At 44.8% G+C, this 262,275-nt stretch overlaps 3 protein-coding genes, 1 long non-coding RNA gene, 1 other non-coding gene and 2 pseudogenes across 11 annotated transcripts; 4 read left to right on the top strand and 3 right to left on the bottom strand.

The window, feature by feature from the left end:
- Window positions 1-6,808: 6,808 nt before the first annotated feature.
- On the bottom strand, window positions 6,809-6,999 carry LOC129149219 (U2 spliceosomal RNA). The gene has a single exon (XR_008556210.1). It is a non-coding gene; the product is annotated as a U2 spliceosomal RNA (small nuclear RNA).
- A 2,591-nt stretch (window positions 7,000-9,590) lies between these two features.
- LOC103287514 (60S ribosomal protein L15-like) lies at window positions 9,591-10,171 on the bottom strand (annotated as a pseudogene).
- A 53,698-nt stretch (window positions 10,172-63,869) lies between these two features.
- On the top strand, window positions 63,870-163,537 carry MGA (MAX dimerization protein MGA). The gene is made up of 24 exons (XM_054716334.1): window positions 63,870-64,181; window positions 72,342-73,470; window positions 92,258-93,203; window positions 95,396-95,474; window positions 95,617-95,712; window positions 110,442-110,573; window positions 110,788-110,892; window positions 117,626-118,284; window positions 119,693-120,038; window positions 123,108-123,331; window positions 124,980-125,156; window positions 125,778-125,850; window positions 129,564-130,081; window positions 132,290-132,587; window positions 134,112-134,738; window positions 139,465-139,755; window positions 139,936-141,455; window positions 144,601-144,731; window positions 147,389-147,440; window positions 154,751-154,957; window positions 155,768-155,879; window positions 156,162-156,395; window positions 158,505-158,681; window positions 159,666-163,537. Exons 2-24 carry the CDS (start codon window positions 72,407-72,409, stop codon window positions 160,940-160,942), a joined length of 9,345 nt encoding a protein of 3,114 aa, XP_054572309.1. The 5' UTR covers window positions 63,870-64,181; window positions 72,342-72,406; the 3' UTR covers window positions 160,943-163,537.
- On the top strand, window positions 117,327-117,425 carry LOC114232050 (U6 spliceosomal RNA; annotated as a pseudogene).
- Window positions 145,168-168,315, bottom strand: LOC129149159 (uncharacterized). The gene is made up of 3 exons (XR_008556137.1): window positions 168,204-168,315; window positions 167,719-167,796; window positions 145,168-145,227 (listed from the first exon to the last, which is right to left on the bottom strand). It is a non-coding gene; the product is annotated as an uncharacterized LOC129149159 (long non-coding RNA).
- Window positions 168,316-168,709: 394 nt separating this feature from the next.
- MAPKBP1 (mitogen-activated protein kinase binding protein 1) lies at window positions 168,710-235,948 on the top strand. 6 transcript variants are annotated; one of them, XM_028147523.2, is made up of 31 exons: window positions 168,710-168,836; window positions 169,325-169,545; window positions 211,426-211,517; window positions 221,599-221,661; window positions 221,896-221,953; window positions 222,687-222,857; window positions 223,208-223,345; window positions 223,573-223,755; window positions 224,297-224,457; window positions 225,219-225,408; window positions 226,002-226,148; window positions 226,371-226,546; window positions 227,288-227,379; window positions 227,631-227,756; window positions 228,145-228,215; window positions 228,375-228,496; window positions 228,775-228,850; window positions 228,959-229,070; window positions 229,244-229,307; window positions 229,535-229,669; window positions 229,856-229,992; window positions 230,196-230,251; window positions 231,311-231,538; window positions 231,950-232,116; window positions 232,323-232,468; window positions 232,589-232,786; window positions 232,951-233,035; window positions 233,283-233,566; window positions 233,844-234,446; window positions 234,865-234,950; window positions 235,548-235,948. In XM_028147523.2, the coding sequence occupies exons 2-31, from the start codon at window positions 169,429-169,431 to the stop codon at window positions 235,773-235,775; spliced, it is 4,512 nt and encodes a 1,503-aa protein (XP_028003324.2). In that variant the 5' UTR covers window positions 168,710-168,836; window positions 169,325-169,428; the 3' UTR covers window positions 235,776-235,948. The 6 variants fall into 6 exon arrangements, with proteins under 6 accessions (XP_028003324.2, XP_054572305.1, XP_054572304.1 ...); XM_054716330.1 differs by having other exon boundaries at window positions 168,710-169,137; XM_054716329.1 differs by having other exon boundaries at window positions 168,710-169,212.
- A 2,336-nt stretch (window positions 235,949-238,284) lies between these two features.
- LOC103287342 (bifunctional peptidase and (3S)-lysyl hydroxylase JMJD7) lies at window positions 238,285-257,516 on the top strand. Of its 2 annotated transcripts, XM_054716328.1 has the most exons (25): window positions 238,285-238,362; window positions 243,283-243,436; window positions 243,511-243,764; window positions 244,080-244,136; window positions 244,619-244,714; window positions 244,935-245,011; window positions 248,161-248,233; window positions 248,532-248,668; window positions 248,800-248,931; window positions 249,261-249,301; window positions 249,490-249,532; window positions 249,792-249,846; window positions 250,135-250,262; window positions 250,497-250,580; window positions 250,858-250,895; window positions 251,637-251,772; window positions 253,172-253,308; window positions 253,551-253,773; window positions 253,928-254,045; window positions 254,322-254,459; window positions 255,087-255,191; window positions 255,356-255,535; window positions 255,856-256,022; window positions 256,520-256,706; window positions 256,827-257,516. In XM_054716328.1, the coding sequence occupies exons 1-25, from the start codon at window positions 238,299-238,301 to the stop codon at window positions 257,078-257,080; spliced, it is 3,078 nt and encodes a 1,025-aa protein (XP_054572303.1). In that variant the 5' UTR covers window positions 238,285-238,298; the 3' UTR covers window positions 257,081-257,516. The 2 variants fall into 2 exon arrangements, with proteins under 2 accessions (XP_054572303.1, XP_008141254.2); XM_008143032.3 differs by lacking the exons at window positions 248,161-248,233; window positions 248,532-248,668; window positions 248,800-248,931; ... (14 more) ...; window positions 256,520-256,706; window positions 256,827-257,516 and adding exons at window positions 245,203-245,362; window positions 245,469-245,641.
- The last annotated feature ends 4,759 nt before the right edge of the window (window positions 257,517-262,275 follow it).

Below are 262,275 nucleotides of genomic sequence, written 5' to 3'. Positions count from 1 at the left end.
TTCGGTCGATTTATATATTAGCTTTTTATTATATAGGATGGTGAAGTTTTGAAGGGATATTTTACCCATATACTTATTTTTCTTTTATAAAAATTATTGTAGCCCAGCCAGTGTGGCTCAGTGGTTGAGCATTGACCTATGAACCAGGAGGTCAGGGTTCGATTCCCAGTCGGGGCACATACCCAGATTGTGGGTTCCATCCCCAGTAGGGGGTGTGCAGGAGGCAGCTGATCCATGATTCTCTCTCATCGTTGATGTTTCTCTCTCCCTTCCTCTCTCTGAAATCAATAAAAATATATTTAAGAAAAATATTGTACATGCTCTTTTGCCCCTTGTTCTTTGTATTAACAATACATATAAGTAAATGGCTAATGGTCTATATTCTGGATATTGTTCTAAGTACTTTCACTCATTTAATCTTCACAACAACCCTGTGCATTAGGTACCATTACTGTTTTCATTTTATGTATGCAATTCAAGTCTAGTATACCCTACAGAGCCTCTACAATATGAAGATTTCCCCCCCAGCTGTACATATGCATCTCCACTCCTTTGTATAATATCAGTTTATTTAACAAGTTCCCTATTAATAGACATTAAATGAATGCTGTGAGCAAAGGGAAAGGAAGAGTCTAGTCAAGTTTGTAACTGGAGGAACTGGTGAACAAAGAAGTTATTAACCAGAGCCTAGGGCACAGAGGGGGGAAATTCTAACCTCAGTTTTCTAAGAATGGAAAGACAGAATGGGAAAATAATATTTATTTCACAGTCCTGGCGTGTAGGCAAGTTATGTAAATGTTAGGCCCGCCTCTTCTTCCCCAAAGAGAAGATGACAGGATTATGTACACTCTTGAGGGTGGTTTGCTGATAAAGAGGCATTTCAAAAGCGTGTTAACCTAAACCTAAACAAAAACAAAAACATGGGGGAAGCGAAGGGAGAAGCTTGAGGGCCCTCCCTACAACGCGGAGAGGTGGAGGAAGCCCCTGGATCACGAACAGGGTGGAAGGAATGTTACCTTCCCACCCAGATGGCTGGGCCTGAACTTTGCTCAAATCCGCTAAAAAATTCTGGGCGGGACACGCGGTTGCCGCTGGGGACGTTCTACCCGCAGGATCGCCCCGGGGAGACTCCCACAGGGGTCAGGGCCGGGGTCGCGGGAGGCTGGAGCCTGGGGAGACTGCAGCCCACTGGCGAACCGGCCACAGGCGGAGGCCGCACGCAGGGTCCCCTGTGGGTGCGCTCCGCCCCAGCCTCGGTAGAGGCCTCTGGGCGGCCGGCAGGACACAAGCCCCTTTGTCCCCGCGGGGTGGAGGGCCCCGCCGCCAGGGCCGGGAGCGGAGCGCTGGCCGCTGGCCGAGGGCACCCGCGGCGGCGGCGGCGGGGGGAGGGAACGCTTCCCCGCCTGGGTGGGGTGAGCGACCTCCGGAGGTCTGCGGGCTCCCAGGGGGCCCTCCCGTTGCCCAGAAAACATTCCACGGTCACCGAACACGGGCGCTGCTTTTGTGGAAGCTACGTCTGTGTCTTTGGAAGCAAAATTTAATTCACCAAGGAAGGACTGACTTGGCCAAAAGGAAGATTAAAAGAACGTGAGCGCCAGTTTTTACGCCCGGGGAGCTCACGCTTAGGGAAACAAAGCACCCAGTTTGTCCAAAAGAGCGAAGGAGCGGTGTAGACAGCAGTTGCCAGGAGGACAGGGAGGGAGAGAGCTCGGTGGGCGGCAGCCATCTATGCAGATTGGAGGCCGCAAGATGTCCCACCCAGATGGCTGGAGCTGTGGGAAAGCCACGTGGAAAAGAAGCCTGCAGATGCTTGCTGGGCAAAACGTGAATGAAGAGTAGGAGGAAATTGCTCAAGTCAAAGACCACATCCAGTTCAACAAACAATTTTTCAATGTATTCTTACAGGCTGTGTTAGCAGTAGTCTTCATTAAAATGAAATATTATATTATGTATAATGTCAATATGCAAAATGGGTGGACCTAATAAATGAGGCCCTCAAAACATTTAAATCATCGTTGTTAGGATATAATTCTGTCTACGCAAGAAAGGTCCAAACTTACCGAGAATTTTTATGAGTTTGAGCCAAACTGATGACAGTGCCAGGAAGCAAGATCTCAAATGCTCGTTTCTTTTACACATTTTTATTGTTTTTAATCTTTACCCAAGGATATTTTTTCCATTAGTTTTTAGAGAGAATGGAAGGGAGGGAGGGGGAAGGAGAGAGAGAGAGAAACCATCAATGTGAGAGACACATCGAGTGGTTGCCTCCTGCACTTACCCCAACATGATGGGAGATCAACCTGCAACCCAGGTATATGCCCTTCACCAGGAATTGAACCTGAGATGCTTCCATCTGAGGGCTGGTGCTCCAAGCACTGAACATTTTAATTTTAATTTTTAAATTTATTTATTGAAAAATATATTTATTGATTTCAGAGAGGAGGGGAGAGGGAGAGAGAGGTAGAAACATCAATGATGAGAGAGAATCATTGATCGGCTGCCTCCTGCACGCCCCCTACTAGGGATCGAGCCTGTAACCTGGGCATGTGCCCTTGACTGGAATTGAACCCTGGGACCCTTCAGTCCACAGCCCGACACTCTATCTAGTGAGCCACACCGGCAAGGAGCCCATACAAGTTTTGTAGCTGCTGGGCTTATTATCTCCTGCTGGAATTGGGGGGTTCAGAGGAACGCCTTGCCACCCAGGTACGTGGAGATGTCGTCCGTGGGTCTTTGGTTTGCTATCCCAGTTGCGCTTTGTTGCCACTGTAGTCTTTACCCTCTCCACTAATTTTGCCCTATATTACTTTCATTGTCATCCAACCCTATACCTTTTATTATTTATACAAAACTTTTCTTTTTTAAAATATGTTTTTATTGATTTTAGAAAGAGAGGAAGGGAGAGAGAAACATGGATTGGTTGCCTACTATAGGCCCCCTACTGGGGATCAAGCCTGCAACCTGGGCATGTGTCCTGACCAAAAATCGAACTGGTGACCTCTTGGTGCCTGGGACAATGGATGTTCAACCAACTGAGCCACACCGGCCAGAGCTACAAAGCTTTTCTTTATAATCCAAGTAAGCTACATCTCCGGCGGCTGGCAGCAGCTACGTTTGTTGGCCTCTTTTCCTGGAGGAACTGCCCCACGCTTTTGTCCCCTAAGTGCTTGGCTGCCTCCCCTGCATCTCTACTAGGATCCTTGAAGCCTTGAGACTTCAGTCCTGCTCATGACTTTGTGTTTCTAATTAGTTCAGGGTCACAGAGATGATAATATTGTTTTTCTGAGCTCAATACTATCATTTTGGTGTTTTCTTTTTATGTTTTATCTACTCCTGCTATGTATTTAGGGCAGAGGGAGTGCCTAAAGAGTAAACTCACAGAGCCATCTTGCCTCAAAGATCTCAAAAACCAGTTTTGAATGCATAATGCACAATGAACTCACAAGGTACCATGAGAATAAAAAAAGGAATAAGGAAGGCCTCCCACTCCCAGAGAGATTAGAATCTAACGAAAGCAGATAACCTTTAACACACCACCATAAGACAGATTGAAAACTACTCTATTGGAAGTGATTAGTAGAGTTCTGTGAGCCCACAAGAAGAAGCAAGGATTTCTGAGTGAGGGGACCAGGGAGGCTTCTCAGCAGAAGTGGCTTTGAAATGGATCCTTTGGAGATGTTACGGTGGGAGCGTGCATGGTGGTTTGGGAACACGGTCTTTGGAACTGGTGCACAGGCTGCTGTGGTGGAGGGTGAAGGATGTACAGTCCTGAGGGAAGAGGCTGGAGGTTAGTGCATAGGCTGTGGAGTTCACAGCGATTTAGTTCCACCCGCTTCTGCTGCTGACTAGAGGTGTGAGCCTGGACAATTCACTTCATCTCTCTGAGACTTAGTTTCATCTAAGCATCCCATGCCTGCCCTTCCCTCTCAGGCATGCATCTTAACTTTACTCTCCTAAACTCTAAGGGTCTCCATGAAACTTGCACCTAGGGGGGCAATGGGCTTACCCCTTGAACCTGTCTCTAAGGCTTCCTTTTCTCTGACTTTTCAGTAAGCTAAGGACAGTGCTGTGGTGGCTCACTTGTGTCATTGTGACTTAAAATTTTATATATATATATATATATATATATATATATATATATATGAATAAGGAATATGAATAGGCCTGGTGCATGAAATCATGCATGGGGCATGGGGGGGGGGGGGCTCCCCTCAGCCCAGCCTGCACCCTCTCACAATCCTGGACCACTGTCTCCTAATCGCTCACCTGCCTGCCTGCCTGATCGCCCCTAACTGCCCCCCCTGCCGGCCTGGTCACCCCTTACTGCTCCCCCTGCTGGCCTGGTCACCCCTAACTGTCCCCCCTGCCGGCCTGGTCACCTCCAAATGCACCCCTCCCCTGCCAGCCTGGTTATCCCTAGCTGCCCCCCCCCCCCGACTGGCCTGGTCGCCTCTTACTGTCCCCCCTGCCAGCCTGGTTGCCCCCAACTGCCCCCTTTGCTGGCCTGGTTGCCCCTCATGACCCCCCCTGCTGGCCTGGTTGCCTCATGCAGCCTGCTTGTTCAGTTGTTTGGTTGTCCCTCACTAATCCCCCTGCCGGCCTGGTCATAGGCAGCCATCTTGTGAGGGCATGAGGGTTAATTTGCATATTACCTCTTTATTATATAGGATCTATCTATCTATCTATCTATCTATCTATCTATCTATCTTTATTGATTTCAGAGAGGAAGGGGGAGGGAGAGAGAGATAGAAATATCAAAGATGAATTGATTGGCTGCCTCCTGCACACCCTCTACTTGGGATCGAGCTCACAACCCAGGCATGTGTCCTGGCCAGGAATGGAACTGTGACCTCCTGGTTCATAGGTCAATGCTCAACCACTGACCTACACTGGTTGGGCAAAGATGTCCACTTTTTTTGTTGTTAATCCTCACCCAAGGATATTTTTCCATTGATTTTTACAGAGAGTGAAAGAGAGAGGGGAAGACAGAGAGAAATATTGATGTAAGAGAGACACATCGATTAGTTGCCTCCCATACATGCCCGGACTGGGGATGGGGATTTAGCCTGCAACTGAGGAACGTGCCCTTGACCGGAATCGAACCCGGGACACTTCAGTCCGCAGGCTGATGCTATCCACTGAGCCAAACCAGCTAGGGCAGATGTCCACTTTTTAATCCCAGGAACCTGTAGGTATGTTAGGTTGCATGGCAAAGGGGAATTAAAGTTGCAGATGGAATTAAGATTGCTAATCAATTAAACTGGATGTGGGAACATATCCTAGGTTGCCTGGTAGACCCAGTATAATCAAGAGTCCTTCTGAGTGAACAGGAAGTCAGAAGAGGACAAATCAGAGATAATGTGAGAAGGACTCCTTGGCATTGCTGGACATGGCTTTGAAGATGGAGGGGCCATGAGTCAAGAAAGGTGAGCAGCTTCTAGAAACTGGAAAATGATGGGAATTGGATTCTCCGGGGAGCAAGGAAAACAACCTTGCCAACCCCTTTAGTTTAGCCCACTGAGACCCACTTTGGACTTCCTTTCTCTAGTACTGTATAATAATAAAACTGTGTTGTTTTAAACTACCGTATTTTCCGGCGTATAAGATGACTTTTTAACCCAGGAAAATCTTATATTCGCCCAGTCGTCTTATACGCCGGAAAATACCATACTAAATTTATGGTAATTTGTTATAGCAGAGATAGAGAACTACAGTCTTGAATAAATGCTTGTTGACTAATTGAATTAATGAATCAAGGACACCTTTTTCATACAATAATCTTTTTAATTTCAGAGAGACAAGATTTAGTTTGGATTATGCTATCTCCCTGTAAGATACTCACTTAGCATGGAGTTCCTGGGTGTGATGCTAAGGTCATTTTGAGATTGATTGAAGAATGCTACAGACAATGCTTGTGTCCCTCCAAATTCATATGTTGAAACCTTATCCCAAGTGTGATAGTATTTGGAGGTGAGGCCTTTGGGGAGTGATTTGGTCATGAGGGTTAGACCCTTATGAATGAGATTAGTTCCCTTCTACAAGACTCCACAACCATGCCGAAACCGGTTTGGCTCAGTGGATAGAGCATCGGCCTGCGGACTGAAAGGTCCCAGGTTTGATTCCGGTCAAGGGCATGTACCTTGGTTGCGGGCACATCCCCAGTAGGGGGTGTGCAAGAGGTAGCTGATCGATGTTTCTCTCTCATCGATGTTTCCAACTCTCTATCCCTCTCTCCTCCTCTCTGTGAAAAATCAATAAAATATATTTAAAAAAAAGAGAGAGAAAAGAACTATAATGATAACTAGAGTATTAAAAAAAAAAAAAAAGACTCCACAACCTGTTTCCAAGGGTTGTCTCTGAATCAGAAAGTGAGCCCTCACCAGACACCAAATCTGTTGGCACATTGATCTTGGATCTCAGCCTCCAAAACTATGATAAACAAGTTTTTGTTGTTTATAAGACACCCAGTCTAAAATATTCTCTTATAATAGCCTGAGTGAATGAAGACAAAGAGTTTGGGATAATTCCAGATTGGACCTGACTGGGGATCAATCCCACAACCTTGGAGTATCAGGACAAGGTTGTATCAGTGCTCTAACCAACTGAGCTACCCAGCTAGGGCCCAGGTAGCTTCTTGAGTAGTGGTTCTCAAAGAGGCAGCGGGGGGACACATCAGAGTCAGCTGGGCAATCTTACAAACTATAAAGGCTCACTACCCCCTTCTTTCTTGACTACCCAGGGAATCTGTTATGCCTTTTCCCCACCTTCCACACCTTTGAGAATCACTGTGGGGTTTTTTTTTTTTTTTTTTTGGTGCACCGTTCCTGGAGGTACTGCAATACCAGGTCGATGCGTGGAGTGGACGGAGCAAGCTCCTATTCCATCTCCCAGTCTCAAAAATCCACTCAATAGATTGTCCTCGGACAGAGGACGTATCCGATATCAAACTGACAAGAACAGATACTACACTTGATCTTAGCCAAACGGCCGAGAAGCGATGAGAATCAGTTTTAATACACATGCTGTATGAGCAGAAGGGAGGAGTACACACGTAGAGATACACAGAGGAAATTCTGAATTAAAATAGATATTCTTATTTAGAGCTTGTTCTAACTCTTTTTAAAAATATATATTTTATTGATTTTCCACAGAGAGGAAGGGAGAGGGATAGAGAGCTAGAAACATCGATGAGAGAGAAACATCGATCAGCTGCCTCCTGCACACTCCCCACAGGGTATGTGCCCGCAACCACAGTACATGCCCTTGACCGGAATCGAACCTGGGACTCTTGAGTCTGCAGGCCGACGCTCTATCCACTGAACCAAACCGGTTAGGGCTGTTCTAACTCTTATCCCATGACTATGTCCATGCTGTTGACCTTTTTTCTGTGGACAGAGCTTTCCCAGAGCATGCAAATCTCCCAGGAAGACTGAGCCCAGCTGTGTGTTTATTCTCTTCTGTTCTTTTTTATGTCACCTCTAGTCCTGGGAAGAACAGGTTCTGTTAGCTAGTTTTCCCTCATGGATGTTAACGAATTCTCCTGTCCTGCTTGGGATCCAGCCGTTCTTATTTTGCTTTGGGCAGGGTTCTGCGTCCCAGAGTTAGGGACTATGCTTGCTCTGTCTTATCTTGGACTTCAGTAAGTGAATTCCTTTGGCTTCAGGATTCTGGTCTTGCAGAAGTCAGAAGCCTCCTTTGTCCTTTGCTAGGGTTGTCAGGATCAGAACTTCCTTTACTGGACCCTATCTGTTACCGCTCTGGCTTGAAACACCCTGTTTGCAGCCCCCCTACGCCAGTAGATCCCAGTCAGGAAAAAAAAATACTCTAGATGATCTCTAGGTTCCTTCTTAGCTCTGTGAATCTGGGCTGGTTCTGCCTTCTTTATGATCTCCAGGCAAATTCTTGGAGTAATTTGGATGAAGAAGTCATATTTCTCTACTGGCTTGTTCTAACCCTATCAGTGTTTATTTTCTCTAGAAGTTCCTGCTATCAAGATGGTTGCCATTTTGCCCATGCCCTTACCATGTTTGCCTTTAGGGATCCCAGATACTTATAATCTCACTAATGACCCGGTGCATGAAATTCGTGCACATTAAAAGGGGGTTAATTAGAGAAAATAATTTAGTATTGTTATTTGCCCTTTCTCTATAATAGAAGTGTCAGAGATGAAAGAAAATTAGTAAAATGTATATGAAAACCTTCCTCCTGTCAGAGTCTGGGGCTCACCACAGGACCCAGAGTCAAGTCCCCACCCACCCACATGAATCTCAAAATCACGTGAGACCCAGACCCGGCCGCCCCCTCCCATTGGGCTAGATCCAGACCCAGCCAGTTCCACCCTTGTCAAGCACTGTCGGGCAGGGACGTAGTCTCAGGTCCCCTGGCCGGGGGCCAGGATGGGGGGCGTGCCTTGAGGTCCTCCGTCAAGCCCTGCCAGGTGGGGGACATAGCCTGAGATCCCCTGTCAAGCCCTGCCAGGTGGGGGGCATGGCCTGAGGTCCCCCATCAAGCCCCGCCAGGCGGGGGGGGGGGGCGCAGCCTCACGTCCCTCATCAAGCCCTGCTGGGCAGGGGCATGGCCTGAGTTCCCCCGACCCAGCACTGGGGGTGCACCTTGAGGTCCCCTGTCAAGCCCCACCTGGTGGAGGGTGCGGCCTGAGGTCCCCCGGCCTGGCGCTGGGGTGCGGGGAGCAGCCTGAGGTCCCCAAGCCCAGCACCAGGATGGGAAGCGCACCTTGAGGTCTCCTGTCAAGCCCTGCTGCGGGGGGGGGGGGGGGGGGGGCATGGCCTCAGGTCCCCTGGCCTGGCACTGGGGTGGGGGTGTGGCCTGAGGTCCCCTGTCAAGCCCCACGGGGGCGGGGGAGGGCGTAGCCTCAGGTCCCTGCTGATTGCTCATTAAGGCTCCTTAAGGGAACTTGGCCTCAGCTGTGGATGCAGCCATCTTTGTGACAGAGTGATGGTCAATTAGCATATTCACTCTTTATTAGATAGGATTATCAGTTGAGTGAAAAAGCTGTTCTTACTGTTTGTCTTTTTTTTTTTAAATAGATTTTGTTATTTTTATTTTAATATTTTAAAAATCCTCACCCAAGGATATGTATATTGGTATATTGATATTAGGTAGAGGAAGAGGAGAGAGAGCGAGAGAGAGAGAGAGAGAACATCAACAAATATCAATGAGGGTGGGTAGGAGATCAACCAAAGGACTTGTATCCATGCATATGGGCATGACCAATGGACACAGACAATAGGGGGGTGGGGGCATGTGCTGGGGGCCAGAAGTGGGTGGGGAGAGGTCAATGGGGGGAAAAAAGAGACATATGTAAAACTTTAAACAATAAAGAATTAAAAAAAACATATGTCAATGTGAGAAACATTGATTGGCTGCCTCCTGTGTACTCCCCAACTGGTGATCAAACCCACAACCTGGGTATGTGCCCTGACTGGGAATCGACCCTATGACCTTTCAGTTTATGGGATGATGCTCCAACCAACTGAGCCACACCAACTAGGGCACTGTTTGTCTTTTTTTTTTTTTTTTGACTGTCCTAAATTGTTTGTTAGGTAAGAATTTTACAAACTTTACTTATATTAACAGTAACGGTGGAGCTGAAAAGTATTGCACCTTCTCCAAGCTGCACAGCGAGAACCACCAATAGTGTGGTGGAACTTGTGGCCCTTCCCAAGGCCATGGCTCTAGCGCCCACAGATGTCAGCCCTCGCATCTCCCTGTGCTTGTACTGATAGCCTTATGGAATGGATCAATGAGGATAACCTCAAAGAATTTGCACGTGGAATCTTTACCAACCCAGTAAGAATTCAGGACTCTCAGAGCCTCAGTGGTGTCCAGCTCGCTCCTCAGCAGCAGACTGAAGACTTTGGGCAAACTTAGCTGGTTACCACCGTGACGGACAGGCTTGCCATAGGTCGCACCCTGAGGAACAGGGCGTTTGCGGCCACCACGGCGCACACGAATCCGATATATGACATAACCTTGCTTGGCCTTGTAGCCCAGCCTGCGTTTTGTAGGGCTGAGAGGTGGGAGGGGGAGGGGAGGGGCCCGTGGAGCGCAGAGAGCTGGCGGTACTGCCAGCAGCGCACCCTGAGAAGGAAGCGCCCTACACGGACTGCTTCTTCCTCCGTAGCTCCTGGAGGTACTTGTAAGTGCCCATCTTGGTTTAACTGATGCCTGCGGCCAGACGGAAAGGAAAGCACTGTTTGTCTTTTAAATTCTCTTCGTCTTAGCTGCTCAGGCAGTTCCTCTGCTCCAACCCAAGTCTGGCTCAACAACTCAGGTCTGACTCATGGCCCCGATCCTGCCCGTTCACTGCTACAACCCCCTTTCTTAGCCGCAAATGTCCACTCAGATCGGGATGAGGAAGGGGAACGTGGACTCCACAGGGCCACACTGTCACCTTTTATCATATTTAAAACATTTCCCTAGCCAGTTTGGCTCAGTGGATAGAGCATTGGCCTGGGTACTGAAAGGTCCCGGGTTCTATTCCAGTCAAGGGCACATACCTTGGTTGCAGGTTCCCTGGCCCAGGTTGGGGTGCGGCATGCAGGAGGCAACCAATCGATGTGTCTCTCTCACATCGGTGTTTGTCTTTTTCTCCCCCGTCCACTCTCTCTAAAAATCAATGGAAAAATAAAATATCCTTGGGTGAGGATTAACAACAACAAACATATAATACACACACACACACACACACACACACACACACACACACACACACTAGTGGCCCAGTGCATGAAATTCGTGCACGGAGGGGGGCGTCCCTCAGCCCAACCTGCAACCTCTCCAATCGGGGAACCCTTGGGGGATGTCTGACTGCCAGTTTAGGCCCGATCCCCCAGTGATCGGGCCTAAACCAGCAGTTGGAGATCCCTCTCGCAATCTGGGACCACTGGCTCCTAACCGCTCACCTGCCTGCTGACCTGATCTCCCTAACTGCTCTCCCCTGCTGTCCTGATCCCCCTAACTGCTTTCCCCTGCCGGCCTGATCGCCCATAACTGCCTCTGCCTCAGCCCCGCCACCATGGCTTTGTCCAGAAAGTCTTTCGGAAGTTGTTTGGTCTAATTAACATATTACCCTTTTATTGTGTGTGTGTGTATAAACAAATGTGAAACCAGAATATAATCAGCTCCCAACACCAGAAGGGGCATCTTTCTTCACAAGGAGGAGATGTGTGCATGTGCTCACCTCTGTGATGCTGAATTCGGGACCATGCAGAAGTAGAAATGTGTGGAGGATGTGCTCAACCCAGCACTGTTCCCTCCTCAAGTCCTGGGGAGTGGAAGAGCTCCCCCTGAACCATATTCCTTTGGGGTGCAAGTTTCTAAGCTGTCCTCTTCCCAGCTCCAAGGAGCGGCCTATGTCGTTCCCAGTCTTCAGTCTCAGCACTGATGTTCCTCCCACCGGCACTGTCCCAGGGAGTACCTGACTATGTTCAGGGCTTAATGACCCTTGGATGAGGCCACATTGTACTCCCTCTAGGTTTAGGTCACATTCCAGCTATCAGGGTTCCTAGATTCAACCCGATTCCAAAGTGCATAAACAGTAATTTAATATTTCTAGGGTCTTAAAAATCAACTCTGCCTTTATATCCTTGGGCCAGGGATTTTTTTTTCAAGGACCATCTGGACTCCCTAGAGTTGCTGCCAATAGAACAGAAGGGAAACTCCAGCCCGGCCCAGGTTGACCGGCCCTAGGATATCAGTGTGGTTTCCTGCGCTGTCTTCCACACGCCAGGTCAGTCAACAACAGCCTGTTCCTGTGTTTCACAGACTCCTTACAGGGGAGCTGTTCCGTTCCTCCAGGAGCTTGGAGGAAAACAGTGAGGAGGAGGACTGGGGAGAGAAAGACTCATGCAAAAAATGGAGAGGAAGTGAGTGATGCTGAGGCAGGAGAAATTGGTGAACAGCAGGAGGAGCAGAAAAAATTAGGACTGTGCCCCTGGCCGGTTTTTTTTTTTTTTTTTCAGTGGTTGGAGCATTGGCCTGTACACTGAAGGGTCTTGAGTTCAATTCTCAGTCAAGGGCACATATCTGGGTTGCAGGTTTGATCCCCGGCCCCAGTTCAGGGTGTGTGGGAGGCAAACAATCAATGTGTCCCTCTCACATTGATGTTTCTTTCTCTCTCTCCCCCTCCTGCCTCCCTTCCATTCTCTCTAAAAAATTAATGGAAAAAATATCCTAGAGTGAGGGTTAAAAAACAAAATCAGGAGAAGTGTGAGGATGTGAGGGAAAGGCAGAAAGGCAGGGTTCTCCTTATGCAGTATTAACTCCAGTTCCGTTTTTTATAGTCACTGGCAAATATGCATAAGGAAGGAAGGAAGCTGGAAGTTCGAACTGAGGATAAAGCCCAGTGTTCGCACAGTCCCCTTTGGGTAGAGCTGTGGGCCAACGCCCCAGGTTTCCTCTGCACCTGGGTCTCAGCGTTCAGAGTTGGGGAGACTAGTAGAGCTGAGTGTCTTTGTTGCACTCCCCTGTCCCTGAATTGACAGAGGGCCCCCTACATCGTAGTATTAAGATGCCAACAGTTCTCTGAAGATAATTCACTTATCTCTTTCTTTCTTGGATTTTCCCTTTTTTTCACTCAGCTTTGTGTCCACTTTCGGCCTGCTTGATTCTGGATACGTCACTAAACCTTTCTGAATGTTCTGCATCTATAAAATGGAAATAAGGACACTTTTGGGGGACTTTTTTACTAGAATGCTGAAGAGATCAAATCAGCTTACATTTATAAAAGTGATGTGCATATTGCAAATTACAACACAAGTATTAATTGTGATGGCTATAGCTTACAATGAAATAAGTTGCTTTCCCCAACACACAAGCTTCCTGTTTCTCAGTGTGATGGTCAGAGAGGGTGCCATTAGTATGTTTTCAGAACTTCCCTATCTCCTAGGCAGCAGGAAATGTTTATGAGAACTTAGAAAACAAGTGTTGGGTCACTGGGATTAACACGGAGTCTGTATTCTCCGTGTTTTCTGTTCTATGGTGAGTGATCCACCTTGCACATTCACCACTCACAGCTTTGCTCTCCCTTCATTCAGTTTAGCAGGTACTTTAGGGTCAAACTACCCAAGAGCTATGGATTCAGGCTCTGCATGTCTATTTAGAAGGAGTCTACTTGGGCCCAGGGCATCTGGACCCCATGTAAATACTGAGTGTGTATGTGTGTGTGCAGGGGGATGACCTTGAAAACACTATAGAAGTAAATAAGGGAGTAGCAAGGACAGCCTTCTGTATCATTGTGGTGAGATAACTCTAAACCAATAGGAGAGAAGAACAGGAGAAGTAACAGGAGAAAAGAAGAGCTGATCTCTGGTAGAAATACAAGGACCAAAATCTACATAGCTAAGCAGTGACAAAAAGGGAATGAAATATGATGTAAAGACTCAAGAAGAGGGTTGGAGCCTGTTCAAGAAGCAAAAGTAATGGGGAAAACAGATTTTGAGAACCTGTAGGTATCTTTTTGTTCTGTTCGGAGAGACAGAGGCTTGGTGGGACTTTGGGACTATATAGAACTTTCTTGAAAAGACATGCAGGTATCATAAGGTCAAATGGCATGAGATGACCCTCAGTATATTATTTACTTACACACGTAGATGCATAACATTTAGCTCTGATTAGAAAAGGTAATTAGAGCGTTGGCCGGTGGCTCAGTTGGATGGATTGTCCTCCCGTACACCAAAAGGCTGAGGATTCGATTCCTGGTCATGGCACATGTCTAGGTTGCAGGGGCGCATACGGGAAGCAGTGATCGATGTTTCTCTGTCACGCCAATGTTTCTCTCTCCCTCTCTGAAATATAAAAATAAAAAAGAAATAAAAAGAAATAGTTATTAGAAGATGACCTGTCTCTGTTATAAGAGACTACTTGCTCACATGTGGAGCCCCCAGGACTGTGGCTGGATATCCTATATAATAAAAGGCTAATATGCAAATTGTCCCCTCCACCTGGAGTTCAACCAGGGGGCGGGGCCGGCCCGCCAACCACCCATGGCCCCTCCCCCAGGCCAGCCCCGTGTCCGATTGGCCCCCCCACCCCAATCGGGGCAGGCTGGCGGACCCCACCCGTGCACGAATTCGTGTACCGGGCCTCTAGTCAATGATAAGCTGTTAATGCAATGGCTTTGACAGTTTAAACTCAGACTGCTTTCGTGTCAGCCACAGCTGCTCTTTCCCTGAGCCTTCACACAGAGCAGTTAGAAAAACTGTAGACTTCTCTTCCCAGTAAAAGACTAGATGTTTGCCATTTATCACTCCTCCTAAGTCTGTCCACAAAGAGTGAAGAAATAGGTCAAAGCTTATCCATCACTACCGTGCTTCTGCACTGACCTTCATTGGAGGTCTTTCTATATTGCCCACAATTTAGCTTTCCACCTCACTGTAAGGAATTAGTCTTCCCTCCACAACCACTAGGAGGAGTCAGAGAGCAGGCCAGCCTGAGTGATGCCAAGGGCAGCTTAGCTCCACAGGGGTTTTATAAAACTCCCCCCATCTCCCCACCGCACTTCCTCCCCTGACCGCAAATGCAGCGGTTACTGCGGTGAACAGTCAAGTTTGTTTCTCAGAGTGGGAGAGAAGGATATGAGGGAAGGGAGACAGCATATCAAAATGCACTTCCAACACGAAAATGATTTCTGTGGCACATGGTGCTACCGAGGGAGAGGTGAGGACAGCCTCCTCCCATTTCAGGAACAGTTCCCAGAGCTGTCTGTAGGCGGATTCACTGACACATTCTTAAACCCAGTTCCATTCTGTGCTGTGTTTGCTCCTTGTTCACATTTCAGTAACAACGGATCTCTACATCTTTGTATCTGAGTTTGACTCCCAATTGGTTGTCTAGCTGCCCTGCATCTAAATACATTTGTGGAGGTATTTATCCTTTGAGTCATAAAATTGAATCAACCCAGTTCTACATGCACATGTGAACTGTAATATTGAATTGTATGAATGTTCATACCTTCAGAAAATAGCATAAGGGCATTAAAATGTTGGGTGTTCTTTACAATATATTTTTAAAATATATATATTTTTATTGATTTCAGAGAGGAAGGGAGATGGAGAGAGAGATAGAAACATCAATGATGAGGGAGAATCATTGATCCCCTGCCTCCTGCACGCCCCCTACTGGGGATCAAGCCCGCAACCCGGGCATGTGCCCTTGACCGGAATCGAACCCGAGACCCTTCAGCCCGCAGGCCGATGCTCTATCCACTGAGCCAAACCAGCTAGGGCCTTCACAATGTTTTGATGTGAAAATAATACTAATACATATTGCTGGCGGAAGTGATATCAATGATGCAAATTTGCCTGAAATTTATCCTAAATCCAGTTTGCCTTTCTGTGAAATAAAATTTGGGTTGTGACATTTTTTGATTGATGTTTCTATATAAGGAGGTTTTTGCCTTTTTAGTGTTGTTACTTTTCTGTTCTTACTCCTCTAAGAATCTTTGCCAACATACTGCTGACATTTGAAGAGGAGAATAGAGACAATTTGGCTTCTTGTAAAATGTTCTGTTTCCTTGGTGATGTAAATAATTATGAAACATATAAAAAGTTTTTAGCAAATTCAAATTTGGTTTTGAAAAAGCAGGTGTGTTACCTGTGTTAAGGGCTACAGGAATAATCTCAGCAAGAAATTGTCTGTTCCTCTTTAAGTCACTTTAAATTAGAGAATCTCCCCTGAAACACAAGGCCTACTGAGACCCCAATTCTAATGCCAATATCAACGAAAGATAGATAGGTAGAGAGAGAGAGAGAGAAACATCGATATGAGAGAGACACATGGACTGGTTGCCTCCTGAACTTGCCTGGACCAGGGGCAGGGAGCCAACTGAAACCCAGGTATATATATATGCCCTTGACTGGGAATAGAACCCTTGACCTGGAATCGAACTCTCCACCCTTGGTGCAGGGGCCAATTATCTAACCACTAGCAACACCAGCCAGGGCTCAAACACTCACTTTATAAGGTTTAGTAAAGCTGCCCAGGTGTGTGGATGACTTCAGGCCTCATTTCTGGGAGCAAAAATAATTCTCTGTCATCTTTAACTTTACTAGGAGAATCCTGTCCGATGGGGAGCCCTGGAGCCCAGGAACTCAAAAGGAAGAGTTAACTGAGTGAGGGCCTGGCTAGCAAGGCCCAGTGGTTGAGCATCAACCTATGAACCAGGAGGTCACAGTTCGATTCCTGGTCTGGCCATATGCCCAGGTTGTGGGTTTAATCCCAGGTGTGGGGCGTGCAGGAGGCAGCCAGTCAAAGATTCTCTCCCATCATTGATGTTTCTATCTCTCTCTCTCCCTCTCCCTTCCTCTCTGAAATAGATAAAAATATATTTAAAAAAAATAAAGAAAAATAAATAAAAGCACCTTCTCGGGTGAGGATTAAAACAAACAGTTAATATAAAAAAAAGTGTTTAGGCCAATGCCATGGTGGATGCTTAGTAAATTTATTATCTCTTAATTTTATTGAGAAGACAGAGGCCGATGACATTATCCAAACTCCTTTCCACCCAAAAATAATCTATATCACTATCCATTTCTGTCTCTCTCTACCTTAGAGTAAAAGGCTGTCTCATTTCTAAGTCTGTGCTTTCCACCTGTGTCTTGATCCCATCCTCTCCTGTCTCCTCAAGGGAATTTATTTCATGAATTGTTTTCTCCACATTTTAAAACAATTCATTTTTCCTGGCTTCCTTTTTTCATTCTCAGACACTCATGTCTCACTTATTTTGAGAAAGGCCTCTATATGACCCCACCTTCTTTAAGCTACTGTCCCATTTTTCCTCCTCCTTTCACTGCCAAATACTGTGTGCCTCCATGTCTTCATGACTCATTCTCTCATTATTCCTCTGCCATCTGGCTTTCTCCCCCAGGGCCCACTCTCACATGGCTGTGTCTATAGTCATCTATGTCCCAATTCAAAGACTTTTAAAAAAATGTGTTTTTATTGATTTCAGAGAGAGGAAGGGAGAGGGAGCAATAGAAATATCAATGATGATAGTGAATCATCAATCAGCTGCCTCCTGCATGTCCCCTATTGGGGATTGAGCCCAAAATTTAGGCACGTGCCCTGACCAGGAATCGAACCCATGGCCTTTCACAGGTCAACGCTCAAACACTGGCCGGGCTCAAAGACTTCTCTTGATTTCTGTCCTCTTAAGCCTCTTCGCAATGTCAGTGATGCTGACCATCATCTGCTCTGAGGAACCCTCTCCTCTCCTGGCCTGCGTGCAAGTCTGTTGTGCTGCGTTTTCTCCTGCCCTGTGGCCTTTTTGTCTAATGTCCTTGCAGGTTCCATTTCTTTCTTTCTACTCCTCAGCTGTGGCTTGGGGAGAGGTTCACTGTGTAACCCCTTGATCTGTCTTTGCGTTCTGACCCTTTGATCTCCTTTTTAAAAAAAGTCCTCACCTGAGGATATGTTTTTGATATTTTAGAGAGAGAGAGAAAGGGAAAGAGAGCAACATCAAGTGAGAGAGAAACATCAATTGTTTGCCTCCTGTACACACCCCGACTAGAACCCGAAGCCCTTTGGTGTATTGGCCGATGACACTCCAACCAACTGTATCATCCAGCCAGCGCCCTTTGATCTCCTGGTTGTCTCATGCCTTACCTTTATTTCCCTACGTACGGCCCCTTCGTCATTTTGTGTACTTACCTCTTTAAAAAGTTTATTTATTTAAAATATATTTTATTGTATTTTTTTGTTAATCCTCACCCGAGGATATTTTTCCATTGATTTTTAGAGAGAGTGGAAGAGAGGAGGAGAGATAGAGAGAGAAACATTGATGTGAGAGAGACACATCGACTGGTTGCCTCCTACACACGCTCCCGGGGCTGGGAATTGAGCCTGCAACCCTTGACTGGAATCAAACCCAGGACCCTTCAGTCCGAGGGCCGAGGCTCTATCCACTGAGCCAAACTGGCTAGGGTTTAAATATATATTATTGATTTCAGAGAGGAAGGGAGAGGGAGAGAGAGCTAGAAATATCAGTGATGAGAGAGAAATCATTGATTGGCTGCCTCCTGTACGCCCCCTACTGTGGACCAAGCCCGAAACCCCAGCATGTGGCCTGACCAGGAATCAAACTGTGGCCTCCTGGTTCATAGGTCGATGCTCAACCTCTGAGCCACACCTGCTGGCCCGTGTACAACCTCTTCAGCCTCGTCATGCATCATGCTCGCTGTCACTCTGGTTTTGTCCATGCTGTCTTCTAGTTTCTTGAAGGTGCTATGACCTGTATAACATTTCTTGTTATTGGTGGTGTTGAACTGGCATTCATCTTTATCTTTATTTTATTTATTTTTTATTTAAAAAGTTGAGATATATTGTCTGGCTGGCGTGGCTCAGTGGTTGAGTGTCGACCTATGAATGAACCAGGAGGTCATGGTTCAATTCTCAGTCAGGTAACATGCCCGGGGTTGCCGGCTAACCCAGTGTGGGGTGTGCAGGAGGTAGCTGATCAATTATTTTTTCTCATCATTGATTTTTCTTTTTCTTTTTTTAAATTTATTTTATTAATTTTTTTTACAGAGAGGAAGGGAGAAGCATAGCGAGTTAGAAACATCGATGAGAGAGAAACATTGATTCAGCTGCCTCCTGCACGCCCCCCACTGGGGATGCGCCCGCAACCAAGGTACATGCCCTTGACCGGAATCGAACCTGGGACCCTCCAGTCCGCAGGCCGACGCTCTATCCATTGAGCCACACCGGCCAGGGCTCATCATTGATTTTTCTATCTCCCTCTCCCCTCTTCTCTGAAATCAATAAAAATATATTTTCAAAAATTGAGATATAATGCATATACCACAAAATTTACCTCTTTAAAGTACACAATTCAGAGGATTTCAGTATATTCATAAAGTTGTGCAGCCATTACCACTATCTCATTCCAGAATATTTTCATCACTTCAGAAAGAAACTCTATACCCACTAGCAGGCCCTTCCTTCCTCCCTCGCCCTCCTTTAGCCCCTGGCAATGACTAATCTACTTTCTTTCTCTTTGCTGTAGGCTTTTGCTCGAGCTGTTCTTTTTGCCTAGGACCTTTTCCCTCCCATCCCCTGGTCAACTGCTACTCTTCCTTCAATAATTAGAGCCAACCTACCTGAGCAGGTCAGTTTCTCCTATTATATGCTTTCACAGGAATATGTACATCTTTGAGGCATTTATTATAAACTTTATGGGATTCTTTGATTTGTCAAATATATATACACATATTTTTTTGGGCGGGGGAGGCACTCACAAATGAGCAAAATTCTGCATTTCTATTTATAACACATTTTCACTTGTATGACACCCAACATGGCTAAGACAAAATTCCATTTTTCTTTTTTTATTTGAGAGAGATAAACATGGATTTGTTGTTCCACTTATTTATGAATTCATTGGTTGATTCTTTTTCTTTTTCCATTGGTTGATTCTTTTTAATATATTTTATTGATTTTTTACACAGAGGAAGGGAGAGGGATAGAGAGTTAGAAACATCGATGAGCGAGAAACATCGATCAGCTGCCTCCTGCACACCTCCTACCGGGGATGTGCCTGCAACCAATGTACATGCCCTTGACTGGAATCAAACCTGGGACCCTTCAGTCCGCAGACCGACGCTCTATCCACTGAGCCAAACCGGTTTCGGCGATTCTTTTTTTTTTGTTAATCCTCACCCAAGGATATTTTCCCATTGGTTTTTAGAGAGAGTGGGAGGGGGAGAGACACACAGAGAGAAACATTGATGTGAGAGAGACACATCGATTGGTTGCCACTGCAACCAAGGTATGTGCCTTGACCAGAATGGAATCCAGGACCCTTCAGTTCTCGGGCTGAAGTTCTATCCACTGAGCCAAATTGGCTAGGGCTCACTGGTTGAGTCTTATATATGTCCTGACTGGGGATCGAACTCACAACCTTAGCGTAACAGGATGATGCTCTAATCAACTAAGCTACCAGTCCAGGGCCTCATTATTTTTCTACAAAACTAATTCCTCCTTCATACTTCCCCATTTGATGATGCTTCCTTATTCTCTCTCTCTCTCCCTCTTTTTTTTTTTCTTTTACAATTTTTATGAAAGTTTATTTGAGCCAAACTGATGATATATGTCAGGGAGCAAAATCTCAAATGCTCTCTAGGGCACACAGACTCAGAATTAAATCAGATATATGATTCCTTTCTTTCTCTTGTCTTCAATATTCAGTTCTCTTCAAATTTTCAAGTCCTGTGGATTCTTTTATAAGTTCTTATATTCAAGTTATCAGTATAATGTCCTTAATGCTCAGTAAACATTTGCTGATAATGAACAACTTTTGAAGAAGTAGTTGTAGCCATGATGTTGGGTGAGATTTTAGAGACTGCCACAAGGAAGAGAGAGAGAGAGAGAGAGAGAGAGAGAGAGAGAGATGGCAGTGGATGGAGACTCAAGAGACACCTTTACTATAGAGTACTGGAGAAGAACCGTAAAGTAATGAGCAAAGCAAAAGGAGACTCTGGCTAATATACTACAATTCATTCACCACTTACTGAGTACTATCTATTAGCTGCCAGGTACTTAGATTATGGTGATACAAAGATGATTCAGAAGTTGTATCTTCCCTGAAGGAAGTCAGGGTGTAGTGAAGGAGAGAAACATGTAAACAAAATGTGACAAATATTATAATAAAAGTATTCACAAAGTGTTCTGCAAGCAAGAGGAGGGGGCGACTAAGACCATCTCAGCACAGGGATGAGAAGAGGTGGGTGTCACAGGATGACTGGGACTTCAGCAGCCTGAGATCAGAAGGAGTGATATGCCAGGAAGACAGAACAACAAGAAGCCTGGGCAAATGTGAAGCTGCAAATAATTTTATTTAGATTTAATATAAAGAGTGGGAATGGAATATCTTGGAAATTCAGACTGGGGCTACATTGTGAAGAGTCTACCAGCAAGCCAAGGAATTTAATCTTTATTTTCTAGTTAATAGAGAGTCAACAATAAAAAAGCTGTGGTACATTCATACCATGGAATACTATGCAGCAGTAAAAAAGAAGAATCTCTTACCCTTTGAGACAGCATGGGAGGGCCTGGAAAGTATCATGCTAAGTGAAATAAGTCAGTTAGAGAAAGACAAGTCCCACATGATCTCACTCAGATGTGGAACCTAATTAACAAAATAAACTGATGAATGGAGTGGATCCAGAGATATGGAAGCATGGAACAGAGTGAGGAATCTTAGAGGGAAGTCGAGGGAGGGTGGATGGGAGGTAATCAACCAAAGACCTTGTATGTATAACCCATGGGCACAGATAATAGGGTGGTGAAGGCCTAGGGTGGGAGAGTGGGAGCAGGCTGGAGGGGATCAATGCAGGGAAAAGGGGACATATGTAATACTTTCAACAATAAAGATTAAAAAAAAGAGTCAGCAAAGTTATTATTTTTAAATCAACTTCATTACGTAAATGTATATACATTATAATATTTAGATTTTAAGTCTATGGTTCAAAAAGTTTTGATAAATTCTTATAACTACTACTCCAATCAAGATATAGAACATTTCCATCACTCCTGAAATCACCTTGTGCCCTTTGCAAATGATCTCCCCCTTCCCCAAGGCAACTACTGATATGATTTTTATTGCCATATGTTTTGGTTATCTATTGACATGTAAAACCGTCCCAAAACTAGTAGCTTAAAACAACAAAAATTACTTATTTATTCATGATATAGCCACTTATTCAGGTTTAGTGAAATAAATTTGTTTTTGCTCTCTGTGGCATTGATTGGGATAGCTTGACTGAGGCTGGAGAATTCACTTCTGAGATGACTCATTCACATGGCGGGAAAGTTGGAATTGGCTCTTGGATGGGAGCTCAGCTAGTACTGCTAGCTCGGGACCTAATTTTTCCTCTATACAGCTATTTGGGCTTCCTCCCAACATGGGTTCCCAGAAGGATAAAGTGGAAGATTTTATCTATCCATCTATTTAGGTTGCTCCCATATAAGCTACTATTGAGCAGTCTGTATTTGCTGTGATTACTTTTTAAAAAAATATACATATATATTTTAATTGATATCAGAGAGGAAGGGAGAGGGGAGAAAGAGATAGAAAGATCAATGGTGAGAGAGAATCATTGATTGGCTGCCTCCTGCACACCCCCTACTGGGGATCGAGCCTGCAGCCCAGGCATGTGCCCTGACTACCTGACCAGGAATCTAACGGTGACCTACCTGTTGGTTCATAGATGGACACTCAACCACTGAACCACACCAGCTTGGCATTCTTTCTGAATTTTATCTGCCTCCTCTCCCATCTCTTTTCTCCCTTGTCCAGTAGTGTGCCATGGTATAGAGCAAGGATAAATAAAACTAGTCAAGTAGGAAAGCCAGGCAGAAAGTGGAATCTTTTAGTCCCTTAAAAACTAGACCAGCCGAAGCCGGTTTGGCTCTGTGGATAGAGCGTCAGCCTGCGGACTGAAAGGTCCCAGGTTCGATTCCGGTCAAGGGCACGTACATTGGTTGTGGGCACATCCCCAGTAGGGGGCGTGCAGGAGGCAGCTGATCGATGATTCTCTCTCATAAATGTTTCTAACTCTCTATCCCTCTCCCTTCCTCTCTTTAAAAAATCAATAAAATATATTAAAAAAAAAAAGAAAAAACTAGACCAGCCTGGAGTCGACATATGAATCTGGAGGTCACGGTTCCATTCCTGGTCAGGGCATGTTGCCCAGGTTTCAGGCTCAGTCCCCAGTAGGGGGCATGCAGGAGGCAGCTGATTAATGATTTTCTCTCATCATTGATGTTTCTATCTCTCTCTCCCTCTCCCATACTCTCTAAAATCAAGAAAAATATATTTTTTGGGAAAAAAAAAAGAGCAGTCACAACTCCAGCCTAGATTAAAAGGGGTGGTGAAATAAACCCCACCTTTAGTGAGGATAGTGACAAAAATTTGGGCCATCTTTATTCCACCACATGATAGATCAATTTTGTTGGTTCTAGAATGTCATATAAATGGAATCATATAGGGTATATTATTATATATCTGGCTCCTTTTGCTCATCATGTGTTTAGAGATTTATCCATGTTGCTATATCCATTAGTGGCTCACTCCTTTTTATTGTTAAGTAATAGTCCATTAATAATCAATATGTTTATCTGTTTCTCTGTTGATGGACATTTGGGTTGTTTCTAGTTATTGTGAATAAAGCTGTTTTAAAAATTCTTATGTGACACTTTTTTGCAGGTGTATGTTTTCATTTTTTTTTGAGTAAATACCTAGAAATTGTATTTCTGGGTCATAGGATAGGGATATGTTAAAATTTGTGAAAATTGTCAAACTGCTATCCATTTTACACTGCCAGCAGCAATCAATATATGAGAGTTATAGTTGCTTCAAATCTAGCCAACACTTGCTATTGTCAGTTAAAAAAAAATTTTTTTGTTGATTTTAGAGAGAGTGGGAGAGGGGAAAGAGAGAGAAACATCGATATGAGAGAAACATGGGTCCACCGCCTGCAACACGCACCCTACCAGGGATTGAGTCCGAAACCTGGGCCTGTGCCCTGACCAGGAATTGAACCAGCGGCCTCTCAGTGCATGGGACGCCGCTCAACCAACTGAGCCACAGTGCCCCGGGCATCAGTCTGTTTAATTTTAGACATTCTGGATGATATGAAGTGGTATCTCATTGTGGCTTTAATTTGCATTTTCCTAATAATTAATCTTTTCATATGCTTATTAGATATTTATAGATTTTTTTGTTGTGTCAGTTCAAGTCTTGCCTACTTAAAAAATATTGGGTTGCTTTTTTATTATTTTGTTATAGGGGTTCTTTTTTTTCCTTAAAATATATTTTATTGAATTTTTACAGAGAGGGATAGAGAGCTAGAAACATCGATGAGAGAGAAACATCGACCAGCTGCCTCCTGCACACCCCCCACCAGGGATGTGCCTGCAATCAATGTACATGCCCTTGACCAGAATCGAACCCTGGACCCCTCAGTCCGCAGACCGACGCTCTATCCACTGAGCCAAACCGGTTTCGGCTATTATATGGGTTCTTTATATATTTTGGGTATTTATCTTTTGTCAGATATATGTATTGTGACTACATGTTAACGGATTAGAAGACAATATTATTAAGATATTAGTTATTGAGAAATTGATTTGCAAATTCAATGCAATGCCAATTAAAATACCAGTGGGTTTTTCATACAAATTGACAAGCTGATTTTTAAAAAAATATATTTTTATTGATTTCAGAGAGGAAGGGGAAGGGAGAGAGAGATAGAAACATCAATGATGAGAGAGAATCATTGATTGCCTGCCACCTGCACTCCCCCTACTGGGGATTGAGCCCCCAACCCGGGCATGTGCCTTTGACCGGAATTGAACCGGGGACCCTTCAGTCCACAGGCCGACCCTCTATCCACTGAGCCAAACTGGCTTAGGGCGACAAGCTGATTCTAAAATGTATATGGAAATACAAAGAACTTATAATAGTCTAAATAATTTTGAAAAAACTAAAGTTGAAGGACTTATGCTACTTGACCATAAGACAACTTTATATAAAGCTACAGAAATCAAGGCAGCATGGCATTAATATATGGACAAATAAACAGGTCAGTGAAACAAACAGACCCTAGAAATATACAAAACATATATAGTCAATTGGTTTTTTTTTAAAAAATACATATTTTATTGATTTTTTACAGAGAGGAAGGGAGAGGGATAGAGAGTTAGAAACATCGATCAGCTGCCTCCTGCACTGGGGATGCGCCTGCAACCAAGGCACATGCCCCTGACTGGGGCCACTGTGGCTCGGTGGTTGTTGGATTCCTGGTCAGGCCACAGCCTGGTTGCGGGCTCAGTCCCCAGTGTGGGGCATGCAGGAGGCAGCCGATCAGGGATTCCTTCTCATGATTGGTGTTTATATCTCTCTCCCTCTCTGAAACCAATAAAAATATATTTTTAAAATAGTGATTTTCAGGGCCCACAGGGCGGATGAGGACCGGCAGAGGGAGGAAGAGGAAGATAAGATGTTGGAAGCCGTGATTAAGAAGAAAGAGTTCCAGAAGGGGCTGAATCCGAGGGCAGGGAGAAGGGGACGTTCAAGACCGTGAAGCTGCTGGGAAATAAGCGTGACACCAAGAGCAAGCCCTCCCCCCCCCCCCAAGAGCTAACAGCGAGGGGACTCCCCTCTCTTCCCCGCGCCGGCTCAGCCCCGTCCAGTCTGGTTCTGATGGCCCAGATGCTGTGACAGAACCAAGGAGCAGGCAGGGTCCAGGGGCCTGGGTCCGGGGAGCAGTAGCGGCTGCGCACACCTGCCCCGCGTCCCGCCCAGCCCTGCAGTGACGGGCAGCTCCTTGGTCCTTCCCTCCGGGTCACGTCCAGACGGGATTCTTAGCCGTTGAAGGTGGGACCGGAGGGTCCCTCCCGCACGAGGTGTGCAAGCTGTGCGCACGGCCTCCTGCCTCTGGGGTCCTGCTCCCCGGCAGGCAGAGGGCAGGGCTGGCTGCGCCCGCTGCTTCCTGCCCGGCCGCCCGGCTCAGTTCCTGTCTTCCTCGCCAGGGCAGGTGGCCCGAGCCTGCTTCTCCCCCCTCCGGAGCTCTCCATGCTGCTCAGTGACTGTGTCCGCAGCCGTGCGGGGGGCTGATGGACGAAAGCCTCCCTCTGTCTAAGTTCCAGCAGGTGCTTCCCTTGTTCCTTGCTCTGTAGGAAGCTCGCAGGACAGGGGCTGTGCTGGCCGCCCTGGGGAGCTGGGGGCCCCAAGCTGAGTCTCCCAACAAGGGCCTCTGGACGCAGGCTCGGTGGCAGTTCCCTGATCCACTTAGGGGTCTGCTTGGCGTAGGTGCTAATCCGGGTTCTCTAACACACTGTAGTCTGAGGCCCCATTGAGGCTCACCCTGCCCCCCCCCCCCCCCCCCCCGGGAGGGGGGGTAGGGGGGCCGATTCCTGCGTGTGGTCATCACCAGTCTGTCTCCTCACATTCCTGTTGCTTGTTCTTCCTTGACTTATTCCCACCAAAGGACTGATGGCCACTCTCCCCACTGGGAGGAGCGATGGGGACGGGCCTTTCCCCAGGGACTGTGCCAGCAGCTCTTGGTCCAAGCACTGTTGCTCTAAGCTAGTTCTGGGACCTCCAGGCCCCTTCCCTCAGCACACCTCTGGGGAAGGATGACACTGTATTACGCCAACAATAAACGGAGGCCACCTCATTGCAGTGCCCTGCAGCCTCGGGCGCTGTGCCCTTGGCCAGGTCTGCCTTCTTCCCCGCCTCCACGGTGCCTGGCCTCGCTGGTGGCCCAGGAGGCATGTAGGGGCTTTGGCCCTCCCTGCCTGCCCTGGGGCGGGACTCCTTGCTCTGGAGGGAGAGGTGGCTCCTGCCTGTGTAGCCCCTGGCAGTCCCCTTCCTCACGTGCCTGTTGCCCTGGGGCTGGGTCACCAACTCCAGGGCCTGTCAGGGGCCAGGATGCACCAGCGGGGCTGGGGTACCTGAGGGTGGCTCCTTTGGGCTGCCTGGTGTCAGGAGACTCTGGTGGTGGGGACCACCCTGGGACTGTGCCCAGTGTCGCGGGATCTTCCCAGTTTTCAAAAGAAGCTAGAAATCCAAATATAATTAACTAATTAATTAATTAAAAAATAGTGATTTTCAGCGTAACATTTCATTAATCCTGAAATCCATCATATTTTTTCCTTTTCTCTCTCCCTCTCTCTCTCTCTCTCTCTCTCTCTCTCTCTCACACTCACACACACACACACACACAGAAACACACATACAATACTAGTAATCATTGGAGGTAGCCAAGTCCAGTTTCTCCACATTCTTGCCAACACTTATTATTTTCTGTGTTTTTTTTAAAATTAGTAACCAAGGTCCTGGCCTGGTATCTCATTTGGTTAGAGAATTTTCCAGGTACGCCAAGATTGTGGGTTTGATTCTGGTCAAGGCACATGTATGAATCAACCAATCAATGCATAAATAAGTGGAACAACAAATCAATGTTTCTCTTCTCTCTCTCCTTCCTGAAAGATCAGACAGAGGGCGAAAAAAACCAGGACTACAGGGTTTATTAGAGGAGAAGGACCCTGCCGGGCTGTCTCGCAGGGGAGAACAGCAACACGTGCAGGAACACGCCTTTGAGGGGAGGAATGGGAAGGAATGGGGGCTTAGTGTACTTGGCACGCGCTGATTGGCGGCTTAATGTATGGTCCATATAAGGTACATAGTTAGTCACTCAGGTCCTTAGGGACAAGGGCTTAGGGTATTTGGCAGGTGCTGTTTGGTGGTTCAATGTATAGTCCATATAAGGTGCCTGGTTAGGTACTCCGGTATGTCCAGGCTGCAGGTGCAGGTTACGTCATACTTCGCCCACCAGTTGGGGGAAGGGAGGATCTATCACCTCCCTCCCTTCCTCTCTCTTTCTTAAATCAATAAAAAAATTTTAAAAATTAGTAGCCATCCTAAAAGGTGTGAAGTGGTATCTCATTGCAATTTTGATTTGCATTTCCCTAGTGATTAGTGATGTTGAGCATCTTTTCATGTGCTTATTGGCCATTTGTATATCTGCTCTGTATAAATGTCTATTCAAATCCTCTGTTCATTTTTAAATTGAGTTTTGTTGTTGTTGAGTTGTAGGAGTTCCTTCTATATTCTGGATATTAAATCCTCATCAGACATACGGTTTGCAAATATTTTTTAAAATATATTTTTATTGATTTCAGAGAGGAAGGGAGAGGGAGAGATAGAAACATAAATGATGAGAGAGAATCATTCTTTAGCTGCCTCCTGCATGCCCTCCCCCTTCCCACTGCAGCCTCGGGTGCTGTGCCCACAACCTGGTCATGTGCCCTGACCTGGAATTGAACCATGACCTCCTGGTTTATAGGTCAACACTCAATCACTGAGCCATGCCAGTCAGGCTGCAAATATTTTTTTGCTGACTGTTTTTTATGTGCCAAATACTGTTCAAAATGTTGAGAATACATAGGAGGCCTCTACTTTTGTGGAATTTACATTCACTTGGGTAGAGGCAGAAGGGAAACAATAAAACAAACAAATAAGGTATTTTGAGATAGTGAGAAACGCTATAAAGAAAATAAAACAGCCGAAACCGGTTTGGCTCAGTGGATAGAGCGTCGGCCTGCGGACTCAAGGGTCCCAGGTTCAATTCCGGTCAAGGGCATGTGCCTTGGTTGCGGGCACATCCCCAGTAGGGGGTGTGCAGGAGGCAGCTGATCGATGTTTCTCTCTCATCGATGTTTCTAACTCTCTATCCCTCTCTCTTCCTCTCTGTAAAAAATCAATAAAATATATATTTAAAAGAAAAGAAAATAAAACAGCGTGGCCGGTGTGGCTCAACGGTTGAGCGTTGACCAGAAACCAAGAGGTTGCCAGTTCAATTCCCGGTCAGGGCACATGCCCAGGTTGGGGGCTTGATTCCCAACAGAGGCCATGCAGGAGGCATCTGACTGATGGTGTTCTTCCCTCATTAATGTTTTTATCTCTTTATTCCTCTCCCTTCCTCTCTCTCTAAAACCCAATAAGAACATTCAAAAAAATAAAACAGGGTGATGATAAAATATAGATGATTGGTAGATGGAGGGAATCTACTTATATAGGGTAGTCAGCTAAGATCTTTTTCTTAGAAACTGATTTTTGAGCTGATGAGAATCCCTGAGAAGGATCCATCCCAGGCTGAGGGCACAATCAGTGTGAAGTCTATAAAGTGGGGATGAAAGTTGTGATCAAGGATACATAAACCACAAAAGGGCCAGATGAGTAGGGCTCACAGGCCAAGGTAAAGAGTGTGGATTTTACCTTAAGTGTAGGAAACATTGGCCAGTTTCAAGCAGAGGAGTCGTAAGATCTCACTAATATTTTGAAAATATCACTTTGGCTGATCTGTGAAGAATGGATTACATAGTTGAGGGAGATGAAAAGAAGGTTCCATTGAATATTCTTTTTTCAGAATTCCAATGAGTGTTCTTTTAAGCCATCCTCAGGTAGTTGTCCCTTCATGCTGCTGGAGTCTCCTGTGTTTCTGCATCTGTATGACAGTAGCATTAAGGTCTTCCGTAATAGAATGGGTTTTGGTCACCTCTAGCAACTTCCTCCATTTCTGTATTATTCAGTGCGTGCTAGGTTATGTGTGATAACTAACCATAGCAATCTCAGTGTCTTTTTTTTCTTTAAATATATTTTATCGGTTTTTTACAGAGAGGAAGAGAGAGGGACAGAGAGTCAGAAACATCGATGAGAGAGAAACATCGATCAGCTGCCTCCCGCACACCCCCCACCAGGGATGTGCCCGCAACTAACGCACATGCCCTTGACTGGAATCGAACCTGGGACCCTTGAGTCCGCAGGCCGACGCTCTATCCACTGAGCCAAACCGGCTTTGGCGCAATCTCAGTGTCTTAAAACAACCTAAGTTGCCCTAGACGATTTGGCTCAGTGGATAGAGCATCGGCCTGCAGATTGAAGGGTTCCAGGTTCGATTCCGGCCAAGGGCACATGGCCGGGTTGCAGGCTCAATCCCCAGTAGGGGGCATGCAGGAGGCAGCCAATCAATGATTCTCTCTCATCATTGATGTTTCTATCTCTCTCTCCCTCTTCCTTCCTCTCTGAAATCAATAAAAAATATATTTAAAAAACAAAAAACCCTGTTATTTCTTTTTTTAAAAATATTTTTTATTGATTTCAGAGAGGAAGGAAGAGGGAGAGAGAGATAGAAACATCAATGATGAGAGAGAATCATTGATTGGCTGCCTCCTGCACACCCCCCACTGGGGATTGAGCCTGCAACCCGGGCATGTGCCCTTGACTGGAATTGAACCTGGGACCTTGAGTCCGCATGCTGACGCTCTATCCACGGAGCCAAACCAGCTAGGGCCCTAAGTTATTTCTTGCTTATGATATATATTCAGTGCTAGTTGGCTCAGGATTTAAGAATCTGAATCTGTCTGCTCCGTTTCATCTATATTATGGGACAAGGGCTGATGGAGTAACCACTGAGCCATTGCTTGTAGCTGTGGCAGAAGGAAAGAGAAAATGGTTGAATTGTGCACTGGCATTAAAATTTCTTCCCAGAAGTGATACATGTCACTTTCAGTCACATTTCATTGCCAAAGCAAGTCATATGGGTCACTCCTAATTTCAAGGGAGCAAGGAAGAACAATTATATCATGTTCCTGAAGATTAGGAGAACCAGCAATATTTGAGAATAGCATAAATGTCTATAACCACTTCCAAGATCATTACAAATACTCTTCAGTATTCAGTAAAACATGTCCAAAACTCCTAGCCTTTATAACTTCCTATAACATGTATTTAGATATATTTGCTTATGTTAACAAATTATTTCACTTATCCTTACCAAGAGCATTCACAGTGTAGGACATTACAAATCTTGTATAATATATTGTAAAAACAGTATAGATGGCAAATTTCATATTCTGAAATCAACTTTAACATGCTATGGTCATTATAATGAAAAACTTATATTTGTAGGGCCTCATAGAGATAAAGGTTGACTAATGCAATAGTAGAAGAAATGGAAAGTAGGGGTTGGATTGAAAAGATATTTAAGTATTAGAAGCAACAGAACTTTGTAACCAATTGAATGTGGAAAATAGATGAGAAGGAGCAATTAAAGATAGTAGAGGTTTCTTAGGCTGGAAAACTTATTGGAATGGTGGTGTCACTGTTTAAGGGAATACAGTAGTAGCTGGTGTGGGGGTGAAGGAAGAGATAATTAATTTGACTTTGGAAATACTGAATTTCAGATGTGTATGGGAAACTCATTTAGCTAAACCTTCCCTTTGTTAGGAGTTAATGATGAAGCTAGGAGGAAAAGGAACCACTGGAAGGAGACTGGAAAAGGAGCATGTAAAACACTATGTTATTTAAGTGAAAGGAAGAGTGAGTTTTGAGGGTATCTTTATTCTGAGGCATATAGATATATACCATTTTAACCTCCCTGAAGTGCCCCCTTCACCCTGCAAGCATCTCTGTATCATCGCTATTTTACTTCAATAATGTCTATAGTTCAGCATTTTAATGTTAACAGGAAAAAAAAAAAAACAACTTGAAATGAAGGCAGGATATAATGTAACAATTTGTACCAACAGATTGGCAACAGTCACCAAGGAGTCTAAAAGAGATCTGCAGGCTAAGAATCTGTTAGTGTATCTCTAGCACTGTCTAGGGGAGAAAGAGAATAGCGGAGAAAAAAGGATTCAAGAATCTGCTATATTGTATAGAGAACAGGATGCTGGTTAGAATAGAATCTTTGCCACTAAGTAGTATTCATATTTATAGAGTGCCTCCTATTTGCCAGGGACTGTTACAGGTATTCCAAATTTTTTATCTCAGAATCACCATGATAATCCAAAAACTAAGTATTATTGGCCCTAATTTATAGTTCAAGGAACTGAGCCTCAAAAAGTTCAAAACCTATTCAAAGTGAGAGAACTGCAAGTTCACCCAGGTGGGTCTGACTTCAAGGCCTGGGCTCTTTCCCCTGTAGTGAATAGACCCCCAAACCTAGTTGTGCATCAGTTGCCTGGAAAATATGTTAAAACACATTTTCCAGCTTTCCATTCAAGATTGTCTCACACGATGATAATACTAGTACAGTACTTTTCTCTCAGGGCTGTTGTTAGAATTAAAAAATTATATATATTTTTATTGAGAGGCAGTCAATCAGTGAGAGAATCATTGATCGGCTGCCTCCTACACGCCCCCTACTGGGGATGGAGCCCGTAACCCAGGCGTGCACCTTGAAGGAGAATTGATTTCTTGGTTCATAGGAGGATGCTCAACCACTGAGCCATGCCGGCCAGGCTGTTAGGATTTCAAACAATAAAGTATATTGAAGTGTTTTATAAATTTTAAGTGTAACATAGACATAGTTTTATTATGTGATCATCTAATTCCCTTTCTTTTATTTTTGTATAATTTTTATTTATTTAATTATTATATGTTAATTGAGGTAACATTGGTTAGTAACATTATAGAATTTTAAAGTGTACATTACAATTCAATATCTGTATAGCACGTATACATCTGAACTGGATTCCATTCGTTACCGTACATTTGACCCCCTTTTATACACTTTGCCCTTGCTATACTCCCCTTCCCCCTCCTGCTCTGGTAACTATCAATCTGTTGTCTGTATCTATGAGTTTTGTTTGTTCATTTGTTTCTTTTTTGTTTTATAGTCCACTTATAAGTGAAGTCATATGTTTTTTGGTTTTTTTTCATCTGACTTATTCACTTAGCATAATACCCTCAAGGTCCATCTATGTTGTGGTAAATGGCAATATTTCATCTTTTTCTTCTTAAATTTTTATTTGCTTATTGATTATTTATTTATTTATTTATTTTTAAATATATATATTTTATTGATTTCAGAGAGGAAAGGAGAGGGAGAGATAGATGAAAACATCAATGATGAGAGAGAATCATTGATCGGCTGCCTCCTGCATACTCCCTACTGGGGATTGAGCCTGCAACCTGGGCATGTGTCCTTGACCGGAATCGCACCCGGGACCCTTCAGCCCCTTCAGTCTCCTGGAGATGTTCTAACCACTGGCCAGGACTACATATACATCTTCTTTATCCAGTCATCCCTTGATGGACACTTGGGTTTCTTCCATACCTGGGCTATTGTAAATATTGTTGCAATGAACATAGGGGTGCATATGTCTTTTCAAATTAGTGTTTTCATATTCTTTGGATAAAACCCGGAAGCCTAATTCCCTTTGTTTTTATTTTCTAGTCAGTAAGTAATTTTCTGATAATTAGGCTTATTAAGTACCCAGAAACCAGAAAAGGGGGCCCAAAATTATGTTTCAGCTTGGTAACCATGTTATAAATTAATGTATTTAATTTTTTGTATATAAATCATTGCTCTTATGAATCCCCAAGCTTGATCATCCCTTTATGAACTGAAAAAACAAAGTTTTGAAATCAGCAAAACTGAGGAATGAAGTTCAAAGCAGAAGAGGTATACATTGTTTTAATTGGGGCCTTCATGGGAGTAGCATATTAAGTTTTGACGGGAAGGTCGGTTTGTGAATAGGTTATAAACTTAACTCATTTTGATGTAAGACCATCTTTTCTTTTTTTTTATATATATATTTTATTGATTTTTTACAGAGAGAAAGGAAAATGGATAGTCAGAAACATCGATGGGAGAGAAACATCAATCAGCTGCCTCTTGCACACCCCCTACTGGGGATGTGCCCGCAACCAAGGTACATGCCCTTGACCAGAATCGAACCTGGGACCCTTGAGTCCGCAGGCCGACGCTCTATCCACTGAGCCAAACCGGTTTCAGCAAGACCATCTTTTCTTAATGATAGTAGATGGTGTTTATCTCGGTTCCAATATACCATAGCTAGTATTAGCTTGAGTCAGAAAATGTAATAGGGCTACATTTGTAGCCCCTTTAAAATGTCTCCTGCACCTCCCCATTTCCCCCCTCATTTCCCTCAACAAGAATAGTAAGTTTTTTTGTTTGTTTTGATTTGTTTTGTTTTAGAGAATTAGGAAGAGTATTTAAGCCAAAATGATGACAACTAGGAGGAACAAGATCGCAAATGCTTTTTCCAATAAAGGTCTGGTCTGCCCCAAGAGAAATTCTAGGTGTTATTTCCTCTCCCAAGTGGGGTTTGAAGTTGTATGTAAATTAGCATTGTTTTCCACTGACCGTGAAAGGCTGGTAGTTTACTTGTAGGCAAATACCCTTGCAGTTTTTTTTTTTCTTTTTCTTTTTTTAATCCTCACCCCAGCCCTAGCCAGTTTGGCTCCCTGGACAGAGCGTCAGCCTGCGGACTGAGGGGTCCCAGGTTGGATTCTGGTTAAGGGCACATGCCCGGGTTGTGGGCTTGATACCCAGTGGGGGGCGTGCAGGAGGCAGCCGGTCAATGATTGTCTTTCATCACTGATGTTCCTCTCTCTCTCTCCCTCTCTGAAATCAATAAAAAAAAATTTTTTTAATCCTCACCCCAGGACACGTATTTATTGATTTGATAAAGAGAGAAAGGGAGAGGGGGAGAGAAACATCCGTAGCCTCCCCTACCGGGGTTCGAACCCGCAACCTTGGCATAGGTCCCGGCTGGGAATCCAATCCGCGACCCTTCCGCGTAAGGGACGACGCTCCAAGTGAGCCACACCTGGCAGGACCCCTAGCTGTTTTTTTGGCTTTTGTTTTTGCAATAGTCACAAAGGCACTCAGCAGGCACTAACTAAATGCATGCTCCTTGAAGGAAGCCGTTAAGCGTTTCCCAAGACCACACAGATCAAACAAGTGGGGGAAGGGGGATTGAAAGTGCCTATTACATCCAGTTACACTCCCACAACTGCTCACACCGCCTTATTCCGAGCCCGAAGACCGGCTTTCAAGGGTACTTGAAAGGAATGCCCGAGAGGTGAGAGCCAGGAAATCGGGAGAGGTGCCTTTCCCGGCATGCTCTGCAGCACACCGAGGGGCGCCAGACGTATCCCGGCGTGCATCGGGGAGCGCCCAAGGGCGATGGTTCTCGGCTCCTGGAGGGGCACGCGAAGTTAACCCGGTAGGTGTGAGCTTTCTTAGTTTTGAGACCCTGCTTTCTGGTTTCCACTTTATGAAGACAACCCCGTAACGGCAGAAATGGAGGTCCCCTGTCTGGTCTCCCTTTCCGCGTGCGAACGACTTTCGGCGCCTCTTCGAGCACCGTGCCAGGTGATTAGCGGTTAGGGGCTGGCCTGAGCCGAGCACGTGATCAGAGCCGGCAGCCAATGACTAGTCGGGGGGTCCAGCAGCGCGAGGATTCCCGGACCCGTGAGCGGAGCGGCGCGTGGGCCCGCTGCGGTCGGCCCCGGCAGGTACGCGCAGGCGCCCTGGTTGCCACGCGCTCCGTCTTTCCCCACGCGCCCAATGGCGTGGACTTGGCGCGAGGTGTTAAGAGTGTGTTGGGGTGTTTTTGTGGGTAAGGGCGAGGAGAGGGTTGGGGGGCAGTGGCGTCACGTGGACGCGACAGCCAATCTCAGGCCGAGGCGCACCCACGGCTTTCCCCGGCGCCCCGGGGTGCGACGTGTTCAGTGAGGTTCGGCGCAGCCCTGACGGCTAGGGCTCTCTTTCGAAGCGCGTGTGCGGTTTCTAAAGTCTGGCCGCTGGTTTTCGCGGCGGCCGACACCCCTGTGAGCACGGACGACAAGTTCTCGGCAAAATGGCTGCTGGAAAGGATCGCCGAGCAGGGGGAGCGCTGGGGCCGCGTGAAGGTCACATGACGAGGTTGGCAGCGCGTGCTGCTGGCGCGGGGAAGGGGGTGGTGGGGAGCGGGGAGAAGGGAGAGGGGAGAGGCGTAACCAGTCACGTGCCGTCGACTGCGGCGTCCTGTGGTTTTTCAGCGCCTTGGCTGCGGCGAGACTGTCCGCTTTCACTCCTCCCCCTCGAAGCGTGTCCAGCCTTGCGGAGAACCTGTGTGGTGTGGTGGAATAAGCCGAGGTCTGGGAATTAGAGACCTGGAGTCTAAACCTTGGCTGCTTTGGTAGTTAGCTAGTCATGTTGCCACTCCTGGTCTCCGTTTTCTCCTTTATATTTTAGCTCTGCATAGATTATTTTTTTAAGGTCCTTCGTTTGGTATATGACCTCCGCCTAATTCTAGTGTCATGCAGATGACGAAGGAATTAACAGCAGATTATTCATAATTATGAGACAATTCCATCTCCCCACAAGAAGAAACCCACAACAGCCCCCACCCCCACCCCCACCCCCAACATTACAGTGATGTAGGAAACTTGGTGGAGGTAATTTGTTAGTGTATTCTAGCATGTCTGTCCATATTATCACTAGCATTTATACTTTGTAACTGCCCACTTTCTTATTTGAAAACGGTTCTGTTACACATAGAGCTCCTGTGTGTTTCCTGGAAAGGAATCAAGATCAGTATTGTTAATAACTGTGGAGATGGGGAAACGCAAGTCCTTAGAAGGGACTTGCTAATGGCCTGTTCACTACTCCTAGCTCCAGCTTTTCATTTTACCCAAGATCAAGGCCTTTAGTGAAACCAAGCAGGCATACATTATGCATTTTTCATATCACTCCTTAGGTTTTATGCTACCCTTTGATGTATCTTAAAGAGGTTTTTAATTTTTTGGGAGCACAAATCTAGAAAACATTTATTGAGTAATCATAATAATAGTTTTCACTTTTTAATTTTTATTTTTTTAGTTTTCACTTAAAATATATTTTGATTGATTTCAGAGAGGAAGGGAGAAGGAGATGGAAACATCAATGATGAGAGAGAATCATTGATTGGCTGCCTCCTGTGCTCCCATGGGGAATTGAACTGTGACTTCCTGATTCATAGGTGGACACTCAACCACTGAGCCATGCTGGCCAGGCAATAGTTTTCTCTTTTGAGCAATTATAATAATAGTTAACATCTTTCTAGCATAGTACTTTATTTTGTTTTAAAAATATATTTTTATTTATTCCAGAGAGGAAGGGAGGAGAGAGAGAGAGAGAGAGAGAGAGAGAGAGAGAGAGAGAAACACCAGTGATGAGAGAGAATCATTGATCGGCTGCCTTTACTAGTACAGTCAAGATTGGAAAACAACCCATTTTTTAAAGTAGTAAATTTCTGACCACATTTTATATTTAAATATTTATTCACCTGAATTTTGTTTTATTTACATTTTAAGGTACAATCCCTGTATTTTTTCAAATGGTTAGCTGATTGTTCTATAAAAACTAAAAATGAGTAAATGAAAAAGAAAGTGTTATATAATTTTGAAATTCTTGCTCAACTATTATGAAACACCACTTTTCTAGTACTAATAGCCCTGTATAGCCCTGGCCCGTGTGGTTCAGTTGGTTGAGCTTCCTCTTGGATACTGGAGGGTCACTAGTTTGATTGGGTGCCTGAGGGAGGCAACCAATCAGCGATGTTTCTGCCCCCCCCCCACCTTTCCTACCTCTCTCTTTAAAATCAATACAAATATTTTTTAAATAAATAGCCTTATATATTTCTAAATTTATGATCTGTTCCACTGCTCTGTCTCCTCTAGAGTTATTACTTAATCACAGCTTTATTTGTATATTCAGTAGTGTAACTCCCTCCCTCACTTCTCTTCCAAAAATTTTCCTACTTCACAGTTTTGTTCCTCCAAATGAACTTTAGAATCATTTTGTCAAGTTTTCAAAAGGAATGCTGGTTGGAATTCTGTAAAATTATCAGCCATATGACCTTATGCAAATTACTTAATCTCTCTGTTGCTATTTCCCTCATTGGTAAATAGAGATAATAGTACTTACTTCATAAGTTTGGTATGAGAACTAAATGAATTAAGACATATTTAGGGGACTCTTTCCCCCTCCCCACCTGGGAATCTGTGCTGTGAGATTCTTTCCCTTTCCCCACGTGGGAATCTGTACTTGTTCTTCAATAAATTTCCACCTTTGCTTTAAAAATAAAAAAGATATATATGTAAAGTACTGTGCTAGAGTCCTAGCCGGTTTGGCTCAGTGGATAAGCGTTGGCCTGCGGACTGAAGGGTCCTGGGTTCGGTTCTGGTCAAGGGCACATGCTCAGGTTGTGGGTTCTATCACCAGTAGGGACAGGCTATTTCCCTAGTAGAGGTAGGCTTGATCCCCTATATAAATAAGATAGATTAGGGGTGTGCAGGAGGCAGCCGATTGATGGTATTTCTTTCTCATAAATGTTTCTATCTCTATCCCCCTCCCTTCCTCTCTCCCTAAAAATCAATACAAACATATTAAAAAAAAGTAAACTAATAGTGAAGTCTAGAATGGTATACATCAAATATGAACTACCAGTGATTTTTTTTGAGTGGTAGGATTTTTGGATGAATTAATTTTTAATTTTTTTGGATGAATTTAAATAAAGAAAATAAACTTTATATTTTAGAACAGTTCAGATTTATAGAAAAATTGCAAAAATGTTAGTTCCCATATACCCAACACCCAGTTTTCCCTATTAATAATGTTAGCATGTATATGTGTCAACTTTTAGTAATCCTGTCCCCTTGAGATCTCTTAGCTATGATAGTTTCTTAGATTTTCCTTGATTTTGATAGTTTTGAGGAATACTGGCCAGGTATTTTGTAGAGTGTCCCTTAGTTGGGATTTGATGTTGTTGTTTTTTTTTATGCTTAGACTGAGATTAGAGTACCTACTATCAGCATGTCTCTCTTGATTTTGACCTTGATCATTGCCTCTGAATTTGATTTTTAAATGTTTGCTCTATAGTTTCTAGTTTTTAATAATTGGTGTTAACTTATAATGTAAAAGTATTGTAATATTCTGGGTATGTCTGTCCATCCTTTATCAATAGCTTTTATAATAAGCAGTATATTGATAAGCCTGATAACACAGAGGATAATGGAAGTTATAGTCAAAGAAAAACAACTGACCAAATTGCTGGAAGGGCTAATTATAGAAAGAAATTAAAGGCATTAGTGCAGTATAGCTTGTTTTAATAGTCTTTTAAAAAAAGTATATTTTTGCCCTAACCGGTTTGGCTCAGTGAATAGAGCGTCGGCCTGCAGACTCAAGGGTCCCAGGTTCGATTCCAGTCAAGGGCATGTACCCTGGTTGCAGGCACATCCCCAGTAGGGGGTGTGCAGGAGGCAGCTGGTCAATGTTTCTCTCTCATCAATGTTTCTGGCTCTCTATCCCTCTCCCTTCCTCTCTGTAAAAAATCAATAATATATATATATTTTTAAAAAGTATATTTTTATTGATGTCAGAGAGGAAGTGGGGGGGGGGAGAGAGAGAGAGGGAGAGAGAGAAAAACATTGATCGGCTGCCTCCTGCATACCCCACACTGGGATCAAGCCAGCTACCCAGGCATGTGCCCTGACCGGGAATCGAACCGTGACTTCCTGGTTCCTAGGTCAGGTTCCTAGGTCAATGCTCAACCACTGAGCCACACCAGCTGGGCTGTTTTAATAGTCTTTGAAGTATTTTTGAACTCTGTTCTAGGAAGAACAGTCTGGTAATCATGAATTAGATCTAAATTCAAAGGTGGGAAAGGAATTATTCAATTATGCATAACAGGATGAGAATATAAATAAGATAGATTAGACTAATTAGGTTCATTTGTTCATTCAAAATTCAGCCCTACTGTATGCCAGGTATTATACCAGATCTAGGGATTGAGCAGTGAATAAGACAGTCTCTATTCTCTTGGAATTTATATTCTAATGGATAGACAGTAAGCTAATAAACAAATATGATTTCAGATATTGTCAAAATGCTGTGAAGAAAATAGCACAAGAGAATAGAATGTGGTGGTGGTGGGTTTGGTGGTTCTTTTAGATAGGTTGTTAGGTAAGGCTCCTCAAAGGTAACATTTGAGCATAAAGAGACCTGAGTGGTAAGGAGGGAGCCACACTAATATGTGGACCCCTTCAAGCAGTGGGAGTTCTAATGCAAAGACTCAGGTGAAAATTAGTTTGGGATTTTCAAGGAAGTGCAAGAAGGCTAGTGTGCTCGAGTGTGGAAATTGTTGGGGTATTAATTGGTGGTGGTGGTGGGGACATGATATTGGGAAGTTGCTGGGTCTCAGATGGTATAGAGCCTTGCAGACCAGAAAGGCACTTACTTTAAGTGTGATGGGATCCATTGGACAGTTTTATGAAGAAAAATGATAAAGCCCTAGCCAATGTTTCTCAGTGGTTAGTGTTGCCCTTGCACCAAAGGGTCGCAGGTTCAGTCCTGGCTCCTGTCTGGGTGAGTTCGGGAGGCAACCAATCAATGTGTTTCTCTCACATAGATGCTTCTCTCTCTTTCTCTCCTCCCTCCCCTCCCCTCCCCTCCCCCTCCTCCTTTCCCCCTCCTTCCTTCCCCTCCCTCTCCCTCCCCTTTCTCTCCCTCCCCCGCTTCTCCAGACTCCCTTCCTCCTCCCTTCCACTCTCTCTAACAATCAATGGGAAAAATATCCTCCTGTGAGGATTAACAAAAAACAAAAAAAGAAAAGAAAAAAATGATACAATCTGACTGATGTTTTAAAAGGTCATTGACTGCTTTATAGGCCAGAGGGCAGCAGGAGATCATTTAGGAAGTTGTTGGAATGATATGAAATATGGTGGATTACACAGGGGAGCAAAGATGGAGGGGGTCAGATTCAGAATATATTTTGAAGGTAGAATGTGCAGATAGATTAGTTATGGGAAGGTAAGAGGAAGAGGAATCAAAGATGATTTTAACGTTTTTAACTAGGGCAACTGGTGCCATGTAAACAGAGATGGAAAACTGGAAGGAGCTAGTCTGGAGTTTAAAATGAAGAGGTTAGTCTGATATGTTGAGTTTGAGATGCTCACTAGATATTCAGGAATAGCCATTGTGTAGGGCAGTGATGGGCAACCTTTTGAGCTTGGTGTGTCAAACTTCGCCAAAAAACTGAGCATAACTCGGGTAGTGTGTCACTTTGAGGAAAAAACATTATTTCGCGATATTTATAGTTTAAATAACATAAATTTATAATTGTTATATATAATTGTATTTAATAAACCAAAAACTAAATATTTAACTTACCTGCTTAGTGACTTATTTGTTCATCCGTCAGTCGGTTTCTTTTGTTGGTCTTGATATTATTTAGCTTGTGTGGGGTGCCGTGAACTAAGATAAGTGAGGGGGTGGGGGAATTCTTTAACTAACCTGCCTATTAGTGACTTTTTTTGTTGCTGAATTTCATTGGCTAAATCTTCAATTGAAGGTTGGTATTTTGTACACTTCAGGCCCAAGCAAGCGCTACTAACTTCATCTGTCAATCTGTTTCTTTTGTTGGTTTTGATATTATTTAACGTTGAGAATAAGGCCTCACAAAAGTATGTAGAGGGAAAAATTGTGAGTAAAGCCATTGCTATATTTTTCAGGGTGCTAAAAGTGTCTGGTAGTCGGTTCCAGGCACTCCAAATTTCCTGTTCGTAGTGGCACTCTTGATTCTCCAAGCAGCACCTTTCCAGATTCTCAAGCTTTGACCTCAAGTCGACAAACACCTGAGCCCAGATACTGTCTTGAAATTCTGCAAGTTGCATCTCCAAATCATCAATTTGCATCCATTGGAAACCATTTAATTCCAAACTACTGTAGACTACTACATCAGGATACTTAATTATTTTCATGGTCTGTTCTAAACTTCTAAATTGACTAAATCTATCACTAAACTGGTCAAGTAACGAGTCTAAAACATGCTGGTACTTCATTTTATTAAAAAATATATTTTATTGATTTTTTACAGAAAGGAAGAGAGAGGGATAGAGAGTTAGAAACATCGATCAGCTGCCTCTTGCACACCCCCTATTGGGGATTGCCCGCAACCAAGGTACATGCCCTTGACCGGAATCAAACCTGGGACCTTTCAGTCCACAGGCTGATGCTCTATCCACTGAGCCAAACCGGTTTCGGCCATGCTGGTACTTCATATGCAAGAGTTCCATTTCATTTTGTACAGCTGCACTGGCCTCAAAAATACTTTGTTACTCGAGGAAAATACTTATAAGTTTTAGTTTCTACATCTTGCTTGAAAATTTTAACTTTACTTTCAAAAGCTTTTATGTATCCAAACATAACGTCAATACTTTTGCCAAAACCTTGTAACTTTAAGTTCAGTTCATTAATATGAACAGAGAGATCTGTAAAAAACATCAGGGTGTTGACCCACTTATCATCATTAAGCTGAGGAAAGTTTCCTAGATCCTTATCGTCAAGAAATACCTTAATTTCTTCAAAGCATTCCACAAAGCGCTCAAGAACTTTGCCTCGGCTCAGCCATCTAACATTATTGTACATCAGCACTCCACTGTAGGTGGAATCAACCTCCAGTAAAAGTGCCGAAAATTCTCGCTTGTGAAGGGGGCGAGCAGGTATTAAATTAACTATTTTTGTAACAACTGACATTAAGTCATTTAAGTCGGTGAATCCTGCCTTGGCACATAAAGCCTCCTGATGGATAATACAATGAAAAGGCACAATCGGATGTCCAATAGCTTCTGTAAACAATTTGACAAATCCGACTTTTTCCCCCCACCATATTTGGTGCCCCATCTGTCGTCACTGACACAACTTTAGAGATATCAATGCTTAGGTCACAAAATGTTTGTATAACAACCTTACATATTTCACTTCCTGATTTACTTGTTGACACTGATACTAACTTTATCAACTCTTCTCTCATTGTGAGACCATCAGAATATCGACCAATAATGGCCAACTGAGCATGTGATGTGACATCAGTAGTTTCATCAAGAGAGATCGAAAAATATTTACACTTCCTTATGTCTCTCTTTAATTGATGTACGTTTGTGTTCAGTCTCATTATTCAGTCTTTTATGATATTTCTACTGAGTGGTAACTCAGATATTCTCTTATAATTGCATCTTTATTCTGCATATCGTGAAATAGGACTGGTGACATCTTAGGAGAGTTTCTTTAATAAATTCTCCCTCACTGAGCGCTTTTCCATGCTGAGCTATAGAGTGAGCAATGCGCAAACTTGCAGATGTTAAATTTGTAGAGCCTTTCATAAATATAAGGATAGAATTAGATTGGCTCTTATAAAGGTGTAGCTGCCTGGAAATGTATTCCTTCCTTTCATCCTCACTTTTTTCCAAGAGCTGGAAATGATTAGTTTCAAAATGTCTATTTATATTCCACGTTCTGCTTACTACCATTTCAGTACATAGAACGCAAAATGATCTGCCATTTTTTTCTATAAAGCCATACATCTTGGTCCATGTCTCTTGAAAGGGTCGGCCACTGCTACTACCACTTCCTTTATTTAACCTTAGTTTTTTATTTTTTGGGTTCTCCATCGGGGGCAGTGACAGAAGATAGAATTATAGATAGCTTGTTAGGCCTGCAGGCAATTAGGGGTTAACTAGCCTAACTAACCACAAAATAGTGCATATAACTGTCTTTTAGGAAAGGGCAGGGTTAATAAGCAGAAATAGGGGTTAATAAGGATGCACAACAGTAATAGTGGTGAAATGGAGTCTGCACTATGGAGCAAGACGGTGTTCCTTATGTGAATTAAAATGGCTATCGCTATTTCTAATGGCGGGAAACGGCACCCATAGCACGCCACAAACCCTCGCCTCTCCCAGCCTCCCTCTCACTTATCTCAGTAATGATGGATTAGAAATCCATGACACCCCAGAACAGTAGATAATGGTTGCTGTGGTTAACTGTTATTTGGTTACTGGTAATGGCAGGGCCCCCAGAGATGCGTCCCCCGCTGCATTCCACTGCTCCCTGCTCTGCCGGCGGAAGTGAGGGCAAAGATTCCGGCTTAATCGGAAGTCCCAGAACTAGACGCTCTGTGCCGGACTTCTGTTGTTTTGGCCTACAGACCTCTGGCACAGAGTGTCTAATGGAGGATGAAACATTTGTGACTAGAGTCTTGGAGTCTAACTCCAAGTCTAACTCTAAGTTAGACTCAAAGACTCTAGTCGCAAACGTTTCATCCTCAGGAACAGCAAATGTTTCATCCTCGGCATGCGGCCGCCTCAGCGGCCGCGTGTCATCAGAAATGGCTACGCGTGTCAGTGCTGACACGCGTGTCATAGGTTTGCCATCACTGGTGTAGGGAGTTGACTGTTCAAATCTGGAGCCCAGAGTCAAAGTCATGGCTGTGAATATACATTTGGGATGTCATCAGTACATAGATGGTGTTGAAATACATGAATCTGGTGAGATCAACCAGGGAATAGTGAAGAGGGCCAATGACTGAGCCTTGAGATGCAGTTGAAAGCAAGGACAGAGGAATAGGTTACACTTAGATTTCTTTTGTGTCTGCATCAGCACAGTCAATATGGTATAATATTAAATAATGCCTTTGAGATGATTGTAATGTAACCTAGGTTCTTCCTGTTATGTGAACTGATTCTTCAGGTTTTTGTCATGTATTGCTTGAAGATTTCCACTTTGTCTCCATTACCTAGGGCAGTGGTCGGCAAACTGTGGCTTGCGAGCCACATGCAGCTCTTTGGTCCCTTGAGTGTGGCTCTTCCACAAAATACCACGTACCCTAATTAAGTTAATAACAATGTACCTAACTATATAGTTTAAGTTTAAAAAGTTTGGCTCTCAAAAGAAATTTCAATAGTTGTACTGTTGATATTTGGCTCTGTTGACTAATGAGTTTGCCGACCACTGACCTAGGGGCATAAACTACAAATTTCATAGCTTAGCATACCAGACCCATCAGGGTCTGACTCTACCCTACCTTTTTCCTTTTTTCCTCTCTCCTCTTTAACACTCCTGCCATGCCCAATATGCTCTATCCTCTGTTTACCTATAATACTCTTTCCCCCCCTCTTTTAAAAAAAATCTATTTTTATTGATTTCAGAGAGTAAGGAAAGAGATAGAAACATCAGTGATGAGAGAGAATCATTGATTGGATGCTTCCTGCACACACCCCACTGAGGATCGAGCAGGCAACCTGGACATGTGCCCTGACTGGAATTGAACTGCGACCTCCTGGTTCACAGTTTGACGCTCAACCACTGAGCCATACCTGCTGGGTGTCTTTCTCCTCCTCTTTGCCTCAAACCCCTACTGAGTCTTCAATGTCCAGCTTAAATTTGCTATGTAATTTCCCTAGATTTCCACAGATAGAAGTTGGCTCCTCACTGCACGGTACTTTCTCAGCTCTATTGTTTTGTGCTTTATAGCAGTACAGAATCAGTTGATATTTTCACTGTTTTTTTTGTTTGTTTCCCCAGTATTTGGCATGTGGTAGATGCTCAATCATAAGGCTTTGAAAAAGTTTAGAAGTTTTGTTTTGGTAAAAGAGAATAAATAATTAAAAACAGATCTTAAAGTACACAATCAATAGGGATCATTAGCTGAATTTTTTTAAAAAAAATATTTTATTGATTTTTTACAGAGAGGAAGTGAGAGGGATAGAGAGCTAGAAACATCGATGAGAGAGAAACATCAATCAGCTACCTCCTGCACACTCCCTACTGGGGATGTGCCTGCAACCAAGGTACATGCCCTTGACCAGAATCGAACCTGGGACCCTTCAGTTTGCAGGCCGAGGCTCTATCCACTGAGCCAAACCGGTTAGGGCTAGCAGAAATGTTTAGGATCTTTTTTTTATGGTGAGTTTTTGGTTTTAATGATATTTATTGTGATGAAATTTAGCCAGTACAAAATTGTTTGTTTTTTTTTTAAAAATGTTTTTATTAATTTCAGAGAGGAAGGGAGAGAGAGAAACATCAATGATGAAAGAGAATAATTGATTGCTGCCTCCTGCATGCCCCCTACTGGGAATTGAGCCCTCAACCCAGGCATGTGCCCTGACTGGGAATTGAACCCGGGACCTTTCAGTCCACAGGCTGACCCTCTATCCACTGAGCCCAACTGACCAGGGTGCCAGTACAAAGTTTAATGAAGTGATATCAATTAAGAGTTTTAGTTCAGAGACATTTTAGGAATGTTTTAATCTCTAGGACTGAATAATGCTTATTCTTTGGAGGCAAGCTATTATAATATTCTTTCTTCACTTGCCCACTTTCCCGCCCACCTTCTCAGTAGTCAGGAATTCTATTTTAACATTATACGTGTACTTTGAGCTACTTGCTGGAGAAGAAACCTAGTGTAATAAGTTTAGTGGAATCAGCAGTACTCTCCCCAGGAATGTCCATTAAACTGTTGCATAGAGGGAGGTTTAATTGTGTGAATTATAGGTGTGAGAGTTTCAGTCTGTGAGCTCAAAGTAGGGTTAGTTATTTTGTCATTCAATCATAAGCATGTATTGAGCACCTACCATATATGGGCATTGTATGAGATGCTGTGGGGGACATACAAAAGAAATAAAAGACATGGTTCCCTGCACATGAATCCCTGACAGTTTAGTTGAGGAACTGAAACAGAACATTAGCAAGGAATGTGATCTTAGCAAGCAAATGTATTAATAAGTGAAAAGTATTGTGGTATAAATTAAGGACTTTGCATTTCTTAAGCCTGTAATTATAAACTATTATATACCATCTTATCTCACATCAATTTTCAACATTTTGACTTGACCTGCAAGTTCTGCAATTTCTCCTATCCTTTAACATATATAATTTCAATAAGATAGTGATTTGGCTTTTTGTTTGATATGATGAAAGCCCTGCCAGTACATTGCATTCAGACATTTTATTCTTTCACATCAATAAAGCAAATACATAAGTATGAATGTCACTTATCCCTTATACGTTTGACAGGGACATACTTTCATAGTTTTTATGTGTAGCTTTTCCTAGACATATTTTCTCCTACCAAAGGGTAGGGGGAGGAGATTATAGAACCTAGAGAACAAATTACGTGTGTGTGTATGAATATGAGTTTAAAAGTACAGTTGACTTTCTATTTGTTGACTAGAGGCCCGATGCACGAAGATTCGTGCAAGAATGGGCCTTCCTTCCCCTGGCTGCTGGCCCAGAGCCACCTTTCCGCCTTCCCATGCTGCCCAGAGGCCTGGAGCGGCTGGAGTGGTGCGGAACACCTGCGTCCCACCCCGCCCCCAGCCACTCGGCGCCTGTCTGTGCAAATTAACCTGTCATCTTTGTTGGGTTAATTTGCATACTCACTCCTGATCGGCTGTTGGGCATCGCGAAGGTACGGTCAATTAGCATGTTACTCTTTTATTAGGTAGATTGATTTTAGAGAGAGAGGAAGGGAGAGAGGGGGGATTGTTGTTCTGCTTATTTGTGCATTCATTGGTTGATTTTTTTTTTTTTTAATTTTTTTTAATTTTTAATTTTTATTTATTTTTAAAAAATAAATCTTTATTCAGATTATTACAGTTGTTCCTCTTTTTCCCTCCCATAGCTCCCCTCCACCCCGTTCCCACCCCACCCTCTGCTCTTACCCCACCCACACACTGTCCTCATCCATAGGTGTACGATTTTTGTCCAGTCTCTTTCTGCACCCCCACACCCCTTTCCTCCCCGAGAATTGTCAGTCCAGTCCCTTTTTATGCCCCTGATTCTATTATATTCACCAGTTTATTCTGTTCATCAGATTTTTTATTCACTTGATTTGTAGATTCACTTGTTGATAGATATGTATTTGTTGTTCACAATTTTTATCTTTGCCTTTTTCTTCTTCTTCCTCTTCTTAAAGAATACCCTTCAGCATTTCATATAATACTGGTTTGGCGGTGATGAACTCCTTTAGCTTTTTCTTATCTGTGAAGCTCTTTAACCTTTAATTCTAAATGATAGCTTTGCTGGGTAGAGTAATCTTGGTTGTAGGTCCTTGCTTTTCATCAGTTTGAGTATTTCTTGCCACTCCCTTCTGACCTGCAAAGTTTCTGACCGGAATTGAACCTGGGACCCTTCAGTACGAAGGCTGACGCTCTATCCACTGAGCCAGAAATCAGCTGACAGTCGTGTGGATGCTCCCTTGTAGGTGTGGGGAAGTAGGTACTCTCATACATTATGTGTAGAAAGATATATTGGCTTATTAGGTGTGCAGTTTGACAACATTTATCAAATTTTAAAAGCATATACATTCAACATAGCAATTTCACTTTTTGATATCTATCATTTCTAGAAATATTAACATTTACACAAGAAATATAAACAGTTCCTCCCCGTATGTCCCTAGGTTTCCCAAAGCTGCCCACTCCCCCTTGCCCCCTTCCCCCATGCTGGAGTTCAGAGAAGCTGGACATGTTTATTCATGTGTGGGCCCTTTAAGATGAACACCTGGGACTCAGGTAGCCTCCAGCCACAATCCCTGCTAGTTTTTACAGCCTGAAGTTATGGGGTCTTCTCTTCCCAGTGTGGAACCCTGGGCTGGGGGTTTGGTGTGGGACTGGGAACCCCTGCTTCTCACTGGAGGCCTTGGAGATATTACTCTGGATTAAAAACAGGCCACACGTGGGTGTTGGACCAGCCTGTTCTATGCCTCTGCCCCTCCTACTAGTCTCGATGTGCTTTCTTCTTTACTTCTGTACTTGTAGCCAGATTCCAGTGCTTCTGAATGATGGTGGTTCTGTATTTTAGTTGTAATTTTGATGTGGTGTGGGAGACGGTGAATACAGGTGTTTAACTACGTTGCCATCTTGGTTCTCCCATTGGTTGATTCTTGTATATGCCCTTACCTGGGATGGAACAATCTTGGTGTATTGGGAGGATGCACTAACCAACTGAGCTACTCAGCCAGGGCAGTACAGTTGACTGTGTTGTGTTTTTTTTTTTAAATATATTTTATTGATTTTTTTTATAGAGAGGAAAGGAGAAGGATAGAGAGTTAGAAACACCGATGAGAGAGAAACATCGATCAGCTGCCTCCTGCACACCCCCTACTGGGGATGTGCCTGCAACCAAAGTACATGCTCTTGACCAGAATCGAACCTGGGACCCTTCAGTCCGCAGGCTGATGCTCTATCCACTGAGCCAAACCAGTTACGGTGGTACAGTTGACTCTTGAACGACATAGTGGATAGGGGCGCTGACAGCACAGTAAAAATTCTACATATAATTTTTGACTCCTCCAAAATTTAACTAATAGCCTATTGTTGACTAGAAGACTTACCGATAACCTAAATAGTTGATTAACACATATTATGCGTATTTCTATGTATTGTATTCTTAAAGTCGTTAGAGAAAAGAAAATATTATTAGGAAAATAATAAGGAAAATACATTTACAGTACTGTATGCATTTATTGAAAAAAAAAAAACACCCCTAATATGCAAATAGACCAAATGATGGAACAACAGGACAACTGGTTGCTATGATGTGCGCTGACCACCAGGGGGCGCATGGAACATGGTGGGTGTCGGCTGAGGCAGGATGGTGGAGCAGGTACTCTTTATTTATGTTTTTTTTAAAGTACTTTAAAAAATATATTTTTATTAATTTCAGAGAGATCCCTAGTGGGGATTGAACCTGCAACCTGGGCATGTGTCCTGACCGGGAATCCAACCGTGACCTCCTGGTTCATAGGTCCATGCTCAACCACTGAGCCATGCTAGTAGGGCTATTCTGATTTCTTCCTTTATTTTGAAATTAAAAAAAAATTTTTTTATTGATTTCAGAGGAAAGGAGAGGGAGAGAGAGATAGAAGCATCAATGATGAGAGAGAATTATTGATTGTCTGCCTCCTGCACACCCTCTGCTGGGGATCGAGCCTGCAACCTGGCCATGTGCCCTTAACTGGAATCAAACCTGGGACCCTTTAGTCTGCAGGCCAACGTTCTATCCTCTGAGCCAAACCGGCTAGGGCAGTACAATCTATATATATATAAAAGCCTAAGCGACTGGCCAACTGGCTGGTAGCTATGACGTGCACTGACCATCAGGGGGCAGATGCTCAATGCAGGAGCGGAAACCATAGACATGGAAACATGGAACAGACTGATGAATCTCAGAGGGAAGGGGGGAGAAGGGAGGATGGGAAGAGATTAACCAAAGATCTTATATGCATATTAAAGGCTTGGTGTGCGGATTCATGCACCGGTGGTGTCCCTCGGCCTGGCCTGCACCCTCTCGCAATCTGGGACCCTTTGGGGGATGTTGGAGAGTCAGTCTCGGACCGATCCCCGCAGGCCAGACCTCTAGACCTATCTAATAAAAGAGTAACATGCAAATTGACCATACCTCCGGCACATCCACAAGCCACGCCCACCAGCCAATCAGGACCAAGTATGCACATTAACCCAACCAAAATGGCTGCGGCCACGGAGAGAGCAGGAGGCTTGAGTTGCCCCCGGGAATGGAGGAAGCCAAGTTTTCGCAGCCCTGGCCTGCCTTGGCCTCTGCTTAAGGCTACAAAGTTTCAATTATAGAAGATAAATAAATCCCAGATACCAGGGCCTCTGCTTGGGTCGTTGGGGGTCATGGCCAGCCTGCAAACCACCACAGGCCCCTCGCCCAGGCTGCCCTATGCCACAAGGGAACCCCCACCCTGATCCGGGACACCCTTCGGGCAAACCAGCCGGCTCCCACCCATGCACCAGGCCTCTATCCTATCTAGTAAGAGAATAATATGCAAATTGACCATCACTCCAACACACAAGATGGCTGCCCCCATGTGGTCAAAGATGACTGCCCCCATGTGGACACAAGATGGCCGCTACAAGATGGCCAGCAGGGGAGGTCAGTTGGGAGGGACCAGGTCTGCAAGGGAGGGCAGTTGTGGGCGATCAGGCCAGCAGGGGAGGGCAGTTGGGAGCGATCAAGCCTGCAAGGGAGGGCAGTTAGGGGTGACCAGGCCTGCAGGGGAGGGCAGTTAGGGGTGACCAGGTCTGCAGGGGAGGGTAGTTAAGGGCAAACAGGCTGGCAGGGGAGTGGTTAGGGGGTGATCAGAAGCGGTTAGGGGCAATCAGGAAGGCAGGCAGGCGAGCAGTTGGGGGCCAGCAGTCCTGGATTGTGAGAGGGATGTCCGACTGCCCGTTTAGGCCCGATCCCAGTAGGATGGGGCCTAAACAGGCAGTTGGACATCCTTCGAGGGGTCCCAGATTGGAGAGGGTGCAGGCTGGGCTGAGGGACACCCGACCGCCCCTCTCCCCCCCCACACCCCGTGCATGAATTTCGTGCACTGGGCCTCTAGTATTTTTTTTTTTTTTTTTAAATTTCTTTATTGATTAAGGTGTCACATATTTTTCCTCATCCCCCCATTCCCATCCCACCCCTCTCCCCACGCAAGCCCCAATCCCCTGTTGAACTTAACCGTTGGATAGGCTTATATGCATGCATACAGGTCCTTTGGTTGAACTCTCTCCCTCCCCCCACCCTCCCCCTACCCTCCCCTATCCTCCCTCTGAGGCCCGATAGTCCGATCGATGCCTCCTTGCTTCTGGTTCTGTTCTTGTTCCTCAGTCTATGTTGTTCATCATTTCCCCTAGATGAGCGAGATCATATGTCACTAGATATATACTAATAAGAACTGAATGTGAGACGAGCAATAATAGTTATGCTGACAGGCAAATGAATCAATCTGTAGCGAGCTTCCCCCTGGACCAACAGTTCTTTTGAGTCTCAATTTCAATGTCCAGTAGTTCCTTATGTGTACATGTCAGCACTGACCCCTCAGCTCTGGATGGTGGACAAATGGTGGTAATGGAGGTCCGACTCCCTCTGGTTTGGTCTCGGCCGAACCCAGGGGCACGGCGTCACCCAGACTAAGGGGCACGTGGCCTCACCCCTACCCAAGGGGCGCGTGGTCTCACCCGGACCTGGGACCCAGCCTCACCCGGATGGATCCAGGGGTGCACGGCCTCACCCGGACCCAGGATCTGGCTTCACCCGTACCCAGGGACGCTTGGCGTCTCCCAGACCCAGGGGCACATGGCCTCACCCGGGCCTAGGTGCACGAGGCCTCACCCGGATCCAGGGACACATGGTCGCACCCGGACCCAGGGACGCTTGGCCTCTCCCAGACCCAGGGCCACTTGGGCTCACCCGGGCCTAGGTGTACGTGGGCCTCTAGTATTGATAATAATATCTTTCTTAGGTTTCTTGTGAGGATTGATGAGATAAGAATGTAAAGTGCTAAAAACAATGCTTGGCACACAGTAAGCACTAGTTGTTGCTGTTATCATCAATATCATCAGTTACAAACTGAAATGCCTTTTTATGTGGTTTTCAGAGTCCATAACTACCTCTTGGAACTATGGAGTTCCTATTATGGTGTGGAGTTTTGGTTTCATAGACAAAATCTGGAATAGGTTGAAGTGATACTAGAGGGCTTTAGGGTTAAGGAGTGGGAATGAGATAATTCTGTAGCTGTAAGCTAATATAGAGGTTGGAGTCACAAAAGAATTTGGTCCCACATTGCATGCATTGAGTTTGGAAGGAAAGGTCAGAGTACATGTGTACCTTTCTCCACCCACGTGACTTCTTACTACTATTTTGCATGTTAGTGTCAATCATAGTGTTTTCCAAGCTGCTAACTATATTTATGAACTAAAAGCTTTTCAGCACTGCAGGTTATTTTTAGTTATTTTAAAGTGCTATAACTTCCTTTTTATTTTAAACTAGAGGCCTGGTGCATGAAATTCATGCATGGGGGGGGGTGTCCCTCAGCCCAGCCTGCACCCTCTCCAATCTGGGACCCCTTGGGGGATGTCAGACTGCCTCTTGCAATCCAGGACCACTGGCTCCTAACCGCTTGCCTGCCTGATTGCCCCTAACCCTTCTGCCTGCCTGATTGGTTGCCCCTAACCACCTCTTCCTGCCTGCCTGATCGCTCCTAACTGCTCCCCTGCTGGCCTATTCGCCCCTAACCACCTCTGCCTATCCCCGCACCCAGGATTCCCTCCTCCGGCCGGTTGCAGGCACCCGGGACCTGGGCTTCCCTCCCTCTGGCCAGCCGCTGGCACCCAGGACCCAGGCTGGCTTCACTTGAGCCAGCCACAGCTGCAGGGGACCATGGGCAGGCATCTTTGCCCGGGCTGCAGCTGCTGGCGCCTGGGACCGTGGGGCGGGTGGCTTGTCCTTCTCCCGGGCCACAGCCTGGCTGGTCCCCAGTCCTCTCTTGCGAGCTCATTTGTGCCTGACTGGTCCCCATTCCTATCTCGCGAGCTCATTTGTGCCTGGCTGGTCCCCATTCCTCTCTCCCCAGTGTTCAGTGTCTGAGCCATTACTTTACAGTGTGACGGCATGAGGACAACCATTTGCATATTAGCTCTTTTTAAAAAAAATATATATTTTATTGATTTTTTTACAGAGAGGAAGAGATAGGGATAGAGAGTTAGAAACATCGATGAGAGAGAAACATCGATCAGCTGCCTCTTGCACACCCCCTACTGGGGATGTGCCCGCAACCAAGGTACATGCCCTTGACCGGAATCGAACCTGGGACCCTTGAGTCCACAGGCTGACGCTCGATCCACTGAGCCAAACCGGTTTCGGCTGCATATTAGCTCTTTATTATCCTACTAGAGGCCCGGTGCATGAAATTTGTGCACTGGGGGGAGGTCCCTCAGCACAGCCTGCCCCCTCTCACAGTCCAGAAGCCCTCAGGGGATGTCCTACTGACGGCTTAGGTATATGTTTATTTCTAGTCTGCAGTTGCAAGTTTTTAAAGAAAAGAAATGGGGAAAAAATAGATATAGAGGTAAAGAACCATTGAACAGACTGTCAAACTACAGCGGGAAGGCAGGGAAGGTTGGGGGCGGGCTGTAAGAGATCAACTGAAGGACTTGTATGCATACATATAAACATAACCAATGGATACAAGACACTGGGGGGGGGCAGGTGAAGGCATATGCTGGGGCGTAGGGGAGGCTGGGGGGAGGTCAAGGGGGGGGAAAGGAGACATATGTATTACTATTTGTAATACTTCAAACAATAAAATAAAAATGAAAAATAAAATTTAAATTAAAAAAAGACATTGTTAAATAAAGATAGTAGTAGAATCCTATATAATAAAAGCCTAATATGCAAATTGTCCCCTGGGGCGGTGGTTCGACCAGGAGTTCTACCAGGAGACTGGGAGTTCAACCACTCACTATGACGTGTGCTGACACCAGGGGGCAGCATGGAACATGGCGGGCTTTGGCGATGCCATGCTGGCAGTGGAGGCGCTGCCGGCCCTGATGGGCCCTGATGGGCCCTGGCGAGATGGTGGAGCAGGTGAGCGAGCAGACAGGATGGTGGAGCAGGTGAGCGCCGTCTGTGGGCAGATTGCCCTGCTGATCACCTTGAGGCAGCGGGGTTGGGGGGGGGGGGGTGGGCGCTGCCTGGCTCCCAGGTGCTGAGGGAGAAAGGGCAAATAGCAATATTAAAATATTTCTACTAATTATTTCCCTTTCAATGTGCACGAATCCGTGCACCGGGCCACTAGTAATAGTAAGAAAAAAAGAGTCGATTGCAAGAAGGGGGAGGGGGAGATCTGTAGTAGTATAGGTAAGAGCTGTTGGTGTTGAGGACTAGGTTGGAAGCAGTGGAGGTGGAATTAAATGTATGGGTTTAAAATGTTTTAAGTTGAGTGCTCCAAAGTGCTAGATATTGTAATAGCAGCTGAGGGGACAAAGTAGAGGTTAAAAAAGGTACAGTTCCTAACTTATAGTCTATTTTGTAGGCATGGGAGGTAGAGGGGCAGAGATAACACAATGAAAGAATTATACAAATAAATACAAGAATTTGACCAGTGGTAGATTCTAGTAAGGACAGATATGTAGTGCTTTGAGAGCATATCATGTTCAGAAAGATGAGAGATGTAGTAAAAAAATTTGATGAGTAAGATGTAGGGGGCAGGTGAGAAAGAGGAATGTTCAAGTATGACTTGAGTTTCTGAAATTAGCAAGTGTGAAGATGGATATGGAGAGAAGTCTTATTGGCTGCTAGTCTTGTCATCTTTCACACCATCTTAAACAGTAGTCACAAGTAATTTTCTTAAAACATGTGGGTTTGTATATGTCATAGATCTTATAATTCCTTGAACAGCTTATTCTAATATATAAAAAACCAGGGGCCGTTACTACTGAAACAACCAGACAGATGACCAAACAGCAGGCTGCATGGGGTGAAAAGGCTGGCAGGGGGGTTAGTGAGGGATGACCAAACGACTGAACAGCAGGCTGCATGGAGTGACCAGGCCAGCAGGAGGGTTAGTGAGGGACAACCAAACATCTGAACAGCAGGCTGCATGGGGTGACCAGGCCTGCGGGGGGGGGGGGGGCCGTTGGGGGTGACCAGGCTGGCAGGGGGGGCAGTTAGGGGCGATCAGGCCGGCAGGCAGAGGCGGTTAGGGGTGATCAGGCAGGCAGGCAGGTGAGCAGTTAGGAGCCAGCAGTCTCGGATTGTGAGAGGGATGTCCGAATACCAGGATCAGGCCTAAACTGGCAGTCGGACATCCCCCTAGGGGTCCCGGATTGGAGAGGGTGCAGGCTGGGCTGAGGGACCCTCCCCCCGTGCACGAATTTTGTGCACTGTGCCTCTAGTCTTTTTTTATAAGATGAATTCCCAACTCTTGCTTGCTAGGTACTACATAATACAAAGTACCTTTGCTTTTTTTAGTCCTATAGTTATGCTCCTCTATAGGTCATGGACATTTTTAAGTGTAGCCATATTATAGTATTTGTGCTCTCTGTATGTGTTCCCTCTTTTTGTTCCTATGTCTTTACACAGGCCGCTTTATGTCTGAAATGCTTTTCTTTTGCACCCTCCCTACCCCTGTTCTTTCATGCTGTGCTAATTTCAACTCATTCTTCATTTTCTCTGATAATTCTTCCCTGACCTCCTCAATCTGATTTAGCTGCGTTTTGCTTATGCTTCCATTGCATCCTGGACAGTCGTGTGTCTTTGCACAAGCTGTTCTCTGTTCTTAGAGGGCTGTTCCCTCCTTTGCTTTATCAACTTCTAGACATTCTTTATTTAACACTAGCCTTACTTGAGATTTCAATGTCAGTTTCTCCTGCTTCTTCTATAGTTTTTCTTTTCTCTATGTCTGATAAATATTTGATGGTACAGAGTAGGGATCTAAATGTTTGAAAAAGTGAAAAAATATGTATCTTGAGCATCATGGAGATGTAGTTTGGATAAATATTTCCCAAGTGTCCAATCATCATATTTCATAGGATAGGTTACTAATCTTACCTGTTGCATTGATCTTCAAGTGTTTTACTCTTCTAAAGGCAGCCCTATTTTCAAATTCTGGATAATTTATTTCATTCTTTTTTTTTTTTTTTAATCTTCACCAGAGGATATGTTTTTACTGATTTTATTTTTCAAGAGAGGGAGGGAGGGAGGAAGGGAGGGAGGGAGAGTGAGTGTGTGTGAGCGAGAGCGCGCATTGATCAGTTGTCTCCTATATGCACCCCAATTGGGGATCGAACCTATAACCCAGGTTTGCACCCTGACTAGGAATCAAACCTGCAAACTTTTGGTGCATGGGACAACTGCAAACTTTTGGTGGCTCCAACCAACTGAGCCACCCAGCTAGGGCTATTTTAGTTTTTTCTTTACTGACTATTACTGCTACTTGCAATGTCTTCCTTTTCTCATTAATTTTATTTCTTTTCCAAGACCAGACCCAGCTCAAAAGCCCTCTTCTTTGTAACCTTTCTAGATTCCTTAGGCTGTGTGCATTCCTACATTGTTTTTAGAATGTTTTGTCCAAACTGTCAACAATAGTTTTGCAATGTGGTTATCCTGTCTCTTCATCTAGAACTTGAGCTTCATGAGGGAACTTATTTTATTCATTTCTTTATCCCTGGTTCAGTGCCTAGCACATAGTTGGTACTTAAATATTTGACTGATTCTATTCTTATTTATTTTACTTGTACTTAGATAACCCAGAATATGTTGGGTGGAATTAATTCTCGGATGAAAAATATCAACCCTGTTTTATAATCTCTACAATTTATAATCTATATGTAGATAATTTGGATAAGGCACTGCATTCAAGTTGCTTGAATAATCTTTACATTCTCTATTTCAATATAGCTTTTCCTCATCCTTTAACAGGTGCTCCCTGCCCTCCAATGGTTAGATCACAGCTAACTCTTTTTTTTTTAAAATATTTTTATTGATTTCAGAAAGGAAGGGAGAGGGAGAAAGACAGAAACATCAATGATGAGCGAGAAACATTGATCAGCTGCCTCCTGCACGCCCCACACTGGGGATCAAGCCCACAACCTGGGCATGTGCCCTGACCAGGAATTGAACCCATGACCTCCTGGTTCATAGGTCGATGCTCAACCACTGAGCCACACCAGCCGGGCCACAGCTAACTTTTAGTAAAGGTTATAAAATCCTTTTACCGTGTTTATTTGTCAGCCATATTTAAAATCCTATTAGGTTTACTTTTCTGATAAAACAAGCCCCCCCCCACCCGCTTCAGATTTTTCCTTATACTATCTAATAATAGACAAATATGCAAATTGACCATACCTCTGACACGCCCACAAGCCACGCCCATCATCCAATCAGAGCGAGCATGCAAATTAACCCAAACCAAGATGGCTACAGCCACAGAGAGCAAGGTTTCCTAGGTAACAGAGGAAGCCAAGCTTTCTGCCTGCCCTTGCCAGGCCTAAGCTTCCACTCAAGCTACAAAGTTTCAATAATAGAAGGTAAACAAATTCAAACAAATGGCAGCAGAATGGAGCTTGAGAGAGCAGGCCAGGGTTGCCACTGGCAACAGGGGAAGCAAAGCTTTCTGCACAGCCTGGCCGGGCCCACCCGCTTAAGGCAACAAAGTTTCAATTATAACCCCAACACAAATGGCTACCAGCCTCGGAGGGAGCCCCAGGCTTGGCTCCACTCCAGGCTACAAAGTTTCAATTGTAGAAGGAAAATAAATTCCAGATACCAGGGCCTCTGCTTGGGTTGCCAGGGGGCGTGTCCCGCCTGCAAACCACCACAGGCCCCTCGCTCAGGCCGCCCCACACCCAAGGGAACCCCCACCTGATCCGGGACGCCCTTCAGGGCAAACCAGCTGGCCCCCACCCCTGTACCAGGCCTCTATCCTATCTAATAAAAGAGTACTATGCAGATTGATCATCACTGCAACACACAATATAGCTGCCCCCATGTGGTCAAAGATCCTGCCCCCATGTGGACACAAGATGGCCACCACAAGATGGCCAGCAGGAGAGGGCAGTTGGGAGGCACCCGGCCTGCAAGGGAGGGCAGTTGAGAGGGACCAGGCCTGCAAGGGAGGGCAGTTGGAGGTGATCAACCCTGCAGGAGAGGGCAGTTAGGGGTGACCAGGCCTGCAGAGGAGGGAAGTTGGGGGCAAACAGGCTGGCAGCAGAGTGGTTAGGGGGTGATCAGGCTGGCAGGCAGAAGCGGTTAGGGGCAATCAGGAAGGCAGGCAGGCAAGCAGTTGGGAGCCAGCAGTCCTGGATTGTGAGAGGGATGTCCGACTGCCCGTTTAGGCCCGATCCCAGGGATCGGGCCTAAACGGGCAGTCGGACATCCCTTGAGGGGTCCCCTATTGGAGAGGGTACAGGCTGGGCTGAGGAACAACCCCCCTCCATGCACGAATTTCGTGCACCGGGCCTCTAGTGTCTGATATGCCTAATGCCCAGTTTAAGTTAAGTGTAGCTTGACATCCTCTTCCTCTGCCGTCATGAGCCACTATGTACTTCACAGTTGGTGTTTTTTTCCTATGTTCTCATGTGTGTTTTATTTATTATTATTATTATTTCATATGTTTTTGTTGATTTCAGAGAGGAAGTGAGAGGGAGAGAGATAGAAACATCAATAATGAGAATCATCGATTGGATGCTTCCTGCACACTCCCTCCTGGGGATCGAGCCTGCACCCAGGCATGTGCCCTTGACTGGAATCGAACCTGGGACCCTTTAGTCCACAGTCCGATGCTCTCTCCACTGAGCCAAACCAGCCAGGGCCTCGTGTGTTTTAAATCTCTGTGCATCTCTAGGCTTAGTTACGAAATGAGATTTTTCTTTGAGGGGCTTAGTAGTACATTGAAAACTTTGTTTCTTTTAGACCTATTATTTTTATTTTGTAATCCTTCTGAAACTAGCTTTCTGAACTTAATTTATTTTACTGATTTATGACATTTTCCCTTTAGGTTTTAGTAAAGCAAATTCACTGTTATTAAAATGTCCTTTCATTTTGAAGATAGTATTTACTATTTTTTTTTCTTGTAATAAAATGGCAGTTTCCATTACAAACTTGTCGTTTTTATTAGCAGATGGTAATATAGAATCATAACATTTTTTTCAACACAAAGAATCTGTTTGCCTTCCTTTGTTGTTGTTAAGTCTCACATGAGATATTTTTTCCATTGCTTTTTAGACAGAGCAGAAAGGGAGGGAGGGTGGGACACACTGAGAGAGGGAGAGAGATACCAATTGGTTATGCCCTTGACCAGGAATTGAACCTGTGACCCTTCAGTGCGTGGGCCGACACTCTTAACACCATCCACGGCTGCCTTTGTTGATTTTTCAGGTAAAAGTCATTGAGGCAAAAGACTGTCAATAAGTAATTAGACTTTACTAGAAAATCATATTTGCAAGCATCTGCCCTGTCAATAATATTTACACATTCCTCCAAGGAGGAATAATTTGGGATAAGAATCCAGTGGTACTAGTTTTTCCTAATTATGACTGTACCCCTTTGGAAAATGTTGACCAAAGCAGGATGCTTATTTGCTTATGTATAACATGAGGATAGTTAAATGTATTATGATCGGATAGTTAAATGTATTATGATTCTGTTTGCCAAATCCCAAATTGTTGGACATTAAATAAATATTTGATATTTGGATATGCCTGGAAAACTGGAACCTGTGGTTTCATATTCATTTGTTCAATAGATACTGTGTGTCTGCTCTATTCTAGGTATTGTGCTAGGCCCTGGAATAGAGTGGATCTAACAGTCTAGTGGACAAGACATTCATTAATACATAGTTTTAAAAATAATTACAGTTGTGGGTTGGTGCCATAAAGAAATACAAGGTACTGTGAGCGCATATAACAGGGAGACCTTATTTGATGTTGGGGTTTAAGGAAAGTTTTTTTTCTTTTCTTTTTTAAAAATATATTTTATTGATTTTTTACAGAGAGGAAGGGAGAGGGAGAGAGAGTCAGAAATGTCGATGAGAGAGAAACATCAACTAGCCGCCTGCTGCACACCCCCCACCGGGGATGTGCTTGCAACCAAGGTACATGCCCTTGACCGGAATCGAACCTGGGACCCCTGAGTCCGCAGGCCGATGCTGTATCCACCGAGCCAAACCGATTAGGGCAAAAGAAAGTTTCTTGAAGAAGTTACATTTAAGCTTAGGTATGAAGGGTGAATTGGAATTAGGTTTGAGGCATCTGGGAAGATCTTAGGCAAAGGGTAAGGAACATGATTGTGCAGACTTGAGTTATGGGACAGAAAGAGGAAATGGTATTTCTTAATGACTATTGATAACATTCCATCACATCTATCCTCTTTTTAATCCTCCTCTTAACACATTTTGTAAAATACGCTTTTAATAACATTACTATCTGATTTAGAAACTTTTACAGCTCTTCATTGGGTAGATTATTAGCTCTTTGAGGTTAGGATTCTTGTTGCTTTAAATTCCTTAGTCCAAGGTTTTAGATATTGGAACGAATCATACTTTGCCTCTTGACATGAGTTGGTGCAGCACTAAATGGTAGGCAATGATGGAGTGTGATTTTTTAAAAACCTTACCTGAGGATATGTTTTTTTTTCCCCCATTGCTTTTCAGAGAGAGAGCAGAAGGAAGGGAGAGAAGGAAAAAGGGAGGGGGGGAGAGAGAGAGAAAGAGAGAGAGAGAAAGAAACATCAATGTGAGAGAGACACATTGACTGGTTGTCTTCCACATGTGCCCCCACTAGGGGGCGGGGAGCTAACTGCAACCTAGGTACATGCTCTTGACTGGGAACCTGTGACCCTTTGGTGTGTGGCCAACACCCTAACCATTGAGCACACTGGCCAGGGCATGATCCCTCTTTTATGCCCTCTGACTAGCACACAAGTTTTTATGGCCAGTGAAGGACTTTGTGTAAAAATACCAAGTCTTTTTTGTAGCCCAGTCTATATGTAGCTCTTAAGAGTGATCTTATTGTATTGAATTAACCTTTTGCACTCGGATGTCGAGTGTGACTCGACACGGTTAGCATTAGAATAAAGGAATCGAGAAAAAAGCAAGCGAGTGCAAAGGGTTAAGATATTGTAAACAGGACCATAACCCAGGGCTTTTTAGATGTGGCAATGGTCTCATTTGAAGAGTGAAGTCATGTCTTTTCTAGTTATTTGAGAGAGGTATGTTTCAGTAGAAATCTGAACTGAGAAGGTGGGATCTGAATAGATTAGATAAGGAATATAGTTTGTCTTGTTGGTGGATTTTGTTAAGTTGTGCCAACTCTTTGGGCTCTAATATAGACATCTGAATAGTGCATGAGGTGCCAGTCTTTCCTCTATCCTCAGCATATACAAGGCACTCAAATATTTGTTGAATAGGAAAAATGTGCATGTGAATGGGGGCCTATGTGCTTATAGAGCAATCTTGGATCAAAATTGTATACTTTCTAAGCCAGATTGTTTATATTCCAGGTGTTCTCTGTCTCCAACCCTCCCCCCCCCCCCCTAATATTTAGTTAAATCTCTTTGGAAGTTAAACCAGGAAAACCAAGGATTTTTTGGTTAGGCTGGATGAACAAGGTAAGCTATGATAACTTGAGAGAATTCTAACAGCAAGGTAAAATTCAGGAGCATCAATTCTAGCAGTTAGTTAGCTTGGCATTTTTAAAACTTGGGTTATATAATGACTAGAGGCCTGATGCATGAAGATTCGTACAAGAATGGGCCTTCCTTCTCCTGGTTGCCAGCAGCGCCTTTCTGCTCGGCCCAGAGCTGCCTTTCCACCTTCCCACGCTGCCCAGAGGCCCTCGGTCGCTGGTTTGGGATGCCTGCGTTGTTGCCATGGCGATGAAGCAAGCGTCCCTACCTGCCCCCAGCTGCTGGGGGCCTATGTATGCAAATTAACCTGCCATCTTTAAAGGGAGAAGTTATTACAGAGCCAAAAAAAAAAAAAAAAAATACAACCAAGGACCCCAGTTTGAGGAACACTGCATTAAAAGTTAAATGTAACTGTTTGCCCTAGCCGGTTTGGCCCAGTGGATAGAGTGTCAGCCTTCGGACTGAAGGGTCTGGGGTTTGATTCCCGTCAAGGGCACATACCTTGGTTTGCAGGCTCCTTCCCACTGGGGCCGTGGTCAGGGCTCCTGCAGGAGGTAACCAGTCGGTGTGCTTCTCTCACATTAATGTTTCTCTCTGTCTTTCTCTCTCTCTCTTCCACTCTCTCTCTAAAAATCAATGGAAAATATCCCCAGGTGAGGATTAAAAAAAAAAAAAGTTAAATGTAACTGTTTAAGAGGTTACTTGAAAAAGCAAACAAAAGAGAAGTGGTTACTTGGTACTAGATTGATGTTAAACCAAAACTGGGCCACTGAAATGATGTTGCAATATTATTTTTAGATTATCTATATAAAAAGTTAATAGGCTGTCAGATTATTTTCTTTTCAATCCTCACTCAAGGATATGTGCTTATTTTTATTTACTTTTTTTTTTTTTTTTAGAGCGAAAGGAACAGTGTGTGTGTGTTTGGGGGGCCGGGCGGAGACAGGGAATATAGTTTGTTTTGTTGGTGGGAACATCAATGTGAGAGAGAAACATTGATTGGTTGTGTCCTATATGTGCCCTACTGGGATGGAACCCACAACCCTTTTTGGTGTACAGGTTGACACTCAGATTCTTTTTTTTTTTTTTTTCATCGCCCCCCCCCCCCGACACTCAGATTCTTGATAATACACCTCCAGACCTTTATAGGTTAGGCAGGCCCCACTTTGACACAAAGTTTACTTCTCCCGCCAGGAGATCCAGTGGTGAATCTTGAAAAATTGGTGTGTGTGTGTGTGTGTGTGTGTTTTTAAAAATATCTGGTATTTCATTCTCTTTCCCTGGTATAGGGAAAGAGTAGCAAAAGAAAATCTCCACTCTCCCTCCCCACTAAGGTGTCCTCCCAGGTTTCCCAATTAGAGATACTATTTATGTTAACTTTTTTTGGGATCCAACTACCACTAGGCAGTGGTTGTTAAGCAGTTATCAGTCATTTACATCTTATGATCAGATGCTTTAATGCTGTCAACACATTTTATTTCTGCCTCAGAAAATGGAAATTTTGTATGAGGAAACCTTAGACACTTGAAAGTAAGGCATTCTTGGATGAGCTGAGGTGGAAATTCTGACAAGGCAGCTTACAGGAAAGGGATTTTTGGGGTCAGGGAAGAGAAGGGTGTCAAAAAACTCAGTTTTGCCTAAGATTTTGGGCATTAATCATTTGTTTTACTTGCAGTGCTCTTGACAGTGCCTGAATGGGATTTTTCAGGGCAATTTCAGAAGTCTGTAAACTTTAGCTTATACATTTTCTAGTATACGAATTCCATCACAATTTCTTCCCATGGCATATCCTCTGAAGAGAGAACGAAGAAAAAGAAGACCCTTACTAATATGCCTGGAGTCTAGCTCAGATCAGTCTCGTTGGATAAGCCTCCTCCTCTTGGCTCCTTTCTTTCAACCTCCTCATTCTCCTTCTTCATAGAACTTCGTATTTAGTCATCTGGCACGTAGGTTCTCAGTACTTGCTAATTCATCTAAGAGTAAAAGAAAAATTTGGAAACATGGACCACAATATCTGCTCTCCTATTACTACTATTCTCTATCCCTTTTTACTGTAGTGTTAGCACAGAAGAAAGAGCAGCTGGTTAGGAATAGGGAAGAAAAAGATAATTTTTGGGAGAAGTACTGTCCATTAACTTAGTTCAGCAACTTCTTGACACAGATATTCGGTAATTTTTTCTTTGCACTTCATGGCTTAGATAGCTTGAGCAAACAAGAATTGAAAACACAGGATCAAGGCATTAAAGTTCAGATAATACTCTATCGTGTAAAATTCTCGTTTCCAAGTTTTACTGTTTTAACAGGTGAGGAGCAACTTTAACCAGGCAAGTTAGTGGCCACTCTTCTTTCCTTCCCATTCGGCATTGAGGTTTTTGTTCTCCTCCCAACTTTCCTAGTGTTCTTCCGTCGTTGATGTTGCAAACTCGACCACTCGTTTCTTAAGGTCTTTTCTTCAAGGTTTCCCTAAGTTTTGGCGCCATCCAAGCCCACAGAACATTGGGGAGGAAGATCTCCGACTCATTTGACGGGCTCACGAAGCCCTGGGGACTCTGGATACCCCTGTGGGTGGAGCTGGGCGCGGTAGGGGCGGAGCCGGCGAGGAGCCCTAGGGAACCGGTAGAAGGCACAATTTGAGAAAGCCCGCAAGCAAAGTTTTCACGGTTTTCACGAAGGCTTCGTGTGCGAGGCTGAGGGAATTGGGGTGCCTCTCTCCTGCCTCGCCTTTCTTGATTCTGGAAGCTTCAGTAGGCTTATCTCAGTTGCTGGAACCCGGAAAGGCAGCGGCTTCAGCTCCAGGGGCGGGTCCCAAGGGTCTTGTCGCTGCTACGGGGCCATTTGGCCTCCTGGTGTTGGGGGAGGGGCGAGGGAGGTACTGCTTGCGCCTCCTTTTGCGCTTGCGCGGCGGTCTCCGAGCGGGTAGGAGCGCCTGCGCGGTGACGTGGACGTCTCGTGCGCGCGCAGGCTCTTCAGCTGGAGCGGACACACGGTGTGCGAACGGAACAAAATAACCCGCCCCCAGCGGGATGTGAAGGACTCCGGGTGAGGCCCGCCACGCCCCGCACGGTAACTCTCGGGCCTGGGCAGGGTGGGTGTCGCTGTAGTACTGGCCCGATTGGAGTTTTTTGAGAGTTTGAAGCTCTTGTATATTTGAGCGGCGTGAGAGACCTTCCGCTGAGCGATCTTCGCACGCTGGGGCCGGGCCCGGCCTTGCGCTGGGCCGTCTTTGGCGCGCGCCTTTGGTCCGCCCCCCCCCTCCATGCCCCCAGCGAGGCTGCGCATGTCACCTCGCGCGCGTCCCCGGCCTTACTTCCGCGTCGCGCAGCAAACTGACTAGGAGCATCGACGCCAAAGAGAGCGGCCACGAGGCGGGCGGGGTGAGAAGCGCCCTTGGCGCGGTCCTGCGCTCGCGTGCGTGGGGTGTCGCACCGCATGGTGCGATCCGCGTGACGATTTCCATTCGGGCGCCTGGCTTTAAGTCCAGAGCCCTGCTTATGCGCTTTGCACTTTAGAGTCCAGGTCTCAGGGTTCCAAAACTCGGAGGTAAACGGTGCTGACGTCGTTTTTCTTAAGGAGCTGTGTGCGGCATTTTGACACCCGTACAAATCTCTCTTCTACCATGTAATTTTCGAGTAAATTGTTTGAGGCAGGACCGCGAGTTTAATAAAAAAGGAGGGCGAGGAAGTGAGCTGTATAGGAGTGGGAACTTGGTAAACAAAGGACCGGTGGTTCGAAAGTGCAGAAATGAGGGCGGGGGAAACAGGTGGGAAGAGCAGGTGTTTATTTTCTTTTTCTCTCTGTGGAGCAGCCTTCTCTTTTTATGAGGCTTCCCGCTTCTGTTAAATTGTCAAATAGGTATCTGCTCCTAGTGGTAGGTGGGTCTGGGACGTAAACCCCTCTGAAGCACCAGAGACCAAAGTTGAGGAATCTGTGTGCGAAGATTATGAAGTTAGGGATCTTTCAAATCGGGTTGAGAGTAGAAAGTGGTAGTGTCTTGCTGTGAAGATTTTTGCTTTGCCTTTGGAACCCCGGGGATGCCTCCTCTTGGCAAAGGTGGAAGCAGGGAACGCTGAAAGAGGTCTAAAAGGAGGGATTACTGATGGCAGAACACTGAGTAATTCAAGTAACCTCGTTCTAAGGGAAAACCACTCCCCCCGGGGTTCACGTCGCCGGAGCAGACACGAGGATCTAGCGAATCTGCGCGCCGCCTGTGCGTGTTGTAAAGCTCCACAGGCTTCTGCGGCGGTGTTCCTAGCAAACGTTTCCTGCTCTGCCTTCACAGTTTGGGCAAGACGTTGTGGCTAGATTGCAGGGAAAGTGCCTGGAGGCTACGTGACGGCTGCTGGGAAGGGGGCTGGCTTGGAGAGACGGGTACTGTGTTCAGGGTTACAGAATGTGACTGGGTCCCTCGGAGTGATCGTGGTTCCGGCGGACGGCAAGGAGGGCACGTGATCTGTCGGGACTGCTCTTCCCCGGAAGAGCTTTCCTTGCAGCTTGTTTTCACGTTGTTCTTGGCTCAGTGGATAGGGCCTCTGCAGTTGAAAAGCGGTGATTGTGGGCAATTAATAGTCGTGGGCGACTGCACCTCCTCGGGACTGGCCTGAGGCCTTTCTGTTCCCAAGAGTATGGGATCAGCGTTAGTGTTTCTTGCCTCCGAAGTGTTATTTTATTTTCCTATCCTACGATTGAGTGCGTTGGGTTCACTTAACAGAAAACACATGCTTAGGAATTGAGGAAATTCAGTGCCCTGGGTACCTTGCCATACTTAACTACTACAAGGAAGGGTGGCTTTTTGGATACTGTCCATTTCTGCCATAAAAGTTATTCAAATTCTTAATGCAATTTCTAGGGACCTGAGAACTTGCTAACTCCAAGTTGTAGTTAAGGGACCATTCCTAGGAATAATATTTCTGAAGTCAGCATTAACGAATGGTATCTGGGGAGAGAAGATCAAGCGTACTATTTTAGGCAGAAGTGATTCTGTGCCTTGAAACCTAAAGCACTAGAGATAGTATTTTGAAATTTACCTTATTAGGATGGTGATGATGATAAAATGCCCAGGATATTGACTGGTCGGGAGTAAGTGCTTACTAATAGACAAGTACCATTTATTTAATTTAAAAAATTAATCTAATGACAATTAAGAACTGGTAGTTGAATATTTTACCGTCTTTGCTATATTTTCTGATTTTTTAATAGTTAAAATATTTTTTAAAGATTTTTCAAATTTCTGGGCCTATGGTATATTGGTAAATACTGAAATTTGAGTCAACCTATTCTCTTAAAACTTGAGTTCCAGAAATGTAATTTACCTTAACCATACTCTTGTGAAAGATCATATTAAAGAACCAACTAACATCTTGGTGCCTACAGTACAGTAATGCATTTGTTGTATGAAAGGTTATGGTTATTTTTTAGCAACTTTGGAAATATTCAAATAAGTATTTGAATATTTTTTGTTTTAAAAGTAATGGTATTGGTTTGGAATTTTGATTTTTTTGTGTGTTCAGTACATGAATTATTAAGTTAGGTAACTACCTAGTAAACTAGGTAGTGTGTTTTGTAAGTTGTATGAGGGTCACCACTTTAGTAGTTAAAACACCTACCAAAGGGGTCATTGGTGAAAAGACATTTAGAATAGGGACTCTGAAATTTTAAGTTTATTTATGGAACTTGCCACATTACTTATCTCAAAACATTCTTTGTGAAAGCTACTGTTTGTCTCTCCTATGACATTTTCAGAGTGTTACTTACATATTTCTCATCTACAATTAAACATTCCTCAGATAATTACTTTATGCAGATAAAAGTTTGCTTTTGAAAAGCTGAACCGAGATTATTATTATTATTTTTAAAATATATATTTTTATTGATTTCAGAGAGGGGAGAGGGAGTGAGAGATAGAAACATAAATGATGAGAGAGAATCATTGACCAGCTGCCTCCTGCTCGCCCCCTGCTCGGGATTGAGCCAAACCGGGGCATGTGCCCTTGACCGGAATCGAACCCAGGACCCTTCAGTCCGGGACCTTTCAGCCTCCAGGCTGGCGCTCTGTCCACTAAGCCAAACCAGCTAGCGCCCGAGATTACTTTCGAGTGTTAAGTTATATATATATATATGTACCAAAACGGTGGTCTTCCTTGAAAGCTTCCAGAGAGCCAGATATGAGCGTATTTTAGAATCTTGCTGGAAGGAGTATTTCTTCATGAGTGGCCTAGCTTTTCCTAAAGTACAATTGGTTTTTACAATTAGTTAAAGTTGTCTTAGCCTGCCCTCGCTGGTTTGGCTCAGTGGCTAGTGCGTCGGCCTGTGGACTGAAGGGTCCCAGGTTCGATTCTGGTCAAGGGCACATGCCTGGTTACTGGCTGGGTTTCCAATAGGGGTCATGCAGGAGGCAGCCAATCAATTATTCCCTCTCATCATTGATGTTTCTATCTCTCCCTATCTGAAATTAATTAAATACTTTTTAAAAAGTTGTCTTAGCCTTTAGAGTGATATTGTGTGTCTGAAACAGCTGAATATGCCCAACTGATAATCTTTTCATTAGAAAAATCCAGTGTAGTATCCCAAAAGAATAGCCATATTCTTACAGTGAAGTGGAATCTGCTTAAAGATTGATTGGAATAAGAATTTGATTCCTTGTTCCTAAATCAGTAGGTAGGTAAATCTCAAGATAGAGATTGTTTTGGTTATAAAGTAGGTCTTTGGTTTTATGTATTTTGATAAACTCATGGAATAACTTTACTAGAGGATTCTTTAAAAATAACCTATACACATTATAAGTCTGAAAATTCTAATTTTTTTCTCTTTTGTATACTTTTTCACATTTTAAAATTAGATTCTTGTGCACAGAGTTCAAGTAGGACAGGTTGACATTTTTACACTTAAATTTTTTTATTTATTTTTTGCTTAGGCGAAAGGAGAATTTTGAAATGTGTATATATAAAAGCATAAAATTCAGTGCACTAAATCTAGTAACACTAAAATGGATTTCTGTCAGTTGAATTTTTGACATTTCTAGTGATTTTTAAAGCCTTGTTTAAAATTTCTTTGTCCTTGTTTTACCTGGAATGGTCTGAAAACCAAGCTCTTATATTATAGAAGATAATTTTTAAGACATTCATAGCAGCACAATTTACAATAGCTAAGATTTGGAAACAGCCTAAATGCCCATCAGCAGATGAGTGGATTAGAAAACATGGTACAACTACACAATGGAATGCTATGCTGCTATAAAAAAGAAGGAATTCTTACCATTTGCAGCAGCATGGATGGAACTGGAGAGCATTATGCTAAGTGAAATAGGCCAGGCAATGAAAGAAAAATACCACATGATCTCACTCATTTATGGAAAATAAAGAACATTATAACCCAATGAATAAAAAGATAGTTACAGAGGTAGTGAAGCATCGAACAGACTGTCAAATTACAGTGGGAAGGCTGGGGAGTGGGGGAAAGAGATCAACCGAAGGACGTGTATGCATGTATATAAACACAACTAATGGACACAAGACACTGGGAGGGTGGAATGAGGGCATGTGCCAGGGGGTAGGGAGGCTGGGGGAATGTCAATAAGGGAAAAAAGGAGATATATGTACTAATATTTGTAATACTTTAAACAATAAAATAAAAAAAAAAGACATTCTGTATCCTTTTAGGTACTCATAGGTTTGGGATAGCTAAAACATATTTTCAGATAGTTCTTTGTCAATAGTCATATTTAAGTGCATTTAAGAATATTTTGCATAATTGCTCACAAAACTTTGAAATATATGGACTAAATACAGCATTAGGAGTTTGCATTATTTGAGTTAATATACTATTGTAGAGGTATTAGTTTTTGTGAGTTCTCTAAGCTTTACTCTTTTTACAGTCACCTTATTTGTCTGTTTAAATTTTGTCTTATGAATACCTGATAGGTGTTACCTAAACTTGTTGGTTTTAGTAAACTAGTGAACCTACTTGTTTTAAACCTGAGGCAGCTTTTGAAAAGAGTCACCCTAAATTTTATCTCTTAAAAATAAGCTTCAAATCAGAGGAATGATTCTTTTTTCACCTTTCCTGGGTATTTATGCTTTAGTGTTAGGAAGTAGGTTTATACTTCTATATTTAGCCATAATAGGAAACAATAGTTAACCTTTCTGAAGTCTTTTATATATATATATGTATATATTATATATATATATACACATACACATACACACACATACACACACACACATATATATTATTGATTTTTTACAGAGGGGAAGGGAGAGGAATAGAGAGTCAGAAACATCGATGAGAGAGAAACATTGATCAGCTGCCTCCTGCACACCCCCCACTGGGGATGTGCCCGCAACCAAGGTACATGCCCTTGACTGGGATCGAATCCGGGACCCTCAGTCCACAGGCCGATGCTCTATCCACTGAGCCAAACTGGTTAGGGCAACCTTTCTGAAGTCTTGATTTTTAAAATACTTGTATCTATTATCCTCAGGCTAGAGAATATTTTAAGTTTTGGAGGGTTTTTTGGGGGGGTGATGTGGCCAATCCTGTAAGAAGAGAGAAAAATCAGACGCTTTTATTGCTTGTCAGGTCTGATGAAAGGTAAAATTAGACTTTTTAAATAAAATGAGGAACACCCAGCCCTGGCCAGTTTGGGTGAGTGGATAGAGCGCTGGCCTGTGGACCGAACGGAGGTTTCCAGTTTGATTCCAGTCAAGGTCTCATACCTTGGTTGCAGGCTCATCCCTGGCCTGGGCCCTGGTTAGGGTGTACAGGAGGCAAACAATTGATGTATTTCTCTCACATTGATATTTCTCTGTCTCTCCCTCTAAAAATCAATGGAGAAATATCCTAGGGTGAGGATTAAAAACACAAAACATAAATGAGGAGCACCCATAGTGGCTGAATTTGATTAATCAAAATTACTGACCCAGTTATATAGGAGTAGTCATGTAGCATCTACCTTTTTTGTGCAAAGGCTAATTGGAGGTGATCATTTATCTTGTAGAATATTTAGGTAATTTAGCACACTAGTTCAGTTAAATTTAACCATCTGAGATTTCTTTTCAACTTTTTATTGAAATTTAATTCACATAGCATACATTTCGGCATTTTAACAGATACACTTAAGTGGTTTCTAGTTCCTGAATGTTTTCATTCCCACCCCAAAGATATGCCATACCTATTAGCAATTGTCTGAATTATCCCTCTCCGTGTTTCCTGGCAACCACAAATTTACTTTCTATCTCTAGATTTGCCTATCTGGACATTTTGTATAAATGGAACCATACAATAATGTTGTATTTTTCGTTATAATTCTCAAGAATTAACTAATTTGCTGTCTAAGTCTTTTTTTGGAATGGGTTGTGTGTTCAAAGGATATAAAATTTAGAACATGTCAGTATGTATTTTCCCAGCCACTCAGTTTTCCCTGGATGTAGCCAAGACTACCAGTTCCTTTTTTGTCTTTACAATCTATATCAAGCAAATACATACACATTCTATCTGTTTTTTAAATATATATATATATATATATATATATATATATTATTGATTTCAGAGAGGAAGGAGAGGGAGAGAGAGATAGAAACATCAATGATGAGAGAGAATAATTGATTGGCTTCCTCCTGCATGCCCCCTACTGGGGATCAAGCCTGCAACCCGGTGCGTGCCCTTGACCAGAATCGAACCCGGGACCTTCAGTCCACTGGCTGACACTCTTATCCACTGAGCCAAACCGGCTAGGGTTATGTGTTTTTGTTTAAATCCTCACCCAAGGAATTTTTTTTAAAATTGATTTTAGAGAGGAAGGGGGAGAGAGGGGGGGGGGGTGGGAGGGAGGGAGAGAGGGAGAGAGAGAGGGAGAGAAACATTGATTGGTTGCTTCCCTTACATACTCAAACCGGGGATTGAACCTGCAGCCTAGGTATATGCTGTGACCAGAAATTGAACCCACAAACTTTTGCTGTATGGGGAAGATGCTTTAAGCAACTGAGCCACCAGGCCAGGGCCTTTTTTTGTTTGTTTACTTTATGAAGGAGAGTTACATAATCTATAACAACTCTTTTGGACCTTTTGCCCTTAATATATCTTGTAGGTAATTTTGTATGAATTCATGAAGTTTATGTAGTTTCCTTTGTAGCTGCAGAATATTTCACTCTGGATATACCACCGTTTATTTAACTGGTCTCCATTGATGGACTTTTTCTTCAGTTTTTTGCTGTTAAAAGTAGAAATTCAGGGAATAATCTGTACGTTTTTATTACAGGCGTGTGTGTGTGTATGAGTGTATATTTAGGATAAAGTCCTAGAACTGTTGTTCCATGGGATGTATGCATTTGTACTTTCGATATTTTTATGTTGCCCTTTCTGACACCCTTTCCAATACCTCTACCAAACTTTTTTTGCCAGCTTAATAAGGTCAAAAACAGTATCTCCATATGATTTCCATTACCATTTCTCCTATGCTGAGACTATGTACATTTTTATAGCCATTGGCTCTTTCTCTCCTTTGCCCATTTTTCTATTAGATTTTTGTTCTTGTAGGAACCCTTTTTATATTAGGTAAATGAGTTATTAGGATATAATTTGCAAACACCCTTTCCCAGTTAGTCATTTGTTTTTTCAATTTTACTTGCATGATATTTGCCAGATATAAAACATGTATAATGTTGAATTTATCAGAGATTTTGTGTCTTATTATCAAGCTTTTCTGGGGATTTAAGAATTTAAAAAAATTATGCTGAGGAATGGGTGGTGATTTAAATGTTTGATCCTTCTGGAATTTGTGGTTTCTTTCTTTGCTTTTTTTTAAAAAAATGTTTTTGTTGATTTTAGAGAGAGAGGAAGGGAGAGGGAGAGAGACATGTCAATGTGAGAGAGAAACACCGATCGGTTGTCTCCACTTGCACCTGAACTGGGACCCTGCGATCCAGGGACCAAACATGAAGCCTGGGCGGGATGACACTCAAACCAGCTGAGCCACACTGGCTAGGGCTGCCAGGGCTGTCATGGTTTCTTTAAATGTGTGTATCAAGTTAAGGTAGCATTTTACTTATTTCTTAAAAAAGATGTCTTTATTATTTTTTTTAGAGATAGAGGAAGGGAAAGGGATAGAGAGATAGAAGCAACATTTTAGTAGGATTTAGGAATATCTTTCGGGGATAATTATCCTTGTCCTTTATGTTAACAAAATATTCACTTAATTAAAGGGTTTTTGTTTTTCTGCTTATTTTTTAGGCTGAGAAGGCCATTGTGACTATGTGGTGACTACAGTTATCTTACACGAGTTTCCCACTGGAATCATGGAGGAGAAACAGCAGATTATATTGGCTAGTCAAGATGGTGGGACAATGGCAGGAGCAGCACCTACCTTCTTTGTCATCCTAAAACAGGCAGGAAATGGCAAAACAGATCAAGGAATTTTGGTTACTAATAGGGATGCTTGTGCTTTGGCTACCAGTGTGTCATCCCCAGGAAAATCTACAGGGAAGATTTGCCTGCCAGCTGATTGTACTGTGGGAGGAATCACTGTCACCTTGGATAACAATAGTATGTGGAATGAATTCTATCATCGAAGCACAGAGATGATTCTGACCAAGCAGGGAAGACGCATGTTTCCTTACTGTCGTTATTGGATAACAGGTTTAGACTCAAATAAGAAGTATATCCTTGTCATGGATATATCTCCTGTGGATAACCATCGTTATAAGTGGAATGGTCGCTGGTGGGAACCCAGTGGGAAGGCAGAGCCTCATGTTTTGGGGAGGGTTTTTATTCATCCAGAATCTCCTTCCACAGGTCATTATTGGATGCACCAACCAGTATCTTTCTATAAACTGAAACTTACCAACAATACACTGGACCAAGAAGGGCATATTATCTTGCACTCTATGCATCGATACCTGCCAAGGCTTCATTTGGTACCTGCAGAAAAGGCTACTGAAGTGATACAGTTAAATGGCCCGGGTGTCCACACATTTACCTTCCCACAGACTGAATTCTTTGCAGTAACAGCTTATCAGAACATACAGATTACTCAGCTGAAAATAGATTACAATCCATTTGCTAAAGGCTTCAGGGATGATGGGCTGAATAGTAAGCCCCAGAGAGATGGAAAGCAAAAAAACAGCTCTGACCAAGAAGGTAATAGTGTTCCCAGTTCTCCTGGTCAACGGGCCCGTCTCACAGAAGGTGAAGGGTCAGAGATACAGCTTACTGATTCAGATCCTTTATCTAGGGGTCATGAGACATCAGGCAAGGGTTTGGAGAAGCCTTTCCTTAATATAAATCAAGACTTTCTTGGTTTCATGGATATTGATTCATCACTTGGTGAAGTTACTCAGTTTAAACAAGAGGTTTCTGAAAGGTAGGTGACAGTTTTTCTGTTTCTAGCGATAAAAGATTTTGGATTGAACATATTGTTTGTGTGGACTGCTGATTTTCATAGATATTGATAAATGTAAGCTACTAAAAAATACACCACAACTGCTTTTACATTCTGTAAAGTGATGGTTCATTTCTCTGTAATAATATCAGTTGTGTTGAGAATTCAGAATTGTAGGCAAATTAGATGATTTAGCAGAATGGGGATCTTCCATTTATTTAGACTTAAAATTTTGTTCATCATGCATAGGACTGTTCCTTGGTTATATGTAGACACACTATTAATTGAGGAAAGGAAAAGAAAGGACCCCCAAGAAATGTCATGACTGACAGAAAACTTACCCGGACGAGTTACAGAAGGGATTCAAAGTACACTTAATACTTAAGAATTTACTATCTATGGATATCCTAACCCAGTGATGGCGAACCTATGACATGCGTGTCAGCACTGACACGCGTAGCCATTTCTGATGACACGCGGCCGCTGAGGCGGCCGCATGCCGAGGATGAAACATTTGCTGCTCCTGAGGATGAAACATTTGCGAAATAATGTTTTTTTCCTCAAAGTGACACACTACCCGAATTATGCTCACTTTTTTGGCGAAGTTTGACACACCAAGCTCAAAAGGTTGTCCAACACTGTCCTAACCCATAAATTGCCTGACTGAAAAACAAGCTGAAGGTTGTTATTACACCCTTAGGTTAAAATAGCATTAAACTTGCATTATTTATGATTTTTTAAAAAAATGTATATTTTATTGACTTTTTACAGAGAGGAAGGGAGAGGGATAGAGAGTTAGGAACATCAATGAGAGAGAAGCATCGATCAGCTGCCTCCTGCACACCCCCTACTGGGGATGTGCCCGCAACCAAGGTACATGCCCTTGACCAGAATCGAACCTGGGACCCTTCAGTCCCCAGGCTGACGCTCTATCCAGTGAGCCAAACTAGCTAGGGCTATTTATGATTTTTAATGGAAAGGTTTTTTTTTTTTAGTTTATTTTTTAATTGATTTGAGAGGAAGGGAGAGAGATGGAGAGAGAGACATCAATGTGAGAGAGAAAAATGGATAGGTTGCCTCTGTTAGGGGATTGAACCCAAAATCGGAGTGTATGCCCGGACTAGGAATTGAACCGGCTACCTTTTGGTGTACAGGAGAACGCTCCAACCAAGTGAGCCACACCAGCCAGGGCTATTTATTATTTTTTTCAATCAAGGGCTATTTTTTTAGAGCAGTTTTAGGTTCACAACAAAATCTGCAAAATTGAGAGGAAGGTATAGAGTTTTTTTATAGACCATATGCCCCAACACATGCATAGCCTCCTCCATTATTAAGATCCCCCATCGGAGCGGTACATTTGTTAAAACTGATGAACCTGCATTTACACATCATAATCACCCAAAGTCCATAGATTACATTAGGGTTTACTCTTTGTGTTGTACAGTCTATGAGTTCGGACAAATGTATATAATGACATATGTCCACCTTACATACATAGAGTATTTTCATTGCACTAAAAATTCTCTGTGCTCTGCCTGTTAATTCTCATTTTTCCCTCAAACCTCTGACAATCTCTGATCTTTTTTTTTATCCTCACCTGAGGGTATATATATTTTTTATTATTTTTAAAATATATTTTTATTGATTTCAGATAGGAAGAGAGTGGGAGAGAGAGATAGAAACATCAATGATTAGAGAGAATCATTGATGGGCCGCCTCCTGCACACCCCCTACTGGGGATCGAGCCTACAACCGGGCATGTGCCCTTGACCAGAATCGAATCTGGGACCCTTTGGTCTGTAGGTCGACGCTCTATCCACTGAGCAAAACCGGCTAGGGCTGTCCGTCTTCTTTTTTAAGAAAAAGCTTTTATTGATTTTAGAGAGGAAGGGAGGAGGGTAGAGAGAGAAACATCGATGGGCTGCCTTCTGCACACCCCCTACCTGGGATTGAGCCTACAACTTGGGCATGTGCCCTGACGGGGAATTGAACCAGCGACTTTTTGATTCATGGGTCGGCACTCCATCACTGAGCCACACCAGCTGGGCTGTCTGTGTCCCTTTTTGATCAAGTACATCTTTCAGTAAAATTAACAGAAAGGATATATGGGACATAGAATTTTAGCATGTTTAAGTAAAGTAAGTTCTAATGAAAATAATAGTCCCTTGCTTCTCCCCTCTGAACCCCTAATTTTATTCTTAAATGTTGAAAAATAGCTCTATTTTGCCCTCGCATTTTATAAATTGTTTGTTTAGTTCTGTGCTGAAAATGCATTGCAAGTTCCAGTTTTCTGTTGAGAATTATTTTTTAAAATATATTTTTATTCAGAGAAGAAGGGAAAGGGAGAGAGAGAGAGAGAGAGAGAGAGAGAGAGAAACACCAGTGATGAGAATCATCAATTGGCTGCCTCCTGCTCGCCCCCACAGGGGATTGAGCCCGCAACTCTTGACTGGAACTGAAACCAGGACCCTTCAGTCTGCAGGCCAATGCTCTATCCACTGAGCCAAAGCAGTTAGGGCACCTGTTGAGAATTGGATGCCATTTTGATTCCTGGTCATTTGAAGGCTCTTTAGATCTTTTGTTTATCCCTTATATTATGAAATTTTACAGTGACGGGCCTTGGTGTGGTTCTTCTCACTATTGTGCTATTTTTTTTTCAATCATATTAATGTACTGTGGTTCTAGGAACACTTTTAGTATTATTTGTCTAAGTTTTTCACTTTCATTTTTTTCTTTTTTTTTTCTTTTTAAAACTCTTTATAATTGGATGTTCCATCTCCTGGATTGATTATCTCATCAGTCTTTTATTGTCTGTTATCTTTTTCCTCTACTTATGTTGAAGTTTCATTGATTTACCTTCTAACTTACTAAAGTTTTTATTGCAGCTATCAGATTTCAATTTCCAAGAGCTCTTCTATTTTCTTTTTCATTCCACATTTCCTTTTCCCAGTGGATTTCTTTTTTTCTGTTAACTTAATTATCACCAGTTTCATGGAAGATATTATGTTACAGGTTCTTTAAATATACATCCTTAGTACATGTACATATCTTTATTGTATCTATTAAATAATATTATATTGTCTAGTTGTTTGTTTTCTTGCACTGGTCTGTAAATTCCTTGTTGTGGGATGGGAACTGTTTTTTTTGTTATCCTCGGGCCCAACAAAATTTGGTACATTGTAGACACGGTGTAATTATCCCTTAATATCTGAGGGGGATTGTCTCCAAGAACCCCCAACCCCACCCAGGATCAAAATTGGCCAATACTCAAGTCTCTTATATGAAACTAGAGGCCCACTGCACGAATTCGTGCATCTTGAAAGGAACTGTGGGCCGCAAGGCTGCAGTGGGCACAGGGGTGGGTCTAGGCCCATCCTCCGCACCCCCACCAGGCCCCTCCTGCCACAGCCCTCGGTCCCCTTTCTGCTGGCAGCCCCCCTCCCATGTGCTGACAATGCCGGTCCCGCTTGCACCCGCTGAGGGCATGGAGCGATTGGGGCCAGCGCTGTCAGTGGGTGCAAGCAGTGACTGCTGCCCCGATAGCCCCTCAGGAGCAGGGGGAGGTGGAGAAGCCCTCAGGGGCGATTGGGGCCGGTAGCCGCCCCTTGCACCTGCTGACGGTGCCGGTAGTGAGTGCGAGCGGTGGCTCTGGCACTGGCTGCGGGTGCAAGCAGGGCCGGCGTTGGCAGTGGGTGCGAGCGGTGGCTCCAGCACTGGCAGCAGGTGCGAGCACCAGACAGGACCATGGCACGCGGGAGCAAAGAATTTTCAGTAACCACCAGAGGCTCGCCCTGGTGACAGCGACCGGTGCCCCGCCTTGGTCTGGTGCCCCTGCTCACCTGCTCCATCATCCCACTGCGGCCGAGGCCTGCCATGTTCTGCTCACACCCCCTGGTGGTCAGCGCACATCATAGCGACTGGTTGTTCGGTTGTTCGGTTGTTCGGTTGTTTTGGTTTCACCGGTCGGTCTATTTGCATATTCGTCTTTTATTATATAGGATTATATAGGATAGCATAGGATAGCACGTATTCTCCTGTGTACTTATTTTCTTTTTTGACTCTTATTTGTTGTTGATGCTATTACAGATGTCTCCCATTTCCCTTCTCTTGTCCACTTCCATGCAGCCCCCACCCCTCCCTCTGACCATCACCACACTGTTGTCTGTGTCCATTGGCTATGCATATATGATCTTTGCTTAAGCACTTCACCCTTCTTCAACCAGTCCTCCCGTCACCCTCAGTGTGCTCCATGTATCCATGCCTCTGGTTCTATTTTGTTTGTTCATTACATTCCACATACCAGTAAAAGAAAGATTATGTAGTATTTCTCTTTCACTGACTGGCTTATTTTGCTTAGCATTATAATCTCCAGTTCATCCATGCTGTTGCAAAAGGTAAGGTTTCCTTCCTTCTTACAGCTGCATAGTATTCCATTGTGTAAATGTACCATAGCCTTTTTTTTTTTTTTTTAACAAGGCCACCAAAAATTTTGGTTATCTCCCCCCAAAAAAATTGGGAGAGAGAGAGAAAGGTTACCACAGCTTTTTTATCCACTCATCTAGTAATGGGCACTTGGGCTGTTTCCATATCTTTACTTATTTTTTATTATTTTTTTAATTTTTTATTGTTTAAAGTATTACATAAGTCTCCTTTTCCCCCCATTGACCTCTCCCCAGCCCCCCCCAGCCCCCAGCACATGCCCTTGCCCCCGTACTGTCTGTGGACATTGGTTATGCTCATATGCCTGCATACAAGTCCTTTGGTTGATCTTTTATGCTCTCATCTCCCCCTCTACCGCTCTGCCCGCCACCTTCCCTCATAGGTTGGATAGTCTGTTTGATGCTTCTATGACTCTGATTCTATTTTTGTTCATCATTTTATGTTATTCATCATATTCCACAAATGAGTGAGATCATGTGATATTTATCTTTCTCCGACTGGCTTATTTTGTATCACAGTTTTTTAATTCACTCATCTTCTGATGGGCACTTAGGCTGTTTCCAAATCTTAGCTATTACAAATTGTGATGCTATGAACGTAGGGGTGTATATATCCTTTCTGATTGGTGTTTCTGATTTCTTGGGATATATTCCTAGAAGTGGGTTATTGGGTCAAATGGGAGTTCCATTTTTTTTTCCAATTTTTTTATTAAGGTATTATATGTGTACATATCTTACCATTGGGAGTTCCATTTTTAATTTTTTTAGGAAACGCCATACTGTTTTCCATAGAGGCTGCACCAGTCTGCATTCCCACCAGCAGTGCATGAGGGTTCCTTTTTCTCTACATCCTTGTGAGCACTTGTTGTTTGTTGATTTGTTGATGGTAGCCATTCTGACAGGTGTGAGATGGTACCTCATTGTCGTTTTGATTTGCATCTCTCGGATGATTAGTGACTTTGAGCAGGTTTCCTATGTCTCTTGGCCTTCTGTATGTCCTCTTTCAAAAAGTATCTATTTAGGTCGTTTGCCCATTTTTTGATTGGATTGTTTATCTTCCTTTTGTTAAGATGCATGAGTTCCTATAGATTAAACCCTTATCGGATATAACATTGGCAAATAGGTTCTCCCATTCAGTGGGCTCTCTTGTTGTTTTGTTGATGGTTTCTTTTGCTGTGCAGAAGCTTTTCATTTTGATGTAGTCCCATTTGTTTATTTTTCCTTAGTTTTCATTGTCTTAGAAGCTATTATCGGTAAAGATATTGCTACAACATACGTCTGATATTTTGCTGCCTATGGATTCTTCTAAGATTTTTATGGTTTCCCATCTTACGTTTAAGTCCTTTATCCATTTTGAGTTGATTTTTGTGTATGGTGTAAGTTGGTGGTCTAATTCCATTTTTTTGCATGTATCTGTCCAATTTTCCCAACACCATTATTTAAGAGACTGTCTTGACTCCAGTGTATATTGCCTCCTTTGTCAAATATTGAGCACAATGGCTTGGGTCGATTTGTGGGTTCTCTGTTCTGTTCTATTGGTCTATATGTCTGTTCTTGTGCTAGTACCAGGCAGTTTTGAGAATAGTGGCTTTGTAATATAGCTTGATATCTGGTATTGTGATTTCTCCAACTTTGTTCTTCTTTCTCAGGATTGCTGTGGCTATTCGGGGTCTTTTTTGGTTCCATATGAATTTTTGGAGAGTTTGTTCTAGGTCTGTGAAATATGCCGTTGGTATTTTAATGGGGATTGCATTGAATCTATAGATTGCTTTGGGTGGTATGGACATTTTATTTTATTTTATTTATTTATTTAATATATTTTATTGGTTTTTTACAGAGAGGAAGGCAGAGGGATAGAGAGTTAGAAACATCCCCAGGCTGACGCTCTGTCCACTGAGCCAAACCTGTCAGGGCAGTATAGACATTTTAATGATGTTGATTCTACCAGTCTATGAACATGGTATATTCTTCCATTTGTTTATGTCTTCCTCTATCTCTTTTTTCAACATCCTGTAGTTTTCCGAGTATTAGCACTCTAAGCATTTAAATTGTGTTTCAGAGTGGCCAGTATATGTCATATTTGTTTGTTGCATTGGTTACGTACAGCCAACAAAAGAGCAATCCTATGCTCTAAATTAATTGATGTGTACAGCTTACTGGTTTTGCCCATATTCTTGCTTAGATAATCTTTCATCTAGTTTATTTGGATAGAGACTTCTTAGAAGTATAAAACTTTAGGATTATTTGTAAATTCCTCCTGCCAAGACAGAATTTAATGCATTATTCATGAAGTTTTCATTGAAAGATAAGGAGAGATCCTTTCTGAGAATGTTTCTAGTCAGTTTAATTCCTCTCAGAAAGATGTGAAAGTAGTTATTGCAGTAGTGGCCAAGATGTAGCTTCATGAGGTTCTCAGTTACTACAAACAAAATGCAGGTCATGTGGCTAAATAAAAAGAAGAGACAGATTTTCCCCTACATTTTGGAAGTGAATGTATTGAAATGTGAAGATAATGAGAAGTATAATTATATGTGAATTCTAAATTAATTGATGTAGAATGGCATTTATGTATGAATATACATAAAAAGATAACAGGGAAAGGGGAAAAAGGCTTGTTTTGCTTAACCATTTACTAGTAAAACAAGGAAAACTGGATCATGATTATTATAAAACCATAATTTTATTTAAAATCATTGAATTGCTACTTAAAATGGGTGGTTTTATGTTATGTAACTTATACTATGAAGCTATGCAAAAAAACAGATAAATAACTATTTGCACAAATTAAATGTTTTTTTAAAACCTTTATTGTTGAGAGTATTACAGATGTCCCTTCCCATTTACCCCCTCCACCTGGTTTCTTCCCCGCCCGAGGCCTTCACCACCTTATTGTCTGTGTCCATAGGTAATGCATATATGCATATAAGTTCTTAGATTAATCTCTTTTCAGCCCCCCTCTCCCCATTCCCTAAGATTCCTCAGTCTCTTACACGTTTCCATGCCCCTGGTTCTATTTTATTCATCAGTTTCTTTTCACTAGATTCCTTCCTCAGTTATTTTGATTTTTAGATTCAATTGTTGATAGAGATGCATTTATTGCCATTTTATTGGTCATATATACATTTTTAAATATATTTTTATTGATTTCAAAGAGGAAGAAAGAGGGAGATATAAACATCAATGATGAGAGGAAATCATTGATTGGCTGCCTCCTACAAGCCCCCTACTGGGGATCAAGTGTGCAACCCTGCATATGCCCTTGACCGGAATCGAGCCCGGAACCCTTCAGTCTGCAGGCTGATACTCTGTCCACTGAGCCAAACCGGCTAGGGCTCTCTCTTTGTTTTTAACCTTTGGCATTTTAATTATGATATGTCTTGGTGTGGGCCTCTTTGGGTTCCTTTTGTTTGGCATTCAGTGCTTCTTGGATTTGTATGTCTCTTTCTTTCACCAGGTAAGGGAAGTTTACTGTCCATTTTTTTCACATAGGTTTTCAGTTTCTTGCTCCCTCTCTTCTCCTTGTAACACTGCCTTGATGCAAATGTTGGTACACTTGAAGTTGTCCCAGGGGCTCCTTACGCTGTCTTCATATTTTTGTATTCTTTTTTCTCTTCTGATTGGGTGGTGGTGGTGTTGTTTTTTGTTGTTGTTGTTGTTGTTTTTTGCTTCCTTATATTCCAAATGCTTTAAAAAAATTATCTTTATTCTTGAAAGTATTACAAATGACCCCCTTTTCCCCCCTGTTGAGGCCCTCCATCCCGTACCCATCTCCTCACCCCCAGGCATATTCCAAAATCTTGCTTTGATTCTTGATGTCCTCTACTGTATTGATCCTCTGTAAAGTATTCTTTATTGTATGCTTCATTTTGACTGGTCCTTTTTTATGTTGTTGATTTTCTCACTGAGTTCCTTGACATTTTTCCTAAGTTCCTTGACATTTTTCCTAAGTTCCTTGAGCATCCTTATAACCTTTATTTTGAACTCTGTATCTGGTAGTTTTCTTGGTTCCATTTCATTTTTTTCTGGAGATTTTTCCTGTTCTTTCATTTGTGACATGTCTTCTAATTTTGGCTGCTTCCCTGTATTTGTTTCTATGTATTAGATAAATCTGCTATGTCCCCTGGACTTGGTAGAGTGGCCTTGTGTAGTATGTGTCCTTAATTTCTCAAGTAGAATTGAATTAATATATAATAGTTCTTGAACAGCTAATGTCCTTATAGTTCATGTCCTTATATATGTTACTAGAGGCCTGGTGCATGAATTTCTTCGTGCACGAGGGGTGTGTCCCTTAGCCCAGCCTGCACCCTTTCCAATCTGGGATCCCGGTAGGATCGGGCCTAAACGGGAAGTCGGACATCCCTCTCACAATCCAGGACTGCTGGCTCCCAACTGCTCTGCTCGCCTGCCTGCCTTCCTGATTGCCCCTAACTGCTTCTGCCTGCCAGCCTGATCATGCCCTAACCACTCCCCTGCCAGCCTGATTGCCCCTAACTGCCCTCCCCTGCAGGCCTGGTCCCCCCCAGCTGCCCTCCCCTGCAGGCCTGGTCCCCCACAACTGCTCTTCCCTGCAGGCCTGGTCCCCCACAACTGCTCTTCCCTGCAGGCCTGGGTCCCCCCACAGCTGCCCTTCCCTGCAGGCCCAGTCGTCCCCAACTTCCCTCCTCTGCCGGCCTGGTCACCCCTAACTTCCCTCCCCTGCAGGCTTGATCGCCCCCAACTGCCCTCCCTTGTAGGCCTGGTCCCTCCCAGCTGCCCTCCCCTGCTGGCCATCTTATGGTGGCCATCTTGTGTCCACATGGGGCAGCCATCTTGTGTGTTGGAGTGACGGTCAGTTTGCACATTACTCTTTTATTAGATAGGATAAACCCCCAAAACATTATTTTGCTTTCAACAGTCAGTAGTCATTTAAAGAAGTATAAGAAAAACAGTCTTTTATATTTACTCATGTATTTACTTTTTCCTGGGTCTTTTCATTTGTTCTTGGATATTGATTCATTTCCTATCAGTCTGAAAAACTTCCTTTAGTATTTTTTTTAAAATATATTTTACTGATTTTTTACAGAGAGGAAGAGAGAGAGACAGAGAGTTAGAAACATCGATGAGAGAGAAACATCGATGAGCTGCCTCTTGCACACCCCCTACAGGGGATGTACCCGCAACCAAGGTACATGCCCCTAACCGGAATCGAACCTGGGACCCTTGAGTCCGCAGGCCGACGCTCTATCCACTGAGCCAAACCGGTTTTGGCCCTTTAGTATTTTTTTAACTTTTAAAAAATTGAGATGTAATTCACTGTAATAAATTCATCCTGTAAAGCAGGGGTGGGAACCTTTTTTCTGCAAAGGGCCATTTGGATATTTATATAACACTAGAGGCCTGGTGCATGAAATAGTGCATGGGTGGTGTCCAACTGGCCTGTCCCAATCGGGACCCATCGGCCCGGGCAGGCCAGGGGGAGGGGCCATGGGTAGTTGGCCCACCAGTCCAGCCCTGCACCCTGGTCCAACTCCCAGTCGAACTCCTGGTCAAGGGTACAATTTGCATATTAGCCTTTTATTACATAGGATAATTCTCGGGCCATACAAACTTATCTACTTAAAAATTAGCCTGCTATACTTGGTCAAATATTTAATTAACTCACGTCTAGTGCCTTGGCAGGGCCAGACCAACTGATTTTGCAGGTCTCATATGCCCCGCTGGATGTTCCCTACCCCTGCTTTAAAGTGTATATTTCAGTGGTTTTTAGTATATTTACAGAATTGTGTAGCTATGAACACAGTCATTTTTAGGACATTTTCATCCCCCCCAAAACAAACAACCCTGTGCTCTCTAGTCACTCCCGATTTTTTCTCAGCCATTCCTTAACCCCACCTCAATCATCTGTAACCACTAGTCTTCTTTTTGTTTCTTTAGATTTGCCTATTCTGGACATTTTGTAAAATGGAATTACATGTAGTTTTTTGTGCTTAGTTTCTTTTACTTAGTGTAATGTTTTCAAAGTTCATCTATGTTGTAGCATGTATCCATATCTCATTCCTTTTATTGCTGAACAATATTGTGTAGATAACACATTTTATTTACCCATTCATCAGTTGATAGACATCAAAGTTTTCACTACTTGGCTATTAAAAATAATGTTGCCATGAACATTTCTGTCAAGTTTTCATGTGGAAACAGTTTTGGGTGGCGATAAGCCCATTCTTACCCTTGTTGAATTGTCTTGGCACTTTTGGCAATTGAAAAATCAATTTATATAAATGTGTCTGCTTATTACTAGACTCTGAATTCTGTTCAGTTGATCTGGATATTTAGCCTTAAGCCTGTATAACACTGTTTTGATTACTTTAGCTTTGTAGTAAGTTTTGAAATTGGGAACTATGGGTCCTCAGAGAACTTTCTATTTTTCAAGATTTTGGGGGGCTCTTTTGGGGTCTCTTTCATTTTCTTATTAATTGTAGGATCAATTTGTCATTTTCCAAAAAAATCCCAGGTGGATCTTGATGTGGGAGATTGTGTTAAAACTGCAGATCATTAAAAAAACAAAAAACACTGCAGGTCATTTTCAGGGAATATTGCTGTCTTACCAATATTAAGTCTCCCAGTATATAAACATGGCATATTTGTCCTTTTTAAAAGTCATCTTTAATATCTTTTAGCAATGTTTTGTAGTTTTTTTAGAAAATATTTTTTTATTAATTTCAGAGAAGAAGAGAGAGGGAAAGAAAGATAGAAATATCAATGATGAGAGAGAATCATTGATCGGCTGCCTCCTGCAGGCCCCTTACTGGGGATTGAGCCCATAACCCGGGCATGTGCCCTGTCTGGGAATTGAACTGGTGACCTCTTGGTTCTGGGTAGTTTTTTTTTGTGTACCAGTCTTATACTTCTTTGGTTCAGCTTATTCCTAAGTATTTTATTCTTGTTGATGCTATTGCAAATGTAATTGTTTTCTTGATTTTACTTTTGACATTTATTCCTAGTGTGTAGAAATACAATTTTTGTGTGTGTGAATTGATCTTGGCTTCTTCAATCTTGCCCAACTAATTTATACCAATAGTTTTTTAGTGGATTTTTAAGAATTGTCCACACAAAAAGTCACATGATGCTGCGAATGCAGAATTTTACATCCTTTTTAATCTGGAGGTCTTTTATTTATTTTTCTTGCCTGATTACCTTTGTAGAACCTCTTGTACAATTGAGTAGAAGTGGTGAGAGCTAACATCCTTGTCTTGTTTCTGATCTTAGGCGATAGTATTTCTTGTACAGTCTGAGTTCTCTCAGTTGTCTAAAAATGTCTTCAGGTGTAAAGGCTTCTTTTGCTAGATCCAGAACATTAAGTTGACCCTTTCAGTACTTTATGATGGGTGTCATCCTACTGTCTTCTGGCTTCATTATTTCCAATGAGTAGTCAGTCTGTTCTCATTTTTTAAAATTTAATACATCTTTATTGTTCAGATTATTACAATTGTTTCTCCTTTTTCCCCCCATAGCTTCCCTCCACCCGGTTCCCACCGCACCCTCTGCCCTTACCTCCCCTGCACGGTCCTCATCCATAGGTGTACGATTTTTGTCCAGTCTCTTCCCGCACTCCCCACACCCCTTCCCCCCTGAGAATTATCAGTCCACTCCCTTTCTATGCGCCTGATTCTATTATATTCACCAGTTTATTCTGTTTCTCAGATTTTTAATTCACTTGATTTTTAGATTCACTTGTTGATAGATATGTATTTGTTGTTCATAATTTTTATCTTTACCTTTTTCTTCTTCTTCCTCTTCTTCTTCTATTTTTTCTTCCTCTTCTTAAAGAATACCTTGCAGCATTTCATATAATACTGGTTTGGGGGTAATGAACTCCTTTAGCTTTTTCTTATCTGTGGAACTCTTTATCTGACCTTCAATTCAGAATGATAGCTTTGCTGGGTAGAGTAATCTTGGTTGTAGGTTCTTGCTATTCATCACTTTGAATATTTCTTGTCACTCCCATCTGGCCTGCATAGTTTGTGTTGAGAAATCAGCTGACAATCTTATGGGTGCTCCCTTGTAGGTGATTAACTGTTTTTCTCTTGCTGCTTTTAATGTTCTCTCTTTGTCTTTTGCTCTTGGCATTTTAATTATGATGTGTCTTGGTGTGGTCCTCTTTGGATTCCTTTTGTTTGGGGTTCTGTGCACTTCCTGGACTTGTAAGTCTATTTCTTTCACCAAGTGGGGGAAGTTTTCAGTCATTATTTCTTCAAGTAGGTTTTCAGTATCTTGCTCTCTCTCTTCTTCTGGCACCCCCATAATTCTGATGTTGGTACACTTGAAGTTGTCCCAGAGGCTTCTCACACTATCTTCAAATTTTTGGATTCTTTTTTCTTTTTGCTTTCCCCGTTGAGTGTTTTTTGCTTCTTTGTATTTCAAATCTTTGACTTGATTCTTGCGATCCTGTAGTTTGCTGTTGGGTCTCTGTATAATATTTTTTATTTCAGTCAGTGTATGTTTAATTTCTAGTTGGTCCTTTTTCATATCCTCGAGGGTCTCGTTAAATTTATTGGCCTTTTCTAGGAAATTCTTGAAAAACCTTATAACCGTGGTTTTGAACTCTATATCCAGTCGTTTGTTTTCCTCCATTTCTTTCGTTTGTGATCTGTTTCTTTGTCTACGCATTTTCGCTGCTTCCCTGAGTTGGTAGGGTGGCTTTGTGTGCTAGGTGTCCTATATGGCCCAGTGGGTTGGCCTCCCAGTTACCTGAAGTGGACACTCTTGGTGCACCCCTTTGTGGACTGTGTATACAGCCTTGTTGTAGTTAAATCTTGATTGTTGTTAGTATCACTGGGAGGAATTGACCTCCAGGCCAATTGGCTGTGAGGACCCGCTGTGTCTACAATGGAAGAACTGCTGTGCTGGAGTCACGCTTATGGGGCAGGACTTGCTTCAGTGGGGCTTTGGTGCTCACTGAGTCTGCCTCTTGAATGTGTCACTTATGGATGTGAGTAATTGAAATCTGGTGTCGTCTCACACTGACCACTAGATACACTAGCTTCTGGATCTCCATTGGAGTGCAGGTCAGCTACTGTCTGAGGCCACCCAGCAGGAGCTACAGCAAGAACTATAGTTTTCTCCTCTTTGCTTGGGGTTGGAAGTTTTGGAGCTGTCAGCTATCTCCGTGTTTCCAAGTCCCCCTGTCCCGCGCCCCAGCGCAGTAAACAATGATTGCTGCGCGCACTTCTGCAAGTAAGCTGCCCTCACTTTCCGACTCGATGGCAGACAGTCCAGCTTCTCCCCTTAGGAGTTTGGGTCCCCAGCGCCTCCCCAGAAACTGGAGTTCAGAGTAATCTCGAGCTTGTCTTTCTTCAGGTTGAAAAAAACACCCAGTCGCCCGCCGCCAGCCCGATTCGCGCACCTCCGTACCTCAGCTTTTCAGCGCTTGTGCACATCTCAATGCTCTTTTCTCTTTCCTTCTAGTTGTAGAACTTCCACTCAGCCAGCTTTCCCGTGGTTCTGGGTGATAGACGTTTTGTCTTTTAGTTGTAGTTTTGAAATTGTTGTGCGAGGCAGCAGTTTAGGTGTTTACCTATGCCGCCATCTTGGTTTTTCCCTGTTGTTCTCATTGTTGATCCTCCAGTGTAATGTCATTTTTTCCTCCGTTGCTTATAAGGTTTTTCTCTTGGTCTTTAATTTTCAGCAGCTTTACCTTTATGTGCCTACATATGGCTTTCTTTGTATTTGTTCCCATTGGTGTTTGCTAAACTTTTTGAATATGTGGATTAATGTCTTTAACTTTTGGAATATGTTGATTCATTTTCTTTTCAAATGGTCCTCCTTTTTCCTTCCTTCCATTTTATTCCTTGTCAGATAATTTGTTGTTGTCCCACAGGTCTCTGACACACTTTCTTTTCCCCCGCCCTCTATTTTTCTGTTTAGGTCAGTGATGGGCAACCTTTTGAGCTTGGTGTGTCAGACTTCGCCAAAAAAACTGAGCATAACTCGGGTAATGTGTCACTTTGAGGAAAAAACATTATTTTGCAAATGTTTTATCCTTAGGAGCAGCAAATGTTTCATCCTCGGCATGCAGCCGCCTCAATGGCCGCGTGTCATCAGAAATGGCTACGTGTGTGAGTGCTGACACGCGTGTCATAGGTTCGCCATCACTGGTTTAGGTGATTCACTTTATTAAATTTTAGCTCACCTCACATTTGAGATGTTTAGGATGGGATTGGGCTTGGGATCTAAGCACTAAGAGACTACAAATTCTCTGTTTTCAGGCTAACCTTGCTGCATCACTTCTGTTTATTTGTCAGAGGTCCCCTGGAGGAAAATTGGTGGGAATAAGGACTAGTATTCTTTTTGGGGGTCCTCCAGATTCTAGTGTGCTCATCCTCAGGCATGAAAAGAGACTGGGTTCTCTATGTCCCAACAAAGATCCTTTGCCTATAGTTGCCCTTTTCTCTCTTCACATGTGCTTCAAGCAGTGTAAATGCTACTCAGTGTTGAAAGCATTAGCAATCTGTCACCCAGAGAAGGCTGGTTCATCTCTGAAATTCAGTTCATTTAGACTTATTTGTGTCCAGAGGTCTTCAATGGCTTTAAAAGAAAATTGGATTTTTAATTTGTCTAGTGTTTTCTCATTGTTATGGAAGAAGTGATGATCTTTGTGATCGTAAACATTTTAACTTGAAGTGAAAGTCCTCTATTGCCCTAACCGGTTTGGCTCAGTGGATAGAGCGTCTGCCTTCGGACTGAAGGGTCCCAGGTTCAATTCCGGTCAAGGGCATGTACCTTGGTTGCGGGCACATCCCCAGTAGGGGGTGTGCAGGAAGCGGCTGATCAATGTTTCTAACTCTGTAACCCTCTCCCTTCCTCTCTGTAAAAACAATCAATAAAATATATTTTTTTTAAAAAAGAAAGTCTTCTATTGAAGGATTTTCAAGTAAGGTCAAGATCTTAACTTGTACAAGGAACAAGTAACTACACAGTAATGTAAATGATTGCTTGTGCATATTTGAGATAAATGAAAGTTTTACAAAGACAGTGACTTTAATTGAGTTAGTGAATAATTCGAACACATCCTTAAGATACATTGGTACAGTTTATATGCTTTTAATGGTTAATTGGGATGAAAGGGGAAACTTAAAAAAATGTTTGTGTTTTTTGAAGACTTACATAAACTCAATCAACATGGGTCATATGTACTTGCCTTCAACTACCTTTTTATTTTGGAAGAATTCATGTTAGACTTTTTATACTGAAAATGAGTTTTTCAACTTTAAAACCACTTAGCAATAACATTGTGAATAAACTAAAAAGGTACTGCTGGGATGTACATTTTTAAATGGTAAGAGTGTTGTATTTTATGTTACGAATTTTGTCTTAATTTTTAAAAAGGAAAAATCAAGCAGGCTGTTTGTAAAGCCCTTCCTGATATTTAGCGCAATTCTTAATTGCAGTTGACGTTTGTTTGCTTTTATTGGCAACTAGTGACTGGTGCACGAAATTCTTGCACATTAAAAGGGGATTAATTAGAGGAAACATTTTAATATTGCTGTTTGCCCTTTCTCTATAATAGAAGTATCAGAGATGAAAAAAAATAATAAAATGTATATGAAATCTTCCTCCTGTCAGAGTCTGGGCACACCACGGGACCCAGAGTCAAGTCCCCGCCCACCCACATGCGTCTCAAAATCGCGCAAGACCCAGACCCGGTCGGCCCCCCTACCCCCCATTGGGCTAGATCCAGACCTAGCCAGTCCCACCCTTGTCAAGCCCCGCTGGGCAGGGGGCGCAGCCTCAGGTCCCGGCCCGGCGCTGGGAGGGGGGCACGCAGCCTCAGGTCTCCCGTCAAGCCCTGCTGGGCAGGGGGTGCGGCCTGAGGTCCCCCAGCCCAGCACTGGGGTGGGGGGGCACACCTTGAGGTCCCCTGTCAAGCCCCGCCAGGCGGGGAGCGTGGCCTCAGGTACCCCATCAAGACCTGCCAGGTAGGGGGAGCAGCCTGAGGTCCCCCAGCCCAGCACGGGGTGGGGGGCGCACCTTGAGGTCCGCTCTCAAGCCCTGCCGGGCTGGGGGCGTGGCCCAAGGTCCCCTGTCAAGTCCTGCCAGGCGGGGAATGCGGCCTCAGGTCCCCTAGCCCGATGCTGGGGCGGGGGGCGTGGCCTCAGGTCCCCCATCAAGCCCTGCCGGGCAGGGGTGTGGCCTAAGTTCCCCTGTCAAGTCCTGCCAGGTGGGTGGCGTGACCCGAGGTCCCCTGGCCTGGGGCCAGGGTGTGGGGCGCAGTCTGTGGTCCTTGCTGATTGCTTGTTAAGGCTCATTACGGGAACTCGGCCTCCACTGTGGGTGCAGCCATCTTGTGTTATGGAAACACCCCCCTCCCCCGCCTCCACTGTGGGCACTGCCATCTTTGTGGCAGAATGATAGTCAATTTGCATATTCCTTCTTTATTATATAGGATTGTTAATCACTGAAGCTCTCTTGGGTTTGATTTTGGTTCAGTGCCAGTTGACTTTCAAAATTGAGTGTATCTGAAAAATACTATCCTATGTAATAAAAGGGTAATTTGCAAATCGAATGAATGGCGGAATGACTGGTTGGTATGACGTGCACTGACCACCAGGGAGCAGACGCTCAACGCTGGAGCTGCCCCCTGATGGTCAGTGCACTCCCACGGGGGAGCGCTGCTCAGCCACAACCCAGGTTGATGGCTGGTGAGCGCAGCGGTGGTGGTGGGAGCCTCTCCCGCCTCCATAGCAGCACTAAGGTGTCCGACTCATGGCTTAGCCATCAGTTGGACATCCCCCAAGGGCTCCTGGACTGCTAAAGGGCGCAGGCCAGGCTGAGGGGGACACCCCCCCCCCCCCAATGCACAAATGTTGTGCACTGGGCCTCTAGTTAGGAAAATAAGTGTTATAACATTTTGATTTAGTGATAAGAGGGTTGTTTATTAAAACTTTGCTCTTTATGCCAACTGGTATGGCTCGTTGTTGAGCATCTACCCATGAACCATGAAGTCACGGTTTGATTCTTGGTTGGGGCATGTGCCCAGGTTTTATGCCCGGTTTTCGGGGCTTGATTCCCAGTGGAGGCTGTGCAGGTGGAAGCCAATTGATTTTCTTTCATCATTTAAAAAAAAAAAGTATTTTATTGATTTTTTACAGAGAGGAAGGGAGAGGGATAGAGAGTTAGAAACATCGATGAGAGAGAAACATCAATCAGCTGCCTCCTACACACCCCCTAATGGGGATGTGCCCACAACCAAGGTACATGCCCTTGACCGGAATCGAACCTGGGGCCTTTCAGTCCGCAGGCCGACGCTCTATCCACTGCGCCAAACCGGTTTCGGCGATTTTCTTTCATCATTGATGTTTGTCTCTCTTCTCTTTGGAACCAATTAAAAAATATATATATATATATATAAAACAAAACAAACAAAAACTTTACTCATTATTATATATACTAGAGGCCTGGTACACAAAATTCATGCACTGGGGCGGGGGATCCCTCAGCCCGGCCTGTACCCTCTCGCAGTTTGGGAGCCCTCAGCAGACATCCCTCTCATAATCTAGGATCCCTCGCTCTTTACTGCCTGCCTGCTTTCTGCTTCTTATTGCTTGGCTTGCTGCTCCTTAGCACTGTCGTGGAGGTGGGAGAGGCTCCTGCCACCTCTGCTGCACTCGCCAGCTGCCAGCCTGGCTTGTGGCTGAGCAGCGCTCCCCCTGTGGGAGTTCACTGACCACCAGGGGGCAGCTCCTGCATTGAGCATCTGCCCCCTGGTGGTCAGTGTACGTCATAGTGACTGGTCGTTCCACTGTTCAGTTAATTTGCATATTACCCTTTTATTATATAGGAGTAGAGGCCCAATGCACGAAGATTCATGCAAGAATGGGCCTTCCTTCCCCTGGCTGCCGACTCCACCTTAGCTCCGGCCCGGAACTGTCTTTCCACCTTCCCATGCTGCCCAGAGGCCCAGAGCGGCTGGGGCAGTCCAGAATGCCTGCATCGTTGCCATGGCAACGATGTAAGCGTCCCACCCCCGGCCGCTCAGCGCCTGTGTATGCAAATCAACCTGCCATCTTTGTTGGGTTGATTTGCATACTCACTCCTGATTGGCTGGTGGGCGTTGCGAAGGTACGGTCAATTTGCATCTTTCTCTTTTATTAGTGTAGAGACTTTTGTGAGAAATTGACAGAAAATATAAAAGTGTGATGCTGATAAAGTGCTTTTGAGATCTTTCTACAAAGTGTTTCTCTTACGAAATCTGATGTTACTTGGTTTTCAAAAACCTTTTGTTTCTCTCCTGAGTCTTATTTATGGAGGTCTTATTTATGTCCTTTTTAACCCTCCCCTCCCTGTCTCTCCAGAAATGTTGCCAACAATTTTGAAGACAGTACCCATGTAGCATCACCAGTAGAACCAAATGGAAACTTCAATGTTGTCATTAAAGAGGAACCTCTAGATGATTACGACTATGACCTTGGTGAGTTTCCAGAAGGGGTCACTGTGAAACAAGAAGAGACGGATGAGGAAACAGATGTATACTCAAACAGTGATGATGATCCTATACTAGAGAAACAGCTAAAGAGGCACAATAAAGTTGGTAATCTAGAAGCTGACCATCCGTCTTCTAAATGGCTACCAAATAGCCCATCAGGTGTTGCTAAAGCTAATATGTTCAAATTAGATGCTGGAAAGATGCCAGTAGTTTGTCTGGAGCCCTGTGCTGTCACCAAAAGCACAGTGAAGATTTCTGAGCTCCCTGATAATATGCTTTCTACATCTCGGAAGGATAAATCTATGTTGACAGAATTAGACTATTTGCCTACATACATTGAAAATTCCAATGAGGCTGGCTTCTGCTTAGGCAAAGAATCAGAAAATGGTCTTAGAAAATATTCACCAGATCTCAGAGTGGTACAAAAATATCCTGTACTTAAAGAGCCTCAATGGAAATATCCTGATATTTCTGACTGCATGAATACAGAAAGAATACTTGACAGTTCAAAGAGTCCAGCTGGGGACTCATTTTTAGCAAAAGAGGACTTGGGCAGAAAGAAAACAACTATGCTTAAGATTTCCGCAGCTTCCAAGACTGTGAATACTAATCACAATGCCCCTACAAATGTCAGTGGAAAAAGAGGAAGGCCACGAAAATTGAAACTCTCTAAGGCAGGGCGACCACCTAAAAACACGGGAAAATCTTTAACGTCTACAAAGAGCATTCCTATGGGCCCTGGGAGTACCTTTCCAGATGTGAAGCCTGATCTGGAAGACGTGGATGGTGTTCTCTTTGTTTCCTTTGAATCGAAGGTAAGATTATTTCAGCATTCTTTCTAAAGCCAAATAATTATTATTGAATTGTATACCTGGCTGATAACCAATTTACAATCTAGTTTTTGTGAATGCATCCATTATGTGAGGAGGGTGTGTGCATGGGGAACTGAGTGTCTCCAAAATGTTTGGTTTAGTTAATAGGTATCACAATATTTTGTGTGAGTGAACTTAACAATTTATGTCTGCCTTTTGAATGTTAGAGGGAAGGCACATGTTGTATGTGGGTGGGTGGGAAGAGATTAGTCAAATAATTTATATGCTTACTAGAGGCCCAGTGCACAAAATTCGTGCACGGCGCAGGGTGGGTGTGTGTCCCCTCAGCCCAGCCTGCACCCTCTCCAATCCAGGACCATCCCTCTCACAATCCGGGACCACTGGCTCCTAACTGCTCACCTGCCTGCCTCCCTGATCACTCTTTTTTTTTTTTTTTAATACATTTTATTGATTTTTTACAGAGAGGAAGGGAGAGGGATAGAGAGTTAGAAACATTGATGAGAGAGAAACATCAATCAGCTGCCTCCTGCACATCCCCCACTGGGGATGTGCCTGCAACCAAGGTACATGCCCTTTGACCGGAATCGAACCCCGGGACCCTTCAGTCCGCAGGCCTGACGCTCTATCCACTTGAGCCAAACCGGTTTCGGCCCTGATCACTCTTAACTGTCCCCCTTGATGGCCTGGTTACCCCTTACTGCGCCCCCCGCGCCCCACTGACCTGGTTGTCCCATGCAGCCCGCTGCTGAGTCATTTGGTCGTCCCTCACTAGACCCCCTGCCTGTCTGGTCGCCCCATGCAGCCTGTTCAGTCGTTCGTTCAGTTGTTTCGGTTGCGATGGTTGCTTAGGCTTTTATATATTATATAGAGATATGCATAACGCATGGACACAGATAATAGTGTGGTGAAGTCCTGGGGACAGGAGGCTAGTGCGGACTAGAAGAGGTCAATGGGGGGCGGGGGAAATGCGACATCTGTAATGCTTTCAACAGTAAAGGTAAAATGCAATTTTGTCTGCTTTGATATGAATTCATGATTTTTGTGCAGTGTAGCTGGAATTTAAAAAATCTTTAGATCTTAACTGGAATTTTCATTATTATTGACTTTAAAAAGGCATAAGTACATGAAAAGTTACTAACTTTTTTGGGACACCTTATCCCCTGATTTTTAAAAAAATATATATTTTTTATTGATTTCAGAGGAAGGGAGACAGAGAAAAATATCAGTGATTAGAGAGAATCATTGATTGGCTGCCTCGTCACGCCCTTCTCTGGGGATCAAGCCGCAACCCAGGCATATGCCCTGATCTCCTGGTCCACAGGTCAAAGTTCAACCATGGAGCCAAGCTGGCTGGGCTCCCCAGATTGTTTTTTGCGGTGTTTTTTTGTTGTTGTTGTTGTTAGTCCTTACCTGAGGATATTTTTTCCATTTATTTCTTTTTAAGAGAGAGAGAGAGAGAGAGAGTGGAAGGGAGAAAAAGAGGGGGACTGGAGAGAGAGAGAGAGAGAGAGAGAGAGAAGAGAGAGAGAGAGAGAGAGAGAAACATCAATGTGAGAAAGACACATCGATTGTTGCCTCCCACATGGGCTTCGACCAGGACGGGGATCAAACCTGGAACCCAAGTATGTGCCCTTGTGCCCTTGACCTGTAATCGAACCTGAGATCCTTCGGTGTCTGGGCCGATGCTCTAACAACTGAGCAATACTGGCCAGGACCATCCCCTGATTTTTATCAGGAACAGCAGAGTGCCATTGGAGAACCAAATATTAATGGTCTTATTAATTATGCTGTTTTACACATCAATGGTTTCTTTATTTTATTCCTGCTTTTTAACTAGATTATTTCTCGTTTAGATTTTTATAGAAGCCAAATCGGTAGTTCTAAATTGGCTACACAGAGGTTGAATTCTTTCTGCTGGTTCTTAAGCTATCTTTATGTAGCCTATCTTTATGTAAACTTTAAGAAATCTTTATGCAAATTGGTATAATATAGTTTAGATCAGTTAGTTGAATATATTCAGATAATTTGCCTTTTTTTTTTTGTTGTTCTGATTATTAAAGTGATATAATATAGAACATTTAGAAAATATCAAAACGTATCAAAACGAAAAATGTTTCTGGTTTACTTTTAAACTTTTAGAAGTGATATGAGCTACATTTTTGTTTTATATATAGGAAGCTCTAGACATTCATGCAGTTGATGGGACAACAGAAGAGCCCTGTAGTCTTCAGGCATCAACCACAAATGACCCAGGTATTATATAATGATATAAAAAGAGAGATATATTTGGGGTTTGGCTCTTGAAATGAAAGATGCAATGTTCATTTTTCTGTAGTACATACATTTTTCTGTAGTACATACTATTCTACTTCATCATTATTTGTTTTCTGAATAGGTTGCAGAGCAAGAATTTCCCAGTTGGAAAAAGAATTGATCGAAGATTTGAAAGCCTTGAGGCATAAGCAAGTGATACATCCTGGTCTTCAAGAAGGTAATCCTCCTATATAATAAAAGGTTAATATGCAAATTGTCCCCTTGGGAGTTTGACTGACTGGGAGTTCAACCGCTCTCTATGTTATGTGCTGACCACCAGGGGGCAGTGCGGAAGGAAGGAAGGAAGGAAGGCCCTGATCGGCCCTGATTGCCGGCCAGCCTAGGGACTCAACCTGTGCACGAATTTTGTGCACTGGGCCTCTAGTATTTTCTAAAAATAAAAAATAAAAAAAGTTCTCTTTCTCCTTTCTTTCCACTTGCTTTCCCCTCTTATGCCCTTTCTGTTTTTCCTTCCTCCCTTTTCTGTTTACCTCCTTTCCCCGCATCCTTGATTTCATTTATTTTCAGTGCCTCTCTTAGCTTGCATTTTTCTCTTTTCTCCCTCCATGATTTCCTAACTTAACATAAAAATATTTCTAGGTCTTTTATATCCTAAGAGAAACCTTATTCTGTAGACACTGTCTCATCTTTGTGAAACATATCTTATACATTAAAAAATGTATCATAAGAAAATGGTGTTTTCTCTTGGCTTTCTTATAACACAGTATTTTCCTTCCTATGTCTCATCTTTTAAATTTTGGCTGCTGTTGTTTTTGTGAGTTTTTTTGATTGGGGAGGTATCTCTGTTTTGTTGTAATGGAGTATCTTGGCCTTGATTATGTTGCTAAATCCTTTTTCTAAAATAGTGAAATCTATTACACTTATTGCTGTTGTAGTAACTACTGATTTTTCCATTTGTAATGTAAATAAAAGATTGTAAGCTATGTCCCAATTTTTAGTTTCTTATATCTTTAATTTAAGGTATGCTTCTTGGAGTAGTTTATTGAGTTTTTGATTGTTAGTCCATTTTCTTTTCAAAGCACTGTCTGGCTAATTTATATTATATGGTAGATCATTTATTTGAGAGTGTAAGTATTACCTGCAGACAAACAGAATGTTGACATATAAAATGATCATTTTATTTCTAAATCAAATGGTAATATTTGAAGAACTTTTGCTTCACTTGTTTTGACGGTGTGATATTAAAGTGTGCAAATCTCAATGTAAGTGGACTGGGTACTATGGATTTTAATGGACAGTCACAGTCATATCATGTTAGGCTTGACTGATAATAGCATTTGCTATTGTTTATTGTCAGCTTTCACTTCTGCTATTTTCTCTAAATAATATTCTCTTTCTCCTATCAGTTAACTTACCCTTTAAGTTTATTTCCCATCCCACTTACACTTTTTGTTAGTTATGTAGTCTGATAATGTATAAATATTATAACATTTATATTGTGTTTTTTAACCTAATTTCAACATATAATTTTGTCTTAGCTCTAGAGTTGAATATATCAGTGATCCCTGCCAGTGTTTTGCTCTGGTTTGTTTGCCTGTTATTTCCTTGTTGACTAAGATTTGAGTTTTTTCCTTTCCTTATGGATGTTTGAGTCAAATCTGTAATTTTTTTCCTTTGTGTAAAGGAGCTTCAAAGTCAAATGCATACGGAAACTAAGCAGGAAACATAAATAAAGTGAAATTAGCCCGGGTCCTGAGTGCCTAAGGGAAGCCAGTACTGGCAGCCAGGGGAAGGAAGGCCTACTCTTGCACAAATTTCGTGCACTTTGCTTTTCTACTAGCTGAAAAGTTTTATTTAGAAAATGAACACTTAAATATATTTTTGAGCCAAAACCGGTTTGGCTCAGTGGATGGAGCATCGGTCTGCGGACTGAGGGGTCCCAGGTTCGATTCTGGTCAAGGGCAAGTGCATTGGTTGCAGGCACATCCCCGGTGGGGGGTGTGCAGGAGGCAGCTGGTCGATGTTTCTCTTCCATCGATGTTTCTGGCTCTCTGTTCCTCTTCCTTCCTCTCTGTAGAAAATCAGTAAAATATATTTTAAAAATATATATATTTTTGAGCTGAAAAAAGCTTGAAAAACTTGCAAAGCATTTGGAGCTTGCTTTGAAATTGTGGAAGAAATGTAAATTAAGCCAGAGGAAATGTTTTTATTATTGTAGTAGCTAAAATAATTTTTTTTTAATTTTTAAAAAATTTATCTTTATTATTGTAAGTATTACAGATGTCCACTTTTGTTTTTGTTGTTTTCCCCATTGACCCCCATCCTCCCTGCACCTGCCCCTCCCAAGCCTTTGCCACACTATTATCTGTGACTATGGGCTATGCATATCTCTATCTATCTATCTATCTATCTATCTATCTATCTATCTATGAAAGCCTAAGCAACCATTATGACCGGATGACCGGCCATTAGCTATTATGCATACTGACCACTAGGGGGCAGACATTTAACACAGGAGCTGCCGCATGGTGGTCAGTGCATTCCCACAGCCAACCTACTGCAGTCTCTCCCCCCTGCCGGCCCCAGTCGGGACTGGCCAAGACACCCTTGATCATCCCTGATCGCTGGCCGGGCCGAGGGACCCCATTCGTGCATGAATTCATGCAGCAGGCCTCTAGTATGCATATAAGTTCCCTGGTAAATCCCCCCCTCCACACACACACCCACCCCCTACCTTCCCTCTGAAATTCATCAGTCTGTTCACAGTTCTAGGTCTCTGGATCTATTTTGTTCATCAGTTTATAAAATAAGGCTCTTAATGTTGTTTTTCACAGTACTATATTTTTCTGTCTCAAATTTTTTTTTACTACATACAAATTGAGATTTATTTTTCAGTCTGTCAACCTGTAATTACGATGTTTTTAAACTTTAAAAGTATTTTTTGTTAAAGCATTTCTATTTCATTGCTACTAAGTCAATTCTATGTTAATCCTATCTAATAATAGACAAATATGCAAATTGACCATACCTCTGACACACCCACAAGCCACACCCACGCCCACCATCCAATCAGAGCGAGCATGCAAATTAACCCAAACCAAGATGGCTACAGCCACAGAGAGCAAGGTTTCCTAGGTAACAGAGGAAGCCAAGCTTTCCGCCTGCCCTGGCCAGGCCTAAGCCTCCACTCAAGCTACAAAGTTTCAATTATAGAAGGTAAACAAATTCAAACAAATGGCGGCAGAATGGAGCTTGAGAGAGCAGGCCAGGGTTGCCGCCGGCAACAGGGGAAGCAAAGCTTTCCGCACACCCTGGCCGGGCTCACCCGCTTAAGGCTACAAAGTTTCAATTGTAGAAGGTGAATTAACTGCCACAGAAATGGCTGCCGCCCCGGAGGGAACAGCAGGCTTGGCTCCGCTCCAGGCTACAAAGTTTCAATTGTAGAAGGAAAATAAATTCCAGATACCAGGGCCTCCTCTTGGGTCGCCAGGGGGCGTGGCCGGCCTGCAAACCACCACAGGCCCCTCGCTCAGGCTGCCCCACGCCCCAAGGGAACCCCACCCTGATCAGGAACACCCTTCAGGGCAAACCAGCTGGCCCCCACCCGTGCACCAGGCCTCTATCCTATCTAATAAAAGAGTAATATGCAGATTGATCATCACTGCAACACACAATATAGCTGCCCCCATGTGGTCAAAGATCCTGCCCCCATGTGGACACAAGATGGCCACCACAAGATGGCCAGCAGGAGAGGGCAGTTGGGAGGGACCAGGCTTGCAAGGGAGGGCAGTTGGAGGTGATTAACCCTGCAGGAGAGGGCAGTTAGGGTTGACCAGGCTGGCAGAGGAGGGAAGTTGGGGGCAAACAGGCTGGCAGGGGGGCAGTTAAGCATCAACCAGGCTGGCAGCGGAGTGGTTAGGGGGTGATCAGGCTGGCAGGCAGAAGCAGTTAGGGGCAATCAGGAAGGCAGGCAGGCAAGCAGTTGGGAGCCAGCAGTCCTGGATTGTGTGAGAGGGATGTCCGACTGCCCTCCACCGGGATCGGGCCTAAACGGGCAGTCGGACATCCCTCCAGGAGTCCCAGATTGGAGAGGGTACAGGCTGGGCTGAGGGACAACCCCCCGCCGTGCATGAATTTCGTGCACCGGGCTTCTAGTTTGTAAGTAAACCTTTTATTTTAGGTAAGTTTTAGATTTGCAGAAAATTGGGAACATAGTACAGGGAGTTTCCTTCTACTCTTTAGTTTCCTCTGTTATTAACATCTAACATTAGTGTAGCAGTACATTTGTTAGAATTAATGAGCCAGTATTGATATTATTATTTAACTAAAGTTCATACTTTATTCATATTTCCTTGGTTACCTTTTTCTGTTCCATAATCCCATGTAGGAAATCACATTACATTTAGTAATCATGTCTCCTTAGGATCCTCTTGGCTGAAATGGTTTCTCAGACTTTCTTTGTTTGTTATGACCTTGACAATTTTGAGGTCAAGTGTGGGTCAAGTATTTTGTAGAATGTTTTTCAGTTGGGATCTGTCTGATATTTCATGGTTAGACTGGGTTATATGTTTGCGGGAGGAAGACCACAGAGATAAAGTGCCATTCTCATCTCATTATATGAAGGTTACATATTATCAACATGACTCGAGGCCTGGTGCACAAAATTTGTGCATGGGGGAGGGGTGTCCCTCAGCCCAGCCTGTACCCTCTCCAATCTGGGACATCCCTCTCACAATCCAGAAATGCTGGCTCCCAACCCCTTGCCTGCCTGCCTGCCTGATTGCCCCCTAACCACTCCCCTGCCAGCCTGATATACGCCTAACTGCTTTCCTGCCCAACCAATTGCCCCTAATTGCCCTCCCCTCCTGGCCTGGTCGCCCCTAACTACCCTCAGCTGCAGGCCTGGTTTACCCCCCCCCCAACTTCCCTCCCGTGCAGGCCTGGTCCCCCCCTAACTGCCTTCCTCTGCAGGCCTGGATCCCCCCCCAACTGTCCTCCCCTGCTGGCCTGGTCACCCCCAACTGCCCTCCCGTGCAGGCCTGGTCACCTGACTACCCTCCCCTGCCAGCCTGGTCGCCCCTAACTGTCCTCCTCTGCAGGCCTGGGTCCCCCCCAACTGTCCTCCCCTGCTGGCCTGGTCGCTCCCAACTGCCCTCCCTTGCAAGCCTGGTTTCCCCCCCAATTGTCCTCCCCTGCAGACCTAGTCCCCCCTAACTGCCCTCCTCTGCAGGCCTGGATTCCCCCACAACTGTCCTTCCCTGCTGGCCTGGTCACCCCCAACTGCCCTCCCCTGCTGGCCTGATCACCCACAACTGCTCTCCTCTGCCGGCCATCTTGTGGCGGCCATCTTGTGTCGACATGGGGCAGCCATCTTGTGTGTTGGAGTGATGGTCATTTTGCATATTACCCTTTTATTAGATAGGATTTTTGTCACTGATCTTTTCCATGCTGTACTCTTTGGAAGGAAGTCACTGAGTAGGAAGTTTGCTCCACTTTCTTGAGGGTGAATTATCTGCATAAATTATTTGGAATTCTGTACCAGTGATTTGTCTTTTCTCCTCCATTTTTTTACTCATGCACTTATTTATATCAATATTAGAGGCCCAATGCAGGAAATACGTGCAAGTGGCTTGGCCCTTGCACCCTCGGCCGGCCCTTGCAGCCCCGGCTTCATCGGAAGGTTGTCCGGACAGTGGTTCTGAATAGTCTAATTAGCATATTAGCTCTTTATCATATAGGATAGACTCATCAATCTTCATGTTCAATTTCTTTATGACAGTCTTTTCAGAGCTCTCTGCCTCTTTTTAGTTATTAAAAAATATTCTGGCCCAGCTGGTGTGGGTCAGTGATTGAGCATTGACCTATGAGCCAGGAGATCGTGGTTCAATTCCGTGAGGACACATGCCCAGGTTGTGGGCTTGATCCCCAGTCGCGGGGGCATACAGGACGCATCTGATCAATGATTCTCATCATTGATGTTTGTATCTCTCCCTCTCCCTTTCTCTCTCTGAAATCAGTTTAAAAAATATTCTGAATATAGTGTTAAATGGATAGCTGGATTTTTTTATATATGTATCTGCTTTTCTGTTCTTTGTTGGCTATTTACATAGATGTTTTCCCCTTCAGTGTGTTTTTGTGGATGCTTTGTATTTCAGTAGATTTAGCTAGAGGCAGGCTTTTTTGCTACAGTTTATTCTTACCTGACTTTGAATCTAAAGATATTTTTCTCACTTCTATTTTTATGGGTTTTTTGTGTGTGTTGTTTTGTTTTTTTTTCAATGGTGTGATAATATATCTTTATGAAGTGTCTCCTAAAATGCCAAAAAGTCAAAATCATTTAGGAGTATAATTTTGTTTAAACTGTTGTATGTGGAAAGGATTTTATTGGGGGGATATGCTTTCTATGAATTATTTAACTGTCTTATTTTCTGTAAGCTAAAGTTATTCATATGAAACCAACTAAGTTTAGGTCTCTTGTATATGTTACTTGGGGAAGGAATTTTTTGCAGGACAAACATTTCAGGATAGCCTCGATAGGTTAAATTTAGAATTACTTTGAAGAGTGTTTTTGTGTCATTGACCTCTACTTTTAGGGCTTTAAAAAAACTAATGTGTATATTTCAAATAAATTTGATTTTTTTGTTTTTTGTTTTTAGGAGTTGGTATCACTTTTGGGAGAAGGTAGCAGTTCCAAATACAAGTTAATGCAGAAAAGAAAATATGCAGGAAAAACAGTTTCTGAATTTATTGTATGGGTCTAGATTTTGCCTGCCTATCAACTTGGTTGTGTGGGTACATTTTAACAACTTAATTCTTTTTTTCCTACCATCAATATAGTCAGCTGTTCTGGTAGTTTTTATCAATAATAATAATAGAGTTTATTTATTTTTTCTTCTGAAAGCACTATAGTATTTCATTTTATTTGTTTAGGATTCAGTTCTCAACTTGAATTTCTGCAGTATCTTGCTTTCTGGTTCCACTCAGCTCTCTCTTTCTACCTTTCCTAGTTATTCTAATTCCTGTTTATTCTAATTTAAGAATTACACCCTCTGAAAACGTTTACCGGGTTACCGATTCCCTTGGGCTTTTCAATTGTCATTTCTTTTTGTTTACATCTCATAGAACTTATTTACCCTATTATAACTACTAATGAGTCCATTGGAAAAAAATCACAAAAATGCCCCCTGTAGGTCTGGGAAATGTCTTTTATCTTTATCACCATCTGTATGATAGAGTATTTCAGAGAGAAGGTTTAGTAAAATTCTTAAAACATAAAACCCAGTGTGGTGGGTTGATATTTATTTTACGGATGAGTAAGCTAAAGCTAACAGAAGTTTAGACTAAATAGAAACTAGTTGTTTTGATTCATAATCTTATTTTCTCTCCAGTTGATATAGAAACATGAAGAAAGAATTTTATTTTATTGATGTTAGTTTTACTCACATCATGTGATTAAATAAAATAAAGTTTATTTTAAAGAACTAAAATTGCAAACTAAAACACAATAGCCATCTTTTGTTCATATAAGTTATATGTGGTGGATACATACTAGTAAATTAGCCATAATAATTTGTAATTTACCTAATGTCTTTACCTTTTAGGCAACTAGCACAATGTAAGCTTTTTATTGGTAACCTATACCTATGACTTTTAATGGTTATTACTATGACACTTAATACTTTGAATTCCTTTTAGCTTCAATTATGTTAAAATTTTAAGTTAGGGAGGAACCAAGATGGCGGCAAAGTTAAACAACTAAACTGCCGCCTTGCACAACAATTTCAAAAATACAACTAAAAGACAAAGCGTCTACCACCCAGAACCACAGGAAAGCTGGCTGAATGGTAGATTTACAACTAAGAAGAGAAAGGAGCACAAACGCTGAAAAGCTGAGGTACGGAGGCGCGCGAATCGGGCTGGTGGCGGGCCACTCGGCGCACGGCTTTCCTGCAACCCGCAGGGAGACAAGCTCCCGATCACTCTGAAATCCAGTTTCTGGGGACACGCGGGGGACCCAGATGCCTACGGGGAGAAGCTGGACTCTAGGCCATCGGGTCAGAAAGTGAGAGTGACTTTTTTGCAGAGGTGCGCCTAGCAATCAGTGTTTACTGTGCTGGAGTGCGGGACACGGGGACTTGGAAACGCAGAAAGGCAGAGACGGCTGACGGCAGCCATTGCCGTTTACCACGCCCTAGCCTAGTGACGCCCAGAGACCCCGCCCCGCATTGAGACCCACCCCGCACATTCTACAAACCCGCACAGGCTCCAAACAGCGGCTTTTGCATATAAATGGCCTATTCTATGGCAGCTTAACCAAATTAACTGCAGCTCCAGTCAGACTGCTCCAAAACCGCCCAAGCAAAGAGGAGAAAACTGTAGTTCTTGCTGTAGCTCCTGCTGGGGGGCCTCACAGTAGCCAACCTGCACCCCATTGGAGATCCAGACACTAGTGTATCTAGTGGTTGGTGTGAGATGACACCATGACACCAGATTTCAATCACTCTCATAAGGGACACATTCAAGAAGCAGACTCAGTGAGCACCAAAGCCCTACTGTGTCTCCAGCACAGCAATTCTTCCGTTATAGATACAGCGGGTCCTCACAGCCAATTGGCCTGGAGGTCAATTCCTCCCAGTGACACCAACAACAATCAAGACTTAACTACAACAAGGCTGTACACACAGTCTAAAAAGGGGTGCACTAAGAGTGTCCACCTAAGGTAACTGGGAGGCTGACCCGTTGAACCAATAGGACACCTAGTACACAAAGCTACCCAACCAACTCAGGGAAGCAGCGAAAATGAGGAGGCAAGGAAACAGATCCCAAACAAAAGAAATGGAGGAGAACAAAAGAATGGACATAGAGTTCACAACCACGGTTATAAGGTTTTCCAAGAATTTCATGGAAAAGGCCAATAAATTTAATGAGACCCTCGAGGATATGAAAAAGGACCAACTAGAAATGAAACATACACTGACTGAAATAAAAAATATTATACAGAGACCCAGCAGCAGACTAGAGGAACGCAAGAATCAAGTCAAAGATTTGGAATACAAAGAGGCAAAGGACACTCCTCCAGAGAAGCAAGAAGAGAAGAGAATTCAGAAAGTTGAAGATAGTGTAAGAAGCGTCTGGGACAACTTCAAGCGTACCAACATCAGAATTATGGGGGTGCCAGAAGAAGAGAGAGAGCAAGATATTGAAAACCTATTTGAAGAAATACTGACCGAAAACTTCCCCCACCTGGTAAAAGAAATAGACTTACAAGTCCAGGAAGCGCACAGAACCCCAAACAAAAGGAATCCAAAGAGGACCACACCAAGACACATCATAATTAAAATGCCAAGGGCAAAAGACAAAGAATCTTACAAGCAGCAAGAGAAAAACAGTTAATTACCTACAAGGGAGCACCCATATGATTATCAGCTGATTTCTCAACAGAAACTATGCAGGCCTGGCGGGAGTGGCAAGAAATATTCAAAGTGATGAATAGCAAGAACCTACAACCAAGACTACTCTACCCAGCAAAGCTATCATTCAGAATTGAAGGGCAGATAAAGAGCTTCACAGATAAGAAAAAGCTAAAGGAATTCATCACCACCAAATCAGTATTATATGAAATGCTGAAAGGTATTATTTAAAAAGAGGAAAAAGAAGAAAAAAGTAAAGATAAAAATTATGAACAAGAAATACATATTTATCAACAAGTGATTCTAAAAGTCAAGTGAATTAAAAATATGAGGAATAGAATAAACTGGTGAACATAATAGAATCAGAGGTATAGAATGGGAGTGGATTGATAATTCTTAGGGGGAAAGGGGTGTCTGTGTGGGGGGTACGGGAAGAGACTGGACAAAAATCATATACCTATGGATAAGGACAGCGGGGGGGGGGGAGGTAATGGTAGAGGGGGGGGGGGTTGGAACCGGGTGGTGGGGAAAAAGGAGAAACAATTGTAATAATCTGAACAATAAAGATTTATTAAATTAAAAAAATTTTAAGTTAAATACTTTCCCACTTAATAATATGAAGCTAGTAATTCATAAACGAGTAAATGCAAATTTAAGAAAAATAGGATATAATTTTATACCAGTAAGATTGGAACAATTTTTAAAGTTCAGTGATATCATGTACTACTGGAGGAAGTATAAATTGAGAGTAATTTAGCACAGATTCCTAGCTATTGCATTTTTGCACATGGTGTTCCATAATTATGTGACAGGTATGCTCTTTTTTTTATGTTTTTATTGATTTTATCTTTTTTAAAAATATATTTTTACTGATTTCAGAGAGGAAGGGAGAGGGAGAGAGATAGAAACATCAACGATGAGAGAATCATTGATTGGCTGCCTCCTGCACACCCCCCACTAGGGATCGAGCCCGCAACCCGGTCATGTACCCTTGACCGGAATCGAACCCATGACCCTTCAGTTCACAGGCTGATGCTCTAGCCACTGAGCCAAACCGGCTAGGGCAGGTATGCTCTTAATATACTTATCTTAGAGTGGCCAGGCAAGACTAAGGGAAATTATTAGCTATGGAGCTGGTTGCCTCCAGCCACTGGTTGCCTTGTTTATTCCAGTTTGTTACATAATTATCATTTTCTTATATGCCCTTTAATAACTTTAAGTTAGAATTCTTAGTTGCAAACATCAGAATCCACTCTACAAATGAAATAGAATATGAATTTATTTTATTATTATTTTTAAATTCTTTATTGTTTAAAGTATTACAAATGTCTCCTTTTCCCCCCATTCACCTTTCCCTGGACACTCCCACCATATGCCCAGCATATGCCCTCACCCCCCTAGTGTCTGTGTCCATTGGTTATGCTTATGTGCATGCATACAAGTTCTTTGGTTGATACCTTACCCACCCTCTCCTCCCCCCCTTCCCCTCAACTGCCTTCCCTCTGAGGTTTGACGGTCTGTTTGATGCCTCTCTGTCTCTGGATCTGTTTTTGTTCATCATTTTATGTTGTTCATTATATTACACAACTGAGTGAGATCATGTGGTATTTATCTTTCTCCGACTGACTTAGCTTAGCATCATGCTCTTCATGTACATCCATGCTGTTGCAAATGGTAAGAGGTCTTTCTTTTTTACAGCAGTGCATATTCCATTGTGTAGATGTACCACAGTTTTTTAATCCACTTATCTGCTGATGGGCACTTAGGCTGTTTTCAAATCTTAGCTATTGTAAATTGTGCTGCTATGAACATAGTGGTGCATATATCCTTTCTGATTGGTGTTTTTGATTTCGTGGGATATATTCCTAGAAGTGAGATTACTGGGTCAAATGAGAGTTCCATTTTTAGTTTTTTGAGGAAACTCCATACTGTTCTCCACAGTGGCTGCACCAGTCTGCATTCCCACCGGCAGTGCACGAGGGTTCCTTTTTCTCCACATCCTTGCTAGCACTTGGTTTGTTGATTTGTTGATGGTAGCCATTCTGATAGGTGTGAGATGGTACCTCGTTGTTTTCATTTGCATATCTCAGATGATTAGTGACTTTGAGTATGTTTTCATATGTCTCTTGGCCTTCTGTATGTCCTCTTTCAAAAAGTGTCTATTTAGGTCGTTTGCCCATTTTTTGATTGGATTGTTTATCTTCCTTTTGTTAAGATGTATGAGTTCCTATAGATTAAACCCTTATCGGATATAACATTGGCAAATAGGTTCTCCCATTCAGTGGGCTCTCTTGTTGTTTTGTTGATGGTTTCCTTTTCTGTGCAGAAGCTTTTCATTTTGATGTAGTCCCATTTGTTTATTTTTCTTTAGTTTTCATTGTACTAGGGGCTGTAACGGTTAAGATATTGCTACAACATATGTCTGATATTTTGCTGCCTGTGGATTCTTCTAAGATTTTTATGGTTTCCCATCTTACGTTTAAGTCCTTTATCCATTTTGAGTTGATTTTTGTGTATGGTGTAAGTTGGTGGTCTAATTCCATTTTTTTGCATGTATCTGTCCAATTTTCCCAACACCATTTATTTAAGAGACTGTCTTGACTCCAGTGTATGTTGACTCCTTTGTCAAATATTAATTGAGCACAATGGCTTGGGTCGATTTGTGGGTTCTCTGTTCTGTTCTATTGGTCTGTATATCTGTTCTTGTTCAAGTACCAGGCAGTTTTTACAGTAGTTGCTTTGTAATATTGCCGGGGGTATTGTTCCGGCATTAAGAAGGGTTCAGCAATCTGAAGAAAGGCTGTGTGTAACTGAAGTAAGAATCCAGAGACGAAAGATAATTTTGAAAGGCATTGGGGGTCAGAGAAGCCTAGCTAAAGAAACCAAGTTCTCCTTGTCTCAGGACCCCTTGCTTTTTATTAACACAATTTGTCCCAAGGCAAGGTGGAGATACACACTTCAAAGGGTAGGGTTTTGTCTACAGCGTCCATTGTCAGATTGGGGAATAGCACACAGCTGTTCAGGTGTTTGGCCAGTAGGAGGTAATAACATGTAGATTAAGATGCCCTGAGTTGTCTGGCATCAAACAATCAATTTAATGCATCCTTTTCACGTTTGGGGAAATGCCTTTAGCCATTTCCAGCAGGCAATAACATATGTGAATCAGCCCTTGTTGAGTCCCAAAGTTCCATCAACCTTTTGATGAAACTCTTGCAATTATGACATGCTGGAATTGGCTTTCGGCATAATATAGCTTGATATCTGGAATGCTGATCCTTCCAACTTTGTTCTTTCTCAGGATTGCTGCAGTTATTCGGGGTCTTTTTTTACTCCATATGAATTTTTGGGGAGTTGTTCTAGGTCTGTGAAATATGCCGTTGTATTTTAATAGGGATTGCATTGAATTTATCTATAGATTGCTTTGGGTAGTATGGACATTATAATGACATTGATTCTACCAATCCATGAACATGGTATGGAATATGAATTTATTAAAGAATATCAGATGACTTACAGAATCTCCTGAGAGGCCAGAGAAACAGATTGTACAAATATGTGGTTGAGAAAAATACTCCAATTACATTCCCAGTCTGCTCATACAAGCAGTCTCACAACATTGGACAGTCACCACCATTGTCAATGTGGACACTGAACACAGTATACTACAACTAGGATCTTGGTTACTTTTATCTCTAAAAGTTCTTACTTTGGCCAAAAACTGTCACTCTCATTTACATAATTATACCCAGTATTTCTTTCCTTATGGTCCTCTCTTCTAAATTGAAGTCTTTTATGGATGCATCTGATTAGCAAAACCCATGTCTCATGTCTGCACATAAACTGCATGAGAAGTTGGAAAGGCCCAGCCAGCATGGCTGAGTGGTTGTGTGTCGACCTATGAACCAGGAGATCACCGGTTCGATTCCCAGTCAGGGCACATGCCTGGGTTGCATGCTGATCTCCAATAGGGGGTGTGCAGGAGGCTCTCATCATTGATGTTTCTATTTCTCTCTTTCTCCGTTTCTCTCTCTGAAATCAATAAAAATATATTTTTTTTTAAAGAGAAAGAAGTTGGAAAGTAGTTTTTCTAATACCTGCCTTAAAGAGGTAGGAGTTATAGTGGGGAAAAGGAGCAGCTGTATAGGAAGGGTGTTGAAAATATATTGGGCAGCCACAAATATGCCAAACATTTAATACAGTTGAAAGACCAACTTATGCTATTATATAGCATCTCTTCTTCTGGTGAAATGGCATAAGGAAAAGCTAAATACATTAGAGAAAAGCTTTCATACATGGTCACATATTTGATGTACATCCTTGTAGAAGATTAACAATTATACTGTAGCATTGTTTATAATAGTTAAAAATAGGAAACAACTATCTCATTGACAGAATGGTGAATAAATTGGAGTATATTTTATAATCTGGAGTAGTGTTTAACAGTGAAAATAAATGATTGAGAGATAAATCTGTCAATATGGACAAAGATGTAAATTGTTAAGCAAAAAAAGGTAAAAGTATATGTAAAATAACTACTTTCCCAAAAGATTGCCTCTTAACCTACAAATAAGTCATAATATCTATAGGCTCAATTAACCATAAATATAATTAGTAATAACTAGAGAATTAGTAGCCATAAACAGGGAATAAGCTCAGTCTATTGGAAGTTTGTATTAGAGGTCCTAGAAAGTCTCTGGAACACAAAAGGTTAAAAGCACAAAAGATCTGAATTCTGCTGTATTTGTGTATTAGTTATCTATTGTTGCTTAGCAAATTACCACAAACTTAGCACCTTAAAACAATATGTTTATTATCTCATAGTTTCAGTAGGTCAGAATTCTGGCGTGGCTTAACAGGGTCCTCTGCTTAGGGTCTCAGAAGATTATAATCAAAAGTTAGGCCTGGCCGAAACCGGTTTGGCCCAGTGGATAGAGCGTCGGCCTGCGGACTCAAGGGTCCCAGGTTCGATTCCAGTCAAGGGCATGTACCTTGGTTGCGGGCACATCCCCAGTAGGGGGTGTGCAAGAGGCAGCTGATCGATGTTTCTCTCTCATTGATGTTTCTAACTCTCTATCCCTCTCTCTTCCTCTCTGTCAAAAATCAATAAAATATATTTAAAAAAAAAAAAAGTTAGGCCTGGTTTCTCATTAGAGACTTGACGGGAGGGATTTTTCCAGTTTTCCTGAGATTGTTGGCAGAATTTATATCCTTGCAGTTCTAGCAAAATGGGTGATATATTTATTCTTATATTATTACATATATATAATCATGTATATCCCATCCCTTTGGCACATTCCATTGCTTGGAAACAAATCAGAGGCTCTGCCTATACTCAAGGAGGAAGGAGGATTATACAAATATATAATACCAGGAGGTGAGGATCATGGGGTCACCTTAAAGTCTCTTTGCCATTTAAAATTTTTATTTTATCATTTTACTCTGCACTATCCTCTTTATCTTTGTTATTTCTCCCCCCGCCCCCTCACCCGAAGATTAAAAACCCCCAATATGATTTGTGGTCCTTTTTTTCTTGTAGTGGGCTTAAAATTGAATTCAGTGGATCCTACAATGAGTATTGATCTTAAATACTTGGGAGTACAGCTACCTTTGGCTCCAGCCACTAGCTTTCCTTTCTGGAACCTTACAGGAACCAACCCTGCTTCTCCTGGTGAGTATATCGCATTTATGAAGTCAAACAAATTTGTGAATATAAATGAAAAGCTACCTTTGTTAGAGACAAAGTACGTTTTGGATAGTTTAGGATAGATCTTTTGTCTAGTGGCATAGTCTTAATGATTTATACATTTCATATAAAGTCTTAATAATTAATTAGGTATTAAATATTGACTTACAAGGATTTTTCATCTCTTTTTCTTTTATAGATGCTGGATTTCCCTTTGTATCTAGAACTGGAAAGACCAATGACTTCACCAAGATAAAGGGATGGAGGGGAAAGTTTCATGGAGCTTCTGCATCTAGAAATGAAGGTAATCAGCTTTTTAAAAAAATTAATGTTCTGAAACATGCAACCACAGCCTTTGTTAAAAGTAAGTCTTAGTTATTTTTCTTCATCTCTTTTCATGCTTTAAAACAAACTGAAAATAATTGTCTTGCTGATACTTGTTTATTCTCCTTGTTCCCATGACTCTGATCCTGGGGACCAGTCCCTAACCACGTCAGGCTTAAATAATTCTTGCAGCCTTTTTAAACTGCTCTTTCTTTCTTTCTTTTTTTTTTTAAACATATTTTATTGATTTTTTTACAGAGAGGAAGGGAGAGGAATAGAGAGCTAGAAACATCAATGAGAGAGAAACATCGATCAGCTGCCTCTTGCACATCTCCTACTGTGGATGTGCCCGCAACCAAGGTACATGCCCTTGACTGGAATTGAACCTGGGACCCTTTAGTCCGCAGGCCGACGCTCCATCCACTGAGCCAAACCAGTTAGGGCTTAAACTGCTCTTTCTTTCTGTTATTCCCACAGTTACAAAAAACATCATTCTCAAACATTATTTCAGAACTATATACTTCAGAGTGTATAGTGATTCCTAATAGCATTATACTTCAAAGTAAACTTCTGATCCAGGCATATATACTGTATCCCTATTGATTTTCTTTTCCCAATTCACTTGTTGGCAGTTTACACTCTAACCAGATAAATTTATTTGTTCAAAATAGTTTTTCTCGTCTTCGAATCTTTTTATAGTGCTATAATAGTGCTTTCTACTAAATTTGCTTTTTCATTCTTTAAAAATTAAATTTTTTTTGGGGGGGGTGGTTCATCCTCACCCAAGGCTATTTTTTCCATTGATGTTTTAGAGAGAAAGGAAGGGAGGTAAGAAAGGGGAGGATAGAGATACAGAGAGAGAGAGATAGGGAGAGAAATATCCATGTGAGAGAGACATATTGATTAGTTGCTTCCCGCATGCAGCCCGGCTGGGGTTGGGGATCAAACCTGCAACACAGGTACGAGCCCTTGACCAGGAATCAAACCAGCTACTGCTACTCTTCGGTACTTGGGCTGATGCTGTAAATTTTTTTTAAAAAAATAAATCTTTATTGTTCAGATTATTACAGTTGTTCCTCTTTTTCCCCCTCCATAGCTCCTCTCCACCCAGTTCCCACCCCACCCTCTGCCCTTACCCTCCCTCACTGTCCTCATCCATAGGTGTACGATTTTTGTCCAGTCTCTTCCTGCACCCCCCACACCCATTTCCCCCCCAGAATTGTCAGTCAGTCCCCTCCCTTTTTATGCCCCTGATTCTATTATATTCACCAGTTTATTCTGTTCATCAGGTTTTTTATTCACTTGATTTTTAGATTCACTTGTTGATAGATATGTATTTGTTGTTCATAATTTTTATCTTTACCTTTTTCTTCTTCTTCCTCTTAGAGAATACCCTTCAGTATTTCATATAATACTGGTTTGGCGGTGATGAACTCCTTTAGCTTTTTCTTATCTGTGAAGCTCTTTATCTGCCCTTCAATTCTGAATGATAGCTATTCTGGGTAAAGTAATCTTGGTTGTAGGTTCTTGCTATTCATCACTTTGAATATTTCTTGCCACTCCCATCTGGCCTGCATAGTTTCTGTTGAGAAATCAGCTGTCAATTGTATGGGTGCTCCCTTGTAGGTAACTAACTGTTTTTCTCTTGCTGCTTTTAATGTTCTCTCTTTGTCTTTTGCTCTTGGCATTTTAATTATGATGTGTCTTGGTGTGGTCCTCTTTGGATTCCTTTTGTTTGGGGTTCTGTGCGCTTCCTGGACTTGTAAGTCTATTTCTTTCAACAGGTGGGGGAAGTTTTCTGTCATTATTTCTTCAAATAGGTTTTCAATATCTTGCTCTCTCTTTTCTGGCACCCCAATAATTCAGATGTTGGTACGCTTGAAGTTGTCCCAGAGGCTCCTTACACTATCTTCATATTTTTGAATTCTTTTTTCTTTTTGCTTTCCCAGTTGGGTGTTTTTTGCTTCTTTGTATTTTAAATCTTTGACTTGATTCTTGTGATCCTCTAGTCTGCTGTTGGATCTCTGTATGTTATTCTTTATTTCAGTCAGTGTATGTTTCATTTCTAGTTGGTCCTTTTTCATATCCTTGAGGGTCTCACTAAGTTTATCAGACTTTTCTAGAAAATTCTTGAAAAACGTTATAACCATGGTTTTGAATTCTATATTCAGTCATTTGCTTTCCTTCATTTCTTTCATTTGTGACCTGTTTCTTTGTTTCCACATTTTGGCTGCTTCCCTGTGTTGATAGAGTGGCTTTGTGTGCTAGGTGTCCTATAGGGCCCAGTGGCTCAGCCTCCCCAGTTACCTGAGGTGGACACTGTTGGTGCACCCCTTTGTGGGTTGTGTGCACAGTCTTGTTGTAGTTAAGCCTTGATTGTTGTTGGTATCACTGGGAGGAATTGGCCTCCAGGCCAATTGGCTGTGAGAATCAGCTGTGTCTACGATGGGAGAACTTCTGTGCTGGAGACACCCTTATGGGGCAAGACTTGCTTCAGTGGGGCTTTGGTGCTCACTGAGTCTGCCCCCTGAGTGTGTCCCTTATGGATCTGAGGAGTTGTAATCTGGATGGTCCCACTCTGACCACTGGGTACAGTGGCTCTTGGATCTCCAAGGAGGTGCTAATTTAGCCTCTGCCTGAGGCCACCCAGCAGGAGCAACGGAGAGAACTGTAGATTCCTCTCATTTGTTTGGGGTTTGGAGGTGCCCAGATGAGGCCCAGCTGTGAAGCATTGCAAGCTGCTGTGGGGCCTTGGGCCTTCTTTTGGATGTTCTGGGTCTCTCTGACCCTGCTGCAGTTTGTTAGATAATTTTAGATTGCAAAGGGCCAGGTTATTCATATGCAAAAGCCTCTGCACACAGCTTGGGTGGGGCGGGGTCTCAGGGAATTAACAGGGTGGCGCAAACAGCAATTGGTGATCCTAAGCTCTGCCCTAAGAGGCCTCAGGTCTTAGTGTCCCGAGGTAATCGCTGCAAGCATTTCTGAGAGAAAGCTGCCCCTGAGTTCCACCCGATGCCAGACAGTCCAGTTTCTCCTCGTATGAATCTGGATCCCCAGTGTCTCGCCCGAAACTGGAGTTCAGAGCAGTCGGGAGCTTGTGTCTCCCTCCCGCTTGAAAAAGACAACCGCGTCCTCAGTTGCCAGCCCTTTCCGCGCGTGCGTGCCTCTGTACCTCTGCACTTTACTTCTGCACTTTACTTCTGCACCTCCTCTGAGTCTCAGTGTGCTTTTCTCTTTCCTTCTAGTTGTAGAATTTCCACTCGGACAGCCTTTCTGTGGTTCTGGATGATGTCCGTTTTGTCTTTTAGTTGTAGTTTTGAAGTGGTTGTGCGAGGCAGCAATTTCAGGTGTTTACCTATGCTGCCATCTTGGTTTCTCTTCTGATGTTGTAACCTTTAAGCCACACCGTCTAGGGCTGTGGTCAGCAAACTGGCTCACAAGCCACATGCGGCTGTTTGGCCCCTTGAGTGTGGCTCTTCCACAAAATACCACGGCATGAGCGAGTCTATTTTGAAGAAGTGGTGTTAGAAGAAGTGTAAGTTTAAAAAATTTGGCTCGCAAAAGAAATTTCAATTGTTGTACTGTTGATATTTGGCTCTGTTGACTAATGAATTTGCCCACCACTGGTCTAGGGCTATTACTTCTTCCTTTGTATTTTTTTTTTAATATATTTTATTGATTTTTTACAGAGAGGAAAGGAGAGGGATAGAGAGCTAGAAATATCGATGAGAGAGAATCATCGACCAGCTGCCTCCTGCACACCCCCTACCAGGGATGTGTCCGCAGCCAATGTACATGCCCTTGACCGGAATGAACCTGGGACCTTTCAGTCCACAGACCGACGCTCTATCCATGAGCCAAACCGGTTTCGGCATGACTTTTTTTTTTTTAATATTTTATATTTTTAGAATACATTTTTATTGATTTCACAGAAGAAGGGAGAGGGAGAAGAGAGATAGAAACATCAATGATGAGAGAGATTTTTTTTTTTTGTGCTAAATTTTTTTTTTTTAATTTCTTTATTATTAAGGTGTCACATATTTGTCCTCATCCCCCCATTCCCATCCCACCCCTCTCCCCACGCATGCCCCAATCCCCTGTTGAACTTAACCGTTGGATAGGCTTATATGCATGCATACAGGTCCTTTGGTTGAACTCTCCCCCTCCCCCCACCCTCCCCCTACCCTCCCCTATCCTCCCTCTGAGGCCCGCTAGTCCGCTCGATGCCTCCTTGCTTCTGGTTCTGTTCTTGTTCCTCATCTATGTTGTTCATCATTTCCTCTCGAGGAACGAGATCAAATGTCACTAGATATATACCACTAAGAACTGAATGTGAGACGAGCAATAATATTTATGCTGACAGGCAAATGAATCAATCTGTAGCGAGCTTCCCCCTGGACCAACAGTTCTTTTGAGACCCAATTTCAATGTCCAGTAGTTCCTTATGTGTACATGTCAGCACTGACCCCTCAGCTCTGGATGGTGGACAAATGGTGGTAATGGAGGTCCGACTCCCTCTGGTTTGGTCTCGGCCGAACCCACGGGCACGGCGTCACCTGGACTAAGGGGCACGTGGCCTCACCCATACCCAAGGGGCGCGTGGTCTCACCCGGGCCTGGGACCCAGCCTCACCCGGATGGATCCAGGGGCGCACGGCCTCACCCGGACCCAGGATCTGGCTTCACCCGTACCCAGGGACGCTTGGCCTCTCCCAGACCCAGGGGCACGTGGCCTCACCCGGGCTTAGTTGCACAAGGCCTCACCTGGATCCAGGGACACATGGTCTCTCCCGGACCCAGGGACGCTTGGCCTCTCCCAGACCCAGGGCCACTTGGGCTCACCCGGGCCTAGGTGCACGAGGCCTCATCCGGATCCAGGGACGCATGGTCTCACCCGGACCCAGGGACGCTTGGCTTCTCCCAGACCCAGGGGCACGTGGCCTCACCCGGGCCTAGGTTCACGAGGCCTCACTCGGATCCAGGGACACATGGTCTCACCCGGACCCAGGAACGTTTGGCCACTCCCAGACCCAGGGCCACTTGGGCTCACCCGGGCCTAGGTGCACGAGGCCTCATCCGGATCCAGGAACACATGGTCTCACCCGGACCCAGGGATGCTTGGCCTCTCCCAGACCCAGGGCCACTTGGGCTCACCCGGGCCTAGGTACACGAGGCCTCATCCGGATCCAGGGACGCATGGTCTCACCCGGACCCAGGGACGCTTGGCCTCTCCCAGACCCAGGGCCACTTGGGCTCACCCGGGCCTAGGTGCACGAGGCCTCACCCGAATCCTGGGACACATGGTCTCACCTTGACCCAGGGATGCTTGGCCTCTCCCAAACCCAGGGCCACTTGGGCTCACCCGGGCCTAGGTGCACGAGGCCTCACCCGGATCCAGGGACACATGGTCTCACCCGGACCCAGGGACGCTTGGCCTCTCCCCGACCCAGGGCCACTTGGGCTCACCCGGGCCTAGGTGCACGAGGCCTCACCCGGATCCAGGGACACATGGTCTCACCCAGACCCAGGGCCACTTGGGCTCACCCGGGCCTAGGTGCACGAGGCCTCACCCAGATCCAGGGACGCATGGTCTCACCCGGACCCAGGGACGCTTGGCCTCTCCCAGACCCAGGGCCACTTGGGCTCACCCGGGCCTAGGTGCACGAGGCCTCACCCGGATCCTGGGACACATGGTCTCACCCGGACCCAGGGATGCTTGGCCTCTCCCAGACCCAGGGCCACTTGGGCTCACCCGGGCCTAGGTGCACGAGGCCTCATCCGGATCCAGGGACACATGGTCTCACCCGGACCCAGGGACGCTTGGCCTGAGAGAGAATCATTGATCGATAGCCTCTTGCAATCTCCACACTGGGGATTGAGCCTGCAACATTGGCATGTGCCCTGACCCGGAATTGAACTGTGACCTCCTGATTCATAGGTTGTATTTTCTTTTTTTAATCCTCACTTGTGGATATTTTTTCCATTTATTTTTAGAGAGGAGGTGGGGGTGGAGAGAAACATCGATGTGAGACAGACACATCGATTGGTTGCCTTCTGCACACACCCCAACCAGGGGATCAAACCTGAAACCCAGGTACATGCTCTTGATTGGAATCGAACTGGTGACCTTTTAGTGCTCAGTCTGATATTCTAACCATTTAGCCACGCCGGCCAGCACTTCCCTTGCAATTTATATAATAGTCCAGGTACTGCAATCTCTTTAATAATCTCTTCAATAATGTCTTGGCATTCTGTTGAGTTGTGATTTAAGTATATATTTTTTTGCCCTAAGTTTTTACTTAAGTATGGTTTCTTTACTAAGGTCATAAATTGTCAAAATTTGTAAACTCTTAGTGCTAATTATTACTATTGTTAGCACTTCTCAAAAATGCTAAATGGTGCTCGCTTCCATTTGGTGGCAGCACATATACTAAAATTGGAACGATACAGAGAAGATTAGCATGGTCCCTGTACAAAGTATGACACACAGATTTGTGAAGTGTTCCATATTTTTCAAAAAATTAATGCTAAATATATGAATTGAAATAATATTAGAGATTGGATTTTAATATAATTGGTGTGTGACATTTAATCTCTTTACTTGGTTTTATATTATATCTTTTTCTTCTGAGGAGGGACTCCTGGCCTTTCTTTTTTAGAGATCTGAAGATCTGTTCTAGATTTCTTCAAGTCTCTCTGTCTTCTTATTTCTAGGTGGAAATTCAGAAGGTCCACTGAAAAACCGTTCTGCTTTCTGCAGTGATAAGCTGGATGAATACTTGGAAAACGAAGGCAAGCTGATGGAAACAAGCATGGGTTTCTCTTCTAATGCTCCCACATCTCCTGTCGTATACCAGCTTCCCACTAAGAGTACAAGCTATGTACGAACACTTGATAGTGTACTAAAGAAGCAATCAACCCTTTCCCCTTCTACCTCTTATTCTATAAAGCCTCATTCTGTACCCCCTGCATCTCGAAAGGCAAAGTCTCAAAACAAACAGGCAACTTGCAGTGGCCGAAGTAAATCATCTTATAAATCCATTTTGCCATACCCTGTTTCACTAAAGCAGAAGCACACTCATACTGTTCCAGGAGATAAGGTTAACAAGAATTCTTCAGGCACCATCTCAGAAAATCTGGTGAATAACTTTGTTGTGCCAACTTTAGATGAAAATACATTCCCAAAGCAAATTAATTTGCGGCAGGCACACCACCAGCAGCAGCAGCAACAGGGAACTCGCCCTCCAGGCTTGTCTAAATCTCAAGTGAAGCTAATGGACCTGGAAGACTGTGCACTTTGGGAAGGAAAACCAAGGACCTATATCACTGAAGAGCGAGCAGATGTATCTTTAACAACTCTGCTTACGGCTCAAGTAAGTTATCTCTTGTTCTCCAGAAGCATATTCTTGGCTATAAAAAATTACATTAATAAGAGGAATGATGTTTTTTAGTAGGAGGATTGGGCATTTAGTTAGTTTAGTGACAATTTAGTGGCAAAGTGTCTTCCACTTTTCTTCTTTATCCACTAGATACCTATGTGTAGATCTCTGTTGTTGCAGAGGGAAACAGTACATTTGTGTTTTTGGATAATATTCCTTTTCTGTATAAAGGCAACTGGCCATTCTGAAAGTCTCTAATTTTATTCTCTAGTATGTGGGCAAGTATATTTGCTGATCTTGTTAAAATAGCTTTGAAAATTCTGCTTAAAAGGTACTAAATCCCCCCAAATCACCCAAAAAATATAAACCTATGAAGAAAAAGCTTTTGTCTCAAAAAAACATATTTTTTATTTCTCACCTGAGGATATGTTTTTTATTGATTTTAGAAACAGAGGAAGGGAGAGAGTAAGAGAGAGGTCGCGGTGGGGGGAGGGGGGGAGAGAGAGAGAGAGAGAAAGAGGTGAGAGAGAAACATTGATTGGTTACCTCCTGTAGGTGCGCCGACTGGGGATCAAACTTGAAGCCTGGGTATGTGCTCTGATCGGGAATTGAAACCATACCCTTTGGTGCAGGGGACAACACTCCAACCAACTGAACCACACCAGCCCAGGCTGAAATTTTATATTAAGAATTGTCATTTGTTATTGCTTCACCTATCTTAGCTTCTATTAATGTAAAATGACCCAACAAAATGAAGATAATTTTCTTGTCATGAAATTTCTGTATCTTCCCTTTTTAAATTCTGTGACTATTCTAGAGTTGTTGGGACTAAATAGAGAAAGTGTCTTTTATTATTAATCATTTCTAAAGACTTTTAGGCATGTATGTTGTTATTTTTTTTTATGAATTACCATAGATTAGGGGTCCACAAACTATTTCTATAAAAAAGACCGTAAATATTTTAGGTTTTGTGGGCCATGCACTCGCTTGCAGTTTCTCAACCTTGCTGTTGTAATGCCATGGACATTATTTAAATGAATAAGTCTGGTTGTGTTCCAGTGAAACTTTATTTATGAAACAAGCTGGATTTGGTCCTTGCGCCTTGTCAACCTCTGACCTAGAACATTATGTGTGATTTCTATTGAGGATAAATTCATCTTTGTTGCTATTTTGGCTCATAATTAATTAAAATATTCTCTTGCTTGCCTGTGCTATGCATTGGAATGGAAGATTGCTCTGAGTTCTGTTAAACTCATGTTCTGTCATTTGAATCGGCCCTAATCTTATAATCGTAGTACTGAGTGCTCAGACACAGAAGAAGGCAGACCAACATATGACTGTAGATTGTTGGTGGTCTTGGGGGATGATTTAGTAGATTTACAATTTTCTGCTTTCACTTTAGGCATCTCTCAAAACTAAACCCATCCACACAATCATAAGGAAGCGGGCACCTCCATGCAACAATGATTTCTGTCGATTGGGTTGCATATGTTCCAGCCTAGCTTTGGAGAAGCGCCAGCCTGCTCACTGCCGCCGACCAGACTGCATGTTTGGCTGCACTTGTTTGAAAAGAAAAGTTGTACTTGTAAAAGGAGGATCCAAAACTAAGCATTTCCAGAGGAAGACTGCTCATCGTGATGCAGTATGTTATGATACTTTGGGAGATGAGCAAAGGGAAGAAGTGGAGGGAGTCAAGGAGGAGGAAGAACAAATGAAAGAGAAAAAGAAGAGAAAGAAGCTGGAATACAGTGAGTAGTAAAACTTAAAATGGTATGGTTTAATTTTTTAGAAAAGTATGATTATTTGAAAACCTATTTCAAGTAGTAGTAGTATTTCTTACTTTAATACTGATCTATGATCTAATAAGAATTTTGAGAAATTCTTACCATCCTTAAATCTCTTTCTGTATGACATGTGTGCTACACACATGCCTTTTTTCAGTGACAATTTTCTTTTGAAGATGGCTTTTTTGTGTGCTAAATTTGAAATTTGAATCATTCTTTTATGTGGACTCCCAGAATGCCTTTGACACTTTATTTTTCTGTGTCTTTCTCTCAGAACCCCAACCTCAGTGTTCTTTTAATATACAGATGATCAGTATAATTCATTATATTCTCTCCCTCAGCTTTATTTAGGTTTAATCTATACTAATAAAAGGGTAATATGCTCATTAGAGCAGACATCTTCTGGACGTCCTTCCGGACAAAGCCGCAGTGGCTGTGAGGGCGGAAGGCAGGCAGCCTTGGGCCCCAGCGGCTGCGAGGCCAGGGGCTCAGGCAGCAGTGGGCTCAGGCAGTCGTGAGCCCCAGTGGCTGCGATGCCTGGGGCTCAGAGCAACGGGGTGATAGGGGCGGTGCCTTCCCCTGATCGCCTGGTTGCCTCCTGCAGAGGGAGGTCAGACTGCGGCTTAGGCCCGCTCCTCATGAGGAGCGGGCCTAAGCCGTCAGGACTGGTGGTCAGTGCACGTTATAGTGAGAGATTGAACTCCCTCTGCGAGAGGCGACCTGTGGGCCGATTGGGCAGATTGGGGGATGGCGCCCAGTCGCCGCTGCCCCGCGATCACCGTCCCCTCCCTCTGCCTGCTAGCACTCATGGGGAGCAGACCTAAGCCGTCAGTAGGACTGGTGGTCAGTGCACGTTATAGCGAGAGATTGGACTCCCTCTGTAGGAGGTGACCTGTGGGCCGATTGGGCAGATTGGGGGATGGCACCTGGTCGCTGCTGCCCCCTGATCACCACCCCATCCCGCTGCCCGCTGGCACTCGCCTTGGCTGGCCTGGTGCCACCTGCTCGCCGGCCCTGCCCCCGGTAGTTTTGCTGTTCAGTCGATTTGCCCACCGGTAGTTTTGCTGTTCAGTCGATTTGCATATTAGGCTTTTATTATATTTGAAGTAACTGGGAATGCTGGTCATTCACATATTATATAACTTTAGGCAAAGATTTTGGATCTTTGGCTTAGAACCAGCTACATCCTCTCTGAGGATTGACTACTAAAATGCAAAATACAATGTTTGCTCCTCTGTAGTTGTCTTCTTTCTGGGATGGTTAGTTTGCTTAAATAATAAAGCCTCTTAACCTAGATTCTCATTTTGTTTTCCTTTGTGTAGAACTTCTTGATAGTATGATTTTATCTCTATTGGGTTTCATTGCTTTTTTATTAATATTGTTTTGCTCCTATGCTGAGTTCAGGCTGTCTTTTTGTTAATTCTCACCTGAGAATATGTATTTTTTAAAATATATTTTTATTGATTTCAGAGAGGAAGGAAGAGGGAGAGAGAGATAGAAACATCCATGATGAGAGAGAATCATGGATCGGCTGCCTTCTGCAAGTCCCCCACTGGGGATCAAGCTCACAACCCTGGCATGTGCCCTTGACTGGAATCGAACCTGGGACCTTTCAGTTCGCAGGCCGACGCTCTATCCACTGAGCAAAACCGGCTTGGGCCTGAGAATATTTTTTCCATTTATTTTTAGAGAGAGTAGAAGGGAGAGGGAGAGACAGAGAGAGAGAAACATTGATGTGAGAGAGACACATCGATTGGTTGCCTCTTGCACATGCCCTGACTGGACCGGGGATCGAACCTGCAACCCAGGTACGTGCCCTTGATTGGAATTGAACCCACGACCTTCAGTTCATGGGGGCCCACACTCTAAGCACTGAGCAAACTGGCTAGGGCCAGGCTGTCTTTGAATACAGTTTATCATCGAAGGCAATAGAAACAGCTCGGTTTCTGGAACCAGATTGACTGGGTTTGATCCTTGATCGGTCTCTTCCTGTAGTGAATCTCAGCTTCTGCAAAATGGGAATAATATCTCAAGGACTGCTGTGACAGTTCATTGAGTTAAAACATAATTAAATGCTTAGAGTATGAACATAGTAAGGTCAATAAATATTTGTTGTAAGATTTAAAAAAGTGTAGTATGTAATGGTTATCTTTCTTGGATTATAAAGAAGGCTTTTTCTGACTCTGCTAAATATAATAGCATCTCCTGTTAACTCCTCATTCCTTATCCTGCTACATTTTTCTACATGGCACTTATTATTTGATATTAAATGTTTGTTAGTTCATTTTCCCCTACTGAATTATAACTGTTAGGGCAAGTACTTTGTTTTATTCAAAGCTGTATTCATTTGGTGCATAAAACAGTATCTGATTTATAATATTCAACAAATATTTGGTTAAATATTAAATGATGACTAGATTAAGGTGCATGAGGGCAAATAAAGGTTTTTTAGGGGGTATCTGTTTGATTTAAAATATATATATATATTCTTGATTTCAGAGAGGAAGGGAGAGAGAGAGATAGAGAGATGAGAGAATCATTGATCAGCTGCCTCCTGCACACCCCCTACTGGGGATCGAACCCGCAACCTGGGCATGTGTCCTTGACCGGAATCGAGCCTGGGACCCTTCAGTCTACAGGCTGATGCTGTATCCATTGAGCCAAACTGGCTAGGGCTGTTTGATTGTTTTAATGAGTTAACTGCTTTTTATGAGGGGGAGCATATTTTACATTGGCAATGCCTCATTGAACTGTTGTTGCCAAAGGCATCTAAAATCTTATGCTTCCTGCCCTAGCCAGTTTGGCTCAGTGGATAGAGCATTGGCCTGCGGACTAAAAGGTCCGGGGTTCGATTCTGGTCAAGGGCACATGCCCAGGTTGTGGGCTCGATCCTCAGTAGGAGGGTGTGCAGGAGGCAGCCTATCAATGATTCTCTCTCATCATTGATGTTTCTATCTCTCCCTCTCCATTCCTCTCTGAAATAAATAAAAATATATTAAAATAAAATAAAATCTTATGCTTCCTTTTGTTAAGCTATATGTGAAACAGAGCCTGAACAGCCTGTTCGACATTATCCATTATGGGTGAAGGTAGAAGGTGAAGTAGATCCAGAACCAGTTTATATCCCGACGCCTTCTGTGATTGAACCTACGAAACCATTGTTGTTGCCTCAGCCAGAAGTTTCATCTACTGTGAAGGGCAAACTGCTCACTGGAATTAAACCTGCACGGACATATACTCCCAAACCTAATCCTGTGGTAAGTCTGGAGTTTCATCTTTTATTGCAGGTTGCAAAAATCATTTGTAAAGATGATGGGTTTCAACCAATTTTTAAAAATTATTTTCCTTTTTATTTTAATTTACCCCCATTTCCATTTATCCCTTCCTATACCTTCCTCGACTTCCCCCCACACTCGCCACAATATCTACACTGTTGTCTGTGTCTATGAGTTCTTTCTTTTCTTTTTTGCTCAATCCCTAAACGTGTGGTCGGCAAACTGCGGCTCTCGAGCCACATGCAGCTGTTTGGCTCCTTGGAGTGTGGCTCTTCCACAAAATACCACGGCCTGGGCGAGTCTATTTTGAAGAAGTGGTGTTAGAAGAAGTTTAAGTTTAAAAAATTTGGCTCTCAAAAGAAATTTCAGTCGTTGTACTGTTGATATTCGGCTCTGTTGACTGAGTTTGCTGACCACTGCCTAAACCAAATTTTTGGTTTATATTCTATGAATCATTTTACTTTCAGGTAATTTTCCTGTAAGCCATCTCCTTTCTGACTTAATTGGTTTAGGTGCTGGCACTTTAAAAATGTCATAAAAGAGGTTACTAATAGTAATTCTTAAATATAGCCAAATCTTTTCTTTAGGAAGGTTGTATAAAGATGGGCTTTTTAAAAACCTGACTTGCAAAAGTCTGTTTAACATATCTTATTCCTGTAGTGTAGTATATTGAGTAATTTAGATGTAGTACATGTTATTGCTAGAAAACCATTAAGAAAAAACTTTAAAAAGTAAAATTTTCTTAAAGCAAATTTCTTTATATATAGTAATAACAGTAAAGTTCAAGATTTCAAATAACAGTGGTTGTAATATGACTATGTGAAGACGGACGGTAAAAGAGCTGATAAGCATTTCTATTACTAAATCCATTTCACTCTCCCCAGTTCATTAAATTGAAGAAAGATCTTTTAGTGCAGTGCCCTTCAGTGGGTCTCTGTACCATTGCTGATTAAAAACTGTTACCAGTCTGTGATAAAATAAGTACATAAAGAAAATAAGAGTAAATATTTAGAAACTTTTATAGCAAGTGGATAGACATTTTATATCTATTAAACCTAATACTGCAAAACTTGTGCTTATATTTTGGCCTTTGTTTTTCTAGTAATCTATTTTATATTTTTCTAGTAATTACTTTTGTATTTTACAAAAGTATTCGTCTATGTTAGACTATTAATTAAGAAATGTACTTTACCACAGATCATTTGAGAAACACGGATATGATCTGAAGGAGAGGGAGAAAGAGATAGAAACATCACTGATGAGAGAGAATAATTGATTGGCTGCCTCCTGCACTCCCCCCACTGGAGATCGAGCCTGCAAACCGGGCATGTGCCCTGACCAGGAATTGCACTGTGACCTCCTGGTTCATAAGTCGACACTCAACCACTGAGTCACTCCAGGCAAGCTGATCTGAAATTTCTTGATAGAGAATTCCTTCCTTTCTGATTGCCCTAAGATTCGGCACATATGAACTATATTTATACTATTTAACTTTAAAATTTGCACTTAAAAATTTCAAGTGTTGTAATAAAAATTAAACATCCTTTGCCTTTTGAAGTATAGGAGGCTCTCTCCTCCCCCCCCCCCCCCCCCCCCATATTTGGAATATTTTATTGTGTGAAACTTACAGATTCGGGAAGAGGACAAGGATCCCGTCTACTTGTACTTTGAAAGTATGATGACTTGTGCCCGAGTTCGAGTATATGAACGAAAAAAAGAGGAACAGAGACAGCCGTCACCATCCCCATCCCCATCGTTTCTGCAGCTCAGCTCATGTCATTCTAGTCCTGAAAACTGTAGTGCAAAGGTGAGTTACTTATTGCATACTTTCTCTTTTTAACTTTCAATTTCCTGTTGCTGGTATTAGAATTTATATTACTACCAGAATAATTTGGAGTAATTCTTGTGAGGCAGAGAAGTCTTACTTGATGTGTATATCAATATATCTGTTTCTCTGCAAACCTATTTTAGAGAACAGTTTCTTAGGGTTGTTAAAAATATGACTCTTTTTAATGCTAGAGAAATTTTTAAAAGTTTAAACATTTCTAGTTTAAATTAAATTATCTGTAATTATCAGAATTTGTGTCTTTCCACATTGGTGAAATTTCTAAATAACTGAAACTTGGCCCATTAAACAGCAAATATTTTTCCTTCTTTAGTAGAATACAATATAAAATACTATGTAAATTCTTTTCTTGGTGACTCAGTCATTATCAGGGATATTACAGAGCAAGTCTATGTGTTTTTGCCAAGGGCTACGTAATATGATAGTAATGCAGCTGTGTATATACATATGAAGCTGTTGTCATTTTAATCTTTCTACTGTTTCAGGGCTTCTTTTGGAAGATTTAATGCTTATATCTTAGTCTGTATTGATACTAAATATCAATATAAGTATTTAAGTATTTTTGTGTTATTTCTTCTTCAGGAGCCCGATGCTGAACAGCAGCCCTCGAAACCAATTACCTGTGACCTCGAGGATGATTCTGATAAATCACAAGGTCAGCATGAAAACTAGATCTTAATTATTTGATAGTAATTATATAGGTGTGGATTATAATAAAAATGAGAGGAAACTAAAATTACCAATCCAGAATATGTTGACCTACTCTGTTATTAGCTTCTGCTAAAAATAGAGATGATATATAAGTTTTTTCCTGTTATTTGGTCTCTTTATCACTCCTGTCCTAAGAAATAAAATTCATTCATTGCTGTGGCATGTTGTTGCAAGAGACATTTAGGATTGAAGTCAGTGTTTTTCTTTTTAATTTTATTTTTCAATTATAGTTTACATTTAATATTTTAATATTATTTTGTATGTTTTAGGTGTACAGCATAGTGGTTAGACGATCATAAACTTTACAAAGTGTTTCCCTCGATATTTCTAGTACCTACCTGGCACCATACATAGTTATTACAATATTACAATATTGTTGACTGTATTTCCTATGTTGTACTTTACATCCCTGTGACTGTTTTGTGACTACCAATTCGTATTTCTTAATAATCCCTTCACCATTTTCAGCCAATTCCCCAAGCTCCCTCTCCCCCTCTTCTCTGCCATCAGTCAGTTCTCTGTATCTATGAGTCCGTTTCAATTTTGTTTGTTCTTTCATTTTGTTCTTTAGATTCCACATATAAGTGAAATCATATGGTGTTTATCTTTCTCTGACTGACTTATTTCACTTAGCATAATACCTTCTAGGTCCATCCATGCTGTTACAAATGGTAAGATTTCATTCTTTTTAAAGGCTGAGTAATATTCTGTAGATATGTGTGTACCATAGCTTTTTAAAAAAATTTATTTTTGTTAATCCTCACCCAAGGATATTTTTCCATTAAATTTTAGGGGGAGTGGATGACAGAGGGAAAGACAGAGAGGAACTTCGATGTGAAAGAAACACATCGATTGGTTGCCTCCTACATGAGCCCTGACCGGGGTCTGGGCCGGGGAGGAGTCTGCAACCAAGGTACATGCCCTTGACTGGAATTGAACATGGGACCCTTTGGTTCCCAGGCTGACACTAGCCACTAAGCCAAACCGGCTAGGGCTACCATACTTTTTTATCCACTCATCTACTGATAGACACTTGGGCTGATTTCAAATCTTGGCTATTGTAAATAACACTGCAATGAACATAGTGGTGCACATTTCCTTTCTAATTAGTGTTTTGGGTTTCTTTGAATATGTGCCCAAAAGTAGAATTGCTGGTCATAAGGTAGTTCCATTTTTAATTTTTTTGAGGAACCTCCATCCTGTTTTCCACAGTAGCTGCACCAATCTGTATTCCCACCAACAGTGCACAAGAGTACCCTTTTCTCAACATCCTCGGCAATACTTGTTTGTTGGTTTATTGATGATGAACATTCTGACAGATGTGAGGCGATATCTCATTGTGTTTTTACTTTGCATTTCTATGACAATTAGTGACATTGAGCATCTTTTCATGTCTATTGGCCATCTGTATGTCCTCTGGAGAAATGTCTATTTAGGTCCTCTGCGCCTATTTTAATTGGATTCTTTTGTTTGTTTTTCTTTTGGTGTTGACTTGTATGTTCCTTGTGTGCAGGTTGGGGCAAAAGTAGGTTTACAGTTGTATGTGAAACACAGTTTATTCTTGTATTATTATTTATTATATCATTTTTTCTATCCGTGAGCATGGTGTATGCTTTCATTTATTAGTATCTTCAATTTATTTTTTCATTGTCTTATAATTTTCTGAATACAGCTCTTTTACTTCCTTGGTTAAATTTATTCCTAGGCAGGTTTTCCTTTTTGAAGGTAGTTGTATATGGGATTGTTTTCTTAGTTTCCCTTTCTGATAGTTTATTAATGGTGTATAAAAATACATCTGATTTCTGAGTATTTTTTGTTGTATCCTGCTACTTTACTGAATTTATCAGTTCTAATAGTTCTTTTGGTGGAATCTTTAGGGTTCTTCATATGCAGTATCATGTCATCTGCACATAATGACAGTTTTACTTCTTTCCAATTTGGATGCCTTTTATTTTTGTGTAATTACTGTGGCTAGGACTTCCAGTACCATGTTGAATAAAAGTGGTGAAAGTGAACATCCCTGTCTTGTTAGTAATTTTTAAAATATATATATATATATATATATATTGATTTCAGAGAGGAAGGGAGAGGGAGGGAGAGATAGAAACATCAATGATGAGAGATAATCATTGATCGGCTGCCTCCTGCATTGATCAGCTGCCTCCTGCTGCCTCAAGCCTGCAACCTAGGCATATGCCCTGATTGGATTGAACTGTGGCCTCCTGGTTTATAGATCGATGCTCAACCACTGAGCCATGGTGGCTAGGCTGTGATTTACTTTTTTAAACTTTTTTTTAAACCTCAGTCCCATTTGTTTAGCTATTGCAATTTTTACTCAGGTTCTCAGTAGCTGTTGCTGTTGGAGAAATGGCAGAGGGAGAAAGGAAGGATTTACCTAGCAGAGGCTACTGCCAAATTTGGTGAGAGATAATGTTTAGGGAGTTAACTATTTTTTTTTTTTGTTTGTTTTGCTTCCTAAGACTTCAGACACTAAAGCAGCAGTGGTTTCCAACTTTTTTTTTTTTTTTTTTTTGAAAAAAGCATAATATACACAAAAAGTGAAAATGTTTTGTAGTACACGAAGGTAAGTAGAGGAGCCTGCTATGGTGGAGAGATCCTTCCTGAGAGCACGACTGCTATGAAGGCTGATGGAATCTTATATTCTGACATATTGTAACTGTAGAACTTTGGTTGAGAGTCTCAGCTGTAGAAATCTTGGTGTCTAGTTAAGTAGTCATCTAGTTAACATGTAAAACATGGTGAATTGAGTGATCTGCACACAATGTAGAAGTGGAGCAATCATATCTAGATGCACAAATGTATTTCAGAAGTAAACAACAAAAAGTGATTCAGAAGTATTTGCAGTAGAAACTAGAGGTAGAGCACACTTTATGTGTGTGTTTTTAAACCAGATCACTATCTGTTTTGCTGTTTTTTGATATTGATTGCCTATCACATGTTACAAAGCATCTGGCAAGTATCTTTGCTTTGCCTGTATGGATAGCAGAACATTAAACTATCTATCTATATAAAAGCCAAGCGACTGGAATGACCAGTTGCTATGATGTACACTGGGGCAGCCAACCAGCCTGATCGGGGCCCTGATCACACCCTCCAACCTCCCAAGACCCCTCCCCCCGGCCGGCCCAGCCCCTGATCCCCCCGCCCCCGCCCTCCTATTGGGGGCAGGGCCCGCCAGCCAACCTTTCACATCCCCTCCCCCCCACCGGCCCTGCCCAATCGGCCTCCATTGGGGCAGGGTGGCCGGACCCCACTTGTGCACAAATCCGTGCACTGGGCCTCTAGTACCAAATAAGCTTTGCTTATAGGTCTTTTGTTAGCAAGATAATACTTTTTCATGTAATAGTTATGGGTTTTTAGAACAGTCTTAAGTGGGACTACTTCCTTTTTATTAGAAAGCCTAGTTAGCAGGAGAGTGAGGACTATTATTAATCTGATTCTCTGGCATCTTTTTCCTGGAAAACTCCCAAGTTATGAGTGTTAAATTACCACTGAAAATACATGGGAATGGGACATTGGGCAACTGTTGAATTTCTATACCCCTGGTACTTTTCTGAGAACTTAGGGAAAGTAAAAATTTTTCAAAGTTGAGTATAAATTGCTTTGATGCAGAAATATCTTTCAATTTCTTATCAGAAAAGAGCTGGAAGTCTTCCTGCAATGAAGGGGAATCCTCTTCTACCTCCTATGTGCATCAGAGGTCACCTGGTGGTCCCACCAAACTGATAGAAATCATCTCAGACTGCAACTGGGAGGAGGATCGGAACAAGATATTGAGCATCTTATCCCAGCACATCAATAGCAACATGCCACAATCACTTAAGGTGGGCAGCTTCATCATTGAGTTGGCTTCTCAGCGAAAGAGCCGGGGTGAGAAGAGCCCCCCTGTTTATTCTTCTCGTGTGAAAATCTCTATGCCATCATGTCAAGACCAAGATGATATGGCTGAGAAATCTGGATCAGAGACTCCTGATGGTCCATTATCCCCTGGGAAAATGGATGATATCTCTCCTGTGCAGACAGATGCCCTGGATTCAGTGAGGGAGAGATTACATGGAGGCAAAGGTCTGCCCTTTTATGCAGGGCTTTCTCCTGCAGGGAAACTTGTGGCCTATAAACGTAAACCCAGTTCAAGCACATCTGGGCTTATCCAGGTGAGAATTACCTTTAATCTGGGTGTAGCACTTTTTTGTATTTAGGTAACATCTTTATTTTTCAGAGCCCTCTGTGGGCCTTATATAACTTGTTTTCTCATTGCCTGGGAACTGAGTGACAAAATCATTATCTCTTTTTGTAATAGGTCTAGGTTAGAAGCATACCTAGAGTGAATTTTTGTCATACTTACAAACAAATGTAGACCCTAGTCTCCTCAGAAAGTTGATCCTCTTAAACTTCATTGTCTGGTTCTAGTGAAATTTTGGCAACCAAGCAAGGATAGTAAGGGATTCAGTTTAGTTCTTGAGATTATTATTAGAAGAAAGCTTTCAAAATAAAATGAGATCAAATTGATTTTAAAATAGTATGTGTTTGGAAACTTGGAGAAAAATTAAGTAAGGTGTTATTCAAATCATAAAAGTTTTTTTTAAATGAGCCACAATTTGCTTGCTTAAGTACTTTTTTCTTTGTATGATTCGTAAGGTTTTCATCAGTATAATCATTGTTGCAGGACAAATATCTCTATCCTTACTGTTCAGTAATTCAGGCAGGTTATATTAGTAAAATTACCCTGGCATGTAGAAAAGCCTTTGGAAAGAGAAGTTCTGAATTAAAATTTAGTCATAGTCAAAAAGGTTTTCTCCTCTTGCTCAGAGACATTAAATGCACTTTTATATCAGCATAGCAAATGTGTGGAAGTGTCTGACATTATTGCTAAGATTACTTGACTGTATTAGCTTCACCGTTTCTCTGGGCTAAGGACTATTCCAATAACAATATGGATGATCTACTTAGTTAAAAACTTTTTATTGCAGTTTATTCTTGGTGGTCCTATATAACTGCTTCTGTTGGTATTTCTTAATTCTTTAATGATGAGGAGAACAGGGTTTTCTCTTTATTGCATTTATTGATTAGTACTTTGAGAGCCAAGACTTATCTGAGATCATTTCTAGAGAGACTAGACTCCCTGAAATACAGGCATGGAAATTTTGTGTTCTCTTCTTCTGTCTAGGACTCAGAAAACCATCATAAAATGTGAATTTGCATAAGCAGTCAGGCCACTGTAGGCTTTTGGGGAAGCTGCTGAGTAGTCTTTAGAGCAAGTCTCTCAAAGGAGCAGATTAGGGATATCTGATCTGGATTCCATAGAGCCTGAAGAACACAGTAAAGTTTACTTTAGGATAGAAAGATCACGTTTTTTTGTATCAACATATAGGCAAAGATATTTCTGAATGTCTAGGAATAATCACAATTTTACTTAAGTAGCAAAGAGTAATTACGTTTTGTGTCCTTGAAGAGAGGGTGGCTTGCTGTAGTGATTATCCTCACCAATTCCCTATTAATTTGGAGAGTTTGAGTTTCTCCAACTCCCTCTACCCCCTCCCCTTTTAAATGATGTAAAGGAGGGACAAAAAAGGATATCTTCTTTAGTAATCCAGCAATATGACTTAGAGAACATGGGTAAGAAACTTGGGAGGTTTTTGTTTTTCTTTCTTTTAAGAAAAACTTCCCTGCTGCCCAAAATAGGCTGTCTATCAATTCAGGTAGTACTAAAAACATTTACTTCATTCATTGATTTACTTTCTTCTGACAATTTAGTGACTATTTCAAAAATTACAATGAGTTTCTACTAGCATTTATTTTGAGCCAGCCCAAGTTCTATCCAAGAGATGAAGACAATATCTTCAAAGTTGAGTTTTTAGAAAACTAAGGTTACTTTGTGACTTAGTAGACTCACTGTATATTTCCCAAATGTGAAGCGTAGCTTGAAAGGACCCTTGTGAGAGGGCTTCATTATGCCTTTCTAGTCTTGTCAGAAAATCTGGAGAATACAGTTAGTCATTTTTGCTGATGATTGTTAATAACTTAGCCAGAATTGCTTATTGACAAGTAAAATAATTGGATGATTGTTTAGATTTGACGTATCTTTCCCATTTCTGCGATGCAGATATAATGATTTAATAAGATTCTCTGTTTCCAAATTACCAAAATGAAGGATGAGATTAGTTCAGAATATCAGATAATAGTATTTTTTTTTCACCTCCTGATTATTCCGATTATACCAAGTGGGAAAAGCCCATTTCTTTTTCCCTTTAAATATGAAAAATAGACTTTTAAAACCTTGTAAAAATGAAACCCCTGTCAAGGGAGATGAGTTAGCAAGAGAATTTTATCTTTACAGAATTTCTCTTTGCCACTTGTTTCAGGTTAATGGTAAGAGTTACCCGCAGGCTAAGTTGCTATTGGGACAGATGGGGGCATTGCATCCAGCCAATAGGCTAGCTGCTTATATCACAGGCAGGTTGCGACCCTCAGTCCTGGACCTCTCAACCCTCAGTACTGTCATCTCCAAGGTAGCATCCAATGCCAAGGTGGCTGCATCCAGGAAACCACGTACCCTGTTGCCTTCAACATCCAATTCCAAAATGGCACCCTCCTCCGGCACTGCAACAAATCACCCTGGGAAGAATCTGAAGGCATTTGTCCCGGCAAAAAGACCAATTGGTAAGTTGTACTGTATATATGTTTTGGAAAGATTTATGACTTGCTTCTTGGCCTGTGGATATAGTATGGAGGTTGTAAAAATTAGAGGAATAAAAAATTTGGCATTATTCTCAATGTCTCTCTTGCTAAAATATTTTGGGGATGCTTCTGATGACCTATAATACTAGATGAATTGAACTTTAGTTTTACAGTTATTGCCCAGACTTTTAGACTTTTATTAATGCAGAAAAAAACATAGTTTTTAAATTTTGTTTTTAATTTTATGTTTAAAAGGACAACACATAGTCTTAAATACTTTTCCCTAATTTAATATTTCTTCTATGAGGATTGGTAATATTGGTACCAATCATTTGTATGTTCCCTGAAGTTGTTAAACAATAGAGCTAGCAAAATCAAAGTGGGTTGAGTTAGTATAGGCTTAAAGTATAGAAGGCTGTTGGAAAACATAATTTTGGGAAGATTATTCTATTCATCCCTGTTCTCTGAATGAAAACCTTTTGCTTAACTTTAGTGCTAGAGTCTGTAATAAATTACTTCCTTGAAAGCTTTTGTGTTTTAGCATCGAGAGTATATACAGTTGGTTTATTGAATTTCTTTTTGTTGTTTCAAATCTTTTTAGGAATGTTAAAATTATCTATTACTATGTTTTTTCCTCTAATAGGAAATTGAAGTCTCTGGCTGAATGCTGGAGTTGTGGGAAGATAGAGGGATAGGCATTGTGTGCCTTAAAAGGAACCCATTTTATCTCTTTTTTTATAAAGTAGTGGTGATTTAAAAAATAAACAGTCCTATTCTGCCCTCTCATGAAAAATGTTTTCGTACAGTTTAAAAATAAGATAGTAAATCTAAACTGTCTTATAAGAGGACTGCAATAAAGAGGTGGAGGGGCTGGGATAGGAAGAAGTGGTGGGAAAAAAATTTAAGTTAGAGTTAAATGGGGGGAGGAATCTTTTCTTCTTTATCTGTTTGAAGTTGTGTGCTGCTGTATTACCTTTTTATTTTAATTTTAAAATTTATTTTCAATCCTCACCTGAGGATGGAAATGTTTTCACTGATTTTTAGAGAGTGAGAGAGAGGCATCGATGTGAGAAACATCTATTGGTTGCCTGTTGTACACACCCCAACTGGGAATTGAACTCCCATCCTAGGCATGTGCCCTGACAAGGAATCAGACCCACAGCCTTTTGGTGTACAGGACAATACTCCAACTAACTGAGCCACATGGCCAGGGCAGCTATATTGTCTTTTTAGTGTTCTGGCAATATGGCTATATCGTGCAGACAAAAGATTTTTAGTAGGAACACCCAATTTTAATTCCTTTCTTGTTAGATTATAAAGGTTGGGTATGGGCTGAGAGAAGTGTTTTGATTTCTGTGTATGGAACTTGACATGTATATTGCAGGTAGGTAGTAACCATAAGAAGTGGACCCAGTGGTGCACACAATAAATGGTTGATAAACACAATCACTAAGAGGATAAAATATGAGAACTGAAGATTTTTGACCTGCAAATTTTTATTTGCAGCGGCACGACCCTCTCCTGGTGGTGTGTTCACACAGTTTGTGATGAGTAAAGTTGGAGCCCTGCAGCAGAAGATACCTGGAGTTAGCACACCCCAACCCCTAACAGGGCCACAGAAGTTCAGTATCAGACCTTCTCCAGTAATGGTCGTCACACCTGTGGTTTCTTCTGAGGCAGTTCAGGTGTGCAGCCCTGTGACTGCTGCTGTCACTACTACCACCCCTCAAGTGTTTTTAGAGAATGTTACTGCTGTGACACCTAAGACTGCTATGTCTGACGTGGGAACTAAAGAAACTACTTATCCTTCTGGTGGCACCACTGCGGGTGTTGTTGAGGTCTCTGAAACTAATACCAGCACCCCTGTAACATCTACCCAATCTACAGGCACTGTGAACCTTATCAAAACAACTGGGATAACTACCCCTGTGGCTTCAGTTGCTTTTCCTAAGTCTTTGGTGGCATCTCCTCCAACCATAACTCTTCCTGTTGCTTCCACTGCTTCCACCTCCATAGTCGTGGTGACCACAGCTACATCTTCCTCCGTGGTGACCACACCAACTTCATCTCTTGGCTCTGTTCCCATTATACTCTCAGGAATTGATGGGAGTCCACCAGTGAGCCAGAGACCAGGTAAGGCCTAGATGTTAACTAGCTGGTTTACTATACAGCTGTTCATATAACTTTGTGGTTTGTGATAGGATTATAGATATATCAGGGTAACAGTGTTTCTGCTGTAACATGATACATGTATTCCTGAAAACCTTTGCATTCTGCAAAACAACACTAAAAATAAGAGAGCTAGCTCATGGTTAATACAGGGCTAGGACAAATCACTGAAAATCTATGCATCCTTGTTATAGAGCACTAATAAAAACCATAAATGGTACCTTGGTGATAATTGAACAGTTTTGACAGATAACTTGGTGCTGGAGATTTCTTCAAGATACTAAAAATAGTCAAACATTAGAATGGAAATAGTGGATGAAGGATACTGAAAAAATACACACGGGAGTGGAGCTCTGAGCCAGTAGTAGAGCCAGCCATTAAGGTAGACACTGGAGAAAGGGCAATCTTTTGTGTACTGAGAACTAGGGATACACATCTCTGAGGAGAGAACACAAGGAGAGCCTTGGCTGTGCTCCCTTTTTAGGGGTGGGGTAGTGCATCTTTTTAATTGGGGGAAAAAAAAGATTATAGGTTTCTACCTATGCTGCAACCAAGCTGAGGGCTTTTTCTTTGTCCTTGCTGAAGGTTAAAATTCTAGGTCCCTTGCCTAGTAAAAATCATTTGTGAGTCCAACTCCCATATATTACTGACATTATTCTCCTACTTAATTATTATACATGAACTGATTGAAATAGAAATAAGGAGGCATATTTCTTTGCTAAGGACTCTAATACTTTATATGCTTATCAACTTTTTAGTCAAAATTAAAATTTTCTCTTGTTGACTTAGGTTAAGTGAATTTGAAATAGGAATATCTCACACTTTGTGGTAATTTTTCTATCCTAATTCAACCAACTAAAGTAAGTAATTTTCTTAATGTACTCGGAGAGGATTTTCTGTGGAAAAGAGTGAGAGACTTTGCAGGCTTTAAGGGGAAATAAATAGCCAACAGCAATTCTCTCTTGGTTAGTGATACTTTTACTACTAAATATTTTTGCCTTTAGTGACATGGTCCAAATCCCTGCTGGTATTTTAGGAAAGAAGTGACTTGGATTTTGTTTATAAGTTGAAGTTCTATTGAAAGGGAAAATGAATCACAATATTAAATGTGTTTGTCTTCTGCTTCTAATAAGCATATAAAATTGGTTAGTTTAATACTCATGTTTGGAAGTGAGATCATTGTTGATGAAGCTGCTTTGATTTCCTATGGAATCTCAAGGTTTATATCTTGTCACGTTTTAACTAATCATGTTTTCTAATCATATGGATTCCAACCTTTCTTTATATTTTTAATTCTGTCATGAAACTATAAAGTCATTTAGCTTTTTGTAGTTCGTTGTTTCTTGGATTTTAGTCACTCAGATTATACATTCATGTATCTTGCTGTTATTCCCATTTGTACTGCATTGACTTAATATTTTTATTTAAATTAACTCATTTGTTATTTAAGTTTGCTTGCTTGTGTTTATTTTTGCTACTTTTCACCCAAGGATATTTCTTCCACTGATTTTTAGAGAGGGAGGAAAGGAGCTGGGGGAGGGGGAAGAGAAACATCAATGTGAGAGAGACACATTGATTGGTTGCCTCCCATTTGCAGGTGCCCTGACTGTGCCAGGCATCAAACCTGAAACCTAGGTATATGCCCTTGACCGAGAATTGAACCCATGACCCTTTAGTGTACAGGCTGACACTCGAACCACTGAGCAATACCAGCCAGGCCTTAAGTTTGTTTATTTATATCATTTTAAATCCTCACCCGAGAAATGAGGATATTTGTTTTTTTTTAGAAACAGTGGGAGGGGAGAGGAAAAAGAGAGAGAGAGAAACATTGATATGAAAGAGACACCGATTGGTAGCCTCCCATACGCACCTGGACTGAGGGCAGGAATCGAACCTGTGACCTTCTGGTGCACAGGCCAGGGCTTAAGTTTATTTGTAAAAGGAACAATCTTACCATAATTGGAAACCAACATTACTTGCAAAACTAGAGGTTAATCCCATAAGTAAATGCACTGGAAACAATAATAAAAAATAATAAGTTTTATCTACCTACCAAATGTTTTTAGCATGTGGCTTGCTCTCTCTCTGTTAATGAAGAAAGCTAGAAAATACTGGCATAATATTAAAGACAACATCAAATACTGGGACATTCTTCTGTATAAAATCAAAAGATTAAAATTGAAAAAGGAATTACTTTCTGACAATGTAATATGGGATTATTTTATATTCATATACCACTTAAAACCTATTCTAATACCATTTGAGGAAATATGTTAACAGATTTTCTTGTCTGCTCTTTTACAAATGGAGCTGACTCAGATAACTGCTATGGCTAAGGAAGAATGCAATTTGTTCTAGGTTCATTAGAGGCTCCCAACTCAGGCACTTAGATATCTGTGCTTTTTCGCCCTAGCCGCCGGTTTGGCTCAGTGGATAGAGCATTGGCCTGTGGACCAAAGGGTTCCTGGTTCAGTTTTGGTCAAGGGCACGTAACTTGGTTGCAGGCTCCTCCCTAGCCCTGGCCCTGGTAGGGGTGCGTGCAAGAGGCAACCAGTCAATGTGTTTCTCTCACATCGATGTTTCTCTCTCTCTCTCTTTTCCTCTCTCTTCCACTCTGACTAGAAATTAATGGAAAAATATCCTTGGGTGAGGATTAAACCCCCCCCCCCCAAAAAAAAAAAAAAAGATAACTGCTTTTTCATTTGACTTCCCTTCTTTTTCTCTTGCCCCTCCCACATTTCAAGAAACAGTGCCATATTTAGCATGTGTATTAAAGGCTGCTTTCATTCTCTGAACTGGAGTAATTTAATTTTGAATCATTCTGTAAACTTAATTTAAATAGAAATGTTCAGGAAATTAATGCTTTAATATGTTTCTTAATTCACATACATGAATGTTTTTAAATTGCACACTATTTTTTTTTTTTTTTTAAGAAATAGTTTGTTCTCTTTGTTTCATTTTGTTTTCAAGAGAAGTCCTGGATCTTCTATATGTAATTTGTCATGTAAATGTTAGGAATATGACTTCCTTTTAGAAATTAGATGTTTCCTGGGCAGAATGCCTATCTGAAGGGATATTATATGTTAAATTAAATCTGTATGTTTTTGGTTTGTTGATTTTTCTACTTAGTGACAAAGTAATGAAAAGATTTATTAATAACTAGAGGCCTGGTGCATGAAATTGGTGCATGGGGCGGGGGTGTTTCCCTCAGCCCAGCCTGCACCCTCTCTAATCTGGGACATCCCTCTCACAATCCAGGACTGCTGGCTCCCAACCGCTTGCTTGCCTGCCTGCCTGCCTGCCTGATTGCCCCTAACCACTTCTGCCTGCCAGCCTGATCACCCCCTAACCACTCCCCTGCCAGCCTGATCGATGCCTACCTGCTCCCCTGCTGGCCCGATTGCCTCTAACTGCTCTCCCCTGCTGGCCTGGTTGCCCCCAACTGCCCTCCCCTACAGGGCTGGGTCCCCCCAACTGCCCTCCCTTGCAGACCTGGTCCCTCTCAACTGCCCTCCCCTGCTGGCCTGATCACCCACACTGTCTTCCCCTGCTGGCCATCTTGTGGTGGCCATCTTGTCCACATGGGGATGGCCATCTTTGACCACATGGGGGTGGCCATCTTGTGTGTTGGAGTGATGGTCAATTTGCATATTACCTCTTTACTATATAGGATGTTAGGTAATTTCCCTAATTTGAATGGTAATATTAGACCAGTTTCATTTATGCTTATTATTATTATTCCTACCTCTTTATCCCCTTGACCAGAAATCTATCTGTAGATTACTAGTATTATTTTTGCTATGTCTTTAGTATTTCTAAATATCTCTTCCAAACATTTAAGTGTATCTTTAGATACTATTAATGGTTTTAATTCTCTTAATTCACATCTTCTGCATTAAATTTTTGCTTTTCTGTTTGTTTTAAAACTATCTTTTACCTCTTCCTAACCAGGCTTTATTTCCCTGCTTCTTCGATGTCTCTTACTTTCATTCCATTTTGGTGGGGGGAGGGGATGCATTTTTTTCTTTGTGCAAAACAATTTCCACAAATCTTTACACAGCTGATTTGTCAGTGAATTTTAAAAGCCAAGAAGTTTGAAGTTTTTTTTAGTTCTTGACTTTATCTTATTTGACCATGACCTGTGAAACTAAGTCATAAGACTAGTAAGTGTTAACAGCCTGAATTTTAAAATTGAAGAAGAGAATTTATCAAGAATGATCTCTTTAGCTTTTGTTTTGTTTTGTTTTTGTAAAAGTGGAAATTTATTGAAGAACAAGTACAGACTCCCACGTGGAGAGGGGGAAAGAATCTCACAGCACAGACTCCCACGTAGGGAGGGTACCCCGCTTTAGCTTTAATGACAATCTAGATTTAAAGGGCTGCCCATGTTTTTTCATTAGGCAGCATTGTCTTTTTAAGGGAACCTCTTGACAATTGATGCCCCGTCCCCCCCCCCCCTTTTTTTTTTTACCAGTCTAAATGTAAGGCTCTGCAGTGTCTGGTAAATACTTTTAAGATAAGTTGTTCTCAGCCATAGGACTACTAAATAGTGTATCATAGAGGTACAGGATTTCAACAACTTTATAATTCAAATTAGAAGTTATTTGTAGCCTGGTCAGATCTTATAATTTTTTTCCTACATGTGTTAAAGGGAAATTCTGATACTATGTTTCTATTTTCTGTTTTTCAGAAAATGCCCCTCAAATTTCAGTGGCCACTCCACAGGTTTCTCCTAACCCAGTGAAACGTGCTGGACCTCGATTGTTGTTGATTCCAGTGCAGCAGGGTTCTCCTAATCTTAGACCTGTCTCAAACACACAACTTCCAGGACACCGAATGGTCTTGCAGCCTATTAGGAGCCCAAGTGGAATGAACCTATTCAGGCACCCAAATGGGCAGATTGTTCAGCTCCTCCCTTTGCATCAGCTTCGAAGCTCTAATACCCAGCCCAACTTACAGCCTGTCATGTTTCGTAACCCAGGTATAAAACTGGAAATGTTTTGATGAGTTTCTCTTTTGTTGAATTATTTGGCCATATGGGATGTTAATACACCAGGATTGGTCTTCTTAGTCTCTCAGAATCATCTGTTCAAAAAGAAAAGTATACTTTGGAAGTCTTGATACGGTCAGTGGTGATTTAATGTTTTCTTTTTCTTACCAGGGTCTGTGGTGGGAATCCGGTTACCCACTCCTTCTAAGCCTTCAGAGACTCCACCAACTACTGCTTCATCCTCTACTTTTTCTGTTATGAGTCCTGTAATCCAAGCTGTTGGGTCTTCTCCAGCAGTGAATGTCATCACTCAGGCACCGTCATTGCTTTCTTCTGGACCTAGTTTTGTGTCTCAGTCTGGTACATTGACCCTGAGGATTTCCCCTCCTGAGCCACAAAGCTTTGCAAATAAGACAGGCTCTGAAACCAAAATAACCTATAGCTCAGGAGGGCAGCCTGTTGGTACAGCCAGCCTCGTTCCTCTCCAGTCTGGTAGTTTTGCCTTGTTGCAGCTCCCAGGACAAAAGCCTGTTCCCAGCTCCATTCTTCAACATGTTGCTTCTCTTCAGATGAAGAGAGAATCCCAGAATGCAGACCAGAAAGATGGAACATGCGTTTTAAAAAGAGAGCAGGAAACTAAGAAGACGAAGGCCCTACAGTCGGACGGAGAAGCTGTAGACTCTGAGGCTAATGCTGTAAAGCAAAACTCAGGAGCTACTGCCTCAGAAGAAACTCTGAATGATTCCTTGGAAGATGGGGGTGATCATTTAGATGAAGAATCCCTTATAGAAGAAGGTCCTGCAACTGATAAACCTTCTGGGCACTCCTATAACAACACTGTGTCACTCACAAGTGAAGATTATAAAGATGCTGATGAAGGTGGGGTTAGGAATCATAATAGTTCTAAAGAAAAACTGGCTCTTGTAGAAGTTAAGACCATTTCTGAAAGAGCCAGTAATATGACAGTCCAAAGTATAAGTAATGTGCAGCTTAAAAAACTGGGTAATGTGAAAGTGGAACAGCAGAAAGGATTAGACAGTTCAGAGGAGAAATCAAATAAATTTCCAGTTATCTCTAAGGAAGACTGTAAACTTGAATTATCAGGGAGCATAGTTGTGGAGGAGCATCAATCGAATCCACAGTCAGAGGCCAAGGAGAAGGGAAGTGGAGACTTTCTAATGGACAGTCTTAGGGAGAGATGGAGAAAACACCTGAAGGGCCCATTGACCCAGAAATGTATTGGAACTTCACAAGAATGCAAGAAAGAGGCAGATGAGCAGTTAATTAAAGAAACAAAGACTTGTCATGAAAATTTAGATGTGTTTCAACAAGAACAATGTGTCTCTGGTTTACTTGGAAAAAGTGGAACTACTGAGAATACCAGAGTTTTAAAAACTGAATGTGATTCTTGGAGTAGGATTTCTAGTCCTGCAACCTTTGCTATTGTTCCTAGAAGAGCTACAAAAGGGAGCCGAGGGGAAGGACATTTTCAAGATCATGTACTGCTATCAAGAGAACAGATACAACCAAAGCAAGAGAAGAAGGGTGGGAGAAGCAGTGCTGACTTCAGTGTTTGGGATTTGGAAGAAGACGACGAGGAAGATGAGAATGAGAAAACCGATGATTCTATTGATGAGATTGTGGATGTTGTTTCTGACTACCAGAGTGAGGAGGTTGATGATGTAGAAAAGGTGGTGAGCCCATTTTTGTTGTGACTGAAACCTCAAGGATTTAAATGATTTATTAGAGACAGTAGCTTTTCAGAAGATCACTAAGACCTTGATACATGCTATTGGATGCCTAGATTTAGATCATGATTAAATGACTTTGTAGTTTTAGGCTGTGTCAGTCAGGTAACATTTATTGAGCTTATATTGTTCTTTGAGATTTGTTTGATATTATGGAAAGGCTGGCTTAAGCCTTTGGGAGATAGATGCTTGCGATGCTCTGTCAAGTTAGATTTAAAAAAGGAAATCCTGAAACCACTACTCCCATTTGATCCCAATTAGGTTTTTTGGCATTTTCTATATAAAGTGATTGTAGCTCATCTGGTAGATACATAAGAAACAGGGTAATGGGTGACCTTAGAACTGGGGGAGAACTTATCTACCTGTACTTAAGAGAGATGTTCTTTTTGGAGAACAATGGAAAATACCAATTAATATTTTAATATGATTGTGCCTTAAGTTTTTCTTTATCTCCTAAAATTAAATAGTTTTTAGAATTTATATTCTGAACTTTGGTGGTCTTCCTTTGTAATATGACCTTTATAATTTATTCTTCTGAAGCCATTTTTGTAGGCTTCCTATTTAGAGTTGTATTTATTGAACTAAGTGAGTCAGGTGTGATACAGGGCAGGAATTGGGCAAACTTTCTGTAAAGGGCCAAATTACAGGCTAGATGGCTTGTTGCAACTACTCAATTGCTGTTGTAGCATAAAAGTAGCCACAAACAGTAGTAAGTGAGTAAGTGTAGTAGCTGTGTTCCAGTAAACCTCTACTTACCGAAACAGGTGGTGGGGCTGTGGTTTGCTGACCCTTGACATGGGGTCTGTTGTAAATCATAAGGAGGTTATACCTAGATGCCTGTGGGGTGCCCTGAAATCTAAAAGGAATGAGTCCCTCTTTTCAGGAGCAGATAATATGGGCCTCTGCACTGATTGCAATGCAGTGGGTTATTTTAGAATTTCACTTCCTTGTTGTTCACTCAGTCTTTGTTACCTAGTCCCTTTATGTTAATAGCTAACCACCTTATGCAGATAAAACATAAAAATAGTATTTTAAGACTCTAAAATGTTTAAATGTTTTGTGTTGGTTATTTCTGTAATCTCAGTTGTCTCATTTATAAAATGAGGATCTAACTCTACAATTGAATGATTCTATAGTATATGCCTTATATTCTTCCTCTAGTCGTTTTTGAGACTAGACATCTGTAGGTAGCTAAAGAATCTGAATTCACTGAGTTTGGGAGTTAGATTGTATAGATAGTCTTGCACTGTTTGCAGAGTCTCCCATTGTAAGTCAGCCTGGGTAAGCCTCAGACCAAAAACAGTCCAACTTTAAAACCAGTGAAAACTATTGCTATCATAAAATGGACTTAATAGAACCTTTAGAGTGTCTTTTAACAGGGTGGCATTGCTTGAATTTCCTAATAGGGAATCTGACATACAAGGTACACTGACTTTTTTAAAATGAAGAACATTATATTAAAAAATCTCTAAAATCTAAACTCTACATTGTATTTATGTACATGTATACAATTATGATATCTTTATGTTTGTGATTAACATTATATTGAAATAGTGTAAGGGAAGTTGTGAGTAGCTTCCTTAATTTAAAACTTCCATTGTGAAGTTTATTGGACATTATTTACAAAGCCTGAAGTTTAAGCCATGCAGTAGAGAGACATTCTTCAGTTTAAATATTATAAAGCATCTATCTACATATTATCCAGACTCTTTAGATTCTTTTGGGACTCTGATGATTTAGCTTCTGAGAGTTAAATTTTTTGCAGTCAATTTTAATACATGTTGTTTACATTGTTTAAATTTAAGATACATTGTTTAAATTGTGCTTAAATTGGAGGACATAAATGATGGCTTGCATTTAGTGTTTTTTATCAGCCTTATGAAGCCTATAATTTGGGGGTAAGTAATTTTTACAACAAGCTTAAATATAGGATTATTAAGTTGATTGGGATGCTTTACTTTTGAGTTGTGCCTTTTTGGAACAGTGTGATTATAGATAACATTTTCCCTCTTTAGTTTCTGGCATAGTAAACACTACTTTTAAAGGTGGACTTAAAGATATCTGCATATCTCATAATCTGTATATTCTGTTATATAAAATGCACAGTGAGTTTCTGTGACAGGTGCTCAATAAATGCTTACTGATTGGCTCATTTTTTAGAATAATTAGCAAGTAGAGCAAGCCTGAGCTGCTTTTGATATCTGAAATTCTTCAGAAGCTCTCCTTCTGTGGGGTTGAGAGATTTAAAAGACTGGGCTATATATTTTTTTCCATACTTGCCTTGAGTATGTTTTTGTGGGTGTCGGTGTGTGATTAGCTATGATTCACTCTTTAAACATTTTTTTTTCAATTACAGTTTACCTTCAGTATTATTTTGTATTAGTTTTCATTGTATAGCATAGAGGTTAGACAATTATATACTTTACAAAGTGTTCCCCCAATATTTCCAGTACCCACCTGGCACCATACTTAGTCACTAGAATATTATTGACTATATTCCCTATACTGTACTTTATATTCCTGTGACTATTTTGTAGCTATCAATTTGTACTTCTTAATTCCTTCAGCTTTTCCACCCAGTCTCACCTTCCTCCACTTTTGGCAACCGTTAGTCTGTATTCATGAGTCTATCATGAAGCACCCTTAAAATAGAACCTGAATTTTTCTACTTTCCCCTTTGCCAAATTTTACTTTACTGCTATATAATATTAAGGTTTATGCAGTTTTAATATATTTATTACTGAATTTTATCCATTAGAAATAACACTGGCATTAATACAGATTTTTGGGCTATATTTTTATTTCCATACCTGCCTTGAGTATGTTTTTGTGAGTGTCTGATGATGTCTAATGATGTCTTTTTAATAATACCTGTGATTTTTTATTATGTAATTCTTAGTTTTTAGTTTCATCCATATTTTTATGAGTTAATTCCCTCTTATGATTAACAAATTTAGGATTATCAGTACTCCTGGTATAAGATCAGTGCTTGGTACTAGTTGGTTTTTACAAGGGGAGCATTCAATTGAATAGTTTAGGTGTGCTAACTTCCCAATACTTTATTTACTGTTGGAATGTTGTGTTTCAGGATAACTGTGTAGAATTCATTGAGGATGAGGAGGAACAGGTGGACATTGAGACGGTGGAAGAGTTCTCTGAGGAAATTAATGTTGACCACATGAAGACCACAGCTGCCCACACACAGACTTTTAAACAGACGTAAGTTTGACTTCTTTTTGGGTTATTGTTTTTTTAACCATAAACAAAACTGTTCGGTTCAGGAGCTCTGGAGTAAGTAACTTGGTTTTTTTTATTGCTCTAGCTTTTTTTCTGATTAGTAAATGAGGAGAGAGGAGCTGGAATTCAGAGGTAATTAACTTGCCTTGGTTATTGCTAGGAGACAGTGTAAATGTGAATAACATGCTTTTGGAACCTACACACTCTGGTATTCATATACTAGTTTTGCTAGTTTGTAGATACTTAAGCTTGAACAAAGACTTTTTTTTTTTTTAATTGATTTTAGAGAGGGGAAGGGAGGGGGATAGAGATAGAAAAACTGGTGAGAGAGAAGTATCAGCTGCCTCCTGCACACCTCTCCACTGGAGATCGAGCCGGCAACCCGGGCATGTGTCCTGACCAGGAATCGAACCGTGACCTCATGGTTCATAGGTTGACGCTCATCCACTGAGCCACGCCAGCCAGGCAGTTCCATTATCTTTAAAAGATTAAGACATGAACCATCATATAAAGTAGTAATGAGTTGAGAAAGTAATTTTTTAAAAATTTATTGGGGTGACACTGGTTAACAAAATTATGCAGGTTTCAGGTGCACAGTTCCACAACACGTAGTCTGTACACTGTATTGTACATCACCACCAGGTCAAGTCTCCTTCCATCACCATTTATTTCCCCTATACCCTCCTTCATTGCCCTCTACCCTCTTCCCCCGGCAGTCACCACACTGTTGTACATGCTCAAGAGTTTTTTTCTCTTTTTTTCTCCTTTATTGCTTAATCCCTCCATACCGCCCAGTCTCCCTCCCCTGCCCCTTTCCCCAACAACTGTCAGCCTGCTCTCTCCGTGTCTGTCTGTATTTTGCTTGTTAGTTCATTTTGTTCACTAGATTTCACATATGAGTGAAATCATACGGTGCTTGTCTTTCTCTGACTGGTTTATTTTACTTAGCATAATGCTCTCCAGGTCCATCCATGCTGTCACAAAGATAAAGTGATGTTGAGAAAGTCTAAGGGAGGGGGAGGTAGTCCTAGTAGTATTCTTTACTCCAGAGCTATTTGGAGGCTACTTCAGTTGCCTACTGGTTAAACTTGAAAGAGTTTAAATCTCTTAAAAACTTAATTAGACTTAATTAAGTTCAGCAGTATTGGCTGGATATTTAAGTTCAGCATAGTAAAAATTGAGTTCTTAAATAATAGCAACAAATAAAAAATGTTTTCTAAAAACTACCAATAGTAACAAAAATAAACCTGGGACTATTAACAAAAGTTTTGTAAGATGTTATTGAAAGACATTGAAGAAGAATTCACTAAATGGAGGTATACCATGTTAATGAACTAAAATAAAGGGCCAAGACCTGTCAGGGCACACACAGGAATCAACTAATGAGTGCATAAATAAGTGGAACAACAAATCTTTCTCTCTCTCAAATCAATTAATAAATAAAGGACCAAGAATAACCAATACACACAGAGCACAAACTGTTGTAAAACAGCAGATTATTAAGAATTTAAAATATTTTGTCTATTAGAACACCATGAAAACAGTGAGAAGGCAAACTTAGAAACTGTAAAAGAAATATTTACAATAGTATTGACAAAGAATTACTATCAAGGATATAAACTGTTACAAGTCAGTAAGAAAAAAATAATTCAGTTAGAAAAGGAAGTAATGGTTATCTCACGGAATTCACATGAGGAAACCTGGATAGCCAGTAAACAACGAAAATTTGTAATTAGGGAAATGCAAATTAAACCACAATGACTTTATCAGTTCACACCCATAAGATTGGCAAAATTGAAATTTCTGATAGTACTGTTACCTAATTGTGGAGCAATGGAACATACTACAGGTGGGAAGTGTAAATTATTAAAACCATTTGGCAAGAAGTGTGACATTACTAAAGTTGAAGATGTGCGCACCTTCTATTCATCTATTCCACTCCTAGATATATGCCCTAAAAAAGCATGTACAAGGGGTCATGTATGATGGGACTATCCACTGCAGCATTGTGAAAATTTGTAAACAACCTAAACAACGAATAAAATTCTGAAAAAATCAATTTTGGAAAATTCACACTTAAAATGATTGAACTAGAACTACTGTATATGTATCAACATGTCTCAGATGTAAGGTGAATGGAACAGATCAGTTAAAGAAAGATACCCTATACTTACTATATAATGTTTAAAGTGCTATGTAATATTTTCTATTTAGGGATATATTCCACATACCTAGTAAAACTGCAAATATGTGCATGGTAAACTCAGTTTGGGAGTGTTTACCTATGAGAAGGAACAAGGAAATGGGATTGAGTAGGCTGCACAAAAGATCTCTTAGTTTTTAGAGGTTTTATTTCTCAAGCTGGGTGGTAGATACTTGGATTTTCATTATATGTTTGTTTATACTGGTTTGTATGTTAGAAATATGTTGTGATTGAAAAAAGTAATTAGTTTTAGGGACTATTTGGACACTGTTTATTAGAGAAGGAAGTAAGTTATATTGCCACATATCAGACCTTGGAGGAAAGAAGCTAGTTACAATTTAGACAATTTGAGATGATTTGGCTTAATATAGCTGTGAAAATAGGTTTTAGATTACTGAGTTTTAGTAAGACATTGAAAAATACTATCTTTATCTAGGTGCCGTACCCATATGTCTGCAGACGAAAAAGCTGCTGAAAGAAGTCGAAAGGTATTTATTAATATATTTAACGATAATTACTTATTTAATAAAATGATGCCATTTGTCCTTAGGGTTAAAACAACATTAGCTCTATTAGATATATTCAGGGTTAGTCTTACTAGTGAGTTAGTATAATCAGCTTTTTTTTTTTTAACCCTTAATGAAATTACATTTTTAATGCTATTTTTCCTCTTAATTCTCTCTTCTACCCAGATGATAGAATAATTTAGAAGCATTAAAATGGGTATTCATTTTATGAAAATTGATGTGCGTATCAGGTTTCATAAATTTCTTGTCCATTTTAATCCTGTAAAATAATGATATGCCATAAAATAAGCTGGCATTCTTCAGTGATTTTTCAGTGACCTAAAAATTAATTCTTCTCTATAATGATGGCTAGCATTTTTAAGGAGCCATGAAATTAAAACATTCTTTGATTTCTATGAATATATTTACTGTATATCATGGTATAATTAAGCAAGGTTTTCTCTTTATCCTTATTGACATCAAGAATGCAAGAGAGTTTGGTTGTTTAAGTCATTTTCCACTTGCTATTCTGTCTTCTTAATTTAAGAGATAAAGACAGTGATGGAGCTTGGGTTGAGTTGAAGGGTGGTATTCAGATCCTTTCTTAAAAACCACTTGGTATGGTTAGTTTGAGTTTGATCTGGTTTTGGGATCACATGATACATATTTACATGCTTGTAATAATTTTTGTACATATTACTATATTTTTTCATTCATATAAAAACATTTTTCAGATACAAAAATTTTCATAACTTATTTATACAATCCATTGTTTTTGCGCCCTAATTATTACATGCAAATTATTTATAACATTTTGCTATTTTATTATTTTTATTTTATTATTTTTTAAATAAATCTTTATAGATTATTACAATTGTTTCTCCTTTCCCCTCCCCCATATCTCCTCTCCTCCCAGTTCCCACCCTTCCCTCTGCCCTTACCTCCCCCCCTCGCTATCCTTATCCATAGGTGTATGATATTGTCCAGTCTCTTCCCGTACCCCCCACACAGACATCCCCTTCCCCTGAGAATTATCAATCCACTCCCATTCTGTGCCACTGATTCTATTATGTTCATCAGTCTATTCTATTCTTCAGATTTTTAATTCACTTGACTTTTAGATTCACTTGTTGATAGGTATGTAGTTGTTGTTCATAATTTTTATCTTTACTTTTTTCTTCTTTTTCCTCCTTTTAAATAATACCTTTCAGCATTTCATGTAATACTGGTTTGGTAGTGATGAATTCCTTTAGCTTTTTCTTATCTGTGAAGCTCTATCTGCCCTTCAATTCTGAATGATAACTTTGCTGGGTAGAGTAGTCTTGGTTGTAGGTTCTTGCTATTCATCACTTTGAATATTTCTTGCCATTCCTGTCTGGCCTGCATAGTTTCTGTTGAGAAATCAGCTGATAATCGTATGGGTGTTCCCTTGTAAGTAACTAACTGTTTTTTCTCTTGCTGCTTGTAAGATTCTCTCTTTGTCTTTTGCCCTTGGCATTTTAATTATGATGTGTCTTGGTGTGGTCCTCTTTGGATTCCTTTTGTTTGGGGTTCTGTGCGCTTCCTGGACTTGTAAGTCTATTTCTTTTACCAGGTGGGGGAAGTTTTCGGTCATTATTTCTTCAAATAGGTTTTCAGTGTCTTGCTCTCTATTTGGATGTTGGTACGCTTGAAGTTGTCCCAGAGGCTTCTTACACTATCTTTTACTTTCTGAATTCTCTTCTCTTCTTGCTTTTCTGGAGGCGTGTCCTTTGCCTCTTTGTATTCCAAATCATTGACTTTATTCTTGCGTTCCTCTAGTCTGCTGCTGGGTCTCTGTAAAATATATATATATTTTTAAATATATTTTATTGATTTTTTACAGAGAGGAAGAGAGAGGGATAGAGAGTTAGAAACATCGATGAGAGAGAAACATCGATCAGCTGCCTCTTGCACACCCCCTACTGGGGATGTGCCCGCAACCAAGGTACATACCCTTGACCGGAATCTAACCTGGGACCCTTGAGTCCGCAGGCCGACGCTCTATCCACTGAGCCAAACCGGTTTCGGCTGTATAATATTTTTTATTTCAGTCAGTGTATGTTTCATTTCTAGTTGGACCTTTTTCATATCCTCGAGGGTCTCATTAAATTTATCGGCTTTTTCCATGCAATTCTTGAAAAACCTTATAACCGTGGTTTTGAACTCTATGTCCAGTCGTTTGTTCTCCTCCATTTCTTTTGTTTGGGATCTGTTTCCTTGCCTCCTCATTTTCATTCTTGCTGCTTCCCTGAGTTGGTAGGGTAGCTTTGTGTCCTATTGTGTCCTATTGGTTCAACGGGTCAGCCTCCCAGTTACCTGAGGTGGACGCTCTTGGTGCACCCCTTTTTAGACTGTGTGTACAGCCTTGTTGTAGTTAAGTCTTGATTGTTGTTGGTGTCACTGGGAGGAATTGTCCTCCAGGTCAATTGGCTGTGAGGACCCGCTGTGTCTATAAAGGAAGAATTGCTGTGCTGGAGACACGTTTATGGGCCGGGACTTGTTGCAGTAGGGCTTTGGCGCTCACTGAGTCTGCCTCTTGAATGTGTCCCTTATGCGAGTGGTTGAAATCTGGTGTCGTCTCACACCGACCACTAGATGCCCTCGTTTCTGGATCTCCAATGGGGTGCAGGTCAGCTACTGTCTGAGGCCACTCAGCAGGAGTTACAGCAAAAACTGCCGTTTTCTCCTCTTTGCTTGAGTGGTTTTGGAGCAGTCTGACTGGAGCTGCAGTTTATTTGGTTAAGCTGCCACAGGGAAGGCCATTTATATGCAAAAGCTGCTGTTTGGAGCCTGGGCGGGTTTATAGAATGTGTGGCGTGGGTCTCAGGGTGGGGCGGGGTCTCAGGGCGTCACTAGGCTAGGGTGTGGCAAATAGCAATGGCTGCTAGTCTGCCTTTTCTGCCTTTCCCGTTTCCAAGTCCCTGCGTCCCGTGCTCCAGCGCAGTAAACACTGATTGCTGGGCGCACCTCTGCAAGAAAGTCACTCTCACTTTCCGACATGATGGCCGAGAGTCCAGCTTCTCTCCGTAGGTGTCTGGGTCCCCCACACATCCCCAGAAACTGGATTTCAGAGTGATCGGGAGCTTATCTCCCTTTGGGTTGGAAAAAAAGCCGCATGTCCCGTCGCCTGCCACCAGCCTGATTCGAGCGCCTCTGTACCTCAGCCCTTCCGCGTTCTTTCTTTTTTCTTCTTAGTTGTAAATCTACCATTCAGCCAGCTTTCCTGTGGTTCTGGGTGGTAGACGCTTTGTCTTTTAGTTGTATTTTTGAAATTGTTGTGCGCGGTGGCAGTTTAGTTAACTTTGCTGCCATCTTCAACATTTTGTTATTTTAAACTTGGTATTAGTTTTTTTCTTTCTTGTTGTATCTTTTATTCTCCTGTACTATACTAATGCTCAACAAGTTTAATTTTAGAAAGACAGTGATTTTAGTTCTGATAAAAAAGAAGACAACTAGACACATCAGAGAGGGAAAAACAAAATCAAGAAACTGTAGAAGACCGGAAATGTACTTATTACTTTGTATGAATAGTATTCACATTGTCATAAGAGGGTAGCCACTGTTAGTGATTTTTTAAAACCTGTATAATCACGAATAAAGTATGGAAGACTTAATTTTAGTGTTGAAAAATGTTTAAGTACAAATGACAAATTGGGAGATGGAAGAGGAAAGAAGAAATAAGGGGAAGGATAACAAGTGCTGATAATCTCATTTTACAGAGATATTGTCTATTGTTGATGAAGTAAGAGATTGAGATTAGTATTATATTCAAGTTGCAAAGGGATCAATAGAAAAACTAAAATTAATGATATGTTTGTATTAGGAAGCTGGGATAATGAAATGAAGTAAGAGAGTGGTGTGGGCTAAATTCTCTTTTACATAACAGGAAGTGGATAGATAGCATTGAAAATTGACAAGCATATGCTTATATTACTATTTGTTATTTAGGTATAGATTTAAGAGCCAGAAAAAGCATCTGTAAGCATCAAGTAGCCTGGCTGACATGGCTCAGTGGTTGAGCGTTGACCTATGAAACAGGTCATGGTTCAATACCCGGTCAGGGCATATGCCCGAGTTGCAGGCTTGATCCCAGTGTGGGGCTTGCAGGAGGCAGCCAATCAATGATTCTCTCTCATCATTGATGTTTCTATCTCTACCTTTCCCTTTCTCTCTGAAATCAATTAAAATAAAATTAAAAAAAAAAAGGATCAAGTGGTTTTTTCTGTGGGTTCATGTGCAGATGTAGGGCACAGTTGCTTTTCATTATAAACCTTTTAAATATTTATATTAAAAACGCTATGTGCATCTATTACTTCTTGCATCTATAATACATAATTTAAAACATTTTTTAAAGTATATTTTTATTGATTTCAGAGAGGAAGAGAGAGAGAGAGAGAGAGAGAAACATTAATGATGAGAATCATTTATCAGCTGTCTCCTGCATGCCCCCTACTGGGAACTGAGTCTGCAACCAGAGCATGTGCCCTGATGGGGAATTGAACTGTGACCTACTAGTTCATAGGTTGATGCCCAGCCACTGAGTCACACTGCCCGGGCTATAGTACATAATTTTAAAAAAACTGGATTGAAATAAATAAGAGAGAAAGCAAGCCTAAGGCATCCTGAGGGTCAAGAAAAAATTTTCTGAAAAAATACAAAGTTTGAATTTTAAATGTTAGATTAAGAATTTGCACTGTTGATGGAGAACCAAGATGGCGGCATAGGTAAACACCTATACTTGCTGCCTCTCGCAACCACATCAAAATTACAACTAAAAGGCAGAACAACTACCACCCAGAACTGCAGGAAAGCTGGCTGAGTGGAAGTTCCACAACTAGAGAGGAGAAGAAAGTGCATTGAGACTGGTAAGGGGTGCGGAGGCATGGAAAGTGCTGGCACCTGCATGTGCTGCTCTTTTAAACGGGAGGGAGATACAAGCTCCCTCTTGCTTTGAACTCCAGTTCCGGGCGAGACTCTGGGGGACCCAGGCACATATGGGGAGAAACTGGATTGTCTGGCATCGGGACAGGACTGCGAGGGCAGCTTTCTCTCAGAGGTGCTCGCAGCGATCATTGTTCCTGCACAGGGCCGCAGGATGTGGAGACCCAGGGACCTCTCTGGTGCAGGGCTGACTGGCAGACATTGATGATTCTCAGAGACCCCACCCAATTTACAACTCCATCCAAGCTGTGTGCATCGGCTTTTGCATACGAATGGCCTGTCCTATCTCCGTCTAAAACCTGACAAACTGCAGCTGGGTCAGAGAGCCCCAGAGCTTCCAAAAGAAGGCCTTCCAAGGCCCGGCAGCAGCAGCCTGCCTTGCTTCACAGCTGGGCCTTGCCTGGGCACTTCCAAACTTCATACAAAGAGGAGGAATCTGCAGATATCTCTGTAGCTCCTGCTGGGCGGCCCCAGACAGTGGCTGACCTTGCACCTCCTTGGAGATCCAAGAGCCAGTGTACCCAGTGGTCAAAGTGAGACCAGACCGGATTACAACTCTTCATATCCATAAGAGAGACACTTGGGGGCAGTCTCAGTGAGCACCAAAGCCCCACTGAAGCAAGTCCTGCCCCATAAGGGTGACTCCTGCGCAACAGTTCTTCCAGTGTAGACACAGCTGGTCCTTACAGCCAATTGGCCTGGAGGTCAATTCCTCCCAGTGATACTAAGAGCAATCAAGGGTTAACTACAACAAGACTGTGCAAACAGCCCACAAAGAGGTGCACCAAGAGCGTCCACCTCAGGTGACTGGGGAGGCTGAGCCACTGGGCCCTATAGGACACCTATCACACAAGGCCACTCTATCAACTCAAGGAGACATAGCAGCTACCCAGTACATAGAAACAAATACAGGGAAGCAGCCAAAATGCGGAGACAAAGAAACCAGTCACAAATGAAAGAAATGGATGGAAGCAAAATACTGGATATAGAGTTCAAAACCACAGTTATAAGGTTACTCAAGAATCTTCTAGAAACCTCTGAGAAATTTAGTGAGACCCTCAAGGATATGAAAAAGGACCAATCAGAAATCAAGCATACACTGACTGAAATAAAGAATAATATACAGAGATCCAACAGCAGACTAGAGGATCCCAAGAATCAAGTCAAAGATTTGAAATACGAAGAAGCAAAATACACCCAACCGGAAAAGCAAAAAGAAAAAAGAATCCAAAAATATGAAGAGAATGTAAGGAGCCTCTGGGACAACTTCAAGCATTTCAACATCCGAATTATGGGGGTGCCAGAAGAAGAGAGAGAACAAGATATTGAAAACCTATTTGAAGAAATAATGACAGAAAACTTTCCCTATCTGATGAAAGAAATAGACTTACAAGTCCAGGAAGTGCAGAGAACCCCAAACAAGAGGAATCTAAAGAGGACCACACCAAGACACATCATAATTAAAATGCCAAGGGCAAAAGACAAAGAGAGAATCTTAAAAGCAGCAAGAGAAAAACAGTTAGTTACCTAACAGTTAGTTACCTACAAGGGAGCACCCATACGACTGTCAGCTGCTTTCTCAACAGAAACTATGCAGGCCAGAGGGAGTGGCAAGAAATATACAAAGTGGTGAATAACAAGAACCTACAACCAAGATTACTTTACCCAGCAAAGCTATCATTTAGAATTGAAGGTCAGATAAAGAGTTTCACAGACAAGAAAAAGCTAAAGGAGTTCATCACCACCAAACCAGTATTATATGAAATGCTGAAGGGTATTCTCTAAGAAGAGGAAGAAGAAGAAAAAGGTGAAGATAAAAAATTATGAACAACAAAGTGACAAGAAATACATATCTATCAACAAGTGAACCTAAAAATCAAATGAATAAAAAACCTGATGAACAGAACAGACTGGTGAATGTAATAGAATCAGGGGCATGGAAAGGGAGCAGACTGACATTTCTTGGGGGGAAGAGGTTATGGGGGTGCAGGAAGAGATTGGACAAAGAGCTTATACCTATGGATGAGGTCAGTGGAGGGGGTGGGGGAAGGTCTGGAGTGCGGTGGGAACCGGGTGGTGGGAGGAAAAAAGAGGAACATCTGTAATAACCTGAACAATAAAGATTTAAAAAAAAAAAAAGAATTTGCACTGTTAAATTAAAAAAAAGAAAAGGAATTTACACTGTTAGATTTTGAGGAAGTACATTGAGAGGCTATGATAGTCCAGACAGAAGATGGTGGGTGTCTGATACAGAGCAATGCCGTTTGGGATGGAGGAAGCAGGAAGGTACATGTGAAAGATATTTAGGTGGTCATTTTTTGTTTGTACAGGCTTCACAATTTACTGTAAAACTGAAGCCTGAATACTGGAGTGAAAAATTACAGAAAGAAGCAGAAGCTTTTGCTTATTATCGCCGGACGCACACTGCCAATGAGCGGCGCCGGCGTGGTGAAATGAGGGATCTCTTTGAGAAATTGAAGACCACATTGGGATTACTTCACTCTTCCAAGGTTTCCAAAAGTCTCATTCTTACTAGGGTAAGTGTTCTGTATAGACAATTAAGAGCTTGACTAAGAATCTTCTAAACATAAAAGAGAAAACATTATCACACAAGGGAGATTGAAATAGAGTTGTATATGGACTAGTAAAGGCCCAATACATCCTTTAGGGAGAAAAGTTTTTTTGTTGTGTCAGAGTAGCTTTTCTTTAAAAGCCAGATTCTTAATCGACAGAGCCATCCTTCCTTCAAATAAAGCAAAAAACCCTGATAAGCTCTGCTTAGCACAGTCTCTTTACATTGGTGTTCTCCATAGCACTTAGAACAGTTTATCACAGTGAAAAGCACAACATAAATGATATTTTAACATACTTCTTAACAATTGACAGTCCTTTTAAAAGAAAGTCCTGAAATATTCAAGCTAGTAGATGTTTTAAGTTTGCATGTAGACTGTCTAAGGCAAATTTCATTTAAGTTGCTTTTAAAGTAGAAGTTGGAGAGAAGTACAAGGCAAGCATTCATAGTTCTCTAAACAGAGTTATTTCAATCAGATTTTATTTTGACTGGGAAATGACTTTAAAGTTGATTATTAAAATCTAAACAGAGTAAAATGTTTTGTATCGCCTTGTAGTTGTGGAAACACCTGTTACCTACTCAGTGATTCTTTTTGGAAATAATCATGTTCCCTAGAATTATAAGCCAGAAAGCCTGCAGTTTAACAAAAAATAATGTATGGATTATTTTAAATAGCATTATAAAATTCTCTAAAATATTAGATTAAATTTTTTTTTATTAAAGAAGTTGTATAGGAAGAGCAAATTGATTGACACATTATTATTTCTATTTTTAGGCATTCAGCGAAATTCAAGGACTAACAGATCAAGCTGATAAGTTGATAGGACAGAAAAATCTCCTGACTCGAAAACGAAATATTTTGATACGGAAAGTATCATCTCTTTCAGGTGAGATATGTAAATGATCTTTGGTTAAGAGTATGATAACAATTTTAGTAAAGAGAAATTCTCAGTAGATCTTTCAGATAGTCTAGTTTAAGGCTTGGTTCCCATAGTTAACGGCAGAGTTATCTTTTGACTAAATGGGCAGTTTCTCTTGGTTTATATTCACTCTTACCTTCCATAGTTTTGGGGAATATAGTTAAATCAACTGGATTTCAGTTGATTCTATTTCTCATTATTAAGTGGGGTCATATAGAGAGTGACAATTTATTCCTTGTCAACCTATAGGTAAGACAGAAGAAGTGGTCCTGAAGAAGCTAGAGTATATTTATGCAAAACAGCAAGCACTAGAGGCACAAAAAAGAAAAAAGAAGATGGGATCAGATGAGTTTGATGTGTCTCCCAGAACTAGCAAACAGCAGGAAGGATCTTCTGCATCATCTGTAGATCTTGGACAGATGTTTATAAATAACAGGAAGGGGAAACCTTTGATTCTTTCCAGAAAAAAAGACCAGGCCACAGGTAGGAGGGCCATTCTTTGCTTTTCTTAATGAACATCAGTTTAGTTTAGTTTAGTGAACTGAACATCTTGTGGCCATAATTTAGTTGTAAATGAATGAATTAAATATTCTATATAATAAAAGGCTAATATGCAAATTTTCTCTACCAGAAGTTTGACCAGGGGGTGGGGCCGGCCAGCCATCCGCCTGCAGCCCCTCCCTCTGGCTGACCAAACGCCCCTGATCGGGGCAGGCCAGCCGGACCTCACCCGTGCACGAATTCGTGCACTGGGCCTCTAGTGGTTATATAAAAAGTAGAACATTAACTACATTAAATTTCAGTTTCTGGCTTTCACATTCAACCAAATCCTAAGAAGTTACAGTCATGGTAATATTTAAGACCTACTTCTGATACAGTGTACAGTCATATATTTTCCCGCTAGTGTTTCAGTGAGTATTTCATAGGCTGCCATCTTTTCAGTCTTTATACATGAACTCTTTCTGCTTATCAGTCATGAGGAAGTTTGGGCCTAGCTGAGACAAATATATTGGAAGATTTTTAAAATTTAATTTTGTTGAATCAGATTGCCTATCAATGAATTGCTTTAAGGAACAAAGTAAATTGTGTTTTTAAAAAATCTTTATTGTTGAAAGTATTACACATATCCCCTATTTTCTCCCATTGACCTCCTCTAGCCCACCCCTGCCCCAGGCCCTCTCCACCCCACTATCTGCTACCATGGGTTATGCATATATGCATATAAGGTCTTTGGTTGATTACCTCCCACCTACCCACCCTCCCCTGCCTTCTCTCCGAGATTCCACACTATGTTCCATGCTTCCATGTCTCTGTATCCACTCTGTTCATCAGTTTATTTTGTTAATTAGATTCTATATATGAGTGAGATCATGTGATACTTGTCTTTCTCTGACTGACTTACATCACTTAGCATGATACTCTCCAGATCATAAATTGGTTCTAACTTATTGCTCTCTCCTATCTTGATTTTTGGAAGTGAGACTATACTAGTTTCACATTATTTTGGTATATCCTTAGAGAATGGTATATCGTTTTTTACTCTTTGAATGGCCTAGTGTATGAACCAGGAAATTTTTTTTTAAAATATATTTTTATTGATTTCAGAGCGGAAGAGAGGGAGAGAGAGATAGAAACATCATTGATGAGAAAGAATCATCGATTGGCTGCCTCCTGCACGCCCCCTACTGGGGATCGAGCCTGCAACTCCGGCATGTGCCTTTGACTGGAATCTTCAGACCGAAGGCCGACGCTCTATCCACTGAGCCAAACTGGCTAGGGCCAGGAAATTTAGTTTTTAAAATCAACTAAGATAGTAATGATAAATACTGAAGTATAAGTTAGTTTTAACATTGCAGAATCAAATCATGTTATTATTGCTAAGAAAGGATTTTAATGATCATTTAGTCCAGTCAGCTCATTTCACAGATAGAAAAACTGAGGTCTAGAAATTTGAAATAATTTGTTAGAGGTATATAGGGAAGCAAGCAAGCCTAGGAGTAGAATTGTATATGTTTTCATCCAGATTCACCATCAAGAGTATCAGAAGCTTTCCATCAAAAAAGTGGTTCCATAACTCTATTCCTCAATAATAATAAATTCTGAGCATTAGAAGAACTAGTGGCCCTGGCCATTGTGGCTCAGTGGTTAGTGTTGGCCCGTGCACAGAAGGGTTGTAGATTCGATTCCCAGTCCTGGGCATGTACCTGGATTGAAGGTTCAATCTCCAGCCATGTTTGGGGCACATGCAGGAGGCAAATCAATCAATACATCTCTCTCACGTCAATGTTTCTATCTCCCCCCACCTTACCCTCCCTCAACCCCTTCTACTCTTTGTAAAACTTAATGAAAAAAGTATCCTTGGGTGAGGATTAACAACAAAAACAAAACAGGAGAACCAGTGGATAGGTAACCATTATTCAGTGAAAAGTGGTTCAGAAAGTAAATTCCAAGTTGAGGTTCCCTAACTAAATTTGAAATTTACTTCATGCCTTTTAAGTCAGTGTGTGGTTTTAGGGATAGCTCCTAGACTCATCAGCCATACTTGCATTAGTTGAAGATTTTTAATCCTTAACTAATCTGTCTTCCTTACAGAAAATACCTCACCCTCTAACACTCCACACACCTCTGCCAACATCGTGATGACTCCGCAAGGGCAACTGCTCACCTTAAAAGGTCCCCTATTTTCAGGACCAGTGGTAACTGTTTCTCCTGCTCTATTAGAAGCAGATCTGAAGACTCAACTTGCCAGAAGTGCTGTGGCTCAATCAGGTATGTCATAGGTGGTGTTCTTTATGGATAGTGAAAAAGAGTTATCCCTGATATCCCACCATGATAAAGAAAGCCTTTGAATGTGTTCTGTAATCATGAAGAACTATTTTACTCAAGTGTACCTTGGTAAGAAATGACCCTCTTTTTGGAACACATTTGGCTCCATCTGTGGTATTGATTGGTTTTCTTTACCAGGGATTGGGAATTATTTTGTGATCTCTAGTTATTTCTAACTAGTAAAAGAATTGAAAAGATGTGAGAGTAGGAGGAAAATGAAGAGGCATTGTTTTAGTTTTGGGTACTGAGAAGTATTTGTTAATTTTGTTTTCTAGTCAGAGAGGGTGTAGTCCTACACTACCAGCCTGATACAGTTTGAACACCACTTGCTTTTAGGGATAAGAAGTAGAGTTGAAAAGGAAGTCCCACTTTGATGATTTAGGTTTTAGGCACCTAAATTTCTATTAGGGTACAAGGATATCCTTACTACTACTAATACTGCTAAACCCAGCCTGGAGGTGTCATTCAGTTCTGCCTATAGGGCTTCATTTTTCCCTCAGAATAGTTAATTGGGTGAGCAGAATGAAGATGCATGTATGAAGATGCATGTCTGCGGCAAGATAAAGAATTAACTTGGGGAGCATTTCTATAAAATAATTAAATGGAACTTTTATTAAGGATGGAATATCAAATACCAGTGTTTTTTTTTTGTATGTGTGTTTTTTAAGGTTAGGGTTTAAATTAGGGTGTTAGGGCTAGTGCTAAGGCTAGGGTTATAGTTAGGTTTTAGGATCTAAAATACCAGTTGTTTTTATTGGATTTTACATATTGTTAGGCTAGGTCTATAATTTGAAGAACTATTATTTCTTTTTAGCTTTTTGATAAAAATAGATTGGAATTTTAACTACAATTCCCCAAATAGTCATTGGGTATGAATGAGAGAGATGCTTACTACTATAGATCTAAATGAAATTTTTTTTCTCCTAGAAAATGATGACTTATTTATGATGCCAAGAATTGTTAACGTGACATCACTGGCCACAGAGGGAGGTTTGGTAGATACGAGTGGCAGCAAATATTCTCATGAAGTTCCTGATGGCAAGTCACCTGACCACCTGAAAAAGACTGTCAGGAATGAAGATAACTCCTTTGAAGATTCAGGTAGAATCTCTTCCAGAGGCAATCATAAAGGTGGCAGAATGGCACTGGGTCCAACACAGGGTTTTCTAGCAAATAAAGATTCTGGTTTTCCACAAATGGTTGATATTTCCAGTGTGCAAGAAGCACAAGATTTCTTACCCAAAAGGATTTCTGGTAATCCGAGAGGGATTCAGTATAAATGGAAAGAGAGTGGATCAAGACGGGAGAGACTGAAGCCAAAGGAGTCTTCATTTCATAAATTAAAAATGAAAGATCTGAAAGACTCAAGCATAGAGATGGAACTAAGAAAGGCAGCCTCAGCTATAGAGGAAGCAGCACTGGATCCCAGCGAACTGCTAACTAACATGGAAGATGAGGATGATACTGATGAGACACTGACTTCTCTGCTCAATGAGATTGCCTTTCTTAATCAGCAACTAAATGATGACTCTGTTAGCCTGGCGGAACTGCCCAGCTCTATGGATACAGAATTCCCAGGGGATGCTCGACAGGCTTTCATCAGTAAGCATCCTCCTGGGAACAGAGCAAGTTTCCAGATTGGCCACTTGGGAACTGGTGTGAAAGAGTTGCCTGATGTACAAGGAGAGAGTGACTCTGCCAGTCCCCTTCTCTTGCACTTGGAAGATGATGACTTTTCTGAGAATGAAAAACAAATTGTAGAACCAGCCTCTGAGCCAGATGTCCTTAAGATTGTTATTGACTCTGAGATAAAGGATTCCCCTCTTTCCCACAGGAAAGTCAGTGATGGAGGGAAGGGTACTTCTGGTATCCCTGCAGAGTCTGAAAATATTTCCTCACCCCCCATTCTGCGCATGAAAGCTGGCCTAGAGAACAACATTACAGACACTTTGTGGAGGCCTATGCCAAAGTTGGCACCTCTGGGTTTAAAAGCAGCTAATCCTCCCAGTGATGCAGATTGTCAGAGTCTCAAGGTGATGCCTTGTTTGGCACCTGTAGCTGCCAAAGTTGGGTCAGTTGGACACAAAATAAACTTAATAGGGAATGACCAGGAAAGCCGGGAGAGCAAGGTGATGCCTACATTGGCACCTGTTGCGGTCAAATTGGGCAACTCGGGGGCCTCACCAAGTTCTGCAGGGAAATGAACTTATTTGTCCTTAGGCAGAAGCCAGGCTGTGAGGGGAAACCTCCTTTCTCTGTTGGCATCTGTTTATTTGTGTCATGGAACTGTGATCCTTGACTTCGATGCAGTGGATAATGGTGGAGAAAGGGATAGGTTGCTGACCTTGGTGTAAGAAATTACTATTATGAAATTCTAATCATGTTAAAATGTGTTACCTCATTTGTGGTGCTGGGTCTCCTCATCCTCTCTAAGATGTGATTGATCCATTACTGAACATGAGGTGTTCCTCTCACCTAAGGAATTCATAAGATTCTAGATCCATAGTGGTTTTCTAGTTCCCTACGAGATAAAAAGCTGCTTGAGACTTCAGACCTGCTATGGACTGAACTGTAGTTTGATAGCTATGGTTTAGGTGTGAAATCCAAGGGAGGTGATGCACTTGTGTAGAAGGATCCAGAAAAGAGTTTTCAGTTGGTGTTTTAAAAGTAGGTGGAGAGGAATGGGATAACATGGAATACCAAAGTGAAGTACTTTGTGTCATTCAGCAAAATATGCTCTTTCATATCCCAAATAACTTCCATTCCCTCACATTTTCAGTAAGAATTCAATCCAAGTCTTTTTGGCAAATTAGGAATGCTTTTAACTTTTATTACTAAGATAATTATTCTGAGATGTTAAAAAAAAACACCTAGTTCTCCCTTACTGTCTTTGGGCACTGAAAAGACCATTTCATAGGACCACGGATTTTCACCTGGAATATATATTTTGGAGGTGGGCATAGAGGGAGCCCTCCCCATTTCATAAATCATGTCACTCAGGAGGCAACTAAAATGAAAAGCATTCCCTCCCGAGACCAGAGACAGTGGCCAAAATAAAAAATTGTGGGGCTGGTTATTTTCCAAAGCAAACCAGCCTCCTGGTGCTTGAAGGTTTCATTCATTACCTGCACAGGATGTTAAGTAAAGAAAAGTCACAGAAGGCACTCTACCAGGGAAATAAGGCAGTATTTGAATCACAAGATATATTTTTTATTATCTGCTACCATGGATTCAATGATCTGTAGAGCTTTTTCACGCATTAGCTGTCAGGGAATGAAGGACTGACAGCCTGTAAAGATGAAGATATTTATATTTTTGTATAGTTGTTTTGATAGATTTCTCAAAGGCTGAAGTTTTCAACCTAGAAGATGAGATTTGTATTGAGTATAGAAATGATGTTTCCTATCTAGTTTGTAAATAATCATGGTGCACTTGAGGGGTCTCTTGGGAACTCCCGGGGGCAAGAATCACTATTCTGAAAATGTATAGACTGGGATTTAGCTGCTACATTTTGCCTTTCTTAAATAATTATATTTTGGAATGTAACCCATGTTCTGTCTTCATTGACAGGATTTGCTTGTGTTGTTAAACACTAACACAAGAGCTTCCAGTGCCTGGGCTGTGCCTAGGTGATGCTATTTCTTCTACATCCCCTGCCTTTATCCCAAATCCCACTCAGTGTATCTTTAGACCTAGGTTGTGAGACCAACTTTGGAATGGTTCTAGCCAGTAAATTACTACTTTCATGGTTGGTTCCCTTTCTAGTAACTCTGGTAATTAACAGATGAAAAAGGGTGGAAAATTTTCCTCTGCAAATTGCAGTGGGAGCAAATTCTTTGTTTCGTGCTACTTGCCTTTCTACACCTTGCTCATCCAACATTCAACTTTCCCTCCTCTAAGGTTACTGAAGAAGCTTGAAGTAGGTAATGAGTGCTTCTCATTATCCTTCCCACTCCCCTCTCCCCAGCAGATTTCATTCATGCCTTAGCCAAGGAGTCTAGCACCTGTCTTCCCTGCTAATAATTGTCCTTGGAGATGCTAGTACTTTAATCTAGGTATAGCAGTTTCCCATTATTTCCTTGCTCATCTTGTCCTCACATTTCCTCCTGACTTCCCAAAGCTCTTGTTATGCCTTTTGAGAGTCAGCCAAGGAACAGGCAAGTGAGTAAAGAATCCTCAGGAAAAGAAGGACCATTCTGCTTCTGAACACTGTTCCCTTTTTTATAGACAAACAGGTAGTAGTCAGTTCTTGATGGAAAGATATTTGACTATTTATGAGAGTTGTAATAAGATGGAAATAAGAGGTAATTCCCAGTGTTCAAGGAAGGCTGCAGATGTCATTACAGACCCCCAAGATCATGGTGTTTTCAAGACCTCTTAGAATTAAGAAGATATCAGGGCTATTTTGAGGAGGGCTCAGTCTTCAGAACAATCCTGAAACAAAAAAATCCAAACCCTTTAACCTTACCCCAGGAGAAACTGATCTATGAAAATTACATGTGTGATTATGAAAGATGTAGTTGAGCAAGAGAAGTTGAGGAATCTGGAGAATAGTGAGCTCTCACCCTAACTCTATAAGAAGCATGATCTCAGTAGCCCAATAATTCGCCTTTTTATACATCTGTAAATAAATGGAATGTTTTTAAGAATATAATTATGTCAGATTTAGCCTTTTCTTTTATATATTAAATATATATCTTTCCTTTTCTGCTTTTGAAAAATGACTATTTTTTTAGAAACCCAAGAACAGAAGAAGTTTGGCGAGTGGAAGGCAGAATGTGTGAACTTGAAAGAAATAAATCGGTTATAATAATTAAAGCAGGTCTTGGTGTTGGAAAGTTTGTGCTGAGTTGGAGTAGAGAATCCTAATGCCCCGAGTCATATTTGAGAGAGGTGCCACTGAAGTAGGCTTATCATAAGGAATTCCTTACTGTTTTCAAAATTTTTGACATGCCATTTTGGGGAATTTTTGGCGTTCTAATTCTTGAAGCATGTTTTACATGGAGACTTCAAAATTTTGTACAACTTGACGGCAAGTTTATATACCAAGAAATCGTTCTACAATGAAGAAAGACTAGCCTCATAATACCAATGTGTGCGAGGGTAATATGCCTGTTACCCTTGGGAATAACAGGACATAAACTCAGTCTTAGCAAGTAAGGACTATAAATGATTAAAAAAAAAATTTTTTTAAATTGATTTTAGAGAGTGGAAGGGAGAAAAAGAGAACCCACGGCCTTTTGATATATGGTAGGATGACATACTAACCAACTGTACCACATTGGCCAGGGCACAGTACATGATCTTAAGATATATGTAAACTAGTATCACGATTTATAAAAATGTTTTTATTAAAGGAATCCTTTAGATTGAACTACTCTAGGCCATAGATCAAGTCCAGTTATATAAACACAAATTACATTGTGTAATTTTATAGTAAATCAAAGTCTTTTCCCCCCAGAATTATGGATGAAATACCTGACAGTAGGCCTTTCAATTAATAAGTATGAAAATGTTTTGAATACAGAGGCAGACAATCTATATATATATATATATATATATATATTTTTTTTTTTTTTACAATCCATATATTATTTGGGAAGTTCAGTGGTATAATTCCCATCTACCCCCCTAATTATACTGGTTGAGATAGTCTAATGCAGTGATGGCGAACCTATGACACACGTGTCAGCACTGACACGTGTAGCCATTTATGATGACACGCGGCCGCTGAGGCGGCCGCATGCCGAGGATGAAACATTTGCGAAATAATGTTTTTTCCCTCAAAGTGACACTACCCGAGTTATGCTCAGTTTTTTGGCGAAGTTTGACACACCAAGCTCAAAAGGTTGCCCATCAGCCGAAACCGGTTTGGCTCAGTGGATAGAGCGTCAGCCTGCAGACTGAAAGGTCCCAGGTTCGATTCCGGTCAAGGGCATGTACCTTGGTTGCGGGCACATTCCCTGTGGGGGATGTGCAGGAGGCAGCTGATCAATGTTTCTCTCTCATCGATGTTTCTAGCTCTGTCCCTCTCCCTTCCTCTCTGTAAAAAATCAATAAAATATTAAAACAAAACAACAACAAAAAAAGGTTGCCCATCACTGGTCTAATGGAATGGTGTCAGGTGAACTGAGAGATAAATACACTTTGAAGATGGGTCTAAAAAATGATAACCCTTGTTCCTCCCAGAAGATTTTTAAAAAAGCAATGCACAGAGTAGGCCCATTTTCAGGTACTTTATTTATAGAGAGTGATTGATAACCAATCAGAATACATTTCTTGCACAAAATTGCTGATTTTGAAGAAAGTACTTGTAAGAGCATCAATACTTCACGTATTATCCTATATAATAAAAGCCTAATATGCTAAATGTCCAGTCTTCCGATTGGCTATTCAACCAATCAAAGTGTAATATGCTAATATGCTAGGCCGCTCAACTGCTTGCTATGACGTGCACTGACAACCAGGGGACAGACAGTTGACCAGTTGCTATGATGTGCACTGACCACTAGGGGGCAGACACTCCGACCGGTAGGTTGGCTTGCTGCTGGGGTCCGGCTGATCAGGACCAAGTGAGATGGGCCAGACACACCCTGGAGCCCTCCTGTGGTCCCTCCCTGGCTGGCCAACCTTCTGCGTCCCTTTCCAGCCCCAATTGTGCACTGGTAGGGTCCCTCGGCCTGGCCTGCGCCCTCTCGTAATCCAGGACCCCTCAGGGATGTCAGCCAGTTTCGGCCCAATCCTGCAGGCCAGGCTGAGGGACCCCACTGGTGCATGAATTTGTGTACTGGGCCTCTCTCTATATAAAAGGCTAATATGCAAAGTGTTCCCTCGGGAGTTAGACTGGGAGACAAGGAGATCACTCACTATGACATGCGCTGACCACCAGGGGGTGGTGCAGAACGAAGGAAGGCCCCTGCCGGCAGCCGGAAGACCCCAATCAGCCCTGATTGCCAGCCAGGCCTAGGGACCCTATCTATGCACGAATTTCATGCACCAGGCCTCTAGTGTCTAATAAAATTTTACATGAACATGAATGGCTGGATGCAGAGAAAATTAAAGATGTAGGTATATGGCCTCTGCCATTTGGAGACAAAATGGTAAAAAATGCATTTTTGAAATTAGTTAGAAATTATATATATATATATATATATATACACACACACACACACACACACACACACACACACAATAGAGGCCCGATGCATGAAGATTCGTGCAAGAATGGGCCTTCCTTCCCCCCTGGCTGCTGGCACTGCCTTCACTCTGGCTGGAGCCGCCTTTCTGCCTTCCCATGCTGCCCAGAGGCCCGGAGTGGCTGGGGCAGTGTGGAATGCCTGTGTTGTCGCCATGGCGATGACACAAGCGTCCTACCCCACCCTTGCCACTCCATGCCTGCGTATGCAAATTAACCCACCATCTTTGCTGGGTTAATTTGCATACTCCTGATTGGCTGGTGGGCGTCATGAAGGTATGGTCAATTTGCATCTTACTCTTTTATTTGTGTGTGTGTGTGTGTGTGTGTGTGTGTGTATATATATATATGATCAACTTGAATTGAGGTATAATTGTATGTTAAACTTGAACTACAAAAGATGTGTTGAGTAAAGTGATGCAAGTGTGTGTGGAATATGATGAGATGGTTAAAAACTGGGATGACTTGGGAATTCTGAGACAAATCTAAGCTCTACTAAATTCGCTCTAGTAAACTCTGCTCTTAGAATTTAAGTAGGAATGCAGTCTTGGAAGCACTGTTTTGAGATCCTGTTTCTAACTGCAAGCATTGGTCTCAGCTGTCCTACAGTGCCTTGCATATAAAGGTGCTAAATAAATATTTGAATTGGTGAGCAAATTACTATAGCCTGTTAGTTTTCAAGAATCTTATAAGTGCACGTATTGGCATGTTAAATCTAGGCTGAATTTTTAAAATCGTCTAATGAGTATAGTGCAAAACAGACAAGTGTATACATCTTTTCTTAGGCACCTTTTTAAGAGTGACAACCGTATACATGTTTAGGACATACACAAGCAGAATAAAAAGTGAAATAGTGTGTGGATGGTCAACTGCATTGTGAAGGGTGGGGTGGCAAGTATTTAACTTGGAGAAAAGGGGAATAAGGCTTCTATTCCACTGGATCTGGGACTATTATTTTCTGAGGAGTTCATGAAGCTTGAGAACAGCCTAGCCTATTCACATATTGGCACTTCAAAGGCTGCCTGGTACCTACCTAGACAATAAAGGTTGGACTAAATTGTGAAGAATTTAAAAATAAATGTGGTTTTGGCCCTGGACTAGAAGTATCTGAACTTACACTGTACTCAGTTGCTTTTCAGCTAGATAATCTTAGACATTGAAAAGCGGAGCTTGAATTTGCCTCTGTAACTTCAGCTTCAGATGAGAGTAATTTGGGAAACATTTTCTCTAAGGGGATAAACCAGTGTAGCGCTGGACAGGGAATGACCAATGATACTCTAAACCCATTTCACTTGGCCATGAGTGAGTAAACCACTAGTGGACACAAAAGTGATCTGGAGAGAAACAGGGACAACTCTTAATGGCCGTTGTTGGGAATGCAGCACACAAGTAAGGACACCAGGTGGCACCATTTATTAGTGTTATATTGGCTCCTACCACTGTAAAATGACAGACTTAGCAAGGAGTAGTGAGAATATCATTTTACAATTTCATTACATCTGCAGTGCATGGTTGAAGGGAAAGGGAAGTCTCATGCCTCCGTAGCTATTGCTAATCTGTCTTCTAGGAGGCCACTTCTTGATCTGTGAGCTTTACGATTTTGTTTTTAATACATGGTTAGAGTACACACAAGTACATACCTGTTTTGCCACTTGGCTGTACAATACCCACCCACAGCAATGCGTTTAGGGGTTCTTCACTCTTACTAACGTGTCCACCAAGTGTTCCAAAGATCTGGATAGGTTGAAACACATGTTTTGTACTATTTCTCTGGCTTAGGCTTACCTTTTCATAAGGCAATTTCTTGAAGTTGCAACGAGGCAGAAAGGCGCCTAGAAAATAAACTCTTAATTGCAGAGACACCTGTGGAATAATATTGTAAAGTTATTTTATTTCTGTGCACGCCCCCAACTCCCATGAGCGAAAGCTTATACCACTACAACTAGTCAGCAAGCTTGACAGTGACCTCACCAAAGTAGTACAGTAATAGGGAAAAGGTTTTACGAGTGAATTTTGATAGGAATAAGGAAAAGCACTGGATCAACAAAGTCCTGGTTAACTCGGGGTGGGAGCCGATGGGACACTGAAGGTTAAAGAAACCGTGAAACAAATCTCTCTCATAGGAACATATATTTTTCTTTTTCCTCCCCCACATACCTAAAGCTCCATCATCTCCCTCCCCTTACTTCCAACATGGCCAATTGGGTTGCCCAGTTAATAACACTTCTTAGCAATCGAAAACGTTAGCAGCGGTCGCCAAATTTACGGACCTCACGGACCACCGGTTGGCGACCGCTGCTCCGGAGTCCTCTCCGCGTAGGTCAACTCTTCTAACCGCTTTGAGTCCCAGCGCTTGGGGTCGATGGGGAGCAGAGCCTTACGGCTGTGCCTCCGTTTTGTAATTCTGAGCTAAGCGTTAGTTTCGGTTCTGGTCCCTCGGGCCTATCAAATGCCAACCTTGGCACCACGGGGCGTAGTTACCGTCTTGTTGGGGCTCTGGGGAGTGTACTTTTCTAGGGAACCAGGCCTCCTAATGCCATAAAAGGCTTGGTTCTTTCCATTCTGAAGCCGAGTCGTGCCGACCTTTTTCTAGGAGGGATACCCGCGACTACGCCGTGCGGAATCCGTGGTTCTCGAGTCCCAGGTCCTCGGCTTCCTCGGCCCGCCCATTGGCCCCGCCCCCCGCACCTTATTGGTCACTCCAGGAACGCCCTCGGCTACAGACCGCACCCTCTCGCCTCCGCTCCGCCGGCCTAGTCGGTAGCCTGGCCTCGGCGGTACTTCGCGTTTTGAGCCGCTTGTGCCGCCATAGCTGCTGCTGCCGCTGCGGCCGCGGGGCTGAAATCGCCGAGCGCGATGGCTGAGGGCGCTGTGAGCGTCGCGGGCCCCGGGCCCCAGGGCTGGTGAGGCTGGGTCCGAGCGGGGGCGCTGGCGAGCAGCAGGGGCTCCTAAGGGAGGTGAAAGAGGAAGGTCCGGGGCCCCAGTGTGAGGCTCCCCGAGGGGCGGGGTGGGGGTGGGAGGCTCCAGTGGCGGAGCGGTTGCCGGGCCACAGCGAGCCCCGCGGTGCCGAGTGCCCTGCGGCCGCTGGCGCAGGTTCCCGGGCCCCTGAGGGATTCCGGTGGCCTCGGCGGCGGCGTGCTTCCGCGAACACTGCGATTGCCATGGGAACAGCTGGGAATTGACGGGGACCAGACCAGCCACCAGGTACTAGCCCTCGTAGGGCCCGTCCATCCTCCGGTTCAGACGCCTCTGGCAGGCACGGGCCTGTTCTTCCAGACGGTGAGGAACCGCGCAGGGTTTGAAGGCGGGAGTGTGAGGGTGAAGAGCAATGCCGAGGTGAGAGCGGCAGACACGGCTAGGCAGACGGTAAGGTGGCCTCCTGCTACCTCAGGCCAGTGAGCGGGCATACCGGAAGACCCCGTGGAGTGGACAGGCAGTGCTGCTGTTGAGGCACACCCCAAGACTGTGCCAGGAACTGTCCAGGGACTCCTCATCATGATGGCTGTGGAAGGGTCAACCATTACCAGCCGGCTCAAGAACCTGCTGCGATCCCCATCCATCAAACTACGCAGGAGCAAGGCAGGCAACCGGCGAGAGGACCTCAGCTCCAAGGTGAGTCCTAGCACTGGGAGCCCCCTTTTTCCAACCCTCCCCTCCTTTGCTCCGTGTTCCTCTTTCACCTTAACGCTTTCTTGGGAAAGAGGAGAACTAGAAGGCCCTGTGGCTCTAAAGGATCAAGTGTGCCCATCTCTGCCCTTCAAGAAAGCCATGGTTTAGTTTGAGGTTAAAGGAGAAATAGCCGCAGGGGTGGGCATGCCGAGATTCAATTCATGGAAAAAGGATTGGGAGGAAGGCAACCTGGATTCAATTCACTACAAACTAAGTCTGTGCTTGGGGAAGCCAGTTGATATGCTGTGACTCAGTTTCCCTTCTTGGAAGAGGGTAGTGGGATCACATATCCTGTGAAGGGCTAAGCCGTGACTAATGTAGCTGCAACTGTTAGTGTCATGGCTGGATTATGTAAGAAGGTGGTAGCATAAGGAAATATGTTAGAACTGCCCGGCTGGTGTAGCTCAGCAGTTGAGTGTCAATTCAGGAGCCAAAAGGTCACCAGTTTGATTCTGGTCGGTGCACATGTCGGGGTTGAGAGCTTGCTCGCCAGTAGGGGGCATGCAGGAGGCAGCTAAATGACTGTTCCTCTTTCGTCAATGTTTCTATTTCTCTATCCCTCTCCCTTCCTCTCTAAAATCAATTAAAATTTAAAAAAAGGAAAGAAATATGCTAGAACATCTAGTCTGAGGAATTGGCTTGGCAAATGCTCTTGCCTGGGCTCAAAACATATTTGTCTCTTCAAGAAACCTAAATTTATTTAACTGGAGCTTCTTGACTTCTTAGGAATGATAACAGCAAAACAGTTCTCCTGGTTTGCCCTTGAACGTTGCTTATTTCATTCACTGTATGCCAAGAGCCACATGCCACCCTGCTGCTGCACAAGTTCCTGAGAGGCCAAGTCCCTTTGCATCCACTCAGTGTTGGTCTTTATGTTTTCTTCAACTGTGTTGAGGCCCACAACTTTAAAAATACAAAAGTTGACTAAATTTATTGAATCCCTGAGGGAATCTAGGGCTTTGTTCCCAGAGGATTAGATTAGATCTTTGTATATTAGCAGTGTTTAAACAGAGTAGTAGCCTTGTGTGGTACAGGATTGCTACAGGGAGAGGCATTTGAGACCATAGCATTTTACTGCCTTGTATCTTCAGAGATTAGTAAAGCCAATGAGAAGTGATTGAGAGTGCTAATGTACAACATGGCAGGGTTCTGGGAGGACTTAGTTCAGAAAGCTATCTCTTAGCAGAACCTTACTTGAATTTGGTCAGAAGGTGAATAGCTTTCCTGTATATTTCTCAGGTCATATTAAATCAAAATTGGGCCTGGCCAGTGTGGCTCAGTGGTTGAGCATTGACTCACGAACCAGGAGGTCACATGAACCAGGAGTTCACGTTTGATTCCCAGTCAGAGCATATACCCGAGTTAGAGACTCAATCCCTAGGAGGGGACATGCAGGAGGCAGCCGATCAATGATTCTCTCTCATCGTTGATGTTCCTATCTCTCTCTTTTTCTCCCTGCCTCTCTGAAGTCAATTTTTTCAAAAAGTTAAATCGAAATTGGCTACAAGGTTCCTTGGCAGTGAAGATAGTGACTTTTCCAAGGACTCCTATTAATTGTTGTTCATATTCTCCAGATGTGGGAGAATGGGCCTGAAACTTAGAAACTTACTTAGAGTTGATTCTGTTCACTCATTTTTTTGTGTTGGGTCATTCTTAGTGCTACAAACACTCGTATTCTTGATTGGTAACTTGGCAATGACCAGCACTATTAGAGCAATTTTCTCATATCTTTGGCCTCTTTTTCTGACTGAGAATGGTTTAAATAGTATAAATGTATGATGGAAATTTAGTCTTCAGTGTTAATACTTACTGTAATTTTTGTTTGGGATCCAGAAGATATGATCATCATTCTTTAATACTTCCCATGTTGTTCATTATTAATGCATTCAACAAATATTTATTGTACCTATTATGCATGGAATCAGTGATAAGTAAAACATTCTTTGCTATCAAAGAGCTTGTGGCTTGTTAGACTTGTAGACAAATAATTACAACATGGTGTGGTAAGTGGTGCCCTAGAAGTATGCATAAATGGTAATGGCGGCATAGGAGCGGGAACCTAAGGGGAATTAGGAAAGACTTCACAGAGGAAGGGATGCTTGAACTGTGAATCCTGAGGCAAGAGGAGGAGAAGAGAAGCTCCCCAAGAAAACAGTGAAAAACATCCGTTTCAAATAGGAATTCAGTACTTCAGACTTTCTTTTTTTTTAAATCCTCACCTGCAGATATGTTTTTATTGATTTTTAGAAAGAGAGAGGAAGGGAGAGAAGAGAGAGAGAGAAACGTTGATTAGTTGCCTCTTGTATGTACCCCAACCTAGGGAGTGAATCTGCAACCTAGGTATGTGCCCTGACCAGGAATCAAACCTGCAACATTTTGGTGTATGGGATGATGCTCCAACCAGCTGAGCCACATGGCCATGGCAGTGCTTCAGACTCTGTTTGTTCTAGAGCTGTGAATAAAGGAAATACTTAGCTGATGTTGAAAGACCCTTCAGTAGTCTGACAGAGCAAGAGCACTTATGCATATATCTTTAGCACCTAAAAGTAGTAGCTGTCTTTGTGTGCTTAGGACTCTACAGGTATCTGACTCCTCACACTCCTTATTGAAGAGTCTAAGATGATTCTAAGAGCCTGCCTTGTGGTAACCCACATAAGATTTGGCGTATGAAGCTTTGTTAGCTGCTCTAATGTGTGGTGGCTGTGGATAATCACGGTAACACTCAGAGAGCACGTGATTCATGGACAACAGACTCTAAAATAAAATTTGAAGGCCAAGACATATGCCTTTTGGGGGGCGGGGAGCAAAGAAGGAAGTGACAGAGGGCCTTTATTCAGCTCTTACCTCAGATGGCCTGCTGCTTTGAATCATAGTATTCCTTCTACCTAAAGTAGCCTTTCCACCAAATTCTCCACTTATTTTTAGGTCCAATTCTGTATTTACTGGAGCCATAAGGCCTTTTCTGACTCCCCCCTCCCCCCCCCCCCCCAACTATGTTGGAACCAATTATTCTTTTATGTATGTCTTCATTTCCAAAGGTCAGGTGTAATGTTCTTTATTTCCTTTATATCACACTGTACTGTGTAAGATATGCAGCAAATAGTAAATGAATGAGGAAAATTTAAAGATGTCAAATATGGTAGGGATAAATTTGGAATTCTAGAAGAATTGATCAGGAAATTATCAGGAGGAGTTGTGTGACCTCTTGAGAAGAGAAATCAATGTTGAAAAAGAAGTAGAGATGCAGCCTAGTTAGGTGTGACAGGGAAGTACATATATGCAGAAAGTAGTGTTCATGAAAGGATTTTTAATTAAGGAGAGACCTATTTTTAAAAGATGTTTAAAATACGGTTAAAAACTGAAGTGAGAGCTGTAGAGATGAGTATTTAAATTATTAGAGAGAGAGTAGATGAGAGCTGGGATTTTAAAAAACTTCTCTAAGGAAGGGAATTCTCTGCAGTATAATAGAATTGGAAATAATTTGAGGTTTTATGCCTTTTCTGCTGGGTCTTGGATGAAGTGTAAAGTTATCAGTTGTAAACATCCTTCAACTTTGAGCCCTGTACAATTAATTGTCAGTTCTACTTCTCATCTCAGTTGAAGCTATGTTTTCCTTAAGAAGTAAATGTGTGTGCTTTTGATAGCTAACCCTCTCCCTATTTTCTTGAAGTTTCTGAAAGATTTTTATGTGAAGGGAGCTGGGTTGTTTTTCTCTTTTAAACAAAGGATAGAAATGGACTGAAGCTGAGCAGGCAAGATTTAAGTCAGGGATACAAAAGCGTTGCCTATGCTGGAGGGTTGTTAGATTTTGAAAAAGTAAGTGAAGGAGGTTTTGAAATTTTCCTCCTCCTCAATAGCCATTAATCCAGTCTGGGTATATAGCATCCCTTCTGGAAACAATGGGCAAGGCAACTTGCACCTTCTTCTAGTTATCAGTTTTTATGAATATGAGTATAATTAATTCTCATATTCCTCCCTCCCCAACACACAACACCTTTTTCTCTCATTTTCCTGTCCTATTTAATTATATGGTGGTACTTTGAGCTTTTTAACATATGACTCTGCGAAGAGTTTGTGTAGGTGAGTTTCTTGGAGGAGGAAAAAACTGGCAATAAATCTAAATTTCAATTTTTGCTCAGTGTTTGAGCCCAGGTATTAGTATTGAAATTCTTTAATCCATCTGTTTGGTAGTAGGGAAACATTTATTTATTTATTTAAATATATTTTATTGATTTTTTTACAGAGAGGAAGGGAGAGGGATAGAGAGCTAGAAATATTGATGAGAGAGAAACACTGATCAGCTGCCTCCTGCACACCTCCTACTGGAGATGTGCCCGCAACCAAGGTACATGCCCTTGACCGGAATCAAACCTGGGACCTTTCAGTCCGGAGGCCAACGCTCAGTCACTGAGCCAAACCAGTTAGGGCGGGAAACTTTGAAATCCTCACCCAAGGATATGTTTTTCATCGATTCTAGAAAGGGAGAGGGAGAGGGAGAGAGGGAGAGAGGGAGAGAGGGAGAGGGAGAAAGGGGAGAGAGAGAGAGAGAGAGAGAGAGAGAGAGAGAGAGAGAGAGAGAGAGAGAGAAAGAAAGAAAGAAAGAAATGTGAGAAAGAAATATCGATTTGTTGCCTCCCTTACATGCCCTGACTGGGAATTGAACCTGTGACCCTTTGGTGCACAGGACAATGCTCTAACCAACTGAACCACACCAACCAGGGCAAAACATTTATGGATCATTGGCTATAGCTTGATGGTTCTCACTTGGGGAAAGGGTCAGGAGGGCAGTGAGACATTCAGAATACCTATGCAACATTTAAAAAATACACATTCCTGGGTCCCATCCTAGCTATATGGAATAAGAACTTCTGGGGGTAGAGTTTGATAGTTGTATATGTATTGTTATACCAGAAGCCCCCTGCTGGGTTATGAACCCCTTGATTAGTGCTAGGACTCTGATATCTGTTGGCTTCATACTTAAGTCCACATTGAGGCTTCTTGAGAATATGTAAAGCTAGCCCAGTTTTACTCTTCTCCTTGAGTAGTTTAAACATTTAAAAAAAAATTTCCAGTTATCATTGACATAAAATATTATATTGGTTTCAGGTGCACAACATAGTTATTAGACATTTATATCACTAATGAAGTGATCACTCTGATAAGTCTAGTACCCATGACACCATAAATAGTTATTACAATATTATTGACTATACTAGAGGTCCGGTGCACGAAATTCGTGCACGGGGGTGTGTGTCCCTCAGCCCAGCCTGCACCCTCTCCAATCTGGGACCCCTCGAGGAATGTCCGACTGCCCGTTTAGGCCTGATCCCGGTAGGAATTGCCTGCCTAAAGGCTATGGGTGTATCCCATAGTCTTCATAAAAGGGATAGCAAGGCCAGAGCAGGGTGAAGTCCTTCCCCTTGAGTTGGGGAATACTAATACCCGGTAGGATCGGGCCTAAATGGGCAGTCGGACGTCCCTCTCACAATCCAGGACTACTGGCTCCCAACTGCTCGCCTATCTGCCTTCCTGATTGCCCCTAACCGCTCCTACCTGCCAGCCTGATCACCCCCTAACCACTCCCCTGCCAGCCTGATTGATGCCTAACTGCTCCCCTGCCAGCCTGATTGCCCCTAACTGCCCTCCCCTGCAGGCCTGGTCATTCCTAACTGCCCTCCCCTGCAGGCCTGGTCCCCCCCAACTGCTCTCCCCTTCAGGCCTGGGTCCCCCCAACTGCCCTTCCCTGTAGGCCCGGTCACCCCCAACTTCCCTCCTCTGCCGGCCTGGTCACCCCTAACTGCCCTCCCCTGCAGGCTTGATCGCCCCCAACTGCCCTCTGTAGTGAACCTCTTTCACGTCCCGTGAGGTTCAGGGTTCAGGTTCAGGGTTCGGGCTCTGGAGGAGGCTGCACACAAAGAGACTAGAAAATATTAATTTGGAAATATTGGGGGCCAGGCGGGAGCCCAACTCAAGGGGAAGGACTTCACCCTGCTCTGGCCTTGCTATCCCTTTTATTAAGACTATGGGATACACCCATAGCCTTTAGGCAGGCAATTCCAATAATAGCCAATCAGCAAGAATTTACATAAAACTAAAAGGTGGAAGTTGCTTTAGCTACCATTGTCTCAACTCAACAGTGGGTAGTTGGCTCTGACTTTTCAGAGCCTTCAAGGTTAACCAGCCTTCCGGGTTCCTTGTCCACATCTCTCTGCTAGTGAAGGCAATGGGCGGCTTCCAACATCTCCCCTGTTTTTTTTCCTTAAAAAATCTTGCATCTGCAGACTAGAAATAAACATATAAGAACAAAAATGAGACAAGCAATAATGGTTATGCTGAGAGGCAAATGAATCAGTCTGTAGTAAGTTTCTTCCTGGGCCAACAGTTATTTGAGTCCCAATTTCAATGTCCAACAGTTTTGAGTCCCAATTTCAATGTCGAACAGTTCCTTATGTGTACATGTCAGCAATGATATGCTAGTTCTGGATGGTGGACAAACGGTGGCAATGCATTTCCAGCCTTCTCTGGTTTGGTCCTGGGCAACCTGCAGCGATGCACAGCTGCTGACTGCTAGCATAGCAAGGCGTCTTCAGCGGCTTCCATCTCTGGACTGTTTCTCCTCTTGTCTTCATGGCTGGAGCAATCCGGTCAGTTTCTCTCTGGGATCCGCTATTGCAGGAATCCACATGGGCTTTTCTGAAAATATACAAACATATTCTCGACCAAAGGTTAATAAAGAATTCTTTTCTATAAATTTGACTTGGGATCCTTTTTCATTTTTTGCCCAGCAATTTTCCTTTGGCTTATTTTGACACCATGTGTGTTCATGGGTGTCTTGCTATTAGTATTACAAATGAAAAATAATTTTCCAAAGTAAAAAATTTCTTGATGTAATTTACTTACAGGGTATTTCTCCACATATCATATTTTTCCACTATCCCCCCTTTTTTTATTTAAATATTAGGCTTTTAGAAATTTTACAATGCAATCTTGATAACTTTTAATTTTAATTTTTTTCCAATATTTTATTGACTTTTTACAGAGAGGAAAGGAGAGGGACAGAGAGCTAGAAACATCGATGAGAGAGAAACATCGACCAGCTGCCTCCTGCACACCCCCCACCGGGGATGTGCCTGCAACCAATGTACATGCCCTTGACCGGAATCAAACCCGGGACCTTTCAGTCCGCAGACCGACGCTCTATCCACTAAGCCAAACCGGTTTCGGCTTAATTTTAATTTTTGCACAGAAATATGACTGCTTTGGATTCATTGCATGTTAAGCAATTTTACTATGAGATGAACTATCAATAAAAAATTTTTATTTAATACTTCAGGAACAGGTTTTTGTCCAGTACAATTAACTTTTCTTGAATATTCACTTATTTCAATTAGCCAATTTAAATTAATCTGAAATAAACTTTATTTTTTAACTTTACTTGTCCTAGGTTATGGACAATAAATGACATTAACCAAATTTTTGCAATTAGTCTTTGAGTAGTTTTACATAAACTTTGTCAGGAAGGCAAAAACACAAATTATTTACTTTAGTTTATGAGGCCAAATATATTGACTTTCAATTACAGTTCTTCAGATGTTTGAAGAAAACCTCTCTTTATTTCCTTCCAAAATAATTCTCAGGCTACAGAGAGTTTCTTTTAAAACTCTTTGTCTTTCTTTAAGACAAGCAACCTACAGGGCTGCTGCTTGGCGCTCAAGCCTACAGCCGAATAACTAGCTATATTACAAGTAACTTTACATAAAGTTGCCTTTTTATTAAGCTTAGAATATTATTTGTAAAGAGTATCCCCTTTGGCTAATTAGCATATACAGAGGGATCATGGGAGGTCTCAGTAACTTTATTCAAAGAGAGGGGTTGGCCTTTGCTGTTTCAAGATGGCGGCCCCCAGGGTAGCTGCAAGACATGTGGTCATCATGGCAGCTGCCTAAACTGTTAAAGCCAAAACTATACTGCTGACAAACAGAAATCTTACTAGCGGTTTCTGGTGGCTTTAAAAATATTGGCTTTTCATTTAGCTTAATTTATATAAGACCTTGATTATAATTCAAAAAGGCTAATTTATCAAGTAATTTAAGTAGGTATCTTTATTTAAAAAGCAAAGCAAAGCAAATTTAGTAAATGTTTATGTCTGATTCACAAGGCACAAACTTTGTCGCACCTCCATCCTAATTAAAAATGCAGGCGGCTATGGGCTTTTTGTTATTTTAACTTTCCATCTTAAAATTTTGCTGTTAAAAATTTGGCTTTATTTAGAAATTTTGTTTTGTCCTCCTTAGAGGCCAAAACTTTCATAACATTTATAAGTAAAATATAATTATTAATTTTTTATTTGATAAAGCTTTCCATGCAATTTCAAGTATATTAGATTGGTTAAATTTCAAAAATTTCCTTTCAGAAGAGAGAACAAATTCTTTGAACCACTCTGGGCCCTTGGAGCTCTCCAAGAATCATCTCTTGGTGAAAGCCTTGAAATTTTAACATGGAAAAAACCATCAAACAAATATCCATAGGATTTAAAGATTATAATACTTTTTATAATTATCCTAAGGTATCAATTAAATTTTAAGTAGTTTTTGCATAAAAATTTTGGTTGGGATCACAGAATTAATCCTCTTTTTAATTAGACCAATAAGCAACATATTTTGAATTCCTAATTATTAGAGAAAACACAACATTTTATTTTCTCAAAAATAAATTTTTATACTTTAGGCATTTAATTACCACAACTACATTTTCTCCCAACTTAATTTGAACTTTAAACTTTTAGACTGGCTAGTCAAATATTTATCATTTCTAGATTAGTATTACCTTATATTTTTAAGAATAAATTTCAAAAATACAATAATTAACTTTAAACCAACCATATTTTTTCTCTGCTGGGGGAAGTTGAGTAGCAAGTTTGTAGGTATTCAAATGCAAAATTGTCCTTAAAGAATGGCTACTGGTGGGAAGCTGATTTACCTGTCTGCTGGGGGAAGGGTGACCACCCCTTCTTCCATTAACAAAGGGCGTAGCCAGTCTTTATCTGGGCTACTTGATCTTTATAATATATTTTTCAACAATTTTTTGAGTTTCAAATCCAATTCCAATTATTTTAAGGCATTTACTTTGGATAAATTCTTTTGTAACACAATTCACTGATTTTCTTGAAGGCCTTAAAAGTTAGCTTTTTAACACCCTTCATTGGCATTTTAAAAACTACTCTTTATTATGGAATGCGAATCCTGTTGCTGGAACTAGCTTGAATTTCTTTCCTTTTGGTCAAATCTGCCATTTTTCTCAGGAAAAAACCAGTCTTGGGTTTTTCATTTCTGTAGCCCTTGTAAAGAGTCAAGTCCAGTTTAAGACTTATCTAATATTTGAAATCGGACCATGCGCACATTTTGTCTTACACTAGCTTTTCTCTTTACACGTGCACAGATATCCCAGACGCATTTCTAAATTTTTAAGGCGAGAAGACTTATTTTTTTCCATCACCATTTATCCTCCTTATACCCTCTTCCTCCTCTACCCACCAACCCCCTTCTGCCACTCCTGGCAATCACCACACTATTGTCTGTGTCCATGAGTTCTTTCTCTCTTTTTTTTTTTCTTTGCTCAATCCCTCCACCCCTCCCGTACCATATCTTCTTTATCCAATCATCTATCAGTGGACACTTAGGTTACTTCCATAGCTTGCTAATTATAAATAATGCTGCAGTGAACATAGGGCTGCATATATCTTTTTGAATTAGTATTTTGGATTTCTTTAGATAATTATCCAGAAGTGGAATTGCTTGGTCATATGATAGTTCTATTTTTATTTATTTTTGAGGAACTTTCATATTGCTTTCCATAGTGGCTGCTCCAGTTTATGATCCCACAGTGCTCAAGGGTTCCTTTTTCTCCACATTCTTGCCAACACTTGTTTGTTGATTTATTGATGATAGTCATTCTGACAGATGTGAGGTGATATCACATTGAGGTTTTAATTTGTATTTCCCTGATGATTAGTGATGTTGAGCATCTTTTCATATGTCTTTTGGCCATCTGTATGTCCTTTTGGGAGAAATGACTATTTGGGTCCTCTGCCCGTTTTTTAAATTGGAGATTTGTTTTTTTGGGGGGTTAAGCTGTATGAGTTCCTTATATATTTTGAGGTGTCATTGGTGCATACCTTCTTCCATTCAGTAGGTTGTTTTTTTGTTTTGTTGATGGTTTCGTTCACTGTGCAGAAGCTCTTTAGTATGATATAGTTCCATTTGTTTATTTTTTCTTTTGTGTCCCTTGCCGGAGGAAACATATTAAAAAAGATATTACTAAGAGCAATGCCAAAGAGTTTATTGCCTATGTTTTCTTTTAGGAGTATTATGGTTTCAGGTCTATATTTAAGTTTTTAATCCTTTTTTAGTTTATTCTTCTGTGTGGTATAAGAAAGTGGTCTAGTTTCATATTTTTAATGTATCTGTCTGGTTTTCTTACCACCACTTATTGAAGAGACTGTCTTCACCCCCATTGTACTATATATCTTGCCTCCTTTGTCATAGATTAGTTGACCATATAGGTGTGGGTTTTTTCCTGGACTCTATTCTGGTCCATTGATTCATATGTCTGCTTTTATGCTGTTTAAGTTACTATAACCTTGTAGTATAGTTTGATATCAGGTAGTGTGATACCTCCAACTTTGTCCTCTTTTCTCAAATTGTTTTGGCTATTCTGGATCTTTTGTGGTTACATCTAAATTTTAGGATTATTTGTCCTAGTTCTGTAAAGAATGCCATTGGTATTTTGATAGGGATTACATTGAATCTGTAGATTGCTTTGGGTAGTATGGACATTTTAATGATGTTAATTCTTCCTGTGAGCATGGTATATACTTCCATTTATTTTTATCTTCTTCAATTTCTTTCTTCAGTGTCTTCCAGTTTTCCGAGGATAGGTCTTTTATCTCCTTGGTTAAATTTACTTCTAGGTAGTTTTCCTTAAGCAGTTTTTACCTGCACTGTGTCTTTTACACTGATTGCTCTGTAAACTGCTATGTTATATATAGAAGTGAGAGAACTGCCCTGTTGTAGGGTCAGATGTCAGTATCTGATCATTATCTAACTAAGACAGATAAGCAGGAATTTTCTCTGCGGGCAAGAGTAGGACCCTTTATATAATACTAGAGGCCCGGTGAATGAAATTTGTGCACAGGGGTGGGGAGGGCATCCCTCAAACCAGCCTGCACCCTCTCCAATCTGGGACCCCTCGAGGGATGTCCAACTGCCCGTTTAGGCCCGATAAGCCCAATTCCCATGGACAGTCGGACATCCCTCTCACAATCCAGGACTGCTGGCTCCCAACAGCTCGCCTGCCTGCCTGCCTGATTGCCCCTAACCGCTTCTGCCTGCCAGCCTGATCACCCCCTAACCATTCCCCTGCCAGCCTGATCGATGTCTAACTGCTGCCCTGCTGGCCCGATTGCCCCTAACTGCCCTCCCCTGCTGGCCTGGTCACCCCTAACTGCCCTCCCCTGCCAGCCTGCCTCTGCCAGCCTGGTCACCCAACTGCCCTCCCCTGCAGGCCTGGTCACCCCCAACTGCCCTCCCCTGCAGGCCTGGTCACCCCCAACTGCCCTACTCTGCCAGCCCGGTCATCCCTAACTGCCTTCCCCTGCAGGCCTGGTCCCTCCCAACTGCCCTCCCCTGCAGGCCTGGTTGCCCCCAACTGCCCTCCCCTGACGGCCTGGTCACCCCTAACTTCCCTCCCTTGCCAGCCTGGTTGCCCCTAACTGCCCTCCCCTGCAGGCCTGGTTGCCCCCAACTTCCCTCTCCTGCAGGCCTGGTTGCCCCCAACTTCCCTCTCCTGCAGGCCTGGTCCCTCCCAACTGCCCTCCCCTGCAGGCCTGGTCCCTCCCAACTGCCCTCCCCTGCAGGCCTGGTTGCCCCCAACTGCCCTCCCCTGATGGCCTGGTCACCCCTAACTTCCCTCCCTTGCCAGCCTGGTTGCCCCTAACTGCCCTCCCCTGCAGGCCTGGTTGCCCCCAACTTCCCTCCCCTGCAGGCCTGGTTGCCCCCAACTGCCCTCCCCTGCAAGCCTGGTCCCCCCCAACTGCCCTCCCCTGCAGGCCTGGTCACCCTCAATTGCCCTACTCTGCTGGCCTGGTCACCCCTAACTGCCCTCTCTTGCAGGCCTGGTCCTTCCCAACTGCCCTCCCCTGCAGGCCTGGTCACCCCCAATTGCCCTACTCTGCTGGCCTGATCACCCCTAACTGCCCTCCCCTGCAGGCCTGGTCCCTCCCAAGTGCCCTCCCCTGCAGGCCTGGTTGCCTATAACTGCCTTCCCCTACAGGCCTGGTCCCCCGCAACTGCCCTCCCCTGCAGACCTGGTCACCCCCAACTGCCCTCCCCTGCAGGCCTGGTGCCCCCTAACTGCCCTCCCCTGCAGGTCTAGTTGCCCCCAACTGCCCTCCCTTGCAGGCTTGGTCCCTCCCAACTGCCCTTCCCTGCTGGCCTGATTGCCTACAACTGCCCTCCCCTGCTGGCCATCTTGTGGAGACCATCTTGTGTCCACATAGGGGCGGCCATCTTGTGTGTTGGAGTGATGGTCAATTTGCATATTACCTCTTTATTATATAGGATTATTATATAGGATTTGTGAGCTCTGGACAGTTTTTTTATGTCACCATTCTACTACCCATTTCCATTGGGACTCATAGGAACCAAGAGTTTTATATGTTTAATACACATTCTCTGGACTCCCTACCTAGATAGAATAGATGATCAAGAACAGAGGTACCTGTGCCCAATAGCCTTGCCTCTTACAGGCCTTTGTTAGTGAACTTGGGAAGTTTTCAGTTTCTGTATTCAAAGTCTTGTGAGGTGTCTTAAGATCCTAAGAACAGGTGATAAATAATAAAAAGTGTGAGGTATTGTCCTGGTTTTGTTCCTTTGATCTCTATTTAATTTATCCCTCAGTGCCTACAACTGCCCTCAGCCTTCAGAGTGATTCTGGAGAGAGTATTCTTTTCTCCACAGCCTAACACTCCTTCCTTTGCTGTATAAAATACCACATCCTCTTGAGGCTGTAAGTTGTCTTGGAAAGCCTTCCCTCACTGACTTGGCCTTACTAATTTCAGAGTTTAATAGCACTGCTGCTTTCCAAGTTTCTTTCCCCTCTTTCAGCTTATAGTATTAGGCAAGTTTACCTATTGGATCGGTTTGAGTCTGTCTTATTTCTTGCCATTATTTTGAATGTTAGGGGCCTTTGGTATTTCTTTGACTTTACTTCTCTCTTCCATTTGTCACCTATGTATCTCCGTCCCTCTCTCCCTCCTCCCTCTCTCCCTCTCCTCTCTCCCTTTTCTTGTTTGGAGGCAAACCATTCAGAGACTCAATTTTCCACTTCTTGGTACGTTTTGAAGTGCTGCTCAGAAAGTGCATGTGCCATTGATCGGAACAAGCAGTAATCTGAAGGAGCAAGGTCTGGTGAATACGGCAGGTGGGTTAATACTTCCCAGGCAAGAGCTTTTAACGTGTCTTTAACTGGTTTTGAAGTATGTGATGGTGCGTTATCATGAAGCAAAATTACTTTGCTGTGTCTTCTGGCCTATTCTAGTGGTTTTATGATCAAAGCGTGGTTCAGATTGACCTGAACGTTCTTTGTCTTTCACATCGAAATCATCACTTTTAAAGTGTTTAAACCAGTGTTCACAAGTATCTTGAGATAGAGCATGTTCACCATAAGCTTCCCGAAGTATCCGATAACTTTCAGCAGCGCTTTTCTTCAAATGAAGTAATGAATTAAAACTTCCCGCAAATGCTCTTTTTTTGGCACAAAATTCGACATTTTTAAGCGCAAAAATATCTATGATGTTAACACCTTCAGAAAATTTGATATATGAAGTTTTGAAGCTTGTCAATACGACAAAATAGCATACATATCAAATCGCATATATATCAACATACGGGTAACTCCATCTATTGAAAAAAATCTGCATTAGTAACTGGTATACGTAGTATACATCCATGTGTTCATTGCAACATTATTTACAATAGCCAAGATATGGAAGCAACCTAAGTATCCATCAATAGGCAAATGGATAAAGAAGATGTGGTACATATGTACCATGGAATATTACTCAGCCATAAAAAGAATGAAATCTTACCATTTACAATAACATGGATGGACCTAGACATCTTGTGTTGAATGAAATAAGTCAGAGAAAGACATATACTATATGAAAACACTTATATGTGGAATCTAAAAAGCAAAATAAATGAACAAACAAAACAGAAACAGACTCATAGATACAGAGAACATTTGACAGTTGCCAGAGGGAAGGGGGGTTGGGGCTGGGTGAAAAAGGCGAAGTGATTAAGAAGCACAAATTGGTAGTTACAAAATAGTCATAAGGAAGTATAGCATAGGGAATCCTATATAATAGAAGGCTAATATGCAAATCGACTGAATGGCAGAATGACCGGTTGCTATGATGTGCACTGACCACCAGGGGGCAGATGCTCAACACAGGAACTGCCCCCTGTTGGTCAGAGCATTCCCACAGGGGGAGCACCGGTCAGCCAGAAGCCCTGAGACAGACTCACAGCTGGTGAGCCCAGCGGCGGTGGGAAGCTCTCCTGCCTCTGCAGCAGTGCTAAGGAGCAGTGAGTCGAGCGGTAAGGAGCCTGCCACTAAGGAGCGAGCAGGCAGGTGGTAAGGAGCGAGGGATCCTGGATTGCGAGAGGGATGTCCACAGGGATTGGGCCTAAACCGGCAGTTGGACATCCCCCAAGGGGTTGCATACTGCAAGAGGGCGCAGGCTGAGCTGAGGGACTCTCCCTCTCCCTCCCAGTGCATGAATTTTGTGCACTGGGCCTCTAGTATAGTCAATAATATTGTAATAACTATGGTGCCAGGTGGGTACTAGACTTATTGGGTTGATCACTTCATAAGTTATATAAATGTCTAATCACTGTTGTATACCTGAAACTAATATAATATTGTATGTCAACTGTAAATGAAAAAAGAGACTGGATTTCTAAGTTTATACATATACCTTATCTCTCCCCCTAAAACTGGGATGAGGTTAAAGATGTTTATCTTCCCTGCCCCTTCATTCATCATTGAGATTTAAGTTTACTTGATAATCTTGGAACTTAAATTTGTGAAACTATATGGCTATTTTTCACTTTGTCAAATTCTCTTTTAGAGGAATCCTGAGAAGGGAGTTTCTTAGGTTCTTCTGGATTTGAACATTACTTTTTAGTCATGCTGAGCTCACTATAATTTCTAACTTTCCTTCAGACCTCTTATCAGTTTTTGAAATCCGTGTTCCTTCAGTGGCACCTCTGGTCACTTTCCCATAAGTTTAGCTGGCCCCATTAAAGGTGTTGGCTCTTAAAAATAAAAACAAGAAATCTTCAAAACACTTTCAAATATGCCCTGGCCAGTATTTCTCAGTGGTTAGAGGGTTTGGTTCCCGATCAAGGGCACACACATACCTGGGTTGCAAGTTCTATCCCTGGCTTTGGTCTGGGAGCATGCGGGAGGCAACCTTTCAATGTCTCTCTCACCTCCATGTTTCTCTTTCTCTCTCTCTTTCTTTCTCCCCTCCTCTCTCCCTCCCTTCCACTCTCTCTAAAAAGTAATGGGAAAAATATCCTTGGGTGAGGATTAACTTAAAAAAATAATAAAAAATTATCAAATATAACAGACAAAAGTTTCTGAAATATAATAATATAATATTGTGTTATGAATAATTATAAAATGACTGCCCATATTAACTACCACCCAAATCAAGAAATAGATGCTAAGACTTTGGTAGTTTCTGAAGATGTGATGCTAATGGTGTGGTCAAAGGGGGAGAGGTTGGAGATGAAGCTTTTGTCTTATATAATTAAGGTGATTTTATTTTTAAAGATTAAAGTACCCAAGGACTTGATTCTGTTTGTTCTTGTACTTTTCTTTTTTTTAATTCAAATTTTATTTCTCAATTACAGTTTACATTCAGTATTATTTTGTATTAGTTTCAGGTGTACAGCATAGTAGTCTGAGTCATATACTTTACAATGTATTCCTCTAGGTCCATCATGCTGTCTCATGTAATAAGGTTTCATTCTTTTTTTATGGCCAAATAATATTTCATTGTATATATGTGCCACAGCTTTTTATCCACTCGTCTATGGATGGGCACTTGCTTTCATGTCCTGGCTATTATAAATAACGCTGCAGTGAATATAGGAGTGCATATATCTTTCAAATTAGTGTTTTGGGTATTTTTAGATATATAACCAGAAGTGGAATCACTGGGTCATAAGGCAGTTACATTTTTAATTTTTTGAGGAACCTCCATACTGTTTTCCACAGTGACTGCACCGATCTGCATCCCCACCAACACTGCACAGGGTTCTCTTTTCTTCACATCCTTGCCAACACTTGTTTATTGATTTATTGATGATAACCATTGATGATTAGTGATGTTGAGCATCTTTTCATATGTCTATTGACTATCTGTATGTCCTCTCTAGAGAAGTGTCTATTCAGGTCCTCTGCCCTTTTTTATTTTTGTTTTATTATTAACAAAACTTTTTTTGTTAATATTAAAACTTTTTTTGTTAATCCTCACCCAAGTATATTTTTTCCATTGAATTTTAGAAAGAGTGGAAGAGATAGAGGGAAGGAGGGAGGGAGAGAGGGTGAGAGAGGGAGGGATGGAGTGGCGGGGAGAGAGAGAGATGTGAGAGAGACAAATCAGTTGGTTGTCCCTGGCACACACCCCGACTGAGGCTGGGATGGAACCCACAATGTAGGCATCTGCCCTGACTGGGAATCAAACCTGCAACCCTTTGGTCTACAGGACAGTGCTTTAACCAACTGAGTCACACTGGCCGGAGAAGTTGTATGAGTTCTTTTTTTTTAAATATATTTTATTGATTTTTTACAGAGAGGAAGGGAGAGGGATAGAGAGTTAGAAACATCGATCAGCTGTCTCCTGCACACCCCCTACTGGGGATGTGCCTGCAACCAAGGTACATGCCCTTGACTGGAATCGAACCTGTGACCCTTCAGTCGGCAGGCTGACGCTCTATCCACTGAGCCAAACCGGTTAGGGCAGTATGAGTTCTTTATAAATTTCAGATATTAACCCCTTATTTATATATCATTGGCGAATACCTTCTTCCGTTCAGTAGTTAGGTTGTCTTTTTGTTTTGTTGATGGTTTCCTTTGCTGTGTGGTCTTGAACTTTTCAAGTTTCTTCTTTCCCATCCATTATAGATTTGTGTCATTCAACATTTTCAGGTAATACGCTTACTGGAACCACCCCTTTCTAATCTTTGTTTTTAGTGCTTTCTGTCCTTATCTTACTTTCCCAATCATAATACTAGACATAATAATATTTGTAGTGTAAATAATGACTACATTTATTGAGCTTTTGCTGTGTACTGTGCTAAATATTTTACATATATTATCTCACTCAAGTTTATACCAGCCTACTATAAATATTACTGTTCCCATTCTATAGATCAGGAAACTGATGCTAAGAGGGGTTAGGTGAGTAGCTGGTGGTTTTACATAGCCAGTAGGGGCTTGACTGGAGTCAAATCTCGGCTATCTTAACTCTAAAGCCTAAAGCCCTACACTTAATTTTTATTCGGTTTTCCTCCCAGGGAGTCTTCATGTGCAAACAATTACACTGAGCATAGAAGTATGCCCAATATTGCTATAGCCAAGAGTCACATCCTGCGTTTAGCTTGGAAAATGGCAGTACCTGAAAAAATATACTTTTCTTCCAACATTCCCTACAAGAGGTAGTTTAATGAATTTCAGTGACTTATTTTAGAGCCATCATTCAGTAACACTTGTTCCTCTACGTCCTTGCTCCTTTTCCCACCCCCAGCTCCAGATTTCCTGAGCTGGTATCCCACTTCACTTCCTATGGTAGTCTTAGGAACTGTACAACTTGTGGTTCTATGGGTATATGAATGTCAGGTTGATCAATTACAACTGCATGGTTCCAGATGACCCTATGCCACAAGCAGTTGGTGCTTGTCTATGGGGGTTGGAGTGAGGTTGGGGAGTGAAGTGGAGACCCAACAGACACCTTGGTTGTTTTTGTGTGTGGGTATCATGAAACTGAACTATTTTGCTCTTAGTTGGCAGTTGATTGTGTAGCTCACACTCCTGCTGCTTGCTAGTGCTACCTACCCCAAATCGCTTCCTTTTTACCTCTGTGCTTTACCTTTTTATCTCTGTAGCTGTCCCTATCCACAACAGACCTTGTCTTTGAAGCTGTGGAGAGTCTGAGTTAAAATGCCTATTTTCTGTGGAATTAACAGCTATTACGGGGCTGCTAATATTATCAGGGTCGTAGATTTCTTGAATACCCAGTAATTTCCAGACAAAATTTCACGGGGGTTCAGTGAAAATGAACAAAAATGAGGTAATTTGTCCAACTGATTGTTTGGCTGGGTGGGCTCCAGGGTTGCTAAGTTCCTTGCCTCCTCACTTGATCTCAGATTCGTATCATGGGTTCCCTCCACTATCTGAAAGTAGAGTTTGTTCCTATTAAATCTTTTGTAAGCTGGAATGGTATAAAGCAAAGAAAAAGTTACTATTAATTTACATGGAAAATTTTTTGGGTGTTCTCAGACCCCCAAAATAACCTACTGAATCATACCAAATAATAAATAAAACCCAAAATAACACTAATATATAGTAAAAGTAGAGCCATCTCCCTACTTGGCATGCACACTGTCTTTATAATAACTCACTGCAAAACAAACACTGAATGCTATTTTCACTTTTTGCCTGTAAAAGTGAAAATCCTCTTAGGATTTCTTTCAGTTAGCGAAAACATGTACTAATGTAAAAGTGAAGGGTGTAACATGAACTTTTGAAAAGTGTGGGATATTTTTATTTTTATTTATTTTCTCAAATAGGCAACAATGATAAGACGATGGGTGCAAAAGCATGGGATCTTAAATGCATACTTTCATGCTGCTGCCCCAGTTAGTACTGAAGACAGGAAGCCCCAAGCCAGGTGGATTGAGTAGAGCGCAGCCCAGGGTCAGTTTGTGATCATGAGGGAGGAGCTCAGAGCATGCTCAGAAACCTTGACTCTTGCCACCCTTGGTACTGCCTTGGAGAAAAGCAAGTAGCTGCTTATTGGGACTAAACATACAACAGGCAGCCTACAGGCCTGCCTCCATTTAATTGCCTTGATGCTCATTGGTTAGCTTCTGTTTGGGAAAGTACAGTATCTTCACACACCATGATTATTTTCATACTAGTAGCCCTACGCACAAATCCGTGCACCAGTAGCTCTCTGTGGGGCTTGGCCTCTCTGCGGCCCAGAGGCTCTCAGCGGCCCAGAGGCCCATCCGCACCCTGGCCTGGCCAGAGGCCCATCCGCGGCCAGGCGCAGAACGCTTGCCTCGTTGCTGTGGCGACGAAGCAAGCATTCCACCAGGCTGCTCATGCTGCCCGCTCTCAGCGGCCGCCCCCCCGCTCCCCCCAGGTCTGGGGGACTCCGGCAGGGCTGAGAGGACTGGGCGCCGCTATCTTTGTGATGGGGTGACAGTTAATTTGCATATTACCCTTTTATTAGAAAGGATGACATTATTACCTGCTGCTGAGTTTTCTAAACATGTCCTTTCTTCTTATGATGGCCTTGCTTCTCCATGCTGCTTTGATCTCTCTTGTGAGGCCCCCAAAGCAGCTGTCACAGATTTTCCCTCCTAGCAAACCCAGAACTGGCTAGTGAACAGGGCTTCTAATAGTTACTAGTAATGTACAGATAGATTGGTGGGTGGAGGTGAGAGACAGTGCTCTTATAGATTCAGATTCAGGTCTATCCTCAAGTGATACCCGTGCTGCTCTTCCTTGGGCCATACTTTGAGTAGCACGTGTGCGCCTGTGTGTGTGTGTGTGTGTGTGTGTGTGTGTGTGTGTGTGTATGTGTAGTGGGGGGTGGAGAGAAAAGCTGCTCACTTCTGAGGTAGCTGGCTTCTCTCTCATTTGTAAAATTGGAATACTGATGGCTTTTTCCCAGAGCTGTTTGAGGATTACATGAGATTTAATGAATGTGAAAGTACATTGTAAGGTCTAAATTAAGTTTACAGCTATTACGGGGCTGCTAATATTATCAGGGTCGTAGATTTCTTGAATACCCAGTAATTTCCAGACAAAATTTTATTCCTTCAAGTTTCAATTAGTGAGAAGTCCTCTTATGCAGGTGCAGCCTCTTCTGTTCCAACATTTAATCATCCTCCCCGTGCAACTTTCTATTGTGATCTATCTTCAGGACCTTTTCCTTGCCAATATTTTAGCTTGTATCAACAATACTACTAACCAAAAGGAAGGCTTAGCAAATATTCCTTTTGATACTAACTGTCAAAATCACTGGAGTGATGAGCATGCTTTTTAACAGCAGTAGCTTCACTAGAAATATATATAACTTTTGGGGCTAATTTATTTCTATTGAGAAATAATGTAGAATGTGAATTAGTCCTATAGCTTCCTTTCAGACCAAGAATTTAAAGGTAGTGTGAAAACATGTTAACTTTATAACCCATTGTTTTCAGTTTCTAATGTTGTAATGAAAGTGAAATATTCTATTTAAATAATTTTTGCTTAAAATATATGTGAAGATTTGTGGAAACAAGTGCACTCATACCTTTACACTATTGGTGAAAGCATACATTGATGCAACCTTCTCAGAGGACAATTTGGTAATATCCATTAGCAGAAAAATTTATATATTTATATCTTTTGATCTACTAGTTATAATTCTGGGGTCTTATTCTCTGCAAGCATTCACACCACACAAAAGTGTATATAACATATATTGTGTGTATTATCCACAGTAGTGAAATATTGAAGTAATTCAAGTAACCATCAGTAGGGGATTGGTGTACATCCATAAAATGAAGTACCCTGTGCTTGCTGAAAAGAATGAAGTCGATCTATATGTACTGATATTAAAGCATATTAAGTGACAAAAAGCCAACTGTATAAGTTTTATAAGTTAATGATTATGTATATTTTTGTTAAAACATACATGTTAGTATGCATAGAAAAAAAGTGAGGTTATAAATATGTACCAAACTGTTGTTAATATTAATTACCTCAGGGAGGGATAGTAGATTATGATTGTATATTCACTATCTGTAATGTTGGAATTTTTTACGAGTCTGTATATTTTTCTAAGTAGAAAAAAAATAAAGGTAAAAGTCTCTCCAATTTGAACTTGTGTATTTCATATTTAAATCTAAAATATTTAAATTTTGCCTGGCCAGTGTGGCTCAGTTGTTGAGTATCGACCTATGAATCAGGAGGTCACTGTTTGATTCCCGGTCAGTGTACGTGCCCTGGTTATGAGATTCTCTCTCATCATTGATGTTTCTATCCTCCTTTTCCCTCTCCCTTCCTCTCTGAAATCAATAAAAACATATTTTAAAAATAATAAAATAAAATATTTTAAATTTGAAATCTGCATATTCATTTTATTAAAGGAGTTATGCACAAATGTTATTGAAAAATATATCTAGTATAATAAACTTTTTGGATAATAATAGCACATAAAATATTTCTCACAAATTCATCATTAACTTATCAAATTTAAGGTAATTTATTTCCACTATCTTCCAAAATATTTCCTTGGTTAGCTTTGGTAAATAAAATATTTTTTGACACTTTCTGAAGTACATGTGCTTTCCAAAAAGATTTTTTACATAACTAATATAAACAAAGAAGAAAAGTCACTCATAATTCCAACATTCAGAATAACTACTCATAACTATTTTCATTTCTGGTTATAAAGAACAGGTAAAGTTCTTTTTAAACAATAGTTTGTTGCTTTTATAAAAAAACAACAACACCCTAATCTCTTGGACTTATTCTTTTTTTGTTGTTGTTGTTAATTCTCACCCGAGAATATTTTTTCCATTGATTTTTAAAGAGAGAGGGGAAGGCAGGGAGTTGGGGGAGAGAGAGAGAGAAACATCCATGAGAGAGAGACACATCGATTGGTTGTCTCCCAGAGCCGGGGATTGAACCTGCATCCCAGGTGTGTTTCCGTGACTGGGAATCGAACCCACAACTCTTTGGTTTGTAGGCTGATGCTCTAACCACTGAGAAAAACTGGCCAGGGGAGGACTTATTCTTTAATTATAATTTGAGATGTGTATAGAGCCATGCCATGCATATGTTTACTAAAGTCAGGGATAAAACTGTTATGTTTGTAATCATTCACGGCACATGGATTATTCCATTCAGGCCTTCCCTATTCTTTCTGGAAAGGCATCAAAATTCTGCTTTTTGCTCCAAGTTCTAGGGCTGGCTGTGAAGATGGGAATTCTCTAGGGGGTTGAATTGCTTAATAATTAAGATGAAAGGAGTATTCACAAATAATTTTAATGTATTAAGAATGGATTTAAGAAACCAAGATGGTGGCATAGGTAAACACCTGAACTGTTGCCTCGCACAACAATTTCAAAACTACAACTAAAAGACAAAACGAACATCATCCAGAACCACATGAAGGCTGGCTGAGTGGAAATTCTACAACTAGAAGGAAAGAGAAAAGCACACTGAGACTCACAGGAGCTGTGGAAGGCAGAGGTACAGAGGCGCGTGCGCAGAGAGGGCTGGCAACTGAGTATGCAGCTGGCTTTTTCAAGCGGGAAGGAGACAAAAGCTCCCGACTGCTCTGAATTCCAGTTCCGGGCGAGACCCTGGGGATCCAGACTCATACAGTGAGAAACTGGACTGTCTGGCAGCGGGCGAAACTTGAGGGCGGCTTTCTCTCAGAGATGCTTGCAGCGATTACCGTGGGACACTGAGACCCAGGGGCCTCTTAGGGCAGGGATGATGGGAAGCCATTGCTGTTTGCTCCATCCTGAGATCCTGTCCCATGAAGCCATTGCTGTTTGCTCCGCCCTGAGACTCTGCCCCATCCAAGCTGAGCGCAGAGGCTTTTGCATATGAATGGCCTGGTCCTTTGAATTTTAAACTTACCTAACAAACTGCAGCTGAGTCAGTGAGACCCAGAACATCCAAAAGAAGGCCCAAGGCCCATAGCAGCTTGCAATGCTTCACAGCTGGGCCTCAACTGGACACCTCCAAAACCCAAAGAAGAGGAATTTGCAGATCTCTTCATAGCTCCTGCTGGGTGGCCTCAGGCAGAGGCTAAATTAGCACCTCCTTGGAGATCCAAGAGCCACTGTACCCAGTGGTCAGAGTGGGACCATCCAGATTACAACTCCTCAGATCCATAAGGGACACACTCAGGGGGAAGACTCAGTGAGCACCAAAGCCCCACTGTAGCAAGTCTTGCCCCATAAGGGTGTCTCCAGCACAGAAGTTCTCCCATCGAAGACACAGCTAATCCTCTCAGCCAGTTGGCCTGGAAGTCAATTCCTCCCAGTGATACCAACAATAATCAAGGCTTAACTACAACAAGACTGTGCACACAGCCCACAAAGTGGTGCACCAAGAATGTCCACCTCAGGTAACTGGGGAGACTGAGCCACTGGGCTCTATAGGACACCTAGCACACAAAGCCACTTTATCAACACAGAGAAGCAACCAAAATGCAGAGACAAAGAAACAGGTCACAAATGAAAGAAATGGAGGAAAGCAAATGACTGTATATAGAGTTCAAAACCATGGTTATAAGTTTTTTCAAGAATTTTCTAGAAAAGGCCGATAAATTTAGTGAGACCCTCGAGGATATGAAAAAGGACCAATCAGAAATCAAGCATACACTGACTGAAATAAAGAATAATATACAGAGATCCAACCGCAGACTAGAGGATCGCAAGAATCAAGTCAAAGATTTGAAATACAAAGAAGCAAAAAACACCCAACTGGAAAAGCAAAAAGAATCCAAAAATATGAAGATAGTGTAAGGAACCTCTAGGACAACTTCAAGCGTACCAACATCTGAATTATGGGGGTGCCAGAAGAAGAGAGAGAGCAAGATACTGAAAACCTACTTGAAGAAATAATGACCGAAAACTTCCCCCACCTGGTGAAAGAAATAGACTTACAAGTCCAGGAAGTGCACAGAACCCCAAACAAAAGGAATCCAAAGAGGACCACACCAAGACACATCATAATTAAAATGCCAAGAGCAAAAGACAAAGAGAGAATATTAAAAGCAGCAAGAGAAAAACAGTTAGTTACCTACAAGGGAGCACCCATACGACTGTCAGCTGATTTCTCAACAGAAACTGCAGGCCTGACGGGAGTAGCAAGAAGTATTCAAAGTGATGAATAGCAAGAACCTACAACCAAGATTATTCTACCCAGCAAAGCTATCATTCAGAATTGAAGGTCAGCTAAAGAGCTTCACAGATAAGAAAAAGCTAAAGGAGTTCATCACCGCCAAACCAGTATTATATGAAATGCTGAAAGGTATTCTTTAAGAAGAGGAAGAAGAAGAAAAAGAAAAAAAATTATAAACAACAAATACGTATCTATCAACAAGTGAATCTAAAAATCAAGTGAATAAAAAATCTGATGAACAGAATAAACTGGTGAATATAATAGAATCAGGGGCATAAAAGGGAGTGGACTGACAATTCTCAGGGGGAAAGGGATGTGGGGGGTGCGGGAAGAGACGACAAAAAATCGTACACTTATGGATGAGGACAGTGCGGGGGGTGGGGGTAAGGGCAGAGGGTGGGTTGGGAACCAGGTGGAGGGGAGCTATGGGGGGAAAAAAGAGGAACAATTGTAATAATCTGAACAATAAAGATCTATTTAAAAAATAAAAATATATTTAAAAAAAGAAAAAAAAGAATAGATTTAACAAATATATATTAAACACTTTGCTCTGTGCTATAAGTATGGAGTTGTATGAGACATGGCTTCTCCCAGGAGGTTATAAACTAGTAGGAGAGATAAGACAGTACAAAGTACTAAGTAGCACATGCCATGTGAATGATACAAATTAAGTGCTGCTGTAAGAATAACACAGTGGGCAGGAGTCACTTCTGTCCAGAATGACCACAGGAAGAATCATAGGGATGTGATATTTGAGCTGGTCCTTGAAGGAAGGGTAGGGTTTCAGAATGGAGTGGTAGAAGGGAAGGCCATTCTAGGTAGAGAATAATAAAAACTAAAGCTCCTTTCCAGAATAATGAATAATCCAGATTAGCAAGCACATATGATTCATATAGGTGAGTAGTAGGAAATAGAATAAGGAGAAAGGTAGGGCCCATTGACAGGGAACTTTGGATGCTACGCTAAGACATTTATAATTTATTTAGTTGGCAGTAAGGAGCCGTTGAAATTTTTTGAGCTGGGGAGGCACATGATCAAAGCTAGGTCATGGAAGGATTATTCTGACGGGTTCTGGGATGATGAGATAGCATCTACAGTAAGGAGATTGATTAGAAAGCAATTGCTATTGGGAAAGGTGTGGGAGTTATGAAATCAAACGAAGGACTTGTATGCATGCATATAAGCATAAACAATGGACGCAAAACTCTGGGGGGGGGGAGGGCATGTGTGGGTGTGGGGTGGGGGGTAATAGTAAGATATGTACACATATAATACCTCAATAAAAATATTTAAAAATAAATAAATAAAAAAAAAATAAAAAAAAAAAAAAAAAAAAAAGCAATTGCTATATCCAGGAATGTGGTGCTGAAGGCCTAATCTAGGGTGTTGGCATTAGGACTGGAAAGGAAGTGAGCATTTTATAGAGAATAGCATGTTGAAGAAATCTTTCTTTTTCCAGGAGAGTCTTATGGTATAAGTTGGCATGATTGCAGGGGTACCAAGAGTCCTCCCGTTCCTCTTTTTGTTATTTTTAAAAATATTTTTATTGATTTCAAAGAGGGAGGGAGAGGGAGAAAGATAGAAATATCAACGATGAGAGAGAATCATTGATTGACTGCCTCCTGCATGTCCCCTACTGGGGATTGAACCCGCAAACTGGGCATGTTGCCCTTGACTGGGATCGAACCTGGGACCCTTCAGTCTACAGGCTGGATGCTCTATCCACTGAGCCAAAGCCGCTAGGGCCCCATTCCTCATTTTTTTTTTAAAATATATTTTATTGATTTTTTTACAGAGAGGAAGAGAAAGGGATAGAGAGTTAGAAACATCGATGAGAGAGAAACATCGATCAGCTGCCTCCTGCATACCCCCTACTGGGGATGTGCCTGCAACCAAGGTACATGCCCTTGACCGGAATCGAACCTGTGACCCTTCAGTCGGCAGGCTGACGCTCTATCCACTGAGCCAGACCGGTCAGGGCCCCATTCCTCATTTTGTCTAACACATTCTCTTTGCACATTTCGTCCAGATAAGGAATGGTTAGTGTTTTCCCCAATTACGAAGTTTGGAAACCAAAGATTAACCCTTTGCACTCGCTTGCTTTTTTCTCGATTCCTTTATTCTAATGCTAACCGTGTCAAGTCACACTCGACATCCGAGTGCAAAAGGTTAAGAAAATTCAGGCATGTAGAATTGGTTAATGAGGAGGAATTAGACCCTTCTTAATGATCAGACCTTTAGCTTATAAAGCTTTGTTGTGGTTCAGGTCTTGCTGTAGAGGGAAAAAAATTTTTTTAACCTTATTCTAGTTGCTTAATTTGAGGTATCTCCTGTCCTTGCTTTCTGGTAGCTGGATGAGAAAGGGAGGGTAGAAGTGCCTGCTCTGTACCAGGCATTTGTGTTGTTCAAGCTGCTCTTTGGACTTCAGCACATGCTGATGATCCTAATATATAAAAACCCTGGGTCTGCAACGACTGGGAGGCTCGACCAACCAGAAGTCAGTCCTGCAGTCAGTGCTGGGCTGCCGTGGCGATCCAGCGCTGACTGCTATGGCTGCAGGCACGGTGACCCAGCACTGACTGCTGACGCCGCTGCGAATCAGGCCCAGAGAGAGGCCTGAAGAGAGAAGCAGGGTCTGATCTGTTGATCAGCACTTGCCTCTCTCTTTAGCTCCGGGCATGGTCAGCAGCCGCACCCCCATTTCTCTCTAGGCCTCCACCGGGGCTGCTGATCAGCCCCACCTTTCTGATCAGGCCCTGTTGATAGGCCCAGAGACTGACCAATCAGAACCAAATCTGGGTTAACTGTGAGGAGCCAATGGCTGCCTAGGAGGTGGAACTTTTGACGCTGACTGGCATAGAAACTGACCAGTCAGAACCAAATCTGGGTCAACTGTGAGAAGCCAATGGCTGCTTAGGAGGCGAAGCTTTTGATGCTGACTGGCATATAAACCGACCAATTAGAACCAAATTGGCTGGCATAGGAGGGCAGTTGGGGGCGAGATCAGGCCAGCAGGGGAGGGCAGTTAGGGGTGATCAGGCAGGCAGAAGCAGTTAGGGGCGATCAGGCCGGTAGGGAAGGGCAGTTGGGAGTGAGGTCAGGCCAGCAGGGGAGAGCAGTTGGGGGTGATCAGGCTGGCAGGGGAGAGCAGTTGGGGGTGAGATCAGGCTGGCAGGGGAGGGCCATTGAGGGCGAGATCAGGCCGGCAGCAGAGGACAGTTGGGGCGGACCAGGCCGGCAGGAGAGGGCAGTTGGGGGCCATCAGGTTGGCAGGGGAGGGCAGTTGGGGGGGGACCAGGCTTTCAGGGGAGGGCAGTTGGGGGCAACCAGGCTGGCAGGGAAGGTCAGTTGGGGGCCATCAGGCCAGCAAGGGAGGGCAGTTGAGGGCGAGATCAGGTTGGCAGGGGAGGGCAATTGGGGGTGAGATCAGGCTGGCAGGGGAGGGCAGTTGGGGGCAAGATTAGATCAGCAGGGGAGGGCAGTTAGGGGCGACCAGTCTGGCAGGGGAGGGCAGTTAGGTGTTAATCAGGCTGGTAGGGGATCGGTTAGGGGGTGATAAGGCTGGCAGGCAGAAGTGGTTAGGGGCAATCAGGCAGGCAGGCAGGTGAGTGGTTAGGAGCCAGCAGTCCCAGAATGTGAGAGGGATGTCTGACTGGTGGTTTGGGCCCGATCCCTTTGGCAGACAGACATCCCTTGAGTTGTCCCAAATTGAAAAGGGTGCAGGCTGGGCTGAGGGACCCCCCCACCCCCACCCCAGTGCATGAATTTCGTGCACCGGGCCTCTAGTTGTATTATAATTGAGTCCTTTAGCAAGAGTCCTTTTATTCCCTCCCCTCTGGTCTGAGATCTGATGCCCTTCTAACCTCTTTCTCCATCTGCACATGAAATCAGATTCTCCTGCTTCTGACACTGTAATGCCAGTTGCCTTGGAAACAGGTGTCAGTTGTCCATGTTGACTGTAGGTCAAGTACCAGCTGGACATGGCCAAGCTCTGACCATGTGGGATACTCTGGCATTGGAAGACCCTCCATTCCTCTTTCTCTGTAATCATCTCAGTGAGGAGAGGTCAGTTTTTAGACCCATTTCTGCTACTGGTAAGGCCTGCCCTTTTTTTTTTTTTTTTTTAGTACATTAAAGCTAGCAGGAGAGGACCCTATTGGCCCTCTACTTCATCCTGTGACCTCTGCCTTCTACCTTGGTTCTCAGACCTGTCCCTGTTTGTTCCCTAAAGGCGCAGTGACTTCCCCATGTGCTTTTTCAAAAACTGAACATTCTGGTGGTTTTGGAGAACCTGAACTCCCTCCTCTGGTCACCATGGTTTCTGAAACCAGACAGACCTGGGTCTAAATTCTGTTTTTTCCACTCACTACTTACCTTATTTCTTCATCTGTAAAATGGAGATTATTCTCGTCCTTCATAAAGTTGTCAAGAGTATTAAATGAGATAATCTTGTAAAGTGCTTAGCACAGTTGTTGGCACAGAGTACAAAATATTCAATAAGTGATCATTGTTATAGTTGTAGATCCTCTCTGCACAAGGCCCTTTGTACCCATGGATCTGGATATTATTATTCAAATTACAAGAGAAAGTTTATTTAGAAAGTTAAAGAGAGAGAAGTGAGTCAGCTGGGCTGCCATAGGCTTAGGAAACAAGTTATAAAAGCAAAAGAAGGGCCCTTGCTGTTTAGGAGAGGGAAAGGCTAAGGTAATACCCTGGGGGTAAGAAGATCGGGATGGGAAAGGTGTGGCCATGCTCAGAGAGGAGAGCACCTGGATATTCTTGTAAGAATACTAGGAACATTATTTTCTCCTTAGTCTCAGGGGTGGCTGAAATTGGGAAGCAAAAAAGGAAAATGCATTAATTTAATAGTTCCCTAGCTAATTAATCATTAGAACTACCTGGAGAGCTCTAATATGCAGATTTTTGAACCCCTATCCATGTCTATTGATTGAGAATTCTTCCCGATAGGAGATGGGGATAGGATGAGACTACTATCTGAAAAAATTTGTTAAGCCCCCGAGTAATTCTATTGCTAGTCCAGGATTGGGAACTTTTGTTCTCTAGTCTCCAGGGACTTATGAGTAGAGGATCTCTAAGGTCACCTTCTCCTGGGAAGTGGCAGATTACCTTCCTTAGAAGCTGAGGCTATTTTAATCTCAGCACCAGAGAACTAGCTCAACTCCAACCGATTCTGAACTCTAAGCAAGAGAGTTCAGGGCATGTGGTTTTTCTGTCATATTGGGGGTTATTTGTTTCTAGGAGCCTTTATGGTATAGACAGTAGAATTATAAATCAGCCAGATGGGGTAGACCAAGGAGCAAAGTAGAGAGGCAAAGTCGACTGATCTACAGTCTTGAAGTGGCCATCTGACCCTTCCTGCCTCTGACCAGGTGGTACTTGGGACTCTGAAGGAGCAGGAGTGAGTAAGCTTGGGCATGATGCTCCCTTTCCCCACTCCCCTCCCCAGTCAGTTACTGGGTGTCTGCCCCGCTGGCTAAATCTCTGCACAAAGGCTGTGGGCCTTGGGCTTCTGCGGCTTTTGCATAAGTGGCAATTCTCAGAATCTGGTGGAGAATCTGTTTTGTGAGATTAGAGTGTAGTGTCTGGGCAAGAGACCAGTGTAATTATTCTTAACCTGCAGGAAGGGAGGGAAAGATGGAGAGTGCTCTGCCTCAGACAGGTCTGTGGCATGCTTGTTTATAGAAATAGCAAGTCCATGGTTTGGCTGGAATGACTTATAACTCAGGTATTTATAACTTGTTTTGAGTGGGATTGAGAAGTGGAGAAAGGGAGATGGAAGGGGGAAGAAAAAAACTGGTGGCAACAAAACATGGCAACAAAAACAGAGATAGGCTTCCTTTAAGTTGCTGGAGTTTCCTTTACCAATTTGAAGTCAGCTAAATCTTAGATGACCCTGGCTTTGCGGCTCTGGCCTCTTAATTCTATTGCAGACTCCCTGTAGTGGCCCCTCACACTAAGAAAGGGAGGGCAAATCTGAACCACTTATGCCCCAGGCTCAAGCCAGAAGCCCTTCTCTAGCAGAATCATTGTTTTGGCTTCACAAACTGGATCTTTCATTGGCTGGTGCCTCTCCTCTGGTTTGTGAACTGCTTAGTTCTGGGGTGAAGGGGCGGGGCGGCGGGGGGGAGGGAGGAACAGAAAAAGTTAGATCCATAGGTCGACACTCAACCACTAAGCCACACCAGCTGGGCCTTTACTTCTTTTTAGTACTTACATGAGCCACCCCTCCCTTCTGGGAATTCTCCCTTTCCCTGGCTTCTTGGTTTTCCTCTTTTCTTTCTAACTGCCTGGCTTCATCTTCTTCATACTCTAAAAATAGGTATTCCCTATCCTTAGCTTCTCTCTCCCTTGCCTCCGTCTTCTCCTGTCTCATTGTACTTTCTTTTTTTTTTTCTTTATGTGACTGCTTTAGGTTCATTATATGTTACACAATTTTACCATGAGATGAACTACCAATAAAAATTTTAGTTAACACTTTAGGAACAGCTTTTTTGTCCAGTACAATTGATTTTTCTAGAGTATTTGCTTATTTTGATTGGCCCATTTAAATTAGTCTGAAAACGACTACTATTTTATTGTCAAATTTAATACTCTAACAACCATCTTGTTTTACCCTTGTTCCACTTGTTTTAGTGGAGAGGACTATTTGCCTTCTTTAGTAGGCCCTGAGTATTCCTGGTGCTAGGCTGGATTTAGATATCATAGACCCCAGTTCCCCGGATCATGGGTGCAAGACATCTCCATCAAGTCTTGTTGCAGTGAGAGGGCATCTGCTGTCAGCCAAGTCTCTGTTACCTGGGTCCCGATTTGAGCTAGGCATGTGAAGCTGAGCAGCCATGGGGGCAGGAGATCTCCTTCAGCAGGGGTAAGGGTTCAGGCCCCTGCAAACTTGGGGGGGTGAAGGTCTGTGCCCCACCTCTGTTGACCCCCAAGTTCTCTCCTGATGGCCCCTATGCGACTGTGCCTGTCTTGGGTTGTTCCTTCCCTGAGGAATCTTACCCGTCTCTGGCTAACCAGCCATCCTCCAGGGCCAAGCAGGGTGATGTGAGGTTTAGTTCTGTCTCCTTGGTCGCCTATGCCCCCATGTCTCATTGTACTTTCAATGGTGGTTTTCACCTCCATGTGAATAATCCTCAGATATCTATTTCTAGTCATGACCTCTCCCAAACATTAATTCTTATTTATGTTGCTAAGTTGAATGTTCTGTGGTTCCTGCTAAATATCTCTGAGGCACCTTAGATTCAACATGTCTAAAACAGACATCATTGGCTCCCATCCTTCCTTTCGTGTCCACACCCAAGTCATCTTTTTGATCATGGTACCACCTTATTTCCTATCTCAAGAGGAAATAGATTTGAGTCTTCTTTTTCCTTGAAACTTGTACACTGTCCATTCTTGCCAATTCTATTTGCTTTGTCACTTTTGAATACATCATTTCTATTCTACTCTATCTTCATGCTAATCTAGATTTTCATTACTTCTCACCTAAACTATTATAACAGCCTCCTGATTGGGCTCCCTGCCTGTGTTGTATGTTTTATGTACATCATCATTAAAACATAACTTTGTGTCCCTGGCTTGAAACCCTTCAATGGCTTCCCAGACCTACAGATGGCTCACTTAGTTTGGCATTCAATGCCTGCCTGGTGTGGTTGCAGTCTACCTCTCCTGACTTATTCTCCTACACAATCTTTGCTTTCACCATTGTTCACTAGCTCTTTTATTTCCTTCTGCCAAACTTTTGGTCATGCAGCTTCTTCTACTGAGAATTCCTTCTGTTTGTATGTCCACCTGTCAAAATCCAATCCTCATTGCAAGGTCAAGGCCAAATACCATCTCACCCTCCAAGAAACCTTCATTGTTTCCCATTCCTGATCCTGTTAAGAAGTCATCTCTCTTCCTCTTCTTTGAGCACTCTATATCTTTCTCATGACCCTTGTCACATACTGGATTGCTTTGTAGCTATCATTCATCTTCCTTGAGGGTAGAGTATGTGTATTCTTTACCTTAGGATCCCCCATAGCCCTCCAGTGACTTGCAGACTTTGTAGAACAACCCACATTAAGGAATACATTATAGCCTTGGCTGGTATTTGTCAGTGGTTAGAGCGTTGGCCCACGCACTAAAGGATCACAGGTTTGATTTCCAGTCAAGGGCTTGCAGGAACCTGCGTTGCAGGTTTGATCCTCAGCCCCAGTTGGAGGCATGTACGGGAGACAACCAATCCATGTGTTGACACATCAATGTTTCTCTCTCTCCCGCCTTTCTTCCACTCTCTCTAAAAATAAAGGTCAATGGAAAAAATATCCTCGAGTGAGGATTGGCAAAAAAAAAAAAAGAAAAATTTATTATACATTGTGACCCAATACACACACAGACACAAACACACACTCCTTCCCCCCCAAACCAAAGTTTCAATGCTTACCCTTACAACATGTCATGAGATTTATTTTTATTCTATTTATTCATTACTCACTAAATCAATTTCAAGTCCCATTAATAGGTTGTAATCTACATGTTGGAAAATACTGTTCCCTCTGGTGTGAATGAGTAGCCCTATCTGTCTGTCGCCTCTGAGCCACCTGTTTTTTCCATCTCCTTTAATGAGAGCCAGAGAGCACTTAAACAGTTGGCTTTATTTTTTTCTCTCTCTTGGGAATAGGCTATTATGAACTTATCCCTTTATCTGATTATAGTGAGGAAAGATTTTGTTTTCCTTTTTCCTCTCAAGAGGATAAAATACTGCCCTGTCTAGTGCATGCTGGGAGTGGTGGGTATTCAAGCCCTCCTTCACAGTATACCTGTAGTAATTCTGTACTCCTGCAGCCTTGCTTCCAGGGAAAAATGATACCACCTTTCAGGCTGGTATAGGCTTTCCTCTATTTCAACAGTCGTCACCTGCCAAAGCAGAGGCTGGGTCACAACTTGATTATTCTTCCTGCTTTTAGGCTGTGTTTTGGATGTGGAGATCACTATAGAATACAAAGTGAATGCTCTCTTCTTAACTCTGCGTTTTCATTAATACATGAAGCGATGTTTTTAGATCTTTAGATATATTGGAGTGCTAGCTGCCTATAACACTTGTATCCCAAGTCACCTCGGCTCTGGTGTATCTTTGGGCTATGTTTCATTGGCATGTGAGCAATGAGGGTTTGAAGCTGAAGTTTCTGTCAGAACTTGGGTCTCATCCCAGATTAACTATCTTCTCTATGCTGTATTTTATATCCCCTTGACTACCAATTTCTACTTCTTAGTTCCTTTACCTTTTGCACTCATCCTTCCAATCCCCCTCCTATCTGGCAACCATCAAAATGTTCTCTGTACCTATGAGTCTGTTTCTGTTCGGCTCCTTTGTTTATTTTGTTTTTTAGATTTAATTGTTGATAGATATGTATTTTATTGTTCTGTTCGTATATTTGCTTTTTTCTTTACTCCTCCTCCTTATTTTTTAAAATACATTTTTATTGATTTCAGAGAGGAAGGGAGAGGGAGAGAAAGACAGAAACATCAACGATGAGAGAGTCATTGATTGACTGCCTCCTGCATGCCCCACACTGGGGATTGAGTCTGCAACCTGGGCATGTGGCCTGACCAGGAATCTAACCATGACCTCCTGGTTCATAGGTCAAAGCTCAACCACTGAGCCATGCTGACCAGGCTGCTGCTCCTGCTGCTACTTCTCCTTCTCCTCCTCCTCCTCCTCATTTTGCTCCTCCTTCTCCTCCTCCCACTCCTCCTCCTCCTCCTCCTTCTCCTTTTTCAAGAAGACCCTTTAACATTTCATATAATACTGGTTTGGTAGTGATGCATTCCTTTAGCTTTTTCTTATCTGGGAAGCTCTTTCTCCTTTGATTCTAAATGATAACTTTGCTGGGTAGAGTAACCTTGCCTTTCATCACTTTTAATATTTCTTGCCAATCCCTTCTGGCCTGCAAAGTTTCTGTTTAGAAATCAGCTGACAGTCTTATGGAAGCTTCCTTGCAGGTAACTAACTGCTTTTCTCTTGCTGCTTTTAAGATTCTCTGTCTTTAACCTTTTACATTTTAATTATGATGTGTCTTGGTGTGAGCCTCTTTGGGTTCATCTTGTTTGAGACTCTCTGCACTTCTTGGACTTGTATGTCTATTTTCTTTATCAAGATATGATAGTTTTCTGTCTTTTTTTCAAATAGGTTTTCAATTTCTTGCTCTCTCTCTTCTCCTTCTGGCAACTCCATGATGCGAACGTTGGTATGTTTGAAGTTGTCCCAGAGATTCCTTACATTCTCCTCATTTCTTTGGATTCTTTTTTCTTTTTGCTATTTTGATTGGGTGATCTTTGCTTCCTTATATTCCAAATTGCTGTTTTGATTCTCAGCTTCATCTACTCTACCGTTGATTCCCTATTAATTATTCTTCATTTCAGTTCATGTATTCTTCATTTCTGACTGGTTCTTTCTTATGCTGTTGAGGTTCTCACTAAGTTCATTGAGCATACTTATAACCAGTGTTTTGAACACTACATCTAGTAGTTTGCTTATCTCCATTTTGTTTAGTTCTTTTTCTAGAGTTTTGTTCTATTCTTTCATTTAGGGCATGTTTCTTTATTGCCTCATTTTGTCAGCCTGCTGTGTTTGTTTCTATGTATTAGATAGAGCTGCTACATCTCCTGGGCTTGGCAGCATGGTCTTATGTAGTAGGTGCTTTGTAGGATCCAGTGGCAAAGTCTCCCCGATCACCCAAGCTGGGCACTGGAGATGTACGTCTGTATGGGCTGTGTACACCCTCCTCTTGACTGCTTTTGGCATGCCAATGGGAGGGATTTACTCTCAGGCTTATCAGCTGCAAGAACTGGCTGCAATCATTGACCACCAACAACTGTGGAGGATCAGTTGTGTAGGGTCCCATCGCACAGAGCAGGACTGACCTCAGGACAGAAAGCTGTCCCTCCAGTTCTTGACCTGAGCCTCTGGTGCCTGCTGAGTTCGCCCCTTGAGTGTGTTGCTTGTGGAGGTGGTATTCTTCATGTAGTGCTTTGATGTGGTCTGAAGCTGTCCACTGGATGGGCTGGCTCTGGGGCCTCCCAGGAGGTAGACAGAGTCAGCTGCTGCCTGTGCTCTGCTCAGGGTCACCCAGCATGAGCTACAAAGTGATCTGCAGATGGCTTCTACTTGTGCTGGGCTTGGAGTTGCCCAGGAAAGGCCAAGCTGTGAACCAAGGCTGGCTGCTGCTAGTGCCAGGCCTGGGGCCACTTAGTGAGAGGGAGGAGGGGGAGAGAGAGAGAGAGAAACATCATTGTGTCAACACATGGATTGGTTGCCTCCTGCACATGCCCCAAGTGGAGCGAGGAATTGAACCTACAACCCAGGTATGTGCCCTTGACTGGTAATTGAACTCTGACCTGTCAGTGCGTGGGCCAACGCTCTAACTACTGAGCCACACAGGCCAGGGCAAGAAACAGAATCTTTCTTAAGATTCCCATGTGCTTGTCCCATCTGGACATAGTCTTTTTGTCACAACCAGTTTTAGATATTTTTTGGAGAGCAACTTTACTGGCCTGAAATACGTTTTCCTGGATTTCTCATGTCTGGTATTTCACTGTTTTTGAAGTCTCTGCCAAGTTTTCATTTATTCATCAAGTATTTATAAAGTACCCATTGTGTGCCTAGCACTATATAAATTACTAGAGGCCTGGTGCATGAAATTTGTGCACTGGGGGTGAGGAGGTCCCTCAGCCTGGCCTGTGCTCTCTCGCAGTTCGGGACCCCTCGCTCCTTACTGCCTGCCTGCTTGCTGCTCCCTACTGCTTAGCTCGCTGCTCCTTAGTGCTGCCACAGAGGCTCCCACCAGTGCCGCTGCACTCGCCAGCCATGAGCCCAGCTTCTGGCTGAGCGGTGCTCCCCCTGTGGGAGCGCACTGACCACCAGGGGGCAGCTCCTACATTGAGTGTCTGCCCCTGGTGGTCAGTTCATAGTGACCAGTCATTCCACCGTTTGGTCGATTTGCACATTAGGATTTTATTATATAGGATGTGCTAGGAATATACCAGTGAGGGATAGCTCCTTGCCTTCAAGGAGCTCATATTCTGATGGAGAAGACAGACAATAAGTATGTTGACAGAGATATAATCAGTGTCAGGTCACTGCCTGATTAAGTGCTATGAAGAAAAATAAAGCAGGATAGCCCTGGCCGGTTGCTCAGTGGTTAGAGCTCCGGCCCGCAGATGCAAGATCATGGGTTTGATGTCTGGTCAAGGCATGTACCATGGTTGCAGACATGATATCCAGCTCTGGTCGGGGCATGTGTGGGAGCAACAAATCAATGTTTCTCTCTCTCTCCCCCCACTTCTCCCTCTCTTACCCTCTCTCTAAAAAAAGATATCCTCAGCCCAGCTGGCGTGGCTCAGTGGTTAAGCATCAACCTATGAACCAGGAGGTCACAATTCGATTCCAGGTTAAGGCACATGCCTGAGTTGCAGGCTGAATCCCCAGTGTGGGGCATGCAGGAGGCAGCCAATCAATGACTCTCTCTCATCATTGATGTTTCTATCTATCCCTCCTTCCTCTCTGAAATCAATAAAAATATATTAAAAAATACATAGCCTCAGATGAGGAGTAAAATAAAATAAAATCCACTAATAAAAGAGAAATATGCAAATTGACTGTACCTTCGCGATGCCCACCAGCCAATCAGGAGTGAGTATGCAAATTAACCCAACAAAGATGGGTTAATTTGCATACATAGGCGCTGAGTGGCCAGGGGCGGGACACAGGTGTTGCGCACCACCCCAGCTGCTCTGGGCCTCTGGACAGCGTGGGAAGGCGGAAAGGCAGCTCCGGGCGGAGCGAAGGTGGTGCCGGCAGCCAGGGGAAGGAAGGCCCATTCTTGCACGAATCTTCATGCATCGGGCCTCTGGTAATATATAAAATAAAGTATAAAATATAATAAAATAAAGCAGGATAAGTTGGGCTTAGAATGATAGCAGAAAAGCTAGTCTGGAAAGCCTCTGAGGAGGAGACCTTTGAGCAAAGACCTGAGTGAACTAGCTCTGTGAATAGCTGAGATTAGAGAATCCAAGGAATAGCATATGCAAAGGACCTGAGGCTAGACTCTGCTTGAGGTGCTTAAGGCGGCCAGGGTGGTTGGGGTGGATGGAGTCAGTGAGAGGGAGAGTATAGGAAATAAGGTCAGAGAGATAGCCAGAGGCCAGATGATTTAGGGCCTTGTAAACTAGATCAAGTATTTGGATTTGAACTTAAAGATGGGAAGCCATTGGAAGGTTTTGAGCAGAGTAATGACATGACCTCATGTATATTTTAAAAATATCATTGTGGCTTGCCATGTGGAAAAAGACTGTAGGGGGAAGGCCTGAAGCAGAGAGAACACATGGGAATTACAACCACAGACCAAGTGAGAGATAATAGTTACTTGAACTCAGTGGTGTGTTGGTAAATGTTTAGAGGCTCTCTGAGGGGGAAAAAGGACCCTGATATGTAATGTTCGCTGATTTCTATGGTGTAAGTACTCCCACTGTGGTGATTTCAATCTACCAATGTGTTGTCACTGAAAGTGGAGGTGGGAAAAGACGTGCATGATCAGTGCTCACGAGCCAGTGCAAGCCAGCTTCAGCATACCACTGGTGGAACTTGTGCCTTTAGCCTGTGGTGTGTTTGCTCACCACAGGGAGGGTCCAGGTTTGTCTCCATTTTCTAGGGTAGATGGAAATCGTACTATGTTTTTAGAAAGAGAGGATATGGAGAAGGTTATCAGAGGGAGAGAGTCAGTTTATAAAGTCCATCGTGCTGGAGCCTGGAGCCTTGCAAAATAAGCCTAGATGTTGGAGCTTTCAGGAGCTCTGAACTCTCAGATCCTTTGAAAGTGGAGCTCAGCCCAAAACCTCCCTGCAAACAGGAAGCTGGTTTGAGTTAGAACATAAAATAAAAACCAGCTGATGCCCCTGAATGTTTTTCCCCTCCTCTTCCTCCTCCACTGAGCCAAAGGAAATTGTCCCCTCCTCCCCCACTTCGATAGCTAGTTGCTCAGAAAGCCAGAAAAAGCCAAAACCAACAAATCCTTTGAAAATAGCCAAGTTTTGAGCCGAGGCAAACTCCTGCCGTGGGGTTTCCTGGCCCAGATGTCTGTACACTGCTGAGAATACTAGGAGGAAAGTGACTGGGGAACACAAAGGTGCCAGGGATCAGAGTCTGAAACCCAGGCCCTGCTGGAAAGATGGTCTGCAGGAGGGTTTCTCACACTGTAGCTTCCAGCCATTTTGTAGGTCATGAAATCAATAAAGTGGGCCACAACTAGAATTATTATTATTATTTAATTTATTATTATTTTTTGTTGTTGTTAATCCTCACCCAAGGATATTTTTTCATTGATTTTTAGGGAGAGTGGAAGAGAGAGGGAAAGACAGAGAGAAATATTGATGTGAGAGAAACACACCAATTGGTTGCCTCCTGCACGAGCCCTGACCAGGGCCCGGACCGTGGAGGAGCCTGCAACCAAGGTACATGTCCTTGACTGGAATCGAAGCCGGGACCCTTTGGTCCACAGGCTGATACTCTATCCACTGAGCCAAACTGATTAGGGCCAGAATTATTTTTTAATGAAATAGAATACCATAGAAAATAGAATGTTACATTACTTATTACATACAGTTCTGCATGCAATAAGAGTAAGTATTGTCTTGTGAAACTTTTATTTCAGTTTTAGCACATGCACACACATACATGTGTCGTATATACTAGTACTGGGTCATGATGTAAGATGTGTTTCTTATTGTGGGTCATGGTCAAAAACCTTTGATAAATACTAAGTGTCTTTAGGCTCTTTTTAACTCACATCTCCTTCCTGCTTTAAATTGCTAGTGAAAGGTCCAAGCTAGTTTCAGAATAATTTCTCTATGGAATTGGATTACTACCCATATTCCTGTCTGAGGGAAGGGAAGCTGAGAATCAACAGACTCGGCTGGTTCTTTGGGACCAAGCTGAAGCAAATGGAGAGACTGATGCAAATTTGAATCCAAAAGATTTTTGTCTGAAATCAGATTAGCTTGAAGAAATTAAGATTGGGCAGCCTTTTAGCTCAACTGCACTTGATTTTATGACCTTTCCCATCTATGTGGGTAATGTGGCCTCGGGCTTCTGTCTCTCTTCTCTGCATTAGGCAGTTGGTGCAGCAGGAATGTTCCTGAGCACGCCTCCCTCTGGGATAGCCAGAGGCACAGTGCCAGGGTAGGGGGTGGTGCCCTGAACTGAGTGTCCCCCACATTTCCCCGGGTTATTTTGTATTTTTCTGCCAGTGCCCTGTGCTCAGCCCTTTCAGAAAGGTGACTGAGTAAGTATGGAAGAAGGCATACACTAAGGTACACTATCAAGAATGTGTTGCCTTTTAAAAAAAATAGACTGTATTGAAGGTCCTTTTCTACATCAAGAAGGACGTTGGTATTAAGGTGAATGAATATAACTACCATACCTTCCAGTACTGTGACAAAACCTCAGATGTGTGGCCTTCTGGCCAAGTGTCTGTGATTTCATATTGTTGTCAGAGTGATCAATGTATATGTTTGCTGTGGCTGAACCAAGAAAGAAGACATATGGAGATTTCTACAGAAATTATGATTCCATGAAAGATTTTGAGGAGATGAACAAAGCTGGTATATTGCAGAGTGCAAAGTGATTTTCAAATGTAAAGAATTTCTTTGGGTTGAATTCCATGGAAGTTTGTTACTGACCTGTGTTCTAAACTATGAAACATGAATTATTGGGCATGGAATAGTTTTTCATACATAATTATACCTGATATAATTATATATATAAATATATGATTTTTTAAATTGATTTCAGAGAGGAAGGTAGAGGGAGATAGAAAGATCAATGGCAAGAGAAAATCATTAATTGGCTGCCTCCTGCATGCTCCTTACTAGGGATTGAGCCCGCAATCTGGACATGTGCCCTGACCAGGAATCGAACCATGACCTCCTGGTTCATAGGTCGATGCTCAACCACTGAGTTATACCAGCCAGGCAGGAATAGTTTTTCTTGATAGATAAACAATTAACAAATTTTTAAAAATGTGTTGAGTAGGCTAAAGTTAGTGTACTAGGTTTGGTGCGTCAGACAGGCCCAAGAATAATTGACAAGTGTTGGTGCTGGTGCCCTAGAACTAGACTGCCTCTCCGTGCATAGACTGAGAATCCATCCACATCTCCAAGAAGCACAGAAGACTCTTGGGGACCCTTCTGGGAAATAGGTTTTAACTATTATGTCCCAAGATGTGGTTTTTTGGCAGCCACAGGGCATGTCTTTCCAACCTAATTTAAACTAAAATGGTCCTTCGAGATAAGAATTTAAACAGTCCCTCTAGGAGTAGTTTGATTTCTCCAGTTGAGACAGTAAGAGAGAAGGAGTGACCCTAAAACTACCCTAATTGGTTCTGGGCTTCCCCTGTCTAGAAACTGGCCTGGACTAGGAGTAGATCACCTTGCCATAGATATGAACACCCATCAAGTGGTTCTGGTTCAGATTGCCCTCCTAGGGCTGCTGAAACTCTCTTAGCAGAGTTCAGTCTAGCTTGTTTACTTAACCATTCAAATCAGAAACCCATTCCTCTGAGGCAACGCCAGTGCAGGGAGTCCAGACAACACTAGAGGAGACTGGACTGACAAGCAAGACATTCTGTAGCAAGGGGTAAGGTTCAGTGACAAGCAAGAGTCTTACAGGGCGATCTGAATTTCACATGGCATCATCTGGCAGAAAGATCAGTAAACTATTTGAGGTTAGTTCAGTGTGCGCTATGGGGACTGCAGACATGTGGGATAACAATAGTGATGATGAGAGTGATGGCGAATATCTTGTGTGGCCAGGTCCTCTCAGAATCTCTGAGCACTTGACACATGTTTCCCTTTCATCTCTGTGGGAGTTGTGGCTTAATGATAATAATTAGAGTACTCCGAGCATCTGTGCTTTGCAAAACACAGCATTAAGCCATGTTTCTGCCTCCTGGGCTCATAGTCTGTATGAACTGGCAGACATTTGGGTGGGCGTGGAGTCCTCTGATGAAGGGAAGAACGTGATGGAATGCAAAGATCAGGGATATAATTAGTCACCTAATTGATACCTAACATTTTTCTGGCTCTTGGTAGATCAGAGTGGCCTTTCTTTCATGCCTGCCAAGTCACGAAGATCAGTGACCTCTCCTGAGTATCATCCACCCAAGAGCCAATCTGGGGACCTAAGGTTTTATCTTGTAAACGGAGCCTTTATGGATTGGGGGGAGTGCTTTTTCCGCTGTGGCGTGAACAGAGCTTTAACCCCTTCATTTTCATTCCCGTGGTATCTGCAGATTGAGCCTGTTAAAAGGAAGTGATGCACACTGGCTTTTCCCCATGTGATCAGGCGGCCTGGGAACCTGGAAGAGTCAGTAGCCTATTCTCCTGAAGACAGGGGCATTAGAAAAGTAGTACTACAGGATGGTCCCGAGTACCTTTAATACCTCCCTTCCAACCCCACTTTGTCCATAACATGCCACTTCTGTCTTGCTCTAACAGGTGACCTTGGAAAAGGTGCTTGGAATAACAGTGTCTGGAGGCAGAGGACTTGCCTGTGACCCCCGATCTGGTTTAGTTGCCTACCCAGCTGGGTAAGTACCTTGGAAGAGGGCTTATTGCATGGGGAGTTCATAGCCATGCTAAACTAGTTGGGATGGACAGGGGTTTTCTGGTATCTTCTGGGAGCTACATCCAGGTTAATGTTTTGGTGCCATTTTTAAAAAGGAGTTACAGTGCCAGGTAAAGGCTCTAGCTTTTTGGCTATCCATTCCCACCCATACATACAGATTGAAATTTTATATTATACACAGCTCCAAAAACCATGTTTAATATTTACCTTGTAGTAATTTTTAAAAACAGCTTTGTCGAGATATAGTATATATACCACACAATTCACCTATTTAAAATGCACAACTCAGCCTGGCCGGTGTGGCTCAAATGGTTGAGCATCGTCCCATGCACCAAGAGGTCGCTGATTCTATTCCTGGTTGCAGACTCAATCCCCAGTAGGAGGCGTACAGGAAGCAGCCATTCGGCGTACAGGAAGCAGCCAATGATGCTTCTCTCTCATCGATGTTTCTATCTCTTTCTCCCTCTCTCTCTAAACAAAAATCAATAAAAGCATATTTTAAAAAATTAAGACACAATTCATTGGCTTTTAGTATATCCTCAGAGTTATGCAGCCATCATCACAACCAATTCTAGAACACACTCATCACCCTAAAAAGAAACCCCATACTCTTTAGCAGTCACTCTCCATTTCCCCCTAAGATCTCTAGCCTTCGGCAACAACTAATCTATGTTCTATCTATATAGATTTGCCTATTCTGGATATTTCATATAAATGGAATCATATCATACTTGGCCTTTTGTGACTTTTTTCATGGTTCATACATGTTGTAACAGGCATCAGAACTTCATTCCTTTCTATGGCCAAATAACCTTCCATTAAAGATAAAGTACCACATTTTATCTCTTCATCAGTTGATGAGCATTTAACCATTGTTTCTGCTTTTTGGCTATTATGAAAAATGCTGCTCTGAACATTTGTCTACTCTAGTCACTTTGAGAGATGTCAGTGCTGTTAAAGTAAGAATCATTCAAGCCTATAAAGAATTTTTGTGAGTTTATTTGAGCCAAACTGTTGACAATTGCCAGGAAGTAGAATCTCAACGTATTGAGATAATGCTCCAGAGAATGGTAGGTTTTCACTTGTTTTTAGACATTATAATCAAAGGAGGAGACGTAAGTGGGTTACAAGAAATCTGTTGGTGATAGATTAGGGAGGTGGAGAAAGCAAAGCGGAGAAACCTCTGGGATTGGATAAAAAGAAAAATGATAGACACATGCTTCTTTTACATAGGTGGGTACAGGATAGTTAACATTCAACAGTTAACATGATAACAATAACATTGAGGGAATCTGTGGTCTGGGCCCTGGTACCATTTGTTGTGCCCAGAGGGGTCTGGAAAAAGGGTAGTTACAAGTTACCCTGACATTCCATAGGTAAGTTATCTTAGATGCAATAAGACAGTAGTCTCAATAAAGATCGAAAATTGATCTTTGTCAGGGAAGGTACTGGCCTAGGACATGACTACCTACTATAACCTGCTTTTTAATAAAAGGTTTTAATTTCAAATAATCGTTTGTGGTTACTTTAGGTCTATGAGTTTGCAAGGCTGCCATGCAAGCCTCCCCTGAGTTAGTCATGTTAGCCTGTGGCCCCTTTTTGTCTACAGTGACATGGAAGAAAAGTAGGGTTCTGGGACTGTTCTTTCCCTGCTGCCTTTTCACTCCGCTGCTGCTACAGGCGAGAAGCCCTCAACCATCATTTCTTTAGGCTTTTGCAAAAGTGTTTCTTTTGGAGGCTTGGGGCCCCTCCTGCTTCTGGTTCTGTCAGCCTCTGTTCTTTGTTCCTGGGCACAGGAACAGAAAATGGGAAGGCCATTGCTCTCCCTCTCTTGCCCCACCCTCAGATTGGGAATGCCAAGTTCTCCAGTGTGAGTTACATAGTGTGAGTTGCACAGTGTAGGTTTTGTACCAGATATGATTTTCGTAGTTTTATTATTCCGTCAAAAAAGCTACCTTATCAAGAACTTATTCTGTGCCAGGCACTTTGTTAAGCTTTTACAGGAGCTATTTTATTTATTGCTCAGAGCAGCTCTGTGAGGTTGGTACTATTATCGTCCTATATTTTAGAAACTAAAGTTTCAAAGAGCTTAAGCAGTTTGCTCAAGGCCACACAGCTAGTGTCTGTATTGGGATTCCAACTCAAGTAGTCTTGACTGCAGAGCTCTTACTTTTTTTTAAATCCTCACTCGAGGCCATGCTTATTAATGAGAGAGAGAGAGAGAGAGAGAGAGAGAGAGAGAGAGAGAGAGAGAGAGAGAGAGAGAGAGAGAGAGAGAGACATCATTTGGTTGCCTCACATATGTGCCCTGACTGGGGATGGAGCCTGCAACCTTTTGGTGTACAGGACTACGCTCCAAACAACTGAGCCACACTGGTTAGTGCAGCTCTTTTAAAATGGGGGAAGACCACACTTTCTGCTCATTTTTTAAAGCTGCTTTCCCCCTAAGCTGTCTGCTTACCATTTGAATGAGAAATGCCCAATTTATAGTCATCTCAGTCTCTGCCAGGGAGACTTCTGCCCCTGGGTTCTGGGTCAGTGTCTCTCCTGAGTGACCCTCTGGCATTTGCTATCTGGTGGGGATGCTGTGGGAGCTGCACTGGCTTTATACCCTGCAGAGGCTGAACTGGCTTCCTTCTCGCCCTCTAGAAGCAAGTTGATAAATGACTTCTGTTGTTGGATACCCTGTGCAGCCTGCCTCAGGGGAATTCCACTCATGCCTGCCTCTGCCTGGGAAAGCTAGGTTCCTTCTTGTTGGAGGTGGGGCAGGCTGGCTAGGAAAGGCCTGCGCTATTGCTCAGTGCATGCTGAGCCCTGTGCTCTGCCCTTGGAATTGTGGAGCCCTGCTCCCCCTCTCATCCCCATACACCCCAGGCCTGGCGCCTTTAAGGGTGTGTGCTTCTGTTTAAGGGCAGGCCCCAGCCTGGCTCATTTGCCTGCCAGTCATTATCCTTCCAGGTGTTGTATGGAAGATTCCCTGCTGTGACCTCTGGTAGATTTCCTCAGTGTGCTTGTCTTGGGCCAGCCTTGAGCAGTGCCCCAATCTATTCCCTGACCTTTTGATTTCCTAGAACTTCAAGTACTCTCTTTGCAAGTGGCCCCTTTCTGGTTGTTTAGTTTTGCTCTATGCTGGAGCTCCCTGATGTGCCTCTGGGGTATCTGGGGGCCACCAAAGTCTGTGCCTCTGGGGTATCTGGGGGCCACCAAAGTCTGTGCCTCTGGGGTATCTGGGGGCCACCAAAGTCTGTGCCTCTGGGGTATCTGGGGGCCACCAAAGTCTGTGCCTCTGGGGTATCTGGGGGCCACCAAGCAGCTTCTTTTCTTCCCTCCCTCCCTTTCTTCTCTTCCTATCTGGTGATCCTAACACCCCCCACCCCACCCCCACTCTCTTGTTCCTACTGAGCTTGTTGTTCTAGGAACAGCTCAGGTATCCTAGAAACAAGAAGAGAAACACATACACACACACTCACACACACACACACACACACACACACACACACACACACACACACACACGAAGAAGAGAAACAAAGCTCAGAAATTTCTCCCAGAGGCCTAGAGGCAAATATCAAATGAAAACAAAGTTTTCTGGAAGGAAATGAAACAGCTCAGGGAGGGTGGAGTAGAGGAGGATGTGTGTCAGGCAGAGGTGGGCTGAAGTCTCTGGGCAGAGACCCGTCAGTTTTAGTGGCTCCAGCATCTCTTCTCCAGAGTTCTCCTTTTCCTGTTGTCTTCCCCACAGGAAGGCTACCCCTCACCTGTCACACTTTAAGCCCCGCTACCCTAGGAAAACGGGCTGGTCCCCAGATAGCCCCTTTGAATGACTAGTTTAGTTGAACACCCATAATTGACTTGGGCCCCTTCCCTAGCTGGCTTGGTAGAAGGTTCAGGGGCTTTAGAGCCCAGTATAGCCCCTATTGCTACTGTGGAGCCAGTCAGTTTGAAACCGGACACAAAACGGGTCCAGGGCGCCTGTCGTCACTACTTGAGCCAAATTAAACTGAGACTAGGTTGAACCATATATGAGCATTTATTCCAATAATACCGGCAGTATGGAGAGAGCAGCAGGTCATCCTGTAAATTCTGCTGTAACCTCCCCTACTAGCTGACTGATTAGATATGGATAAGGAAGAAAGGCTACATGCAAGGGAGGCAGGATAAGGGCTGTAAGATCTGTGGTCCCTGTGTCTCCTTCCAGGATTTTGAAGTCAGATAACAGGGTAGTTAATTCTCTATAATTCTCTAAAAAACAGCTCCTTCCCTTCCTGGACCTGGAGAATGGTTAGCATTCCTGGGGCAAACACTCTGAGGGGGTCATGGTCCAGGCACAGCAACCAAATCAAAAACTATCCCATCCTTGGTTCTCAAAATGTATTTTCTTTTTTGAGTAATAGATCTATCCGGGCTTCGAGGCATCTCTTATCTTTTCACAGCCTTGTTTTTCCCCTTGCAACGCATCCTCCAGTTTCCCAGGGTCTGTAAGAAAACCTCTTATCAATAGTTTGTAAGTTTGTAAATAATCATTAAACAACTGTGGTCCTATGCTTGTTGTGTGCTCTTCCCCCTATTAAGTTTTGAGAAAGGGTTTCTCTTGTCCCCCAGTGCCAGGGCCTGGCCTGGGTGAATGCTATGAGCTGAGGAGCTACTGGAGTGGGAAGTGTCCTGGAAAGGTGACTGGCCCTGTCCTAGCTAGGAGGAGAGGAAACTCAGCTCTCCTGAGAAGGCCCTTCATTTACTTAGTCCATGTCAGAATTTATGCTGAGATCCCCAGCTTCAAAGCACTGGAGCAGGTGTGAAGCCACAGAATTTCCTTCTGAACTGTGTTCTAGTGACATCTGAGCTGAAGAAGCATAGAACTACCTTCTTATTCTCTGTGGCAAGCCCTATGTAGGGGCCACGGAGAGACTGGGTAAACCTGTGAGAAAAGGATGCCTGACTTGGTGCCCTGAGGGATGGGAATCATGTGAATAAGGTATACAGGGTCTTTTTGGGGTTTAGGTTCAAGAAGGGCAAGCAAACAATAAGCATATCTATACTAATAAAAGCCTTGGGGGTGATCAGGCCAGCAGGGGAGGGCAGTTGAGGGAGATCAGGCCAGCAGGGGAGGGGTTAGGGGGCGATCAGGCTGACAGGCAGGTGAGCGGTTAGGAGCCAGTGGTCCCGGATTGTGAAAGGGATGTCCGACTGCCGGTTTAGGCCCCATAAACCGGCAGTCGGACATCCTCTGAAGGGTCCGAGATTGGAGAGGGTGAAGGCTGGGCTGAGGGACTCCCCCCGCCCCCCGTGCACAAATTTCGTGCACTGGGCCACTAGTCTATATATATAAAAGCCTAAGTGACCATTACGACCAAACGACCGGTTGCTATGACATGCACTGACCACCAGGGGGCAGACGCTCAATGCAGGAGCTGCCCCTTGGTGGTTAGTGCACTCCCACAGCCAACCTCCCGCCGTCCCTCCCCCTCCCCCCTCCCCGGCCAGCTGGCCCCGATCAGGACTGGGCAAGACAGCCCCAATCAGCCCAATCTCCAGCCAGGCCAAGGGACCCCACCCATGCACGAATTCGTGCACCGGGCCTCTAGTAGACAAATAAATGAGCAAGATAATATCAGAGAGTGATGAATGTCCCAAGAAAATAAAACTGGGTGATGGAAGAATCAACATGTGAAGTTCGACACCAAAGTGTTCCAAGTGGAGGAAACCTCAAGTGCAAAGGTCTCAAGGAAAGGAGGAATACATTCATTTGTTTGAGGAGCTAGGTAGCATGGTGGCTAGACCATAATGACTGAGAGGAGGAGGCTCAGACACTGCCACGTTGACTTGGCTTGTAAGTCATGCAGCTTACAGAGATTCACCTCTTGTTCTGGAAGAAAATATATTTAGAGTCCACAGAAAGAAGTGTAATGGTAGCTCTATACTGGTGGTCATGTTATTTACTGGGTTATTACTGTGGACAGAAGGGGCCACATGCTAAGCTATGATGAGTAATCATGTCCTAGGCTGGTATCTTCTCTGACAAGGTCAATCTTTACCTTAACTGAGCCTATTGTCTTTTTGCATCTAAGATAGCATATCTGTGAAATGTCAGAGTAACTTGTAACTTCCCTTTTTCCAGACTGTCGACCCCTGGGGCAAAACTAAATGTCCCTGGGTGCCAGGATGGAGACCACAAATTCCTTCATTGTTATTGTTATTGTTATCATGCTAATAGTTGACTGTTAACTATCTTGAACCCACCTAAGTAAAAGAAGTATGTGTCTATCATTTTTCTTTTTATCCAATCCCAGAGGTTCCTCCTACCCCCAAGCTTTGCTTTCTCCTGCCTCCCTAATCTATCACCAGTGGATTTCTCGTAACCCATTTACATCTCCTCCTTTGAATGTAATGTATAAAACAAGGTGAAAAACCACCGTTCTCAGGAGCATTATCCCAATCGGTTGAGATTTTGCTTCCTGGCAATTGTCGACAGTTTGGCTCAAATAAATTCACCAAAATTTTTTTACAGGCTTGAATGTTTTTACATTAACATTACTAAGCCTTTTCTCATGCCTTGGTGGTGGTGGGGTGGGGGTGGGGTCATAAAGTTCAGAAACAGATGCCTTGGGTGTTATGGCCTGGCCTAAAAGGGTTACTTATTTGGAAAGCTTTGGAGTCCAGGTATCTAAAGAGGACCACAGCCAAGGATGCACTAGGAAACATCCTAGACTCATTATCTCTTAGAATAATTAAAGCTATAAGATTTCTCCTTTAGGGGGTGAATCTGGAGGGACAGTTTGTAATTGCACACCTTGATGAGGACCCTAATGAGTCACCGGTATGCAGCAAGTCCTATATGGGATGCTACAGTTGGGGTGCCTGCTGACTCCCTGGATAGCCCTGTCCTTGATCTTGGGCACCAGAGTATCTTGATGGCTAGGAGCACCATGCGGGTTACTTCGCACATGATCTTCTTCAGTCTCACAACAATTCTTTGAGGTAGATATTATTTCTGTTTCACAGATGAGGAAATTGAGGTTCAGAGAAGTTAAGGAATATGCCCAAGATCACACAGTATGCTAGCAGACAGGTCTTTCTGACCACAGTTTTCTTGTTTCCATCATCACATTGCCCTCAAACATCAGCGTGTCCTAAAAGCCTGAGATGGGGAGAATCATGGACCTGCCCTGGGTCCCTAGTTCACAGGTCTGCTTCTTAGGAGGTTCCTTGGCAGTCAGGGCTTTGAGAGTTGGTAGCTACTAGTAGAAGCATAAATATTTATTCACTCATTCAGAAATATTTATTGAGTGCCTATCTTCTAGGCCCTGTGGGTGTAACAGTAAATAAAACAGATAAAAATCACCTTTGCAGAGCTGGCAATCTACTGATGAAGTTAACTGTGTAGAGTATTGATGTGTGTTATGGGAAAAGTATAAGCAATGAGCTTTGAAAAGGAATAGGGAATACGGGGGCTGTGAAGTTGTAATGTTAAATAGGGCTAGAGAGAGACATTTAAGCAAGGCTTGAAGGACCTTTGGTGTGTGAGAGTCACCTGATTTTACTTGGTCTGAAAGAAGAAATTATAAATATACAGAAGGATCTCTGCTCGAACCTTCTGTATCTTGCTCCCTGTATGTGCTGCTGCATTCATTGCTTGTCCCAGGATTTATTTGTTTCTGCCTTCTGGAGGATGGAGAGTGGTAGGAGGCAGATCGTGTGGGAATGCTGGGCTCTTTGTGATGGCAGCAGGCCTGGACCTGTCCAGGGGAGGGGGTTGTTGAGGGTTGGCTTTTTCTGATTCAGAGAAGTTCCTGGGCAGAGAGCCCAGCACCTGGTACGGGTGCTCCATGTGACTCCCCGGCTGAGGCCTGAGGGACTGAGGCCTTACTGTCTTTCTGTGGGAGTGAGCCGTCTCCCCGCACCTGCACCCTGGGGTTCTGAATTACGGGACTCAGCTGGTTGGGCCAGCCCAGCCCTTGTCATGTTGAGGATTTCAGCCAGCACTGCTGCAGGGCCCTGTGAAGATGACTGCCTGCTGTGTTGGGCTGGGTCAAAGGACTAGGAGGCCAAGGGCCAAATATCATGCAAACTGAGCCCCACCCTCTCTCCCTAGCAGACTGAGGAGCTTGCTCAAAGATTCCTACACAGCGTTTTGTTGTTGTTAATCCTCACCCAAGGATATTCTTTCCATTGAATTTGTTTGTTTGTTTGTTTTAGAGAGAGTGGCAGGGGGAGAGAGAGGGAGAGGGGACAAGGGAGAGGAGAGAGAGACACCGCTTCCCATAACCACACCCCTCAAATCCTTCCCCACGGTTTTCTTTCTCCTTCTCTCCCCATCTCCTAACCTTTCCTTGCTCTCCTTTCCCCTTTTCTTTTTAAATGTATTTTTATTGATTCCGAGAGGAAGGGAGAGGGAGAAACATCAATGATGAGAGAGAACCATTGATTGGCTGCCTCCTGCATGCCCCCCACTGAGGGTTGAGCCTGTAGCCCGGCATGTGTCCTTGACCAGAATCGAACCCGGGACCCTTCAGTCTGCAGGCCAACACTCTGTCCACTGAGCCAAACCAGCTAGGGCTCTCCCTTTTCTTTTTATACCAACTTGCAGTCTCCTGCTTCCCTTTCAGAATGCCATGTCAGGAGAAGTTCTATTTACTTATTTATTTTTATCCTCACCCGAGAATATGGCTTTTTTTAAAATGGTTTTTGAGAGAGAGAAACATCAATGTGAGAAGCATCATTCGGTTGGCTCCTGTACACACCCCAACTGGGGATCAAACCCACAACCTAGGTATGTGCCCTGACTTGTAATCAAACCTGCAACCCTTTGGTGTATGGGATGATGCTCCAATCAGCTGAGCCACCCAGCCAGGGCTATTTTTCATGTTGTTATTTTCTTTTGAGAAAAAAGAATCACATCTTTATTTTCATTAACCTTTAACATTTAGCATTTCCTTCTTTTTTTTTTCATTTATAGTAGACAGACCTTGTTATATTAGTTTCAGATGTACATCCCGTAGTTAAACATCATATAACTTACGAAGTGATCATCTCAATATATCTAATACCCATTTCACACCATACATAGTTATTACAATAGTATTTACTATATTCCCTATGCTGTACTTTACATCCTTATGACTATTCTTTAAAAACCAATCTGTACTTCTTAATCCCTTCACCTTTAGAGCGTGCGCGCGCACGCGCGCACACACACACACACACACACACACACACACACACCAGGGCTGGGAACCTGTAACCCAGGTACGTGCCCTAGACTGGGAATTAAACCGAGACCCTTTGGTACATGGCTGACCTTCTGAACACTGTGCCACAGCAGCTAGGGCCCACGTCAGTGCTTTTGAGGTCTGTTCTCTTGAGAGGACCTCAACAAGCTGGGCACAGGGGAACTTTGGATGTCTTTGCCAAGTTCTGCCCTCACTTCAACATCGGCATTGTTTTCCCACAGGTGTGATAATGAGTTGTCCTCTTTATTTTTTATTTTATTTATTTTTTTCTCTTTATTCCTTTTTACAATTTTGGCCTCCCACTCCCTTCCTCATCTGATATGTTGTGTGTTGTGTGTGTGGGGGGGGGTGCGGGGGGGTGGGCACAGTCCTGCACAGTACACATGTAGGTGTACATGTGGGAGGCCTCACCTCTCTTTGGAGCACAAATGCTTGACACGTGTGTATCCAAGCCTGTGAATCAGCTATACACCCATGGCTTGTATTGCCCAAATCGTGTACTCTTTCTTCCTGTACCTCTTCCTGGGCTATGTGTGAGGACTGTGGGAAGGTCTGTGTCCCAGCTGCTCTTTCTGAGTATGGCCAGAGATGGCGCTGGTGTTTAGGGAGCCCTTTCACCCTCATGGGGCTGCAGAGATAGACCCTGTGGGCAAGGAAAGGAAGCAAGAACAGATTGCAGAAGAAAGCAGTCCCTTACCCTTAGTGGTAAGCAGAGCCTCTCTGCTGGGTGACTGGAACTCCCAGGTGGCCTGGGAGCTCCTTGGGGAGCTGTGGTTTGGTGCTAAGTCTGTTGTCTAACTCATCTCATCTCCCCAGGTGTGTGGTCGTGCTGTTCAACCCCCGGAAACACAAACAGCACCACATCCTCAACAGTTCCAGGTAAATGGTCTGGGCCCTCAGAGAGCAATCCCTCTTCCTGCGGACTGGGACAAAGGCACTGCCTGGGGTCTCTGCGACTCTTGGGACTGGGACCTGTTTGGGCCCCAAGGCCAAAGAGGGGAATGCCACATGTGCCATTGATGGCTACCGGTCTTGCCTTTTGAGGGAACTGTGAGGGAGCAAGGCTTAGGCCAGGCTGCCAGTGACCCTCTGAGCCTGGCTCATCTCTTGCAGGAAAACCATCACTGCTCTTGCCTTCTCCCCTGATGGCAAGTACTTGGTCACTGGAGAGGTGAGTGAGGAGAAGGGGCTATAGTTCTCTGAAGAGGGTGGGTGGTCTGCCATCAGCCAAGAGCTACAATTCTAGGCCTAGTTAGGGCTGCTGCAACTTTGGCTTCCAAAACAGAAGCCAAATCCTGGTGTTTGCTACACCTTAAAGCAGTGGTTCTTAAGCTTTAGTGTGCATCAGAATCACCCAGGGGGCTTGTTAAAGTGCACAGTGGTAGGCCTAACCCCAGTTTTTGATTCTGTAAGTTTTGGATGGGGCTCCAAAATTTGTATTTCTAACAAGTTCCCACATGCTGATCCTGCTGATTTGGGAAGCACTTTCAAAACCACTGCCTTAAAATATTCCTTATCCCCAACTGCCCCCTGCTGGGCACATGAGGAATACCTCTTACCGCGGAGGTAGTGGGGCGGAAATAGGCATGAATAGTAGTAGTTCTCAACCCTGGCTGCCCATAGAATCACTCAAGGAGCTTTGAACAAAAAAAGAGATGTAGACCCTCACCCAGAGATATTGAACATAATCGGGGGCCATTTTCTCCCTGATACTTACTGTTGTCCTGAGACATTTGTTGTTTCCTCTCTACCTTTGCCCTGTATAGCACTCTGCTCTTGACTCTTGGCAGAAGGTCATTAGAGAGATTGTATCCAGTAGCTGGGGAGGCGAGGGCCCCCACTTTGAAAAGCTAGTGGGGTCTGTATGCTTCTGGCCCTCACTTCCAGTTCTTGCCTCCCTGCAGAGTGGGCACATGCCAGCAGTGCGGGTTTGGGACGTGGCTGAGCGTAGCCAGGTGGCAGAGCTGCAAGAGCATAAGTATGGTGTGGCTTGCGTGGCCTTTTCCCCTAGCGCCAAGTACATTGTCTCCGTGGGCTACCAACATGACATGATCGTCAACGTCTGGGCCTGGAAGGTGAGTGGGCTGGGTGGGCTGGTCTGGCAGCCTCATGAGGGTGCAAGGGCCAGTTGGGGATCCAGGAAGATACTGACCTGAGTCCCTTCACTCTACTCTGCTAATCTCAGTCTCATTCTAGAAAATGACCTGAAGCAGGAAAGAGCAACTATAGCCAAGCGTGTTGGTAGAAAGGGGCTAGCTTCATTCCTTTGAGGACTTCCATAGGAAATGAATCTCTTCAACTCCTCTAAAAAGGGATTCTTCATCCTCCCCCCTTTTTTCAGACCAATAAATCATGAAAAGAAAGATCTTTTTTTTCAAAGCTCAAAGAGTCAGAATCTTGATTCTCCCTTTGGCTTTCCCTCCAGAAAAACATTGTGGTGGCCTCCAATAAGGTGTCCAGTCGGGTGACAGCCGTGTCCTTCTCTGAAGATTGCAGCTACTTTGTCACTGCAGGGAACCGACACATCAAATTCTGGTACCTTGATGACAGTAAGACCTCAAAGGTGAGATGCTGAGGCTGGAAGTAGCCAGCAGGGTCAGGGCCTGCTCAGCCCACCCCAGGAGACCCTGCTCCATTTGGGCCCTTTGCGGTTTGCTCAGCAGCTGTACAGAAGTTCTGGATGAGCCAGATGCTCTCAGGACCGCAGGGTAGTCTCAAAGGGCAAGGGGGCCTAGTTTCTAGGGGCAGGCTCTGGGGGTAGATGGGTGGGCAACAGTGATGTCTCCACAGGTCAATGCCACTGTGCCCCTGCTGGGCCGCTCAGGGCTGCTGGGGGAGCTACGGAACAACCTGTTCACCGATGTGGCCTGTGGCCGAGGGAAGAAAGCAGACAGTACCTTCTGCATCACATCCTCAGGACTGCTGTGCGAGTTCAGTGACCGGAGGCTTTTGGATAAGTGGGTGGAGCTGAGAGTAAGTACCCCTGGCCCAATGGTTGGGGCTGTGCATGTAATGGCTCAGGTGAGAATTGATACCTGTGGCTTATACCAGGGGCTGAGCCCTTGTGCATGCAGGAGGGGACCCCAGGAGAGAGAAGCTCGGCCCAGTTTCAGCCCATGGAGATCTGTATAACTGCCTCCTCTCTGCTCTCTTTCTGTCTGTCTTTCCCCTGCTTTCCTCTTGTGCTCAGAACACAGACAGCTTCACAGTAAGTGATCCCTAGACTCTCCTGTCTTTCTCGTGCTATTTCTTTCTCTTTGCTGGGCTTTTTCTACTTGGTTTTCTTTGCCAAAATCTCTAGTATCTTAGGAGGGTCCTTGACTCCCATCCCCCAAAGGGCTCCTGACTACGGGCCCTCTGGCCACCTGCTGCTGGAGGGAGGGGCATCTCTAGATAACAGTGGATGGGCTCAGGCCAGAGCAGCTGGGCTGCTTTTCCCTCGTCCTCTTGGCAGGTGATTGTTGAGGAGGGGTTGGCAGGTGGCCTCTACTGACCTGAGCCCCTCTGCCTGCAGACCACCGTGGCCTACTGCATCTCTGTGAGCCAAGACTACATCTTCTGTGGCTGTGCTGATGGCACCGTGCGCCTCTTCAACCCCTCTAACCTGCACTTTCTCAGCACCCTGCCCCGGCCCCATGCCTTGGGCACAGACATTGCCAGTGTCACTGAGGCCAGGTGAGCTATGTGGGCCCCCTGCGTCCATTCACAGCCTCATGCTGTGCTCAGCCTTTAGGGAACAGGTGAAGAGTATCAGTGCCCCTAGGATAACCAGAAATACCTCTGTGGAAGAACAAATTTGGGTTTATTGGTACTTGTTGCAACCAAGGAGAAATGGGGAGTATCTCAGTAAGTGGGGGCTATTTTAAGTGTAGGGGTATTGTAAGATTTGAGATATTACGTGAGGTGATTTTAGAAAGGTGCAGGGATTGAAATTTTGCTCTGGTTGGATGCTGTCAGGAAGTGGGGGCAATTCTATAATTAGTCATCCTAATAATTTTTACCTTAAGAAGTGGGACTAAAGCTGTAATTGGTAAAGCAGCAGCAGTCAATCCTGATAGACAGGAAAGGGTGGTGTTTGGGTATTTTTGTGGTTTGCACAGTGATCTTGTTTTTATCTCTGTCAGACACAATGGCAGTAGTCTTGTTTCATTTTGCTCTGCCATGGCCATAGAGTGACCCCGTCTGACGTTGGTGTTCTGTGACATTGTGTTCATCAGGAGAACACCATGGCCCAGCAGCTAGTGCCAGGTCAGCTCCCAGCTGACGGCTGTCAGGGGCTGTTTTGTCTTTCTTAGGCAGCTGCTTTCAAACCTGCGCGTTTGGAGAGGGCTCCCTGCCCTGCTCCTTCCTTCATGGGTTGGCTTCCGTTTTCACTCCTTTCGATCCTTCATGTATCAGCTCCTCACTCACCAGTTTGCTTACCTTCTTCCCCACAGCCGCCTCTTCTCTGGAGCAGCCAATGCCAGGTATCCAGACACCATTGCCTTGACCTTTGATCCCACTAATCAGTGGCTGTCATGTGTATACAACGACCACAGCATTTATGTTTGGGATGTGAGGGACCCCAAGAAAGTGGGCAAGGTGTACTCGGCTCTGTATCATTCCTCCTGCGTCTGGAGTGTAGAGGTACGTGGGCTGGGATGGCTTGAGACTGGCCAGGTTTGCTGGGATGCCGTTGTGAAGACGGAAAGTGGGATCCCCAAGTATAACGTTATGTTCCCGCTGCCTCCTTGTTTCTCTAGCAACGTCCCTGTATCTCCACCTATCTTCAGATGGGTCCTGATGATTGAGCTTGAATTTTATGCTTCTATATCTTAGGCTTCTTCCAATGTGGCCCTGTCCATTCTTAGCTCTGCCTTATCTGAGGCTCAGTGATTTTGGACAAGTTAATGAACTTGACCGAACTTCAGTTTCCTCTACTGTAAAGTGATGTACCTGATTCACCTAATTGAATTCACCTAATTGATTCACCTAAGAAGTAAATGAATAATGTTAAGTAGGAGACATAGAAGAGTCCCTGGTATATAGTAGGTGCTTGGCTAATGTGCTTTCCCTTAGTGATTATGAAGAACATCTAATAATTATGGCTTGCTTACTATGTGACAGACACTAGGCTAAGTCTTGCCAGTGAGATTATCCCTTTAATCTCATTCCCTTCTCCCTGGGCGAAGGACTGCTCCCTACCTGGAGATCTGACTTGGTTCCCTCTGCCCCTTCAGGTCTACCCAGAAGTGAAGGACAGTAACCAAGCCTGCCTCCCCCCCAGTTCCTTCATCACCTGTTCCTCAGACAACACCATCCGCCTGTGGAACACAGAGAGCTCCGGGGTGCATGGCTCCACCCTGCACCGCAATATCCTCAGCAATGTGAGCCCTGAGGCCTTAGGGCCCCCACTCTATACTTTGTATTCCCATCCCCTCAGCCTTCATACCTTCTCAGGAACGGGGTCCCCAGACCTTGATCTTCCAGCTCTGATTTGACTGGGCTCTTTAAGCCAAAGGCTTATCTTGTCCAGCAATCCTCTTCCCTTGCAGTTATATTGGATCAGACCTGCCTTACCCACTTCTTCTCTGCATCTGCTCCACCAGGACCTCATTAAGATCATCTATGTGGATGGGAACACTCAGGCCCTGCTGGACACTGAGCTGCCTGGAGGAGACAAAGCTGATGGGTCCCTGATGGATCCCCGTGTGGGCATCCGTTCTGTGTGTATCAGCCCTAACGGACAGCATCTAGCTTCGGGGGACCGTATGGGCACGCTCAGGTAATGCCAGGCCTGGAGTGGATACTGACTGTGTCTCATGGTGCAGGCTGGGGAGTTAGGTCCCCAAGGACAGAAAAGTTTGGTTCAAAAAGATTGGGGGAGATATTTATATACAAGGGAAAGATAACTTCACAATGCAGAAACGCAGCAGAAACCATCCTCAAACAATGATCAAGTTTAATATCTTCATGTCAGCATCATGAAGCCCATAATATGATATAGTAATAAGGACATAGCATTGTTTCTGTGGTATTTTTGCCAAAAATGCATACACTCATTCCAATCATGAGAAAACATTAGACAAACTCAAAGTGAGGTACATGTGACAGATTACCTATATTGATCAGTACTCTTCAAAAGCGTCAGGGTCATGAAAGGTGAGGAAAGACTGAAGAACTATTCAAGACTGCAAGAGGCTAAAGAGAAATAACAACTAAATGCAAATTAAATAGGATCCTTGATTCAGAAAAAGAACGTTGTGGAAAAACTGGTGAAATTCAAATAAAGCTTTTTATTATTAGTATTGTATGAATGTAAATTTCCTGGCTTTGGTCATTGTGTACATTTGGGAAAGCTGGGTAAAGGAAATATGGAAACTGTACTTATTACAACCTTTCTCTAAGCCTAAAAAAAAGTAAACTTTGGAAAAGGTTGGGGGAGAGGTTGTAGCAGAGAAAGCAGCGTGAATCTCTCTTCCTGAACCTGGCAATGACCTCTACCATCCTCTCCTCATTTTTGCAGGGTGCACGAGCTGCAGTCCCTCAGTGAGATGCTGAAGGTGGAGGCCCATGACTCAGAAATTCTGTGCCTGGAGTACTCTAAGCCAGACACAGGTCAGGAGGATACCTGGTCCCTAGCCCAGAATGGCACAGGGCTCCTCCAGTCCTGCTAGTGCCACTTACCTCTGTCCTGGCTCTTGGATGTGAGACTGAAAGTCCTTTGAATCATTTGGTGTCTTTGCAGGTTTAGAGGAGGACAGTTCCATCCCCGCTCCATGGGGCTCAGTTACTGCAGGCCTCTTTGCCTGGCTCAGGTAGGGGCCTGCTCTGGGCACTTGTGGGCTGATGAGTTCTTCTAACCCCAGGTCTGAAGCTGCTAGCGTCAGCGAGCCGGGACAGGCTGATCCATGTACTGGATGCTGGACGGGAGTATAGCCTACAGCAGACGTTGGACGAGCACTCGTCCTCCATCACTGCTGTCAAGTTTGCAGGTGGGGGCAGGGTAATTGAGACACATTCTGCCACCTACCACCAACATCATCCTTACCCCTCTCCCCACTGCCACCTGCCTTCCGCCTCTCACACCGTGAGAAGGGTGTGCCTATCATGGGGAATGTTGGACAGCTGCTGGGAGGCCTGGGGCTGGATGGGAAGGCAGGTGGAATGTAAACCCTCAGTCCGGGGGATCCTGAGCCAGCCAGGTTGGCTGAGGATAGGGGTAAAGGAAAGCCCAGGTTTGGAGGTAAGCATCCTGATTTAATTGGTTGTCCCAGTCATGTAGAGTAACTCAGTAGGGGGGAAGTGTGGGGGAAAGGCAGAGGAAAAGCTGGCCCCACGTGGTGAGAGCAGTGGGAATAACTAGGCCTCTCTCTTCCATAGCCAGTGATGGGCAAGTCCGCATGATCAGCTGTGGAGCGGACAAGAGCATCTACTTCCGCACTGCACAGAAGGTGAGGGGATGGGTTTCCTTGAATGGCGCAGTGAGGGGTGCTGGGGGTCTCTACCATTCCCGTACCTGAGGTTATGAGAGGTGAAGAGAGAAAGCAGGGCTCTCTGGGCCTGGTGAGACATTTGGGCTTGGGGTCTGTCCATATGCTCCACCCCTGCAGTCTGGAGATGGAGTCCAGTTTACACGGACACACCACGTGGTACGGAAGACGACCCTCTATGACATGGACGTGGAGCCCAGCTGGAAGTACACGGCTATTGGCTGCCAGGACCGAAATATTCGGTGGGCATCTTTTTTTCAGACCATCTGACCACATTCCTTGATGCCCAAGGGGGTCAGCTCTAGACCCCTCAGTCCCCATGTCTGCCTTTTTGTCCAGGACTTTGTGACCCTTTGAGCCTATGGAATGAGTACTTTGCCTCACCCAAGGGTGGGAGTCCCTTTGGTGTAGGGGAGTGGCTCCTATAGAGAACGTGGGAGTGAATTCTGGCATTTCTGCCACTCAGGTGTGCTTGATCGTGACCTCTTCCTCATGTGAATGAGAGTGTGTTTCTTCACAGGATCTTTAACATCAGCAGTGGGAAGCAGAAAAAGCTGTTTAAAGGGTCACAGGGTGAGGATGGCACTCTGATTAAGGTAAGGGCCAGTAGATGGGCTCTGGGCCAGAGAACAGGAGGATGGGATGCTAGGTGGAGGCGAACCAGTGCTTCCCATCTTCTCCCAGCTGTGTGTCCCACTCCTCAGGTGCAGACAGACCCCTCAGGGATCTACATTGCCACCAGCTGTTCTGACAAGAACCTCTCCATTTTTGACTTCTCCTCAGGCGAGTGTGTGGCCACCATGTTTGGCCACTCAGGTGAGTGTAGCCCCAATACTCTACCACTGGAACTTGACTCTCTTCCTTTAGTTTTTTGGGACTTATCAGAGCTGCCTGGCCCTCCTTTCCAACCAACCCCGACCTCCACTGTTGGAATAGAAGCTTGGCTGGGACTTCAGGGGCTCATAGGCCATATTCTTTGTTCTTCACAGAGATTGTCACTGGCATGAAATTTAGTAATGACTGCAAACATCTCATCTCTGTGTCGGGGGACAGGTGAGCAGAAGCCATAGCACACCCTTCTCTCCCCCCCCCCCCCCCCCCCCCCCATGATGTCTCTGGGAAGTAGGGCTGAACAGGGGTATTTCTTGGCTGGACCTGAGCCGGCACTACAGGGTGGCTCTGGTCTCCTTGTCAGCCCATGGAGAAGGGGAACTAATGGTGTTGCTGCCCCAGAGTTCTGCCCTCTCCCCACCCTCACACAAGTCTGTGGCTCTACCCAGCTGCATATTTGTGTGGCGCCTGAGCTCTGAGATGACCATCAGCATGAGGCAGCGTCTCGCTGAGCTGCGCCAGCGGCAGCGAGGGGTCAAGCAGCAAGGACCATCCTCTCCCCAAAGGGCGCCTGGACCCAGTCGGTGAGAACAGAGTATGGGATATGGGCCAGCAGTGGGTGGGCGTCCACGTTGCTTGCTGTCATCTTACTGCTCCTCTTTGCTCTGGACCTGCCATTCAGCAACTCTGTATCCCCCAATACCTGTTTCTCACATGAAGACTTAGGACATTGCTCTCTTTCCCCATGACCTTCCTTGTCTTGGACTCAGGCACGAGGCCCCGTCGATGCTCTCTTCTGGACCAGCTCTCTCATCAGATAGTGACAAGGAGGGAGAAGATGAGTGCACTGAAGAAGAAGAACTTCCAGCTCTGCCCATCCTTGCCAAGGGCACCAAGAAAGAACCAGGTCTGTGGAAGTCTGGATGGGGCTAGACAGGCACCAGTGGGTGTAGTGGCCGGATAGACTCCTTCTGAGACTGTGGGGCTAAGAGCAATGTGAGCTGAGGAAACTGGAGCATCATTGTGGCCACGTAGGGTATGGACTGGTGTGGGGCCAGGGCTCTGGGTGGGTGGGCAGGAGACATTCTCTGACTGCCTGTCTCTGTCTAGCCTTGGTGCCCAGCCCAGCCCTGCCCCGAAGCCTGTCCCACTGGGAAATGAGTCGGGTGAGTCACCATTGTTAAAATGCCCTTCCAAGGTTACAGAGGTGAAGGAAGGTGAAAGCGGGCTCTCTGGGCCTGGGTGTGGGGTCTTCCCACATGCTCCACCCTTTGTGTCCAAGGAAGAACCTTGTGGAGGAGTTTGGGCGGCTAGGCTGGTCCCAGGTTGGGGATGAGAAAGCTCAGGTGTTTCCTTCCTGTGGGCCAGGTGAGGGGCCTGCAAGGATTAGTCACTGCAAGGGGCAGCACTCCACTTGTTCAGCTGCCTGGGGGCCTGGGAGTAAATGTGAACAAAGAACAGGTTGAGGTGGGGAGTCGAAAGGGGGTTTCTCAACCAAATGGTTAGAAGTAAAGTTCAAGAAAATCAAAGAACCAAAGAGCAGACGTGGAGAAACTATAGTTCTAAAGATCCCAGGTTAGGAGGTAAGTTCAAAACTTCCAGATAGTTGGTGTAGCCAGAGAGGGGATAAAGGCTTTCAGAACAAGCCCCAAGGCAGCTCAGTCCTCACTTGTCCATGTCGGGATTCAAGCGCCAGCACCTTTCATTGTCCCGCAGCAGTTACCTGGGATGAGGGTGTGGTGTCCCTGGTGCATTGTGACCAGGCCAGGTGTCTCAAGGCTGGGCTGTTGGTTTGTTCTTGGTGCTATGGACTTGGGGTCCTTGTTGGGGCTGTTTTCAGAGTAGGGGACTTCTAGAGACTCCTAGCTTTGAGGTGTCCATAATACCAGATGAAGACCGAGACCAGAAGGTTCTCTAAGACAGGACATAGAGTGAAGCTAAGAGTATGAACTCCGGAGCTAGACTACCTGAGATATAACCTACAGGCAGGCCACCTACTGTCTGTGGGACTTGGGCAAGTTACTTACGCCTGCTGTGCTTCAGTTCTCCCATCTGTAAATATGGGGATAATATTAGTACCTACTTCATTAGATGGTTGTGAGGTTTGAATGAGCTAATACAAGAAAAGTGGCTGGCACACAGTATGTGATATATGAATGTTTGCTAAGACTCTTGTGTGATTGGCTTGATACTGTTACACCTCTCACACTCTTGCCCCACACCAGGCACAGGAGACAGTGGAGTTCCTGGGTCCAGTTCCTGCAGCCAACCAAGGACCCAGAAGAAGGGGGCGCTGGGCTCAGTCAGGCGTGGAGCTGAGCGTTCGCTCCATGCTGGACCTGCGGCAGCTGGAGACACTGGCTCCAAGCTCTAGGGCTCCTAGCAGGGACTCTCTGGGCATGACCTCATCTGGTTCTGGGAAGCATGGTCAGCAGGCCCCTGAGACCTTACAGGTGAGCCAGTTTCTCCTAGTTCCCTAGAGATCTCCAAGCAGCCTTAGCCAACAGCTGGAGTTGAGCACTGGTCCAGTTATGCTCGCTTTGCCCCTGTGGCACATGGGTAACCCAAATGGCAAATTCAGGGTGGGGCTGGCCAGGCTGTGTGATTGTCTTGGGCGAGGTTCCTTGGGAGGCTGATGATATTACGTGGGGGATGGAGGTTTGCAGTCAGAGTGCTAATATAGTTCTTCTAGAAGCTCAGGAACACTAGGTGGAGCCCAGCCTGGCTTCCTGGTGTCTGTCCTTAGTTGGAGTACTCAGCTTTTTCCCAGAGTTGGAGCCCACCAAAACCTTCTCCACCTCCCCTCTTTCCCAGAGCCTCTGTCATATCAGCAACCCCAGTAATACCCCTGTGTGTGTTTCCAGAATGAAAAGTCCCCTCAGCCTCGCACTTCCCAACCCTGTTCCTGCCCCCACATTATCCGGTTGTTGTCCCAAGAGGAAGGGGTCTTTCCCCAAGATCTGGAGCCTACACCCATCGAAGATGGTATTGTCTACCCGGAGCCGAGTGACAGCCCCACCTTGGATACCAGGCAAGGGTTCTGCCACCACCAGACCCCTGGGGACATGCAGCCCACTGTCTTCCCTTCCCTTTGAGTGTTCTTGGGGCTTGTCTACCATGTCACCACTTCCTCATCCCCAGTCCTGTCACAGGTGGGGGAGAAGGAAGGCAGAAGTTTAGGGGGGGCTGCTGCTTAACCCTGCTCATTGCCTCCTCTACTGCTGGCCTTCCTGGCAGTGAGTTCCAGGTGCAGGCACCAGCTCGAGGGACCCTGGGAAGAGTGTACCCAGGCAACAGGGGCTCAGAGAAGCACAGCCCTGACAGTGCCTGCTCTGTGGATTATAGCAGCAGCCGCCTTTCCAGCCCTGAGCACCCCAATGAAGGTGAGGCTGCAGCCTTGAGGGAGGCCCAGAACCAGGCAGGTCAGTGGGCTGAGGCGGGTGTGGAGGCTCTGGTGGCAGATGGGTACAGCATGGTGCTTTTGTCCCCTCCTCCACTTCTAGACTCTGAAAGCACGGAGCCCCTGAGTGTGGATGGCATTTCCTCAGACCTCGAAGAGCCAGCTGAGGGTGATGAGGAAGAGGAGGAAGAGGAGGGAGGCACTGGTCCCTATGAGCTGCAGGAAGGCAGCCCCCGAACCCCGGACCAGGAGCAGTTTCTAAAACAGCACTTTGAGACTCTGGCCAATGGGGCTGCTCCAGGTGTGGTCACAGGGCCAGTGCAGGGCCTCCCATCAGCACTGCTCCCCTCTGCCTGGCTGAAAGGGAAGGTCCAAGGGCAGGCCATGCTCTGCGGTTGCCTTCTCCAGGGGGTGGAATCTGGGGCAAGGGTTTGCTTCAGTTCATGATTTCTGTCACCCTGGCAGGGGGCCCAGTCCGGGTACCAGAGAGGACAGAGTCTCAGAGCATCTCTTCACGATTCCTTTTGCAAGTGCTGACGCCCCCACTCAGGTACTCCCACGGCAGCTCTCACTTGGCCACAAGGAGCTCCACTCTCCTGACCTCCCAGTGCTTCCAGCAGGGAGCCCTCCTCTCTCTAAGGCTTCCCATACCCACCAGTATTTTGCACTCCCAAGTTTGAGGACAACTGCCTTGGCTGGCTTTGTGCCTGCCTGCCCTCTCCTAGCGCTCCCTAGTGCTGTGACAGCGTCTCCCCATCTTCCTCCTCCAGTCCTTCTTCCATGTTTCCTCCCTGTAGGGAACCGTCCCCATCTTCCTCAAGCCTGGCTCTGACGTTGAAACCAGTCCAGGTGCCGCAGGCTTCTGGTGAGCAGCTGAGAGGCAATGGTGCTAATCCTCCAGGAGCACCCCCAGAGGTGGAGCCCTCCTCTAGAAACCCTGGTCCCCAGCAGGCAGCCCCTGTGCTGTTGCCTCGCCGCCGTGTCAATGCGGACAGCAGCTGGATCTCCAAGAGCGTGGCCACAGCCAGCCCCTTTGGTGGACTCCAGAAAGCCCCGTCCATGCAGAGCCTGGCGCCACAGGGTGAGGGGCCTGGTGGGCTCAGCGCCAGGGCGTGGGGAGTGGAGCATGAGCTGCTAGAGGAAGGAGGGCCTGATGCCACCCTCTGTGCCACTCTGCTTACCACTGGGTGCCCTTTAGCGCAGCGGTCGCCAACCTTTCGGACCTCGCGGACCACCGGTTGGTGACCACTGCTTTAGTGGGCGTGTGCAAGGCTCAGCAGGTCTTTGGGAATTGAGCCTTGGCATCTGAGACGCCTTCCTTACCACCTGACCTGCATATGTTTCTGTCTCTTCTGTAGGTGGGGCTCTCCTGCCAGGCCCATTACACTTACGGGAGATGGAAGCCCAGGAGGGCCTACGTTCCCTGCCCCAGGCTGATGACCGTCTGTCTCTGTCTCGGCCCCACTCCTATCAGAACCCCACCACCAGTTCCATGGCCAAGATATCCCGCAGCATCTCTGTTGGGGAGAACCTGGGCCTGGCAGCTGAACCTCAAGCTCCTGCCCCCATCCGGGTCCCGCCACTCAGGCAGCTGGCCCTGCCCAGCCGGGCTCACCTGGTCCTGGACATTCCAAAGCCACTGCCTGACCGTCCTACCCTGGCCACCTTCTCACCTGTTACCAAGGGCCGGACCCCTAGTGAGGCAGAACAGCCTGGCTCCCCAGTGGGCCTAGGAAAGGCTCACAGTCCATCTGAGAGACAGGCCTGTTTAGGGGAGGGTACCCCTCCCTGGCCTAGGACAGAGTGCCAGGTTCAACCTGGGTCCAACAGCCCTTGTGCCCAGCACCTGCTGGTCGGCAGCCTCCTCCAAGACCCCGAGATCTTGCAGCCCCCACCCCCTGAGAAGACTCCCAGCCCCATGGAGTGCACCAGGCCAGGGGCAGCCCTAAGCCAGGCCTCAGGTGTGCACAGCTCCCCAGCTTTCATCTCCTGCCCCATCCTCTCTCTCCCGTCTCTGTTGGCCGCTCTCTGGCTCCATTCCATTTCTGTGCGTCCAGCCTCTGGCGTTTTTCGTCCTGTCTGCTCCTGTCTCGGTCCATAAGTCACACCCCTGATGGTGAGACACTCCTGCCAACCTTCATGATCTCTCTGACCCACTTGACCTCAGTGCCTTCTGGCCTCTGGGACTGGCCCTTTCCTTTGGACCTTGTTTTCTGTGTGTCGGGAGGGTGTTGGGAAGGAAGAGGCAAGAGGAAGAGACTGAGGGCAGGTGGAGGGGGTGTGATGCTGGAGGGTAGCCTGTCTTGCTCTGAGCAGCCATGGGTGGGGAGGCCAGAAAGGGCAGGTTTGCTGGGCCTGAGCTGTATCTGTCTCTTCCAGAACCAGTGGTGAGCCTGGAGCAGTGCGAGCAGCTTGTGGCAGAGCTCCAGGGCAGTGTGCGCCAGGCTGTGCAGCTCTACCACTTGGTATGTGTTGGGCACCCACCGGTGGGGAGACAGGGCACGTCAGGGGTGCTAGCTCAGTATCCAGCATCTAATGATAAGGCTCTTCCACTGATGGGGGTGGAGCAATCAAGAACATGCTGGGCAGAGGAGACAAAGGGGTTAGAGGCCAGGTCAGGCCACTTGAACCAAGCACCTACTGGTTATTTCTGACTAAGAGCTAGTACTTCCTCAGATCAGCAAGCGGGGTAGAGAGCCCATGTGTCTTAGTTTGCTTAGGACCATCCCAGTTCATGCCTCTTGTCCCAATGTAATTATTAATAATATCCCTTTTCATACTTAAAAACTATTTGGCTGCCCTGGACTATTCGCCTTAAAAGAGGAGTTACTAACAAAATTTAGATGGTGCCATCATGTGATGAGCTCCTCTTTTGGGGCCACTCCATCACATAGCCTTTGGTCATACTTGCTGATCTTGGAGTGTGGAGTTCCCAGTCACACAGCTGGGCATGTAGTCCCTTCTTTGGGGGTGGGCTACCCAGGTGGAGCCCCTCCTTTTCATGCATCCGTTGACTGATCCCTCCACTGTTTCTCCAACCCACTTCTGGGGTCCTGTTGCAGGTGGCTAGCTGCAAGACACCCTCAGTGGAGCAAAGTCGCATCACCCAGCTCCTCAGAAACACCTTCTCTTCAGTGCGGCAGGAACTAGAGGCCCTGGCCGGGACAGTGCTGCCCAGCCCCGGTGGAAGCCCTGGGGCCGTGGGAGCTGAGCAAACACAGGCCCTGCTAGAGCAATACTCAGAGCTGCTGCTTCGAGCTGTGGAGCGTCGCATGGAACGCAGACTCTGAAGTCCAGAAGCCTGTCCCAAGTGAATGCTCCCCCTGTTCCAAACTAGCCCCTCTCCACTCACTAAAACCTGTGGGGATGCTTCGAGTGGATAGCAGTGATCAATGCTCAGAGGGGAAGCAGCTTTCCCAGCTGCTCCTCACGGAGCCCTGTATTTATTAATTTATTTCCCTGACTGTTGCCTCACTTTCTTGGAACTCCTGCCTCCACAACTCCTCCGGTAGCTCATGCAGGGGTTAGGTCTTGGGTTTTTGTCATCTTGGTGCTGTGAGGAGTAGGAGGGTGGCCTGCCCCATCTAGGGGAGATCAGGAAGGGCTGGCCCTCTCTCTTCTTAGAAGCCATTTGAAATTACTGCAGGGATCAGCTCCCTGGGGTGGAGCACACACACAGGGTATTTTGTAGGTAGAGGTGAGAGGTAATGTGGTATTCAATACCCTTCAGCCAATAGCGGAGCCTCTCCTCTACCTCCACTTCCCCTCCCACACCAGCTACACTCTCCTGGCTGCCAGAGCAGGGTTTATCCATTTTTCTCCAATTCCTGGCAGTTCAGAAAGGCAGAGCCCTCTGGCCCTTCAGGGCATTCCCAGCCATCAAGAATGTATCAAGGCCTAAGCCCCCACATTCCACTCCTATTCCCCCTCCAAGAGGGCCCTAGCATTGTCTTTTTCCCTGTGCCCCCTTTCTGTCTTGGCCACAACTTGTGGAGTCAGCGGTGGGACATTGCTGCAGGACAGTAAAGCCCTCTGCTAGGCAGACATGAAGCTCTGGCCACTTTCCTCGGGCCCTTGGCCTTCCCTATCCTCCAACTCTGGTCCCCAGCAGGCTGCTGGAGCCCAGAGGCACCATCTCCCTGCATCCTGAGTGATGCTCAGTTAGAAGCCTGTGTTGGAGTTTCCCTCGAGGTTTACAGGGCACTGGCCCACCTTCTAAAGACCTTGGCCGCAGATGAAATACACACACACACACACACACACACACACACCTGTTGCATGTTCATTGCTAGAGTACTTGACTGACTCATGTGTGCCTGGTTTCCTCTCATGTCCTACCCCGTCTTCACCACCCTGGCTCATGTGGAATGCCTATCAAGAAGCACGAAAAAGGGTGGAACACACTAAACCCAAATTCTGGGTTGTTGGTGTCCACAGTCTAGATGATATGAGATGGCCCAAAGGATACTCGGTTTGGGTAGAAGGAGCCTCCTCAAAGGTAGTGCTGGGCTCCCAGGGTGCTCTGATATTGGAGGTTGAGGGGAGGGAGGCACATGGGGTTGCAGCAGGGGCCAAGAGACACACTGGAAAGGTGGTAGGAGGGACAGGTAAGTGGTAGAGGTGAGGGGATGAATGAGAATTGGAAGGGCGGTTCAGGGTGAGGGGAAGGAGATAGGGCACAGTGGGCAGGGAGAGTAGGACCAAGTAGTGGAGCAGTTTTTGACGTGTTGGGGTGAAGAACGTGTCTCTTGGCCCTACTGCTTCCCCTGCCTCAGGTAAGGCAGGGCAGCTTTGCTGTATATAACTCCAGGCCACAAAAGCCCATTCTCCTATGGACAGGCCTTGGGCCCTACTGACTCTATAGGCAGAGGCTTAGAAAGAAGTTGGATTCTGAAGGGGGCACAGCTCTGGGTCAGCCTGAGTGCACCTGAACAGATGAAGCCTATTTCACCCCATACTGTTCTCTACTACCACCTCCTCTATAGCTAATCTACAGAGAAATCCCGGGCCCAAGAACTCTCTCAGCTGACGGTGGACCCCCTGGCAGGGCTGCAGTCAGGGTTAGAAACACACTTCCACCTGTACCCCAGCCCCACCTGGCATACTGGCCACAGCCCATCCCGAATAGGGCTCAGTCTGGGCCCTCTGGGCTGGCTGGGTTCTTCGTAATCCTTAGCCAGCCTGCCCCTCACAAGGAGGAAGCAATACTCCAGCTAATGTTTGTGAGAAGGTGTCCGTCCTTTCCTTCTCCTAGCCCAGCTTTTTGGGGGGCGGGAAGGTGCCCATCCCCTTCTGCATGTCTGAGGCCACTGGCAGTTGCCGTTCTTGTTCAGATTTGCCCTGACCCAGTTTTGAAAGCCCTTATTTATAACTTTTATACTTTGTCCAGGCCCTGGCGCTTTCCCCTTCCCCAGGTCTTACGGGGCAGGGGCTGTTTTTAACATGTCAGTTTGTATTGATGTATGAACTGGTCAATAAACAATCATTTGTTAACTTTCCGACGCCAGCAAGTGGGGCAGACAACAGAAGGTGCTGCTTGCTCGCTGCATGGATAGTGGAATCCGGCGCTGCTCTGGGGCGGGGAGAAGGGAAGCTCTATCCAGGCAGCGGACTTCATCTGTGGGGAGTGCGGGGAGCTAGAGCCCTGGCGTGGGCCTCGAGGAGGGTGGGGTCTTCAGGAGGGGAGGGGCGGGCCTCAGGGGCGGGGCCTTCAGGAGGGATGGGCGGGGCCTCGAGGAGGGTGGAGTCTTCAGGGGGAGGGGCGGGGCCTTCAGGAGGGGTGGGCGGGGCCTCGGGGCGGCGGCGGCGGCGTCATGGCGGAGGCGGCTTTGGACGCCGTGCGGAGGGAGTTACGAGAATTCCCGGCGGCGGTAAGGGGTGAGTGGGTTCGCTCAGGCTGTGGTGTCTGGCGTTGACTGCAGATCAGTCTCAGGACGCGGGAGGGGCTGTGGACATGCCGGGCCTGGGTCCCTGAGTCGCGTGGCCCTGGTGCTTCCTGGGCCGCTGACACCGGGGCGCACCCCAGTTCTTATCCTCGAGGAGCGCAAAGCCTCGTGCACGGAACCGGTTGGTGCCTCCTCTCTGATCACTCTTCTGCCGAACCTCCTCCAAGCCCGCGGGTGTGGGTCCTCAGCCCCCCTCCTCCCGTGTTTGCACACCCTCGCGGATTCCTGAAGGGACTGACCATTCCCGCCCTAAATAATCGGGGGTGCGTTGTTGCCTTTCCCACCCTTTCCTGTCGTCAAGTCTTTAAGGTGGTCGGACTCTTCCCCTCGGAACCCCTGCTGGAACTCGAGGCAAGAACGGACTCCTCCCAGCTGGGGCGGTGCAGCGCTCCGGGAGAATCGGGCAGCTGTGCAAGTGATCCCTGGCCCCCAGCTGCTTGGTTTTTATTTTTCTCCCTTCTTTTCCCTTCCTTCCGCTCTCCCCTTTCTGTTTTTAAGCGATTTCTCACCAATGAATAGAACATGGGCACATGACTTAAAAAATAACGGATTTATAACGTAAAGTAAGCTTTCCTCCCATTCTAAGCCCCAGCTTGCATCTTTCCAAAAATACTGTTTAGCCCTGGCCGGTGTGGCTCGGTGTTGCTCACGGGTTAGAGCGTCGGCCTGTGCACTGAAGGGTCGTGGGTTCGATTCCCCGTCAAGGGCTTGTGCAGGAGGCAACCAATCTATGTGTGTCCCCCTCCCCCTCCACTCTCCCTAAAAATCTATGGAAAAAATATACGTGGGCGAGGAGTAACCAAAAAAAAAAAAAAAATGCTGTTTGTATCCACACACAAAACTGTATACCTCCCTTTTTATACAAATGATAGCCTGTTAAACATACTCTTCTGGGTAATGTATCTTGGAGATCATTCCAAATCCCTGTATCGAAATCTTTTTCACACCTGGGTACTAATGCCGTAATTTACTTAATCAGCCCACTCTTATGAGACATTTAGGTCATTTCCAATCTATTGTTTTCAGTAGTGCTGCAACGAATACTTTGAGTATTCATTTAACAGATACTGTCATGTGCTGCATGTGAGGCTAGGTAATTTCATTGTTGTGCAAGCATCATAGAGTGCATTTACACAAACCTGCATATTATAGCCTACTACTATAATTGTATGTGCTATACGTACTTTTATGTGACTGCCAGCATCACCACAAACCTATGGGACCACCGTTGTATTTGCAGTTCATTGTTGATCAAAACATTGTTACGTGGCCTGTGACTGTACTTAAAGCACTTCAGTGTGCCAGGGTCTGTTCAGTGTGTTTAGGATACATCACTGAACAAAACAGATCTCTGTCCTCATAGAGCTTACAATTCCAACTGAGGAGACAGACCATGAGTCATAGGCACACTGAATGAGTAAATTATAGAGTCAGGAAATGTGGTACAGGATAAGTGCCATGGGGAATCGGGGGACAAAGCAGAATGATAGACCTCAGTATATAGGGCTGAAGGGCAGGTTGCAAATTTAAATAAGATGGTCAGGATGGGCCTCCTTAATAAGGCTACATTTGAGCACAGGCTTGAGGGAGGAGAGAAGAACATTGGGGTAGAGGGCGGGCACAGGCAAATGCCCTGCGGGGGGGGGGGCCTGGTGTGCTCCAGGAACAGTGAAGAGGCGCTGTGCCCGAAGCAGAGTCTTTGTGCACCTGTGAGGGTGTTTGCAGGCTAAATTTCCTAGCAGAAGAATTTGGCCAAAGGAATTGTTCGGATGCCTTTTGAAATCCCCTCACTTTGAAAACCCAGGAGAAAACAGTGGCCATTCACTACAGCAGGGTGGGGAACCTTTACTTACCCATCAGCCTTGGGTATTTATAACATCATTCGGGGGCCATACAAAATTATCAACTTAAAAACTAGCCTGCTGTATTTGGTCAAACATTTAATTAACTCACCCCGAATGCCATGGCAGGGCCGGACCACATGATTTCATGGGCCTTATATGCCCTGCCTTATACGGCAGGCCAGGGTTCCTGCTCTGCAGGAAAAACTATTAAATGCTGAGAAAGTAAAACTGAAGTAACTACAGAAGGTACAAAGGGCTAAAAAAAGAAAAAGGTCGGTTTTCCTTTCTTAAAATATCCTAGTGAGGACAGTAGGAAGGTGTACCGAGCCCCATATCACCCCACCCCCACTCCACGGGGACTGCTTTGATGGAAGGCCCTTCGCCAATTTCTTCCCTCTGCTCCCTTACCTGCGTGGCAGGTTTCATCTTACCCTCTGGTCCACGAAGCAAGCACACATGCCAGCTCTTTCATTTCAGTTTTCCTGGGCCCACCAGGGTCTGTTTTTCCACTCAGTTCCAAGTTTTGATCTAATCACATTCACTTTCCAACTGATCGCAAAGCAAGGCAAAGATGACCAGTGAGATGCGGTGGTGAGAGACAGAGCATGACCTCAGAGGGGAAAATGAATGCAGTGGCCGTTTGGAGCGGGAGGCGGTAACCACCCGTGAGGGGTTAAGGCATTCAGGCTAGACCTCAAGGATGAAAATCACAAAGGAAAGCCCTGTACCCTTTATAAAAGCCAGGAGAGAGGCATTCTAGACTGAGTGAGCAATAGGAGCAAAGTTTGGTACTGCCTGAGGCGTGTGTGGTAAGGAGCAGGCACCAGACGGGAGGAAACCAGGCGGGAAAAGGAGGCTGGGCCTGAATGCATGACCAGGCAGGCAGTATTCTGTGAGGAGTAAGTGGTAGGTCATCAAAGGATTTTTTTACTGGGGGTGTGACAAGATAAGATTGTATTTTAGGAAATGACTGGGGCCAGGGTGAGTGATGCTTTGAGAGGAAGTAGAATTAAGCCAAGGAAACAAGTTAGTTCACTGTAGCAACAACCATCCTGCCAGGAGATGTTGGAGACTTCCATTCAACCACTAAGCAAATATTTGCTGAACACTGACTGTGTGCTCGGGACTACTCCAGTTCCCGGGGGCGCACCAGTGAGCAAGGCAAGCATCCCTGCCCACAGGGAGCGCACATTCTGCCAAGAGAGAGACTAGAAAACAGTTGGACAAGTGAAATAGCATGTTAGATGGTGACGAATGATAGAAAAATGAAGGGGCCTGGCTGGGGTGGCTCAGTTTGTTGGCGGGTAGTCCTGTGCACTGGAAGGCCTCAGGTTTGATTCCTGGTCAGGGCACCTACCTAGGTTGCAAATTTGACCCCTGATTGAGTTCAATCCTTGGTTGGGGTGCATACGGGAGGCAATCAATTTATGTATCTCTCTCACATCGATGTTTCTCTCCCTCTTTAAAATCAAGTTTTTAAAAAAAAAAAGAAAATAAAGGAAGGGGTATCAGGGTTATTGGGAGAAGGTGACAGTTTTTTAAAGGGTGGCCTGGCTCATTGCAGCATTATTTACAGTGGCCAAGATCTGGAAGCAGCCCAAATGCCCATTAGTAGATGAGTAGATAAAAAAGCTGTGGTACATTTACACCATGGAATACTTAGCCGTAAAAAAAGAAGGAAATCTTACCTTTTGCAACAGCATGGATGGACCAGGAGATTATCATGCTAAGTGAAATAATCCAGTCAGAGAAAGACAAATACCGTATGATCTCACATGTGGAATCTAATGAACAAAATAAATTGATGAATAAAATCAAAACAGAGGCATAGATGCATGGAACAGACTGATAGGTATCAGAGGGGAGGGGGGTTGGAGAACTGGATGAAAGAAGGTGAAGGGATTAAGCAAAAAAACCCCACAAGAAACCACACAGACACAACAAAACAAAACCAAACCAAACCCCCATAATCACAGACAACTGTGGTGATAGCCAGAGGGAAAGGGGGGTCAGAGTAGGTAGAGGCGGTCAAAGGGGGAAGGGGGGACGGAAAGAGACTGCTTGGGGCGATGGGCATATGATGCAGTGTGCAGAGGATGCTTCGTTGAGTTATACACGTGAAACCTGTATGGTTTTGTGAACCAATGTCACCCCAATAAATAAAAAAGAGGGGGCCATGGAGGGAAGCCTCATTGAGGTGACATTTGAGGACCCAAAGGAGGTTGGTGAATGTGCACACCAGCAGGGGAAGGAGGAGGGGGTGGTTGGAGAGACACGGGAGGTAGGATCAGTAGGACTTGGAGACGATCAGTAGGGTGACAGGAGTGAGGGAGAAGGAGACTTTTGTTCCGGTGACCCAGGACCACTACAGACATCTGCCCGGGGGGCACACAGCACAACCTGCCCAGCACACACGGCAGCCCTGGGTGTCTGAGGATGGGGATGCTGTTCACTTTCCTCCTGTGGTTTTGTGAGGCAGTCTGTCTCCTCATTTAGGTTGTGAGCTCCCTGAGATGATGATTGGCTCATCCCTGGATACCTCCACATTGGCCACGCCAAGTGCTGAGCACATCCTCGGTGCTCAGTAAGTATCACTGTTAGAAGGTGCTTTACACAGCCTCAGCCCACCCTTAGCCTTGGGGCCTCGGCTCTACTCATTCTGGAGCTCCCAGTGCCACCTCAGTGGCTGCCCTTCCTACTGGACGCCAGGAGGTTGGCCACTCCAGAGTGGGAAGGCCGAGGGTCCATGGTCAGGCCAGGCATGGTCCATGGAGGGTTTGGATGATGGGCTGAACAGTAGCCCTGGCCCTGTCAACTCTGTGGCCCATAGTGGTGTGTTTGTGAGTACGTCACACTTTCTCCCTTAAACGTCCCTCATTCTTCAATTTCTGATTGTCCAGGATCCCTTGGTCACCAGTGGGCATTGTCTAGGGACACAGTGTGGCCTACCCAGTGGGGTAGCCGCAGGATGTTACTGGCTTCAGCCCCCGCTCCCCTCTTTCTCTCAGAGCTTAACGTGCCTCCTGCTGTGCCTTACCTGGACCAGCCCCCAACTCCACTTCACTTCTTCCGGGACTGGGTCTGCCCCAACAGGCCCTGCATCATCCGCAACGCCCTGCAGCACTGGCCGGCCCTCCGGAAGTGGTCGCTCCCCTACCTCAGGTGGGGGCCGCCCCGGCGGGATGTGGGTGGTGCTTGGTGGCATCTGGGCCGGGGCCGAATGTCCATTCTTCCAGAGCCACCGTGGGCTCCACGGAGGTGAGTGTGGCCGTGACCCCGGATGGCTATGCGGATGCTGTGCGAGGGGACCGCTTTGTGATGCCCGCCGAGCGCCGCCTGCCCCTGAGCTGCGTGCTGGACGTCCTGGAGGGCCGAGCCCAACACCCAGGAGTCCTCTACGTGCAGAAGCAGTGCTCCAACCTCCTCACCGAGCTGCCCCAGCTGCTGTGTGACCTGGAGCCGCACGTGCCCTGGGCCTCCGAGGCGCTGGGTGAGTGGAGATGGGGGACCTGCTGCTCCTCGTCACTGATGACGTGGCCCACACTCCTGGCCCCACAGGGTCAGGTGCTATGCACTAAACGCTCACGTCCCCCGGCCTCAACTCCACGCCCATGAATGGAAGATTGCTGCCCCCTGCCAGGGGCGCACCTCTGCCCTTGCTCTCTGCTCTCTCCCTGTTCCTGCTGGGTCCCAGAAAGCTTTGCCGAGGCCCACCCAAGTTCTGGCCCAGCATCGCTGTAAGGTGTTTATTCCGAGCCGAGCCTTCAGGCCACCCTCCCAACCCCCTCTTCCCTCCCACCTGCAGGAAAGATGCCCGATGCTGTGAACTTCTGGCTGGGGGAGGCGGCTGCAGTGACGTCGTGTAGGTATCAGGTGGGGAGGAGACCAAGATTGGGAGGCTGGGCCTTACGGAAGTTAGACTGACTTTTCTCTAAGGTTTCTTCTGGGATTCTAGGCTCAGACACAAGAGGGGGCCCCCTGGCCGCTCAGGTGGGGAAGGTAACCCATAGCATTGGGGGTGAGGGCATTGTTTACTCTACGTCCCTAGAGAGCTTTGCAAAGGCCGTCTAGGTCGGGGGGTGAACTCAGGAGAGCCCTGTTTGCTAGAATTCTCCTCAGTGGAGATGAGCCCAGGGCCTGGCAAGTGTCAGTCCCTGGAGGACAGAGATCAGAAATGCCTGAAACCCACCAGGCACCTTGGCACCCCCTCACCTCTGCTCTGACGTGGCATGCTCTTCTCTTACCCCACAAGCTGTCTTGGGGTGCCAGACGCCCAGCATGGTTGTTTGCCCCTCCTGGGCCTGGCCCCTCATTCCTGCCCCGGGGCCTCCTCTGTGTTGGCAGTGCACAAGGACCACTATGAGAACCTCTACTGTGTGGTCTCGGGAGAGAAGCACTTCCTGCTGCATCCGCCCAGTGACCGGCCCTTCATCCCCTATGGTAAGGGGCTCGGCCCCGGGGCTCCGGGGAGCAAGCAGCGCGAGGTGGATGGCGGGCAGCAAGGGCCCTGGGCTGGCTGGTGCCCCGGCCTGAGGTGTGGGCAGTGTCTCCACTGCACTGGGACTCCTGACCTTGCCCTGTACCCAGGGAACAAGTAAATGGCTGTGGCTGGCAAACCGTAGGCCACTTGGTCCCCACACCTTCCTCCCTCTGGTTTCAGAGATGTACACTCCAGCAACCTACCGGCTAACCGGAGAGGGCTCCTTTAAAATGGTGGACGAGGAGGCCATGGAGAAGGTGTGTGTCTTGCTCCTGGGCCCCAGGGAGAGGGAAGGGTGGGAACCTGGGCTCTGAGGAGCAGGCACAAAAGAGCTGGGGTGGTGGCACCTTGCTCTGAAAAACCCCAAAGTCTGTGCTACCTTTGGAAAAGGTGGAATTCGAGGGCCTGGGGCTTCGAGCCTGTTCCCTGGCATCCACTGTGTCCCCAGGTGCCCTGGATCCCGCTGGACCCGTTGGCTCCGGATCTGGCTCAGTACCCCAGTTACAGCCAGGCCCGGGCCCTTTGCTGCACGGTGCGGGCTGGCGAGCTGCTCTACCTGCCGGCCCTGTGGTTCCACCATGTCCGGCAGTCCCATGCCTGCATTGCCGGTGAGGAGCTGCTCAGTCACCCGGTGGCAGGGCATCTGGGAGATGGGTCAGGGAGGCTGGAGGTGAGAAGGGGGACCCTCGTGCTCAGGTCTCGTTCTCCCTGCAGTGAATTTCTGGTATGACATGGAGTATGACCTCAAGTACAGTTACTTCCAGCTGCTCGACTCCCTCACGAAGGCCTCGGGCCTTGACTGATGGAGTCCTGGTGAATGGATGTCGCCAATGACAACTTGTGGAGAAGGTTGCGCCCCTCCCGCGCCAGGTCAACTCTAGAGGCAACGTGGAGTCAGAGTGTGCTGGCTCCTGGCCCAGCTCCCCTCGCGATCAGCTTTGCAGGCTCTCAGGAGGCGCCCGGAGCAGGAGGGACCTGGCCGTCTGGGCGTGGCTCCCAGGGGAGGCAGCAGCCTGCACTGACTGGAGGAGGAGCGGGGCGCCAGGTGCAGCTCGGCCTCACCTCCGTGACCCGGGTGAGTGAGTGCCTCGAGCATCGGTGACGTGTCTGTAGAACAATGATGGTTCCTCCCTCCGGGGTGTTGTGAGCATGAGACGGTATCTGTGGGGCAGCAAGGCTGGCACAGAGGAAACGTTCAATAAAAGGTGGCTGTGCTTGGTGAGCCGAGACTCCCTCTGAAGTTGCCTTCTGTGGTCTGTGGGCTGGGAGGGTTGGGTAAGAACTTCGGGTGGCTGTGATTGGGGGTGAGGGCTGGGTCCGGGCCTGAGCCTGAGGCGCTCTCTGCTGCCAAGACCCCTCTTTGGGATCGGCCATTGCAGCCCCTCTTGGCAAGCAAGCCGACCCCAGTCTTGTCACCTCTGCGCTGGCCTCATCGCTGTGGAGTCTGTAAAGCTCTTCCTGGCTTTGTCCCCTTCCCCCAGCTCCAGGGCCGCGGGGGGGCTGTGGTGGCCGGAGGGTCACCTCTGTTCCTCCTCCAGGAAGCGGGGGACAGAAGCCCCGCCCCTCCTGAGGCTTCCTCTGTGGAAGGAGTAGGTCTCCCCACCAACCGGGCCCTGGAGATGGGAGCCCCCTTTCCGAGTGAGCGCCAGCCCAGACGCCTCATCCCCCAGCACCAGCCCAGGGCTGGGGCGGCCGCTTTGAAGGGCTGTTTCCTAGAACAAACCACGCCCCTGCCAGGTCACGATGGGGCCTGGGGCATTCCTCAGATTGGCCAACCACTTCGGCCGGACTGGGCATTCCTGTCCTACTGGCATTGGGAGATTGCGAAAGGCCCTGTCATGGGGGGCATGGCTCTCCCGTTTGCTGCTTCTCTGGGCCCATCCCCTGCTTTCCAGACCTAAGTGGCTCCTGCAGACCCCACCTTCCAGTCTCTTTCTGCTCAGCCTAGGACAGCGAGCTCTCCTGGGGGCCCCCTTTCCAGGTGAGAGCTGGGAGAGCAGGGCTGGGTGGGGTGGGCACAGATGCTGATGGCTGGAGAGGATGGGTCTTTGGGATGTTGAGCCCCGGCCACAGGGAGGCCAGTGGTTTCATGTGGGTTTAAGATGCCTCATTTCCTGTACAGGTAGCTGATCCAGGAAAGAGTGGGGCTTGGGTGGGGCAGAGGCGGTGGGAGGGACAAGGGAGGAGCTTGGAGCCAGCTGGGACATCCCTGGCTCTGGATTAAAAAGCTGACAGGGTCAGTCGTCCGGCCACTGCCTGTCATACCTGGTTCCCGAGGACTCTCCGCCTCATGGCTCTGGCAAGACAGGTAGGGAGCTGGGCTCCACTCTAACCCCTGGTCCCCCCGAGGCCTGGTTGTTGCTGTTTCTTAGCAGAGCTGTGGGCTTCTTGGACCAGGGTGGTGAGCAGAAGCCAGGGAAGAGGCAGGGCATTGGGACGAGGGACTGTCCTGAGTTCCTCCTGACCTAGGGAGAGGCTCCAGGCAGAGCTCCCTGGCCCCGTGGACGTGGGCCCGGGCAGCTCAGTCCCGGGGCCCCAGAAGGAAGTGGCTGCTCCAGTGCTCCTCTGACTCAGTTGCTTGGGGTGGGAGCCCAGGGCTGACACTGCTATTAGCTGAGCTTCCCCGGCCCTTCTCCGGACGCCATCATCCATCAGGCCCTGTCTGAGGCAGGGCTGGAGGCCAAAAGGCAGGATCGGCTGGCACAGGTTCTCCCTGCCTTGTCAACCTGCCAGGGTCGCATCCCCAGACCCAGGGCGATGGGTTTAGATGGAGCTGCCTGAGGACCATTGCTAGCCGGGCCTTGTAGGACCTGAAGGACTTGACCACCTGTGGGTAGTCTGATCTGGTAATTGCTGTCCCTCCCTTAGTAGAGAGCCCGTTTCCAGAACTGTGCCCTGGCCGGGGGTGGGGAGTGTGTGTGTGGGGGTAACTCAACCAGGGGCGCCAGGCCTGACAGCCTCTTTCCTGCCCTGCTGCCCAGGGCCAGCCTGAGGCTGCTCTTCCCGGGCGAACTGGGGAAGCGGCTGAAAGGAGGCTGTTACTATCAGGACCTGGAAGCGGGCTAGTGCGGGGACTGAGAGCACAGATCGGAGCCGGCCTGGTCCGATCCTGCCCTGAACCGCAGCCAGTGTCTCCTTGGTCTTCCTGTTTCGATGTCCTTGTGGGGCTGGTCATAGGGTGGTTGTGGGATTAAGTGAGTTAATGTACAGAGTGGGTCCAGAGCCGGCCAGAGCGCCGTGTAAGCGTCGGCAGGTGTCGTCAGCAGGCCCCAGCCTCTCCTTCAGGCCTGTGGCTGGGCAGGGCCGGGCCTCTGGGTTCAGGACTAGGCCCCAGCCTCTCCGGAGGCCCTTGTCTCCTTTGGGTCTCTGCCTGCAGCAAACCTGTCCCTTTCTCTCTCCTCTGCAGGCCAAGGTGCCCGAGACGTGCCTGCTCACCATTCGTGTCCTACAGGCCCACGGCCTGCCCTCCAAGGACCTGGGTGAGTGCTGCCCGGGGCGGGTAACCGTGCGGCCGTGGCATTCAGAGGGGGGCAGGGGCAGTGGGAAGAGATGGGAGTAGGGCTGGGTGTGCAGGGGGGTCCTGGAGAGGGTGCCGAGGGAGGACTGGGGGAAAGTCACAGTCGGGGCTCTGCCTCTGCTCTTCCTGCCTCCAGCCCGGCCCCGCTCCTCGGGTCTCTGGGTCTCCGGGGGCTGCCTGCGATGGAGGGACAGGGCCCGTGGGGGCCGGGCTGGGAAGGGCTCTTGGCAGTCACCGGTGCTCGTGCCTCCTTCCCACAGTGACCGCCTCTGACTGCTATGTGACTCTGTGGCTGCCCACGGCCTCCAGCCTCAGGCTGCAGACACGCACCGTGAAGAACAGCAGAAACCCCGTCTGGAATCAGAGCTTTCGCTTCCGCATCCACAGGCAGCTCAAGGTGGGCCTGAGGGCCCTTCTCACCGAGCCCGTCGGCTGCCACCGCCCCCGCCCAGCCCCTCACTCCCCGTCCCACTCACCTTCCTCTGCCTCCCCTCCCTCCTGCAGCCCCTCACTCTGTTCCCCTTCCAGAACGTCGTGCAACTGCAAGTCTTCGACCAGGACCTTTTGACCGGTGATGACCCCATGTTGTCGGTGCTGTATGACGTGGGGACTCTGCGGATTGGGGAGTCCCGCCACGAAAGCTTCCTCCGGAGCCCTCAGGCAAGGCTACGGCGGGGGGGGGGGCGGGGAGGTGCTTGGGAGGTGGCTGGTACAGGTGGCCTCTTCTCCAGGAGCTTCGTTCCCCTGAGAAGCAGTCCCGTCCCCAACCCTCTTTCTGACACCCAAGCCCAGGGCAGCTTCCTTGGGGCGGTCCGGAGAGGGTGGACGGCGCAGCCTGCTGATAGACAGTCGCTGTCCCACCCGGGTCCCAGCCCCAGCTGGGGTCTGGGTTGGAATCGCCCCCCCGCCCCAAGTAACTTCCTCCTTCCCTCCCTTCTCCCCCCTCCCCCCCACCTCACCCTTTCTAACTTGCTTCTTTCTCTGTCCAGGGTGAGGAGCAGCTGGAGGTTGAATTTCGGCTGCAGAGTCTGTGAGTCAGGGGCCATGGGACAGCCCTGCGTGGGAGTGCTTCCTTCTGGGAGGGACAGGGCGCAGGGCACTAGAGCCGACACCCTTCCCTGGGGGACATCCAGCGGTAGAGGAGGAATGCCCGGCTTCCTTTGGGGGGCGCACCTGGGAACCGGGACCCCCGCTTAGGGTCACTGGGGCTCTTTCCAGGACCGACTGTGCCGAGCAGCTGGTCAGCAATGGCATCCTGGTGGTGAGTCTAGAACCCCTCCCTGCAGCCACCGGCTTGTCCTCCTCCCCGAGCTTCAGGCCCACCATGGGGGTCGGGGGCGGGGGGGCGGGCAGAGCTGGATCGGGGGACACTGGGATTTCAGTTCCTCAAGAAGATACAACCTCAGGGAGTGTTTGGTGCCTCAGGCCGAGGAGGTAAAGTGTGAGGAGCCAGAACCAGGGTGCTGGGCGGTGGGAGCCTCTGACAGGAGGTGCTCACGTCCGGCTCTCTCATGACTCAGGCCCGGGAGGTCTCCCGCCTGCACGTCCGCCTGGAGGAGGCTGGGGACCAGAAGGGTGAGTCCCTGACCCCCTAATAGCCCTCAGCCCTTTCTAAGGGCCTTGCACTAGATGCCCTCTGCCCTCAGGCAGGAGCAGGGGTTAGGGGGGCAACTTCATGCTGGGGCTTTTCCCCTTGTTCCTCATGGCGGCCGCGGAGGGGGCATCCCATCTCCAGCCTCGTCCTGGGCCAGACGCCCATCTCCGTGCCGGGAGGGAAGTGCCCGAGGCCCCTTAGGCAAGACCAGGGCACTCTGTGGGCTCAGGTCCTATTCCCAGCCTGTCTGCTCTGGTTCCTGTTTCCAGGGTCAGAGGGCAGAGTTCAGCTTGTGGTTCCTGGGTCCTGTGAGGGGCCACAGGAGGCCTCGGTGGGCACTGCCTCCTGCTTCCACTGCCTGGCCTGCTGGGAGCCGGAGCTGCGCGTTCACCTGCAGGTAGAGTGCCGTGGCTCCGTGAGGGCCCCTGCTGCCCTCAGCACCTGCTCCCACTGCCCTGCTCTCCCTGGAGCCCCTCACGCCTGGCAGAGGCAGGCCCGCTGGGGAGAGTGTGAGGCTGACGACCTCGTGGACCCCTCCTGCTGTTCCTCTGTCCCTCCCAGGAGCAGCTGGTGAAGTCCCTGCTGGGAAGGAAAGGTAGAGATGCTTAGTTCTCCTTTCATGCTCCTGCAGGATGCCCCCCAGGAGCAACTGAAGGTGCCCCTCAGGGCCCTGCCCTCTGGCCAGGTGGTGAGACTCGTCTTCCCTACGTCCCAGGTACTGGGCACCGGGGAGGGAAGCCGGTTGCACAGGCAGGGCCGCTCTGGGCCTTGAAGGGCTGGCCTGCGTCAGTAGCAGCTCTGTCCTCGATACGTGCTGGACCGGGCCCTGGGGCGGGGGTCCTCTGAGCGTCCCTGCCTTCAGGTGTCAGGCCTGGCCCCGGGGAGGTGGCTGTGGGCCCAAGGGAGCATGGGGACACCGTGGGGTGTGGCTCGGGTTGGGATGAGAGGAACAGGGCGGCCCACCTTTGTGACCGGAGCATTCATGTTTTCAGGAGCCTCTGATGAGGGTGGAGCTGAGAAAAGAAGAAGGGTGAGAGGCCGGGCTGGGCACGGGGACAGGCCGACGGTCGGGCACTCCGCCTGGACGAACGGAGGGGAGCGAGGTGGGGGGCTCCCAGCACAACCGCCTGACTCTTCTCTGAGGTGCTCGGGTTTGCTCCCACAGCGGAGCACGATGTGTGGGAGCCTGAGCAGACAAAGGCTCATTTCACATTTCACTTGCATTTATTTGTTGGAGGGGTGTGTGCCTAGCCCTGTGCCGGGCTCTTAGGAGGCTCTTGATAAACGTTTGGCTGGAAAACAGGTGGGAGGTGAGGAGAGTGATTTGAGGCACAGAGAGGGCAAGGAAAGGAGAGGAGAGAATGGCGCCGCTTCAGGGGGCAGTCCTTGTGGGGGGGCCTTAGCTGACCTTCACGAGACCAGGAGTCACCTGCCTGCTCACCACGAAGAGGTGGGAACTGGTTTCCGTCCCCTCTGGAGTCGCTGTTGAGTGGGTGAGGGGGGGAGGCTGAGAGGTGGAAGTGTGTTGGGTCCCACCAGGGCCCGTCTGCACCTGGGACTCCAGAGCGGCCTCTTCAGTCACCGGTGAATCCTCTCGACCACATTCCCCGTGTGTCCTCGCGTGGGCCTGGGTCCCCCCGCTCCCCCTCATGCCCACTTCTGCCAGGACACAGAGGAGAGGAGAAATGGCAGTACGCATTTCAGGGAGGCAGACCCCGCTTCCTCTCTCTGACGAGGCCCAGGCGCTGCCTCACGGTCCCTCTCCACGCAGACCGAAGGAGCTGGCCGTGCGGCTGGGCTGCGGGCCCTGTGCTGAGGAGCAGGCCTTCCTGAGCAGGAGGAAGCAGGTGGTGGCCAAGGCGCTGAAGCAGGCCCTGCAGCTGGATGGAGACCTGCTGGAAGATGAGGTCCGAGGGCTGGGCTGGATGGGGCAGGCGTCCGAGGGCTTGCTCGGGCCCGGAGCCCGGTGCCGAATGCTGGAACTGGTTGTTCCCTAACCAAAGGCGCTGGTGCCGAGCCGGGCTCTCCCTGCCCGTGTTATCAGGAGCTTGGTCACATCAGATGTGGAGCATTGCAAGAGACACTTGGAGGTTTAAGCTGCCCCACTTGGCAAGCTTTCCTTCTTGTTGTTTCTTGATCTTTGGCCTGGTCTAGGTTGTGAGGCTGGGCCTGGTCTGACCGGTCAGTAAGACGTACAGCCTGCGGGCTGCCTGCTGGCCTGGGATGGTCCCTGGAGGTTCGGGTCAGCTCTGGCATCTCCTAGAGAGACGGCCTCTCCGTGGGAGAGGATGAGGGGTGGCTACAGGGGAGGTTTTGAGATTGCCCTGGAGCTCCCAGAAAGTGACCACCAGACTGCTAAGGGGTTAGAGGTGAGGAGCTGAGGCCTGGTCTGTCCATTTTCCCTGGAGTTCTTAAAATCAGACAGACCTGACCCTCAGGAGGCTACTTCTGACTAGACCTGTGGTCGGCAAACTGCGGCTCGCGAGCCACATGCGGCTCTTTGGCCCCTTGAGTGTGGCTCTTCCACAAAATACCACGGCCTGGACGAGTCTATTTTGAAGAAGTGGCGTTAGAAGAAGTTTAAGTTTAAAAAATGTGGCTCTCAAAAGAAATTTCCATCGTTGTACTGTTGATACTTGGCTCTGTTGACTAATGAGTTTGCCGACCACTGGACTAGACCCTCCTCAGCAGGCCTGACTAGAACCGGTCCCAAGAGCCCTAATTAGATCAAGATCCCTGATTGATTTCAGAGAGGAAGCGAGAGGGAGAGAGAGAGATAGAAATATCAATGATGAGAATCGTTGATTGGCTGCCTCCTGCATGCCCCCCACTGGGGATCGAGCCAGCAACGGGGCATGTGCCCTTGACTGGAATCCAACCCAGGACCCTTCAGTACACAGGCCAATGCTCTAACCACTGAGCAAAACCAGCTAGGGCCTGATTAGATTTTGAGCAGCCTTAGCTGTGGGTGAGCTGAGCGGCCCCTTGGATGACTACCTTCTCTTCCTGTGGCTTGGCCTTCCCCCTCCCTAAGGCCCCTCTCTCTTTCTTTTTTTTTTTTTTTTAACGTATTTTTATTGATTTCAGAGAGGAAGGGAGAGGGAGAAATAGAAACATCAGTGATGAGAATCATTGATCAGCTGCCTTCTGCACACCCACTACTGGGGATCGAGCCTGAAATCCTGGGCATGTGCCCTGACTGAGAATCGAACCTTGACCTCCTGGTTCATAGGTCAACGGCTTAACCACTGAGCACCCCTGCTGGGCCCTAGGGCCTCTCTGAGCCTTGGCTGTCTTCTCTTTCAGATCCCAGTGGTAGCTGTTATGGCCACTGGTGGTGGGATCCGAGCAATGACTTCCCTGTACGGGCAGCTGGCCGGCCTGCGGGAGCTGGGCCTCTTGGATTGCGTCTCCTATATCACAGGAGCCTCGGGATCCACCTGGTGAGCTGGCGGCAGGTGGGGTGCAGAAGCCTGGGGGGTGACTGGCTGGGTTGTGGCAGGGGGTGCCGTGGTGAGGCTCTTAGACTGCACAGGCCTCTCTGACCGAATGGGAAGGGCCAAGAGAATGCGTGTGCCGGAGAGGAATGCACTCAGGCCCTGGGAGGGCCCCTGCCAGGCTGTCGTCCCAGACCAGAGCCCAGTGGGTCCTTGAGTGATGGTCTCCCCGGCTTTGGCTTTCCCAGGGCTTTGGCCAACCTCTACGAGGACCCGGAGTGGTCTCAGAAGGACCTGGCAGGGCCCACTGAGGTGCTGAAGACCCAGGTGACCAAGAGCAAGCTGGGTGTGCTGGCCCCCAGCCAGCTGCAGCGCTACCGGCAGGAGCTGGCCGAGCGTGCCCGCCTGGGCCACCCGACCTGCTTCACCAACCTGTGGGCCCTCATCAACGAGGCGCTGCTGCATGATGAGGTGTGGGCACGGTGCAGCCTGGGGAGCGGAGTGGGTGGCCAAAGCCACGGCAAGGTCCAGAGTCGGAGCAACCCTGGGCAGTGGGGGTTGGGGAGGCTCAGGCACCAGGAAGCCATGGCTGTAGGTTCAGATCATCTCCCCACCCCTGCTCCAGCCCCATGACCACAAACTCTCAGACCAGCGGGAAGCCCTGGGTCGCGGCCAGAATCCTCTGCCCCTCTACTGTGCCCTCAACACCAAGGGGAGGGGCCTGACCACCTTTGAGTTTGGAGGTGAGTAGCCTGGAGCTGAGACCCACGCTTTCGTGGTTGGTGGGGTGAGGGGGTGGGTACTGTACCCACTCTCTGGGCCAGGCCCCATGTTTTCCAGAGACTGTCATTCAGGCTTTGGGATGGGGCGAAGGCCTTGGGTCTCAAGCCCAGGGTCCAGTGATAAGGCTGAGCCTTCAGGCCACCGGGCTGCCCTGGCGTGAAACTGTGGTGGGTACGTTGGTACCGAGGGTCCTCAGGTTCCGGGCCCCCTGCTAAGGCTGTGTGGCCTCCTCACAGAGTGGTGCGAGTTCTCCCCCTACGAGGTCGGCTTTCCCAAGTACGGCGCCTTCATCCCCTCCGAGCTCTTTGGCTCCGAGTTCTTCATGGGGCACCTGATAAAGCAGCTTCCTGAGTCTCGCATCTGCTTCCTGGAAGGTGAGGAGGTTGGAAGGCTGAGGAGCTGGGGCAGCAGGGAGAATGGGCCTGGGGGTGGGAGGCTGAGGAGCTGGGGCCACAGGGAGAATGGGCCTGGGGGTGGGAGGCTGAGGAGCTGGGGCAGAGGGAGAATGGGCCTGGGGGTGGAAGGCTGAGGAGCTGGGGCAGAGGGAGAATGGGCCTGGGGGTGGAAGGCTGAGGAGCTGGGGCAGAGGGAGAATGGGCCTGGGGGTGGAAGGCTGAGGAGCTGGGGCAGAGGGAGAATGGGCCTGGGGGTGGGAGGCTGAGGAGCTGGGGCAGAGGGAGAATGGGCCTGGGGGTGGGAGGCTGAGGAGTGGGGCAGCAGGGAGAATGGGCCTGGGGGTGGGAGGCTGAGGAGCTGGGGCAGCAGGGAGAATGGGCCTGGGGGTGGAAGGCTGAGGAGCTGGGGCAGAGGGAGAATGGGCCTGGGGGTGGAGGCTGAGGAGCTGGGGTGTAGAGAGAATGGGCCTGGGGGTGGGGCTGGAGGTGGGCCTTGACCTTCCCAGTTCAGTCACTGCGACGTTTCCTGGCCCAGGTCAGGCCTTGGGGAAGGGTCAGGTTGTGATGGGGTGGAGGACTCTTCCCCCACGTGTCCCCTGTTCTCAGGTATCTGGAGCAACCTGTATGCAGCCAACCTCCAGGACAGCTTATACTGGTCCTCTGAGCCCAGCCAGTTCTGGGACCGCTGGACACAGGACCAGGCCACGCTGGGTAGGTGCCTGACTCCTTGTAAGGATTCGGTGGGGCAGCTCGTGGGGCTGTATTTGGGGGAATGTGGACTCTCAGGCCTTTGGGAGTCCACAGAGGCTGGAGTCAAGGCCCAGGGGTACCATTTCCTGAATGACACCCCATTTCCTCCCCTCTTGACTGTGCAGACAGGGAGCAGGTCCCCCTTCTGAAGGTAGAGCAGCCTCCCACGGTGGCCGGCAGGATAGCCGAGTTTTTCACTGACCTTCTGACACGGCGCCCACTTCCCCAGGCCACCCACAACTTCCTGCGTGGCCTCCACTTCCACAAGGACTATTTCCAGCATCCTCACTTCTCCAGCTGGAAAGGTACTGCTTTCTGCCCCCGTCTCAGCTCTCCAGTCATCCCATGGCCCCCGGAGCCTTGGGTCCTTGGCCCAGATACCCACCTCGTAACACCTTGTCCCCATGCCCTCTGAGCTCGGTTCCCTGGGCTGCTTGGAGCGAGAGCCCCGTTTTCTCTCCTTACATTGGGGATCAGGGCCTCCGGAAGTGGAGGTGTTGCTTTGGTGAGAGCAGGGCTGGAGGGCAGGGGCTCCACCCGCAGCAAGGAGCTGTCACTGGCCCGAGGGGTTGGTGCCCTGAGCCCCTGTGGCAGCTGCTTCACCCCATCCCCCCAACCTTTCCAGCCACCAAGCTGGACGGGCTCCCCAACCAGCTGACACCTGCCGAGTCCCACCTTTGCCTGCTGGATGTCGGCTACTTTATCAACACCAGCTGCCCGCCCCTCCTGCGGCCCACACGGGACGTGGACCTCATCTTGTCGCTGGATTACAACCTCCACGGAGCCTTTCAGGTGGGCTGCGGGCCGGCTTGGGGGGCGGTGGGGAACCCAGGCCTGGCTGCATCCTGGCTTATGCCTCCAGGGCCATCTGGCCCTTCGGGGCTGTGACAGTGACACCGAGTGAATGGGAAACTGAGTTCATAGAATCCACAGCCGGGGAACCCAGCTGCCGGGGAAGTGGGGGCGATGGGGGCACTGGCAATGTGGTTTCCTGTATTTACATTTGGGTCCCTTTTGCTGCTCCCCACCCCCGGTTGGTCCCTGGACCTGCAGTGTTGGGCTTTGTTAGCGCCCCGTTCAGGTGAGCCAGTGGAGCCGCCGTGGAGGGCTGTCAGGTTTAGAGCGTTTTTCCATCTGGCCTGGCTCCGCTGGGTCCACCAGCGTCTGCTTTGGCCTCTGGGCACGAAGTCCCGAGTGTCGGCGGACCTGCACGCTCCGTCAGCCTGCTGTTGAGGACCCTGGGCAGCCCTGGGGCCAGTCTCTCTGATGCCACTCTGCCCGCCTTGCAGCAGCTGCAGCTCCTAGGCCGGTTCTGCCAGGAGCAGGGGATCCCGTTCCCACCCATCTCGCCCAGCCCTGAGGAGCAGCGCCGGCCTCGGGAGTGCCACCTGTTCCTGGACCCCGACTGCCCCGAGGCCCCTGCCGTGCTGCACTTCCCCCTGGTCAGCGACTCCTTCCGGGAGCACTCGGCCCCTGGTGAGCCACCGTCGCCGTCTGGCCTCCCACCTCCATCCTGTATGCCTTGTCGAAGGTGACCCCAGTCCCCCCACCCCCAGTGCGTTTCCCTCCATGCCTGGCTGCACTCCCTCCCCACAGGGGTCCGTCGGACAGCGGAGGAGAAGGAGGCTGGGGAGGTGAACCTGTCTTCATCCAACTCCCCCTACCACTACTCGAAGGTGACCTACAGCCAGGAGGACATGGACAAGCTGCTCCAGCTGACGCATTACAACATCTGCAACAACCAGGAGCAGCTGCTGGGGGCGCTGCGGGAGGCCGTGCAGCGGCGGAGGCAGCGCAAGCAGCGCGGCCCCAGTGACGGCGGCACCCTGGCTGGGGGCTCCAGCCCCTGACTCTTTCAGGTTCACTCCCCGCCTGTCTGGCTGCTCTGGTTAAGTTGGGGCAGAGACCGTCAGCACCAGGCATTCCAGAACCTCTAGGGGTGTGGATGGCCCGGTCGGAGGCCCCCCGACCTCTGAGGGGCTCCCCCACGGTGTGTACCCAGCAGCACCCAGATGTGGCACTGAAGCCACCAGCAAGCCTGCCAGACGCCTCCGGGTAGGTCGAGCCTTCTGACTGGGCTGGAGCCTGGTCCCCGTGACGCGGCCGGAGACGGCTTCCTTCGGAGTAAGGGGAAGATTCTGTGTCAGCTGCGGGTGGAGCTGGGGGGCCCGGAGCAGCGCTGACCAGATTTGTGTGAGGGCTCCAAGCCCGTGACCTTGTCTGTTCTCCCTTCCTTGTTACCTTGAGTAGTTGTACAGCGTAAAATAGAGTGCTTTCTCTATCAGAGGCTCCTACAAATGTGAGGCGTTATTGAGATCCTGTCATTGCTGCCAAGAAGGGACCTGTTATTGCAGGCTCTTGGTTACACAGGGCAAAGACTGGTTTAAGAAACAAGATGTTTTCCTGGTTGGTGCGCTCAGTGGTTAGAGCGTCAGCCCTCACATTGAAGGTTTGATTCCCAGTCAAGGGCGTGTACCTGGTTGCAGGCTCGATCCCTCACCCTGGGCAGGGTGCAGGTGGAGGCCACCAATGTTCTGTCTCCTCTCCCTCCCTCCAAAAAAAATCAGTGGAAAAACTGTCCTTGGGTGGTAGGCTTAACAACAACAACAGACATAAGATGTCTTCCCAGCCACCTCATGGAGCCAGCGAGTCCGCACGGGCTTCCCTGGAAGCGGGGTCATCTGCTCCCGGCACCCTTTCTCAGGCAGGAGTTCGGTTTGGCCTGGGGGTGGGAGGTCTCTGCTGCAGCCCTGGCCCTGGCCAGGGACCTCGGGGTGTGGCTGGGGACTCCGTTGGGGACTTCCTGTCCCACAGTAAGGATGGGCAGACCTGGGACCTGAAGAGCCAGAGAGACCAGTGGCACAGCCTCACCCGGCTGTGACCCAGGGGACCTGTTTGTTCCTGAAGTCAGGAGGGCCCTGGGGCGGAGTCTCATTCTGGGGCCCGAGAGGGTGCCCACACTTGTGTCCCTGAGGTTTGGTGGTACCTCGGGGTTTGCTTCAGGGCCCAGACCTGTGGAGAGAACAGGAGGCAGAGTGACCCCAGAATCTCCTCCACACATTCGTGCCTCAGGGACTGGTTTCCCTGGGAACACCCTGCCTCCTCCTGACATGCATGTGGGATGGGTCCTGGGAGCCGACAGGCAGCTGCAGGAGGGACCAGGGTGTGTGAGGTGGATGGGAGATGACCGGTGCTCACTGCATCTGTCTGCCCTGGCCCCGCGACCCTAGTCCCTGTCCTGGGCCGGTGGCTGGAGTCACAGAGCAGAAGAAATGGCAGCCTTAGAAGCCACTGTGTCCAGGACAAGGCCATTCACTCAGCCACACGTCACCCGAATCATAAATTGGGATCAGTGGGCCCTGCAGGAGTGTGATTGGATAATTTACCGGAGACCAGTTGCTCTGCCTCCGTTACGCTGTGAGCGCTCCCCTGGCATGAGCTGTGTAGCTGCGGGTCTCTGTGTGTGTCTGTACCTCTTCAGGTTTGACTCTGTGTGTGGGTCTGAGGGTCTGTGTCTGCCTGACAGCCTGACTCCTGGTCTCCCTCAGAGCAGGGCCCTGGGACTGGGGGAGGCAGAGAGGATGGAGGCAGAGAGCAGGGACGAGAAGAGCAAGGGTGCAGGAGGGCTCTGGCTGTCCTGCAAACAGGGCTCCGTCTTGGAGGGGGAGGAGGACAGAGAATGAGGGGTATGTGGGTCCAGGTGACAGCCAGGCAGCATTCTAGCCTGTGCAAAGGGTGCCCCTCACCTCGGGTCTGGCCGGAGCAGGAAAGGTGGTGGGAGCCAGGTGCCGTCTCCTCGGCAGGGCCAGCCGCCTGCAGGAGCTCCAAGGGCGGCCGTCGGTGAAGACGGGCGTCTCCCTCAGCGAGGAGGGTGCGGGACAGCCATGGCATCTGTGGAAAGGGAGCCTCGTGACCCTGATTCTACTGGCACAGCTGAGAGGGAGCCAGGGGTTTGCACCAGATGGGGTGGGGGTGGGTGGTCAAGGGTCTCAAACATGGTGTTACTCCCTCCACTGGCAGTCTCAGCTCGGAGGCTCAGGCTTAGGAGGGAGCATCTGTGCTGGTCCTGGAGGCTCAGGACTCCCACCCACACACCCGGTGCCCTACCTGCGTGGAGGGGCCGTGCTGGGCGCCTCCTCCGTGCACTCAGCCGGAAGTCCAGAGGTCTGGGTCCGAGTCTGGGCTTAGACTGTGGGCTGCAGAGCAAGAGAATACCGGTCAGCCCCAGGCTCGATGCTCGGCCAACTGCAGGTGGAGTCCTCACGCTCCCTCCTATGGTCTGAATATCGCGCTCGCCTGCCCCCACCTGCCCACCCCCACCTGCCCGCCCAAGGTGATACTAGTAGGAGGAGGGGCCTTTGAGAGGTGATGAGGTCATGAGGGTAGAGCCCTTGTAAAAGAGACCCAGTGAGCACCCTCGCACTTTCCATGTAAGCCCAGCAAGAATGTACCACCTGCAACTTGAAGACGGCTCTCACTAGACACCCAGTCTGTTGGTGCCTTGATCTTGGACTTCCCGGCCTCCAGAACTGAGGAATAAATGTTGGTTATAACCTACCCAGCGTGTGGTGTTTCTGTTATAGCAGCCTGAACAGACTAAGATGTCCCTGTGTCTGTAGCTCCCTGTGCACCGAGAATTGTCCATGTGGGGGTGCTGCGCAGCCACACACCCCAGTTTCCCCGAGTGCATCCCTCCTCTTAGAAGGCTAATGATTGGCGGGCTAAGAGAGGCTCAGTCTGAAGGAGATTCAAGTCCCTATGGGATTCTGGAAGGACAGTCTCGGGGAGATCCCAGGGAACAGACAGTGTGGGGGACGGAGCCAGGAGCCCAGCGACACGGGGGAGCAGGAAGGGCCCTCGTAGAGCCCCAGCAGCTTTAGGCCAGTGATCGGCAAACTCATTAGTCAGCAGAGCCAAATACCAACAGTACGACGATTGAAATTTCTTTTGAGAGCCAAATTTTTAAACTTAAACTTCTTCTAACGCCCCTTCTTCAAAATAGACTCGTCCAGGCCGTGGTATTTTGTGGAAGAGCCACACTCAAGGGGCCAAAGAGCCGCATGTGGCTCGCGAGCCGCAGTTTGCCGACCACGGGTCTAGGCCTCCAGACCTGAGAAAATACACTTCTGTGGTGTAAGCCTCAGTCTGTGTACGTTGTGATGGCAGCCTGAGCAGGCTAGTAGTGTCTACACAACCTATATGTTTTTATTGATTTCAGAGAGGAAGGGAGAGAGAGAGAGAGAGACAGAAACATCAATGATGAGAGAGAGCCTGGCTGGCATGGCTCCGTGGTTGAGCATCGACCTATGATCCAAGAGGCCACGGTTCGATTCCCTGTGAGGGCACATGCCCAGGTTGTGGGCTCAGTCCCCAGTGTGGGGCGTGCAGGAGGCGGCTGATCAATGATTCTCACTCATCATTGATGTTTCTCTTTCTCCCTCTCCCTTCTTTCTGAAATCAATAAAAACATATTTTTAAAAAATGATGATAATCACTGATTGGCCACCTCCTACATTCCCCCCACTGGGATTAAGCCGGCAACCTGGGCATGTGCCCTAATGGGGAATGGAACCACAACCTCCTGGTTCATAGGTTGATGCTCAACCACTGAGCCACGCCAGTCAGGCTGTCTAAACAACCTTTGATCATGAACTGCTATTAGTAAGAATTTTTTGAGCAGGCACCTCCCAAATATACTAGTATATGTATTTGTGTGTGTGCACATATATTTAGCTATATATTATGCTATATGTGTATGTACCTCTGTACTAATATGTTCAGTACATTGTCATGTGTTCAAAAAAAGAAATGAGATCAATAAAAAATAGGAAGTTTAATCTGTCCCCCTCACCCTGGGGTCCACCCACACCTCATACTGGCTGAGTCCCCACACTGGTGTGTTAGCCTTTGTCTCCTCCTCCTGGGGTTGCCAAAGGGGGTGCAGGGGCCATGCAGGGAGGCTTGACTGAACCCAACACCCGAGTGTGTGCCAGAAGCCTGGGAGGGGAGGGGTCAGGTGGCGCTCTCCACAGAGGCAGCTGGGCCTGCCAGGAACTGTCTAAAGTGACCGGGCAGAGGGGGTGTTGACAGAGACCAGCAAACCAACGTTTGCCATCTGTCAATCAAAGACCCCCCAGGGTTCCAGGTAGGGTCCGCCTGCAAGGAGGAGGAGGGGATGGCTCACCTGCCCCTACCAGGGTGCCAGGCGTCACAAACACTCTGGGTCCCGGTGGGCTCTCAGGAGGGAGACCCTGCCAGTCTGGGATCCAGCTTTTGGCCAGGATCTGCCTTGATCTAAAAGTATGAGGAGCTGGACGAGGCCGCTGAGCCAGACGGGCTTTTGTGGAACCTGGCATCTTGTAAGCTGTGTCGGTTTCAGTTAAATGAGCATGAAAGAAATCTGTCAACCGGCCAGAATGCCAGGCGCCATGCTAGGACATCAAGGCTGCCTTCCGTCTGCATGCAGCCCGAGAGGCAGGCATGCGCTCCCCTTGTAGTAGACACCAGACTCCCTGAGGAGTCTGCCCCAGCCCCCCATGAGCGGGCAGCGGGGAACTCAGGACGTAGCCCTGGGCACTGGCACCATCATTCCATCAGGTTGTCTCTCTCTTAGTTCCCCCCGTAAGACCCCCCTGATCTCAGCCCAACGGCCATGTGCTGCTTGGCATTCATGATGGACCCCTCCCTGCAGGGTGGGGGTGGTGGGGCCCTGGCTTCTGACGGCAGTCCTTGGCAAAGGCTCGTGAGCCTGGGCCAGGAGGCAGAAGGGCAGGAAGGGAAGAGCCAGATGCCCCATGCCCATGCCAGCCCCCCCACGACTCCCCTCAGCCCCCGAGCCAGAGGTCCCTGAGGAGCGTGGCCTGGCACCAGCCTAGGGTGCCCTGGGCCCTGGGTACCCACCCTGGTGCAGGCTGGGGGCGCTGATCTTTCCCGCCTGTGCCTCCAGGCCCCGCTCCAGCACCCCGTGCTTCCGCAGGAGGGTCTCCACGTGGGCCAAGGGGTCCTGGCGGGAGCAGGGGGCTGATACTGTGCATGGGGCTGCACC

Source organism: Eptesicus fuscus, chromosome 5, assembly GCF_027574615.1.
Source record: "Eptesicus fuscus isolate TK198812 chromosome 5, DD_ASM_mEF_20220401, whole genome shotgun sequence".
Taxonomy (NCBI): Eukaryota; Metazoa; Chordata; class Mammalia; order Chiroptera; family Vespertilionidae; genus Eptesicus; species Eptesicus fuscus.
The sequence above is the reverse complement of the archived record's forward strand: the minus strand, read 5'-3'. Positions and strand labels throughout refer to the sequence as shown.

Excerpts from the sequence above, each read along its gene's own strand:
- MGA (XM_054716334.1), top strand. The coding sequence starts at position 72,407 with ATGGAGGAGAAACAGCAGATTATATTGGCTAGTCAAGATGGTGGGACA. Across the intron at positions 110,574-110,787 it reads AACCAACCCTGCTTCTCCTG|ATGCTGGATTTCCCTTTGTA; the intron begins GTGAGTATATCG and ends TTTCTTTTATAG. Across the intron at positions 125,157-125,777 it reads CTGAAAACTGTAGTGCAAAG|GAGCCCGATGCTGAACAGCA; the intron begins GTGAGTTACTTA and ends TTTCTTCTTCAG.
- MAPKBP1 (XM_028147523.2), top strand. The coding sequence starts at position 169,429 with ATGATGGCTGTGGAAGGGTCAACCATTACCAGCCGGCTCAAGAACCTG. Across the intron at positions 221,662-221,895 it reads CACATCCTCAACAGTTCCAG|GAAAACCATCACTGCTCTTG; the intron begins GTAAATGGTCTG and ends CATCTCTTGCAG. Across the intron at positions 228,851-228,958 it reads AGGATGGCACTCTGATTAAG|GTGCAGACAGACCCCTCAGG; the intron begins GTAAGGGCCAGT and ends CCCACTCCTCAG.
- LOC103287342 (XM_054716328.1), top strand. The coding sequence starts at position 238,299 with ATGGCGGAGGCGGCTTTGGACGCCGTGCGGAGGGAGTTACGAGAATTC. Across the intron at positions 250,896-251,636 it reads GAGCTGAGAAAAGAAGAAGG|ACCGAAGGAGCTGGCCGTGC; the intron begins GTGAGAGGCCGG and ends CTCTCCACGCAG. Across the intron at positions 255,536-255,855 it reads TCACTTCTCCAGCTGGAAAG|CCACCAAGCTGGACGGGCTC; the intron begins GTACTGCTTTCT and ends CAACCTTTCCAG.